Genomic DNA, 288,358 nt, shown 5'->3' on the forward strand with positions numbered 1-288,358 from the left:
ATCCTACTGCCAGTCAAGGTCGTTGTGGGGAGTATTTATTATAATAGCAGACGCCCTCCTACAGACAGTTTCTATCGATTTGTAAAGTATTAATTATAATGGCAGATATTCCCGTTCTTGATCGCTACAAATCGACCTCATTGAAAAAATATAAAATTTGGCATACGAAAGTATATGCAGTTTACAATATTGCAGACCTTCATTTACAGATTAACTGCTGCTAAACAGTACGTCATATCGACTAACGGAATGCACCATAAGATGCCACTTTTAGTGGTCTGTGGTTGATCCTATGACATATTCTCCTATCTACAGTACTATATGCGTTAGATTGAGTTAGTAACGTTGAATATGACAAAATTTGGATAGAGTTTTCGAATACTTCATTGCCTTTCCGATACATATGTGACAGCTAGAAACATAGAATTTAGCTCACATATGGCCACTGGGTGGGCCAGAGTTCGTGATGAATTTGATTATTCTATCTTGCCTATAATTGTATCAAACTATGACTTATAGGTGTAAAATGTACACAATTTACGTACAATCGAGAAACACAGCCAAATATAACGTATGAGGGATAGAGATACGACAAAATGTCATAGGACTAAAGTTGCAGATCACTCCAAATTGAACCGAGATTGTGCCATCCGTTTTGTGATACGACTGGAAAGAAAGGTCTGCACCGTCATTAAAATTGTCTCCATATTTCGATATTTGTCGGGGGTAAAAATGAAAATTTAAACATCTCGTAATTTTTCCGTCGGTTACAGGCTAAAACGTAGAATTCTGCCAAATTTCAATTTTCTAGCTCGTCTGGCAGATTATGCCGCTATCTTGATTTGGGGGAGAGGACCGTTAAAAATTAGGACTTTCAGGAAACTTTTAAGCCCATGAAGCCTATAGGTTATCGTTTTGGATAAATATATTCGACTGCATTCTCAAGCTGAGCCCCAAATTTGAAACCCCCAACTTGGCCCCCTCAGGGAATTTTGAAAATTTTCGATTTTTCTAGGGATCCTGAAGTCATCAGCTTTTCTGGTACCATGTTTTAAGTTTCTTAGATGCCTGGAATTGCCTCATTAATTCACGTCTATTTTAATTTTTATGCCTTAATTTATATATACAGTACCGCATATATAGATCGCTCCAAACTGACTTCCATTTATTTCCCTGGGGGTTCTAGGAACGTCTTGCCTCCATAGTATTTTTTCGAGATAGTACGTAATATTTATTCACTCCCCGCCCACCCCAAAAGGGACGGAACTTGAACTTTAAGAATATCCGGAGTGATACTCTTCATCTCGACGACCCCGAAAAGTAAGGATTCGACATAAATTTCGATTATTTTTATATCCCACTCCCCCTCGCCTCCCACCCAAAGTGGGACTGAACTTGGACTTTAAAAATTCGGGAGTGTCACTATTCATCTCAGCGATCCCGAAAACTATGGATTCGGCACTATTTTCGATTATTTTTATACCTAACCCCCCTGACCCTCACCCCTAAAGGTGCTAGGGATGGCTTACCTCCGCAGTGTTCGTCTCCAGATAGTGTCATAAGTGTATCAAGTTTGGTTGAAATAATTTCAATGATTGGTCCAGTGGTTTAGGAGCAGATGTGTCATTTACACATCCGCAACCACCCCCCCCCCCACACACACATACATCCATTTTTATATATATATATATATATATTTTTGCTATTTGTTTTACGTCGCACCGACACAGATAGGTCTTTGGCGACGATGGGATAGGAAAGGCCTAGGAAGTGGAAGGAAGCGGCCGTGGCCTTAATTAAGGTACAGCCCCGGCATTTGCCTGGTGTGAAAATGGGAAACCACGGAAAACCATCTTCAGGGCTGCCGACAGTGGGGCTCGAACCCACTATCTCCCGATTACTGGATACTGGCCGCACTTACGCGACTGCAGCTATCGAGCTCTGTTTTATTTATAGTAAGACTAGCAAATGTACCCCTGCTTCATCGTGGTGTTTTTACACTGTATACAGATATCGAAGTAAATTACTGTGCATGCAGTGAATAACCTTTTTTTTTTTAATTGCACGTATCCTATCGTTATCCAAAGAACAGCATGGGGAGTTCCCCATACTTTGTTTCCAATCTAAAGTGCGAGTTGCGGAGTTGTGATAACGGCATGCTAACTTGCCTATTGCCATTCACAATAGAGTTGGGAAGTTTTCATTTTAATAGAAGGCCCCCTTGCCTACTATGCGGTCACAATCGATTTGGGGAGTTTTCGCTACAATGGTAGGTCCTCTTTCCTACCTACAGACACAATCAGGTAGGGGAGTTCTGTAGAAAATTGCACGCTCCCTTGCCTTCTGCCAGTGAAATCGAGAAGGGAATTATTAATTACAATGGTGGGCCCACGTTACTAATGCTAGTTACACAGGAGTTGGAGAAGGGCCCCATTCACACTGCCATCCAAGGCGGTGTGGGGAGTATTGATTACAAATGCAGACGCCCTCCTGCCGACAGTCACTATCTATTTGTAAAGCAATAATTATAATGACAGACACACCGCTTCTAGATAGCTACAAATCAGCTTCAATTAATATATATAGTATTGCAGACCTTCATTTACAGAATAACTGCTACTAAACGGAACGTTATATGGACAAACGGATTGCAACATAAGACGCCTCTTTTAGTGGTCTAAATGGTTGATTCGATGACATTTTCTCGTATCTCTTCTATTTATGGGTTAGATTGAGTTAGAAACTTTGAATAAGGAGAAATTTGGGTAAGGTTGTCAAACACTGCATTACTTTTCGGATACTTATGTTACAGTTTAAACATAGAATTTGGCTCACATATGGCTACTGGGAGGGCCAATGTTCCTGCCGAATTTGATGACTCTGTCTTTCCTAAGGGTGTGTCAAACTATGAATTGTAAGTTTTAAAAACTGCAAAATTTATGTAAAATCGAGAAAAACAGCCAAAACTAACGCACAAGGGATAGAGATACGACAAAAAGTCATAGGACCAAAGTTGTACAACACTCCAAATTGAACTGAGATTGTGCCATCCATTTTGTGATACGACTTACCATTTATCCACGAAATACGTAGAAACGAAGGTCTGCACTGTTCTTAAAATTACCCCCATATTTCGATATTTTCTGGGGGTAAAAAGTGGAAAATGTGAACATCTTGGGATTTTTCTGTCGGTTACAGGCTAAAAGATATAATTTTGCCTAATTTCAATTTTCTACCTCGTCGGGCAGATTGTGCCGCCTTCTTGGTTTTGGGGAGGAGTAAAATTGTGGACCTTCAGGAAACGAAAGCCAAAATATATGCAGATGGTTATTATTACACCTGAAACGGATAACTATACAAAAAAATCGTCAAAATAGTCAATGTACAGACACACGGTCGTTGCAATTTTATTTATATAGATAAGTAAGTATATCATAATAAAAATACTTCAACCCCTATTTCACTTTTCTCAAGCCCCCCTTCAGTGCATTTTCCGCAAACAAAAAATGCGCGTGTCTGTATTTTTAAACGAGATTCAAAATAAAAATGTTCATGTCTGTAACATCTTCAGTTTTTGAGATATATTTATCCTCGTAAGAGATATTCAACTCGTTTTTCAGTCCTTTCTATAGCTCCTCCCACATCTCTTAGGTGGTTTTCACGAACACAAAAAATACGGGTTTCTGTATTTTTAAAGGAGATTCTAAATACGAATTTTCACGTCTGTAACCTTTAGTTTTTGAAATGTAAGTAAAGAAGTCATATAATTTTTCACTTTTCTTCACCCACCCCTGTAAGTGGATTTTCCGACAACAAAATATACGTGTTTCTTTAATTTTAAAAGAGATTCCAAATATCATTTTCACGCCTGTAACCTGCAGTTTTTGAGATATCAGTATCCTAATAAAAATAATTCAACCTCTTTTTCAGTTCTTTTAGCCCCCTCCCACCCCCTTAAATGGTTTTACCGAAAACAAAAATATACGTGTTCCTTTATTTATAAAGCAGATTTCAAATACCATTTTTCACGAATGAAACATGTTACATTTTTATGATATACCGGTACTCTTGATATACTCACTTTAAAAAATCACCTATTTTTCACGCCTGTTCACACCCCACCCCCACCCTCTCCACCCATTAAGTGGATTTTCCGGAAACAAAAAGTGTTTCTTTATTTTTAAAGGAGATTCCAAATACCAGTTTTCATGTCTGTAATATCTTTAGTTATCTTTAGTATCCTCATGAAAGGTGTTGAATCCCTTTTTCACCCCCTTAAGGGAATTTTACGAAAACAAAAGAAAAAGGTTTCTTTATTTTTAAAGTAGATTCCAAATACTACTTTTTACGTCTGCAAACTGTCTTGATACAGATGTACTCATTGAAACCGTTCACCCCCCTTTTCACCCTCTTAGCGACGGAATATCCAAAAATCCTCCCTTTGTGAGCACATACACAGTAATATAAATGTATCCCCAAAATGTCATTAATTTCATGTCGCGTAGTTTTGGCTGGGCGTTGATTACAGCCAGTCGGAGTTAGCCTTTTATATATAGAGAAGTATGCTCATTAAAAAATCTATCGACATAGCTGTATAAAACAATGATAAAGATCCCTGTGCAAAGAGCAGTAGAAACAATACTATTATACCCGTAATATTTAAAGAAGCATTCTGACATATAGGGGTGGAGGGAGGAGCATTGCACGTGCCACTGCACGGTGTTGCCACATTCCTGCATTCCGTTCTCATTTACCTCGTTTCCGCCTCACTTGTCCGTTCAATTCAGACCGCTCAGAAGTGAGAGCTTTGGCAACTCCAAGCAACTCGACCCGCATGGCAACCGCAGTGGGCACGCCCACGTTTTCATGGCAACCATACCCCCTACTCACTTCCTCCCACCCAGGTAGACAGTAAACGGACCTTTGTGCCGGGCTGAGTGGCTCAGACGGTTAAGGCGCTGGCCTTCTAACCCCAACTTGGCAGGTTCGATCCTGGCTCAGTCCGGTGGTATTTGAAGGTGCTCAAATACGACAGCCCCGTGTTGGTAGATTTACTGGCACGTAAAAGAACTCCTGCGGGACTAAATTCCGGCACCTCGGCGTCTCCGAAGACCTGAAAAAGTAGTTAGTGGGACGTAAAACAAATAACATTATTATTAGTAAATGGACCTCTCTCTAAGAAGTCATAATGAATCTTTCAGTATTATGACCATAGTAGTACTACCGCTAATAATAATAATAATAATAATAATAATAATAATAATAATAATAATAATAATAATAATTGTGGCTTCCGGAGAAGTCTGGTGCAGGTCTTTCGAGTTGACGCCGAAGGCGACCAGTGTGTGTCTGTCTCTCCTACATAGGATGAAATCGAATGTTAAATACAGCACACACTCCCAGTTCTCGAGCCACAGGACTTAACCAATGAAGGTTGAAAACACTACGCAGCCTGGAATATAACCCGGATCTCCTTGAACAAAATGCTAGCATGCTAACCAGTTGGCCACGGAGCCGTTCTGTGAAAAGATTAATAGACATATTATGAATGCAATACTTTCTTCCTCTTATGGTATGTGATTTTCTCTTTATTTTATCATTTATTTGAATAATCGGATAATACCGAATGATTAATTTTTTGGAATATTTCTTGTTCATTATTACAAAACCGTGAATGGATATTGGGCGATCCTTTCAAAATAAAAACCGATGCATTCTAATTGGTGATTTTTTCTAACATAATGAATTTGTAAAGTGGGAATATTTTGAATTGTATGTGCTTCTGCCTTTCATGATTACTACCATCAATATCAGAATTTCTGTTTAGAAGCATTGGAACAATCTGTAAACTGTATCATAAAGGCTGCTATGTGATCACCCCTCGCCATGTTTATTGCCTCGCGCCATGAGGAATGGTTCACTACTTGTATAATTACTGTTCATTCCTAATGGGGAGGCTTTCATACGTTTTTATTTCAAACTCAGCAGCAGGAAGGTAATGGTTTTCATGCACGGAATTCTGCCACATCGCCGCCTGCATTGTGGCGAATCCCTTCTCGTTAACTTGGCTCGCGTCCCTCGGGAGCTTAGTACAATCCGGGTACTGCAGGCGCCAAGAGGACTGCAGCAGATAGCCCGCCTCGCAGATCTGCAAATGGAATTATCAATATGATGGTGTTTGTCCAGGGAGTTAACAATCGTCCGTCCGTTCGTTAATTCTATACATTGTGTGTCAACTGACATCACTTAAGTCTTGGAAATGCTGACGTTCGCGTCATATTCATTGTAACTATTTTCAGGCTCCAAGATATTATATTGGAGGCTTTCAGCCACTAAGACTCGGCCAAACTACATAATACAGTTCGACCCTAGTGAATCTCTCCCTGCCATTTTATAAATTTCAGTAAATGATCATGTATATTTTGTAAAGTATGGACACCAAAGGTGAAAGGCCACAGCATAGCTTAACCGTTGTAACTATTTTTAACTTAAAAAACTCATTCTACCATCAAAGCACTCTTTAGCCTGTTTTTCAACACGACTGCCTTTGATTTCTTTTAACAGCCTACTCCTGAACCTATAATCTCTCAGTACGGCCAACACCTTTTCCCTCGGTGGTACTTAGAAACACTGTAGCCTGAAAGAAACTAAATAAACTGTGCTGTTGGCGAGGTTGCGCGGTAGAAATATCCTTAGATCCAGTTACAGTATGTCAAATAACCTGGAGATGGCATCGTGGATGCAATAATATCGTAGCAACATGCATGTCTGAATATTAGAGACTAAATCTACACTGCATTTACCATTACAACTTGTTCCCAATATTATCGACTTGACAAACATTGATGCCTGGATCCAACATTTTCCTCATTCGTGATCAGAATGACAACTCCAAATAAATGACAGTTTATTGTTCCCCTAGGCTGCGACAAAAAGAGAGAGAACAATTGCAGCTCTCCGACAATTCACAACTTGCAAACATTTTTTTTTTTTCGAATAGGAGGGGAAGGATAATAACATGGAATGAAGAGCACGCAGATAGAGAGAGGGAGGAATATAACTGCAAACAAACCCATAGAAAACCAAGTTGCCAAAAATTTTACATTCAATAAATCTAACCCTACCGCAATTTTATCGATCACGGGTCGGAGCTGAAAGGACTCCTCATAAGAACTTCAACCATTACACGACAGGAAAAAAGTGTCACTACTTTTGAGAATATACTAAAACTGAAAGCAAATAAGCAAAACTACCGTCGCCCTTTGTTATGAATTATTATATATAGGACGTAAAGAGAACACGAAAAGAGGTGTGGAGTCTGTGTTGAAGCCACGGCCGCAAATTTATTGAGCGTAGAATACGTCACGAGAGTGTTGGGTGAATGCGTAGAGTTAAGATTTAGAGATATTTCCTTTTTCCTTACTGGGTTCTCGTTTTGCGAATCTTGTGAAATCACAAACTTGCGATCTTCATCAACAAGGTTATATCTTCCTATTGTCTTCTCGTTAACTATCTCCATAAGCTAAATGGAAGGCTAGTTAGCCGTGCGGTTAGGGGTGCGCAGCTGTGAGCTTGCATTCGGAAGATAGTGGGTTCAAATCCTACTGCCGGCAGCCCTGAAGATTGTTTTCAGTGGTTTCCCATTTTCACACCAGGCCGGCCGCTTCCTTCCCACTCCGTCCTGTCCTTTCCTTTCCTGTAAAGCCAATTGTAAAAAGAAAAAAGAATGGAAGTAGAAGTTAAGACCTTCGCGGTGTAGGGTTACGGCGCTCGGCCGCCTCGTCTTACATTTCTTGCCTTGTTCTTACCGAGTTTCGGATATTTTAGGTTTGTTCGATTCTCTTTGACTCATATGTATACTCTTTTAATTTGCGGTAGTATTGGATATTCTTTAAATTAAGATATTGAGGCATATCGGAAACCATCAGAAAATCTCACCTCTTTCTCAATTTTTCATGCACCTAGTCAATATATTATACATATTATCGCAGATATCAATGGATCTCGCATAGGTGGAACGAACGACACTTAGCGACACGTACTATTATGTTGCGTTTCCGAGTTATACTAATTTTACCGCAAGTGCCAAGCTACATTTTCTCCACAAATTGGCAGATGCTCGCGCCATTCATTATTACACCATCTATTCTTGAATGTTACTGGATAGACTATTTGTACCTTCCTCTTTTCAAGTCAGCTTTTATAATTTTATTAGATTGTACCTAGCTTGACAGCTTTGCGAATAAGAGAAGGGACGTGCCCTTATCGACTAGTTAACTACAAACCACTGGAACATCACTTTTCTTTTCAAAATCTCACATATATCCGCGGATATCCGCAACCGTGCAGGGGTCTAAGAGGAACCTTTAATAAGTAAATGACTTATAACGCGAACTTCAGATAGACAGGTCAAGGATTTTTTTGTTCATGTTCATAGTACATGAAGGTGATGCTTCGAATATAAATGTCCCAAAGCCATTGGGCGAGATATCCAGGCATTCACGAGAAAATCGGCCATGACCAGGTAGGAAAAGGCTAGGACTTCGAAGGAAGGCTAAATTAAGGCATGTATGTTGTATGTTGGGTATTCAGCCCGAAGGCTGGTTTGATCCTCCACAGCTCCTCCAAAAGCTATCATAGACCGCCTAGGCGTCACTGAAGAGGTATACTAGGAAAATGAGGAGTGAGGTAGTTTCCCGTTGCTTTCCTCACCGAGCCAGAAGTTGCTATTGCATGTCAGTCTGCCATACCCACTGAAATGCACGCACCAACCGACCCTATGAGCGATATTTTTACACCATTCATAACAGGGGCTGGCTACATAAGGAATGGTATTACTAGCATCGCTCATACCTCGGTCATTTTCACATTGTCAAAACCAAGGATGAGACTGGCACAGGTCAGTGAAAGTAACAAATTGCTCTAGCTCATACCAGAAGACATAGCGCACTGTATACACTACGTCTTGCCAGCAAGGGCTCAATTAAGGCATATCTTCAGCAATTGTGTGCTGTGGAAATAGAGAAACTACAGTACGCCATCTTCAGGGGTGCTGATAGTGGGGTTCGAACCCACTATCTTCCAAATGCAAGATAAAAGCTACACGGGCCGAGCCGTGGAACCAACTCACTCGGCGTATTCTGTCTTGCAAGGGTGTGTATTCCTTTTAAAAAATGGCATCAAACTGGTAACACATTATTCCATATGCAGTAGGTTAATACCGAGAAAATTATTGCCATTTTCACAAGCGAAAACGACGCTGGTATTGATCAATAACGATAATAATGAAAACATATGAATTGCCTATAGATACATGAAATTAATTAACCCAGAAAGTGACCAGTCTTTACCTACACACTTTCACGACAAGAAAACCAAGGAGCCCTCGTTCACAGAGTTAGAAGGAAATGTATAGAAATGAGGATCATATGTAAAAGCATCCAGGAGCGTGACCCGCTTAAGAAGAAACGTGAAGCACACAAGCGATTCCAAGAAAAGCCGAAGCTAAACACCGGAAAGGCGTGGACTGAACAGGAGATCGAATGCGGGAGTACTGAGCAAATGTTATCCCCATGTGGGTGGGAGCGGTAGAATAAATCAGTGGCATCCCCTGCTTTGATAAGAGGCGACTAGAAGGGGAATCTCAATTTGTGAGAATGGTTTGGCGACCATAGGTACCCTAGCTGAGTTAACTGGCCCCACCTAATTGTGCTAGGCTTCTTGATTTAAATATTTTATATCCGACCTCCCTTGGTCAACTATTGCATTAATCCGACCCCGACGGCATTAGATGCGCATAACCATTCGCGGATGCGGAGCGGATGCGGATATTATTTTATTTATCCGCGCAGGGCTCTAATTCCTCTCCTCATGGCTCAAGAATGGTGGTTATTATTGCTTTAAGTGGAAGTACAACTGGACAATCATCCTCTCTTAACACTAACTACAGGAAGGAAAACGAAGGAAGAATTGCGACTGTATGAAGAATTGGGGTATCGGAAAACATAGACCCTGTTGTGTCCCTAGGCCTTACAAAACCTAATACCGCCCGGGTGAAAGAGAATCGAGTTGGGGAAATCGTGTAGGTAAAGTTAAAGCGAGGAGGCTAGCACAAGTAGTGGATACTCTCCCTGGCTGAGAGCCCCCCGGTGTTCTTTCCTTACAGTAAGCAGGCATACCGAGTATAATTATAGGCTGTTCTGTGCTTCTACCCACGGTCCGTAGATATCTCTAGACCTGGTCTTTCAACACAACTAGTCCATTGGTCAAAACCTTTAAAATGATTTATTTTGTTGTTAACATAATCGAATAGCGATTTTTCTTGGGGTGATTGTTATACACCACCGTATATTAACTGTGTTGTAGTTTTAACTAGCCTATTTTAATATATTTGTTCTTTTGGAGTTTTTACTTTCTGATATACTGAACGTTTTTCTTAACCGTTCATACAGCTCATCGGATTTGTCTTGCATATTTGATTTGATTCTGTCCCACAGTATTAATTGTGAGTATATTCCGAAGTAAAACTGGAAGTGCTGTTAATACCTATCTGTTGTGGAGATTATAGACACCGCCTGTCCATTGTTCGTTTATTTGTAGATGAACGGTGACAGCGTGTCCGTCAATTGTTTTGATTAGTATTGTATTGCACGAGCAACGCCACAGGATTACTGACAGCACAGTCGATATCAGTTGTTCAATTGTGGGGGCGGACAACTATCTGCAGGTCAGTTGAATGTATTTTTCGCTCTTTTTTATGGTGATTTAAGTGATTGATGGCTTCCACCAGTCCTTTTTGTCTAATATCCATTGCATAGGTCTGTGCAATTACGTTTGGCATGGAAATACATTTAAGTGTCAAATGAAATCCATTGCTGTTTTAACCAGCGTGATGGGTTACAATGGTTGAGTTTATATTGCTCGTACATACAGTAATTAAATACTTGAGTTGCTTCCTGGGTGACACTAGTAGACTAAGGTCTACTGTGTGTATGTGACCAAATGCTAACAGGGAAGATAACCACTGCATTAGATTTCGGGCACTGTAAGGAGCCTTTTTCCAGAGCAAAAGTCTGCGCTCTGGTGTCTTTTAAGACAATAAATAATTAAAAGGATTTTAAAGGAAGCGACTGGCCATCTAGGTTTTCAGTCTGTATTTCAGACATACTGAGGAAAAACAGATCTCTTAATTACATACAGGGAGCTCACAGGGTCCCTGGAGATGACCCTAGCTCAGACAGCGGAAACATTGCAAGAGCTGCTGAGGGTTTGAGTGGCCTCATCTGATTGGTTCTTTTCTTTACTCCTGCCTCGTTTGACGCAGATTCAGGCTATACTGCTGTGGCCCTTTCCTGGTGGGTTGGTTGGTCGGCCTGCGGTGTTTGGATCCGCATGGTGCCGTCTCTTCTCGGTTGACGGTGGGTGCCGTTAGCTTGGCATGGGGCCTTTTTCTATTTCCTCACGTCACAGTCGTAGGCTCTTTCGAGCAGACGTACGTGGGTTGCGGAACAGGGCCGCAAGGCCTGAGTGGTGCTGTGACAATGCCAAGGTGCGTCTCCGTCTATTCCGTTGCTTGCGTGTGCGACCTCCAGGGTAGCCAAGGGGCTCAAAGCATTTCTAGTCTCCTACAAACTGGTTCCTCAGCCTCTTATCACTTTGCAATCCCTGTGAAGCAGTGCTTCTTGCTGTGCGAGCCCACCCCTGGTAGATGAAGTACCTGATAGTCTGCCTAAGTCGGTCTCATTGATATCGAGAAGGGTAGTCATACCTCCCAGCAGAAAGCACTCGATATCTCTGATCTGTTTCACACCTTCACCCTTAGGGAGGTCTATGATGTAGAGATTATCGTGCCTCTCATCCTCGGTGTCGAATTCCGGATTGTTGACCAACAGCGTTGGAAGCGGGCCCGTGATGCCCGGCGTGGATGAGAAGTACTTCGCCCATACTCCTCTCCCCCGTTGTTGCTACGTCTCCTGAATATGGTACTATGACAAATTTACTCCTACTGACGATGAGATGTGTCCATTTCCTTCCCTGGCTTGATCACGTCATCGGACGGTATCCACATTATGACGAAATATATACAATGTAATTGAAATAAGGTACACAATTTTGAACTGGTGGTGGAATATGGTATTCTAAGCAAACATCTTCAGGAATTGTACTCCTATCTTAATTAGTGTAGGAGAAGATTGACAAAGCTTTCGGCCAATCTTTTTGAGACGTCATTAAGCACTGGATATTCCCCTCTGCTAAACAGAACGTTAACACAGCTGCTGTTTTCCCCAGATCGCCCTCCCCTCCACGGCAGGCATGGTTCAAGGCGTTTCAGAATTAATATCGAGGTTTTAAGGCTCTGTAGTACTTATTATATTAAACTTACAATTATAAAGAAAGAGCAACTCAAACAGTTCGTTCTACAAGTGTTCGCTCATATGCGCATGCACTGATTCCTGTGTCTAGTAGCTAGCAGCGTTAATAGCAAAGATGGCTATTTGTGTTTAAAGTTCACAAAGACTGAATCTTTAGTTACAGTGCAACGTGCGTTCCGTATTGAGTTCCAATGTTATCCTACAAGTGATAATAACATCCGTAGATGGTATCATAAGTTTGAAGACATTCGCTGTCTTTGCAAAGGGAAGAGTACCGGACAACCAACAAAGGAAGCATGTGTTGAACGAGTGAGTGTGTCCTTCACGCGTAGCCCTAAGAAATCAGTCGGAGGGCTAGTTGCAAATTAGCAGTTCTGGTGATGTCAGTGTGGAGAGTTTTAAGGAAGCGCTTATCGTTTACAATATTGCCACAAGCTCTAAGGCATACAGACTACGGTTTTCATGCCAACTTTGCAAAGGATATGTTGCTGCATGACGATGAAGATTTTTCTTAATTGTGTCGTATTCAGTGATGAATCGACATTTCAGCTAAGTGGACATGTGAACACTAATAATGTGTGCATCTGGATGTCAGAAAATCCCCACGATGTGGTACAGTTGCAACATGACTCCCCTAAATTGAATGTTTTTTTTTTTTTTTGCCATACCCCGGCGGAAAGTTTATGGGCCTTTCTTTTTACGCTGAAGCAACTGTAATTGGTGTTTTTTTATCTTGATGAGCTTATTTGACGGCAAGATGGTGCACCGCATCATTGGCACAACTCAGTACGCGATTGGTTAAACGACGTTGTACCCGACCGATGGATTGGCCGCAATGGACCGGATGACAGAGAGCTTGTTTCGCATGGCCTCCACGTTCACCCCATCTGACGCCATGCGATTTTTACCTTTGGGTATTTGTCAAGGATCGTGTGTTTGTACCTCCGCTGCCAGCTGACCTATCCCATTTAAGATACAGGATTGAAGCAGATGTTGCAAACATTACTCCAGACTCACTGAACAAAGTGTGGGACGAACTCGGCTATCGACTGAGTATATGCCGTGTGACGAATGTTGCTCACATTGAACACTTGTAGGACAAACTGTTCGAGTTCCTCTTTCCCTTGATGTATTATTTACAAATGTCAGTTCAATGTAATAAACACTGCAAAGTCTTAAAACCCCGATATTAATTTTGAAACGCCCTGTATTTCGAGGCCCGCCGACTGCGACCTGCAGACGGATACGAGCTCTGAGTAAAGGCGAAATGGCTTTATCAAATCATGAAATGTGTGATATGGTTTTAGTTTATTGTGTGGCAAGATGCATTAGAGCAAGTGCGGGACGAATGTATCGGTAGCGTTTTCCCAACCGAGCTTTCGTCATTGATTTTCAGAGACTTCGAGACGCTAGAAAACTACAGCCTACATTATTTGAGGGAAGGGATCGCTTACGGCAACAACATGTGTTGAAGATGGAGGAAGACATTTTAGACTTCGTCGAAAATGACCCGAGGAGGAGCAGTAGAGGAATAGCCCATGAGGTCGGTGTGTCTCTATGTTGCACATACAATGCTTACGGAACAGCATGTACAACGTGTTCAGCACCTTCAAGAAACGTTTTGTCACAGGCAGCAATTCTGTTAGTGGTTTGTCGCAGGGAGCGATTCTTGTAGTGGTTTCTGATTAAGAAACGGCGACAACCGGATTTCCTTACCAAAGTTTTTGCCACTGACGAATCTTGCTTCACACGAGATGGAGTACTGACTTTTCATAATACTCATACTTGAAGTGTAATAGAACTCTATAATGCTGTCCTGAGACCCTTTTAGGAGAGGTTCTCCTCAAACGTATGGGTAGAAATTGTACCAAACTAAACCCCATGGCGCAACAGGCCCGAAGGACCATGGCCAACCAAGCGGCAGCTGAGCAGCCCGAAGGCCTGCAGCTTATGAGGGGGTAGGAATTGTAGGGGAGATAATTATTGGTCCTTTTGTACTGCCACCCCCTGTCCCATGTGTCTGGAGAACGCTACTTTCAGTTTGTCACGATATGTTACTAGAAGCTGTGTATAATATCCCTTTGAACATACGCAGAGATATGTGGTTCATACATCATGGTGCACCTCTCTCACATTTCTCGATCCGTGTGCGAGTTTTTATACAAAATATTTCCTCACCACTAGATTGGTCCAAATGGTCATGTGTAGTAGCCAGCTCGAAGCCGTGATTTAAATCCCTTGGATTGTTACCTTTGAGGTCATATGAAAGAATTAGTTTACGGAAGTGAGGTACAGAAAGGTGACGACGTCCCATTTGATGCTGCAACCGTAATAAGAAATGACGCACGAGCATGTATTCATATGCGAGCAATTTGGCTTTATCGTGCCGAAGCTTGGATTCGGGCTGAAGATGGTCACTTAGTGACTCTTATAAATCAATAACTTGCTTAAGAGTGCGTTATTGGCCCACATACATATTTATTTCGTCGCTTATTGCTCAGCACAGCAAGGCGCTTTATTATATTTTATGTATTCGGAAGATAGTGGGTTCGAACCCCACTGTCGGCAGCTCTGAAAATGGTTTTCCATGCCTTTCCATTTTCACACCAGGCAAATGCTGGGGGTGTACCTTAATGCCATGGTTGCTTCCTTCCTAATCCTAGACCTTTCCTATCCCATCGTCGCCATATGGCCTACCTGTGTCGGTGCGACGTAAAGTAAAATTGTAATATATATATATTTTGTTTTATTTCATCCCTTACTCCAGGGAAGAGCTTTTTCCTTCTAGTAATTCAAATTTCGGTACAACCATGTGACATGAATGTTGGATAGTGCTTGACAGACATCGTATTAACATACGTTTTCAAACATACTTCCACACCAGGGTTGATTGTTGAAAATTTTGGCCTTCAGAACAAATCAATCAGTCAATCAATTAATCACTCAAGTCACTTCTACAGTTATCGGGTAGGTTACACCGTACTACCGATTCAGATATCTAAATCATTTATGCAAGGTTGCAGCAACAGCAGCAACAACAACAGTAATTTGTTTATGTATGTATGTTACAAGACGAACGCCGCTATTCTCTTATCAGCTGACTTCCTCCCTTCCTCACCCCCGCCAACAGGCAAAGTCATGCTTGGATTACTCCAGAACTTCCCCTCACATATATTGCCGCAACCCCCTGTAGCTACAACAGACTTCGTTTGCCACTGCTGCCTGAAGAGTTACTTAAAACCTAAAAACATGGACTTTTTAATATTTAATTTTAAAATGTAAAAAAAGTTGACAGTTTCTTCGCATATGTTGCGTAGAGTAATCGCTTCCATCACCTTTCGAATGGGCGTAGGAAGGTCGATCAAATATAAACGGGATTTTTGCTCCTGAATATCAACTGTTGGTAGGATTGGCCGCGCGCTTCTGCTATGCTTAGGCGGGACCGTTAGGAGTGGGGGGAGCGTGCTGTTAGATATGTCCCGACGTTTCGTCAGTAACGCTCACGATATCGGAGCAACAGGTGCACCTCTCCACTGCGCAACGCATAATTATACAATTTCTTGCTAGTGAAGGAGTTACAGCGGCTGAAATTTGCCAGAGATTGACTGCACGTTTCGATGATCAAACATTGTCAAGGACGTGTGTGTTTGCCTGGCATAAAAAGTTCAATGAAGGACGAGAATGTGTGGAAAATCAGAAACACGATCGCCGTCCTCGGACTAGCATTACAGACGAAAACATTATTGACGACGGGCGACAGTATCAGAAATTGCAGAACAAGTCGGAATCAGTTATGCGACAATGCTCGGCCCCATATTGCAGCTCCAACTGCCTCCAAGCTGCAGGAAATGCACTGGACTACACTTGATCACCCTCCTTACAGCCCGAACTTATCGTCGTGCGATTTCCATTTGTTCGGACCGCATAAAGAAGCTCTAGGAGGGCAACGATTTGAAGATGACGAAAGTGTGGAAGACGTCGTGCGCAACTGGCTGGTGACACGATCCTGTTCTTTTTACGATGAGGGCATCAAAAAGCTGGGGTGAATGCATTTCCAAAGCAGGAAACTATGTGGAAAAATAAATTATAATTGCCTTATGTGTTTCAATAAATTAATGTAAATAACAAACAAAATCCGGTCTATATTTGATCCCCCCTCGGACCTTATTTCAATCACACTCTGTATTGACCATTCTTACAGAGTAAACGCGCATGTTGTCGCCCTGTGAGATGAGTTCTTTTCCGAAATGCCAGCGATATTGTTCTCAGTTAGTTGAAGAATCTTAACCCTGATATTAAGGAGCCTCCATGTGCCTCGCAAGATCAAGATCACATATTGCACTTGTGGGAGTCCTTATCTTGTCTGAGATATGCAGCTTATGAAACAAGATGCTGTATGAGAACATCTATTGACAAAGGACACTTTGTTCCATTGAAGTACTATCCGTCCTGTATAATGCGCTTAATGCAGTTGCGTACACGCTCGCCTACTGTGCTTCCGGCCTTGCGATTGAATTTTAGCGCAGTCGATTTACATTGAAGTTGCTTAAATTTGAGTGGCCCGTGTCTGTAGATGTAGTAGTATGTTAAAGAACGTCTTTTCTAAGGATTCTGAAACAGCTGCGTCTCTTAAGGCATAAATTATTATTAATATTAATACCGAGCTCGATAGCTGCAGTCGCTTAAGTGCGGCCAGTATCCAGTATTCGGGAGATAGTAGGTTCGAACCCCACTGTCGGCAGCCCTGAAGATGGTTTTCCGTGGTTTCCCATTTTCACACCAGTCAAATGCTGGGACTGTACCTTAATTAAGGCCACAACCGCTTCCTTCCCACTCCTAGCCCTTCCCTGTCCCATCGTTGCCATAAGACTTATCTGTGTCGGTGCGACGTAAAGCAAATAGCAAAATAATAATAGTAATAATAATAATAATAAAATGCAAAGAACTTGTATTTGCCGAGCAGCATAGTTTGTGCTGTGGCCTCCGTTCTACAAAACTTATATAGGAACTCATACTCCTATTTGCCAGTTCAGTAATTATTGAGTTCACCTTTTATTGTAATATGTTCCAATGATGTTTCTTTTCGTTTAACAAGATTGTATCTTCCTAATATCTCTCATTACTGAAGAGATTAACGTGGTATATTGCTCTAATTTGATGAAACTTAAATGAGTATTTCTTAGATGTATTTGTTGATCTTTATCTACTTCGTTATGTAGAACAAACTTTTAATGAATTGTCTTTAGATCAGGTTAGGGATGCACGTCAGGTTAATTGTTTACCCTAAAGATCCCATTATGGAGTACTTAACAACGAAAAGAAACCATCTGATTTTTCTTTCTCTTTTGTTGGTAACTTACTAATTCAAAGTTCAAAACAAATGAATGTAAATATTTTCTTGTTAGAATTACCCCCACCTCACGATAAATTTCAGCATGAAGAGCGAATATATCCCAGAAACGTACAACTTTATAGCTACAAAGTACAAATTCATATTACTTTTTCATTGTGAAATGATTTTAAAGTCATCTATAGATGAGCGACGCTGTGCTGTGGATGCTAGGTACATGCTAGTTTACTGGACTCTGGAAGACACAGGGATTCCAAACCAATGATGCCAGTTTGAAGGAAATTTTCCGTGGTGTTGCACTATACGTATTTTATTACAAAAAAGGATTGAAAGATTTTTGTGAGAATGGTTCATAAAATAGGTTTTCTTGCATTCCGTTTTCTTATTTTTAAATTCATTAGCATTCTTTTGTTCTAAAACTCTAAGAGCAAGCGCATCATCATGAAAAATACTGAAAATGTTACAGTTTATTGCTGGTGTGGAGGGAATATTTTCCATGACGATCTGTACAGAAACAAAGAAAATAAATCCTTAACATTGCCCATTTAGTTCATGGCTCCAGTGACGAATCCGGTATAAGAATAGCAGGAAGTTCAACCGTTCTACAGCTGTCCATTCGTAACTTACAAGTCGCTTTACGTCGCACCGGCAGAGATAGGTCTTACGGCGACGAAGGGATAAGGAAGGACATAGAGTGGGAAGGAAGCGGCCGTGGCCTTAATAATGGTACAGACTAGTGTGAAAATGGGAAACCACGGAAAACCGTCTTCAGGGCTGCCGACAGTGGGGTTCGAACCCACTATCTCCCGAATATTGGATACTGGTTGCACTTCAGCTTCTGCGTGTGCGAAACAGACAGCAGACATATTTGGAGACTCTCGCCCAAAGAGTTTAAATTCAAAACTAAAAGAAACTAAATTTCCGTGTTGAAAGTATTGATCTCTGTAAGTTATGAAGGCATATGTATGTGATTTGTTTTGTATGTATGCACGCTTATTATCATTGCTTGTCAAATGTTGCATTTATTCGCTAAATGATCGAAATAAATACAACTTGAGCTCCTTATTCTCTCGAGATAAATTCGGGAGCTCTCGTTGCATTACTACTGAAAAGCGGTTACTGCTCTAGAACGAGTCAAATTGGATATATATAACCAAAATAAATGCTGCTATAATTATCCTTTTACCGCATATACTGTATGTTAAAACTGTTTTGCGATAAAATGTACACTGAAGATTCGGACAAACAATTTACCGGCCACCTAAAAAAAAAAACCAATGGCACCACAGCCCTTGAAGGGCCTTGGCCTACCAAGCGACCGCTGCTCAGCCCTAAGGCCTGCAGATTACGAGGTGTCGTGTGGTCAGCACGACGAATCCTCTCGGCCGTTATTCTTGGCTTTCTAGACCGGGGCCGCCATCTCACCGTCAGATAGCTCCTCAATTCTAATCACGTAGGCTGAGTGGACCTCGAACTAGCCCTCAGGTCCAGGTAAAAATCCCTGACCTGGCCGGGAATCGAACCCGGGGCCTCCGGGTAAGAGGCAGGCACGCTACCCCTACACCACGGGGCCGGCTCACCGGTCACCTACATACAGTAAATAGAAACTGTCGACTCTGACGGTTCTCACTAATGTAAGTACATTCTTAGAAGTAACTGTAAACTATAACCATAGGTATTACGCTAGTGATACGAGCAGTATTCCGAACTTATCAACTACGGTATTATTATTATTATTATTATTATTATTATTATTATTATTATTATTATTATTATTATTATTATTTAAATTGAGTACTGTAAGAGGGATTTGCTATGATCCCTAAAGGGACATTCATGTTCTGGGGTCGCCGGGCTGAGTGGCTCAAATGGTTGAGGCGCTGGCCTTTTGACCCCAACTTGGCAGGTTCGATCCTGGCTCAATCCGGTGGTATTTGAAGGTGCTCCTAAATCGGACTCGTGTCAGTAGATTTGCTGGCACGTAAAAGAACTCCTGCGGGACAAAATTCCGGCACCCCGGCGTCCCCCAAAACCGTAAAAGTAGTTAGTGGTACGTAAGGCCAATAAAATTATTACTATTAGTAGTAGTAGTACTATTATTATTTACTGGGATCTGGCAACATTGTTTAAAGCTTACCTACCTTGAAAATATGTTCATTAGTTTCTTTTTTTCTTCTTAACTCCAACTGCCTTCCTGAAAGGTCATGTGCGGCTTCCCTTCGAGTTCTTTGCTAAGCTTATCCTCATTCCTAGGTCACACTAACAAGTAAAGGGTCACGGCGTTGACTCGACAATCCTCCAATATGTACATTTAGTATGACTAAAACCGAGCTCGATAGCTGCGGTCGCTTAAGTGCGGCCAGAATCCAGTATTCGGGAGATAGTGGGTTCGAACCCCACTGTCGGCAGCCCTGAACATGGTTTTCCGTGGTTTCCCATTTTCACACCAAGCAAACGCTGGGGCTGTACCTTAATTAAGGCCACGGTCGCTTCCTTCCCACTCCTAGCCCTTTCCTATCCCATCGTCGCCATAAGACCTATCTGTGTCGGTGCGACGTTAAGCAGCTTGCAGAAAAAAAGTATGACAAAATGATGTAAGATTTATTTGTTAGTTTTGTCAATGACCTCGATGTTTGATCGTTTAAAGCAGCTTCAGAATTATCGAAAACGCATTCATGAGGATAGAGCGCATTGTCAAAACTCCAAAAGGTTCAATCGGGAACGCCTCAAAGTTCAGACGGCCGAGTGTCGTAAGAGGAGCTTCGCGCTTCTGGAGTCTCAGCCGACCACATCCATGATTTAGAACTCAATGGATGTGGGCATTGGTCAGTTTGATCACCGTAATGATGATGAAGAGGCTCTGGTGCGTCCATCGAAGCCCTCAGGATTCTGTATGATACAAATATCGATTTGACTTCCGTTAGTGACATTGACATCGGTCTCATTCCGTGTGTATATTACTTCTCATATCATAGACCCATTGTACATCGACGTTGTCTTGATGATGTGGAAATTTGTTTCTAATTAAGAAATAAAATATCAGCTATGAAATTTTAAACTCATACTGATTAAATGTATTTTATTTTGATAATACCTATCTCGCGGTAGCTATATTACATCAAACATGCGGCCGTGACCCCGACACTGCGCCGTTGATTATGATTATTATTATGATTATTGTTACCGTGTTTTTGTGGTAGTTATGCGTGAAAGAAGGTGCGGGGTGGTGAACGGGTCTCAAGCTACTAAAGTAAAATTAATTAAAATTTAACCAGGTTATATTTTCTTTTCAAAAACAAAGAAATAACAAGCATGGCAGGTACAAAGTAGCAAGTCAAAGGGTAGTTACAATATTTACAGGATTTGGGCTTCGAGCCCTGAAAACACAATGCTTGGGCAATCAGCGCAGTTTTACCTCCAAACACAAGTTTCAACAGAGGGGCAGAAAACCCCATTCATGCCTAGGAGCCCTAGCTCCAAATTACACTGAAAAGCCTCCACGAGGCATACAACACTCAATTTTCAAAAGAGCCACTCGCTCTCAAATTTAAGCCTCTCCCAGGCCACACCAAACTCCACCTTCAAGTTGTCCTCAACGGACATAAACACAGGGGTAAAATACCCAATCTACTGAGGTCTATTAAATGCAAAGGAGGTTAATTAAATGACCTCTAAAATAACAATTTGAGAGGAGGCGAACTTGCACTCCTAATACACTTTGATTAAGACCTACTTGGCACTAGGCCGTTAATACAAGGGCTAATCCCATACTAAAGAGGTGACTTAAGAAGAGAACAATTTGTTTTACGTTAACGAAGAATAGGTTGAGAAAAATAAGTTCACCTCAAAGCAATATGAGTGGGAGCTCGAGAGGGTTAGCACTCTCTATCCCAGTATGTAGCTTTAAAAGAGAATATATGAAAAGAGTAGTTACATTTAGGAAAAGGTTACATGGTGGAACGCTTCGAACCCGCCCCGAGAGTTAAACTGCTGAGCTAGCAAAGAAAGAAGTTATTAATCGGCCATTACCTTGTAGCTGACCGCTGCCGAGGAAAGAGGCGCTTCCCGCCTCCTGCTATGTACTTAATACACTGAAAGATGGAACAGAAGTGGCCCGGAGACCCTAAAATCAGCAGTTTATATCCTCTCGCGGAAGGTTCTAGGCGTTAGGGGAATGAAAACACCCTCCCACAAACTTTTTATTGGCTCGGGTACAGAAACATATTTAAGTTGGGGGAAGATACCTATGATTGGTCAGAAATTAATAACAGAAATTCGGGATTGGTTAAATGCAAAACAAGGGGAAAGAGAGGGGTATACAGCCAACATAAACAATAACTGAAATTTTTTTTTTAGCAAAGACAAACATTTGAAATAAAAATTTCTCCAACAAAATAGTTCTTTGACTTCGCACTAGGGTGCACTATTGTTGATCTTCAGTAGTGTCCTCTAGAGGAGAAAGTTCATACTTCTTACTTCAAGCGAAACAAAAACACATCAAAAATGACACAGTTCGAAAACTCAAAATTTTCCACGTGGTGACATCTTCTGAGAAAGTAGAGAATTAATAGCGTAGATAAAGTTCAGACTTCCTCCAGCAGAGGAGTTTCAACAGGCGCAAATTTTAAATTAGCGGCGTGGAGGTGTACCGCCCGGTACAATTATTATGATCATTATTATTATTATTGTTATTATTATTATTATTATTATTATTATTATTATTATTATTATTATTATTATTATTTACGTAGTCGTTCGTAGGAGGTACATACGATGTTTAAGAAGTGAAGCTCATTTTATACTGAATTAACGGTTAAATAAATAAGTTATAATCTCGTTGTACTGGTGGATGATGGAGAATTTACCGACTTCCACTGATTCGTAAGCGGGAATGCCTAAATCAGTGTTTCTCAACCGCCAGGCCGCGGCCCGCTCCCGGTCCTGGTATGAATTATATTTGGTTTCTAAGAATTGTTCGCGAATAAATATTGTATAGTGAATTAGGAAAATAATGTTTGTAATTGTGTTTATAATTGATAGATTGGTACATGTTTACATGCAATTACAAGTTGCATTTAAAAATATTTGCCGTGTGTATTGTATGTGTGAAAAGTGTGTCGCCGATAATTTGACATCGTTCTGCTGCTTCTCGTGCTCTGATGACTTCTTTGGTGATTTACAGTGCATAATCATTTTCCCATTGTCCGACTCATTGGCTGAATGGTCATTGTTGGGGCCTTCAGTTCAGAGGGTTCTGGGTTCGATTCTCGGCCGGGCCGGGGATTTTAATCGCGTCTGATTAATTCTTCTGGCTCTGGAACTGGTTGTTTGTGATTGTCTCAGCACTTTCCTCTTCATATTCAGACAACACACCACAGTACCAACTACCGCAGAAACACACAGTAGTGGTTACATCTCTCCAAGTACTGTTCGCGTCAGGAAGGGCATCCTGCCGTAAAACAGGACCAAGTCCATATGTGCAACGCAGTTCGCACCCGCGACCCCCCAGGCGTAGGAAAAGCGGTGCAAGAAGAATAATTTCCCCATTACCTTTTCTTTTTAAACCAACAAAATTAAAATCGATTTCATAATACAGTATATAGTTCTGAAATTGCAAACATGATATGAACATCAGGATACGGAATTATGACATGAAAGGTGATGACGGGAACACGTATCAAACTGCATCGGTACAGCATATAAGTTCAAAATGTGCACATTCTCGTCTTACGCATTGTTCATAATGGTCCTGTAGATCGTCGAACGTGTAGACTAACACAGGTTTCCGCAAGGACACAAATGGCTGTATCTTCACGTAATTCGGGGCATGGTGAAAGGATCAGTATTCTGGTGAGATGATCTACTTAGGAATGTCCCTACCTTTATGCAGGCACCCTCCCTCTGTACAATGCAATATTGACATTTGCAGGAGGGTCGCATTGTGGCAATTCGCATATCACTCCGCAGGTACTTTTGAGGCAATTGGACCGGGATCAACGACGGAGAACTGATGGAATTTTCTTGTGCGTAATTACATAATATTTATTACCGTAATAATTTTTGTAACATTGTAACTAGGACGTAACCATATCATACCATCAGCACACACAGCCAATAGGAACAACGTGCGCGGCCATTTTATTCGCTCTTATGTTCTTACTTTACGAATATCAGGCTATGCTTAGTTAACATATCCGTGTGGTGTTCATGATTATTGTTTTAAGAGAATATGCAATCGGGCAACCATCCTCTCTGAACACTAATCAAACGGAAAGGGAAACGCTCCGATCCTTGGAAAAATGTATATATCTGTAAAACAAAGAGAAGCAGCATGAACGGCATAACAATGAAAGATACCTAGGCTCGCAAACCCAATACCGTAAGCGTGAATAGAGAACAATGTTTGACCAAAGGAGGTCAGTTAGGAAGGATGAAAGCGCGGAAGGTAATGTCCGATTCGTCTAGAAGCCCCGTGTTCGCCAACCGACGCCGCAACAAGATGGGGTTACCCCTTTTAGTTGCCTCTTACCATTGATGGAAGGTACCGTATTCTAGTGCCTCCATCCATAGGGGGAACATATCCGTGTAGCCCATCTGTCGTTACGACGATTAGTTCATCTGCAGAAACATTGTGAGCAAATTATTCTTAAATAAGTGAATCCCGTTATACCACTTGATGCGGCAAACTGTCATAACATTTAACATTCACTAGGATTTTAGTTCTAACCTCAAAATTAAACGATTCCCCTTTAACGGTTCCCTACCCACAACTGCAATGCTGCGAGCCTCTGCACATCCAGTGTCCATGCTCGTAATTATGCGGCGCTCAGTAATGTTGGTAACCGCTGGTCCTTACTCGGGAGTGAGAATGTTGTGTTTGTGCCGTGCGAAGTGGAGATGTGACGATGACATTATTCATCAAGCTCGATACGTGTTTCTTGTAAGTGATTATGAAAGTCTTCGCACTGCGTCAGTAACTTATATCTTCATTTCCTGCGCGTTTTGTATCGGAATATTGATCTGAATTATCTGGAGGACAATATGCGTTGATTATCGGATAGGCGGTATAGGTAATCAGCCTCAAACTACAATATTTTAACTTATTGTGGAATGATGACATAACTCGCGAATCATCCGGTGTTAGACTGAAACCAAAACTCAGTGCAGCGAAACGTTAACTCAAAGTAACTATCTGCACATTATAGTTCATCTCGTCGTTCCGCTCGACAATCCATTATTACTCTCTGTATGGAGCTACGTGCGGCTTTAAATGGTCTGTTAATTTCAATTAACCCAAGTTTGAAAATTTATAACACGTTCACCATATGTTTTAAACACTCGCGCGTAAGAGAAACACTTAAAACATTACATCACTTTAATCTAGTTGTAAATTTAAAGCCAGCATTACCAATTGGTTGGACTAAGTGCTATATTGCGAGTCTAGGGAACTAAACATTCATCTTAACCAGGTATTAGAGGAGTCCATTAACATTTAAATGAACAGCTTGCCCATAACTTACAAGAATATTTCTTTGCCGCTCGTTCACTCCATTACACGGTGTATCATGCCTGGTTTGTTTTACAATCTTCTCATTCCTTTTTTTTTTCAGTACTTGTTCTGGTATTTTGTTAGAGGTTCTCATTGTGTTCCACCGTGCAGATGTGTGTGCCCTGAGGTATCTATTGTCTGGGTTAATATTAACTACATTATTTCAGACAGGGAAACAAAGCGTAAACTTAGTTCCGAGTTGTTACGTTTGACTGCATATAGGATTTATTACTGTCTTTTGAATACAATCACCGGGCGAGTTGGCCGTGCGGTTAGGGGCGCGCAGCTGTGAGCTCGCATCCGGGAGATAGTGGGTTCGAATCCCACTGTCGGCAACCCTGAAGATGGTTTTCCGTGGTTTCCCATTTTCACACCAGGCAAATGCTGGGTCTGTTCCTTAATTAAGGCCACGGCCTCTTCCTTCCCATTCCTTGGCCTTTCCTGTCCCATCTTCGCCATAAGACCTATCTGTGTCGGTGCGACGTAAAGCAATTAGCAATAACAACAACAAAAGATTACGTTACCGTAGTTATTCTCGTGGAAAAAAATTCTTGCGGCTTTTTCATGTTTGTTTAAATTTCTTTTTAATTGATCAGTTATTTGTAAGGCTGTTGAAAAATCTGCTTACAGATAGCATGTATATGTATTGAAAGCCATTTCATCACTTTATATCGGCCACGTCCTACCCAGTAATCTTCATCCTATCGTGTACCTTAGCCCTTCTAGTGAACCTAATATCGTCTGGTTTGAAAAAGAGTTGATCAAGGGAGGTCCGATACGAAATATTAGAAGCGAGAAGGTGGGTGCGTGTAAATAGAATCAACTAAAGACTCAGTTTAGAGGCCACATGGTCGCCAACACACTCACATAAGTTTAGCCCCTCTTACGTATAGACAGGACATACATACTGAGGGTTTATTCTATGCTCTCGCCCTAAAGAGGGAGGGGTAGAAATGTGGACATTAATACACGAGGGGGAAGTGGGGTGATATTGTTTTCTGATTCCCACAAGTCAGTACTGCAGAGAAAGGAGGAACTACTACCCAAAGCTTAACTTTTACACCTTGTATTCGAGAATTGGATTACATGTGCTGTAAAGTAATCTAATTTTATTCATTTCCTGAATACTGGAACGCTTATAATTTATCAGTTATTTGTGATGTTAAATCTCCAGACTTTTTTGTAATAACAGTACGGTGTTGCACTTACTTCGGTAACGCTCCTCTTCATTTTCACTATGCCACCTCCTTTGACTTGTCACCTGCTCGTACCCTGTCATCATCCAGCCGTTCAGTAATTCGGCCTATTTTATTTCCGCCTGCCGTACTATGTCGCATCATCTGGATTTGAATTGCAACCCATTATAGTGCTACCGAGCTCGATAGCGGCAGTCGCTTAAGTGCGGCCAGTATCCAGTTATCGGGAGATAGTGGGTTCGAACCCCACTGTCGGCAGCCCTGAAGATGGTTTTCCGTGGCTTCCCATTTTCACACCAGGCAAATGCTCGGGCTGTACCTTAATTAAGACCACGGCCGCTTCCTTCCCATTCCTAGGCCTTTCCTATCCCATCGTCGCCATAAGACCTTTCTTTGTCGGTGCGACGTAAAGCAAATAGCATTGTAGTGCTGCCTTTACAATTATCCACTATTTACTTTGTAGCCTTTCACTTGGGTTACTCTTTAGGGTTCCCATGCCATACGTTTTTCTCCGTATTCTTTTTTTTAACTTTTAATTTAGCCTTACGTTGTTGTTTTTCTCCGTACAGCAGTTTCTTCCTTGTTTAGTATTTGGCTCTGCCTTATTGTAGAACCCATAACTATTCTTCCCCTTAATATAACAAAAATACACATTGTTTTGATTATCTTTGTTATTTTTGCCTGAGTTATGCAAGTTTGGATGGCGGCAATAAATTGATGTCGTGTTTATTCACAGATTCAGAAACAGCTATAAAACTTTTCTGTGGCAAAATGAAGGCAGAAATGTTACTGAAAAACGTATTAGCGTCTAAAAGTATCGGCGTTTTTGTTAAGATCCTGAAATCCCCCCGAAAGTATTAAGTGGACTGATGTTGAGAACAGGTGTTCATCCTGACTCATAAAATCAGAGCTTCAAATTGCAATACATTTCGGCATGCCCTGCGAACAGTTTTTTTAACCCACTAAGGAATAACAGTAGATGCTAGATAAAGTTAAATCAGTTTCAAAATACCAACGTGTTACGAAGTAATGCGGTTTAAGACAGAAATGTTTGTGAGCTTTGATCGTAAATGGCATGTAATAACAATTATGAAGGCATGAGTTATTTAAGAATATCTCACTAAAAAATCTTCCTTTTTATTAAAAAAGATGGCAACGCTAGTCACTGTTACGGCACGTATTGTATGCTACGGTACTGTGTTTCTTGTACTGCTGAACATTTGTGTGTGTTTAAAAAAGTATCAGATGCGGTGTGATGATTATCGTTTTAAGAGAAGCACAACAGGGTAACCATCCCACCGGGCGAGTTGGCCATGCTGTCAGAGGGCGTGGCTGTGAGCTTGCACCCGGGAGATAGTGGGTTCGAGTCCCACTGTCGGCAGCCCTGAAGATGGTTTTCCGTGGTTTCCCATTTTCTCACCAGGCAAATGCTGTTGCTGTACCTTAATTAAGGCCACGGCCGCTTCCTTCCAACTCCCAGGCCTTTTCTTTCCCATCGACGCCATAAGAGCTATCTGTGTCGGTGCGACGTAAAGCCCCTAGCAAAAAAAAAAAAAAAAAAAAAAAAGTTAACCATCCCCTATTAAAACTGGTCAGACGAAAAATGAAAGAGATTTGATACTTCAAAGAATGAAGGTATCGTTAAGATAAAGGGAAGAGCCATGAAGGGCGTCAAATTAGATTCTCTAGGTGTCGCAAGACTGATACCGGCGGGGTCGGAAAAGAACAAGAGTTGACCCAAGGAGGTCAGTTAGGAAAGGTGAAAGTTTAGAGACTGAAAAAAATAAGCGGAAGCAACGTCAACGTCAGACTCCGCCCCAGCATGGTGTGAAAATGGGAAACCACGTAAAACCATCTTCAGGGCTGCCGACAGTGGGATTCGAACCCACTATCTCCGGGATGCAAGTTCACAGCCGCGTGCTCCTAACCGCACGGCCAACTCGCCCGATCAGACTCAGCTAGGGAAATCGCAGTCGCCAACCCACGCTCCCAAGATGAGTCCCTAGAAGTCTCCTTTCAGTCACCTCGAATGATAGGCAGAGGATACCATGGGTATATTCTATACCAATCTAATCGAACGGATAACGATGATTAAGAAGAGGATTCTGACTTTTAGGAATGTTTGTCCAACCCTTGTCCCGTTTCCCTACTGGGTCGGGTATGAGGTGAGATGAATCTGTCGTGGCGGGTTTTTATGACCGGATGCCCTACCTGACGTCAACCTCGTCAAAGGAGTTTATGAGATGAAAGGAATGACGTGACATATGATAGTAGGGAGAGGGTGAAACCCAGAAAAAAGAAGGTAACAAATACGTTGTACCCCAGACAGAATATCCTCCTATGGGTGGGGGAGGTAGAATGGATCTGATGAGGATCCAGCCAAACTTTGCCTTGAGGACGGCATATATACATACATAGTTATGTCTGATTTATTGTTTGTGAGGCAAGATGCATATTACATTGACTATGAAGGGCTCCACTGACCAATCCGGCATAGAGATTTCTGGAACTTCATGCAATAGCTGTCTCTCGCCATAGGATTATCGTTTTCGCATTATCCCTTTTGTATTATCGCATCTACCTTCTTTGCTTTAATATCGTGCTTCAGTTATCTTCAGTAATACGTTTACATAACTGGGTTATTCTGATGAAGCCGTAAGCTGACATATTTGGAGACTCTGGCCCAGAGAGTTTACATACAAAAATAAAACTATATTTCCATGTTGGAATTTTTTCGTCCGTAGATGTTATGAATACCTATGTGTTTGATTATGAACTTTTTTTGCTAGTTGCTTTACGTCGCTCCGACACAGATAGATCTTATGGCGACGAGAACTTTTGTTATCATTACTTATTTTCATTGTTTAGTTATTCGTTAAGTAGTCAAAAAACTCAACCCAAGCAGCAGATTCCCTCTAGATAAATTCTGGACCTCTCGTTATATCAGTAAAAGAAATTCAGACAAGTATGATAATAATATATTCTTTATTTATCCTAAAAGTCAGAATGAGCCCGCCTGGTGGCCATGATCGTTAAGGCGCTGGAGTCTAAACGGTCTGACACCGAGGTTAGCCGGTTCGAGTCCCGTCGGTCGAAAAATATTTCACCATCAGAATGTTGGACGGCAGGGTAGGGAAGGTGGTGGTATACCATTTCTTATCACTAGATTGCGTGCCAAAAGCCTGGATTAAATTCCAAACCTCTCCGCATTGCTCATATGGAGTGAGGGCATATGACGCTGTTAATGGTGATTCGTCCGTCGGATGGAGACGTTAAGCCTTGAGCAGACCCCTTGGTGTTATTCGACAGGTTTTCCGTTGTTTCCCATGTTCACACCAGGCAAATGCTGGGGCTGTACCTTCATTTAGGCCACGGCCGCTTCCTTCCACCTCCTAGGCCTTTCCTATGCCATCGTCGCCATAAGATATATCTGTATCGGTGCGAAGTAAGGCCATTAGCAAAAGAAAATAATAATAAGAAGAAGAATAACGTATTAATAATGCAACTCTCACTAATCCACCATAAACAACTACCCCTCTAGTTATGTTATACAATAAAAAGATAATCTTCTAAATGGTAAGATTACCTCAAACTAAATTATTAAACATTTCCAATAAGGAAAATATTTTTAAAAATATGGTTAGGTTATCTAAAACATCCCAATGTACCAGTTAATGTTAATACTACTAGAACAAAAATTGCATATGAGACTGTTTTGAAAACTGTATCTGTTTTACGTATCTCAGGTCAATACTAATCTCTTGTTCGCAATCTGGACAAAGTATATTTAGTTGTTCGGAATCTGGACGGTTTTTTCCTTGTTCGCGATCAAGACACAACCCTTTGTACTGGGACGGGGTTTAGTCAGTTTCGTGGGATCAAATAAGGTGCTGTTGATGCGAAGAGCATTGTACTCAGACAAACAAAAAAGGTGTTGTCACATGGCATTCCAAGATATCCAGACCATTTGACTGGGCAGCAATGCTCTTGGCAGGAACGCCTTCTGAGCCCAAGTTGGCGGGTTAGACCCTAGTTCAAAACGGTGACATTTGAAGGTGGTCAAATACGCCAGCCTCGCGTCGGTAGGTTTCTTCTTCTGTTTAATTTGTCTACCCTCCAGGGTAGGTTTTTCCCTCGGACTCTGCGAGGGATCCCGCCTCTACCGCCTCAACGGCAGTGTCCGGCAGCTTCAGACTCTGGGTCGGGGGATATAACTGGGGAGAATGACCAGTACCTCGCCCAGGCGGCCTCGCCTGCTATGCTGAACAGGGGCCTGGCGATGGGAAGATTGGAAGGGATAGACAAGGAAGAGGGAAGGAAGCGGCCCTGGCCTTAAGTTAGGTACTATCCCGGCATTTGCCTGGAGGAGAAGTGGGAAACCACAGAAAACCACTTCCAGGATGGCTGAGGTGGGAATCGAACCCACCTCTACTCAGTTGACCTCCCGAGGCTGAATGGACTCCGTTCCAGCCCTCGTACCACTTTTTCAGATTTCGTGGCAGAGCCGGGAATCGAACCTGGGCCTCCGGGGGTGGCAGCTAATCACACTAACCACTACACCACAGAGGTGGACGTCGGTAGGTTTACAGGAACGTAAAACATCTGCGAGACTGCTTTCGGCACCGCGGCATCTCAGAAATCCCGTAAAGTATTTAGTGGTACGCAAAACCGATATTGTTAGTATCATTATTATCATCATCATCATCAAAAACTACTAGCCCAGTTGACTTTGGTTCGATTCCTAACATTGCCATGTTAATAAGGCCTACTCCTAGCTACATATACAATGTATCATCTCCAGCTCCTTGTATGAAATAACAACACAACCACCTCCTCCAAGTTGTTCTTGACCCACATAATTTTGTTCTTCAGACAATATTTTATTGTAAGGAAATGAATCCTTTTCCTTTCCCCCTGCCTCATTGCCTTCTCTTTACGTTCCTATACGGACTCCTTAGGACGAAGACTATATGAACTAGTGTTATACCGTATGCTTGAACTTTCTAAAACGAGCTTGACAAGAAAAAGTTAACGAGTTACTGTTTATCTCCGTTGCGGTTTATTAATAGAATATAAACCAGTGTTTTTGTGGCGTGGATACGTGCACAGGATTTGCTTTTGGAAATCGTGATTGATGCATCGCATGTTCCACATGGCATAGCATGAAATAGACAGTATGTGGGTAATAAAACAAACACATATTTTTGTTTCGTATTTTCAATCGTAATTTATATCGAAATGAGCTTAAAACAAATGACCGTTGTGTTTTTATGAAGCGTTTTGTATTTCAGTACATAAAGTCGCGTGATTTATTTCCAGCAGAATTCTTATATTTTAATTGTGTGAATTATGCCTGTCACAAAAATATGGACAGCAACGTTTAAATATACATGGCTTACCCTGTACAAAGAGTTCGATGTTTCACGTGATGTGTAGTTTGAAATACAATGGACACATGGATGAATTAAATGTGTCAAGTGTACAAATATAGTTAGAGAACTCAGAGTTTTAAAATTAGAATCAGCTAACTGTATTATCCATCGCTGACGGGTTATTGATATTTCCTAGTCAGCGATGCTTGCCGTTGATGAACTTGGCAATAAAAATGTTGTTTCATTAATATCTCCGTTATCATAGCTCATACGGTAAAAATGTGTGGGAAATAAAGAATAGAAAATTATATTTTGTAATATTTCTGTTACGTGTTTGCATTAAGTAGAACTAAATATTTGCAATGATAAGTGGAAGTTTGTAAAACATATAATAATCACAAATATCTTCGTTATTAATCATGCTATAAAACTGGATAATCGGAAATTATGTTCTACACAATCTTTATTATGGACTGTTTTTCGTTACAGCTAATAGCCTAACAGCGGGGAAATTTGACATTTCCTGTTTTGGCTCCCTTATTACTGCTACGGCACTGAAGATTAATCAATATAATATAGCCTAGTACACAACTAGGCTGATCCTTGAACTTCAATACCGAGTTTCGAGAAATTTTGTGAAGTTATTTTCCCGAGATGTAACAAGCAGTCAAAATTTAACTGAAACCACTTAGGAATTTTTTATACCTAATCCGAGATAAAAACTGTGTGTGAGACAAAAATCTGAAGTGCACAGACAACATTGTAATTTCATTTGACTATATTATGAACATTGTACAGTTTCTCTTTTTTATCACGAATTAATTACTGGCATTATCAGAAAAATACCCGGGTTCGTTTCCCGGCCAGATCAGGGAATTTTACCTGGTCCTGAGGGTTGGCCCGAGGTCCACTCAGCCTTCGTGATTACAATTGAGGAACTATCTGACGGTGATATGGCGACCCCGTCTAGAACTCTAAGAACAACGGCCGAGAAGATTCGCCCCACTGACTATGCTTAACCTCGTAATCTGCAGGCCTTCGAGCTGAGCAGCGGTCGCTTGGTAGGCCAACCCTGTCAGGACTGTAGTGCCATGGGGTTTGTTTGTTTGTTTGTTTGTTTGTTTGTTTGTTTGTTTGTTTGTTTGTTTGTTTGTCAGAAAGAAGCAGCATACATTGTCATAATTTAGTTTTAATAGGAAAATTTCGGCATTAGCTTGTGTAAGGAATAAAATTTGAGATAAAATTATTGTAAATACAATTCATTCCATTAAACCTAATCTTACTTTTTAAAGAAATATGTTGCACAGTAAAACTTGCTCAAATCGGAATCGCAAGGGTCCGAGTTTCTTTTCCGAATTAGACAAGTTTCCGGATTGAACAAAATTATACAAAAAGATTCACAAATTACTTACTCCTGATCCACTAGTCTAGTTTTTGTGATGAAAATCTCAACAACACAACATCTTGATGTACAGTAGGTTTTTATTACTCTCGCATAGGCCTGAACTATAACACACTCAACATGTTATGTACTGTATGTACTGTATGTACTGTATGTACCGTACTCAATGAAAACCGGACAATTTCTGCCTTATTCCACATGTTTAATAGACAAACTACAGTATACGTATACTGTAACACATACCGTATAACACAATTTCTGCCATATTCAACATGTTTAATAAACAAACTACAGTATATATATAACACATTACACACAATACTGCATTTGTCAAATTATTCCTTCTTCCACATGTCTAACAAAGAAACCTGTTTCACCTTCCTTGATGTCATATCTTTCTCAATGCAGTCTTTAGCGCTGTACAGTAGCTCAAGAAGTCGCGTTGAATTCGACTTGACATCAAATTTCTACCTTGTTCATGAGTGCGTATTTTTTCCTGACTTTCTCTTTCCTTCTCCTCCTCCTCCTCTTCCTGGTCTTCGTCCCTCGGATTATCATCTTCTTCATTCTCTGCACGGCGGATCTTCAGCAGCTGTACAGCAGACTGGAAACTTTAGTGAGTAGTAACCTGTTCGTCGCTGCGAATGTATTCGTGTACATTGCATGCGAAATTCTGTTGTTGGCTCAATGTAGATATCAGTGCAGCATTTTCAGTTTCTTCCCCAGGTGTTCCGACATCATCATTTTCTGCAAATCTCGCTTTTGCAAAACACTTTTACGACTGTTTGAGGTTTGATCTGCTTCATAGCCAAACTGATGCAGTTGACAGCATCCAGTATGGAAAATGAGCGTGCAAGGGAGTAGGTGTTGTCAGCTGTATCAACATTCTTGATCAGTGATTGCATCAATAAACGCTTGTAGTGAGATTTAAAGTTGTAAATCACTCCTTGGTCTATAGGTTGAACAACGCTGGTTGTGTTAGGTGAAAACCAGGCTAGCTTGACATTGGAAAGCAACACATGTGGGTGACAAGTGACATTGTCGAGAAAAAGAATAACTTTGTGAGTGTCCTTCATCGTACAGTTAAATTATTCGTTCAGCCATTCTTCCATTAGAGCACTGGTCATCCTGGCTTTCCCATTGCTCCTCCAAGTTACCCGAAGCTTGCGCAAGTCCAAGTTTTTAAAACACCTTGGTTTTGCTGATTTCCCGATTACCAGGGACTTTTCCATTTCCCCCCTCCATATTACCGCACAACAGTTCTGTAAGTCTTTTTTTTTTCGACATTTTACCCCCACCACACTTTTCCCCACGAAGCGCAAGTGACTTTGAAGGCAAGGCTTGAAAAAAAAAAAAAAAAAAAAAAAAAACCAATCCTGTTTCGTCGGCGTTAAAAATGTCTTTAGTTTCATAGCCAGATATTAAATGTTGCAGCTTCGATTTCCACTCGGCTACTACATTTCCATCCACGTCTTTGGACTCGCCACAGACTTCATTCCAGACGATATTGTGTCTTTTTTTGAAACTTTCCAGCCACCCAGTTGACACTTTAAAGGGGGTGTTGCCAAGTGATTTAGCAACGGCAAGAGCCTTATTCTATAGCATAGGTCCACTAACCGGAAGGTTCCTCGAACGAGCACTGACGAACCATTCCCACACTAAATCGTTGATTTCTTCATTACCTGTTACCTTTGATTTCCTCTTCATTTGTCCGCTTCCCTCCATCTACTGCTTAGTAATGTCGTCCTTATGTTTTGAAGTCTCATAAACTTGAGTTTTTCCACATCGGAAATGCGACATACCGTAATTTCACACACAGGCAGCTTTTCTTTTCCACTCGCTTCAATAAGTTTCACTTTCTCGTTCAGTGTCAGTGTCGTATATTTCTTAGCCATCGTGCTGTCTACAAAACTGATACAAATTTACTGACGGGACACTAAGTAAGGGAACTGCTTACCTTAGAATTGGGCTCAAGTTGTGCATCAACATAAAGATCTCTACGAACCATGGCAAGAGTCAGGCAATTAGTGGATATTTAAATCCCATTCTACCAGGAATTTGGGAAATCCGGACCTAATTAGATCAGCGTTGTTACGGTCTGTAAACACCTGACTCTTCCCCTGGCGAAATATTTATATACCTGCGGTATCGGGTACACCTAAATAAATTTCACAGCTAAAGCCTAATTTCCACATTATACAGTAATTATTTTCATAATCTCTTTCCGTTTCCACGCTGAACATATTCCGCTTTATACACCATAAATAACATGCAAAGCCACATCCAGTGCGCCGGGATCATAACTTTCGTACACATTGGACTAGTTTCCGCTTTACAGACGTTCCGCTTTGAGCAAGTTTTACTATAATATGTTGTAGTTGTGTTCGTTGTATAAAAGTATAGCATTGGTCACAGCGGTATTTTTTCGTTTATCGCTCATATTATTCTGGTGGTGAAATTTTATTCACCCACACGTGTTAATGCATGTGGCGATCACGAGGCCTTAGCGCAACATGACAGGCTTACACCAGCTTGTGCCAAACTTCTGCCATATTTCTGTGGCTTGGTTCTAAAATGGCCAATGTCAAAAAAACTATTTTTGAGCTATGAGCATTTGAAGTTCTGCTTATAGTTTTCCAATTATTTTTTTCAACAACTTTAAATAACTTTATACTTTCTTTGTGGAAGTCACCTTATTAAACGCTATTGTTTTCTATCGTATTCTTTAAAAATTGCCAGGTCTCTAATCTTTATTGGTAATCTAACATTATTGGCAAGGGCTTATTTAATTAAATGTTAACTGTTCGTTTAGTACTTAACAGAGACATTGGCCCTTTTAGAACCAAGCCACAGGTTTCTTGCTTTGGTTATTTTTTTTTTTTGATACTGCCTTCCAACTAAGATACCCAATAAGACTCAGTATACCGCATAAGCAGTAGATTACATAATATAATTATACAATTTATAGAGTACTTAAGACTAACAAGATTTCCACACAGATATTACAATTTCTTCTTTTATGTTAATGGGCAAATTGAAACGCCCCCTGAATTCCTCAAATCATTTCGAAATTATTCCCTTCAATGTTAGCCAGATTCAACTTCTTGAAATTATAGGTTTCCGAGGCCGCCTTCAGTTCCTTATCACTACACATTCTTCCTTTCTCGTACTCCCTAGAGGCTGTTAATAATTGTGTTGTTTTCCCACTCAACAGAAGTGATTTTCAAAATATTGTGACCGATAGAGTTCCACTAGTGAGGTACTAGTCGAAGAAAAAAACTGCACCAGAGGAGGGATTTGGACACGGACTTCCGAGCTGACATGATCGCGCCATAGCAAGTAGTCTGCGGTGACACCGTGTTTGATGCTGATTTCTTGGCAGGGCTCTCAAGCCGATCTTAAGCTACGTGCAGAGTTATCAACACCGCCTCGCGAAACCCATTTGAATTAACCCGCGAAGCGATCTGATTGGCTAATTTCAGCAGCTGATAAAATGACATCGGAGTGAGGTATCGAACTTTTTTTTTTCAAATTAGTTATCAGTATGGCCAATCCTCTAACGCTCATATACCCGGTTCACGTTGTTTCTGACCACTCTGTATAGGAGTTGATATCCGTTGCAAGTAGAAAATATTCCCATAATACTTTATACTACGGGAATAAGACGTAAAAACATGGTCTTCTGGTTTCCTTAAACGCTATTGTAAATGATTCAAGGAATACTTTATTTTGGAATATACAGCTACAGTTAGGCAAAAAAGTTATAATCATTGAGGAATTATTAGACATTGAAATTATTGTTCGGGAAAGATATTTGTAATTCTGCTGTGTGTTCTTCTGTCCAGCCACTTTATAGCTTCCGTTGATCAGTGCATTACAGACAAGCTACGGCTGCACATGTGTGTTTTAAATGCTTGTAAGTGTAATTGTTTACGCGGTAGAGTATTTTGCTCACAATAACCAAAATTACTGCCTCCCAGCTTGCAGGAAAATATAGGGCTTTAGCCTAAACCATTTATGACGAGTGAGTTCAAATGCCACCAGAAAGCACCCAGTACAGTGCAAGAGTGAAAGTTCAGGGTGGATGATGTAACAACAGTTTTCAGCGAGTAGAGGCAAAATATAGCAGTGCACGGTTTATATACGTTACTCTCTTCGAAGTGTTTTAATTCAGTAAATTGAATCATAGGGTCATGAGAAAAAGGATAAAAGCTAGAATTTGAATATTTAGAAGCATATCGTCGCTGCGCCTGCGAAAACCGCTGTGTGACGATGCTGTTGGAAAAATACTAACCCGCAGCACATATCTCATTCTTTTCTTCTTCTTTTTCTTCTTTATCTGTTTACCCTCCATGTTCGGTTTTTCCCTCGGACTCAGCGAGGGATCCCACCTCTACCACCTCAAGGGCAGTGTCCTGGAGCTTCAGACTCTGGGTCGGGGATACAACTGGGGAGGATGACCAGTACCTCACCCAGGCGGCCACACCTGCAATGCTGAACAGGGGCTCTGCGGGGGGATGGGAAGATTGGAAGGGATAGACAAGGAAGACGGAAGGGAGCGGCCGTGGCCTTAAGTTAGGTACCATCCCAGCATTTACCTGGAGGAGAAGTGGGAAACCATGGAAAGCCACTTCCAGGATGGCTGAGGTGGGAACCGAACTAACCTCTACTCAGTTGACCTCCCGAGGCTGAATGGACCCCGTTCCAGCCTTCGTACCACTTTTCCAATTTCGTGGCAGAGCCGGGAATCGAATCCGGGCCTCCGGGGATGGCATCTAATCACACTGACCACTACACCACAGAGGCGGACACATATCTTATTAAGAACGAGAATTCTTTAGAGGATCATCGCACATATTGCACCTTAATGACAGATCCTTACCAGCCAAAGTTCTATGCTGAAATATTTCAGATAGTAGTTTTCGCAGGTACAACGACGAAGTGGTGTATTTTAATAATAATAATAATAATAATAATAATAATAATAATAATAATAATAATAATGAGAAGATGCCACCGCATTCCTTTTACTGAGTGAACCCGAAACACGGAAACGAATACTGAGTGATCACGTCTGAGCGCGCAGTGTTAACCTCCACTCTCTTATACAATGAGGACCTATGGGCGAAAAAAAAGAGGGGAAACCACTAGTGGTCGTTTCTGCCAATGCTAGCCAAACAAGAGTCATATCGGTATGAATCTATGATGTGACGATGCTGTAAAACTGAATTTACGATTGAGTACTCGCATCGCGGCGTGAGGTATCCCTAGCAGGTCCAACGTGTACTTCTGGCAATGTTCTCAACGACCGGCGAATCAACGTTAAAACAGTACAACCCGCCGACAGTAGTTACTGTAGATACGGCATATGGCTGTCGTTTGTCGACTCTTCTGTCGAACAATAGCAGATGGCTCTTGACCAATAGCTTTTAATTTCTTTTTCAATTCAAATTGAATTTATTGGTTACAGTTTGCCATCGAAGCTAATCAGCCCCTGTATGTCTTTTTTTTTTTTTTGCTAGTGGCTTTACGTCGCACCGACACAAAGAGGTCTTATGGCGACGATAGGATAGGAAAGGCCTAGGAGTTGGAAGGAAGCGGCCTTGGCCTTAATTAAGGTCCAGCCCCAGCATTTGCCTGGTGTGAAAATGCGAAACCACGGAAAAACCATCTTCAGGGCAGCGGACAAAGGGATTAGAACCCACTATCTCCCGGATGCAAGCTCACAGCCGCGCGCCTCTAACCGCACAGCCAACTCGCCCGGTCCCCTTTATGTAGCGTCTACATTGAATATAGTATACAATTATTTCATAACAAAGGGAAGAAGAAACTTCAACTAAAATCTTAAAACTAAGCTAGCTTAATACAATAAAATATTATATTTAAATAAATTAGTAATGTAAATACAAACTTGAATGAGTATTTGACGCTGATAGAAAGTTACGTAAACTCTGTATAACATAATTTGCAGATGATTAATTTCAAGTACAATTTGCTTTACAGCCGGGCTGAGTGGCTCAGACGGTTGAGGCGCTGGTCTTCTGAAAAGGACTCCTGCGGGACTAAATTCCGGCATCTCGGCGTCTCCGAAACCGTAAAAGTAGTTAGTGGAACGTAAAGCCAGTAACATTAGTATTACACTAATTTCAGATATATTATTACAATATTAAGCAAATAAGCTTAGAAAATAAGAATTCAGAAATTAGTAGGAATCACATTCGATTACGGGTGGCATTTTGTGCCACTTTGGAAAACAAGTTTCCTTACGAATAGTACAAGTAAAGAACTAAATTATATTTATAGTATGTCATTGTACACATCTGAAGTGGCAATGAACAATATTTCCATGTTTCTTATTAAAATATATTCAAGTAACAAGAAAAAAATAAATTGAAGCACCACCCTTGGTCCTGCTAGGGTTAGTAGATTACAGTTTTTACTTCCTCGTGAAGGTCTCTAGTTTCTACGTAATCAGGACGATGGCTGAATTGCCCTACAGCTATCACAAGGGAATGATCCCTTGGTGAAGTTCACTCTGGTTTAATATTTATCTTCCGATGAGCAGCGGGGAAGCTCCGACGATATTGTACTGCTGTGTGGAAGCGATATGAGTAGAGCAGTACTTCAATTTCTTCTGGATAATTTTTACTGTAAACATGCCATGTATGTATTATTGTTTAGACAACGTAATTGACTGTAGCTCCCCCTTTCGTGCTGGTATTTCATACGTCCATCCAGGTTTTTGCTCTGCGTTCCGGTCTATTTTTATGTGCACGTGCAATATAATTAATGCGGGAGTGGGTGGTGGTTTTGCGTGACGGTTCTGCTGGAATCCACATGTTACATTCCCCTGATATCTCTATCTCTGAAAATTAAAGTGTGCAGTTCCTCGAATGAAGCCTATTTCGTAATGTATATAAGCTCTCCGCGGTCGTGCACACATGAAACTTAGGGTAAACGTTTTGGTGTGAGTATTCTCTGCGAGTGCGAGTTACGAATAATAATAATAATAATAATAATAATAATAATAATAATAATAATATTAATAACTAGCAATATACCCGTGCTTCGCTACGGTGTTATACCGAAATTTGTAATTGAATGCTTATTGTTGAATGCCGAAATTCGTGATCTGACTCGTTTTCTGCGAGAATCCACCAAAATTCGAGATCTGACTCGTTTTCTAATAGATTACGGCAAGTTTCCTCCCATTTTTCAATCCTTCTTTCCAGCAATCGGTTTCGTACTTCCCCGGGCTAGGTCCAGATATTCTACCCGGTCAGTTGGGTCCCTAAATCTTTGCCATCTTTTCCTATAAGCATTTTAAATATGGATCAAATCGTTCAGGAGATCCGGCGTGGTGTCGTCCTGGATGCCTTGGCGGTACTGAACCCGCGGCCGGACTGCATTCTTAGTCATTAGCAGTCCAGGACCCGTTTCCAGCGCGGTCCGCACATTTGACGACGGTCCACAACATTATTATTATTATTATTATTATTATTATTATTATTATTATTATTATTATTATTATTATTATTATTATTATTATTATTATTATTATTATTATTATTATTATTATTATAGATGTTCTGGACCCCACAGCAAGATGCAAGACCGCTACTTGGCGGTAACTTACACCCGCTGCCATTGTCATTGTTGACAATGTGACCAGCACCATCGTCGCGCGTAGGCAAATGTGCGGGATTTCTGGCGATACGAATGACATACTTCCGTGCATTATTGACCTTATTATAGAGGTGAACGGACGGTCAATCTCTTTCCTATCGTTTATTTCAAATTAGTTTAAATTTTTATTTATATGCCAGCAGAATCTACTGTAATCTAAGAACGTTCTCCGAAGGAAAAGATGGTTCTTGAAAATGAACCCAGGAAAGGTTAGAAATGATCGGTTTATGATCAGAATAAGTTCATCGAAAATCTATAGCCTGTTTCCAGTCATTCGACAGGGTCAGGAATGGAATGAATAAAGCCCCCGTCTAGCGGCGACAATAGGAATTGTTCCGGCTGCCGAAGCCTGTCGCACTTCTGTGGGGCAATGATTAATAAATGACAAATGAAATGAACTGATATTGGACAGTGTTGCTGGAGTGAATGATGACAGGGAAAACCGGAGTATTCGGAGAAAAACCTGTCCCGCCTCCTTTTTGTCCAGCACGAATGTCACATGGAGTGACCGGGATTTAAACCACGGAACCCAGCTGTGAGAGGCCGGCGCGCTGCTGCCTGAGCAACGGAGGCTCCTTGTAAGTACATTGCGAACAGTAAAATCAATTGGTCTCCCCTCCTTTTACACCCCACCGCCGTTAAGTTTATTTACCCCCCCCCAAAAAAAAAGAATGAAAATATGGCGTGCTTCTTTATGTTTAAAGGAGATTCCAAACACCAATGTGGTCACGTCTATTACCTTCAGTTTTGAGATATAAGTATACCTATACAAATAATTCACTTTTTTCACTTCCTTTCAAACTCCTCCCCCTCCCCCCTAAGTGAATTTTCCGGCAAAAAATACTTGTTTCTTTAATAGTAAAGGGTTTTCTAAATACCAAATATCACGACTCTAACTTCTTCAGTTTTAGATTTATGTGTCCTCACGAAAGGAATTCAATTCCTCTTCACTCCCCCGCCCCACACACCCCAAGATGGTTTCCCCCCAAAAACGCGTTTTCCTTTGTTTTAAAAGGAGATCCAAATACCAATTTTCACGTCTGTAACAATTTTAGTTTTTATTAGCTTATGTATTCTCATAAAAATAAGTCAATTAATTTTTCTATTCTTTAACCCCCCCCCCCCCTCATTGGATTTTCCGAGAATACGTGTTTCTTTACTTTTAAAGCAGATTCCAAATATCACATTTCACGTCTGTAACATCTTCATTTTTGAGATATCAGTAGCCTAATTAAAAGAATTCAACACCATTTTCAGTCATTATTAACTACCCCCTCCACCCAACTGGCATTTCCGAAAACAAAAAATACATGTTTCTTTATTTTTAAAGGAGATTCTAAGTACAAATTATTACATCTATAAACTTTAGAAGTTTTGATATATAGATATACTCATTTTAAAAATTCACCCCCTTTTCACCCCCTATTAATTGGATATTCCAAAAACCAAAAAATACGTGTTTCTTTATTTTTAAAGGAGATCTCAAACGCCAATTTTCAGGTCTGTAATATCTTCATGTTCTGAAATATAAGTAGCCTCATTTAAGGCATTCAACCCCTTTTTCACCCTTTTCCACCCTTCCTATTGGGATTTTCCGAAAACAAAATAATACGTGTTTCCTTATTTTTAAAGGATATGCTAAAGACCAATTTTTACATCTATAAACTTTAAAAGTTTTGAGATATAGATACACTCATTTTAAAAATTCACCCCCCTTTTCACCCCCATTAATTGGATTTTCCGAAAACAAAAATACACACATTTCTTTATTTTTAAAGGAGCTCCCAGACACCAATTTTTAGGTCTGTAATATCTTCATTTTCTGAGATATAAGTATCCTCATTAAATTCACTCAAACAATTTTGCAGCCCTTTTCACCCTGCCTATTGCGATTTTCGGAAAACAAAAAAAAATACGTGTTTCTTTATTTTCAATGAAGATTCTAAATACCAATTTTTACATCTGTAAACTTTCAAAGTTTTGAGATATAGATACACTAATTTTAAAATTCACCCCCCATTTCACCCTCCCATTAATTGGATTTTCCAAAAATAAAAAAAATACGTGTTTCTTTATTTTTAAAAGAGATCAAAAGTACCAATTTTCAGGTCTGTAATATGTTCAGTTTCTGAGATATAAGTACCGGTATCCTCATTAAAGGCATTCAACCAATATTTCACCCTTTTTCACCCCTCCCATTGGAATTTTCCGAAAACAAAAAAATACGTGTTTCCTTATTTTTAAAGAAGATTCTAAATACCAATTCTTACATCTGTAAACCTTTAAAGTGTTGAGATATAGATACACTCATTTTAAAATTTCACCCCCTTTTTCACCCCCTTAGAGACGGAATATCCAAAAATCCTCTCTTAGCGAGCACCTACATCTTATTATGAATGTATCCTCAAAATTTCATTTCTTTATGTCAAGTAGTTTTGGCTCGGCGATGATGAATCAGTCAGTCAGTCAGGACAAGTTACTTTATATATATATAGATGAAGATTCTAAATACCAATTTTTACATCTGTAAACTTTCAAAGTTTTGAGATATAGATACACTAATTTTAAAATTCACCCCCCATTTCACCCTCCCATTAATTGGATTTTCCAAAAATAAAAAAATACGTGTTTCTTTATTTTTAAAAGAGATCAAAAGTACCAATTTTCAGGTCTGTAATATGTTCAGTTTCTGAGATATAAGTACCGGTATCCTCATTAAAGGCATTCAACCAATATTTCACCCTTTTTCACCCCTCCCATTGGAATTTTCCGAAAACAAAAAAATACGTGTTTCCTTATTTTTAAAGAAGATTCTAAATACCAATTCTTACATCTGTAAACCTTTAAAGTGTTGAGATATAGATACACTCATTTTAAAATTTCACCCCCTTTTTCACCCCCTTAGAGACGGAATATCCATAAATCCTCTCTTAGCGAGCACCTACATCTTATTATGAATGTATCCTCAAAATTTCATTTCTTTATGTCAAGTAGTTTTGGCTCGGCGATGATGAATCAGTCAGTCAGTCAGGACAAGTTACTTTATATATATATAGATAATAATAATCATAATTTAATTCTTATTTTCGAAAGTCAGTAAATTTGTCTGCTTAAAAATGGGAAACCACGGAATACGATTTTCAAGACGGCCAACGTGGAATTAGGACACACTTTCTCCCAAACCGAGCTATACACACAGTAGTTCCAGACAGTACATTAAATCCTAATTTGTGGTGTTCGGTAAAACATCTTGTTTTAAAATTTGGTGTGTTGCAATTTGCTATTTCATTACGATGGTCACGTTAACTCTGTAGTTCAGCATTTCATGGCCCCAGCCAACAGGAAGCAATGGTTTTGATATATTTCATCGTTTCGGACTAGTGAGGAATTTTACAGGGGCATGTCTCAAATTTTGGCTATTTTTGCCGTACATCAAGTAAAAAAAAGTGCACCTTGTTGCCTTGAAATTAAATTTTCTACAAGAAACGTCATATGCATTGTCTTCGTAACTCTTATGATTTTTGAGAATATTGCGCTTCCATGTATGTTTCTCTGTGGTCCACTGCGAAATACTGTAACTTACTACAGACTCATTCACTCACTCGCTGGATCTCTGAAATTCCTTCAGGTAGGAACACATTTCACATTATTATTATTATTATTATTATTATTATTATTATTATTATTATTATTATTATTATTATTATTCTGTGAGGCTTAAAAGAATTCGGCCATTACTAACATTATCGAATCATGGGCGCGCAGCTGTGAGCTTGCATCCAGGAGATAGTGGGCTCGAATCCCACTGTCGGCAGCTCAGAAGATGGTTTTCCGTGGCCACGGCCGCTTCCTATCCCATCGTCGCCATAATACCTATCTGTGTCGGTGCGACGTAAAGCAACTTGTAAAAAAATGCAGATCAGTAGTGATTGATTGATACGTTATAATAGCGATTCTAAGTTATTACTCCTCGTACTGTAATCCTCATAAAACATAAAAGATCGGAAATTATATTTTACACAACTTTTATTATGTAGGCCTACAGTTCTTTATACGACTATTATTAACGGAGAAATTTGATACTTTCTGTGTTACCCCCTGTCATATTGCTTCATCACTGTATATTAATTAAACGCTGTAATACAGTGGGTGGCAAAGCTATCTCCAAGCGAGGTGGGTATGCTAGCACACTCAGTTTGCAACGGATCCTGCTAAATTTAGCGGCGTTATTTAGCGACACTATTGGGAATGAAGGTGTACTAAATTAAATTAAATGGAGTAGAATTACTTGCCACTGTGACAGGTGATGCTGGAAATGTCGTCCTGGCTGCTGAGGTCAGAGTTCGACTCTTTTCCACTTGTTTTCCAACACTTTGTGTACGGTTTCCCGTGCAAGTTAATTTAAGGAATTGGTGATTTCTCTCTAGTATTTTGCGGCACCCCAGAGAAAATAATCAGTCCTATGTGCTGACCTCACAGAAACATTTTTTTTTTTTGCTAGTGTTTCAACGTCGTACTAACACATCGAATGTTTTCGGCGATCCAAGGATAGGAAAGGGCTAAGATTGGGAAGATAGCGGTCGAGGCCTTAATTACGGTACAGCCCCTGCATTTGCGAGGTGTGAAAATGAGAAAACACGGAAAACAATTTTCAGGGCTATCGACGGTGGGATTTGAACCCACTATCTCCTGAATGCAAGCTCATAACTACACGATCCTAACTGTGCTCTCATCTCACCCGATACAGAAATATTTGTCTCCTGTGCTAATTTCCGCATCGATTTATTGGGGCTTCTGAACATTGTACGTAGGTCGAGTCATAAGTCATGGCAACATTTTTTTTCTCGCGAACAGGAGACAACACGGAAAATCTAAGATATGCATTTGGAAACGTATGGTATGTACTTGCGTATGATGCCACTAGATGGTGTATGTAAACATCAATGTGGTTCTGAGTACGCCCCCAAGTTCAGTGTGTGAGTGAGAGCGTCACAAAATGGAAGTCAACAAGCAGGAGCAACGATCGTATATTAACATAGCAGTTCTCCGCGGCAGAAATGCACGCCAATGCCATGCAGAGCTGCGGAAAGCATTAGGTGTGCGTGCCATGCCCTATAGAACAGCGGCGAGGTGGGTGGAGACGTTCAAACGGAGTAGAGTATCAACTGCCGATTTGCGCCTGGCCCGCCGCTGGCAACGCACAGTGGTAACCTTGGGTGATTATTTCGAACGTCGAACATCTGTAACCAGTGGAGACCAGTCCTCTGTATGTAGTCTTGTGTGTTTGCTGTCTGTACTATAATAAAACAATGTTTACTAATGGCCTGTGTTCTGTCACTTTCCTACGAGAATCTCCTGAAGTCAGAATGTGTCTTCAGGCAGTATGTATAAGTACATGCCGTATATTTCCAAATGCATATCTTAGATTTTCCGTGTTGTCTCCTGTTCGCGAGGAAAAAAACAGTTGCCATGACTTATGACTCGACCCTCGTACAATACCTCAATATGACGTCTTGAACACGTGTCCATTCATGTGGTGTTTAGAGGACTTATTCACAACCTTCTCAAAGAGTATTAAGCGGGATTAAGTTATTTCTTAAATTACAGGTACAGACTCCCGTTTTAAATCCCTTCTTTCTTTTTCTTCTCTGCCGAGCGCCACAAACATAATGGGTACACCACTTGGTGTAAACACTCGTTGTATATGAAGTTCACAGCCTAGCCACTCTTATTTCACTAAGAACTTGGTTTACAGTTTATCATTGTAAAAGCCATGAGACTGCACAGTGGTGTTGTGTACTTGCTAGGTATTGTAATCCTGGACGGTCGAAGCGAGGCACAGAGTTGGTTATAAATCGTACGCGGGTGAGAGAGAGAGAGAAAATTGGTTCTACAAAACTTGGTGATTTTTCCTTCCTTTCACAGATAAGTTAAATAATACAAAGTTTTAAGCTAAAGTTAAAATTAAAAACCTCACCAACTCAACTTATTGAAATATGATCATGACTTTACACTATTAAGAGTCTAGGGATAATGTTGTCCTCACATGCAACGCTTTGTACGTTTCGTGTTCTTGAGAGTTCAAGGGGTAGAAGGCGTCTTTTGATTCTCTTTTTCTTTGTGATGACAATTATGTCGTTTATTAGGTAACTTATCTTGCAAAAGTGATTCTTCTCTAGAAGTTGAATTTATATAGCTTGTTTGAGACTATCTGATGTGGAGTGTTTCTTGAAGTCTTACTTTCCTTTTATGCTGTCTTGCTCAAGTCATAAATACATGGAGCTTCTTTGTCAGTCAAAGGATTCATTTATAAAACTCCTTTGTCTTGAATATATTGGCGTACGCATAATTTCGTTCCGTGATGCGGGAGGAGTGACATATAATACAGTTTACGGGTATTTTAATTATGTTTATTACTATTAAGTTTGAAACACATCAATGGATTATTATTATTATTATTATTATTATTATTATTATTATTATTATTATTATTATTATTTATTTATTTCTTAATCTGTTTACCCTCCAGGGTTGGTTTTCCCCTCGCACTCAGCCAGGGATCCGACCTCTACCGCCTCAAGGGCATTGTCCTGGAGCGTGAGACTTTGGGTCGGGGATACAACTGGGGAGAATGACCAGTACCTCGCCCAGACGGCCTCACCTGCTATACTGGACAGGGGCCTTGTGGGGAAAGGGATAGACAAGGAATAGGGAAGGAAGCTGCCGTGGCCATAAGTTAGGTACCATCCGGGCATTTGCCTTGAGGAGAAGTGGGAAACCACGGAAAACCACTTCGAGGATGGCTGAGGAGGGAATCGAACCCAGGTCTACTGATTTGACCTCGCGAGGCTGAGTGGACCCCGTTCCATCCCTCGTACCACTTTTCAAATTTCGTGGCAGAGCCGGGAATCGAACCCGGACCTCCGGGGGTGGCAGCTAATCACACTAACCACTACACCACAGAGGCGGACGTGATTATTATTATTATTATTATTATTATTATTATTATTATTATTATTATTATCAGGTGGTGTTTCAACCCGGTACCCCCTCCTCTCCGACTTGTGTACGCCACAGACGTAGTGAAATATTAGTGAACTGGGTCATTTTAAGGCAACGGGTAAACCGGTGGCCGCCAGGGCTGCGCACTTAGGAGTAGGGGCATTCCCGTATTTCTTTAAAATGTTATTGGTTTCGTTTTACGTCCCACTGACTGCTTTAATGGTTTTTGGAAACGCCGAAGTGTTATCGTCCGGTAAATGTACCGACAAGACGCTTCAGTATTTGAGCGACTTGAAATACCACCATACTGAGCTCGGATCGAACCCGCCAACTTACGGTTTACTGTCGGAGCCACTCAGTCTGGCATTCAATTTGTATCTCATTCAGACCGTGTGAGGTAGCTGCGTGTAACTGTAAGCTTGTATTCGAGAGAAGACAGGATCGAACTCCACCGTCGGTACCCCTGGAGGGGGTTTCCGTGGTTTCTCATTTCCACCCCAGGCAAATGCAGGGTCTGCGCCTTAATTAAGGCCAAGGCCATTTCATTCCCAATCCTAGGCCAATAAATCTACTGACACGAGGCTGACGTATTTGAGCACCTTCAAATACCACTGGACTGAGCCAGGATCGAACCTGCCAAGGTGGGGTCAGAAGGCCAGCACGTGAACCGTCTGAGCCACTCAGCCCGGCACTTATATGTATTATTTCGACGCGAAACCGCTAAAGAAAAAAACCTCACACATAGAAATCTCTCCTCCTGTTGAATCAGTCACTTTTATTGAAACAACGTCAATTTTCGACAATCATTAAAATTAGTGTGTTTTTTGGAGTGACACCGGTTTAGTAAGCTTCTGATTAAAGACTTTTAGCAAACATGCTGATTCGTGGAAAAATGGATATTTATTTATCGAAAAGTCAGTTATCTAGCTTTCCTGACATATTTTTTCACTAGCTAATTAGAACTAAGTTCCTGTTCTGTGGTAAAATGTAATATCTTACTCAAGTTAGCTGTTATTAACTCTCATTTAACTTCTGTGTTCTTTACAAAGAGATATCTCTCGTGGTGCTAAGTCTCTCTCCAATGTATCTGAAAAATGTCGTCATGACGACCAAGGACATTATCTGAAAATCCCTAAAGTATAAAAACTCGACGAAAAATTTAATTTCATTTACACCAGAACCTCGTTGTAAACCACGTTTGTGGCATTGCCTTTTGGGGCTAAGATGACCAAGTTACTTGCCGAGCTAAATCTGGAACATGCGACATGGAACTCTACATGTGGGAAACAGTCAAAGAAAGGGGTTTCTTTATTTCTAAAGGAGATTACAAATGCCAATTTTCATGCTTGTAACACGTTAAGCTTATGAGACATACTGTAGATATACTAATTTTAAAAACTGGCCCACTCCTTGGCTGAAAGTTAATCGTTGAGGCCTTCGGTTCACAGAGTTCCGGTTTCGATTCCGGGCTGGGTCGGATATTTTAATTGCGTGTGATCAATTCTTCTGGCTCGAGGACAGGTTGTTTGTGTTTGTCCCAACACTCTCCTCTTCATATTCACTCAACACACCACATTACCAACCACAACAGAAATGCGCATAAGGTTGTAGTGAGGAAGAGCATCCAGTCGTAAAACAGCGTCAAATCCACATGAGCGACACAGTTCGCACCCAGGACCCCACAGATGTGGGAAAACCGGTAGAAGAAAAGAATATACCCATTTTAAAAATATCACCCGCCTTTTAAAAAATGTCACCCCCTTATGTGGATTTTCCAGAAAGAGTGCGTTCATTTATATTTACAGTAAAAGAGATTCCAAGTACCGCCTACCAATTGTAACGTCTGTAACATCTTCCGTTTCTGAGATATATGTATCCTCGTATAACGAATTCAACTCCTTCCTCACTTGTTTTCAATCGTCACACCTTAAGAGGATTTTCTGGACAAATGTGTGATCTTTTATTTTAAAACCAAACCAAACCCCATTGCACCGTAGCCCTTGAAGGGCCTTGGCCTACCAAGCGACCGCTGCTCAGCCCGAAGGCCTGCAGATTACGAGGTGTCGTGTGGTCAGCACGACGAATCCTCTCGGACGTTATTCTTGGCTTTCCAGACCGGGGTCGCTATCCCACCGTCAGATAGCTCCTCAATTCTAATCTCGTAGGCTGAGTGGACCTCGAACCAGCCCTCAGGTCCAGGTAAAAATCCCTGACCTGGCCGGGAATCGAACCCGGGGCCTCCGGGTAAGAGGCAGGCACGCTACGCCTACACCACGGGGCTGGCCTTTTATTTTAAAGGAGATTCCAAATACCAAATTTTATGTATGTAACATGTTAGGTTTTTGTGATATATTGTAGATAATCTCGCTGCTGTAAGCATACTGAAGCTCATGCTGCCATGGTTACGGCAGTTCATTTCTTTATCCGATTCCTAGAGCAGGGGTTGTGTGGTTCAAATAGGTCAATAACGGTCGGTTTTAGGGCCTTAAAATATGGTTTTCGGGCCCATAGGGATTACCGAGTTTTGTTCTTTGCGCCAAGGAGATTAAAATGAGCTTTGTCTCGTCCTTGTACGACAAATTCGATATTTCACTTATATTAGCCTAGTATTTTTATATCTCCCCACGTCGCTCCACCCCTCCCCCTCGAATTGTTTTGAAAATAAAATATAGCCTATAGCGCTCAGGAGTAATGTATCTTTCTATTAGTGAAATAATTTTTAGAATCGGTCCAGTAGTTTCTGAGATTAGCCATTACATACAAACAAACTTTACCTCTTTATATATTTGTAAAGATGACCTCAGACCTGTTTGTCCCTTCATTCATTCCCTTGGTAAATGTCTATTTGATAAAGATCGTACCCAGTAATAGCCAGGAGTTAGTTAAGACACTGAAATGATCCACATGACATCCAATCCAACCAACACTGTTATGTTACATCTGACAGAAACACTTACACTCGCGAGTTTCCCTTGCCCAAATTAAACCAAACCAAACCCCATGGCCTACCAAGCGACCGATGCTCAGCACGAAGCCATGCAGATTTCGAGGCGTATGGTCGGTACGACGAATCCTCTCGGCCGTTACTCTTGGTTTTCTATATCGGGCCTTAATCCCTGATGCCTGACATGAAATCATATCTACTTTTTGCCATGTGTGTCTTCCACTAAAATTTACAGCTAAGGAGAGCAGGTTATGAAGGCCCTTGGAGAAGTGGCAGGTAAAGACTTCAAATATCTCTAACTTCTGCACTGAGGCAGAGTGATTATTATTATTATTATTATTATTATTATTATTATTATTATTATTATTATTATTATTATTATTATTATTATTATTATTATTATTATTATTATTATTACTATCAGCGCCATCATTATCCAGTAGTACATTGCAACCGGAAGACATGTCAGTGGCAATGGCAACTCACAGAAGTATTGTAAAATAACAAAATGAAATGAAAACATGAAGTACATAATAACAACAACAATACTGTTGCTACCGGGCGAGTTGGCCGTGCGCGTAGAGGCGCGCGGCTGTGAGCTTGCATCCGGGAGATAGTAGGTTCGAATCCCACTATCGGCAGCCCTGAAAATGGTTTTCCGTGGTTTCCCATTTTCACACCAGGCAAATGCTGGGCTGTACCTTAATTAAGGCCACGGCCGCTTCCTTCCAACTCCTAGGCCTTTCCTATCCCATCTTCGCCATAAGACCTATGTGTGTCGGCTCGACGTAAAGCCCCTAGCGAAAAAAAGTAGTAGTTGTAGTAGTAGTAGTACTACACGTAACAATTATATGGAAACAAATATTACAATTAATTGTATCAAAACAAGAAATTTCATGACAAGGAAAGAAGAGAGCCTCCGTGGCTCAGACGGCAGCGTGTTGGTCTCTCACCACTGGATACCGTGGTTCAAATCCCGCTCACTCCATGTGAGATTTGTGCTGGACAAAGCGGAGGCGGGTCAGGTTTTTCTCCGGGTACTCCGGTCTTCCCTGTCATCTTTCATTCCAGCAACACACTCCATTATCATTTCATAGCATGTATCAGTCATTAATAAATCACTTTGAGAGTGGCGATCCCATGGTAATAATAGCCCATATATGTTTCTTTCATTACATCCCTGACCTGGTCAAAGACTGGAAAACAGGTTGTAGGTTTTCATTTTCAAGGAAAGAAAAATTAAAAAGAAATCTATTAAAACAAGAAACAAAGAATTCATAACAATTAAAATTATTTATAAATAGTGTAACATAATAATTAAAAACTATCGCATGCATGTAATGTAACATAACAAGTCACTCAGTAATTCACTCAGAATGCTGCGGCTGGGTATGATAGAGAAAACTGCCTTTGAGTGAAATCGGACAAATCATATACCAGTCTTAGACCTTCATTAAAGAAACGTTCGTGCCAGTTTGTAAACCGCTACAGGCACTCTAAGGGGCGGTATCAGTTTGAACGTGCAGATACGATCTAAGTCCATCTCTGCGAAACCCGTGATAGAGAAATTCCTCAAAATACCAGTTGATGCGTGGGACATCAATACAAACATTTTATACAGTTTGTAAACTTTAAAATTGAATATGACAATTTTTATGATATTTTTATTGTTTATAATGTAGTAATTTTGGTGCGAACATATTGAAGTATTCAAGCAACGTACGACCTTTGTATGTGGAACCTCTTAAACCCTAATATTTATGGAATCAGTCACAAACCTCAACGGTGGGTGTGTCAGAATCATTACCGTAAAATCAGTCCCTGCAGCACCGTTGCCTACTCTACAGCAAAGACTTACAGTAGCAATGTGTCGTGCTTCTTTCTTTTTTCACAAGTTGCTTTACGTCGCACCGACACAGATTGGTATTATGACGACGATGGGGTATCAACTTATGAAAATTTAGATTTTATAATTCCACCTTTACAATACTGTAATTGTCTTTATTACAAAGACTACATTAAATTACACTCGTGAAACATGTTTCGTCCTCTTATAGGACATCTTCAGTCACAGATACAAATACATAATATTAAAAATAAGGCGAGGACACATTAAAATAAGTAAATGCAAAGTCTTTGTATCCTGTGACGCGGCGTGATAACGTCTTGTCAATCTTCAATGTTAAAATGGTGCAGCGTGAACATGATATGAAGCATGAATTCCAATTAAAATCATATGTTAAAACTGTTGTTCAAAACAACGAATTGTCAATTATAAAACTCCGTAAGTGGCTATGCAAATAAAATTATGTGCATATTGTACGTAAAACAGTGTTCTGGTGAGTTTTATAATTGACAATTCGTTGTTTTGAACAACAGTTTTAACATACCGGTATGATTTTAATTGGACTTCATGCTTCATATCATGTTCACACCGCACCATTTTAACATTGAAGATCGACAAGACGCTATCACGCCGCGTCACAGGATACAAAGACATTGCATTTACTTATTTTAAAGTGTCCTCGCCTTATTTTTAATGTTATGTATTTGTATTTGTGACTGAAGATGTCCTATAAGAGGACGAAACATGTTTTACGAGTGTAATTTAATGTAGTCTTTGTAATAAAGACAATTACAGTATTGTAAAGGTGGAATTATAAACTGTAAATTTTCACAAGTTGATACTTTGACAATACGGGCTCTAATATGAAATTTATAACGTGCGACGATGGGGTAGGAAAGCGCTGGGAGGTTGTGGACATTGTTTTAAGATGAAGTACAAATGGGCAACCATCCTCTATAACACTCGTCAGAGAGAAAAAATGGAAGGGATCCGACACTTCGAAAAGAGGAAGATATCGGCCAAAGGAAGACGAGGACCACGAAGGGCGTGAAAATGAAAGACTCGCTAGGATTCGCAAACCTAAGATCGAAAAGAACAAGAGTTGACCAAGTGAGGTCAGATAGGATAGATGAAAGTGAGGAGCCTGGCGCAAGTAAGTGGAAGCAATGCCAGGACTCAGCTAAGAGCCCACGCTCCCAAGTTGAGAGCACCTGGGGCCATTTTTAATCGCCTCTTACGACAGGCAGGGGATACCGTGGGTGTTATTCTACCGCCCCCACCCACAGGGGTGAAAGCGCTCGGAGTAGGCAGGAAGCGGTCGCGGCCTTAATTAAGGTACAGCCCCAGCATTTGCCTGATTTCGTGTGTTTGTCTACGGAGTTCCGTATGGATAATATACTATTATTTCCAAGGTGTAGCTTGGTCTTTATTTTGTACATACAATTGTGTTCTTGTACAGCAGATCAGTATAGGAGTTTACAGTCGATCGCGGAACAGTATTTCAGTAACCAGTTATCGTCCGCAAGTATATCGCTGTCCACGTTGATAACTGGGCATTTGTGTCCTTCAGTGAAAATATTGCAGGATTAAACAGGAAAAGTTGGGTCAAAAAGTAGGGCTTGTTGTTTGTATTCCAGAAATGTATTTATGTAACAACCAATTATTAATTACAAATTTTTTATTTTGTTGCAGGTGAGTGGTGATCTTTTACTCGATCCTCTGCTCTACACTGGTGAGTAGTAGTGTATACGAGTAGGTGTTCTTATAAGTTACTATGTGAGGATTTCGAAAACATATTCTATCAGCAATTCCGCCTATGTAATATTAAGTGTCTTTTATAATCACATACTTTCTTTCAACATATTTTTATAGATCATGTCTGATTTTGTCGAGAAATTTGATGTACTTATAACCGTAATATATTCTGCCCTCACTGACATGAACGGATTAACCTAAATGGATGAGGGAGATGAGAGTTATACTCGTGGCGTACCCCATTGTCTGATGATGCTTGTTGTTTAAAGGGGTGTGACATCTACGTCATACCGGGCGAATTGGCCGTGCGGTTAGGTTCGCGCAGCTGTGAGCTTGCATCCGGGAGATAGTGGGTTCGAACCCCACTGTCGGCAGCCCTCATTTTCACACCAGGGGCTGTGCCTTAATTAAGGCCACGGCCGCTTCCTTCCCACTCCTGGGCCTTTCCTATCCCATCGTCGCCATAAGACCTATCTGTATCAGTGTGACGTAGAGCAAATAGCAAAAAAGTAGCATCTAGGTCATCGTTCCCCCAACGTCTTTTACGAGTGATACTATTATTATTATTATTATTATTATTATTATTATTATTATTATTATTATTATTATTATGCACCTGTCTATGAGCTAGGTAACAGAAAAATTTCAACAGCCGTCGAGATATTTCATTGATCTAGTTTGCTAGAAGGCAGGTCGGGTTTAGGAGGGAGTTATTCAGTGAGGCTTAACTTGTTGGATTCCAGTAAGACATATCAGATGTTTTAGATTAAGGAAGTCACATGGAGTGTATCGCTCTTGCGCTATCTAAGGCCTTTGACAGGGTAGATCGTGGAAGACTAATGACGAAAATGAGGGCTATTAACTAGAAAAAAGAGTGATTGAACGGACGCCTAAATTTTTCAGGAGTTCTATCTTCTAATCATTAGAGTAGACGAATCATTATTTGGTCCTGTAATAATTAAGGGGATGTTCCGACAAGGCTTTGTTATTGAACCTCTGCGTTTTCTTATATATAAATGATGATATGAGTAAAGAACTGGAATCAAAGATAAGGCGTTTTTTGCAGATGATATTATACTGTATAGAGTAACAAATAAGTTACAGGACTGTGAGCGACTGCATAAAGACCTCGACAGTGTTGTGAGATGGACATCAGACAGTGGCATTGATAGTAAACGGTGTGAAAGGTCAGATTGTGTGTTTCACCAAAAGGAGAAGTCCTCTCAGTGTTAATTACTGTGTTCATGGGGTGAAAACTCGTGGGGATCACTTTAAGTACCTTGATGTTAATGTAAGGAAAGATCTTCATTGGGGTAATTACATAAACGGTTTGTAAATAAAGGTTACAGATCTCCTCATAGGGTTATGAAGGTATTTAGAGTTTTTAGCAAGGGTGTAAAGAGAGAGCGCGTAAGTCACTGGTGAGTATGGTTCCAGTGTATGGGATCTTCACCAGGATTACTATATATAAGAACTAGGAAAGATCGAAAGGAAAGGAGCGCCATTTGTTCTGGGTGATTTCTGACAAAAAGAGTAGTGTTACCAAAAGTTTGCTGGGAAGACTTGAGAGTAAGGAGACGAACAGCTCGACTAAACGGAATGTTCTGAGCTGTGAGTGGAGAGATGTCATCGTTTGTTGGCGAATTAGCTTGAGTGGAGTGTTTAAAAATAGGAAAGATCATAATATGAAGACAAAGTTGGAATTCAAGATGGCAAATTGGGGCAAATGCTGTTTATAGGAAGATGAATTAGGAATTGGAATAATTTACCAAGGGAGGAGTTTGATAAATGTTCAAGTTCTTTAAAATCGTTTTAAGAAGGGGCAGGGTAAACAACTGATAGGGAATCTGCCACTTGGGCGACAGTCCTAAATTCAGATCGGTGGTGTGATTTATTTGATTTGATTTGATTGATCAGTATATCAGGTAAGGTGTTCACAGTCCTTTCAAGAAAGAGGGTGTGATCAGTGGTGGAAAGTAAGTTGAATGAAAAACATTTTGTTTTCAAACCACTAAAAGGCTGTCAGGACCAAATTTTCAGTATGCGTCAAGCAAATAAAAACTGGTACGAGAGAAATGAATAGTTATTTTCATGCTTCGTATATGTAGAGAACCGCATGACTGACAAGGTGAGACAACAGCTACGGGGTTCATTCAAACTATGTGTTATAATTAAACGTATGCATGTCAGAGGTTTTGTGCCGTTGGACGTTATTTAAGAAGAAAATGGTCCTGAAATGTAACACCCTTCATACTCTCTGTCTCATTTTGACTTCGGCAAAATGAAAGTGACTAAGGTGTGAGAGATTCTAGTAATGCCGTTCGTTATACAGCCAGTCCCTGTTATGAATAGTGTGAACATGTCGCTTATAGGATCGGTCCGTGCGTGTATTTCTGCGGGCTTGTCTGACTGATATGCATTACCAACGCCTGGCTCGGTGACGAAAGCAACGGGAAACGACTTCACTCCTCATTTCCCAAGTATGCTTCTTGAGCGCCACCTAGGCCATGTATGATAGCTGATGGCGGAGCTGTTGAGCCAAACTACTCAACATACCTGCAAGTTGGCAGTTTGCGTGTATTTGTAACACCATGATCAGCGTTCCTGATTTCCACGAGGAATTCTGCACCCCATTTTTACTTTTTTTCTGTTCTTCTCCCTTTTCTTTTTTTCCTTAACTGAATTGAAAGAACTTTGGTATTCATTGATGATGTTTGTTGTTTGAGGGAAATAACTTCTTACCCACCGGCCACGTGGTATTCATTGACCAATACTAATTTTTGTTAGAAAATGTGCGATTTAATATTATTCTAATTGCAAAAGGAAATACATGTACACGTTCAAATAAATGTCTAATATATATTGTATTTGTTTGAAATTCACACATGGTACGCTGGCCAACATTGAAAATGAAAACCTACAACCTGGTTTCCAGTCTTTGACCGGGTCAGGGATGTAATGAATGAATCATATGTAGGCTATTAGTACGATGGGGTCGCCACTCCCAAAGTGATTATTCATGACTGATAGATGCTGTGAAATGAGAATGGAGAGTGTTGCTGGAATGAAAGATGACAAAGAAAACCGGAGTACTCGGAGAAAAACCTGTCCTGTCTCCGCTTTGTCCAGCAAAATTCTCACACGGAGTGACCGGGATTTGAACCACGGTATCGAGCGGTGAGAGGCCGACGCGCTGCCGTCTGAGTTACGGAGGCTCACCTGGCCAGCATTATACTACGGTAAATGAAAATGACATTAATTTTCCAGGAAAACATATTAGATGTAAGGCTTTTCAGGCGTTTGGTCTATTTACCAGCGTTTCGTCTTAGGTCTGACACTAGACTTTTCAGAGTGGGATGTATCAGACCCTACCCACTGTCGCTGGGTGTATGCAGGTTAGAGATGGGCACTATCGACTGATAACTATCAAACTAGTCGATAGTTTAAACTATCGTAATAGTCGACTACTTTAAAAAACAAGTCGAATGAATTCAGTCGCAGTCTCCGTCACGGATCTCTCCACAATTTGCTCTCCAGTCAGCACAAAACAAGTCGACTGAATTCAGTCGCATTGCCGTCACAGCAACGCGGAAGCGAATTAAACTATCGGTTTATGGTCACTTCGGAAATGTAGTTAATATTTATGTTAACTTCAGAGGTACAGTACCTACTTGATACGGCGATTTTCTCTTGTCGTTTATGTGCTCTTTGTTTCGTTGTATACATGTTTACATTAATTACGTTATTCATAAATAAGGCATAACTATAATAACAATCTAGAAAATACAGTAGTAGCGTAGTAGTGTGTTTGGCTGTTCTCATATACATCCAGATTGTGTACTACAGCAACAAGTTTTACATATTATTGTTAGCAAGGTTCGGTAATAGAGCCTCATTGTCGTCTTTCTACGTGTCACTGTCAAGTTAGCACCAAGAAAGGCCATTTGTATGATGTTGGCTCATACATGGGCATCTATCTATTTATTAGCCCCGTGTAGGGACGAATGCGTAAATCGCATTTTAACCAGCACAACTGTGAGTTCCTCAATAGTGTGATTAAGTCCGGAATCGGGGAATGCACCCAAGGTTCAGTACTATTATGGCATTTGACAGGAATGAACATAGAAAACCCCATGGAAAACTACATTAAAGTTACGGTATCCGTTGTCACTGAATGGAATACTAACCTGAGATCTACGAGTGGGGCAGCTTCTTATTCGTAATGTGGAGCGGAGTGGACTTCTCAGCTGCGAACGTGGGTCCCTTTGAATAAATTTTGTAAGTCACTCAATATAACATTAATTTTGTTCTAATGGGTGTCTATACAGGTGATTTCTAATTATTGGTAGATTGCGTTAAAATAAGTCGAATTCGTAAAAGTACGACACTCCACTTATGATACAGAGAGTTTCGACTGGAAACATTCGAATGTTTTTCATGGAACGATTGACTACTTGGTTATATGAATACTTTTATTCGACTGAAATCATTCGACTATTCAGTCTTCTAGTCAGGAAGTAATGAATACTTTCGTTCGACTGAAAACATTCGACTATTCAGTCGATAGTTCAAAGGGACTATCGGTAGATTAGTCGATAGTGGTTTTCAGTCGATAGTGCCCATCTCTAATGCAGGTGAACTTATCAGAAGCCTATATAAGAGGCACAGTCTGATAACGGCATACGGGAGATAAATCTCCACAATGGAATTATTGCCCGCCTAGCAATTCCGAATGGAAAATTCTAAATTCCCATGGAGGGAATTAGATATTTTTCACCAATAGAGCTTGTCAAAAACATATTAGATGTAAGTATTTTCAGGCGTTTGCTCTATTTTCCAGAAAAATGCATGGCAAATTTGTCGGTCCACAATTAACATTGTAAATACATCTTTCTCAAAACAGTTCATAGCATTAGTGCATTTTTAAAACTTTTATTATTTAGTTTTTAAACAGTTTCATACTCGCGCTAACTCATACCATAACTGCAGGAGTGGATATACAAGCAACAGCAAAGTGTAGATTTATCAAGAATTGAGAAGCAAGACGAGTTTATGATGCAGCTTGTTCTTAATTTACGGATTTCCTAGTTCGCGTAAACATCGGCAAATGCAAATAAAGTGTGAAAGAATTGGTGGAAGGGGGGGGGGGGAGAGGAAGGCGAAAAGAAATAAATGAAACGCTTGTACGCATCGAACCTAGGACGCCTGCGAGGAAGTTAGAATCCCTAACCACTAGACCAACGGTGCTTAAGATAGTCCATCGCAAATTGCCAAATTCAGACTGTTAAATTTGATGCTTGTTGTTTAAAGGGGCCTGAAACTTCACGAATTTCGAGCTAAATAAAGCGTCCTGCTAGCTGTGGTTTCCCCTTGCAAGTATCAAGGGACAGTGTATTTGCCGTATTATGTAGGATGAAAGGTAGGTTATAACAGGCAATCGAAAGCATTTATGTTGACAATCGAGATCCAGTGAGATAATGGTAAAAAGAGTTCAAAAACTAGTACGTGGGTAATTCACCGACAGATGAAAAATGACAGAGAGGGATTCAGTTGGTGGTAAAGGAATGAGCCTTGGCCTATGCCGACGACTTCTTGAAGACAATCTAATATCTTGGAGCTTGATAAGAGGTACAGTGAGTATGATATAAAAATTATCATTTCCAAGACTGAAGTGATGTCAGTAGGGAAGGGACACAAGTTGATCGGATGCCAGGTAGAGAATACAAAACTGGAACAGGCGGATCATTTTGCGGTATTTAGGATGTGTAGCAGACGTGCAGGTAGCGAGAATGATTGCTGGTACAGGTAGGTTGGGACAATGGCAGGAGAGCACTCGGAATGAGTAGATAAAGGCTAAGTTAGGAATGAACGCGATGGATGAAGCTGTGTATATAAACTGGCCTCGGTGGTGGATCATATGAGGTGAATGGATGAGGATAGATTTCCTCGGAAAATGATGGACTTGGTCGTGGAGGGTAACAGAAGGAGAGGGAGACCAAGACGACGATTAGACTCATTTGTTAATGATTCAAGGATTAAAGGAGACGATAGTGCCAAATTTCTTTGAATTCTTTGTAAGTCATTCAGGTGCGACGTGCTTTTAAATAAACACATAAATACACACCAGTTCATCTTATTTATAATATAGCTTTTCCATTGACATTGTGAGCCTTAGCTTGCCAAGGGGACTGCTGCCCATCCTAATGGCCTCCATATATTACAGATCCCGTAGTCAGCGTAACGACATATTCAGTCGTCCTGAATGGCTTTCATACTAGTCGGTTGGTCTCGCGTGCAGTAGCTGAGTGAATCCCGTTCCAGCTTTCAGTTCGGACTTCTGGAGTTACCGAGGATCGAATCCGTGGCGTCCGGGTAAGAGTTAGGCTCGCTACGCGCCTACGGCACGGTGCTGGCACTATTAGCTGTTCACCTCCTTTAGTATTCGTTAAGGCAAGATGTTAGTGAACTGTGCATTAAGTATGTACGACGAAACTGATACGTGATACTCTGGCGAACCGAGGACGTTGTCATCTCGGCTAGACATCCTGTGAAAAATAATAATCACAATAATAATATTTTAAATATCTTATATCATCTTAATTGTATTTATCTTCCCAAGAGGGACATGGGTGTAAAATTTCCCTTGAAGAGCTCGTAGTTTATCTTTGTTTAATCGGGCACTGCAGTAGCCGTATCGCTGGAAGCAGTTAAAATATTCAAACGATAAATCATAGAAAGTGGCGGCGCGCGTTCTTTGAAGTACTGCTTCTTTCGATGTTGAATTTTTGTCATCAATATTACGCTCTATGTATGCGCAATCCTATGAACATTTCCCAGGGGCAATGTTTCTGCCGAGTAAAGAATGGAGTTTGGTTTGCTCTTATTCCTTTCTCCGACTCGCATCCCAATGGGACCTCTCTCTGAGCGCAGGAAAACATCGTATGTACTGCAATTACAACTTTGAGTTTATTAACATGAATGCATTTGGAATTTACCTTTTGTTTTAATTAGAATGGTCGCCTCTGTGGTGTAGTGGTTAGCGTGATTAGCTGCCACCCCCGGAGGTCCGGGGTCGATTCGCGGCTCTGCCACGAAATTTGAAAAGTGGTACGAGTGGTACCTCAGCCATCCTGGAAGTGGTTTTCCGTGGTTTCCCACTTCTCCTCCGGGATGGTACCTCACTTAAGGCCACGGCCGCTTCCTTCCCTCTTCCTTGCCTGTCCCATCCAATCTCCCCATCCCTCTACAAGGCCCCTGTTCAGCATAGCAGGTGAGGCCGCCTGGGCGAGGTACTGGTCATTCTCCCCAGTTGTATCCCCCGACCCAAAGTCTGAAGCTCCAGGACACTGCCCTTAAGGCGGTAGAGGTGGGATCCCTCGCTGAGTCCGAGGGAAAAGCCAACCCTGGAGGGTAAAGAGTTTAAGATAAGATAAGATTTAATTAGAATGCTTTGAGATTGATATGACCTGAGATACCAGTTGAGTATTTCATTGTATTGTAAACTGTTACGGTGAAGTAGAAGTTTCAGACGGTCCTTTCGCCTCTTACAGGAGATAAAATCTCTCACTGTTGAGTGCTCGTTTCAAATCTCGGTGACTAGGTGTAAAATTTGTGCTAGGGAAATTTTCTTTCGAATTTCCTTTCTCCTATCACGTTCATTCTAGTAACTGGTCTACAACTATTACGAGGCTCGATCAAATGTGAATGAAACATTCTTAAACTCTTTTTGTTTTACAAATTGCTTTACGTCACACCGACACAAATCTGGCGACGATGGGACACGAAAGGACTAGGAGTTGGAAGGAAGCGCCTGTGGCCTTAATTAAGGTAAATCCCCAACATTTGCCTGATATGAAAATGGCAAACCACGGAAAACCATCTTCAGACTGCTGACAGTGGGATTCGAACTCACTATCTCCCGAATACTGGATACTGGCCGCACTTAAGTGACTGCAGCTATCGAGGTCGGTTAGACTCTTCATTGGATTAAAATAGTGCATCAAAACAGACAAGATACGTAGGCCTACTTTTTTTTTTTTTTTACATAGCCTCCACTAATGTCTACAGATGTTTCCTATCACATTGGTAGTCCCTTGATTTCTTTGTAAATTTTGATTGGGTACGTAGCCGAAAATGCACAAAGTCTTATACCTCTTCGTAATTTTCCATCGTAATTGGAAAATCCTGTACTCAGTCTTCTTCTTCTTGGCGTGTCGTTTTGTATCGAAAGTTAAATGATAATCGTATGGCCTCAGCTACCGTGTGCAGACATTTCGATTTGACGCCATCTGGCTGTCTGCTCGTCAATTTCGACGTTCCGTTTTACTCTAGGCCCACTAGATGGCAGACCGTGTAAACTGAAACTCTCTTGGGCGCCCGTGGCTGATATTTAATGAATTTTGTCGGGCAAATACCAAATGTATCACCAGAGATCTTTTACATGCCGACATCGTACGGCATGGAGTGTCGAATGGACTTTTTTCCGCCCTTCAAAAATCCGACTACCTCTGCCGGGTTTGAACCCGCTATCTTGGGATCCGGAGGCCAACACTCTACCACTGATCCACAGAGGTAGCTGTATCGAAGGTTCACGACCATCATGTACATTGTGCCACATAGAAAAGCAACATCATGCTCATCTCGAACCACTCCCTTAATAGAGGATGGTTGCCTAGTTGTACTCCCTCTTAAAACGATAATAATTACCACCAGTTCCACCACCACCAGTCCCTTTATTTCTTCAGTCAGGAGATTCTTCTTCGACCAGGTCTCCGTTGTCCCCTGCATCACCAACTGTAGGATCTTGTACTTCGGTCTTCTTTTTTAGTTTAACCCAGTGTCCCTTACTCTTTCAGTCCACGAGATACGTAACGTCCTCCGATAGTATTTCTGTCGTCCTTCCTATTTTTTTCATTGGTCCCAACAAATGATGGTCACATGCGGATAAAATACGCTTACCCTAGAAAATAGCCTAGGTCATATTATTATGTAACGTAGTTTAATATTGGGAATATTAGACTCTGGACTAATAATTTACCTAGTGTTCTCTGATAATTAGTTCCTCGTCTTATTTAGAGGAAACGAGATTCGTTGACAAACTTTTGTAACTTGTTCCGACCAGCTTCAGCATTTATCGAAAATGATTCCATGGTTCTTTACAGAATCCATGAATATTACTGGCATTTCATTGAACATATCCCTCGGTGTTTGTGTTTTGTAGTTTAGCCTGAGATTTATTAGAACTACTTATAAAAACTTGCGATTTTGTTTGGTATACTTTCAGGTATTGGCATTTAATGTAGCCTCCTATATGTATTAGATCATTTGAGTCTAGAGTACAAGGTATAGGTTATATGGTTTAGTTCAGGGTTTGGATTTTGATCATTGGGTATCGTTCGTGAGAGTGCATAACATTTTCAACAGCAGCAACGAAGACACGAGTGCAATAAAGGAGGTCGTAGGAAATAAACGAGAAAATTTGGAAAAAACTGAACGGCAGATTTAACAACAACGAAATTTGTTAGGTTTGATGTGCCAGCATTGCGGCTGAGCTTATGGATCTAGAATTTATTTCTCCAGTCTTATAAGAACCCATAACCGGTATTAGTGATGCACTCGGCAGATAGTAATTGTTATACTTGTCAGTGATTGAATGCCTATGAAGATGAAGATAGGGTAAAAGATAAAGAGCCCTGAGTGCGGAGAGATGGAAAGTAAGAACCCAAGTTCGTCGTGGTTGGAAGTGTACAACAGTTGACCGAAGGGGAAATATGAAAGAGAGGAGTAACGCACGTGTCAGGCTTAGCTCGAGGCTCGTGGTCGTGTACATATTTCTCTAGGAGTAAGGTAAGGGTGTATTCTGCCCGAAGGCAGGTCCGAACCTCCGCAGAGGTTTGCCTGAGCCGGAGTTTACCTGCGATAGGGTGGCCAGTTCTCTAGGAGTAGAAGAGCAGAATGTCTACAACAACATGGGGTAATGGATGTTTCCATTCAGAGACCAATATTCACTCATTATGTGAGAGACACTTAAAAAAGGAGAGTGGAATATTTCTTGTGTGTTTCTTAAATGTTGGTATTGCTGTGTCTCCGAAAAGCGTAAGCGTAGTTAGTAGGACGTACAGCAAATAACATGATTATGTATTGCTGTGTGGGAAAAATGTTATTTACTTTTATTTCAGGGTTCTGAGTGCAGTAATCGGATAGCAGCATCGACGTGGGAGGTGTTTCTGTCATTTTATTTTCCTCTTCCTTTGACTTTTTCTCGTTAACTTGGAATCGGCAGTTTGCATGGGTTTAGCCCAGTTGTAGGCCTGGATGCCTTTCCTGACGCCAATTCTGTGTCGAAGGACGCATTCACTATTTCCTGTTTCTACATTGGTTGGTAGTGTAATGTGTTGTATGTAAATAAAGAGTGTATTGAGATGAACACAGACACCTAGCCTCCGAGCAAGAGGAATTCACCAGACGTGGTTAAAATCCCTGACTTGACCAGGAATCGAACCCCGGGCCATTTGCTGACCATTCATCCAAGAAGCCGGTCATACCCAAATAACTTTTGGTGGGAATATTTTACGATCCAGGCAACCATTGGGGTGACCATGAAACAAGGAGAACTAGGCCAGAAAATCAAACAAACTTGTATTATTTTCGTGTCTGTTCGTATGAAACGGGACCTTATAGAGTCCGCCTCTTGGAGTGGCTTCGATAGCACAACATCGGCTTTCTGACCCGACCAGGAATTGAACCCGGGGTCCCTTGAGCCGAAGCCTAGTACGCTGGCTATTCAGCCAATGAGCCGGACATAACTACATATTATCGAGCTCGATAGCTTCAGTCGCTTAAGTGCGGCCACTATCTAGTATTCGAGAGATAGCGGGTTCGAACCCCACTGTCGGCAGCTCTGAAGATGGTTTTCCGTGGTTTACCATTTTCACACCAGGCAAATGCTGGGGCTGTACCTTAATTAAGGCCACGGCCGCTTCCTTCGCACTCCTAGCCCTTACCTGTCCCATCGTCGCCATGAGACCTATCTGTGTCGGTGCGACGTACAGAAACTTACAAAAAATAAATAATAACTACATATTTGTTGGTGGGGCTATTTGAGATACCAACCAGCCATAAAGTTCACGACGGTATATGCCAGTCTGTAAAAGGTAGCTCTCAGTAAGCGTTTTCATATTCTAACTGGCACTAAAAAACACCCTTAAGTTAATATATTTTGAGATTAGTGGCGATATAATAGGATTGCTGCGTAAATTGTTAAAGACAACTGGGATATGATGTTAGAGCAAGGAATCTAAAGATGTTTGAGTGCACTATTCTGATGAATTTATACAGGATGGAGCAATGAAGTAGTGCGAAAGGGTCAGGACACGTTCCTCGCGCGTAGAAGAAGAATATGTTTCATGGGCATGAGTCTGGAAACGCTTTATTTCCGTGTTAGGACTCATTTTCTACAGCTCTGCATATTGCATTTACACAGGGACAGAACGTACCAGCATACGACATGAAACTCTTTCTTAGTGAAATGTTTAAAATGCACCAACCCGCTGATTGCGTGTTTCTGTGGTGGTTAGCAATTTTAGATGCTGTATGCAAGTGAAGATGTGTGGCTGAATGCTCGGCGTTGAGGCCTTCGGTTCAGAGGGTCCCGGGTTCGATTCCCGGTCGGGCCGGGGATTTTAATCGCCTCTGATTAATTCTTCTGGCTCGGGGACTGGGTGTTTTTGTCCGAACATTTCCCTCTTCATATTCACACAACACAGCCAATCACCACAGAAATACGCAATAGTGATTACATCCCTCCATGTAGCGTTGGCGTCAGGAAGGACATTCGGCCATAAAACAGGGCCAAATCCACATGTGCGACACAGTTCGTACCCACGACCTCACAGGTGTGGGAAAGCGGTAGAAGAAGAAGAAGAAGATGCAAGTGAAGGTGTATTCAGACGAACACAAACATCCAGCCCTCGAGCTAGAAGAATAAATCAAACGTGCTTAAAATCCTCGGTCCGGCCAGGAATAGAACCCCGGATCCTATGAACTGAAGGCCACGATTCTGACCATTCAGCCAAAGAACCTGGCAGCAGGAAGTCAAGTAATGTCTATAAAATATTGTAATACCTGTCACCATAAATTCAAAACTGCTCCCGTGCGAGGATGCCGCGGCGTGCCACTAGTTATGATATAGAAAACAGCAGCAAGACGGGACGACAGTGATTTCGTTAATGAAATAAAATGATCCTGGTGGGTGATTACAGCTCTATGTCGTGTAATGAGAAAGCAGTGATAGCGGTCTATTTTCATTTGTAATTCTCTCTATAATTACAGGCTCGTAATGAGCCAGCCATTCATATGAAATACTAACTACTAATTAAGGATATTGAAATTTATTGGCCGTGCAGGTGTCAGAGGAGTCCGAAATTAGCGGCGCTCTTGTATCATATTGAATGAGCATTGTACGAGTGTTTGGTTTCTCTTATACAGTGTGATTCACAGAAAACGAGTGGTTTTTAATACTGACTCATTTCTGTTGGATGATAGCTACAAACATACATTAAGTTTCGAACTATACAGTATCTGTGGGAGAATTACTTAACCTTCACAGTAGATGCGGAAAATGATTTCCCCTGCTGTAGACACAACCGTACCCGTCGTTCCTGGTTTCTGGTAGTTCGTTGTAGTATCTTTGTGTCAGTTGTTCATTTCCGTGACAATATTATTCTTCAAATCGTTACCTGTTCGTGGTGGATTACTATAAATTCTATTTTTAAAGAAACCCTTCAAGAAAAATCTGGTGGTGTGAGGTTGGGCGATCTGGGAGGCCATATTGAGTGTGATATTATTTGGTTTTCAAAGAAACTTTCGATTAAGGGCGAGAGAGTCATTTGACATGTGGCGTAGGCATAATATGTTTCCTGAAACACATGCTGAAACGATTTACGAGGAAACTATTGTTTGTAAAGGAGATATTCGATATTTACTAGCATCGCGTACCGTAGAACCCACTGTTTCCAATTTTGTAACTAAGGCGAGGGTTGTATCTCTCTTAGGTATGTGTACACCATATTCTCTTCGGAATGTCCTTCGCATAGCAGTGATTGAGTTCGATATCGAATTGGAGGGGGAAAAGAGTAACGTGTGGTTTGTGGTGACATCACTCGGATACTTCACAGAACTAAACTTCCATAGTTCCATTGGCGTTTAAAACAACCGCCATAATCCGTACAGTGTGAACAAAGATATGCTATGTGGATCACTCTGTAATTGAACCGCAGAGAGCATTTAAGTACTGAGTACTGAAACTCTCTTGGTGTAAGTATGTAGGCCTATATAGAGTAAGTTTAGTAAAAGAATATTTGGAGACTGAGAAATAATACTTCGTTGTAGATCCTGGATGGAAGAATGTCAGGGGTGGTCAAACTACATAACACAGTGTGTACGGAGCGAGTAGCTGCGCAGTTTGAGTCACGTAACTCTCAGCTTGCATTCGGGAGATAGTGTGTTCGAACCACACTATCGGCAGATCTGAAGATTGTTTTTCCATGGTTTCCCGTTTTCACCCCAGGCAAATGCTGGGACAGAACCTTAATGAAGGTACATTACGTACTTAGATACGTGTTGCCGTCGTCACCTTGCGCGTTACAATGACTCATCTTGATGTTCAGAGCATGTTCAGTACAGTTTATTTCGTCACACACTGTACTTCAAAAAGTTTTGTGGTAAAACTTAGCTCCTCAGTTTTTAAAACTAAATCTTTGTTAATAACATTTTATTTTTCACAGAATTGTTTGCAAATTTCATAAATTATTAAATTATCTTCTCAGCTGTTAAATAATGCCAAATAAGAGTGTGAATCAAAGTGAATCTTTGAAATTCTGAATTAAAAGTGGATAACAAAAAAACTTTTACACCTTCGTATTAATATATAATTAATTTAAAATAATTTGTGCTGCAATTTTATTTCTCAATTTTTAAAACTTATGTCACCGTCCCACCTTTTTCCTGCCCGACTCGTTGGCTGAATGCTCAGCGTACTGCCCTTCTGTTCAGAGGGTCCGGGGTTCGATTCTCGGCCAGGTCGAGGATTTTAACCTTCATCGGTTAATTCCAGTGGCTAGGGGGCTGGGTGTTTGTGCTGTCCCCAACATTCCTGCAACTCACACACCACATACAACACTCCACCACATTAACAGGCAGTTACCTACACTTGGCAGATGCCGCCCACCCTCGTCGGAGGGCCCACCTTACAAGGGCTGCACTCGGCTTGAAATAGCCGCACGAAATTAAAAAAAAAAACCTTTTTCCTTGCAGAAGTAGTCGTTTTACAGCAAAACCAAAATTCGAATTCCGCAGAGAAAGGTCAGATTACGATAGGCCCAGTACATTGTCTAAGACAAGGTGAATGTTACTTGTCACATGTAATCAAGGTTCCTGAAGATCGTTCTCGCCACTCAAACCCAGCGAGATACTGCTGTCTCAGAGAGCTAGAGACCCAATGTTAACACAGCATAACTACATGCGTACAGTGTTACTGACTGTTGCGAAAACATTCGCTACTTCTTACTGCACTGCACTACAAATATAAGATTCCTTTGAAAAAGTAAACCTAGCAAAAAATAGACTATTTAAAATGAGTTTTTATTAGTTTCTCGGAGACTCCAATAACGCACATGACAGTAACTGCTTTGTCACGACTGAACAACTCACGAGGAAATGTTATACTGCTAGGTCAGTACTGGTGCGGGGGCTTATCTGGCTCGTTAAGAACACTCTTCTACAGTTTCATATTTAATGGATATATATATGCCTTTGCTGGCGGGATGTAGTATTTACAGTGCACTGTGTCTTCTGGCATGGGCTAGAATAAATTTATTTTCGTTGATCTGTCTCAGTCTCATCCTTGGCTTTGACAATGTGAAAGTGACCGAGGTATGAGCGATTCTAGTAACACCGTTCCGTATGCAGCCAGTCCCTGTTATGAACGGATGAAAATATCGCTCATAGGGTCGGTTGCTGCACGCATTTCAGTAAGCTTGGCAGACTGATATGTAGGCTAATAGCAACTTCTGGCTCAGTGAGGAAAGCAATGAGAAACTACGTCACTCCTCATTTCCCTACTATGCCTCTTCAGTGACACCTAGGCTATTTACGACAGCTGTTGGTGGAGCTGTAGAGTATCAAACCAGCCATCGGGCTGAATACCCAACATATATATATTCACCATCCGCTGTCATAAATGGCCTAGGCGTCTCTGAGGAGACATTCTGGGTAAATGAGGAGTTAGATAGTTACCCGTTGCCTTCCTCACCCATCCAGAAGTTGCTACGACATATCTGCCTTCCAAGCCCAATGAAATGCAGGAACCAACCGATCCTATGAGTGACATTTTCACACCATTCATAGCATGAACTGGCTGCATAAGTAATGGCATTACTAACATCGCTCATACCTCGGTCACTTTCATGTCGTCAGAACGGAGGATGAAACTCAGACAATGACAGTAAATTTTTTTATCTAGCCCGTTCCGGTAGACAAATTGTACTGTAAACACCAGGTCTCACCAGAAAAGGCGCTGGTTAATGTAAAGAATGTTTTATTGTTTAAATAAAGATAGTCTAATATTAACATTAATAAAAATTAAATACTGCCCTTTGTGCACATTATTTGCGCTCAGGACCAATTACATTCAAATGAATCTAATTTGTACATTTTCTGACTTGACGGGGCGAGTAGTTTAGATGCAACCACCGCTCTGACCCTTTTCCTCAGTCTCTCGTTCTCTCTTTACCATGTCTCAATCTCTCTGGGACAGAGTACAAACAGGTTCTGTCATATAAACTCAGACCGAACGCACGGTGTCTGTACTCTGCGCTACGGCAGCTGCCTCAGCCGAACTTATGCCACGCGCAGCCGCCCTGCTTTAAGCATCTATACAATCTTATATGAAATCTTACCTTATAAAAGATGCTGGAAGTGTCGTCATTCCTGGGTTATACGGGCATTGTATCTGGTAACCACATTCTAGCTTACGCGAGTGAGTTCTGCCACTGTAATGTTTCTGATGTCCGACTCGTTGGCTGAACGGTCAGCGTACTGGCCTTCGGTTCAGAGGGTCCCGGGTTCGATTCCCGGCCGGGTCGGGGATTTTAACCTTAATTGGTTAATTCCAATGGCATGGGGGCTGGGTGTATGTGTTGTCTTCATCATCATTTCATCCCCATCATGACGCGCAGGTCGCCTACGGGAGTCAAATAGAAAGACCTGCACCTGGCGAGCCGAACCCGTCCTGGGATATCCCGGCACTAAAAGCCATACGACATTTCATTTTTTCATGTTTCTGGTTTCATTCTTGCAATTTGCGAGGATTTGTTTGACGCATTTTTCTTTCAGTTTATCCTACAAGTAAAAATCACAGACTATTAGATCTGAAGAACGAGGGGGAAATAGAAAAGCAAACACTTCCAAGATTGTAAGAAGGGAGTCTTCTGCTGTATGAGCAGGGGCTGAATCTTGTTGAAATCAACTACGCGATTTTTGTTTTCCTCCGTTAACTAATGGAAAAACGGCTTCAATAGGTCACCTTGGTACCTCTCTGCATTTACTGTCGTCTCGAAAATAAAAGGTTCAGTTATTCGTCTTGCACTAACAGCACACTAAACACCAATCTCTCTATCGTAATGAGAGACTTCATAGACACCATTAGGATTTTCTGCACGCCAATAGCGAGACTTATGATTGTTCACACGGGCATTAAGATTAAACCAGAACTTTTACATACGAAAATACGGTGTTACAGTGATAACTGTCTCACCATGTTAACAGCTGAGATTCAGACTGGCGACTGATGCTTGCCAGGTCGAACACGTACAGGCTGCCTGCAAGGTCAAGAACTATGCGCGCGCCTTCCATACTGCAGAACCGCAATCGGAGAACAAAAACGCCGCTTTGACGGCCCTAGTTTATATGAGAGACCCTGTACTGTATTTCTATCTTCGTAAGTAGTATAGGTTTGCATCAAGAATCGACGACACGAATAAACAGAATGCTGAACGCAAGGTGTATGGCAATGGTGGTCAGCTTCTAAACATACCATCTCGGCGAGTACAGCAAACACTTCTGCTCAGTCGCGACGTGCGACGAACTCTGAAGTGAACTCTTCTGGAACGACACTGTTCTGTGTGAAACTGTATTGCAAAACAGGAGTTCTGCGCCAATATGCAGCGAGTTTGACCACGATCGTGAGTAAGAACTGTGTCGAGTGGAAAATTCAGGCGCCAGTGAACTCGTAAATAACTGTAAATACTTGTTCTTACATCTTCCTAGTCTTTTTCTTAATTTGATTATAGTCGGCACCGGTGTGGGTTTGGCCCGGTTTCATGGCCGGATGCCCTTCCTTACGCACCCCTATATGTAGGGATGTAATCACTATTGTTTATTTCTGTGGTGGTTGGTTGAATGGTGTGTTGTGTGTAGATGAGGTATGTATTGAAACGAACATAAACAACCAGCCCAAGAGCCAGAATAATTAACCATACACAGTTAAAATGCCCGGCCGGGAATCGAACCTGAGGCCCTCTGAACAGAAGACCTATACGCTGACCATTTAGTCAAGGAACCTGACTTGTAAAAAACTGTAAATAGTAGTAAGATACATTGGATGGTAAAACACGCTACATCTCTGGGTAGTGATAGTGTTAAGAAACCTGATTACCTACCGCATTCTTCTTCTTCTTCTACTACTTCTTCTACTCCTTCTTTTTCTTCTTCTTCTTCTTCTTCTTCTTCTTCCAACAGCTTGATTTTAGTGGAGTTGTTTCTACCATCCCCGGTGCCAGAGAGGCCTGTTCTTTAATGTGTATGTTTCCTGTATACGTTTCTGAACCCTAGAGGTTACACGCGGCGTCATTCTTGTCTGCTGACCGAACGAGACTCGTCCATGATGGGGAAATAATTGAAGTAGCACAAAACTGAATTTGCGAGAATTGATTCTTCTTTTCTGATCACGTGTTATCAATTTTTGTAGGATATAACGTCCTAGGTCAGATATTGCTACGTGTTTCTTTGGTAGTTCTTTGATTGGCATGTTACTCTCGTTTACTTAGTTTGAATTCACAATAAGATCGGCTGCAATGTGGACATGCGTTAACTCTGAACAGTGGGCAGTATTGTGAGCTGTGCATGGGTCAGGAGAAATGTTACGTGCTATGATATTCTGCATGGGTGTTTTGTAATAATAATAATAATAATAATAATAATAATAATAATAATAATAATAATAATAATAATAATAATAATAATGTGCAATGTGTTAACTCTGCGAAAGTCCACAAAAACAATTAACCTTTGAGAAACCTACACCAAATCCAGACTCAGAACCTCGCACTCTAGAAGAAATCAAGCAAATAATTCAAGAATTGAAAGATAATACAGCACGAGATAGCGGTGAAGGCTGGATTACACATATCGTACGACAAAACTAAGTACATGGAACGATTGGGAAAGTCAATCGCTTCCGCTATCTTGGTGAATGGGTCCACCCCAATGGTAGAGACGGTACATCCATCCTAGAAAGGTGTAACAAACTCAATGCAGCGTACCAACTATCCCACAACCATTATAATAAGAGGTGCATTTCGAAAAATGCTAAGATCTGTCATTACAAAACTGTTGTCAGACCACAGTTTTTGTACGCCTCAGAGACCCTCCTGATGAACAAAAAAGGCACCATGGATGATCTAGAGAAAGCCGAAAGACGTATCCTTAGGAAAATTCATGGACAGAGATTGCTCCCAGATGGAACCTACAGACTTAAATCGAACTCTGAGCTGTATCGACAGTTAGAATCAGCCAATACCAGCATGCGACGTAGGAGGCTTAAGTTCTACGGACACCTACAACGAATGGACAGCAACAGGCTTACCAAGAAGATCTTTTCTTTGGTTAAAAGCTACAAGACTGGAAGCTTGTGGCTTAATAAAGTACAGAAGGACTTGGATTCGACTGGGATTTCAGATATTGATATAGAAGATCGTTCCAAATTTTGTGCTATGGTACAGTCTTGGACACCACCACCTAGAGTTCCTAGAAGTCGGAAGCCCCTTTCACAGGAGAGAAAGGAGAAATTATCAGCAGGGCTCAAGAGATATTGGGAACAAAGAAGAGCATCGAGGAAGAACTAGTCACCAGCGCTCCTTAGTGGGCTTAAATCAATATTATTATTATTATTATTATTATTATTATTATTATTATTATTATTTACGTCCAGGCTTTTTCAAGCGCTTTTACGACTTATTTGATGATCTACGACGGGTTGCATCTTTAGTGTAATCGTGTTTACAAACACATGGAGTTGATTAAAGAGTCCCCAACTTCGGGTTCGTTGGGAGCATTGTTTGTCTTCCTGACAGTTTGTGTTTTGATTTGTTTCACGGGCTGCGTAGCTCAGACGGTAGAACGCTGGTCTTCTGAGCACGAGTCAGGTGATATTTGAATGTGATGAAATATGCCAGCCTCTTGTCAGCAGCTTTATTGGCACGTAAAATAACTCAAGCGGCGCAAAATTCCTTCACCTCGACGCGTTTCTGAAAACTGTAATGGGATGTAAAACGATTATTATTATTATTATTATTATTATTATTATTATTATTATTATTATTAGACAGCCTGAAAATGCTTCTGGAATGTTGACGTTTCAGTTCAGTACTGGAATTCGATTCTAAATACCTCAACAGATTTCGGAGTGGTGCGACGAGATGTAGAGTTAATTTACATTAATGGGGACAGCTACAGGGCTCAGATCTCTGGGAGTGTAGGGAGAGACAGGTAGTGTTTACACCGACAGACAGTGTTTACACCTACATACCTGTGACCTGTGCCATACTTGTGCACAGCACAAGAGTAATAATAATGACGTGTGACTTCCGGAGAGGCTTGGTGCAGGTCTTTTGATTTGACGCCGGAAGGCAACCTGCGCATCGTGATGAGGATGAAATGATGAAGAAGATGGTACATGCACCCAGTCCCTGTGCCAGGGGAATTAACCAATTATGGTTAAAATCCCCGGCTCTGCCGGGAATCGAACCCGGGACCCCTGTGAACAAAGGCCAGCACGCTAACCATTTAGCCATGGAGCCGGACGCAGGAGTTAATGGTAGGGCGTGATAGTGCTATGAAAGTGGCTCTCTTCTGGCCGAAGATCATCTAACCTGTGATTTATTTATTTATTTATTTATTTATTTATTTATTTATTTATTTATTTATTTATTTATTTATTTATTTATTTATTTATTTATTTATTTATCAGTTGTATAATTGTAATCCCGTCCGTCTCTGTGGTATAGGATTTAGTGTGATTAGCTGCCACCCCCCGGAGGCCCGGGTTCGATTCCTGGCGCTGCCACGAAATTTGTAAAGTAGTACGAAGGCTAGAATGGGGTCCACTCAGCTTCAGGAAGTCAACTGATTAGAGCTGGGCTCGATTCCTACCTCAGCCAGGCTCGAAGTGGTTTTACGCGTTTTCCCACTTCTCCTAACTGAAGGCCACCGCCGCTTCCTTCCCTCTTCCTAGTCTATCCCTTCCAATCTTCCCTTCTCGCCACAAGGCCCCTGTTCACCATAGCAGGTGAGGCAGCTTAGGTGAGGTACTGGTCCTCCTTCCCAATTGTATCCCGCGTCCCAAAGTCTCACGCTCGAGGACACTGTCCTTGAGGCGGTAGAGTTTGTATCCCTCGCTGAGTCAGAGGGAAGAACCAACCCTGGACGGTAAACGGATTAAGAAAGAAAGAAAAAGAAATAATTGTATTCCCGCTTAGTCGAACAGCTCGTCTCCTTACTCCCAAGTTTTCCCAGCTCGATGTTCGCAACATTTTGTAACTCTGCTCTTTTGTCATCAATCTTCCAGAACAAATCGTGCTACTTTTCTTTAGATAGTTTCTGTAGTAATCTGTCTCTGTAATTTGCGTCGCTGTTTGGTGTAACATTACTTTCCTGCTGCAGTCATATAGCCCTATCTGTCGCTCTATTCTCATTATGAAACTTTAATTGTTGCTTTTGTCACAGGAGTAAAAAATGTTACGCAGGAAGGTGTTCATAAGATTTATTGCGCTGTACACACAATGAATACAACTAGTCTGCAATGAATACGTATGTGCGTCGTCGCTTCATGTCTTCAGACTGGCAATGAGTTAAAAGAATCAATATGACTGTAGATAAGAATCGCCACGAATAGAATATTTGCATTATGCATGAGGTATTGTTTACATATGTGTGAAGTTGATCTTCTTTTCCGTACTACAAGTATCTCCTATTTCATTTGGTGCTAAATGTCCCGGCAATCTGCATGAAATATCTATCTTTAGTCTCTTCATCTCCACTTTTCACGTGTATGACTTACAATGGATTCACCACACACGCTGTGTTTCGTAATTTGGAGTGCTGTCATTACAACCACTGGAAATAAGTATTTGTGTGTGAATTTGTAAATGATGATGCTGGATTTAGAATGTTGAACTAGTAGTAAGGTAAGGTAAGGGTTATTCTGCCCGAAGGCAGGTCCGAACCTCCGCAGAGGTGCTCCTGAGCCGGAGTTTACGTGCGGTAGGGTGGCCAGTTCCTTTCCGCTCCTCCATTCCCTTACCCCCCACCAACAGCGCGTGGCAACCCATCCAACTCCTGACCACGCCCAATGTTGCTTAACTTCGGAGATCTCACGGGATCCGGTGTTTCAACACGGCTACGGCCGTTGGCAACTAGTAGTAGTTCTTGTAATAAATTTTCTTTCCATGGAATTGCTTGTTGTACTCTTCTTTGCTTGTTTGTTTGTTTTTGTTTGTTTGTTTGTTTGTTTGTTTGTTTGTTTGTTTGTTGTTGGGTAATTACATTAACTTTACTTCATTCTTACACTACTGTAAGTGACCATTGCCACCGGGATATTTCCCATTTGCGATGTAATTGTTAATAATAATAAATACACTGGAACATAATAATAAAAATACTATTGGGTCGTCTGTCAGCTGTTCGCCAGAGTGTTTTTCAACTCCACTTTTCACGTGTATGACTTACTCACTGTTGTAATTTGGAGTGTTGCCATTACAACCAGTCACTAAATTCGTATTAACCGTAGTAACTTTTCGAAACCTGAATGTTGGATAACTACCGACCAGGCACTCTGTTGGTCGTGTTGGTGGTGGTGGTGGTGGTGGTGGTGGTCTTCATTATTGTTTTGAGGACGTGCAACTAGACAACCAACCTCTCTCTAATCAGAAGTGAGAAAGGAAGACGTCCGATTTGCGAAAAATGATTGTAACAACAGAATAAAGGAACGGTTCATGAAGGGTGTGAAAATGAAAAGACTCCCTAGTCTCATAACCCCAATGCCGTCGGGGTCGAATGAGAAGAGGAGTTGACTGAGGAGGTCGGAGAGGAAAGGCTGTTACACAGTCAAGCTAGTACTGTTGTGGATACACGCGGACACGGACAGTTGTTTTCATGAGAAAAGGGCAATATAAGATCAGAAAGAGTGAACAATCCTCCAAAAACGCAAAAAAATGACAGATTTTGTTTCAACTGACCACCGCAGAGTACTCTGTTTTATTTTTTTGAAATGTTATCTTACTAGAATGATGAATGATACAGTATTATGAAAACTCTTTGCAGCTGATTGTAAATGCTAAGGAAGAGACCAGCAGCAGAAAGTACATTATTTATGACGATTAATCATTATTATGAATCTTATCTCGTATTACTTGTAGGAGAGTGATGTGTGGATTACCAAGACTAGTGACCAATCAACCCGCTCCTAGAAATATACTCACTGTTATAAGAAAATACAAATCGCGCTACGTTTTTCATATCTGGCTTCAACAGCCACTGCTTTTGGCGACATATTATGGGTTTACAAGCAAAATACATTATGTCTGTTTTAGAGTTTTTTTTACACTGCCCTACAACGTTAGTCTAGATATTTTAACAAACCCATTGCATAATTTTAAAGATATGTATTCTTATTCTGAGAGCATATATTGACAATGAAAAACAGAAAACTTTCCGACTTCCTTTCAGAGGTAAGATTTTGGACTTGATGTGTTTTGCATGTAATCCCACTATGTTATAGAATGAAGTCCCCGGTAGCTGACTGCGTTTGTGCGGGCTAATCTCAAGAACCGATGAACGGATTTTGATGTGGTTTTCGCTGTTGTATTGAGCACTTACTGAAGGAGGGTTTAGGTGCAGGAAACATTAATCTACGACGAAAGGGAGCCGAGTAGTGGCGTTTTAAGTGAAAGAAAACTACCATCCGAGCACTTTCTTGGTTGCCTAAACCGTCAGCGGTAGACCCTAAGATTGCGTGGAAGAATTACCGAGTAGAAAAAGTTGGACGAGTCGCTAGTCTGTATGTATGGCTTTATTTTGCTGTTGGTTTTACGTCGCACCGTTTCTGGTAGGTCTTATGACGTCGTGATAAAGGGGTAAGGGGACGGCGAGGACTGGGATGGAAGCGACCATGGCTTTAAAGGTACAGCCCCAGCATTTGCCGGGCGTGAAAATGGGAAACCACGGAAAGCCACCTTCAGGACTGCCGAAAGTGAGGTTCGAATTCACCATCACCCGATGCAGGCTACACGTTTCGAACCGCGCAGCCTACTTGCTCGAGATAATTGTGACTTTTTAAGGAAGCTTGATTCTGCATAGCTCTTTCCGAATATTATAGCTCATTTATGTGTAGTAGAGGTGTTAAAGATTATTCTGGGCTGATTCCCTCAGCATAATAGCCTCAAATATTGAGATTCTTCCCTAACCGAGTAAGCTGATTGTAGCGAAGTGCTTTCTCGGACAGGCCCGTTGCAGTGTCTGGCACACGAGATAGCATAGATCGTATTTGCTCTTCTGCTCGTCTGTTGTTGGCAGCGCCGTGCACTGTGATATATTCCTGGTTGAGCTCTTTGGAGTGAGAGAGGGTGGCCTGGCTCTTGATGGATGTGGTGCGACTGAACGAAGGTATTTTATGAGGCAGGCACTTGTAAAGTTGCGGCGGGGTTAACTTCAGATTCCCTCTCAACTTGGTGAAGGGATAGAAAGAGAGCACATCGCAGTCGGCAAGGATGGAGAACGAGACCGGAATTAGAAATGTGTCGTGACAGTGATGAGTGGAGAGGGCAGGACAAATTCCAGACTTTTCTATCCGGCGTAGTTTAGACCCTTTTAGAAGTGGAATTACGATGCGTATCCACACTTGTATTATACGGTCTTACCCTTCTCGAAACAAGAAATTCCTTTGTTTGAGGCGTTTTCCCCCAAGGCCAAACGTGTGTGCTGTATAGATTGTACAGAGCTGCGTTCGGTAGAACTTTCAGTCGTTCATGCTCCTCTGCTACTTCGCACCTTGTTAACATACAGTGTATTCTTCCTTTTTATTCTTTCAGATGCCCGAGGTCTAGTTCTGTATGCCTATTGTTATTGTTTTAAGAGGAAGTAGAACTATCCTGTATCCTGGGATTCAACAAAGCCTAACCACGTGCGTGTAGTGTTACTGACTTTTGCCAAAAAAAAAAAAAAAAAAAGGCGCTACAAAAGATAATAGATAGCCACAAATTATTTCATCAGGGAATTGGGGTATTATCTGTACTAATATTATAAAGAGATAACGTCTGTAGGTTTGCATGTGTAGGGTAATCTCGAGAACCAAAAAGCAAAGCAAAGGAAAGCAAAGTCATCTCTGTACAGGCCATAAAGGCCCTTGGAGGGGTGGAAGGTAAAGGCTTTCACTATCCGTAACCTCGACACTTGATGGGGTAGAGTGGTTAGATTTACGCCCGGCCGCCTTTGCCCCCAGGAATTAACCTGTTACTAATTTTTGGTGTAGGCTGAGTGAACCTCAGAGCCCTGTGCACCTCCGGAATTGGAAATCTCGTGTCTTACATTTTTCGACTTCCTGACGGGGATTCGAACCCACGTCCTTCCGGGCGAACCGAGCACGCCTTTATTGCCTCGGCCAGGCAGCCCCTAATCTCGAGAACCACTCACCCTATTTCAGTCATTCTCTCACCATTAAAAAGCTTACTATAGGTTACAGTATTATACATAGTGATTCAGAATGATCGCGACATGTGCGGGACGGCAAATTCCGTACCCGAGGAACCGGTGTGTCCTCGGGATGACACGAGTTTACTTTTTTTCTTTTTTTAGGGGACGCATATCCGGAAATGCATTGTTTGGGTGTGGTGGGGCGTCAAAGTTTAAAAACGCTTCGGATATGGTGAAGAGTGTGCATTCCACATTTTGACAAGAAATCTCGCATCAACCCAACCAGAGCATCACAATGTGATTTTTTTTTCTTTTTACAATTTGCTTTACGTCGCACCGATGGTTCTTATAGCGACGATGAGAGAGAAAAGGGCTAGGAGTGGGAAAGAAGCGGCCGTTGCCTCAATTAAGGTACAACCCAGCCTTTGCCTGGTGTGAAAATTGGACGCCATGCATTTAACTTAAAAATAGGTTCGAATTATCAGCCTCCAACTTGATTACATCGTCGGCGTAGTGGCGCACATGATCAAAGACATTATTGTTTGGCTTTCTCTCAAGGGTATTGTGTATGAGACTCGTATATTATCAAAGGAGTACTTTATCTGAAGAGTTCGCGCAGTGGCTGAAATACTGAGCAATGAAATACAATGCCTTTTCGGACATGGGTCCCCTCTCAAAAAATGATCAGTTTGCCTTCCCGCACAACATGTTAAGCGTTGTGGAATTCATTCTAAATCACCCTATAAAATTATGACAGCTTATCAGGAAAAGCAGGTAGTTATTAAAAAACCAGCATAAGTGGGGGAAAATTGTGAGTCCGGATCTCTTAAAAGGTAATACGCTGCCTGAACAGTTAGTCCTATTAAAGAATAGAGCTCTGGAAGTGCAGATTAGATTATGTTGCTTTCTGGAAAGATTACGGCCATTTGGCCCTCCCCTCCACTAGAAACGGCTAGCGAGAATTTTTTTAACAATTGGCTTTACGTCGCACCGATACAGATTGGTGTTACGGCGACGATGTGAGAGGAAAGGGCTAGGCGTGGGAAGGAAGCGCTCATGGCCTTAATAAAGTTACAGCCCCGGCATTTGAATACACTCCGTGACTATGCAAGGAATTTACAGCCAACAAGTTTTCAATATTTTCAGGTAACCGTCGTGTCCTATTGTCATGAATGTTTCTGTGTTGTGGGAAGGATCACATGAAGTGGTACTTCTACTATCTCTTTCCGCCCTGGATTTCGTTGCAGGATCCCATCAGACTTTTCCCTGAAAGCGGTTACCTTCCCTGATGTTTTCTCAAGACTTCCCTTAACTTCTTTCACAATTCTATTGGACTCCATAAAGGACATGCCGCTTCTCTACAACTCTATGATGGCTCCCGGTAGCTTTTTGAAGTTACTTTAAGGAACACCAAATCTGAACGAACCAATGGGCACGACGTGACTTTCTTGGCTTCTCTTGAATACACAGCATCCTCATCGTCCATAGCCTAAATTATATAGCGTTGCAACAAAACAACTTTTTATTTATTTATTTATTTATTTATTTATTTATTTATTTATTTATTTATTTATTTATTTATTTATTCAGGATCAGCAACATCATAACGCCGAATTGCAAAGATCCGAGCTATGTGCAATAGATATTAATCTAAAATGAAAGATATATAAATATTTACAAAGGACACAAAGGTTCTTGTTGATAGATAAGGTATTAAACATTGCTGGAATACGTACAGAAAAGGACCTTTTGGCGAGAGAAATCCGGGAGTTAAGGAATATGTAATAGGGTCTTCATTCTGATACTACGGGATGAGAGGGGAAAACATATTACTCCTACATTTAAGTCAAGATTAAGACTTGGCTTATTATGTATGTATGTATGTATGTATGTATGTATGTATGTATGTATGTATGTATGTTGGGTATTCAGCCCGAAGGCTGGTTTGATCCTCTGCAGCTCCGCCAACAGCTGTCACAAATAGCCTAGGCGTCACTGAAGAGGCGTACTAGGGAACTGAGGAGTGAGGTAGTTTCCCGTTGCTTTCCTCTGAGGATCCAACCAGCCTTCGGGCTGAGGACTAAACATACAAACTAAATCTGGAAACCTAAATAGACCATTAGCTGCTTTATATAGCAGCTTTAGGTTGGCTACTTTCCTCCGAGCAGAAAGAGTGTTGAGTTTCAGTTTCTCAAACACGTGAATAGTGCTTATGTTGCGATAGCACAGAAAAAAAAATGTACACGGTCAGGATGGCTGAGATTTGAAGAAGCAGAAATGGACCAGACTGGAGAGGCGTATTGCCATAATACATAAATTATCAGGCCTATGAATGCTACAACGAAATGCAGTCGTAGTCCTCAGTCACAAAACGATACGAGGGACCTCCTTACTTCAAGCTTGGCAGAAGCCTACTCTCCCATCGGTAGGGAAGTCGGGATCCCCAGTGATCCACTGCTTCAGCCAGTAGGACTCGGAAGATTCTTCTCTAGGCATTGCCACACACACTTCTTCAAAGGGGCCGATGACCTACATATTAGGTCCCTTTAAACAAAAGTCATCATTACTTTTCAGAGTAGATCTCAAAACGACCTCAAGAAAAAGCGTCCAACGATTCGCAGTGGGAGGGAAGTAGGGAATATCGGTGTGTGCAACGTAGTTCGACGATGATTGGTTTTCGCATATCATCTTAGGAGGTGGGAGGATTGGAAGGCTTCGTGGTCAGTTGTTCCTTGTTTGTCCTGAAGTAAATTCCCCAAGCGCTATTCCTGGAGATTTCCGAGAATTCTCCTTATTGTTAGTAGAGTAAACGGATGTTGAGAAACGAGAAAATAATTCTGTCGACCACACTAGCTAGAAAATAATGCCAATGGAAGAAAATTGGATTCCTTAAAAGACTGTCAGAAGGCATTAAATGTGCAATTATACTTCAAATAGGCTCAAACCTCTGAAATAGGCATTTGTAGGCTCAATAATTTGATAAACATACCCAAAAATGAATTTAAAAGACTACGTTTCCGTATACAGGAATGAAATAAGCAAAATCTCAACCGTACTCGTTACCAACTACCTTCAAATGAGATTAATTTGTCCATTTCGTCACTGGAGGGAGTATGTAGTTCGGTGGTAAAAAGCCTCTTTCCACCGGGAGAGTTGGCCGTGCGGTTGGGGTCGCGCAGCTGTGAGCTTGTGTCCGGGAGATAGTGGGTTCGAACCACACTCTCGGCAGCCCTGAAGATGGTTTTCCGTGGTTTCCCATTTTCACACCAGGCAAATGCTAGGGCTGTACCTTAAATTAAGGCCACGGCCGCTTCCTTCCACTCATAGGCCTTCCCTATCCCATCGTCGTCACAAGGCCTATCTGTGTCGGTGCGACGTAAAGCAAATAATAATAATAATAATAATAATAATAATAATAATAATAATAATAATAATAATAACCCGCTTTCCCTCTTCCTCAGTATCTCTTTCACCATGTCTCCAGATATCTGGAATACAGGGTAGAAAACCATTTCATTTTAGCTCTAATCAGAAGAGAAAACCATAGGTCCGACTCTACGAGGAATGAATGTACCCCGCGAAAGACTAGGTAGAGCCACGAAGGGCGTTAAAATAAAAGACACACGAATCCTCGCAAGTCAACCTTGGAAGGGAAGCTAAGTTGACCAAGGAAGGTCGGGTAGGAAAGTTGACCGCGAGGAGCCTGACACAAGTAAGTGGAAGTAATACTTGACTCAGCTAGGGGTCACGTGTTCACGTGGACAAGACAAATTTATTATATTAATACTAGGTGAAGTTGAAAGTGCCCTCGAAAGGAGGCCGCTGGGATCGTTATTAATGATCTGTGGTCGTAGCGTTTCTTGTATTTGTTTGATGAAGCAGTAGATATCATTTGTTTCTCTGAATGCTGGCTACTACTTTCCTGATCCCATTAACAGATACTTCGCTTGTTGTGGTATTTGATATGCATTACCCTGTAATCTAACGTAACCAAGTCGGAAATGATTTAGTATTTCTATTGTACTTGTGCACGGTTGCTATTTATAACTCAATTCCGCGTAGCGACTACCTTATAATTGAATTCTCTGATTATTTTGTTTTCCAAATCGCCCGTTCATTTGCTTTCTGGAAATCAGATTTTGATAATAATTCAAATACTGATTTACCATTACACGATGCCAGATAGGAAATATCAAGTCATTCAGTGTTAATATCTACATCAGTGGCGATCGTTAGGACATGAGGCCAAGTCCCGCTTAAATCTTGTACAGAAAGTACAGCTTTAATATCTATGACAGACATGTTAAATATATATTCTATGTACATATACTTAGATGGTATTACGGGTCGTTTGAAAATATATGGTCGTCTTTTTCGGTGGTTTTATTATAAAGACATGGATGGCAACTTTGTTTTATTTAAATGGAGCAATGCAGGTTTTATCTGCTAGCACAACAGTGTTAAATTAGGGCAAGTCAGCAGTGTACATGTGTTTATCTACAATACTTTAGTGTCGCAGTGGCTAATATAGGCCTATTTATTGAGAAACTCAACCACTTTCCAGACATCATAACTTGACGCAACCAAAGTATCGTAACTATGTAAATTGTGGTGGTGATGATTACTGTTTTAAGAGGAAGTACAACTAGGCAACCATAATCTATTAACGCTAATCAGAGGAAAAAATGAAAGGGGTCCGTCACTTCGAAAAATCGGCCAAAGAAAGGCAAGGACCACGAAGGGCGTGAAAATGAATTACTCCCTACGTCTCGAATAATCTAATACTGCGAGGGTTCAAAAAGAACAAGAGTTTATCAGGGGAGGTCGGATAGGATAGATGAAGGTGAAGAGCCTGGCACAAGTACGTGGAAGCAATGCCAGGACTCAGCTAAGAGCCCCGTGATAGCCAACTCACTCCCGAAAGTTAAGGGCCCGTGGGGCTCCTTTTAGTCCTCTCATATGACAGGCAGGGGATATCGTAGGTGTTACTCTACCACCTCCACCCACAGATGGAAACTATGTAAATAACTATCGGAAACAAATGCAGCCATGTATGAATACGAAGCAGCCATATTGTAGCACAGCTTGTACTCAGTAATAATAAAACAAAATTTTAGTTTAAATCCATTTCCCTGTAAAGTAGATAAAATGTTGTACGATATTCTTATTGTAGCATCATCTTATAATACTCGACTGGCTATGAAATATCGTAAATAACTATTAACATACTATCTTTTTTTTTTTTTTTGGTGCACATCTCTGTTCTAAACGATACTTTTTCAGACGTAGCGCGCATATGGATGTTACTCTAAATAAACTTACTCATCTTCGTCCACCATCAACACAGTTCTTTATCGCTAACAGGTTACCCCATTTGAATCTCCGTCATCAATGTAATACAGTACTTCAAAATTAAACCGAACGAGTGACTGCGTGGTTTGGGCCACGCAGCTATCAGCTTCCTTGCAGGAGATAGTGGATTCGAACACCACTGTCGGCAGCCCTGAAGATGGTTTTCCGTAGTTTCCAATTTTCACACCAGGCAAATGCTGGGAATGTACCTTAATCAAGGCCATGGTTGGGTCCTTCCCACTCCAAGCTCTTTCCTGTCCCACCGTCGCAAAATACCTATCTGTGTCGGTGCGACGTAAGGCAGATTGTACTTGAAATTAACTATCAGCAAATTATGTTATGCATGTGGCAAAAGATCTCTCGAGGTCGACGCCACGAACAAATATCATTTTTTTTAATGTTATGCATAGTTCATGTAACGTTTTTTCAGTGTGAACTACACTCATTTAAGTTTGTATTTACATTTCTAATTTACTTTAAGCTAGCATATATTTAAGATTTTAGTTTAAGTTTCTCTTTGTTATGAAATAATTGTATATTATATTCTATGTAGACGCTACATAAAAGGTCTGATTAGCTTCAATTGCAAAGTGTAACCAATATATTAAATTCAATCATTCTACTTAAAATTCTCTTGTCTGTATTCCCCTTTGAACCTGCTAAACTTCAGTGAAATAGGTTCTAATGTTTTGCATTATTATTATTATTATTATTATTATTATGATTATTATTATTATATACAACTGAGAGATCGTTGAACATTATTAATCATAATTAACTCCGATACACTAAGAAATTCTTTGTTTAATCTTTTGCATTTAATTTCCGGTAATAGGCCTACAAATTCGAGTGAACTCATGAGCTACGTATTTGCGAATAAATATTAATATTGTGAGAAGAATTGAACGAGATTAACATTATACTGTGTCATCATATTTCCAATACGTTACTCAAATATGTGTTCTACGGATTTATTACTACACAATAACTTGTTAAGTATTACTACAGGTTAGTTTCATTTGTATCCTTACACCACTTATAAAGCCATATCACTGTTATTACGACGCAGCGTGGTGTCGGTCCGCTGAATGGGTTACATTGGGAATAATCACAACCCAGTGAACTATCTTTTTGGGCACCGGGTGGGAAGAAAAATGTGAGGCATTCTTTCACATTCCCTACTGTTCATTAAAAACATACATACATACTGTACGCGCACTTTTTAGTGATAGATTTTTGTGCTCGGTTGAGGCGTAAGAAGGGAGCATTGCCGAAACAGAAATGAAATCTGAATTGAATCGATAATATGATCGATCGATATGAATTTTCTAAATCTTTATTATCTTACGCCAACAACTGTGTCACACACACAATATACTAACATTTCCCGATGCGAAACGTGTTCCTTGCATGAATTCTATAGTTTGGCTTTGCTGTGTAAACAACAACAGTACGAGTACTTAAAGTGTACGCCAGATGTCGCACAGCGATGATAATAGATTCTTAGTTTGTATTTCAAAGGTTGCCAATACGAATCTCGAAGATAACCGAAGTCGACCGATTCAGCGCTAGAGTGTAAATCTATCGCTAAAAAGTGCGCAGATAATACATACATACATACATACATACATACATACATACATACATACATACATACATACATACGAGGGGCGTACTATATTGTTTTACACGTGTAACTGGTGTCTTGTTCCACCGTTTGGTAGCAGCACACGCACAGGGGTCTACGAATGCACTCGTCTTTAGCCATTTTAGCGTAGGAGCAGACAACATGGAAAGCAACCGTCAGGGACAGCGCTATACGACTTGGTTCTGTTGGTGGCAGTCTGTGGAGAACATGCGCCGTCACGGAAAACAGTTTACAACTGGGTGGAAGGTTGGAAAACAGGGCGCACATCGGTGGACAAGGGGACCAGGTCTGTAAGGAATGTGAGAGTGTCAACACCATCCAACATTGCCCGGATCGAACAGGCCATCCAAGGAAACAAATTCATCACATTTACGGAAATGGAGGCAGCCACAGGAATTAGTTGAGACACCCTGCAGCGAACCGTGCACGGCCACTTACAGTTGGGGAAGGTGTCATCCACGTGAGTGCCTAGATTCTTGTCTGCAGACGAAAAGCAGAGGCGTGTGGACGTGTGCAGAGAGCTTTTGCAACGACATGATCAAGATCCAGCCGACTTCATGGCTTCATGCCCGGCCCCACACTAGCCGAGAGACCACGCTGCCATTGATCAAATGGGATTCATGGTGCTGCCACACCCACCATACTCTCCCGACTTGGCACCAAGTGATTATCACCTGTTCGGGAACATGAAGAAACCTCTGCGTGGTCGCCGTTTTGCGGATTTTGCAGAATTGGACACAGCTGTCAAGGCATGGGTACGCAGCACTCCGAAAAAATTGTTTCAGGAAGGTCTGCAGAAACTGACACATCGATGGCAAAAGTTCATACAGTTACAAGGACATTATTTTGAGAAAGTGGACGTAACAACTGATGTGTAGCGTACTTCATTTTGGTAAAAATGAAATGTCGTATGGCTTTTAGTGCCGGTATATCCCAGGATGGGTTCGGCTCGCCAAGTGCAGGTCTTTCTCTTTGACTCCCGTAGGCGACCTGCGCGTCGTGATGAGGATGAAATGATGATGATGAAGACAACACATACACCCAGCCCCCGTGCCATTGGAAGTAACCAATTAAGGTTAAAATCCCCGGCCCGGCCGGGAATCGAACCCGTGACCCTCTGAACCGAAGGCCAGTACGCTGACCGTTCGGCCAACGAGTCGGACATTTAGGTAAAAGAAAGTGTAAAACAATATAGTACGCCCTTCGTACATACATACATACATACATACATACATACATACATACATACATAAATAAATCTTCATTATAGACGGTTATGCCTTTGAGCGTTCAGTCTGCAAGCCTCTGTTAGCTCTTCGTCAATCCTCTATTTGCAGCTACCAGTAACTCTGTGATCTCATTTAGTTGCACAGCTCTTGCAATTAAATCGTTAAAAACTGAGTCTAAACATTGTCTCCTTTGATTCCCTCCACTTCTATTACCCTCCATGACCGAGTCCATTACTCTCCTGCGTAACCTGTATTTCTCTATTCGTCTCACGTGACCCCCACCACCGAAGCCGGTGTGTACATAGCCTTCTCCTTCAAACATCGAGGCTATTCCTTAGCCTTTATATATTCATTTCGAGTGCCTCCTGCCATTGTCCCCACCTGTTTGTACCAGCAATCATTCTGACTACATAAAATAAATTTCATTTTGGATTAGTATTGACATTTATGTTATATAAGTTGAAAAACTAGTATACTGGTTCCACCTAGTCAGCACATACAGTATAAGTTTACTTACAATTCAAAGTTGTAAAAACATCATATTAGAAACAATAAAACATGTTTCGGCTGCATTAGGGCATCTTCAGCTGTCTAGACATGAGTTTAACTTAAAATTAATGTATTTAAAGTTGCAAAATATGAGTAAAATTTACATTCATATGATATACGTTTAAATTAAAATACTGTAGGTGCATGCTGAAACATCATTAGATGAAAGAGTCGCTTGATGTAGTATGATTAAGTCGGAATGAGCCTGACATTGAACAGTTCTACGTAATAAAGTACAATAATGATGTAATTAACATCTGCTTTTTAAAATTTGTTTCACGTAAAAATATTCACAGTTAGTTCATTAAAATTGTTATTCCACTTCATAGAAAAACTTTAATAATGTTAGAGTTTACAAATGTAGATTAAATTAATTTTAATGCCAGCCAGACTATTGAGTGGAAATGTGCTGCCGTCAGGTCATGTTGCGGTAACCGTTGAGTTCGGGTATTGTAGAGTTCCAATCAATCTCTAAGTTGGATATTAATGGCTGTGGTATCACAAACTGGACTGAAAACCTTACGGAAGGAAGGTATTTCAATCTTCCTGTGACGTTCACTCAAGGTGTGTTCCCCCAGTTTAATATGAGCATGTCTTGATATATAGATAAGAGATTATGGCATTTGTTGCTCAGAACACACCTTAAGGATTAAAACTCTTATTAAAGAGGGATTATAGATAAGAAGGGAGTAGACCACATCAGGAAGGAGGCTTAGTTTTACAGAAATATTTGATAAATACGAGGGGGCTCAGCGTAATCCGAGAAATGAAAGGGGAAGTCCTTTCTTTGTGCCTTTAAAGAAATACGATGCCTTACAGATTGACAGCAAGCTCATGTTACCTGAGCCTCTCAAGGCATTCCTTGTTATATTATGGTAATATTATATTTCTAAGGGTACGGTATGCTCTGAGCATGACTGTGCCATCGAAATATTTGTTTCATTTTGATCGAGATGTGAATTTGTTGATGCTAACCTCTATTCCATAACCGACGAATCGGAGGGGTTTTATTTATTTAAATAAATAAATAAGTTTAACTTAAAATTAATGTATTTAAAGTTGCAAAATATTAGTAAAATTTACATTCATATGATATACGTTTAAATTAAAATACTGTAGGTGCATGCTGAAACATAATTAGATGAAAGAGTGGCTTGATGTAGTATGATTATGTCGAAATGAGTCCAACATTGAATAGTTCAACGTAATAAAGACAATAATGATATAATTAAAATTATGTATGCATTTATTTTTATTTAATGAATTAATGTTATTTATTTATTTATTTATTTATTTATTTATTTATTTATTTATTTATTTATTTATTTATTTATTTATTTATTTATTTATTTATTTATTTATTTATTTATACGTTGAGGGTACCGTGTTAAGCTGATTGACCCAGGCAGAAGGGCGCAGGTTCAATCGTGGCTCAATCCGGCGGTATTTGAAAGTGCTCAGACTCAGATAGGTCAGCCTCATGTAGGTAGATTTACTGGCACGTAAATATACTTCGGCACCTCGGGTCGTAGAAGTAGTAAGTGAGCCGTAAAATCAGTGGCGTTATTATTAACTGAAGTGACGAAAGAAGAGTGATGGTGATTTTAGCCATGAGGAGAAATCCATATCCTTTACACCAGGAGCCTCCAAAATACGGCCCACAGGCCACATCCGTTCCGCAAAGGAGTTTAATCCAGCCCCTGGCTTGCGTGAAATGTATAAAACTGAAAAACAAGAAAATGAAGGTTTATCGAGGGAATAAGCTTGTTCTTATACGTGGTGCAGGATTCTTACGGCTTGCCTAACTCTACGAGGAACCGCTGGAAGTGTCGCCGTCCGTTCAACCACGGAGTTTCTTATCCGTTTTTGGGACTACCCATCAGTGCGAGCAAACCTTTTCTTTGTTGAAGTTCACTAAATCAGAATACAAAAGTAACTTGAGTGACCATCATTTGACAGATAGTTTATTTATTCAACAGTGAGTTAAAGGCCAGTTTGACAAGATTCTGAATTTAAAATACATACTTCTCACTAAAATGTACTATACGCGAACCTTTTCTTGAGCCCGATTTTTACGGGGTGAGGAGTAAGGAGGGAGCGCTGCCGGTTCCGGTTATATTGGCAACTGGATGGAAATGAAATCTGAATTGAATCGATAATATGATCGATCGATATGAATTTTCTAAACATTTATTATCTTACGCCAAGAATTGTGTCACACATGCATTATTTAACATTATATAACCTTTCTCGATGCGAATCTTGTTACTAGCATGAATTATATAGTTTGGCTTTGCTGTGTAAACAACAACAGTACTAGTTCGTAAAGTGTACGCAAGATGTCGCACAGCGATGAATAAGCGATTCATAGTTTGTGTTTCAAAGGTTGCCAATATCGATGTCGAAGATAACCGAGGTCTACCGATTCAGCACTAGGGAGCTCAGGGCTCAAGAAAAGGTTCGTGTATAGTACTTGAGTCTTAAATTGCACACTGAAAAATCTGTATAATACACTTTATTCATTTCTTTATAGTCTTTTATTTCTGTTAAAATGTCTTGATCTGGTCCTCACTAAGACACGAAGTTTGTTATATGGCGCTCAAGGTCCATTAATTTGAAGACCTCTGCTCCACACTGTATTCAGAAGAGAAAAATGCGTTTGATGGTATCGGCAGAGAAAAGAAAGCGTAAGACCTGAAAATGAGACACTGCCGTTGGGATTAGATTAACCAAGTTTAGTTAGCCAAGAGATGCCAGATAGGAAAGATGATAGCGAAGATGGTACGAGTAAGTGGAAGCAATGTCCTACTCATCTAGGTGTCATGTGGTCCCCAGCTCACGTTTCCAAATGAGAGCCTCTTGGATATGGTTTTACTGCTGGTGGTGGTGGTGGAGATTCTTGTTTAAATCACAATGCTAATCAGATGAAACAATGGAAGTGGTCCGGCTCTTCGAAGAGACGCAGAAAGCTCCACAAAGGACTTGAAAATGAAGGACCCCTATCCCTCGCGAACGTAATACTATCGCGGTCGGAAGAGAACAAAGGATGAACAAGAGAGGCCGAATGGAAAATTGGAAGCGGGGAACATGGCACGAGTTAATAGAATTTATTTATTTATTTATTTATTTATTTATTTATTTATTTATTTATTTATTTATTTATTTATTTATTTATTTATTTATTTATTTATTTATTGTGACGGTTCGATGTTACCGGGCTAGTTGGCCGTGCGTTTAGGAGCGCGCAGCTGTGAGCCTGCATCCGTGAGATAGTGGGTTCGAACCCCGCTGTAGGCAGCCCTGAAGATGGTTTTCCATGGTTTCCCATTTTCACACCAGGCAAATGCTGGGACTGTACCTTAATTAAGGCCACGGTCGCTTCCTTCCCACTCCTGTGCCTTTCCTATCCCATCGTCGCCATAAGACCTATCTATGTCGGTGCGACATAAAGCAAAATGGTTCATAGTTATTTATGTAAACCACTACCTACTCAATCAGTACCTCCCAAATTTCGAGAGAGAGGGAGAGGGCAGTGTATTCACGTGATCCTCCTCCCTTACCCTTTACCTGTGCCCCTGATTGTCGATATATATTAACATTCATTCAGTCTTGCATGTCTCAGTAACCGCCTATTGGATTTTGTCTCGCTTGCGTGCTGGAAGCTGAAGAAATTGATTCTCTTGTTTGAGACAGGGATGGTGTCGTACTCTTTTTTGAGGACTGACTATCGCTTAAGTAACACATCGTGTGGTTTAAGTAGTCTAACAACAGAATTATTCAAAACATAGTAATACTATATCAAAAACGTTTTCTAATGCCACAATGCAGGGAAACCCGCTGAAGCTTCGTTAGAGACAGATAAGCATAGGGGTGCGATATTTATACATGCACATGAGTTTATTATACAACTTCACTGAATTGCCTTGAAATGATCATAATTTCTGTAGTTCTTATCACGTTCCTTTGTATTTGCAAAGAAGTTTGTTCCCATTAATAACTGTCACAGTTCGTATGTTGAAGTGCACACGAATATAATGCCAAATGCTGGAATTACTCGGAATATGAATTTCAGAGCGTAGAAATTTGCAAGAATTTATCTCATTTCTTGCGTAAAGCAATGTACTTCGAAAAACTAATCTTTGTACCTTTCCAGTGATTTTGCAGTTAGTGAAATACGTTTTTTCTCATAACACCCAGGTTAAGGATTGTGAAATGTTCTACCCTTTTCAAGTAGGCCTGCCAACAAAGCAAACTTTTCCCTTGTTATTCTTCATCACCTTGGTTTCACAGTAGATGTGGATTTGACCCTGTTTGACGGGTGAATGCCCTTCCCGACGCCAATCCTGTGTAGAGGGATGTATTCACTATTGCGTTATCTGTGTGGTGGTTGGTAGTGTCATGTATTGTATGCATATAAAGTGGTGTGCATGAAGATGAAGATGGTCATGAATTAGAAGTTAACAGGACCCAGATAAAATCTTCTGATCGACCATAAATCCAACTCGGGACCCCTCTGAACCGAAGGTCGTTACACTGACCACTCAGCCGAGGAGCAACAAAGCAACTAACATATTAGCGTATTAATTGTGAGAAAACCAATATCGAACATTAAGATCATTGTAGTATCTGGGCAGTATTTGAATTAGTGCTTTGACGAAAATAAAGAATTGAAGTGACTATGAAAGACAACGAATATGACCTAGGCCACCATAGTTCAGTTGCATAGAGCATCCCACGCGGAATCGGAAGGTTGTGGGTTCGGATCCCATTGATGTCATCTTGGCCATTTTTGTTCTATACTCTTCGATATGTAGGCCTGCTATACAGAGTGTAGCAGTAAGGCACCGGTACGTCCAAACTTTCACGACACTTTCCTCACACGAAGAAGAAAATCCGTTATATGAACATGGACCTGGAAACGCTTTATTTATATGTTGGGACTCATTTTCTACAACTCTACATTGTATATTGATCATGGGATACACGCAGGAATAGAACGTACCAGCATACCACTTGTTGGCTCAGTTGAATCTGACAGTTCTCTGAATCTGTTGCCAGGTCTTCATATGTAGCCACTTGCCTAGGAAATGTTTGTGAATAGTTTAAGCTTTTTGTACTTTGAGACTGTAAATTGTAACCGGCTAGTTGAGCATAGATTTTTCCTATACTAGTTTTTGTACTGGCCGACGTGTTCAGCCCAAAAATGTAAATATTTGTAACAAACGTCGTGGAGTGATTCCTGGTATCAAAACAAGAAAACATGTTCCTATGAACATATATCCTACAATACGTTGGTACTGAGGTACAAGCGTTGCACATGGCCACTATCTTTTCTGTCATCCGTCGTCCGTTTTGAAAGAGATGGGATCATAACTTGCACAACACACTTGGACAGTTAAAAATGTGTGGTGTGGTATTATCGGCCCATACATACTGCCTTGGCAACTGAATGGACCAATTCGTATCTGACCTGTACTACTCGGATACGTGTCCCTGGCAGTTTACCGGGCCATGTGGTTCATGTGTGATGGGGCTCGAGTGCACTTCAATTTGGATATACGCCGGTTTTTTAACACCTTCCCACGATGGAGAATTGAGCGTCGAGGTCCTATGCATTGGCCTGCTTGGTCTCGTGACCTTAGTCAACTGGACTGTTATCTGGGTACACGTGGAAAGTGTGGTATACGCTACTCCGGTTAACGACATCAACGACCTGGTGCAGCGTTAGCTATTCGATAGGACGAGGTATCGACAGTTTTTCGTGTTTCGTGCTTCTCTACACTGAGATCTTCATCCATCGTACTGCAGCTGAGTTCATTCTGCCCAGTGTTGTCGTAAGCGAATTGAGCCTAATTTTCAGAATATCTAACATAAGAATGCAGCGAACGTCTATTGTATGGAACGTAACGAAATAGGTTCGTGGACATAACACGGTTTGCTCCGGTCATTTCGGTAGACAACAAACGATTTCAAACGACAGTTACTTTGAAAGTCTCTTTTACGCTAGAGAAACACACTTGAAAAACTACATGAAACCGCATCAAACTCAATTTTGTCCATGGGTGGACGCAATAAGATTTACAGCGATACTCCTCAGTCTTCTTATTCGGTAATCGAATCTTCCTTGTTAAGTTAAATTTTGACGGCAATTCCCTTTGTTAAATGCCAGACTCATCTCGGCCCCGTGCTCGCTCTGCAGCTCTTAGAAGTAACACACAGTGAAAACTACCAGGGGAAACGAACCAGAATAATGAGAGGAATGAAAACCTAATGTAACAGTAAGAAAGGAAGGAAGAGAATGAAGAAAACAACATGTTAAATTCTGAGACAATTCGTATATTGTAATTCTGCTTGGAGGTCAGTGCTTCATGGGGGACCCTGAGCTGGCTTACTCATCATGATCTTTGAAGATTTTCATATCCCTAGAAGGGGCATAGCCTTTGGTGGTACTATTTGAGGAACCAACCAGCCTCTGGGCTGATGACCTAATAGACAGACAAAATATTAAATACGAGGAACATAAAATACCATGCGCTCATTCTTTTTGTGAATGACTGTACATCTTCAGTTTAGACTCCTATGCCTTCTTGCGTTCAGTCTGCAAGTCTTTGTGAATCAATTAAACGCCTCCACAATGCTCTATTTGCAACTAACACTGTGGCCTCTTGTCATTAAATAATCGAAAATTGAGTTAACCATCTTCGCATTGGTCTCCGACGGTTTCTTTTACCCTCTATGGCCATTATTTTCCTTAGTAATGTATCCTCTTCCATTTATCTCACATGACCTCACCACTGAAACCAGTTAATTCGCACAGCTTTATCCATCGAGTTCATTCCTACCTTTTCGCCTACGGATGTCGAATCAAAAGACTTGCACTAGGCCTCCCCAGAGGCCACACGACATTATTATTATTTTTATTCCTACCTTTGCCTTTATTTCTCCATTCCGAAAACCCTCCTGCCATTGTCCTCATTTATTTGACCCAGCAATCGTTCTCGCTGCCATTACTTGTCTATTACTTCCAACGTAGAAATAAGATATCCTGAGTCCACTCAGCGTTCAGTCCCGTACAGCAGAGTAAGCCTAAAAACTGACAGATGTAAAGACGGTTTTGTCCGGGAACTTCATTCTTACAGAATATTATCGCAATTGTGAGCACTGCATTTGCTTTGTAACAACAGCACATATTGGGATCAGGATAAGGTTTCAGGCGAAGTAGTCGCGGTAAGGAGGTCCACATTCGAGTTTTAAAAATAATTAGAATCGCTGTTATCTCATTGCCTAGTACTTATATGAGAATACAGATGCTTCGATTTATGTCTGATTATTACGGAAATAAAATCGTTTCTCTTTCACTGATTGAAAACCACTTTCTGCATCGTCAGCCTTTTCATGCTAAATCGCTTCCTTTGTTGCTGCACGGCTTAGTCATGGGAGTCCTTGTGCGAGCTACTGCACTCATGTATCTTAAAGACTTGGCCTTCTGTGAATAGCTTCCTCTCGCTGTGCAAAGGCTTCCTCGAGTTGGCAAGATGTTTCCTCCCCCCCCCCCCCCCCCCCCCAAGTCACAGATACGAGCGTTGGGGAAACAAGAACCGCAGATAGGAAAAAAGGGAAGGAGGATGGAGTAGGAGTTCAAGAACAAGAAAACTAAAGAACGTGGTAGTTTGAAGACTGAATTTAAAAGAAGAAGAAACAAAAATGGGGAAGGGGGAAAATGTTACAAAAAGTGAAAGAGCACCAGAAAAAAGTTTAGCGAGGTCGATGCGTAGATAACATTTTTCTGCTGGGAGGCGCAAGAAGGGGGACTACTGATACAAGTTGAATATTTCTACTTTAGACTCTTCATTATGTGTGTTAACAAACCTAGCGGTGGAAAGTATTCGTTATTTTGTGAAGCAGATATTTTTTATACTTCCTGGATGTTCGTTTCTATCTAGTAATAAAAACAGGGGATGCCGTTTAAGAGGTAACACAAGTATAAGCAATTTCTTCCTAGGATGTGTTCTGTTGCGCCCAAGTGAACTTCAGGCGGTAAAACTGAAAATGTGCGTAATCAAACTGATCAAAAATATATGTAGTAATTCTCACCGATCAAAATTTATTCAACATATTATATTCGCGTGCTAGTTCAGGAAGCTGTGCAATGTTCACAGTGGGCTATCAAATTTCACGGATACTGTATTTTCGTGTCTGTAAATAGCATTTACTTTTTGTCTGCACGCTATGAAAATGACCATTTTGTTCGACTAAAAGACCTTCCCAATTCGTATGAAAACCATGAAGATCACTGGTTCAGTGTCCGACTCGTTGGCTGAATGGTCAGCGTACTGGCCTTCGGTACAGAGGGTCCCGGGTTCGATTCCCGGCCGGGTCGGGGATTTTAACCTTCATTGGTTAATTCCAATGGCCCGGGGGCTGGGTGTTTGTGCTGTCTCCAACATCCCTGCAACTCACACACCACACATAACACTATCCTCCACCACAATAACACGCAGTTACCTACACATGGCAGATGCCGCCCACCCTCGTCGGAGGCTCTGCCTTACAAGGGCTGCACTCGGCTAGAAATAGCCACACGAAATTACTGGTTCAGTTTCTGTATGTATGTATGTATGTATGTATGTATGTATGTATGTATGTATGTATGTATGTATGTTTGTACTGTATTAGCTGTTGTAACTGTCTTCGGCAAGTCGGCCTTGTAACTGTCTTCGGCAAGTCGGCCATGAATGCGAATGTTGCGGTTAAAAGCAGTACTATCATATGAAATGCTCGATCAAATGACGAACCTGATTACACTTGCCAAGATCTATCAATGCCAAGTTCCAATGCTAGAATGACCAGGTCACCGATAGTGGTTGAAGACTGCTCTGTAGTATTCCGTTTAGTGTGTAAACTCTCCATTCCTATCATCGCCTCCACAGATCGAATAGCTTGAATAAGACGATGAACCGGTGGGTAAAGTACCAGTAATTGCCAGAATATGACCTGGACGTTGGGAAGATTGTTGGTTCGAACCCCGGTCTCGGCAGCCCAGAATATGGTTTTCCGTAGTTTTCCATTTTCAAGCCAGGCCACAGTTGCTTCTTTGCCCGTCCTAGCTCTGTCCTATCCCATCGTCGCCATAATACCTGCCTGTGTTGGTGCGACGTAAAATAAGGCCAAAAAAAATGTCCGGAGATCGATAGAAAGTTATCTAATTCCTCAGCTCTTACACACCAATATTCAGACAGGTTGTTCCACTCGACGAGGAACAGACATTCAGGTATCGGGACTGGTCACGTTTCTACTATGATAAAAATTTATGAGGCATAGAAAATCAGAATTTACTATTCCTTCTCTCTCTTTGATACAAAGGATTCTACGGTGAGATTGACAACGGTTCGACGCAAGGTATCAATAAAGTATCGAAAAAGTTCAATTAATATTCATTAAATGGTTCATTTGTACCATGTATTAGATCGTAAATATTGTTTTCTACAAGTTTTATTGTGTAGCTGTTATCGATAGGACCCGTGTTAACGGCTATATTTGAGATTTAATTTTTAAAATTTTCCCTTAATCTACAATTTCACGCAGCGTGAATTAAATTATTGATAGCGTGGATTGTGGTGCCTTCTCTCCTTGCCTTAAACACTGATTTGCAGTAACATCTCTGCATCCGTTTTCTCGTGATACATACATATATAGTTTGCTAGTTGCTTTACTTCGCACCGACACAGATAGGTCTTATGGCGACGTTGGGACGGGAAAGGGCTAGGAGTGGGAAGGAAGCTGCCGTGGCCTTAATTAAGGTACAGCCCCAGCATTTACCTGGTGTGAAAATGGGAAACCAAGGAAAACCATTTTCAGGGCTGCCGACAGTGGGGTTCGAACCTACTATCTCCCGAATACTGGATACTGGCCGCACTTAAGCAACTGCAGCTATCGAGCTCGATACATACATACATACATACATACATACATACATACATACATACATACATACATACATACATACATACATACATAAATACATAAATACATACATACTGTAGATACCAACATGACGGAAATTTACCAATTGCATATCTTTCATGTTCTGAACGTGACCGACACAATAATATCATTTTTTAAAGTTCTGACCAATGTACAGACAAACCGCGTGTTGCATTTATATAGATGTAGGGACGAAAACAAATAGTAGTAGTAGTAGTAGTAGTAGTAGTAGTAGTAGTAGTGGTGGTAAACGCCTGGGCATACTTCTATGAAACTCGACATATACAGTAGGTATTTTACAAATATTGTATTCACTTAGACACTGGGGTGATTGCCGTATGATATCCAAAGGAGGAAGGGAGCCAAGAGGAAGGTTGTAACAGTTTCTTGCTAATGTTTTGAAAATGGTGTGCTTAATTTCGGAATTTTTCAAACACAACTTAATTTAAATTTTGAACATTTTATATACTATGACATGTTTTTTCATGCAGCTGATCTTGACTAATATAATTGCTAAAATGGTACCGTTTACGGTTTTGTACCTACGGTCTTGGGATGCAAGGCTGACACTACCACAAAGCCTCAAAGGTATCCCCTGGAACTAATCAACAATCACTGACGGACTATTGGGGTACGTGTGCTCTGGTCCTTCTGTTGTCCCTCAACGCCACTAGATGGCATTACCGCTGCGATTGTACAAAGACTCACCCGTAAGTGACGAGTACATATTATAAGCTAGTTGCGTGCATATACATGCTAGCAGAACGTCCCCGTGGTCGACGGGCCGATGTTGCCTTTGTCACTGACTTCTGTCTTTATCTGCCCTTCGTTGACGTGAAATTTTTAAGCAGCAACCTTCGCATACTCTGGTGTCCAGTCTGAATTAGCAGGACCTATCAAGAATCGGCCAAATACCTAGCCGAACAGCGCTCGGCGGTCGAGTGCTCAGGAACGCGTGCTCGAATTTCGTCGAGAACCCGTGGAATTACAAAGAAACTGCATTTTTGTATAGAACTTTGTTTGGTCCCACACCTCGTATGATTAGATAATTAGAAACTGAGTCTAACCATCGTCGCCTTGGCTTCCCTCTTCTTCTTTTACCGTCGAAGGCCAAGTCCACTTCTTCTTTGGTCTTTCCTCTCGGTCAACTTGCCATTTGTGAATTTTGGATCTGAAGATTACCCTGTTTTGGACATCTGCTGGTGTAATTCTTGCCCGTTTCAAATCGGTTTTGATTTCACCAATCCATTTCATTGTATCTGTTTTTGGCATTACTCTTGTTTTCGCAGAATTCGACGTTTTGTCTGTCTGGATGCATTCTTTTAATATGTCCATACAATGTTAACCTGCGTTTTCTAATGTCACTGTGAATATTTGTGTATTGTTTGATTTCTACTCTGCCTCTGAGTGGGTATTGTCCGTCGGCGAGTTCTGGGCCTAGAATTTTTCTCATGATTTTTCATTCCTTTTTCTCAGTATTTGCGTTTCTGATCCATAAAAACATCCTGGTTTAATGACTACTGTGATGTCTTAGTTTTGTGTGCCGAAAGTGATTGATTAGTGAATTTTGAGGACTATTTTTTGCTTGAGCCATTCTTGTATCATTTTTTCAAGGATACATTTGGAGAGTAAAGGTGAATCCATCACCTTGTCTTACTTCCATTTTGATTTCAAAGGGATATGAGATTTCCCCCATGAATTTAACCTTGGACTTCGTGTCTTTCAGTGTCTGTTTTATGATTGCAAATGTTTTCATGTCTAAACCTTGTTCTTTCAATATTTGTAAGGGTGATTCGGGATCAACTGAATCATAGGCTTTTTTGAAATCAAGAAATGTGCATACTAAAACCTTTGCTACAAATTCTCTTATGTCTTAGTATTAGCTTAGAGGTTCAAAATTTGCTCTGGACACTATCGGTATGGTCTGAATCCTGCCTGTTATTCTCCGATTTGTGGTTTCTAGTTGTTGTTCTTATGCTCTATCGAAAAGACGCTGGGATAGAATTGTGTATGCTACTGATACATCTGAGATTCCTCTGTAGTCATTTACATCTGATCTGTCTCCCTTCTTGTGTAACGGGTAAATTAAGGCATTTTTACAGTCTTCTGGGATATGTTCTGTTTGCCAAATGTCTTACATGGGTTTGTGATTTCTTTTATAGTGCTTGGGCCTGCTGATTTCAGGACTCCCACTATGATTCCATCTTCACACAATGCTTTATTGCTCTTTAAGTACCGGGCGAGTTGGCCGTGCGGTTAGGGGTGCGCAGCTGTGAGCTCGCATCCGGGAGATAATGGGTTCGAATCCCACTGTCGGCAGCCCTGAAGGTGGTTTACCGTGTGTGTTACCGTGGAGCAGGAAGAGGTTAAAGAAGGTGCCGGGGGGAATGGGTCTAACTACAATATTAAAGTTGATTTTAAACTTTAACAAAGGTTATATTTCTTTAGAATTTCAAAAATCAACAAATAACAACGTAACAGGTACAATTAGCAATTTAGAGCCAAGTCAAGGAAAATACAATATAGTGAATTCCACAAGTCCTGAGCTTCAAGCCCCTCGCTTTACATTGCCTGAGCTTTCAGCTCAAATTTACAAAGATCACAGATTCACTCAAGGGTAGAAATCCCCCTAATTCATGGAGCACTTGCTCCCAAAATCCAACATCTAGCCTTCAAGAGGCATACAGTAATCTTACTTTGAAAAAGAGCTTACAGGCTCTCAATTTTCCAAGCCTATTCAAGGCAGCATCAACTTACAATTTCTGGATTATACAGGGGTATTTAATACCCAACCTACTGGGCCTTCATGGAACCAGAATAATGGCTAAATAAATGGCCCGAACACAAAATGAATGGAGGCGAATACTTGCACTCCTAGATAGGAACTCTTAAAACCTAAAGGGCACTAGGCCGATGAAACAGGGGCTATTCCCAAACTATGGAGGTGACTCGTATAAGAATAAATTAAGACATTACGGAAAGGAAGAAAACCAATTACAAAACGTAGTTCCCTCAAACCAATATGAAGGGCAGCTCGAGAGGGTACATCACTCTCTATCCCCGATTTACAGTTAAAGATTTTATGGAGTTTTTACATTAGCCGGCAGAAAGTTACATTTTTATGAAAACAAGGTTACATAGTTAATGATTAGGACCTTTCTCTCAGGTTAAACTGCGGAGCTAGCAAGAAATAAATATGTTATGTGACCATTACCTTGTCGGTGTACTGCTACCTGATGAAAGAGGCGCCGCCCGCCTCCTGCTTTGACACACACACTAGGTCATCAATTGGCCAAGAGACGTGAATATCCGCAGTTTATAAACCCTCGGGGAAAGTTCGAGATCATTCAAGATTAAAGTAGTCACACCCTCTCACTTTTATTGGTGAATTTAAATGTTACACTGAAAATCGAAGAAGAAGAAGAAGAAGAAGAAGAAGAAGACTGTGATTGGTAGAAAATTTACAGAAATTAGGGATTGGCTAGATTCAAAACTGGCGGAAATAAAAGATAAATATTGCCAACCCAAAAATAAATGAACATCAATTAGTAAAAAAAAAAAAATGAATACAAAACTTCTTTAAATCAAAGGTTCTTTCACTTCGCACCAGGGTGCATGATCGTCGTTCTTTGGTAGTACCATCTATGAGAGAATGTTTAAACTTCTTGATGAATGGAAAACAAGTAGAAATTCACACACTTCAGGAAGCTTCACAATAACAAAATTATTTCAGATTTTAGTGGTGACATCTTCAGAGTAAAGTTCTAACTTGTATTATTGGTTTCACCTTTGATAGATAAACGAGTTCTTTTAACCGCTCATTTTGAACGCGCGGCGTAGTGGTTCTCCATTTTCACACCAGGCAAATGCTGCGGCTGTACATTAACTAAGGCCACGGCCGCTTCCTTCCCATTCCTAGGCCTTTCCTGTCCCATCGTCGCCATAAGACCTATCTGTGACGGTGCAACGTAAAGCAGATAGCTTTTTAAGTATTTTGTTCTGTCTTGCGATTTCTTCTCCATCCGGTGGTAATTAATTTGGATTCATATTTTCAGGTTCTTCGGGTTCTTGTTGTGTTGGTTCTGGACAGTTGAGTAGTTCTTTAAAATGTCTGGCGAATTCCTCGCGGTTTTCTATGTTTTTTTTTTTTTTGGTGCCAATTGTCCATTTCCTTCCTTCTTCTTCTTCTTCTCTTCTTTTTTTGTTTACCTATAAAATTAATGCTTATGGTTTGCATGAGTGAACTGTAGATGCGATGAAATGTGTAATACATGTACCATGCCCGATAGCGGTACCGTGTCTATTATTTGAAGTCCGATATCATTGTGCGCCGATGATACTAGCGGTGTCCATTGCCCAGTTTGTTTTGTCGTGTAATTTGCTCTTCATTGTGTGTAACAACCAACTGATCATTCGTTGATGTCTGTTTTAATTATCTTTTGTCGTTTATTTTGTTTTATATCCGCTATTATATTATTGTGGCTTCTCATTTTCAACTTTTGAAAAAAAAAAGTTTTGATAACCTGTTGATTTTAAATTAATACATTTGTTGTACATAGGGCAGCGGATGTTGAAAATAAATAAGAGTGCCTTATCAGGCTGTGTGTAATCACAGTGAACCGTCAACGTCACGGCTGCTATGGCGAGGCTTCCCTGGAACAGGACATCCTTGCAGAATGTTTGAATTCTGTTCGTTGAGTATTTTTTTCAACACCGAAACAGTATTTTTAATTCTGTGAGCCTGCACTATCTGAGCTGTTATTGCTTACGTATATATGTTCAACTCCTCGGCTGAATGGTCAGCGTACTGGCCTTCTGTTCGAAGGGCCTCGGGTTCGATTCTTGGCAGCGGCGGGAATTTTAACTGTGTATTGTTAATTCCTCCCACTCGGGACTGGGTGTCTGTATTTACCTTAACACACTTGTATTCATCTAAGTACAACACTCCATACTACCAACCACCACAGAAACATGCAATAGTGAATACATCCCTCCACATAGAGTTGGCATCAGGAAGGTCATTCGGCCGTAAAACTGGGCTAGATTCACATTAAATGTCGATCCTAATAATGAGAAAAATGGTCTGGAAAAATAAGATGTATGTAAATATGTACGTATTTTTTGCCGTTTATTCACAGCATGCTCCATTACATGACAGTAATCATATTACAAATGTAACTTAATTTTCTAATAACATATGGGATACATTTTTTATGCTATATGTTAGGGGCGTAGACCTATAGAGATCTTTTGCCCCATTTGCATCGTGTGATATGAACCTGCGTGTAATTGGAATGGGTGTTGAATGTGAGGAAAGGAACGTTAAGGACGACACAAACACCCAGTCCCTAGGCCAGAGATATTAATCATTTACAATTAAAAAACCCTTGACCCAGTCGGGAATCGAGCCAGGGACGGACGCGTTGCCCCCTACACTGCGGGGCCGGACGAGATACGTCCATGACTGTTATGATGCACATAAGAAAACAATATAATGTAATGTGTAAACAAAACTGTATACCTTTTTCACATTACCGGTAGTCAGTGGCGGTGCGTTTTATATGTTCAGTGGTTCAGTGAACCCCCTAGAAATAGATAAGTCTATGTAAAATGGTTTATTACAGCCTATTCCTTTAATAAGCACTGTGTATCCACGCGCGTAGCGGTATTTTTGACATCTAATCTACACTCTGTTACTCTTCGGAACCAGCGAAGAGGTTCAATTTCAGGACTGCGGGAGCGGGGCCGTGAGACGTAAGGAGGGTGCACCAGGCGAGGGGCTGTGAGGAGCAGGGAAAACATAGCCCAGGAATCGCTGGTGACTGGACCAGCGATAGACCAAGACCATCTACAATAATATCAGACCTTAATACAAAAACAATATGGCCGACGCATCGGTTCCATGTAAACACGTCTGTGATACATAAACGTAACCTTTTGGTTATCGTATTGAGTTGCTAAGCTGTCAATAATAACGAACAGAATACTTTACTTCGGGGAACAGACCTATACTATCTAGAAATACCCTATATTTAGATAAGCAATATGTGGATAATTCAAAATATAAATATTTTCTATGAACTAGTATGGTAAAGGAAATGGTTAATATAGGATTGTATTCTAAAATAACAGTCCTAGGGGATTATTTGATGCGTTTCAATTCAGTCAATTAATTAATTAATCAATCACCAATGATCCGAATTTAGGATTGTCATCTAAGTGGCAGATTGCGTATCAATTTGTCTACCTAGTCTTTTCTTAAGTGATTTCAAAGTGATTCAAAGAAGTTGGAAATTTATCTAATTGGTGTAGATATAGCAGGGGGCACCCTTGGTAAATTATTCCAGACCGTAATTCTTCCTCCTTTAAATTAGTACTTGTTTTAGAAATACATTTATTTGAGTGACCTTTCTATTACCACACGCTTTTAAATATAATATAATATAATAGCCTACCTCGTTTAAGGAATTTGTTAGAAACATAACCTTGTCGCGAATTTCATTTATCTCATAAGAACGATTTTGATAATGATCCACCAAACTGCTACATCTGTTTCACTTCAGATAATCAATAGGAGAATTAATTTGAAATTCTCTGGTAGCATATGCAGTTTCGTATAAAGCACTTTAACACCCCAATCGTTGGCAACGTAAATACGTACTGTAAGTGACAGTATATCGGTTGATACCTTGTCCTCTAATTTAACCAAGGGAATGTAATCATTCACAGATAAAATAAATAGCTTTATCACTTTTTATAACGTCACTTTTAAGATTCTCAAAAGGTATAGTAATTGAGAAATATACTAGGATTGGCACCAATACAGAGTTTTGGCCTTAACCGAAAAAAAAAAAAAAAACACAGCTCATTAAGTACAAGGAACACATCCTCTCTATTGACAAATTTATCCTAAAATGTTTTAATGCACCCTAATGAATTGCTTGTAACTACGAAATCGTCACGATGCATTAAGTATACACTTGATCTGAATGTAAGTGCATCTGCTGTAATATGAATTACATCCAGGCATCCAACGATCAACACATCCTAATGTATCAAAATAGTTTTAAAACCAAATTTCAATAAAAACATCACTAAACTAACGTTTCCTAATCAAACCAAACCAACAGAAAGAACCAAACAGATGCTTCGCACATGCTCATGCTTACATTTGAACAAACCGATCGGGGCGCCATTTTGGCTAATATCGATAGCTGCATTAAGGTCTGATATATTGTAGTTGGTCTTGGATAGACACGAGTTACATCGAGCAGTTCCGAAATTAGCCGAAGCACTGTTAGAGCGCGCGGTTAAAGTTTGCCCTATGTGGTAAGTTTTGGAGGGTTTTAATTTGACGATTTTGCAATTCTGATGTAATTAACCGCAATGATCCAGAACATTTTGGTAACTACGTTTTGTATAGCATCAATAGGCGTACGTAGCCTAAGTTTATGTAATTAATGAAACGTTTCATTAGTAAGTGGTGATGGTAATTATTGTTTTAAGAGGCAACCATCCTCTATATAACACTAATCATAGAGGAAAAAATGGAAGGGATCCTACACTTCAAAAATGAAGGTGTCGGCCAAAGAAAGACAAAGGCCACGAAGTGTGAAAATGAAACACTCCCTGGGCCTCGAGTCGGAAAAGAACAAGACTTGATCAAGGGAGGTCGGATAGGCTAGATGAAAGTGGGAGGCCTGGTGCAAGTAAGTGGAAGCAGTGGCAGGACTCAGTTAAGGGCCCCATGGTCGCCAACCCACGCTCCAAAATTGAGAGCCCCTGGAGCTTTTCATTAGTAATACGTGTTTTATGAAAAGTAAGGAGCAAAATAAGTCAGTTCATAAACAACAGTAGTCTGCCTAATACGTTCTTGAAGAAGTTATTTGTACGCAAACAACATCTCCAAAATCAGAGGAAATTGGATCAGCTTTAAGTAATTCCACCCTATATTCTCTGTCTTTCATCTTTTCATTGTTTTGGTTCTTCGTTGTTTTGGTAACTTCTTCGAGCTGTAACGGTGTCCCTTCAAAGGAAAGTCGCGTTTCTAATCAAGCAATGCCACTATTTTACATCTATGTAAACATCACGTAACAATAAATCTCAACACGTTATTTTCGACAGCAGTGAATCCCCAGACGTTTTATCTACGCGCCGCCACTGCCGGTAGTTCATATATAATTTAGTTCGTGAAACGAAAGATCTGTTTAAAATAATTTTTGACTAACGTACTTTTGCTCACTTTTTGTTTGCCTACATTATATACTACACCAGGTTGAATTCACGACCTTGAAACTACGACGTGAAGTGACCGCACATACAGTAGTGCGTGGAGTAATTGTATGTATTTCGTTGAGTGCTCTAATGTCAACAACAACATCATATCTCTCTCTCTCTCTCTCTCTCTCTCTCTCTCTCTCTCTCTCTCTCTCTCTCTCTCTCTCTCTCTCTCTCTCTCTCTCTCTCTCTCTCTCTCTCTCTCTCTCTCTCTCTCTCTCTCTCTCTCTCTCTCTCTCTCTCTCTCTCTCTCTCTCTCTCTCTCATATGAAGCGACAGTGTCAGAGTGCTACTATGCCTTGATGCAATTTGACTGGTTCGTTTCGACGCTAAGGCTGTTTTGTTAACATTAAAACACAACGAAATACAGACAGATTCTCCGTGCGGAACGTGAGAATTGCTTCATCTATAATTTCAAGGTCGTGAAACCAACTCATACTATATATAAAGGGTACAGAGTGTAAGGGAAAGTTATACCGAAAATGTGAGGGGTGTATAGGAAGTGTATTCGCTACAATATGGTACAACTGTCAACGTTCTATTATTGTCCGAAGGATAAACGTCAGTTTTACGTTCTGTTTTGCGTCGCACGTGCGGCAAGTGTTTATAAAGACGTGCGTACACAGTGCACGAGGGTGACCATTAGACGAACAACTATGGCACTGGTGTCTGTGACACACAGTTAATGTTTGTAAACATCAAGTTATATAACCAGTTCGCGTGCTTGTGATCTCTCTACTACTCCGACCTTCGTCCAGGTGTGTTGTGTTTGTCACAGTAGGTTGCTTGCTCTTAGAACTCGAGTGACTCATCATACAGAAGCCAGCCAGTATACTGCGATGAAAATTTACGTCTACTTGTTGGAAGAAACGTTTGCCTCTGAATCGGAAATACCTGTTCCTATTCCATCGTCGCCATGAGACCTATCTGTGGCGGCGCGACGTAAAGCAAATTATAAAAAGAAAAAAAAAAAAAAAAAAAAATCGACGATATTAACAACAATTGACATTGTTGCTGGCTTATCGCCAGGCCGACTGGAGTGTAATTCTGGTCAAACTGTGGCATTTTAAAAACGAACAGTCGTATCTCTGTGGTTTGGATTCCACGTAAAACTGGAGGTTTCTTGGCTATGAGCACGCTATCAAGAGTCACATAAAACTGCAAGATTTCTTGCTCGCCTTAAGAAAAGAAACTCCTTTCCCAATCTCGAAATGGAATAGGTTCCCGAACAGTCTGCTTTTCTCAGTGATACTTTCTCAACCTAACAATTTTCATGAAGAGAAATTAAGAATTTTTAATGTGCAGTTTGGAAAATATAGATGTTTTGTAGACGCCCTATGAAGTCTAGTTACGTATTAAATATATATACTTCATACATTCCTAGGGTGGATGTCAGTTCTGCTGTATGGTTTAAAAATGGCACTGTATTGCCCAATGAGGAGAAGCTAAATTTATCCTTGGGCTAAACGGGCTGCTGGAGTGTGCGAGACATCCTGCCTACTGTAGCATCTGGCGGACTTGTAGGAGGTACTTGAACTCAGATAAACACACATTGTGAGCTGGCTGATATCAAATGCTTGTAGGGCGCGGTCTTAAAATAGTATAAGTATTTATTTTGAAACTGAAGGGTGTCTCTTTCCTGTGTATGTTCTTCGTCTTGTGAGTGACCGATATCTGGAGTATCTCATCCCCCATATAATCGACACAGTATATATTATTTTGTCATTAGCCTTTGACACAAGCTGGAGAAAAATGTTTTCACATATCTGTCTCATTTATGCGTGTGCCTTTATGGAGGGTAACGGGTTATTATGAGAAATATAATTCTGAACATGGCTAGTCCCTCTGCATGTTTTGTGAAAATTGTTCCTTTTACTTGTTGCGGCATTTTGTCCAGTTATCCTTTCTACACCGCGAGAAAACACGATTTTTTTGCTAGTGGCTTTACGTTGCACCGACACAGATAGGTCTTATGGCGACGATGGGATAGGAAAGGCCTAGGAGTTGGGAGGAAGCGGCCGTGGCCTTAATTAAGGTACAGACCCAGCATTTGCCTGGTGTGAAAATGGGAAACCACGGAAAACCATTTTCAGGTCAGCCGACAGTGGGATTCAAACCTACTATCTCCCGGATGCAAGTTCACGGCTGCGCGCACGTAACCGCACGGCCAACTCGCCCGGTGAGAAAACAAGAGAAAAATACTGTATGTATTATTGTTCTCTGAATAACTGACGGTTATGCTTTATGATAAATAACCCATGTTGTTGAATTTACGTCCCGCTAACTGCTTGAAGACACCAGGGTGCTGGAATTTTGTCCGCAAGAGTTTTGTGCCGGAAAACCATCGACATGAACCGGCATATTCGAGCACCAGACTGAGTAGATCTAACCATTCCCGGAAATTATCGCAATTGTGTGCTCTATGAATCGCCGAAATTTTCAAACAGCGGTGAAGAATTTCTAAAGTATGCACTTGTTTCCATATAGTAAATGAAATATGCAGACGTTTCACAGATTAAAACAATAAAGTTGCTCGGGACGAACACGCAAAATATTGAAAACTAGGAGATGTACCCGTGCTTCGAATTCGAAAGATTTGATTATAGCCGAGAAATGCAGCGCTATCTAATGTATCAACAATCAGGACACGACAATAAGTATCGGTAATACGACCAGAGTTCTAGATCTCCAAAATAGAACGGCGATTTTGCTATCTGCTTCGTAATACGACTTACCGTTTAGCCACCAATTATCCCGAAACGAAGGTCTGCACCGTCATTAAAATTGCATCCATATTTCGATATTTTCCGGAGCCATAAGTTGTACATTTGCATAGCTTGAAATATTTCCTGAAAGAAAAGAGTGTCTAGGTTTCGGGATTAGCACTCGCATAGATACGGCGTAATTAAGGAAGGAAGTAATACAGTTAAGAAAGTTGAAATTAGGATTATAACTGAGGGCAGCCGGATAGGACAAATATGTAAATACCAAGTAGATATATTGGAAAATCAAAAGTCCCTGAATAAATTATGATGGTATGATTTACGGATATAAGAAAGCGGTGACATAGGAGAAATTTAGGCGCAAGTATTCTAAGGTAAACAGATAAGAAGATGACTAACGGTGTTATTACTTAAGCTATTCGAGGGCGGTTATAACCTCCAAAGATATTCCGCCAGTATCCCGCAGAGTGGCCGATTGACGTCTCTCCTGCTTTCTACCCAAGGAACAACCACGAATTTACAGGGATGATGGCGAAAATGGCAATACCTTACTCCCCTGCTGGCAAGCAGAGACGTTGCCATGGTAACCTTTAGGTTTGTTGTCGGTCTGTCGGTCACTTAATGCAGAGCATGATACCCGCAGAAAATAGTAATTTTCTCCGTCATTTGAAGAGTAAGCTAAATTATTAACATAACAAAAATTGTTTATAATGAAGAGAAATTTCACGTACAGTCCACGGATATTACAGAAAATGAAAAGGATAAGAGAAAATGGAGGAAAACTGTTTTGGTTTTCCTATAAATCCCCCGTATATTCAAAAATTTTAAAATCGTACGCATATCAAAACCTTCCCCGGGATGCGTACCTATACTGTAAATATGACGTTTGGTCGAGATCTATCCAGCCGTTTCGCCGTGATGGTGGAACAAACATATACGAAAAATAAAAACCACCGATTCGGTCTTGAGTTAACCTAAAACGGATAAATATCTGAAAAATTGGCAAAACAAACGAAATTACAGACAGCGGAAGCACTACAACTTTATTTATATAGATACAATCAATGCAAAAAGAATGCAGAATTTCACTCCAATGTTTACATATTCACACTGCAGCCATTCCTTTCTTTCATTTCCTGACATTCATTCGCTTTACAGAACACTACGAGAATATTTTGAATTTTGTTGTTGTAAATGCCGTTTGCAAGTTATATGTCATAGACAACGATCTCTCTACACGTAGATAGTACAGGATAGTACACGAATTCTGAGCAAAGTTAGGCGTTTCACTTTCTGGAAATTCTACTCTTTCTTTTTTTTTTCTAGGGGCTTTACGTCGCACCGACACAGGACTCTATTTTTATCAGCCAGATACTTGCTGATAGCTGCTGCAATTCTGTTTACTGTATTTTATATCAAAATTTTATTTCAACACACTATTCTGGTATCCAGCAAGGAAAACCGTTCTTCAGAAAAAAAAAGTTCGTTCACTTTAAAGGTTGATATACTGTACATTTCTTAAGACCTTTATAAAGAACCTGGAGTGAGACATAGACAGTAACGAACGCAGAAAGGAATATAATATTTTTTTGGATATGCGGCGTTACAGAAGAATTCTGAAGGCGAGATGGGTAGATCAGATCACAAATTAAGAGATACTGAGCCGAGTTGATGAGAGGGCACTGATTTGACCAAATATTATTATATTTATTATATATATTATATTTGCCTTTATTTGTAGTGGCGAAGTTAGGACTCATGGTCCTCTCTTACACTTAACCACACTTCATTAACATAGTACATCTGAGAGCAATATTCATAATCTTATCTTAAAACTACCATTACAAACTAGAAACAAAATATGAAACATAATAACATAAACTCTATAAATATTCTTAGTCATGTCTTAAACTATCGTTACAAATTAAAAGTTGATTGACACTAAATACCCTAAGCACAGTAAACGTACATTCATACACACATTCACTCTGCCAGATTCATTCAGCCTGGCGGCACATATCGAGGAGATGCTCACGGCAAGACAACTTGAAGGAATTTAAGGATTGTATGGCTCTAATGTTGTGGGGGAGAGAATTCCATATTCTAGCTCCATTTGCAACAAAGGAACGGCTGAACGCTGCTGACCTGCTGAGAGGGATAGCAAGTGTACTGCCAGAGCGTGTATTATGCTGGTGGAAAGAGGATAGGAAATTGAGTTGTGAAGATAAGTAGTATGGGATATTCTCTTTTAATACTCGAAAGATTAATACTGCCACGTGGAGGTTTCTATATTGTTCAAATTTTAGAAGGGAAAGTTGTCGATAATAAGGGGTAACATGAACATCATAGCGTAAGGAAAAGATAAATCTAATACACGAATTCATAGCACGTTGTAATCGGTTTAGTTGTTCTCTCGTGGCATCAATTAGTACTACGTCACAGTAGGAAAATATAGGGAGGATAAGAGTATTTATAAGCCTAATTCTCATGTTTAGTGGCAGCATATTTTGATGATATTTTAGTGGGTGAAGGGACGCGTACACTTTTCTACAGATATTTGTAATGTGCTCTCCCCAGTTAAGATTCTCGTTTATAATTACCCCAAGATTTCTTACCGAGTTTTCGTACGGAATAATTTTACCAGATAAAGTTAGTGGAGGAATGTTGTTGTTTTTTGCCGCACTGATTTGTTTCGTTTGCCCAACAATAATAGCTTTAGATTTTGATGGATTAATTAAAATACAGTTTTCATGAGCGTATGCACAGATATTATTTAAGTCAGAGTTCATATAACCTATTGCTTGATTGATGTCTGAAATTTTGGAATGGTAATAGATCTGCAGATCGTCAGCATACAAGTGGTATTTACAGTGTCTTAGCCGTGTCGATATATCGTTAATATAGATAACAAAGAGAAGTGGTCCAAGTACAGAGCCTTGTGGTACTCCTGAAAATTTCATTACCCATTCGGATGACCTATTCTGAATAATTACGCGTTGTTTTCGTTCCGTAAGATATGAGAGAAAGAATTCTAGGGCTGTCTGTCCAAGGTGAAGCGATTTCAATTTAGCAACCAGTACGTCTATATTTACTGTGTCAAAAGCGCTGCTAAAATCAAGAAGTGTAAGTAACGTCACCTGCCTTTCGTCCATAGCGCGTCTCATGTCGTCTGTAACTTTCAGCAGAGCAGTGGCCGTACTGTGTCCCTTTTTGAAACCCGATTGTAAAGGGTCAAGTAGTTTGTATTTATTTAAATAGTCGGTTAATTGCACGTGTACTATGCGTTCAAGAGGCTTGGAGAGAGATGAAAGTATGCAAACAGGTCGATAATCTGTTATAAGTACAGGTGAGGAAGTTTTGGGAACAGGATTTATAATGGCATTTTTCCACATTTTTGGAAAGTGGCCACTTGTGAGGCACGTGTTGTATATATGAGTAATGGCAGGAAGAATAATGTCAATGATGTGTTGTATTATGAGTATGGGTATTTCATCAGGTCCTACAGCAGATGATGTAATTGATAATACCTCGCGTTTCACGTCAATCTCTGTGACTTCGCGAAATTCAAAGAATGGCCTATTTGGTGGTGGCTGGTTCAGAAGAGATTTTATAGTCTGTGATATTGTGCGTATTTCCGGTTTAATTTTTACTTCAGAAAAATGAGCATTCAATCTCTCCAGAGAGATGTCTGGATTACATGGCTGGGGCAAAGCTTTCCCAATTCCAATGGAACGAAGTTGTTTCCAAGTGTTTGACACATTTAAATTTCCAGCCAGGTGATTGTAAAAAGAAAATTTCTTATTTCGAATTATTACTTTAATTCTATTCCGAAGTTGTCGATACTGTTCAAGCGCACTGGAAGAGTGTGTGCGTCTGTAGAGTCGGTGTAACGCGTCACGGTGGGACATCATTTGTTTAATGTCATCGGTCAGCCATGGAGAAGGAGGTCGGGAGACTTTGGCCGTACGCTTAGGTGCATGTTTATCAAGGAGACCAAGTATAAGTGAACTTAAAGTTTCAACTTTCTTATCAATACCGTTTATATTTTTTACGTCATCCCAAGGTCTATTCAAGGCGTCAACTCTCAGATGATCTAAGTTTATATGTTTAATGTCCCTGAATGTGATGTATCTGGACTTATACTTCGGTACTTTGAGCGAGTAAGATAAGTATATTAAGTCATGTGTCGATATACTAGGGGTAGGAATTTGTCCATGTGATACTATTTTCTGTGGGTTGTTAGTGACCATTAAGTCAATTAGTGTATGTGAAGATGAGGTATGATTTGTCGGTTTTAGTGGAAGTATTGTCATGTCACACGTCTGGAAAATACTTAAGAGTTGCTTTGTATCTCCAGTCTGTTCCAGTAAATTAGTATTGAAGTCTCCAAATATTAAAATATGTTCATAAGCAGGTAATAGTCTCTGCAGGATGTCTTCAATGTCTGAGAGGTGACCTACCCGTGGTGGCCGATAAACAACTCCTATTAGGGCTTTAACTGTTGTCACAGTTATCTCGGCAAAAATGAACTCAGGTCTCGGGTCAGGACAGTGGGCAGATGTGCATACGATTTTACATTTAATATCATCTCTACAGTACAAGGCTACTCCTCCACCTCTTTTATCTATTCGGTCATGCCTGTAAATATTATAGCCCGTTATGTGTACCATACTACTAGGGATAGTTGCGCGTAACCAACTCTCACTGATACAAGCTACGTGTACATTACTGTTTTCAAGGAGAGTTGTTAGCTCCTCATGGTGAGCAGGTAGGGATTGAGAATTTAAATGAATGCAGTTCAATGAACGTGCGTTGGCCTGAAATACTTTCGCTAATGAGCCTTGGCAGCGGGGTGTCTCCGTTCTCGGGTAGGAGAGGTTAGGGGTAGCGGGACAGTCAGGTCCACAGCTGGTAGTGGTTATAACAGTATTCATCACACAAAACAGAATACCAAGAAGAATACATGCTTCTTACCTGCGTATTTCCTCTGATATCGCGCCGGCTTTTCATGCACTCAATCACATTCACACTCAATAATAAAACACTATAATACAAACTTAAACTAATCCACATTGTCGTTACTTCACACTGTTTCACCCCCTAGCTGCTTGAATAACATTGTTAAGGTCAGCTCGTGTGGTCACTTGAATTTTCTTCCCATCAGAGCTTAGAATAATGATACGTCCATCCTTAGTCCATACAGATTTCTGACCGAAGTGGTCACGCGCGGCGTTTAGTATGTCCTTTCTCGTTGCTGTCAGCGATTCTGTTATCAGCATACCCGATCCCTTCAGCGATTTCTTTGCACGCCAGATACGGTCACGTTCGTGATATCGCGTGAACTTTATTATGATGGGCCTCTTCCCCCCCGTCACTACCTCAGCAGTTGTTCTCCTTGGTTTCCCAATCCTGTGACAGCGATCTAAATTGTCCAATGTCAAGTCTAATCCTAGGTGGGATTTCACAATACCGAACACCTTGTCATAGACGTCCTCGTTCGGAGCTTCTGCCACCCCGTGGAGTAATAGGCAATTTCTCCTGCTGTACTGCTCTGCTTCGTCCATTAGGTCGTCCTGTTTGGAGATCTGGTTGTGCATTTGGGTAAGTTCGGACTTCACCTCCTTGAGCTCCTCGGTGACAGCAGCTCTGAAAGACTGGAACTCCAGGGCGAGTGCGTCTAGGGAAACATCGCCGGGGTTGGTAGCACTGCTGTTGGCGGCGCGCGTTGCTTTCTCGAAGCGAGCTTGGATGTCGTTTAGCTTTTCTTCGAATGAAGAAATCCGCTTGTTCAATGACTTTAGAGACATTGTGAATGGATGTATGTAGCCACTGAGTGTTATTTAGTTATGGAACTTGACCTAGTACACACGAATTGCAGTTAAACTTGCTGATTTGCTAGGTGGTTTACGGAGCTCTCTCACATGCGAAGATAGATAGAAGATATCTTGAGGCACTCAGGATTTGTCGAGATAGTTTTAAGGGTAGTGTAGGTGGTAGAAGTGGTAAGAGTGGATCAATACACGAATATGACAAACAGATTACTGGGATATAGGATGCAGTCGTTACGTGGAGAGGAAGATTGGCACAGGACAGGGTAGCATGGAGGGCTGCAACGAACTAATCTACGGACTGGTGATCAAAACATCTATAACAACAACAAAATCCAGGTTTATGAATAAAAATGTACCTTTTTTCTTTCACAATCTCCAGTTATTGACTAAGGATGTCCACTGTTTTTCTTGGATCCTAGTAGCGTTACAGTACTAATTTGAACGCGAATTATTTTCACAGCTGTAATAAGTTTGTACCCTTAAGGAGCCTGATCACGAATTCAGGTAAAATATCTACAATTAATGTATATAAATAAAATCGTAACGACCGTGTGTCTGTACATTGACTATTTTGGCGAAATTTCCCTACAGTTATCCATTTTAGGTGTAATTATGACCATCTGCATATTTTTTAGCTTTGATGTCTGTTTGTTTGTTTGAGTTGTTATAACTTGAAAACTACTACATATATTTCTACCAAACTTGATATCTAGAATCCATCGTCTTTGAGTAGGTTTTAGGGTCAGTATTATTTCTGAATACCTAAATTTACTGGGGGTTTATTCTAAACCAAAATCATGATTTTGCACTCCCGCAAAATATTCACATCCAAAATTAACGGAAATCTATCATCCTTAATGGAAATAAATTTCTAAAGCTTTTTTTCTCGTGTGCATCATTTTGATAGGCGGATTAATAAGGGAGATATCATGAAAGATCGGTTTTTCAGGCTAAGTCCAGCCGACATAGCCCAAATGTGTTGTACGTGGAGCAGATTCCTTATCTATCTACAGTATATAAATAAAATCGTAACGAACGTGTGTCTGTACATTGACTATTTTGGCGAAATTTTCGTACAGTATCTGTTCAAAGGGTAATGATGACCATCTGCATATTTTTTGGCTTTAGCTTCCTGAAAGTTCTAATTTTTACCGCCCTCCTCCAAAATCAAGAATGCGACACAATCTGCCAGCCGAGCTAGAAAATTGAAATTTGGCAAAATTATACGGTTTAACCTGTAACCGACGGAAAACTTCCAAGATCTTTAAATGTTTAACGTTTCATCCCCGAAGAATATCGAAGTATCGAGGCAATTCTAATGACGGTGCAGACCTTCGTTTAGAAGTATTTCCTGGCTGAACGGTACGTCCTATCACAAAACGGATGGCACAATCTCGGTTCAATTTGGAGTGATCTACAACATTGGTCCTATGACGTTTTGTCGAATCTCTCTCCCTTATACGTTAGATTTGGCTGTATTTCTCGATTGTAAGTAAATTTTGAACTTTTTACACGCATTACTCATAATTTGAATCACTTTTAGGAAAGATAGAATCATGAAATTCTACACGATCATTTTCCCACACAGTAGCCATATGTGAGCCAAATGCTATGTTTGTAGCTGTCACATAATTATCCGAAAAGTAATGGACTGTGAGACAATCTTAGCCAAATTTCACCCTATTCACCGTTTCTAACTCAATCTGACCCATGAACAGATACGAGAAAATATCATAGGACCAGCCATTTAGACTGCTAAGTATGGCGTCTTACGGTACAATCCGTTTGTCGATATGACGAACCGTTTAGCAGCAGTTAATCTGTAAATGAAGGTCTGCAATATTTTAAACATGCATTTACTTTTGTATGTGTGTGTCTGCTATTATAATCAGTACTCTCCATATCGACTTTGACTGGCAGTAGGCAAGGAGTCCTTTTCCAACTTCTGTGTAAGTGGCATTAGTAAGGACGGCCCACTATTTTAAAGAATAATTCCCTTCTCGATTTAACTTGCAGAATTCAAGGGAGCGTACAATTTTGTTCAAAACCCCCCTGCCCAATTTGTGTTTGGCTGTGGGCAAGGATGTTCGCCATTATGAGCAAATGTACCCATCTAAAATGTGACTGGCATTAGGCATAGTGGCCTGATATTTTAATGAAAACTCACCATCTTGGTGTGACTGGCAGTAAGTTGGCTGGCATTAGGAAAAGGGGCGTCATTATAATGATAACAGCACAACTCAATTTTGACTATCAGTAGGCAAGTTGCCCGCCATTATTGTAAAAACTCCTCAACTGTAATATGTCCGGAAGTAGGAAAGGGGTCCTGCAATTGTAACGAAAACTTTCCAAGTCGATTGTGACTCCGCATTAGGCAATGGGGCCTGCCATTATAATGTAAACTTCCCAACTCCATTGTGAATGGCAGTAGGCAAGTGAGCCTGTTGTTATCATCACAACCCCGCAATTCACACTTTACACTGGAAACAACGTATAGGGACCTCCCCATGCTGTTTCTCGGATAACGCTAAGAGACACGTAATTTTAAAAAAAACTATCTTATTCACTGCATGTGCATTACTTCGATATCCGTATACAATGTAGAATACCGTGGCGAAACACGGGTACATTTGCTAGTGTAAAAATAAAGTATGAACTTATGCTGTTAAACTATGTAATTAAATGTAATACCATTTTGTTTTACTTCTGCTTGCTGGCAGACAAAATATGTGTTTGTATCTAAATCCGATGACTTAACTAATACTGTAAAAGCCCCTTAATGACTACCCCTCGATAAGTCTGCCCGTCCGGGAGAGGCTGCACATACACACACAGTGTACCCCTTCGCTTTCAACTTTTGCGGTTAGAGTTGAAATCGTTTTCATTCTGTGTGGTATTATTACAGTCGAAAGCCAACGCAGTATGGTTCAAATGATACATAAAATCTCTATTGTTTCTGCCAAGTTATCCACATTTGCGTAACCACGCATTTGTTATGGTATCATGCACGATCTCTGCCACGAGGGAATGAAGTTCATGTTCGTGGCATTCTGCATTATCTTTACTAATGCTAGCATAACGTATGTAGGCTGCAAATAGAAGCGATTGAATACGCGTATTTCATTCACAAGAGGTTACAAACTCGATTCTGAAAAGCAGAACATTGTTATGAAAATATGTTTCTATCATCTCTACTGTGAGCGTAGAAAGTCAATAAATGTTGGTCGCTAGGAAGATAAAATTCCGAATGAATGTTTTAAAAAATCGAACGGGACCTGTGCGTCAGGGCTCACAGCCGCAAGTTTTTGACGTAGAATACGAACCGCGCAATACGTATGTCGAAATGAAATATATAGTGAGTATGGGTTTGAAATGTTGTTGGCAGTTAGGTCATTCTAACAAATTTACACGTCTTCAAAACAAAATCTATGTACAGTGGATCTTTGATATGAGAAGTAACGTACATACATGGTAAGAGGTGATTTTGAATTTTGAAGCCATTTATTGTCCATACAATGCAACGTTTTGTGGAGTGAAGCATTTTTTCCACATATCTTCGCACCATTATTTTCTCATATATTGTCTTTTTGATTTTGTTTTGATGTATGCTGCTTCTACTGAGTGAATCAAACGGCGTGGTCCTTCTTTACAATGAGATTTTGAACACCGTAATCGCAGTAGTTCCTTAAGTGTTACTTTACAAATAAAAAACAGTACGTTGCTTATAAATAATTTGCGCATGTGGTGTTTTGGAAGTTCCCTCTAATATTAGTTAACAGCTAATGAAGCCAGTGTGTACAAAATAGATGTTACGTACGAGTATACTGTACATTATAATTACTAATGCTGATTACTATAAAATAAGACATTCCTAGATATTACTGTATATACAAATTATTAATGAGATTTATGGAGTAGCGGATCAAATATAGCAATGTAATTCTTGAGATGGAAGTACTGTGCAGGTGTTCCCAGACCGACAGCAGAGAGAAGTAAAGGATGGTCAGATACTTAGTTAAGTAGTGATTATTCTACACTGAAGATGAATTTGATTTCGTTATGAAGTATGTTTTTAATTGTCGGTTAGTGTACGTTTTTACTTACAGACGGGATTTAACTTACTAAGAAGTAGAAATTTATTAATTGGAACATTGTTGTTTGCTTCTCAGTACTCCCATCTTGAGTTTAGTTTTTGTGCTTTTCATCTCCACTCTTACTGGTCAGCCCCATTAAAGTTTTGATGAGTTTCGACAGGTCCAATTCGCTGGTAAGTAGTATAATACAGGGATTCGGCGGCCTCCTCCTCCTCCGGCTCTCTGGAGAGGCCTCCTCCTCCACCTCAGCCAGTGGCCTCCCAGTGGCCACCTCCACCTCCACCTCAGCCAGTGGCCTCCCAGTGGCCTCCTCCACCTCAGCCAGAGGCCTCTTCCAGTGCTGCCAACTTAACCTAACTAGCGCGAGATAAACAAAGCCACGTGCTTTTTGACAGACAACAACGCACCGCTAACCTCAGTACTGCCATCTTGACGGGCCTAAACCTCAGTAGTGCCAACTTAACCTCACAAGCGCGAGGTAAACAAAGCCACGTGCTTTTTGACAGCCACGTGCTTTTTGACAGATTTGTAAACAAAGCCACGTGCTTTTTGACAGCTGTCATCGACAAGAACGCATCGCAAACCTCAGTACTACCATCTTGACGGGCCTAAACCCCAGTAGTGCCAACTTAACCTAACTAGCATGAGGTAAACAAAGCCACGTGTTTTTTGACAGCCACGTGCTTTTTGACAGATTTGTAAACAAAGCCACGTGCTTTTTGACAGACAACAACGCATCGCTAACCTCAGTACTGCCATCTTGACGGGAATAAACCTCGGTGGTACCAACTTAACCTAACTAGCTCGAGATAAACAAAGCCACGTGCTTTTTGACAGCCACGTGCTTTTTGACAGCTGTCATCCGCCATCTTTAAACTACAGAGCGCTGTGCTGCCCTCTTTCGTCACCTGTCATCGGCAGTGCTGCCATCTTGGCGGGCCTAAACCTTAGTGCTACCAACTTAACCTCACTAGCTCGAGATAAACAAATCCACGTGCTTTTTGACAGCCACGTGCGTTTTTGACAGCTGTCATCCGCCATCTTTAATCCATAGAGCACAGTGCTGCCCTCTTTAGCTACTTACCTTTGAAATGTGGTGGCGGATAATTTGAAAAATGCTTTTTGACAGCAGCCATCTTGCATCGCAAACCTCAGTGCTGCCCTCTTTAGCTAGATACCTGTGGTAGCAGACAATTCCACGTGACAGCAGCCATCTTTAATCAAGAGAGCACCGTGCTGCCCTCTATGTGGTGGCGGCAAATTGAAAAATTCCACGTGCTCTTGTTTGGAAACAAACTCACGTGCTTTTTTGACAGCTACCATCCACCATCTTTAATCAACAGAGCACAGTGCTGTACTCTTTAGCTAGATACCTTTGAAATGTGGTGGCGGCAATTTGAAAAATTCTATGTGCTCTTGTTGGGAAACAAAGCCACGTGCTTTTTTGACAGCTGTCATCCGCTATCTTTAATCAATAGAGCACCGTGCTGCTATCATGCGGGCAATTTCGTCACCTATCACCCGCCATCTTTAATCTACAGAACACCGTGCTGCCCTCTTTATGGCTACTACCTTAAGCATGTAGTAGCGGGCAATTTGAAAAGTTCTGTTAGCTATCATCCGCCATCTTTAATCAAGAGAGCACCGTGCTGCCATCTTTAGCTAGATACCTTTGAAATGTGGTGGCGGCAAATTGGAAAATTCCACATGCTCTTGTTTGGAAACAAACTCACGTGCTTTTTGACAGCTACCATCCGCCATCTTTAATCAACAGAGCATAGTGCTGCCCTCTTTAGTTTGAAATGTGGTGGCGGCAAATTCCACATGGTCTTGTTTGGTAAACATAGCCACGTGCAGCTATCATCCGCCATCTTTAATCCAGAGAGCGCCGTGCTGCCCTCTTTATCGCAGTAGATGTAAATTCGTCACCTGTCATACGCAGTGCTGCTATCTTTAGCTAGATACCTTTGAAATGTGGTGGTGGATAATTTAAAAAGAAAAATTCTACAGCAGTCCTCTCTCGACGCTAATTGCATAAGATGGCGGCTATACATGACTCCTTAAGGGTGCTTACGCAAGACGGCTGCTATACAAAGGTTCTTATGAGACGCCCTTGGGATGCTTGCGCAAGATGGTGGTTATACAAGGCTCCTTATGAGACACCCTAGTGATGCTTGCGCAAGATGGCGGTTGCTCTTATGAGGCGGCTTAAGGGTCCTTGCACAAGATGGCTAGAGACGCCCTAAGGATGCTTGCGCAAGATGGCGGACACAAGATGGCGGCTATACACGTCTCCTTATGAGACGCCTTAAGGGCGTGGCGGTTGCTCTTATGAGGCGGCTTAAGGGTCCTTGCACAAGATGGCTAGAGACGCCCTAAGGATGCTTGCGCAAGATGGCGGACACAAGATGGCGGCTATACACATCTCCTTATGAGACGCCTTAAGGGTGCTTGCGCAAGATGGCTGCTGCTCTTAGCTTAGAGGCTAACGTGTCGTGCTAGTTCGATTCATTAAATTTAGGGCTTAAATGCAAAATGTTAAATATCTCGAAAGCAGTGCACCGTAGAGCAAAACGGACAAAATTTTTCCGCCTAATACGTAGGTTCGTAGTATCAGGAACAATAAAAAACATAGTCTAATGATGAGATCAACGGTTCGATTCCTACTTAAGCCCTTTGCCATTCGCAGCTATCTATTTCTACAAGATGGTGACTGCTCTTATGAGAAACAAGATGCCTTGAGACGTCCTAGGGATGCTTACGCAAGATGGCAGACACAAAATGGTGACTATACATAGCTCCTTATGAGACGGCCTAGGGGTGCTCGCACAAGATGGCGGCTACTCTTATGAAGAAAGCTAGCTTAGAGGCTACTGCGCAAGATAACAGCTGCTGTTATGCATGTGGTGGAGGGCAATTTGAAATTCTATGTGCTTAAACAACAGAGCACCCTGCTGCCCTCTTTAGCTGAAATGTGGTGGTGGATAATTTGAAAAATTCTTTTGACAGCTATCATCTTTAAACAATGGCGACTATACATAGGCTGTTAAGGCCTTATCATTCTCCTCCTCCTCCTCCTCCTCCTCCCCTCCTCCTCCTCCTCCTTCTCTACCTCCTCCTCCGCCTCTTATGTCAAGGCATAGCTTTATATCGAACAAGTTTAAACCTGCATCGCGAAGGCAAGCGTGTGCAGCGATAACATTATTGCGCATGTTTAGAATTTCGAAACATAAGAAGAGTAGAATCAAACGCTGTACTCGATACGACATGTGATCAGAACATTGATTGATGCGTTCAGAAAACAAAATAAGTGATCAAGACTAGAATCGAACGATGTACTCAATACATCATGTGTTTAGAATATGTCAGGGGATACGCTTGTTCTAAGAAGATCAGATTGAAACATAACAAGACTAGAATAGAACACTGTAATCGATGTTGTTAACTTCAACATGTGATCAGAACATTGATTGATGTGTTCAGAACACAAAATAAGTGATCATGACTAGAATCGAACACTGTACTCGGTACAACATGTGATCAGAACATTGATCGATGTGTTCAGAACACGAAATAAGTGATCAAGACTAGAATCGAACACTGTACTCAATACAACATGTGTTTAGAACATGTTAGGGGGTACCCTTGTTCTAAGAAGATCAGAATGAAACATAACAAGACTAGAATCGAACACTGTAATCGATGTTGTTAACCTCAACATATGATCAGAACATTTGTTTGATGTGTTCAGAGCAAAAGTACAATTTTGATGATTTGCGCAGCTAACTCGCTCGGTAAACGATGTGGCCAAAGTATAACTTCAAATTATTTACCTTCCATCATTCGTCTTGTGTGTAAAAATCAGTCGAACAAGCTATCGCATAAACATAGCTGAAAAAAATCGTGATAGGGTATGGAACCCAGGGGTTACATCTTGTCAGAAGAGCAAAAAGGATGAAAGGACTCTTCCTCCTCCTTACCGCACATTCCTTGGCTAAAGGGCTAATGGGCTAAAGGGCTAATGGGCTAAAGGGCTAATGGGCTAAAGGGCTAAAGGGCTAAAGGTGCAACAACCTCGTCGATCGCTATCAGCAAGAACGCTTGTACTTTGTAGAAAATTAATCTTTATTTGTAAATGGTTTCATGTTCAGAACAAGGAATGGAACCTAGGGGTTACGTCTTAACGTAATAAAATCCCCGAGGTGCGATGAGTTACGTTTTTCGAACTAGTGTTTGGAACACTGAACTTTTCAAGATGATAGCAGAGAGTTTAGCAATGTTCTGTTGTTGGATTTTAAATTCCGCGCTACAGCATGCATAAGGTGGCAGCCTTGAGGTTTACCGCCGTAAAGATGGCAAGAGTGAGGTTAACAATGTTCTGTTGTTGGATTTTAAATTCCGCGCTATAACATGCATAAGGTGGCAGCCTTGAGGTTTACCGTCGTAAAGATGGCAGCAGTGAGGTTAGCGACGCTCTATTGTCCTTCAAAGTGAGGTTAGGGTTCGTCAAGAAGACAGCTGTCAAAAAAGCACGTGGCTATGTTTACCAAACAAGAGCACGTGGCTGTGACGTCACGGTCACGTAATCAATCCTTAGCTCGACGTCGTTAAGAGCAGTATTAGGGTTAGCTATGCTTAAAAGTCTTGGGAACAGAGCAGCAGTATGAATTGCTATGTTTCAAAGCGTGTACACATGACCTATCGATTTTACATGCATCGACCATCGAACTAAACTTCACCCGCTAGATCGTGCTGCTATCTTAGCATAACCTATACCCATTAAATTAAAGTACAATGAATAGCCATGTTTCAAAGCGTGTACACATCACCTATCGATTTTGCACACATCGACTCTTGTACTAAACTTCTTCCGCTAGATTGTGCTGCTATCTTAGCATAACCTATACGCGTGACCTTAAGGTACAAAGAATAGCCATGTTTCAAAGCGTGTACACATTACCTATCGACTTTGCATGCAACAAATATCGTACTAAACTTCTTCCGCTAGGTTGTGCTGCTATCTTAGCGTAACTTATACACATGAACTTAAAGTACAAAGAATAGCCATGTTTCAAAGCGGGTACACATTACACATTATTATTGCATGCATCAAATATCGTACTAAATTTCTTCCGCTAGATTGTGCTGCTATCTTAGCATAACCTATACCCATGAACTTAAAGTACAATGAATAGTCATGTTTCAAAGCGTGTACGCATCAACTATCGATTTTGCATGTATCGAATCTCGTACTGAACTTCTTCGGGTAGATTGTGCAGGTATCTTAGCATGAACTTAAAGTACAAAGAATAGCCATGTTTCAAAGCGTGTACACATTACCTAATGATTTTGCAAGCATCGACTCTCGTACTAAACTTCTTCCACGAGATTGTGCTAAAATCGTGTAAGTGTGCTGCTATCTTAGCATAACCTATCGATTTTACATGCATCGACTATCGCGAGCATAACTAAGACGCATGAACTTAAAGTACAAAGAATAGCCTTGTTTCAAAGCGTGTACACATTACCTATCGATAATGTATGTATCGAATATCATACTAAACTTCTTCCGCTAGATTGTGCTGCTATCTTAGCATAACCTATACGCATGACTTTAAAGTAAAAAGAATAGCCATGTTTCAAAGTGTGTACACATTACCTATCGACTTTACATGTATCGACTCTCGTACAAAACTTCTTCCGCTAGATCGTGCTGCTATCTTAGCATAACTCATACACATGAACTTAAAGTACGAAGAATAGCCATGCTTCAAAGCGTGTACACGTCACCTATCGATTTTGCATATCTCGTACTAAACTTCTTGCGCTAGATTGTGCTGCTATCTTAGCATAACCTGTACGCATGAACTTAAAGTACAAAGAATAGCCTTGTTTCAAAGCGTTTACACATTACCTAATGATTTTGCACGAAACGAGTATCATACTAAACTTTTACCACTAGATTGTGCTAAAATCATGTAAGTGTGCTGCTATCTTAGCATAACCTATCGATTTTACATGCATCGACTATCGTACTAGACTTCTTCCGCTAGAGCATATAGCAATCGCTTTTGTGTATCCCAAACCCATGTGCACGAACTTAAAGCATAAAGATGAGCTATGTTCTAAAGCGTGTACACATCACCTATCGATAATGTATGCATCGACTGTCGTACTAAACTTCTCCTGCCAGAGCGTACGACTATCGCTTCTGTGTGCACGAACTTAAAGCATAAAGAATAGCAATGTATAAAAATCTTGTAAACAAAGCAGCAGCATTACGTATAGTCAAGTTTAAATGCGTACACACACCATGTATCCATGATGCACATAGTACTAAACTTATTCCATTAGAATGTACAAAGTTCGCATGTGTTTATGCTGCTATCTTAGCATAGCCTATGTGAATGAACTTAAAGCATAAAGAATAGTTATGTGTAAAAAATCTTGTGAACATAGCAGAATGTTTACTACGTAGTTGTAGACATTAAACTTTGCATGCTGAGGCGGTATACTACGTGACCGTGACGTCACAGCCACGTGCTCTTGTTTGGTAAACATAGCCACGTGCTTTTTTGACAGCTGTCTTCTTGACGAACCCTAACCTCACTTTGAAGGACAATAGAGCGTCGCTAACCTCACTGCTGCCATCTTTACGGCGGTAAACCTCAAGGCTGCCACCTTATGCATGTTATAGCGCGGAATTTAAAATCCAACAACAGAACATTGTTAACGTCACTCTTGCCATCTTTACGGCGGTAAACCTCAAGGCTGCCACCTTATGCATGCTGTAGCGCGGAATTTAAAATCCAACAACAGAACATTGCTAAACTCTCTGCTATCATCTTGAAAAGTTCAGTGTTCCAAACACTAGTTCGAAAAACGTAACTCATCGCACCTCGGGGATTTTATTACGTTAAGACGTAACCCCTAGGTTCCATTCCTTGTTCTGAACATGAAACCATTTACAAATAAAGATTAATTTTCTACAAAGTACAAGCGTTCTTGCTGATAGCGATCGACGAGGTTGTTGCACCTTTAGCCCTTTAGCCCATTAGCCCTTTAGCCCATTAGCCCTTTAGCCAAGGAATGTGCGGTAAGGAGGAGGAAGAGTCCTTTCATCCTTTTTGCTCTTCTGACAAGATGTAACCCCTGGGTTCCATACCCTATCACGATTTTTTTTCAGCTATGTTTATGCGATAGCTTGTTCGACTGATTTTTACACACAAGACGAATGATGGAAGGTAAATAATTTGAAGTTATACTTTGGCCACATCGTTTACCGAGCGAGTTAGCTGCGCAAATCATCAAAATTGTACTTTTGCTCTGAACACATCAAACAAATGTTCTGATCATATGTTGAGGTTAACAACATCGATTACAGTGTTCGATTCTAGTCTTGTTATGTTTCATTCTGATCTTCTTAGAACAAGGGTACCCCCTAACATGTTCTAAACACATGTTGTATTGAGTACAGTGTTCGATTCTAGTCTTGATCACTTATTTCGTGTTCTGAACACATCGATCAATGTTCTGATCACATGTTGTACCGAGTACAGTGTTCGATTCTAGTCATGATCACTTATTTTGTGTTCTGAACACATCAATCAATGTTCTGATCACATGTTGAAGTTAACAACATCGATTACAGTGTTCTATTCTAGTCTTGTTATGTTTCAATCTGATCTTCTTAGAACAAGCGTATCCCCTGACATATTCTAAACACATGATGTATTGAGTACATCGTTCGATTCTAGTCTTGATCACTTATTTTGTTTTCTGAACGCATCAATCAATGTTCTGATCACATGTCGTATCGAGTACAGCGTTTGATTCTACTCTTCTTATGTTTCGAAATTCTAAACATGCGCAATAATGTTATCGCTGCACACGCTTGCCTTCGCGATGCAGGTTTAAACTTGTTCGATATAAAGCTATGCCTTGACATAAGAGGTGGAGGAGGAGGTAGAGAAGGAGGAGGAGGAGGGGAGGAGGAGGAGGAGGCGGAGGAGAATGATAAGGCCTTAACAGCCTATGTATAGTCGCCATTGTTTAAAGATGATAGCTGTCAAAAGAATTTTTCAAATTATCCACCACCACATTTCAGCTAAAGAGGGCAGCAGGGTGCTCTGTTGTTTAAGCACATAGAATTTCAAATTGCCCTCCACCACATGCATAACAGCAGCTGTTATCTTGCGCAGTAGCCTCTAAGCTAGCTTTCTTCATAAGAGTAGCCGCCATCTTGTGCGAGCACCCCTAGGCCGTCTCATAAGGAGCTATGTATAGTCACCATTTTGTGTCTGCCATCTTGCGTAAGCATCCCTAGGACGTCTCAAGGCATCTTGTTTCTCATAAGAGCAGCCACCATCTTGTAGAAATAGATAGCTGCGAATGGCAAAGGGCTTAAGTAGGAATCGAACCGTTGATCTCATCATTAGACTATGTTTTTTATTGTTCCTGATACTACGAACCTACGTATTAGGCGGAAAAATTTTGTCCGTTTTGCTCTACGATGCATCGTTTTCGAGATATTTAACATTTTGCATTTAAGCCTCCAAATTTAATGAATCGAACCTGCACGGCACGTTATACTCTCTACCATAGCTAAACTTGATCATGTTACGAAGACTCGCTTCAATACAAGCTAAAACAGAGCAAATGCCACAGGGCCTAAGTAGGAACCGAACCGTTGATCCCATCATTAGACTATGATTTTCTTGTTCCTCATACTGCGAACCTAGGTATTAGGCAGAAAAATTTTGTCCGTTTTGCTCTACGGTGCACTGCTTTCGAGATATTTAACATTTTGCATTTAAGCCCTAAATTTAATGAATCGAACTAGCACGACACGTTAGCCTCTAAGCTAAGAGCAGCAGCCATCTTGCGCAAGCACTCTTAAGGCGTCTCATAAGGAGATGTGTATAGCCGCCATCTTGTGTCCGCCATCTTGCGCAAGCATCCTTAGGGCGTCTCTAGCCATCTTGTGCAAGGACCCTTAAGCCGCCTCATAAGAGCAACCGCCACGCCCTTAAGGCGTCTCATAAGGAGACGTGTATAGCCGCCATCTTGTGTCCGCCATCTTGCGCAAGCATCCTTAGGGCGTCTCTAGCCATCTTGTGCAAGGACCCTTAAGCCGCCTCATAAGAGCAACCGCCATCTTGCGCAAGCATCACTAGGGTGTCTCATAAGGAGCCTTGTATAACCACCATCTTGCGCAAGCATCCCAAGGGCGTCTCATAAGAACCTTTGTATAGCAGCCGTCTTGCGTAAGCACCCTTAAGGAGTCATGTATAGCCGCCATCTTATGCAATTAGCGTCGAGAGAGGACTGCTGTAGAATTTTTCTTTTTAAATTATCCACCACCACATTTCAAAGGTATCTAGCTAAAGATAGCAGCACTGCGTATGACAGGTGACGAATTTACATCTACTGCGATAAAGAGGGCAGCACGGCGCTCTCTGGATTAAAGATGGCGGATGATAGCTGCACGTGGCTATGTTTACCAAACAAGACCATGTGGAATTTGCCGCCACCACATTTCAAACTAAAGAGGGCAGCACTATGCTCTGTTGATTAAAGATGGCGGATGGTAGCTGTCAAAAAGCACGTGAGTTTGTTTCCAAACAAGAGCATGTGGAATTTTCCAATTTGCCGCCACCACATTTCAAAGGTATCTAGCTAAAGATGGCAGCACGGTGCTCTCTTGATTAAAGATGGCGGATGATAGCTAACAGAACTTTTCAAATTGCCCGCTACTACATGCTTAAGGTAGTAGCCATAAAGAGGGCAGCACGGTGTTCTGTAGATTAAAGATGGCGGGTGATAGGTGACGAAATTGCCCGCATGATAGCAGCACGGTGCTCTATTGATTAAAGATAGCGGATGACAGCTGTCAAAAAAGCACGTGGCTTTGTTTCCCAACAAGAGCACATAGAATTTTTCAAATTGCCGCCACCACATTTCAAAGGTATCTAGCTAAAGAGTACAGCACTGTGCTCTGTTGATTAAAGATGGTGGATGGTAGCTGTCAAAAAAGCACGTGAGTTTGTTTCCAAACAAGAGCACGTGGAATTTTTCAATTTGCCGCCACCACATAGAGGGCAGCACGGTGCTCTCTTGATTAAAGATGGCTGCTGTCACGTGGAATTGTCTGCTACCACAGGTATCTAGCTAAAGAGGGCAGCACTGAGGTTTGCGATGCAAGATGGCTGCTGTCAAAAAGCATTTTTCAAATTATCCGCCACCACATTTCAAAGGTAAGTAGCTAAAGAGGGCAGCACTGTGCTCTATGGATTAAAGATGGCGGATGACAGCTGTCAAAAACGCACGTGGCTGTCAAAAAGCACGTGGATTTGTTTATCTCGAGCTAGTGAGGTTAAGTTGGTAGCACTAAGGTTTAGGCCCGCCAAGATGGCAGCACTGCCGATGACAGGTGACGAAAGAGGGCAGCACAGCGCTCTGTAGTTTAAAGATGGCGGATGACAGCTGTCAAAAAGCACGTGGCTGTCAAAAAGCACGTGGCTTTGTTTATCTCGAGCTAGTTAGGTTAAGTTGGTACCACCGAGGTTTATTCCCGTCAAGATGGCAGTACTGAGGTTAGCGATGCGTTGTTGTCTGTCAAAAAGCACGTGGCTTTGTTTACAAATCTGTCAAAAAGCACGTGGCTGTCAAAAAACACGTGGCTTTGTTTACCTCATGCTAGTTAGGTTAAGTTGGCACTACTGGGGTTTAGGCCCGTCAAGATGGTAGTACTGAGGTTTGCGATGCGTTCTTGTCGATGACAGCTGTCAAAAAGCACGTGGCTTTGTTTACAAATCTGTCAAAAAGCACGTGGCTGTCAAAAAGCACGTGGCTTTGTTTACCTCGCGCTTGTGAGGTTAAGTTGGCACTACTGAGGTTTAGGCCCGTCAAGATGGCAGTACTGAGGTTAGCGGTGCGTTGTTGTCTGTCAAAAAGCACGTGGCTTTGTTTATCTCGCGCTAGTTAGGTTAAGTTGGCAGCACTGGAAGAGGCCTCTGGCTGAGGTGGAGGAGGCCACTGGGAGGCCACTGGCTGAGGTGGAGGTGGAGGTGGCCACTGGGAGGCCACTGGCTGAGGTGGAGGAGGAGGCCTCTCCAGAGAGCCGGAGGAGGAGGAGGCCGCCGAATCCCTGTATTATACTACTCTGGTACTTGCACACTATTTGAAGTTGTTGAACTACTTCAACTAGAAAACTTTATAATTCCCGGGCGGATTGAAGGGTCTTCTAAAATCATCATGGGTGACTTTCGGTTCATGAGTAGCCTGGTGTAAAATATGCATTCCTTTCTACTCACCGAGTCTATTCCTCGCGCATGAAAGTATGAACGTAGCTGAATAAAACATTGTGGTTGATTAGTATAGTTTTACGTATACTTCTTCTTCTTCCTCCCCTTCTTCTTCTTCTGTTTACCCTCCAGGGTCGGTTTTTCCCTCGGACTGAGCGAGGGATCCCACCTCTGCCACCTCAAGGGCAGTGTCCTGGAGCTTCAGACTCTGGGTCGGGGGATACAAGTGGGGAGGATGACCAGTACATCGCCCAGGCGGTCTCACCTGCTATGCTGAACAGGCGTCTTGCGGGGGGATGAGAAGATTGGAAGGGATAGACAAGGAAGAGGGAAGGAAGCGGCCGTGGCCATAAGTTAGGTACCATCCCGGCATTTGCCTGGAGGATAAGTGGGAAACCACTGAAAACCACTTCCAGGATGGCTGAGGTGGGAATCGAACCTACCTCTACTCATTTGAACTCCCGAGGCTGAGTGGACCCCGTTCCAGCCCTCGTAGCACTTTCAAATTTCGCGGCAGCGCCGGGAATCGAACTCGGTCCTCCGGGGGGTGACAGCTAATCACACTAACCACTACACCACAGAGGCGGACTTTACGTATACAACGAATTAATAGCAAGGAATGGCCTACACAATGAAAAAAGCCGCGAAATAAGTGAAGGGGAAGATTTCTGTGGGTAAACCTTTGTCGGTCAAAAAAGTGTATTTCTGAAATGACTTTCTTTATAAAATATTTTTCTTTAATTCGGTGAAAAATATTATCTCTACTACCGGTACTTCAAATACTGTTTGTAAATTTCCATGTAACAGGCTACGTCCAATTCTCATATGTTTGTTGGTCATTTTTCCTAACTTTCAATTCTACACGTGGTTTTCATCATAATTCGTAAACTATTGAAGATATTTACCTGAAGTATTTCATAGTAGTGTATTTTATTTAAATAAACAACTTTTTCTATACATAATTAGTGTTTCTCAATCGTAGATATACCAATGTTTCATCGCATTGTGACATTGGACTCGTCAGTTGGAACACTGCCCCTCTTCAAGACATTGGTCGGTTAGCACACCGTTGTGACATCACTACAAGGCATTCTGTTATAATCCCAGTGACGATATACTAAGGGAGATATGTCTCTCTACTTACTCTGTATACTCTTCTAGCCTTTCATGGTCCAAAATTAAGTTTCTATAAGAAAACTTAATTTATTGCTTCTGTTTGAGAATCAATAAATTCTGGTTACTCACTTGTAAAAATACCAGTACTTCGTCCCAACTGACATGTGTATGTTTACGACTGAGTAACTTCAATTTAGTCCGGCCCCGGGTTTGATTCCTGGCCGGGTCAGGGGTTTTAAATTGTAAATGATTAATATCCCTGGCCTGGGGACTGGGTGCTTGTGTCGTCCTTAATGTTCCTTTTCTCACATTCAACACTTTACACTTCCGCCATTTCCAAATACACGCAGGTTCACAATAATGTCCTCAATTGGAAGCAAAAATTAAAATTGTCTTCTGGGAATTTGAGCAAGTTCTGTAGTCTGTGTAAGACGGGAAGCTGTTTCCGTTGCGATCATTTTCATGAAGTAAAAATATTTTGGCTTGGCACAAGTTATATTTAACGTAGTGAAATTTTCCGCGGGGCCTAACACATTGAGTGGGTGGAATAATGCGACGAAGAAGCAGTCGCATGATTGGACAGTTCTGAGTAGCTTCTCGAGGCCAAAACATTTCCCATTTGATACACACTGTAGGTTCTTTTTTACTGTAACTTTTAACAAAAAAGGCACTTGTGAAAATTAGAAAAGTCTATATGAAAGATAACGGTTAAGAAAAAGACTATTTTCTGAAGGAATATCTTAAAAGATCTGATGCAGTTGCTTTTCAGGCCTTTAAAAATAATTTTAACAATGCATGTAAATATTCCAATAAATGTAGAGTTTATAGTGCAAACGCAATTTACATTTAAAAAACTAATATGCACATTTTGTAAAACAAATTGCAGTTAATGACAGGGTTTATAAAAATCCCAAAATTGTTACATGAATAGTAATGAATAAAGCAAGAAAAATCCTGATTAAATAACATTTGTTGTTGTTGAGCAGTGAAAATTAAATATTGGATTAAGTTTACACCTTGCACAGGTTCCTATGGTAAATCATGTTTCATAGCTGAAATTTCACCCCAAACATCTCCTTCCAAATGTTATTTAATTTTGAAAGTAGGGTTTTTTCCCCTCCCACTATCAAATCTATTATTTGAATGTGTGTGAGGTGATATTTTTCAGAATAGTGGCTTTCTAGACCGGAGCCGCTATCTCACCGTCAGATAGCTCCTCAATTGTAATCACGTAGACTGATTGGACCTCGAACCAGCCCTCGTGAGTTCTGTATTTTTCTCCATGGACCTCTCCAGGTTGACGATTGTGGTCCTCTCTCCTTACGATGATGGGGTCGATAATGTTTGACAAGGAGGAGTAACTAGCATGTCATTTCTGCGACGTGATCCGTCGGCAAACTGTGGACGGTGTCGTTCAGGACGCGACGGTGCCACTAACGACCACATAATCTATAATTTATTTTTAATTTCCAAACAGGATTCACAGATCAAGTGAGCAGTTCATAACTTGGTTGGGTATCGGAAGCAGAGCAAGTGTCGAGGAAGGATCAAGACCACTTTGCAATATGCGATTCTATCGAACAGTAGCACTGAGCTCTCCTGTGTGCCAGATGTGGCTGAAACATAATTAAATATAACAAGGCCATCTTAAAAAACAGCAACAGAAGAACTGTCCGTGCCGGTAAACGAAGAGGAGTTCTCAAAAGCTGTACTCAAAGAACTGTGAGCTCTTCATAAAAGTCCCAAAATACGATGAGATGAAAAGTATTTTGTGTCGAAGAGTCGAGATAACAGGCAGTCTCTTGGAACCGAATAAAACCCTAAATCCAATAATACACTGACTGACAGAGCAAATGCAACACCAAGAAGGAGTGGTTCGAAAGGGATGAAAGTTGGGGGAAAAACAGAGACGGCACGGACGAATAATTGATGTTTATTTCAAACCGATATGCAGGTTACACAATGCGCATGGCATCGACTCAGTAGGATGTAGGCTACCGCGAGCGGCGATGCACGCAGAAACACGTCGAGGTACAGAGTCAATAAGAGTGCGGATGGTGTCCTGAGGGATGGTTCTCCATTCTCTGTCAACCATTTGCCACAGTTGGTCGTCCGTACGAGGCTGGGGCAGAGTTTGCAAACGGCGTCCAATGAGATCCCACACGTGTTCGATTGGTGAGAGATCCGGAGAGTACGCTGGCCACGGAAGCATCTGTACACCTCGTAGAGCCTGTTGGGAGATGCGAGCAGTGTGTGGGCGGGCATTATCCTGCTGAAACAGAGCATTGGGCAGCCCCTGAAGGTACGGGAGTGCCACCGGCCGCAGTACATGCTGCACGTAGCGGTGGGCATTTAACGTGCCTTGAATACGCACTAGAGGTGACGTGGAATGATACGCAATAGCGCCCCAAACCATGATGCCGCGTTGTCTAGCGGTAGGGCGCTCCACAGTTACTGCCGGATTTGACCTTTCTCCACGCCGACGCCACACTCGTCTGCGGTGACTATCACTGACAGAACAGAAGCGTGACTCATCGGAGAACACGACGTTCCGCCATTCCCTCATCCAAGTCGCTCTAGCCCGGCACCATGCCAGGCGTGCACGTCTATGCTGTGGAGTCAATGGTAGTCTTCTGAGCGGACGCCGGGAGTGCAGGCCTCCTTCAACCAATCGACGGGAAATTGTTCTGGTCGATATTGGAACAGCCAGGGTGTCTTGCACATGCTGAAGAATGGCGGTTGACGTGGCGTGCGGGCTGCCACCGCTTGGAGGCGGATGCGCCGATCCTCGCGTGCTGACGTCACTCGGGCTGCGCCTGGACCCCTCGCACGTGCCACATGTCCCTGCGCCAACCATCTTCGCCACAGGCGCTGCACCGTGGACACATCCCTATGGGTATCGGCTGCGATTTGACGAAGCGACCAACCTGCCCTTCTCAGCCCGATCACCATACCCCTCGTAAAGTCGTCTGTCTGCTGGAAATGCCTCCGTTGACGGCGGCCTGGCATTCTTAGCTATACACGTGTCCTGTGGCACACGACAACACGTTCTACAATGACTGTCGGCTGAGAAATCACGGTATGAAGTGGGCCATTCGACAACGCCGTGTCCCATTTATCGTTCGCTACGTGCGCAGCACAGCGGCGCATTTCACATCATGAGCATACCTCAGTGACGTCAGTCTACCCTGCAATTGGCATAAAGTTCTGACCACTCCGTCTTGGTGTTGCATTTGCTCTGTCAGTCAGTGTAAAATTGTCTTAATCGATAATTTGTTGAAACTGCCGAACGGTTCGGGTTTTCTAATTGCTGAAAGAATTACTGATCAAGAAAATCTTGATTTTCGGGAGCGAAGATTCAGTGAGACTCAATGATTCAATGATCGTACTTTTTAAGAGTTGAAACTAATCCACTACTGCAATAGTTTGACTTTAGAACTTTATAACAGTAGGCTAACTATTGTAAATCATTGTTTACAAAGTAGTCTTTCTGAAAAAGTGGTTAGATATTGTAAATCTTCATTGACAAAGCAATTATGCGGAAACATTTTCAGAAAAAGGAAAAAATCCGGTAGCAAACTGAAAGTTCCTCGCGGTAGTAGCTGGAAACTAGAGAACTTATCTCTAGGCTAATAGGGGGTTTTGGCAGGTCATATCTAAATATTATTTCAGAACGTATTTACGCTATACCAGGGACTCCGAAGTTAGGTAGAAACCCTTTAACAAAACGGTTCGTCGCATGCGGTATGATGCTTACTCCGCTCGATCTCTAGCGGCACGATTTTGGTGTGGTCGCATCCGGAACGGTCACTTCTGCCATTTAGCCCTATGGACCCTCTTATGAACTAGATATTTATTGTGGTTGAGGGTACTGTCGTTCCTTACGTCATGATGACGGCTATTTCTGAGATTATCACCGAAGTCATAGCCAGTCGTTCAGTTTCACTACGGCAACGCCAACACTGGTTTCAGAGGATGACCCTTTGGTTTGGTTTTAGGTAAGGCACACCATTCAAAAATTATTTCTCCTTAAATTCCTGCCTAAGGCAATCTGAAAGTCTGTAAAACCCAGTTTCCTCAGACATTGTATTATTTCTCCAGATAGGTCTCTAGAAGCCATGAGAGTTTTATACCGATCACTCTGACCAGATCGTATTTGTAAAAGAGATGTGATTATAAGCTCATCAGATAATTAGCTGGTCGGCTTAAAGTTTATTTCTCAGTGGTTGAAGTTGGAATGTTAGCGCAGGTATTCGCAGTGGAAGGCGTGCCTTGCCTGATCGGTCACCCAGATAACTCTCCCAACAACAGCGTTAATCCCTTACTTTCGTCTCGATCACGAGAGATTGTGAAGCTACTCCGGGGAATAGGAACTGTCGTCGCAGACAAGTTGGCTTACAACCAACTTGGCCACGTAATCCCTGTCAACATGATATAAATTCCCCGGACCTGTGTTTATCAACTGAGGGAAACCGTACCGAACATTTTCTAACGCCCTTTTGCCGATAAATAATCGTGGTAATGGAATTGCTTGGATTTTCTCCTATACACGTTATTCAGTCTTCATGACTTACGTGTAGGATACATATACTACTGTAGTAGACCTGATAAATAACGGGTTATTTTTCATTTTAATTACTTGAGGGTGAAAGTGTTTTTATTTTATCGTGTGAACATATAACGAGGACCTCAGGGACGTAACGTTAGGTACTGCAATGCAGGGGCCCCGCGGTCTCCTCGCGAAAAAAGAAAAATAATATATAACTATCCTAATGTCACTCTGCACGCGGATGTAAGGGCGGTTTTGTAGAATCAGTCGAAATAATTCTTTCATTGGTTACAATTTGTACGTAGAGGTATTGCTACTCGATCAGTTTATTGTGTTGAGCGTACGACAGCACAGCCGTAAAAAGTACTTGCCCTTCCCGTCTATCGCAACACCGCACCAAATTATTTAAAAAAATTACAACAATGAAAATTGATACCAAAATATCGTATTTTAGTTAGAAAATGGTACTTTCTTGCTGTGTGGCGTGCCTGAGATCGTATTATGCACAAATTTTGCACAACATGTAACTGTTGCCACACATTTATTCGACAACAGTTCGACAAACAATTAGAAGTTGGTGTTTTAACTATCAGTTAGTTTCGAACGAGCTCTCTTAAGACCAAACCCCATGGCGTAACAGCCCCGAAGGCCTGCAGATTACGAGGTGTCGTTATCTCGGCCGTTATTCTTGGCTTTCTAGGCCGAGGCCGCTATCTCACCGTCAGATAGCTCCTCAAATGTAATCACGTAGACTGATTGGACCTCGAACCAGCCCTCAGATGCAGGTAAAAATCCCTGATCTGGCCGCGAATCGAACCCGGGGCCTCCGAGTAAGAGGCAGGCACGCTACCCCTACATCACTGGCAGTAAATTCTGAATCTTCTTCTATTTGTCACTGAAATTGCAATGCTTTTTCCTGAATATCGCCCCAATAACGGATAAGCCTTTTCCTCTCAAGTGTTCATGCCACAAAAAATAATGCTTCCTCAACTTCTTTATGCTTACCTTTCAACATCGTTTTCCTTACATTCATTCCACTTCCACCTCCACTATCTTGGGCAGCACACCACTTTTCAATTTCTGCTCGATTTTTTTTTTCCAGTCTCCCAACTGTAGTTTTTCCTACACCTAATTCATAAGCAATAGTTTTTTTTGGCTGTTACCTCAAAATCTAGTCACCTTATAGCACGTAGTTTCTCATCCATAGACATTAAAAGTTTCTTTTGTTTTTGTTTATCACCAATTTCACAATCTTTGACTGAAACACAACGGAGAGCACGAAGCTACACTTCACCAACGTACGCAATTTGGACATCCGATAAACAACTGACGAAACAAAGACACAGAGTTGCCAACAAAGCTGCTCTCTACGTGTGTTCATGTCTCGTTTTTTAAAAGATTTTTTCCGATAATTTGTTCAGTACCGGTACATACGTATTAACAGTACTCTACTGTACCTTATAATTGTGACCCCACATGTGCCAGGAACACAAGACATGCATAAAACATTTTGAAAGACCACATAGAGTTCTAGCAGGAGCCCGCTTGCTAAAGCTTTGGAAAAGTATTGTATGTATTATAGTACTAAGTAGGCCGGATAATGCGGAGGCCGGATAGTCACGAGCCGGATAGCCGAGAGTCTACTGTAATGCCTAACGTAATCGCTCTTAGTACACACTTTATTAATGGTGTAAACGGGACTCATTCTTTCTTCATCTCGCGTCCTTAAATTGTGTACAATTTTCGGTAAGTAAATGAATAATTAAGTAATAAAGTTATTTTTACGTCCCACTAACTACTTTAGATATAATAATTATAACTTCGTGTGGCTATTTCTTGCCGGGTGCAGCCCTTGTAAGGCAGAGTTGAGGGTGGGCGGCATCTGCCATTTGTAGGTAACTGCGTGTTATTGTGGTGGAGGATAGTGTTATGTGGGGTGTGTGAGTTGCAGGGATGTTGGGGACAGCACAAACACCCAGCCCCCGAGCCATTGGAATTAACCAATTAATGTTAAAATTCCCGACCCGGCCGGGAATCGAACCCGGGACCCTCTGAACCGAAGGCCAGTACGCTGACCATTCAGCCAACGAGTCGGACACTACTTTAGATGATTTTCGGAGACGTTGAGGTGCCGGAATTTTGTCCAGAAAGAGTTATTTTACGTGCCAATAAATCTACCGACACGAGGCTGACGTATTTGAGCACCTTTAAATAGCACCGGACTGTGCCAGGATCGAACCTGCCAAGTTGGGGTAGGAAGGCCAGCGCCTTAACCGCCTGAGCCACTTATCCCGGCAATAAATAATAATAATAATAATAATAATAATAATAATAATAATAATAATAATAATAATAATAATAATGCCAGCTGTCTGAACTACTCAACCTAGCTCGGGTTTTACTCGTATGTGTTCTATGACTATAGTCATACCTATAGTCTAGCTATAGGTAAATTACGGCTGAGCCCCCGTATGACGATATTTTCGGCCCCAAGCAGATCGTATCAGTGGAAGAGGGAAATGTATGCAGAATACTGTTTGACTTCCAGATTAATTGAAGGTAACATAAAAGAGCGACCACCAAAGCACCATCATGCTGTATCTGTCCTAATTGTAGAAGGGACTGCCTCCCTAGAGTGGGACCCATCAGCCTCTCAAGATGTTACTGAAACTGAACCGGAGTGCTACACCATCATCCTAAGAGGACGGACGGATGTCATTCATTAAAAAAAAAAGGATAAAATAAAAGATCTCAAACAGGAACTTACATACTCAGCGTTTTACGAAACTGCATGCTAAAGATATAAAGCATTGCACAAAAGCACTGTAAGAAATTGTTGCTACATTCGTCTATTTAGAAAGAAATCGGTAATGTTTGTTTGTTTGTTTGTTTGTTTGTTTGTTATTCTTTATAACCTGTTTAAGAAATACTGATCGTAAATGCTCCAATTAACTGTTCCTTTATTACACATTGAAGGGAAATTTCAGTACACTTAGTTTGTTCTATTTATTTTCCACCTTTTATTCAGCTGCTGTCTAGTTCATTCTATCGCCCAAATCTTAGAGAAACACTGCTATTTTTGTTTCCAGACGTACTGACATGTCTGCGCACTATAAAGAAACTGGGAAGTCTGGCTATTTTCAAAGATATGTACTTCACACTTCTATAGATTCATAGAAATTCCCATCCTCGGGTCATTAGCCATACCTGCTACAATCCATAGGGACCAACGTATTGCTTTCCGAAATCATTTTAGGTCAAGTTACATAGTGCTACAAAATACAACAGAGTATTTCTGAAATGGCTTCATTGCCGGAATTAATAGCAATTTACATTAAGATAAGAAATTTGCTGCGATCGCTATGTTAATCTTTGTTATACGGAGGTTCGACTGTATTAAGGTAGGACCTGAAGTACAGTACCTGTTCCAGTTGTCATACAACATGACATGAGGCAGGTGCTACTCATACAATCACAGACCACACAGACTTTGCTTGTTCGATTGAGCCATCTCTGGGAGATAACTGCAGACCCCTCATCTGGTATTACTACATAGGTGCTTGTGACGCGCTGGAATGTCGCTCTACCCTCTGTGAAAGGGTTCGCGTCCATCGTTAATGAGGTGCAGACCAGGTTGGGAGTTGACAAAGGATTCATTCAGGACAATGCTATTGTGGTGGACACACGTTATAAGCCCAGGGCTATCCTCACTCTGCGGACGACACCCAAAACCCTCTACGAAGGGCGACCCTTTCTATTAATATGAAAATGATTTGAGATTATAAACGGTGAAAGGTGTATAACACGGTGTCTTTTTCGTTTTTTGCTTGAGGAGAGTTCCACAGGTGGAGGGCCTTCAGAATGTTCGGAAAGAAAGACTTGCCATCGCTTTGAATGATCAAACTCATGTTTGCATTGTACTTGTACTAGCACTTCAGAGGTTGACATCCTTCAAGAGGAGTGTGACGATTCCAGAGTTACTTTTGTTTCAGACCTCCTATGATCAGCTCTCGCGGTAGGGGCCAATGACTTCCCTTAAAACAGCGGTCATCATCATCACCAACAACGAAAAACAACTGCAAATACTATTGAACTTTAATAATAATGTTATTTGCTTTACGTCCCACTAACTATTTTTTTCGGTCTTCGGAGACGCCGAGGTGCCGGAATTTAGTCCCGCGGGAGTTCTTTTACGTGCCAGTAAATCTACCGACACGAGGCTGACGTATTTGAGCACATTCAAATACCACCGGACTGAGCCACGATCGAACCTGCCACGTTGGGGTCAGAAGGCCAGCGCCTTAACCGTCTGAGCCACTCAGCCCGGCACTATTGAACTTTATATCACATTGTTTTTCCAGTGTACATGGAGTGTACACAATATTCCTCCCAAAGAGAAATGTACGCATTTATAACTGTAGAGGAATTCATCTTCTTATTTCTTCTTTCGCTACCGCTTATTCCCACACCGGTGGGGTCGCGGGTGCTAACTGAGTAGCACATGTGGATTTGCCCTGTTTTACGACCGGATGCCCTTCCTGACGCCAACCCTATATGAAGGTATGTAATCACTATTCAGTGTTTCTGTGGCGGTTGGTAGTGTGATATGTTGTTTGAATATGATGAGGAGAGTATTAACATAAAGAAATACATGAACTGGATTAAAGCCACTATATATATGTATTTAATAATAAAGCCAAGCTTTCAGCCAAATTGCATTGGCCTTCATCAGGGCATGTGAAGTTTTGCCTCCGACAGTCCGACAGTGAGCAAAGAAATTCTCCGAAGGAACGTGGAAGTCATGCCCATACTATCCACGGCCTACCCCACTCTGGACTCAAGGATCGTGGCGCTGTGCTGTGGTGGTCGGGAGAGAAGTTACTGATTCACCGCCCTCTCGACAGTTTGAGTGCGTCCCGCTGTGCCATGGTGGTATTATGCATGTATTTCTGTAGTTCATAATTTTAGACCTGTACTGCAGAAATACATGCATAACGCCATCATGGCACAGCGGGACGCACTCAAACTGTCGAGAGGGCGGTGAATCAGTAACTTCTCTTCCGACCACCACAGCACAGCGCCACGATCCTTGAGTCCAGAGTGGGGTAGGCCGTGGATAGTATGGGCATGACTTCCACGTTCCTTCGGAGAATTTCTTTGCTCACTGTCGGACTGTCGGAGGCAAAACTTCACATGCCCTGATGAAGGCCAATGCAATTTGGCTGAAAGCTTGGCTTTATTATTTAAAAAATATATATATATATATATATATATATATATATATATATAGTGGCTTTAATCCAGTTCATTTATTTCTTTATGTAATACAATGAGCCACGAAAACCTACGTTCATTAATGATGAGGAGAGTTTTGGGACGGACACATACACCCAGTCCCCGAGCCAGAAGAATTAATCAGAAGCGATGAAATGGCGTACGACGTTTAGTGCCGGGAGTGTCCGAGAACATGTTCGGCTCGCCAGGTGCAGGTCTTTTGATTTGACGCCCGTAAGCGACCTACGCGTCGTGATGAAGATGAAATGGTGATGAGGACGACACATACACCCAGTCCCTGTGCCAGAGAAATTAACCAATTAAGGTTAAAATTCCCGACCCTGTCGGGAATCGAACCCGGGACCGCTGTGCCAGCACGCTATCCATTTAGCCATGCAGCTGGACGACTCAACTGGCTTGTGTAACCCTTAAAGTGAATAGCAATGTTATCTCTTTCTACATATCGAGTATTGAGTCTGTGTGCATTGTAACAGTGACTAATCTACATGCAATGTTTGTAATATTTCGTCTCTAGCTTGTTTCATTTCAGACTTTTGCCGATCAGCTCATTTTTTGTGTAACGTGAACTCTGTGGTTTTCAGAGCAGAATTCTAAATGTGTTCATTTATGACTTTCATGTATTTATATGTATATTGTTGGCAGCATGGTCGATCCAGATCTAATGCCATAGCTACATTAAAAAAGAAATGAAAATTTGAAAATAAGAACAATGAGTATTGTATGAAAATTAGCTTTTCCAAAACTAAATTGATGTCAGTAGGTAAGACGTCCAAGAGAGTTGAATGTCAGATTGGGGATACAAAGCTGGAACAGGTAGATAATTTCAAATAGTTAGGATGTGATGTTCTCCGAGGATGGCAGTAAGTTATAGTAAGTGAGACTGAATCAAGGTGCAGTAAAGCTAGTGCTCTGAGCTCGCAGTTACGATGAACGGGAGGCTAAGCTAAGAATAGACTCGATGGAATAAGCTGTACGCATAAACCGGCTTCGGTGGCAGGGTCATGTGAGGCGAATGGAGGAGAACAGGTTACCTAGGAGAATAATAGGCTCTGTTATGGAGAAAGTCTGCTCCCGGACGAAACTATCCTTACATCGGTCTGTTTTCAGACCAATTTTACTTTACGAGAGTGAAAGTAACAGACATGAAAGTAGCTAGAATGACTGCTGGCAGAAACAGGTGTGAATAATGGCAGGAGGGTAATCGGAATGGAGATAAATGCTAAGTTAGGAATGGATTCGACGGAATAAACTGTACGCATAAACAGACTTCAGTGTTGGGGTCATGTGAGGCGAATGGCCGAGGATAGGTTACCTAGGAGAAGAATGGGCTCTGTTTTGGAGGCCAAAAGAAGTAGAGGGAGACCAGGACGACGACGATAGTTAAACTCTGTTTCTAACGGTTTAAAGATAATAGGTATAGAACTAAACGAGGCCTCAGAACTAGTCACAGACAGAGGATTGTGGCGGCGATTAATAAATTCACACAAAAATACGTCAACCTCGTGTCGGTAGATTTACTGGCACGTAATAGAACTTCTGCGGAACTAACTTCCGGCACCTCGGGGTCTCCGAAAACCATAAAAGTAGTTAGTGGGACGTAAAGCCATTGACATTATTATTAAATCCACAGAGGTTTGCAGACTAAACACTGAAAGGCATAACAGTCTATAATGAAGATGTATGTATGTATGTATGTATGTATGTATGTATGTATGTATGTATGTATGTATGTATGTATGTATGTATGTATGTATGTATGCATGCATGCATGTTAAATAGAACCACTAGCCTATTTCCGAAGACGTTTGGAAGCGTGTTAAAAATAAAACAATCGCAAATATCACCGTCAATATTCCTCGTGTGACAGGCATGAAATATAAAAGTCGTAAATTACATTTTGCGCTACTTTAATTACGAACAGGGTTTTGATACAGCTAATATTAAGAGAAACTTTATATTTCCTGAGTTGACCCGCTTAATATTACTATTTTACTGACTGTTCGTTAGGTCATCAGTCCGAAAGCTGGTTGGATCCTCAAATAGCACCACCAGAGGTTATGCGGTTGCAAGGAAACCACAGAAACTGATAGCAGTGCCAAAATGAGGTGTACTAGGCAAGATGAGGAGTGAGATAGTTTTCCATTCCTTTCCTCACTGGACCAGAAAGTGCTATTGCAGCACGGTCTTCCCTATGCGTAGCACCATCCGTAACACTCGGACACACTAATTGTACTCCAAATGTCAATACTCAGTACCACGTATACCTCAGCAGCTTCAATATGTGGTATGCTTCGAGCTGTCAGTGGAATGTTGACTTGGAATTACATAGAGCATGTAGACGAATAAGTTTGCGTGGAGCTTTTGAAAATAGGAAGGATCATAGTGTGAAGATAAAGTTTGAATTGGAGAGGGCAAATTGGGGCAAATATTCATCGTTTATAGGACGAGAAGTAAGGGATTGGAATACATTATCAAGGGAAATGTTCGATAAATTTACAAGTTCTTTGAAAATGTTTAAGAAAAACTAGGTAAAAAATTGATAGAGAATCTCTTTTTTTTTTTTGCTTTACGTCGCACCGACACAGATATATCTTACGGTGACGATGGGATAGGAAAGGCCTGGGAATTGGAAGGTAGCAGCCGTGGCCTTAATTAAGGAACAGCCCTGGCATTTTCCTGGTGTAAAAATGGGAAACCACGGAAAACCATCTTCGGGGCTACCGACAGTGGGGCTCGAACCCACTATCTCCCGATTACTGGATACTGGCCGCACTAAAGCGACTGCAGCTATCGAGCTCGGTGATAGAGAATCTGCCACGTGGGCGATGGCCCTAAATGCAAATCATTGATTGATTGATTGATTGATTGATTGATTGATTGATTGATTGATTGATTGATTGATTGATTGATTGATTGATTGATTGATTAGACTGGAACTTTGGTGGAAGTTACATTCTGCTCTCCTACGGAGCGAGTTGAACGTGCGTCAAGGGTCGCGCAGCTGTGTACTTGTATTGGAGATAGTGGGTTCTAACCCTGCTGTCGGAAGCCCTAAAGATGGTTCCCCGTGATTTCCCATTTTCAGACCAGGCAAATGTTGGGGATGTACCTTAATTAAGGCCACGGTCGCTTTTCCCACTCCTAGCCGTTTCCTATCCCATCGTCGCGATAACACCCAGTAATTGCAGTTAAAATCCCTGGAGTAATAGTAGTAGTAGTTTTGACAGAAATATTTGAGAAATTATTGTAGACAACCTCGTATTTTTCAGTAGGCCTATTTTTTTTTTCTCCGTCCCGTGGAGTAGGGAAAATAATAGTAATCCACCAGCTGCAATAATCACATAACCACATTTCAGTAGAATTATAGTGAAGATAAGGTATAATATATTAGATAGTATCTTGCCAGTTATATTCGTGTTTTTCTTCGTGTACGGCAATCCTTTTGATACTTAAGCATTTAACCAAACGCAGTATACTGTAGTGTAGATACATTGTAGTATAGATACAGTACGGTACATTTAGATAGTGCCGTATCTTGCCTGCTATATTCGTGTGTTATCTTTCGTGTGTATCTATTAGACCCTAATACTAATAATAATTTGTCTAAGCATTTAGCTTCGTTGGTAATCTTTGAGTTCTTGCAAATTTCATTTCTGTTGTGCTTAGTAGTGACATACGGTACGGTACCGGTATCGTAATTAGGATACGTCTGAAAGTAGTTTAAAAATTACTGTAGTGTACTGTACAGTAGTATACGAGTAATATCCTATTAGAATTTAGTGTGCTTATTTTATTATTGTAAAATATTTGTGTAGTACTGGTGTAGTAGAGGTATCCGTAGAAACTCTTACTAAAATATTGTTGAAATTAGGATAGGCTTAATTGCAGTTTGAAATTGTGTAGTTCTTGTGTATTACTTTCGATATTCAGTAATTAACAGCAGTTTTTATCCTGTTAGGGGTTGTAGGATAAAAAAAAGAAAATTAGAGCACGACTAAGTAGTATTGTAGTGTAGTCGTATATTAATTACCTTATTGTTGTGTACTATCCCAGACAATATATCCCTCCGTTCATTTTTTTTTTTTTTTTGCAAATAAGTTACTTTATTTTTTTTATTATTTTTTCCCCGTAAAGAATGGCTAAGGAGCGCGAGTGTACTTATTGTGGGTGTGGTGAGGCGTTGAGGGGTATGAGGGAGGAGTTGGAAAGTTTGAGGGAGATAATTAGGATTCTCACAGAAGACAGGAAGGAAGATAGGACTCCCTCAAACAATGTACAGGTTACAGTAGGTGTACAAGAGGGAGGGGAAGGAGATTGCAGGCCAAGGGCTCTATTCAGGATCAGAATTCAGGACAGGTGTCTGTGCGAAATCGGTACGAGTCACTCCAGGTAGAACAACAGAGGGAAGATGAGGGACAGGGAACTGTTGCTGAGATGCATGGAAGTAGGAGGAAGGGAAAAGGTAGGAAAGGGAAATGTAGAGTAGAGGATAGGAAAAGACAGGTGGAACAGGGTTATGGGAAGGAGAAAAGGGAGGAGGAAGTAGCTTCTGCAGTAATCAGGAAATATAGGGCTGACCAGGAGGGGAGGGGATCAAATGAGGTGGGTAGGGTTGAGGCTCTGGTCATGGGGGATTCCATCGTTAGACACGTGGGGAAAGTGTGTGGAGGAAAGGGAACCAGGGTAGAATGTTATCCAGGAATTAGGTTGAGGCAGATGTTGAGGAAAGTAGAAGAGAGGGAGGAGGGGAAGGAGAAGGTGGTAGTGTTTCACGTTGGTACCAACAACGTAAGGCAAGCTGATATAAGTACCAACATAGTTGGAGATGTGTGGGATCTGGTAAATGCAGCACGGGTGAAGTTTAAGAAAGCGGAGATTGTTATTAGTGGAATACTGTGTAGGAGGGATACTGACTGGAGGGTGATTGGGGATTTAAATGAGACTATGGAGTGGGTATGTGGGAAACTGGGAGTGAAATTTCTAGATCCTAATGGGTGGGTAGGAGATAGGGATCTGCGCTCGGATGGCCTTCATTTAAACCGCAGTGGTACGTATAAGTTAGGAAATTTGTTTGGAAGGGTAATAGGGAGGTACATTCAGGGAAACGGGATGGCCTAGGGAGCGGTGATAAGGGAACAGGGAACTGGAAATCAAGTAGGGATGACATAAAATTGTTAGTGCTGAACTGTAGAAGTATTGTAAAGAAAGGAATAGAATTAAGTAATTTAATAGATATATATTTACCAGATATTGTAATAGGAGTTGAATCATGGCTGAGAAATGATATAATGGATGCAGAAATTTTCTCACGGCACTGGAGTGTGTATCGTAGAGATAGGATAGGAAAGGTGGGAGGGGGAGTTTTCATTCTGGTGAAAGAAGAATTTGTAAGCTACGAAAAAGTTAAAGATGAGACACATGAAATTCTAGGTGTAAGGCTCATTTCTAAAGATAATAGGCAACTTGATATATTTGGAGTGTACAGATCGGGAAAGGGTAGCACTGATGCGGATTCGGAATTATTTGATAGGATAGTAAGCTATGTGGGAAACGACATGGAAAGAAATGTGATTGTAGCGGGAGATCTGAATTTGCCAGATGTAAATTGGGAGGGAAATGCGAACGACAGGAAGCATGACCAACAAATGGCAAATAAGTTAATATGGGAAGGACAGCTGATTCAGAAAGTGATGGAACCAACCAGAGGGAAAAATATCCTGGATGTCGTGCTGATAAAACCAGATGAGCTCTATAGGGAAACTGAAGTAATAGATGGTATTAGTGATCATGAAGTTGTTTTTGTGGTAGTTAAAAATAAATGCGATAGAAAGGAAGGTCTTAAAAGTAGGACTGTTAGGCAGTACCATATGGCTGATAAAGCAGGTATGAGGCAGTTTCTAAAAAGTAACTATGATCGGTGGAAAACGGTAAATAAAAATGTAAACAGACTCTGGGATGGGTTTAAAGAAATTGTTGAGGAATGCGAAAACAGGTTTGTACCTTTAAGGGTGGTAAGGAATGGTAAAGACCCACCTTATTATAATAGAGAAATAAAGAGACTAAGAAGGAGGTGCAGACTGGAAAGAAATAGAGTTAGAAATGGCCGTGGAAGTAAGGAGAAATTGAAGGAACTTACTAGAAAATTGAATCTAGCAAAGAAGGCAGCTAAGGATAACATGATGGCAAGCATAATTGGCAGTCATACAAATTTTAGTGAAAAATGGAAGGGTATGTATAGGTATTTTAAGGCAGAAACAGGTTCCAAGAAGGACATTCCAGGAATAATTAATGAACAAGGGGAGTGTGTATGTGAGGATCTTCAAAAGGCAGAAGTATTCAGTCAGCAGTATGTAAAGATTGTTGGTTACAAGGATAATGTCGAGATAGAGGAAGAGACTAAGGCCAAAGAAGTAATAAAATTTACATATGATAACAATGACATTTACAATAAGATACAAAAGTTGAAAACTAGAAAAGCGGCTGGAATTGATCAGATTTCTGGGGATATACTAAAGACAATGGGTTGGAATGTAGTACCATATCTGAAGTACTTATTTGATTATTGTTTGGTCGAAGGAGCTATACCAGATGAATGGAGAGTTGCTATAGTAGCCCCTGTGTATAAAGGAAAGGGTGATAGACATAAAGCTGAAAATTACAGGCCAGTAAGTTTGACATGCATTGTATGTAAGCTTTGGGAAGGCATTCTTTCTGATTATATTAGACATGTTTGTGAAATTAATAACTGGTTCGATAGAAGGCAATTCGGTTTTAGGAAAGGTTATTCCACTGAAGCTCAACTTGTAGGATTCCAGCAAGATATAGCAGATATCTTGGATTCTGGAGGTCAAATGGACTGTATCGCGATTGACCTGTCTAAAGCATTTGATAGGGTGGATCATGGGAGACTACTGGCAAAAATGAGTGCAATTGGACTAGACAAAAGAGTGACTGAATGGGTTGCTATATTTCTAGAAAATATGTCTCAGAGAGTTAGAGTAGGTGAAGCTTTGTCTGACCCTGTAATAGTTGAGAGGGGAGTTCCTCAGGGCAGTGTTATCGGACCTTTATGTTTTCTTATATATATAAATGATATGAGTAAAGGAGTGGAATCGGAGGTAAGGCTTTTTGCGGATGATGTTATTCTCTATAGAGTGATAAATAAGTTACAAGATTGTGAGCAACTGCAACGTGACCTCGAAAATGTTGTGAGATGGACAGCAGGCAATGGTATGTTGATAAACGGGGCTAAAAGTCAGGTTGTGAGTTTCACAAATAGGAAAAGTCCTCTCAGTTCGGGGCTAAAAGTCAGGTTGTGAGTTTCACAAATAGGAAAAGTCCTCTCAGTTTTAATTACTGTGTTGATGGGGTGAAAGTTCCTTTTGGGGATCATTGTAAGTATCTAGGTGTTAATATAAGGAAAGATCTTCACTGGGGTAATCACATAAATGGGATTGTAAATAAAGGGTACCGATCTCTACACATGGTTATGAGGGTGTTTAGGGGTTGTAGTAAGGATGTAAAGGAGAGTGCATATAAGTCTCTGCTAAGACCGCAACTAGAGTATGGTTCCAGTGTATGGGACCCTCACCAGGATTACCTGATTCAAGAACTGGAAAAAATCCAAAGAAAAGCAGCTCGATTTGTTCTGGGTGATTTCCGACAAAAGAGTAGCGTTACAAAAATGTTGCAATGTTTGGGTTGGGAAGAATTGAGCGAAAGAAGAAGAGCTGCTAGACTAAGTGGTATGTTCCGAGCTGTCAGCGGAGAGATGGCGTGGAATGACATTAGTAGACGAATAGGTTTGAATGGCGTTTATAAAAGTAGGAAAGATCACGATATGAAGATAAAGTTGGAATTCAAGAGGACAAACTGGGGCAAATATTCATTTATAGGAAGGGGAGTTAGGGATTGGAATAACTTACCAAGGGAGATGTTCAATAAATTTCGAATTTCTTTGAAATCATTTAGGAAAAGGCTAGGAAAGCAACAGATAGGGAATCTGCCACCTGAGCGACTGCCCTAAATGCAGATCAGTATTGATTGATTGATTGATTGAACTGTGTCGGTGCGACGTAAAGCCAGTTGTACATTTTGCTGTGGCCTGTGCCAAGAGACAGTTGCAAAATGACTGCATTACTGTATAGTAATCGAATAATATATAGTTCTCACACCTCAGCTATCCCTGCACTTAAACACCGAGTTTCAAGAAACTGCACTAAGCTCTTTTCCTGTATTGTGGCAACAGTGAGACAGACAAACACTGAACTGAACCCATTTTCGAGTTTTGCATATCTAATCTGAAATAAAAAGAAAATATGAGACAAAAATTTGTACAGTCGAAGTTATAATTTTGTTTACATCCATGAGCATTCAGAAAGTAGTTAGCTCCAATGAAGCATTTGAAATATTCTTAACTATATCTTCCGCCCGTTCCTGTCAGGTGTATTGGTTTCTGGGACAGCCTGTACGAGGTCTGGCGTGGCGTGGTGATGGAGACCGGTTGCATCTTTCCTCTCCTCCCTCGTTTCTTTTTAGGGACAATGGGGTCTGGTTCACCAAGTCCCTACATCATAACAAAGCCACGCGCTGCTGTATAGAACACATCTTTGTAGGAGCACCTGGCTTTTCCCAGTGAGTGACCATTAGGAAGGTCGTAGAATTTGCCCCATTCTTTTACACAAGATATCATCACTTCGTTTCATACGTTCTCATTTACAGGTCAAAACGACCTTATTTTTGTTTGTTTGTCTTCTTATTAGCCTAATGCTGTGAACAAAAACGCACAGTTATTTTATTAATTACACTGACCGACAAAATTAATGGATCACTTCTATTTTCAGAGGCACGTTGAAATGTGAAACATCAGTTTTATTATTTACATTGATGGTATTTATGAAAAAAAATCTAAGAAACTAAGGGTAGCCTTTTTTCATGAGAATAATCGATGTAAATAATAAAACAAATGTTTCACAATTTAACATGCTTTTTCCTTTACAAATTCAAGTGATCCATTATTTTTCCCTGTCATTGTATTCGAACACACAGATTTAAATTTAGCACACATGTATGAGGGCCATGCCTGTTAACGCGTTACGATTAAGGAGCCAAAGCTCTGCATTCGGGAGACGCGTGGGTTTGAAACCCACCCTCGGTTGTCCTGAGACTGGTTGTCTGTGGTTTCCTATTTTCACTTCCTGGCAAATGTCGGGATAGTTTCTATTCATAGTCCCCAGCCGATTCCTTCCAGCTCCGTACCCAATTTCATTCACCATCATCCATTTCATCTTCATTAGCTCCTCAACTGAGGTTGGAGTCAGGCAACGCGAGACACAGAAAAAGCCCTGGCGGGCCGAATATGGTAATTAAAAATCCATTGCACTACAGCCCTGATGGATGATGGTCGGATGGCGTACAGACATGGCATATACATTAATTTCACCTCATTCCCGACCCCATATCAAGAAACACGTCTATGAGATAGACATACAGGATTTATAATCAGCCACAAGATTCTGGATTCAGTCATTGATTTTACCTCCCCAACCAGTCGTGTATCCATTCTCTGTCTCGAATGTGCTAACAAGGGCTACACTTTAGTCAATGAACATGCCCAAATCAATGAGGACAACAAGCTCAACCCGGACAGAACTGACAAATTCTGGGAAGACCTAGAGGATATTCCCTCTAAAATTCCAGAGAAAGATACTATCATACCGCTTGGCGATTTAAATGCCCGAATGGGAAGAGAAAAAAGTACAGAAACATAGTGGGCAACTTTCTCGCGCATAAACGGACTAATCACAACGGAGAACGATTGATAGAACTGTGCAGGACTTTCGGATTGGTCATGAAATCTACAGCCTTTAAACATCTGCCAAGGAAACAGATGGATCTGTCCTAACATCAACGTGGGTGAATTTCAGATAGGTCATGTGGCCATCTCAAGAAAATCCCAAAAGGTAATACAAAACGTTAAGGTATTAGGAAGTGCCATTCTGGACTCAGACCACTACCGGTACCTCTCAAAGATCGAATTGAGACTTTAGCGTAGAAATACTAGATTACATAGAACCTCCACAATGGTCAGATTCGATATAGAGCAACTTAAAAATATTCAAGAAGTCGAAGATTGAACAATGCAGATCTTCACAACTGGGACTACCCAAAAGAAGCTCTTATCAAGACGGCCAGTGAACTTGCCCCTCTTACTAGAAGAGGGAAACATCCGTGATGGACTGAAGACTGTGACAACACAGTAGCTCAAAGACAGGCAGCCTGGATGAAATGAACTCCAAGAAGTCAAAGGGCAATTGGGAGAACTTTCTGGAACAAAGGAAACTTACAACCAAAATAATCCGAGGGACTAAACGGGCCTTCACACACAAGCAACAAATCCAAGTCGAAGAGAGTTTCGTTAAAAATAAATCCAGGGATTTCCTCTTAGCCCAGTATTTTAAGAACTTACTTAATTGTGATCCACCCAGCGAAGATTTTGATTACAAACAAATCATACCAAATCCGGACTCGCTGCCTCCTTTACAGAAAGAAGTTTGTGAAATCATTCAACTTAAGAATAATAAAACAAAGCAGCAGGAGAGGACTCTATTGTTGCTGAACTCTGGAAGCAATGCCCTGGGCAAGCTCACCGAGATCATTCAGAACATCTGGGAAATGGAGAAATTACCACCTGATTGGACTTCAGCTCTGATTCATCCCCTTCATAAGAAAGGAGACTTTACTGACCTCAACAACTACCGTGGAAGTTCTCTCGTCTCGGTAACATACAAGATATTTTCCAAGGAGTTACTAACATGGGCAGAAAGTCAGCTGGACAATCAACTCGGAGAATATCAAGGAGGCTTCAGGAAGAGTCGCTCCTGTGCTGAACAAATCCTCGACCTTAAAACTGTATTTGCATACTCCAAAATGAAGACCCGCAAAGTGGTCGTCACTTTTGTTGATTTTAGGAAGGCCTACGACTCCGTTAATAGACAAACACTTAATAAAATTGTTCAGGAACTGGGGTTAGACAACAAAACCCGCAGACTAATTCTAGAAACTTTGACTAACACCCATTCCAAGATTACATTTAGAGGCGTGGTTGCGGAAAGCTTCGAGATAAAACAGGGTGAGACAAGGGGATGGATCTTCCCCACTTCTCTTCAGTTGTGTCTTTGAAAAGGTTGTGAGAGAATGGTGCGGAGAACTGACCAACTTGGATATGCAGAGTGGGATATACCTGTGTCATAAGAAGGAAGGGCTGGCCTTTGCTTACGAAATGGCACTGACTGCCGATTCGCTGGATACAGCAACAATTTAGATCAATTGCCTCAGAAGACAGGCAGCCAAAGTGGGTCTTCAAGTGTCTTTGGAAAAAGCAGAGTTATTTACCAACATCAAAAAAGCTAGCAGAGAGATACTACTAAAACGGGGAAAAAATAAAGAGGACTGATAAAAATGTAAGTTTCTCGGAAAAATGGATTGAACCCAACTTATCAGAAAGAGCGTCATTATCCGTGATAGTCAACAAGTTGGAACTGCCTCTGACAAAGAACACTTCACGCAGTCTGAAACTGAAGCAGTACACGTCAGTCATACGACCAGCAGTTCTGTGTGTCATGGAGTGCCTTTCATTGAATCGAAGACGTCTTGATGGAGAAACTGGAAGTCAGAGAGAGGAGAATTCTGAGGGAGATCTTAGGTCCGGTAAAGGAAGAGGAAGAATTCCGTAGAAGGCACAATTCCGAGCTCTACGAACACACAGAGAGGCTCTCTGATTGTTGTGGGAAAAGGAGAGTAGCCTTCTATGGCAGAACAGTAAGATCCGTACCACTTGGCTGACAGAAACTGAGAAGGACGTTAAAGAATTGGGAATATCAGATCTTCAAGATAGACGGTCTGTATGACGTACCCTGAAGGAAGTCCATAGATTTCAGGAGAAACCCCGGGGGAAAGGTATCCCTTGGACTGATGAAAGAAGTTACACTGGCAGAAAATGCGTCAATACTGGGCAAAGATTAAAGCCCAACAGTTGAACAAGCGTGGTCCAAAGTAGGCCCATTCGAACCAAGAAAAAGAATAACCAAAGAAATAAAACAAAGGGTTGGAAAGGAAAGTATCCACTGGCAAAATGCATAACATTTATGATGTGGAGGGGATCGAACAGACTACTTCTGTTTCTTCTCCCTGGCCCTTATCCCAGTTTATTGGGGTTAGCTCTTGTGGATATGGCCCAGTTTTACGGTCGTAAGCCTTCCTGACGCCAACCCTATATGGAGGGATATATTCAGTATTGTGTTGTATGGTAGAGTGCTTTGAATGTAGATAAAGATGAGTGTATGAAGACGAGCACAAACACCCAGCCTTCGGGCTAGAGGAATTAACTATACGCAGTTAAAATCTTCCCGGCCGGAAAATGAACTGAGGTCCTCTGAACCGAAGGCCAGTTTGTCGACCATTCAGCCAAGGAGCCGGACAAGTTTCTGGTCGTACATGAATTAGGGCAAATCTGATTTTATTGTTTATACTTGGATAAACCTGAACATATTTGGTTAATTTTGAAATTGCATGGGTTACGAAAGGTTGTTTGCGATCTCTGCTGACTATTTCAATGCCGTTTATTATAATTGGCCCGTCGAGGCATTGCTATAGAGGTGTAAATATGCTACAGTCCGTCTCTGTGATGTAGTGATTAGTGTGATCAGCTGCCACCTCCGGAGGCCCGGGTTCGATTCTCAGCTCTGCCACGAAATTTGAAAAGTTGTACGAGGGCTGGAATGGGGTCCACTCAGCCTCGGGAGGTCAACTGAACAGAGGAGGTTCGATTCCCACCTCAGCCATCCTCGAAGTAGTTTTCCGTTGTTTTTCTCTTCCTGTCCAGACAAATTCCAGAACGGTACCTAACTTAAGTCCACGGCCGCTTCCTTCCCTCTCCCTTGCCTTTCCCTTCCAATATTCCCATCTCCCACAGGGCCCCTGTTGAGCATAGCAGGTGAGGCCGTCTGGTCGAGGTACTGGTCATCCTTTACCCAGTTGTATCCCCGACCAAATGTCTCATGCTTCCGGACTGCCCTTGAGGCGGAAGAGCTGGGAATCCTCGCTGATTCCGAGGGGAAAAACAACCCTGGACGGTAAACGGACTACGAAGAAGGACAAGAAGAAGAAGAATTATGCTACGTGTTATGCACAGCGGGTAATAGGCTTAAAATATTAAGCGTGTTCATGCGAGCGCCACTTAGCTTCGAGGAAACGTGCCTGGCTATCAGGGTGAAAACCAGCGTTCGAATAAAACTCTACTCAATATTTTTAAAACTTTTAGAATGTTGCGTTAACCTGATACGAGTGTATTCGTTATTAATTTCGAACTCTGGCATTGTGCTTTTAATTATGTTGGCCCCGAAAAGGACTGTTTCAGAAATGAATTAGTATCTCGTCCAGTATTCATCGGCTTGAACAACTTGTTGGAGCTGACGTGGTATTGACTCAACAAGCTTCTTAAAGTATTCCTCGTCGAGGACAATCTCCTACCATGTGTCCAACATAACGCCCTATAAGGCATCATGCGAACTATAGTCAGTATAAAATGTGTTTTAAAACTAACAATCGCCAGTTCATCAATTTTATTCACTTGACATGTTTCAGTCTGAGTGTTTTTCTTTCTTTATTATGTGATAGTACATATATCACACCCTCGCTATTCAGAAGTAAGAGATATTGTCATTATTCGTATGATTATTATTATTATTATTATTATTATTATTATTATTATTATTATTATTATTATTATTATTTCATTTGTATATTTATTCTTAATATTTTAAGCTGGAAGGTCTCCGTATGTGGAATGAATAATTTGTTTTATACAAGCGGGTGGGAAAACAGTGCTATTTACAATTCAGAAAGTTGCGTGAGTCATGCGGATAGCCCAGAATCCGATGAGGTGGCCTTGTTATTGTCATGGGACCCGGAAGAGGTTCGGGGCGTGGTCTTGATATGGCAAGAGGATTTTCTACTTGTGATTGGATGGCCACGATCAATCTAGACGTATCATGTAAGAGTAGGGCGAAGCTGAGGTCTATTTAGGCATGTGAGAACATGACGGAGATGACTTGACTGAAAATACCGGAGGAGTTGTTTTTAATCTTTGCTGGAACGTAGAGATGTTACTTTTGCGAAATATGCTTGTCGTAAAATCTTTGGTGGAACGTGAGAGGAGATGTAACTTTTCTGAGACAGATTTGACTTAAAACTTTTAGAGGAGATGTAACTTTTGTGGCAAGTTGTTGACGTGAAAGTTTGTGGAATGTGATGTGTGGTACTGACCTACAAACTGTGGAGTGCTTAGGCACTTAGTATTTTATCACTTGTGACGGCTTGGTGTCTTACATGTTGATGAGAGCTATGGGTGTTGTATTTCAGACTTTCCATCATTTATGTTCTGGAACAACAAGCGTGTGTTGCTTGAGTGAATGTATCTTTAAGAGTCACTGAACACAGTATTATAAAGGTACAGTATTTGTGCGATATAATAAGTGCCAGTTATGAGTATATGCAAGTTGTGTTGATACACAGAGACAGTGAAGGGTCTAGGGAGTGTTATAGAGGTGTAAATATGCTACGGTCCGCCTCTGTGGTGTAGTGATTAGTGTGATCAGCTGCCACCTCCGGAGGCACATATGTGCTTTGTAATTAATGTTCAACGGACTGACTGCATATGGTAGCATGGTCCTCGCTTTTGGTTTCCCACTGTTCTTGTCGTTGTTATAAATATGGAGTCTTCCAGCAGCATTTTGTGTGTGTATTATATGTATATTTTGGCGTGTTGATGAGGTGCCCATGCACGGATATTATTCAGAATATAGTTACTTTAGAATCAGCGGAGTTATTGATGAACCTAGGTGCAGTTCCTACCAATTTTAGTCCTTTTTAGAAGGTTAGATAAGGCCTGAAGCAGATGTACCAGGAAGCAGATTCATGTACACTGCATGGGAGAGAGAATGATCATGCTCTATTAAAATTTGAGGCATCCATTCTGGTGAACTCTGGCGCCCATACACGAACATTTCGATAAATTATTATTAATTTATTTTATGATAATGCTTTTATTAATTTATTTAATGTATTTATTCATACATTTTCAATTAGATTACAATTGACGCCCAAGCTTGAGGTGATTATTTTATTCATATTTTATTATTTTAATCATATTGCAATGGTTATTATTATTGTTATTTAATAAGATTTCAGTTAAGTAGTCTATTTGTTTTGGTGGTTATGGGCTGCTGAATAATGATGGAATAGCAACTGGTTACTTAAAAATGTATTTGAATATAAGTTTTTCTTTAAATAAAATATATAACATCCCATTTTTAACAATTTTTCTCTTGTACAGTATACAGTACGGAAAAAGTGAAGAATTCACGGTTTTGTAAGTATAATGTTATTGGCTTTACGTTTCCTTAACTACTTTTACGTTTTACGGAGACGCCGAGGTGCCGGAATTTCCCGCAGGAGTTCATTTACGTGCCAGTAAATTAATCGACACGAGTCTGACGTATTTGAGCACCTTTAAATACCAGCGGACTGAGCCAGGATCGAACCTGCCAAGTTGGGTTCAGAAGACCAGCGCCTCAACCGCCTGAGCCGCTCAAGTCCGGCAGTTTTTTATAATTAGGCCTATAGTTAATTGAGTTGTACAGATTTGTTTCCTCCATATTCTATTGTTGCTAATTTGTTATTAAACTTTTTTTTTTTTAGCCGTTGCTAGTCTTTTTGGAAGTTGAAAGCGCACGTCTTTATCTGTGTTGGAATAAGTTTGGCAATTAGGTGCTGAGTACCATCGACTGCATTTCTTCTTACAAACACTCATTGCCTTCATTGTCAAGCGTGCAAAATTATAAATATTTACAAATGTAACATTCAGAGTGTATAACACAAGCGTTCACCTGAATGTAGGCTATATATTGCAGTTATTTACTGTTATCAAATTAAAACTCACAAAGTATAAAAGAAACGTTTACTCGGTTTCAGTATGGCGGACACTGTTCATGCGCACTAGAATTTGGCGCGCTGGAATGGAGTGAAGTTTCCTTCTGTGTCACATTCATATCCAGATGTCATCATTCCGCTTGACCAGCTCTCGAAAGCCCTTCTGTGGTTCGAGGTCATGTGCTTCTTAGTTGACTGAAGGGAAGTATTCCGTTTTCTGTTTTCGGACATGCCAGAAATTTGCGGATTGAAGTAGAGTTGTGACTCGATGCCCCCAAACGTTTACTCCTCTACCGTATAGACCTGAGTTCTCGAAGAGATAAATTGGACTCAGGACATTAGTGGACATTAGTTAGACAGTAGTGAGAATTTACTTTCACATTTGTAACATCTCGATGAATTTCTAATTTGCGATTGTAGCAATCACCGTAACTCATTTGGAGAAAACTTCTCTGCATTCCCGATACAATCTTTGATTAATTTTTCACCCTTGGTCGGTAGAAAATTGCACGATGTTTATTGCAGTCATTAGGGTAATATATGCCTCACCTGGTAGGGCCTATGCCAATATATTTGCATCTATCGCCTACAAAATGCCGTTCAAACGGCCTCGTACTTTTATTTGTTTTTTCTGCGTATTGGTGAGGCAGTAGTGTGTGTGTGTTCGGCCTTTGTAGAGCTTTTCTAAAGAAGTCAGTTGATTATAGTGTTTATAGATGTGCCTTTTATTTTGTTTTTGAAAACGAGGGCCTTAACTATCCTTATTATCTCAGAAGTACGGCTCGTGGCAGCGGGTGGATTTGCCTGTCTTTTCTCCTTTGGAATTAGTTCCATCTGGGCTTTACAAGTATTTTTCAACACTCATGAAATTTGGAAACAAGAAAACTACGTTTTTAGAAGCTTCTTTGTCCTATTTTAGACACGTTACGAGATGCTGTGATACATTGGAAAAGACTATAATGTTTGGGAAGGCGGAGGGGTTTCTTGAGATAGATAGACTCCACGCAGTCGCCAGGAGTCGCCGTCCACTTGTTGGCACCTGATCCTCATCATGATACTGCTGGAGCGGTACTTTGCATCCCATCATAGGACACGTCCACATTCGATGCTTCTTTCAGCAATACTAGCCCATTCCGACCCCTGTGTCGCCGAAAAGCTTCGATGGGTTGGTGCAAAATTAAACAACTAGAAAAAAGAAAGAAAAGAAAATACTTAACCTCGGTAGACCACATTGTAACACTTAACCGTCAAGTGACATATCTTCTGACGGTTGTAAACTTCGCAACATGGCGTACGTAGGTCCACCTTCCTGGTATGTTAAAGTAAATAAATAAATAAATAAATAAATAAATAAATAAATAAATAAATAAATAAATAGATATTATTTATTACAATTGACTTTACGTCGCACCGACACAGATAGGTCTTATGGCGACAATGGGATAGGAAAAGGCTAGGAGTGGGAAGGAAGCCGCCGAATCTTAATTAAGGTACAGCCTCAGCATTTTCTTCTTGTGAATATGGGAAGACCCCATCTTCAGAATTGCCGACAATGGAGTCCGAACCCACTATCTCCCGAATGCAAGCTCACAGCTGCGCGCCCCTACCAGCACAGCCAACTCACTCGGTGATAGATAGATAGATAGATAGATAGATAGATAGATAGATAGATAGATAGATAGATAGATAGAATGATAGATAACGTCGTTATTCGTTGCGAGGTTAGGGCTCAAGGCCCTCTCTTACATTTAACTTGATTTAGGTTGTGAAACATTAAAGCTATATACCGGTAATAAAAATCGTTAAAATAACAACAAACAGTGAGAAAGTAATGGTAGTACTAATAGCAACAAAAGAAAAAACCGGGGCTGAGTTGCTCAGACGGTTGAGATGCTGGCCTTCTGACCCCAACTTCGCAGATTCAGTCCTGGCTCAGTCCGGTAGTATTTGAAGGGGCTCAAAAGATACGTCAGCCTCATGTCGGTATATTTACTGACACGTAAAAGAACCCCTGCGGGAGTAAATTCTGGCACCTCGGCGTCTCCTAAAACCGTCAAAGTAGTTAGTGGGATGTAAAAACAACAACATTATAATTAATAGCGAAAATAGGGATAGTATAGACATGATTATAATCCACCGCTTATAGAATGTAGAACATGATCGTATAAATGAAAACAATAAGTATAAAAATAACAGTAATAATAAAAATAAGAATTGTAGTATAAACTTATAAATAGCAGCTCAGTTTCTACTTAAGGAAGATGCCTGTTCACTCACTCATTCAAACTTTACTCATCATATAAATCAGCTGGAAACACTCAGCAAGTGATTTCGGCAATCCATCTTGAATTTCCTACGCGAACGCAAATCTCTAATATTCGCAGGGAGGATTTTACATATCCTTGCGGAGTGATTACGACGGAATAGTTATTCGCTTTGGAGTGACTGAGAGATGTAGTTAAGAGGGGAGCCATATTGAGTACTCTGGTTGTAATGGGAGGAAATTAAAGTTGGAATTCAGTGCACCTGAATTTAGACCCCCATGCAAAAGGGACAACATGAGGAGACTGCGATGCTCGTGCACACGAAGCCATGACATTTCCCCATAATTGTAATATGAGAAGTGTATCGCAGCTTAAATATATAAGGCGTGATCAACAAGTTTCCGTTTGAGGACGTTGCTGCGGCGGAATGCAACGTAGTGCGACTCCGATGTAGGTATATAAGCACGGACATGTAGACAAAGGGATTACTGGGCAGTCATGTCGTGTCGGGGTGCGTGCTTTACGGTAAATGCGGCCACGTGAACTATAGCAACATTATTACCAGATGCGTCCAAACAGGACCAATGTGCTGTTATTCTGTTCTCGGTTGCCGAAGAATAAACTCCGGTGGACATCCATAGGAGAATGAAGATGCGGCAGCATTTCTGTCGGAAGCCATCGTAGTGAAATGATGCACCAAGTTCCGACACAAGATGTCAATCGAACTGGGAGGCCAGCCTCATCCATTACGGACAACAACAAGCGGGCGGTGGATGAAGCGATTAGGGCAGACCGGTGCGTAACCTGATCTCTCCCCGATCATCACGCCGTCGGTCCCTTCAAAAAGGTCTTGAAGGGTCGATGCTTCCTGTCGGACGAGGATGTTCAGCAGGCGGTTACGAATTTCTTCCACGCTGCAGGACGCGGTGTTTTTCCACACGGGGATCTTCAACCTGGTGCGTCGGTGGGTGAGTGCCTCAGTGCTCGCGGCGATTGTGCCTGATTGGCATCCCGATTCAGAACTGTATGGCCGTCGAAAGGAAACTTTTTGATCACCCCCTTATGCATCTAATACAGGTGCTTAAACTCCGTTTGAAAATCATATAACTGTATTGAGATATGTCTGTAAGGACAGTGTTGCAGTAGTCTAGAATATGTACGATTAGGAACTGTACCAGCTGTATTTTAATTTGTTGTGAAAATGTGATAGAAACCAAATCAAACCAAACCAAACCCCATGGCGCAACAGCCCCGAAGGGCCATGGCCTACCAGGTGACCTCTCCTCAGCCCGAAGGCCAGAACATTATGAGGTGTCGGTGGTCAGCACGACGAATCTTCTCGGCCGTTATTTTTGGCTTTCTAGACCGGGGCCGCTATCTCACCGTCAGATAGCTGCTCAGTTGTAATCACGTAGGCTGAGTGCACCTCGAACCAGCCGTCAGATCCCGGTACAAATCCCTGACCTGGCTGGGAATCGAACCCGGGTTCTCCAGGTAAGAGGCAGGCATGCTACCTCTACACTGCGGGGCCGGCAGAGTGATAGAAACAACAATCAAAATTTCTCCCAACTGGAAATCAGTTCTTATATGTCTGCAAGATCTATACAACTGAATCCTTTAAGAATAGCGCTGCAGTAATTGCTCGGCCCATCATACCCGAGCAATTGCATGTCAAGGACAGCCATGTTTTGTGAATAGGATAGATTGCATTTGTGAAATTAATTACATTTTCTGAAGTTAGGTACTCGTAGTTTGTTGATCTTATTCAGCATCTTTGTCAGCCATACGAAACCTTCTGTGAATGGGAAAATCATATGACAGCCTATTATATGGAGCAAGTTGTTATTACATTCGAGTTTGAATGACGTTCATTCTGCATTTCTTCTTTTGTTGTCTGTTGTGGCGTACTGTAGACTGCGTACATAGAAATCTGAAGACAGGTCGGAAGTTACAACAATAGCTCAGTGGAATGGCAGCAAGCACAATGTTACTCTGTGTATGGGAGCTCAGTAGCTGGAATAACTCTTCCCAGTATTGTTAACTACTGTATGTGCGGCGGTGCATTATTTCAGTGATGAAAACGGTCACAGCATGTGCAGCGGTCCCTCCTTCGTGAAGTCTCGGAAAATTATAAAGTCGGCTCCGTACAGCCCGTGAAGGCCCTTGGTTGAGTGGAAAGGTAAAGACTTTTTTCCTTTTCGATGAATTCAATGTTTTTGTTTTTTTTTTTTGCTAGGGGCTTTACGTCGCACCGACACAGATAGGTCTTATGGCGACGATGGGATAGGAAAGGCCTAGGAGTTGGAAGGAAGCGGCCGTGGCCTTAATTAAGGTACAGCCCCAGCATTTGCCTGGTGTGAAAATGGGAAACCACGGAAAACCATTTTCAGGGCTGCCGATAGTGGGATTCGAGCCTACTATCTCCCGGATGCAAGCTCACAGCCGCGCGCCTCTACGCGCACGGCCAACTCGCCCGGTAATTCAATGTTTTTAGTATGGAGGAAATCAGTAACAGTTTAGAAATAATGACCTGTTGTCATATCAGAACATGATAAAATATAGTGACATGAAGAATATCTATATGGCTCCTTGGCTGAATGATGAGCGTAGTGGCTTTCGGTTCAGAGTCAATATGGTCAATACGGTCAATTCCCCAACATCACTGTAACTCATGTACCGCACGTAACGCTGTCCTTCACCACCATAATTACACGCGGTTTCCTACACAAGGCAGATGCGCCCCCCCCCCCCCACACTGTTGCAAAGTTTGAGCTGGGAAGACTTGGGAGAAAGGAGACGAGCTGCTCGACTAACTGGTGTGTACCGAGCTGTCAGTAGAGAGATGGCGGGGAATGACATTAGTAGACGAATGAGTTTGAATGATGTTTTAAAGGTAGAAAAAATCACAATATGAAGATAAAGTTGGAATTCAAAAGAACAAATGGGGGCAAATATTCATTTATAGGTAGGGGAGTTAAGGATTGGAATAATTTACCACGAGAGATGTTCAATAAATTTCCATAGGCTATTCTTTGTAATCATTTAAGACAAGGATAGGAAAACAACAAATAGGGAATCTGCCACCTGGGCTACTGCCTTATATGCCGATCAGTGTTGATTGATTGATTGATTGATTGATTGATTGATTGATTGATTGATTGATTGATTGATTGATTGATTGATTGATTGATTGATTGATTGATTGATTGATTGATTGATTGATTGATTGATTGACGCTCGTCGGAGGATCAGGCTTACAAGGACTGTATCAAGCTACCAATAGCCACACGATATTACTTAGCGAAAATCTAAGCATATTGTAAGGAAGTTCTCGGTAGATGTCTTCCTGTATTGGTGCGGGCTAATCTCTACAACCACGGAATATTTTAATGCGGTCTTCATCACTGTATAGCTATTTTTTATTTTTTTTAGAAAGGTTTGGATGTATGACGCAATAATAATAATGTTATAGGTTTTACGTCCCACTTACTACTTTTCACGGATTTCGGAGACGCCGAGGTGCCCGAATTTTGTCCTATAGGATGTGCCAGTAAATCCAGGTCAGCACTCTACTGTCTGAGCTACTCAGCCCGGCATTATTGAAATATTAATCGACAACAAAAGCGTTGGTAAGATTGATTAAGGAAATCAAGGAAAATGGTCATCTGAGCGGTTCTGTTCTTACCTTATGCTGCCTAAACCGTCGATAGGCCCTAGATATGTGTGTGGAAAAATTGTTGAACTGTTGAGCATAAAAAAGCTTTACTAAAAAATCTTTGACGATGTGAATGTATGAAAGGTAGCCCCAACATGTGTACAGCCCCACAGTAAAAAATTACCGAACTCGATAGCTGCAGACGCTTAAGTGCGGCCAGTATCCGGTATTCGGGAGATAGTAGGTTCGAACCCCACTATCGGCAGCCCTGAAAATGGTTTTCCGTGGTTTCCCATTTTCACACCAGCTAAATGCTGGGGCTGTACCTTAATTAAGGCCACGGCCGCTTCCTTCCCACTCCTAGCCCTTCCTTGTTCCATCGTTGCCATAAGACCTATTTGTGTCGAAGCGACGTAAAACAACTAGCAAAAAGAAGTAAAAAATCGAGATAGTAAGTTATTCATATCTGTACCAAGTTTGGTTGAGAGGTGCTCTGGAACATACATACATCCATATTCTCGGGTTTTATGGACATTTCCTGTTTCATCCCTTCTCAGCCCAAGCCGTTGGGTGCTGAAATTGGACTTAAACGGTATCCGGTTTGTCACTATCCATTTAAACGACCCCAAAAGCTATGCATTCAACATTAATATTGGTAGTATTCGATTATTTTTACATGTTACCCCCACCCCATCCCCCAACCGTGGGGTGTCTTACCGCCACAGTAAGTCATATGTGTACCAAGTTTAGTTGAGAGCTATGGTGATACATTCATTTATAATTTCAGTCAGTTTGGACATTTTCTTTTTTCACCCTTTCTCACTCGCCCCTGCCAACTAGCTCTGAACTTGGACTTAACGACATTTGGAGCGTCACTGTTTATCTCTGCGACCCCGTAAACTATGAATTCGACACTGTTTCCGATTATTTTCGTATGCCACCTTCCACCCTTAGGGGAGATAGGGGGTGGCTTATTCCCACAGTATTTTGTTCCTGATAGTAAGGAATATGTGTAGGCCTACTAAATTTTGCTGAAATCAGTCCAGTGGTTTAGGAGGAAATGTGGAACAAACCCATATACATACATACAATCAATGACATATATATATATAGAGTCTTCAGCTCGAAGGCTGATTGGTACCTCAACAGCTCCGCCATCAGCTGTCATAGATGGCCTAGGCGTTACTGAAGAGGAATACTGTGAAAATGAGGAGGGAGATAGTTTCTCCTTCCTTTCTTCACCGAGCCAGAAGGTGCTGTTACATGTCAGTCTGCCAAGCCCACTGAAATGTGTACGCACCAATCGACTTATGAAACGATTTTTTTTCACACCATTCATAGCAGGGAGTAAGCCTCTGTGGCTCAGGCGGCAGCGCGTCGGCCTCTCACCGCTGGGTTCCGTGGTTCAAATCCCGGTCACTCCATGTAAGATTTATGCTGGACAAAGCGGAAGCGGGACAGGCTTTTCTCCGGGTACTCCGGCTTTCCCTGTCATTTTTCATTCCAACAACACTGTCCATTATCATTGCATTTCATCTGTTAATCATTAATCATTGCCCCAGAGGAGTGCGACAGTTTTCGGCAGCCGGCACAAGTTTTATACTCGCTGCTAGATGGGGGCTTCATTCGTTCCATTCCTGACCCGGTCGCATGACTGGAAACAGGTTGAGAATTTTCATTTTCATAGCAGGGACTGGCTGCATAAAGAATGGCATTACTAGCATCACTCATTCCGCAGTCACTTTCATATTAACAAAGCCAAGGCTGAGACTGAGACAGGTCAGTGAAAGTAACAAGTTTGTTCTAGCCCATACCAGAAGACATAGTGGTTTGTAAACACTAAGTCTTGCCAGCAAAGGCACATATTGGAGTTAAGTAAGAACAGGAAAGAACCACTTTCTGGGTCGTTACTGTAAACACCAGATTTCGAACCTCGGATCTCAGAATGTGGGCAATTTCTCATTTTCATTGTAGAGCATATGTTGTGGTATTATGGTAGGTTAAGTTAAAAGAATGATCCAGGCAGGGGTGAGATTGTTTCGCTTGGTTTGGAGTTCTGAACATGTTCAATTCCAGGGCTGTATTTGATAACATCATCCCAGTTTACTCATCTAGTTATAATCTATTGTCTGTTGAGGAAGCTTTGTTAATGTATTTTTGTTGTTTCAGGTAAGTGGACCCGCTTCGCGCTCAAGGTTTCTGACTATGATGTCTACTCCGTCATCAAGTGAGTGTTCCAGAATCACTGCAGGTACTGTAGCTTTTGAACGTGTTCTGGGAACAACTGTAGATAAAATCAAAACAAAGCCATCTCCGCACAGGTCATGAAGGCCCTTGGAATAGAGGAAGGTAAACCCTTGTACTATTCGTAACCTCGAAGCTAAGAGGGATACAATTTTTACAATTTGCTGTACGTCGCAGCGATATAGATATGTCTTATGGCGACGATGGGGTAGGAAAGAGCTAGGAGTGGGAAGGAAGTGACCGTGGTCTTAATTAAGATACAGCCCCAGCATTTGCCTGGTGTGAAAATGTGAAACTACGGAAAACTATCTTCAGAGCTATCGACCGTGAGGTCAACTCGCTCTGTAAACGAGTACGGTAATGAAACTTAAAAATAGAAAAATTATATAAAATTATGAACAATAAACATCTCCCGAAGGGATGTCTAAGATTCTAGAATATGTCGTTGAAATCCTTAAACTATTTCAGAAAAAAAGGTAAATGAATTGTAGTATTTATAATACGGGTCTCATTTAGCTGCTTAAAACATGCAAATTTGATTTTTAATTACTTAAAATTGAAATTGTTTATTTAGCTAGATTTTGTTCTAAAAATAAAATTCGCAAATAGCTAAAGAAGGGGACACTTTTGAATTGATAGGAAACCCCGAGTGATTGCCCTGCCTAACTTTTCTGGATGACATCACCAGATATTTCAGTTACTTGAACCTATAAGGCAAAGATAAATGCACTAATGATGTGTACAGTGCAATTTAATAATTTCACTTGAAATTGAAATTGTTTATTATAAACACTAGAAACTACATTTAAAAATGCATGGTTACATTTGTCCAGGCGGGCCACAGAAAAAGCCTTAGCGGGCGAATGTGACCCCCGGACCGTAACTGTTGGCGGTTCTGACCTAAAATATTATCTCCATAGAAATAGAATCATCTACTGTTTAACCATTCATGTAAATATATTCAAATAGTTTTTGAATTATGGTAAGAACTAGACGGAAAATGAACAACAAACATATAACAGAGTGGGACATAGCAAGTAACATGTAGGCCTATGGATATTTATGAAGAGTCTGAATTTGGGGAACTCTTGAAGTTGTGTTGATAAGTACATTTTTCATCGGATCAAAAAGGGAAGTGTATTCCAGCCTTATTCAATTGGTGGCCCGCAAGAACCCTCAAGACTGGCCCCTGGAAGAAGTAATGAATGCTGTGTATAATTATAATGTATAAGTTCACTGTTTTAAATATATGCTATTTATCCATCGGTATTTTGTGTTTGCATACTTTTAAAGATAATTACTTAAAACGTCTAGCTATATCTGTTGTGAACAACAGTAAGTACTCTCGTCTAGGAAGTGAAAATTTGCCTCAAGAAGTAATGACGTTTGTAAGGAATCCATTCTTATTCGAGGGACATTTTTCTGAAAAATATGTTAAATATCTCCTTCTTCAGATCAAGGGAGGCCCTCTGTTGTTCAATATAATTGATCTGAAATCGTCATCTGCATTGAGTGACCGCTTTCAAGAAGTAGGAATTGTTGTTTTGGATTGATATTGATTCAAACGTATTCCCAAATGTGCTCTGACATCGTATGGACCAAGGAGCCACTTCTCACATTCGTTTGAAGATGTCATTTATATGCGTATTGCGTGGTTATGCAAATTACAGTATATAATGTGTTCTGATTAAGTTCAATTAATTGCATATCATTTATGTTATTAACAACTAAAGTTTAAAAAAATACTCCATATAATGTAAGCGATACATTTGCGTATCGTTATAACTTTCTCGACGTGGTTCGATGGGAAAACAAATTTAATAGCCGTAACGCATTCTATAAAAGAAAAATGCAAAGCGCATGTTTTAACCCACAAATATGTACCTCCGTCCACTCAGCCTCGGGAGGTCAACTGAGTAGACGCGAGTTCGATTCCCACATCAGGCATTCTCGAAGTGGTTTTCCGTGGTTTTCCACTTCTCCTCCAGGCAAATGCCGGGATGATGCCTAACTTAAGGACACGGCCTCTTCCTTCTCTCTTCCTTGTCTATATCTTCCAATCTTCCCATCCTCCACAAGGCCCCTGTCCTGCATAATAGGTGAGGCACTGGTCCTCCACCCCAGTTGTATCCCCCAGACCCAAAGTCTCACGCTCCAGGACACTGCCGTTGAGGTGGTAGAGATGGGATCCCTCGCTGAGTCCGAGCAAAAAAACCTGGAGGGTAAACGGATTAAGAAAGAAAGAAGTGCATTCTATAAAGAAAACGAATGAAAAGTGCATGTTTTAACCCACAAAGGTGTCCCTCCCTCCTTAATCTAATCCTGTCCTAGACTATCTGGTGTAGCATATTACTGCTTTTTTTTAAGAGTGGGTGGAGATGAACTTCAGTTTGTAAGTAGAGTTAACTGAATACTCTCGCTAGCAATTTGAATAATACTGAATGTTGTAATTAGGGTTCTCCAATAATAATTGGGAAGTTCCATCACGAGTGTTGTTCACGATGACTATTGTTCTGACGGCACGAATTTGAGATTCCTCATAAAGCAGCCAGCTAGGCCCACACACGTAGTGTAAGAAGACGATGGCCTTGTGTCCGTCGTAAAGCACAGATGCCGACCCACGCACTATACCGGCTTTGAGTGCGATACTTGCAGGGACGGACTCCAGTTGATTGCATAGTTATTTAGTTTCCGCAATCAATAATGTATTTCTAGAGTCACATGTGAACGTCAGATATGGAATGATTGTCGCCTGGAACATCAGAAACTCGTGTCCGGCTCCATGGCTAAATGATTAGCGTGCTGACGTTTGGTCACAGGGGTCCCGGGTTCGATTCCAGGCACGGTCGGGAATTTTAACCATAATTGGTTAATTCCGCTGGCACAGGGACTGGGTCGCCTACAGGCGCCTACAGGTCAAATCAAAAGACCTGCATCTGGCGAGCCGGCACTAAAAGCCATACGCTATTTCATTTCATCAGAAACTCGTAAATTATCAGGTGGTATACAGACCTCGCCATATAAGTACGATTCGTACAGGACATGGGGTCAGTGCAGATACCTTACATATATGCGATATCTCTCCTCCGCCATCAGCTGTACTGTAGGACTGAAATTCAGGTAGTTCAGCACATTGTTAAATCCTGGCAACGGCGGCTACTTCTCTGATGTAAAATAGTACAATTGGGCCACAAAGTAACAACAATGCGTAGCACTACAACCAACGAAGGGCCTTGGTCTGCAGATATTGGAGTGCTACGTGGTCAGCATGGCGACATCTTCAACCATATTGCTTGGCTTTTGTGAGTAGTATCAGGCACCTCAGCTGGTTCTCACGAGGCTGTGTAAATCACGTTGCAGCCCTCAGTACGGAATTGAAGGGACCGGCCGGCAGTTGAACCCAGGGTATATGGATAAGATGAAGGCATGTTACCCATACACCACGGGACGGCACATTAAATTATAGCTGAGAGATTTTGATTGAGTGTTTTGATAATTTATTACCATGAATTGTAGTTGTGATGTTGCTCACCTTCATAGTGTAACCAAGAGCACTATTAGCTGCCGTCCCCGGAGGCCCGGGTTCGATCACCGTTAAAGGTTTGCAAAAGGGCTGGTAAGTAGTCAAAAAGGTACAGGTGGTTTACCTCCTTTGGGAGCATGACTGGAAAGAGCTGCTTGGCCTCAAGGAATGTGAGTTTGTTGTAAATGTGTTATTTTCCTTAAGTTACTGTTTGAATGTGAAATTATACAGAGTGTACAAATAGGACAGGCCGTGATAAAGGGGATCAGGACAAATCAGAATATGGGCCAATTCTCCAACTCGTGTTAACGAGTTACCTTCAGAACACCCGAAAGAAGACGGTATCTCAAGTATAACCTTCAATTTTATCAATTTTGTTTGAAATATTCGCTTCCGCATGGAAGACATTTCTATTTGCACCGTAGTGGGTTTGCGAGAAAAGTAACCGAAGTGTAGATTTGTTCACGATAACCGGTCAAGTGAGCCATCTATGCTTGATACAGTTGTTATTCTTATTGAACAACTCCTAGCTGAGAGAGTTTCAACAAAAGGGCAATGTTTTGGCATACAGCCTCTCTCCCTTCTTAGGAATGCTGTACTGCGCATTCGGAGACGATATTCTAATTTGTCCTCGCAAACGAATAAATCTCACGTTACCCCAGCAACGAAAGGGAGGGCTTTGGCGATGTGTAGCGTGCTGCTCTCTTTGGTTGTGAATAGCTACTAATTAACGGAACAGTGATCTCGAGGAACTGTGTACTCTGTGCCATTTATCCAACGCGTCGCTCGATTCTTGATCCATAAAATGAGTGAACATGGCCTGATCAATGCGCTGATATATTTTGTACCTTGGTGGAATTCCAAACAATCCCTACTGATCTCATCGACCCTTTGAATCCTGGTCAGTCTGTTTCTTCCTTGAGGTAGATCCGTGCATCGTTGGACCTCAATTATATCCTCAGTAGGGAGAAAGAACTCCCATTATAATCAGCTGTTGCCTTAATGAAAAATTAGTGCACCAGCAGGAGAAAATGTAAGTGATCGTACACCACCCCTGTTCTGGGATCTCAATATCGATAGTGTTAGCTCCGCAACACAAATAACTAAGATTCCCTTTCTCACTTTCCAAACTTAGGACTGGCTATGGAATTTTTATTTTAATTTAAAAATTCTTATAGTAAATTTTTATGTGTAAATGTTGTAATATATAAAAGAAATAATATTTGGAAATTTAACATTTCGTAGATGTAATTAAAATTTATTGGTTATTTGTAGAAAGTAAAGGCAAGTTGCTCTTCAAATTCCTGTCTTATACGTACATTATAACATTACTTTTTCTTCGAAATTTTGTTATATGAAGCCTCCTTTAGAACCTCCCTGGCTCAGGCGGCAGTGCGCTGACCTCTCAACACTGGGTTCCGTGGTTCAAATCTCAGTCACTCCATGTTAGATTTGTATTGGACAAAGCGGAGGCGGGACAGGTTTTTCTCCGGGTACTTCGGTTTTCCCTGTCATTAATTCCATCAACACTCACCAGTATCATTTCATTTTATCTGTCAGTCATTAATGATTGTCCCAGAGGTGTGTAACAGGTTCTTCGGCAGCCGGCACAATTCCTTTCCTCGCCGCTAGATGGGGGCTTCATTCCATCCCTGATCCTGTCGAATGAGTGGAAACAGGCTGTGATGGAACCTCCTTTACACAATCATACCGGGTTATATATCTACTGCCAAACACTGATGAGCACCGCCGTCTCAATCCTATATACTGCCTGCTCTATGCTGTGCGGTTAACATGCTTCTCAGCGTGAGCTCTTAGTGTCACGAACCTCCGCTAGGGGCGCCAGCTAACGCACCCAACTTATCTCCGTGCCCACGTTATTGTGTTCCAGTGCTTTTGCATCGGGCCTTTACGTGTATGTCTCTGGTTGTAAAATAATGAATTGTTGTGCTCCTCTCTGTATATCATACCAAAGAATCCAAATTATTCAGGTGTGAGGATTCCTGAAATCCCCCCAAGTAAAGAACTTTGGGAAAATAGGCTTAACGCTATATCAAGGCAAGGATCAACCAAGGGTAATGGATTCTGTCCGATTATTCTCGTGTTTGTAGCCTGAATTTTAGAGATGGGGATAAAAGATAAAACTGAAAGAAAAATATATTGAAGCCAGAGAGCGTGCTTAGTCGGTCTTCGAATTATCCCCATTATCATCAAACCAGAAAAATAGCTCCACGAAAGACCAGACAGCGACAAGATATTTCTTCGGAAGAAATCTGTGATGAAACAAGCTCTTCAACCGCAGGAAATACATTGGATGACAAGTACGAAATTCACTTGAACAACGATGTATCAATCCAAGTCAATAATCCAACGGGTAAAAATGACAGCGGTGATCAGAAAATCAGAGATTAGTTCCCCAGGTTCGATTCCCGGCCGGGTGGGGTATTTTAATAGCTCGGGGTTGGGGACTGGGTGTTTGCGTTTGTCCCAACACTCTCCTCTTCATGCACACGCAATAGTGATTACATCCCTCCATATAGGGTTGGCGTCAGGAAGGGCACCCGGTCGTAAAACAGGGCCAAACCCACATTTGCGACACAGTTCGCACCAGTGACCTCATAGATGTGGGAAAAGCAGTAGAATAGATGAAGTTGACTTTTGCGATGTCCCTATAACCGCATAAACTTTGGTGGTGTTCTTTGAGAATTCAACCAGCCTTCGCACGGAACATTTAACAGACGATGACAGCAAACTAGTTGGCTGTGCGGTTCGGGCCGTGTAGCAGTTAGCTTGCATTCGGGAGATAGTGGTTTCGAACATCACTGTCGGCAGCCCTGAAAAGGTCTTCCGCGGTTTCCTATTTTCGCACTAGGCTGTACCTTAATTAAGGCCACGGTCGCTTCCTTCCCAGTTGTATCCTATCACTACCATAAGACATGTCTGGGCCGGTGCGACGTAAATCCATTAATAGCTGTATTACATTGATTATTTGCGGTGATGGTGGAGATCGGCATTTTCCATGCAAGTATGTATATTGCTCAACAATGTTATTACCATAATCAAGTCCAGTTGTACGTATATAGGCAGTTAAGGTCAAATACAGTCCCTCCCCATTTTACTCTTGTCTCCCCATAACTACACCTCACAAGGGGACATTCCCTACTCGTCACCACCGATTTCGCTCAAATTTATAGAACATTCAGGGCTTGGCTAGAAATGAAAGTACCTGAAGTGGGAACTCTAAATGGCCAAGCGCTTAGAAAATAAAAATAAAAATAAAAATGTTGACGCGGCTCTCGCACCGTATAAGCCACTTACGTTAGTGCGCACGCCGAGCAGTAGTTGGCGTAGCGCTAAGAGCTCGGACCGGTAATTCGATGGTCGTGGGTTCGTCTCCCCGTGTGGAGGCTATTTTTTCTGTCAACTTTTATATTATTCATTTTCCAATTACGCAAAGATTTATTTATTTATTTATTTATTTATTTATTTATTTATTTATTTATTTATTTATTTATTTATTTATACGCAAAAGGGATTTCATTGTCATTGTCTACCTGCGCCAAGAATCTATTGTTTGTGTACAGCCGCCAGGAGCAACCTTCACTTGTCAGGTGAAAACGAATCTTACAGTGAAACGACTATTCACGTTTATGGCATATTCCTCAAGGAGGGGAAATAGCCAGTAAAGGAGAAAAAAAAAAAAAAGAATTTATGTTTGAACACGTCGGGAAAGTTCGCAACTCCAAATTTTCTAAAATTGTGCGCTCATTTAAAAAAATGACGTCCTATATGGCTTCTGCATATAAATAAATAACATAAATTAAAATAAATGAAAAATTTAAAAATTTAGAAAAATATTCTCCACACTGGGAGCTGAACCCACGACAATCGCATTACTAGTCCAAGCTCTTACCGCTACGCCAACTATTGCTCGGCGTGCGTACTAACGTAAGTGGCTTATACGGTGCCAGAGCCGAGGCAACATTTTTATTTTTATTTTCTATATGCTTGGCCATCTGGAGTTCCCACTTCGGGTACTTTACTTTCTAGCCAAGCCCTGCATGTTCTATAAATTTGAGCGAAATCGGTGGTGACGAGTAGGGAATGCCCCCTTGTCAGTCCAGGGGCCTGTTCCACAAAAGTATGGTCTTGTACATTACAAGTAAATTCTCTAGTAACTTGTACAAATACCAGAGTTTCTGTTCCACAAAAGAATTTTCTACAGTTGTACTTTACTACTCCATACTTACAAATTACTAGTGAATTTTTGTAGGCGTGTTCCACAAAAGTACTAGTACTTGTAACTTACTAGCGAATTGAGAATAATTCTCTACCAGTGAAAGGACAATAATATATAAATGTACTAGTGCTATTTAAATACGCTTATTTTGGATACATTTTGATAAATATGTGGTCTAGCAGTTAGTGATAGTGATGGTGATGAAAATGAAAACTATCGTCTGTACAGGGAAAGAATAAACTTCCAGTTTAACACTGTATTTGAATACAATGAACGTTTTAGTTAAGCACAATATAGTGGAAGAACTTTTGATAGATATTGGCCATAGCTTAAAATATCCTACGAACAGAAATAAATCTCTCTCTGCTAAACAACATTTACGAACAACATTACATTGGCTAGGAAATGGTGGTCAGTACCATGGTACTGCAGATATGCTTGGGATGGCAAAATCTTCGGTCTGTGGTAGCTGCAATAAATGATATAAAATTTCCTCAAATTGTTTGTTGGCCTGAAAATACTGAAAAAAAAAAAAAAAACCATATTCCAAGAAGGACCTTCCTGGAATCATTAATGAGCAGAATATCTCTTACATACGTCCAACTTTTCCCCTCAAAAGCTCCATGAGCTTTTCCCAAGTCAAATATTTCCATCCAACCATTTATTTTGTCTTGTTTTTTCAGACTCTCGCTGAATCCACCGAAACGAATATCTTTCCTACCTTCTATTTCCTTCAAAATGAATAACTTTGTTTCTCTTGACATCATTTTAACAATTCATGCAGAGTTTGCAATTTCGTAACAATTAAGTTTGGCGGCCGAATATCGTCATTAGCGGCATCTGATTCCTAATGACAGACCAAGGTAAGTATGTTAGACTCTCGTAGAACATACGCGAGGATCGCGGAAGAACAGAATGGGTGATAATAACGGAGTAATTTCCTATCATCAAAGAAATAAACCGAAAAATAACATCGTAGCATTAAAAAATTCACAGGAATATTAGTTCTTTCAATCTTTGCTGCATAATTTACAGTAAAATACGATATTACGATAAATGAGGCAAGCATAACCTAATTCAACGAATGGAATACGAAGATAAACAGCTGATTCATGCTATGACGTAGTATGTTTATTGATATGTCGTCACTTGTAAAACTTGTAACAATTCTCTGGTAATATACAAGAGACTATCAATCTTCTGTGGAACAGAAATGTACAACTCCATACATTACAAGAACCCACACTAGTAACTTGTAATGTACAAGACCATACTTTTGTGGAATAGGCCCCAGTTCATACTGCCTTAATCAGGTCTATCCATCGCAATCGGGAGCGTCTTCAATCTCTCTTTTCTTTTCTCTATCTTCATCAAAACAGCTTGTCTTATCCTTTACCACGTTATCGTCTTGCATTTCATCCCCACACGTGTTTTTTTTCTTTACGTCGCACCGACACAGATAGGCCTCACGGCGACGATGGGACAGGAAAAGGCTAGAAGTAGGAAGGAATTGGCCGTGGCCTTAATTAAGGTACAGGCCCAGCATTTGCCTGGTGTGAAAATGGAAAACCACGAAAAACCATCTACACACGTGTTCTTCGAAATGTCTCTTGTACTGCTTGTACTCAATTTTCACTCATTCTCGCTATTGGCCATGCCCCAGCTCCTTATGCCAATATAGATCATTTACCTTGCGTTGTTATTCTGTAGACTTCTTTTAGTATGTCCACGTTCCATAGAAATTTCAAACTTTATGATTTAAAACCCCCGCCTCTTATCTCCTCAAGTTATCGAATTTTCAGTTGATCTTTAATTCACTTTCTAAGTACGGTACTTTGAAGCTCAGCATAATTCAATAATAATATGTCCAATGTCTATTGCTCCCCTCTCTTCTCCGTCTCCTCTTACTGTAACATTTGTCTTGCTTTTCTCCACACTGTTCGTACTTCTTCAATCTTCCAACGTCTCATCTACTTCGACTCCCTCCTTATTTTCTCTAATCACAGTTTTATGAACAAGCAGTATTGTATTCATTCTTGTACCATCATAAGTTCCTTTTGCTAAAGTAACCATTTTTTTATCTCACAATTTCTGGGGACAAATATAAATACATGTAGAAGCTACTTTGGTGTTGTGCTGTTTCGGCATAAAAAATTGGCATAAAGAAAAAAAAGGTAGCAGGTTCATTAAAACCCTGACGGAGAAAAGGAAATTCCTTCCTCATCAACTTACTGAGCGCTTTTGTTTTTGAGATATTTTAAGACTGCATAAACTATTCTAATAAGATTCTTCACCACACCGGTATACCTTACTCTTCCAGACGCCGCAAACTTCTGCAAAATAAGCGGAAATTACACGTTGTGGAACCGACATTCATTTGTATCCAAAAAAGCACATTGCACATGAGTGCAAGCAGCCGACGAAAAAGATCGCAACCAGAAAACACGCTTAAGGGAAACAATAAATATTGCTCGTCCACTTTTAAAGATGACGAGCTGAAATATCATAGAATATTACTGTTCACGTAAAAACATAAGAAAATTAATACTTTCAGTCCAAGACAAGTGTGATTATACCCAGAGACGTTCCAGGGACAAATTTCATCCGGGGACAAAAAAAAGAAAAAAGAATTGTGGGAACTGTTCCCGAAAAACGGGAACATCTTGTACCCTTATCTTATACTGCCGATCATGATATCAGCTAACACAGTTATAAACAGTCCATATGTTTAATAGTTTAAAAACAGGTCAATAATGTGTAGACCATAGCTATCAATATTGGTAGAGAGTAAGAAATGAAGTACAGAAAAGATTGAAATATTTTGCTATGTGGTCGACTTCGTCCAATGCAACTGTATTTTGTTAAATGGCAATAACATTATTATGACTGGGCTATTATTGAAAATCATTGCTGAATTTTAGTAGCTCACACTCCATTGATGAGCTGTCATTCACCCCTTATCAGAAGTTGACGAAAGTTTTCCCTTATTTGTATTTTACCTCCCTTACGAGCTGAACAGATTTCTTATTCACGTTCGTGGTGAAAGAAACTTATCTTTCACCTTTTTAAAAGGCTATCTGCATAGATACGGGCGCTTTTATACTCTTGTTTCTCCGTTGGGTTCGCCTTAAACGTGTCGAGAGACAAGGAGTGATTTAATAAGAGTGTCAATAGATTTGGAAACCACTACTTCAGCCGTGGCGTATTGTATTGATTAAAATGTCGATAAGCTTCGAGCTCCCTTCTGCATGCGAATATCAAGTTAAGTTGACAGCTACTATAGGTTTGTGCAGCAAGACACGCAACACTTAGGGAGGGGGGCCGTAAATTCCGATTGGTAGGAGAGATAGTGGTTCTGTAGTGACGGAGGAATTTTCCTCTCCCCCTGTTTTCATCACAACCCTTTCCCTCCCCAGTTGGGGTCATTAGGGTGTGAGCACCGTACTTATTGAGCTGGTTGTGGGGGAATTCCCTGTTGCCTAGCGCCAGGTGCTCCAAGAAAAGATCAGGGGCATGATAGATTGTCAGGAAAAGGGTTTTTTCTATAGAAATGAAACTAATTTTATGCCTTAACTCTTTCTAGTCTAGCTTATCTGGATTTCTCCAAACATGCATTGGTCGGGCAGAGTGGCTCAGACGGTTGATGCGCTGGCCTTCTGTCCCCAACTTGGCAGGTTCGATCCTGGCTCAGTCCGGTGGTATTTGAAGGTGCTCACACACATCAGCCTCGTGTCGGTAGATTTACTGGCACGGGTTCTCAACTTGCTATATCGACATCGCGAAGGCCTTCGTTACCATGGATCACGCGCTTCTTGAACACAAACTTTCTGAACGGTTGAACATGCATGGGAGTCTCCTAGCTCTCATTAATACTGTTGCTTTCTGTGTGAAAGCCTACAGCGCCCGAGCTATTGGAATTAACCAATTAAGGTTAAAATCCCCGACCCGCGAATCGAACCCGGGACCCTCTGAACCGAAGGCCAGTACGCTGACCAATCAGCCAACGAGTCGGACTAATAGGTCAGATAACTCGTCTTGATATGCCTGTCGTAGTCATGTTGTTTTGCCTGCCCTTTTCAATGCCTTTATGAACATTTTATCAGAAGCGCCATATGGTACGTCCATTCTGACGTCATTGTGCCGTCTGTTTGGTAAAATCTATCCATATATTCGCTTTTATATCCTGCATCATCCATTCCGACGTCATTGTGCCGTCTATTTGGTAAAAATCTATCCATATATTCGCTTTTTTATCCTGCAGCATCCATTCTGACGTCATTGTGCCGTCTATTTGGTAAAAATCTATCCATATATTCGCTTTTTTATCCTGCAGCATCCATTCTGACGTCATTGTGCCGTCTGTTTGGTAAAATCTATCCATATATTCGCTTTTTTATCCTGCAGCATCCATTCCGACGTCATTGTGCCGTCTGTTTGGTAAAAATCTATCCATATATTCGCTTTTTTATCCTGCAGCATCCATTCTGACGTCATTGTGCCGTCTATTTGGTAAAAATCTATCAATATATTCGCTTTTTTATCCTGCAGTTATTGATGTATTGTATCGTAGAAGGCAACGGTATTTTTAATCGCAGTTCTATAAAGAACGGTTGTCTTGTGAGCTCATACGTTAGTCACGAAGGAGCGTTTTTTGCCAGGCCGAGAACATTTTTAGGATACTCTTTCAAGTGTAGCTAGGTTATCCTCTGAGAGGTGTTCTCAGATGTCTAAGGCGTATGTTATGATGGGGTCTGTACGTCGACTTAGTTCTTTTAGCAGCATGTAGGTTATTAGGAAAGTGGAAAGTGGGAAAGGTTAGAGAATCAAAGAGTATCTAGCAGGGAGTAGTATTTTTGAGGAAGTGTATACTCTCTGGCTTGACAGGTAGTAATCAAACATGGCTGCATGCAATGACATTACTAAGGATGGAAATCACATACGCTATATCAGAACATTGATGAGTGTTAGTCGCTTAGCAACCTGCTAACTACGGAATGTATTGCGGGTTAGAGTAAGCCTTCGCCTGCAATTATTGGAGTGATCATTTAATGATTTGATTTTATGAATTCTCAAGGTTGGCTGAACTTAGAGACCTATCATTGTCTCATAATTCACCGGCAGGTGATTCCGGAGAGAATAAAACAGAAATGAAGCAAATTGGTCCAGTGGAACGGACGGACTGACTTGCCAAAGCTGTTTTTAGTAAACTCTTTTAAGGCCTGCATCTTAACTGTAAGTATTAAACAGAACTTTGTATGTCAGATTATCTCGTACTCAACTTCGGTATACACGGCGACTTCGCGGTTCTTAACTCTCGCGTTTAATGAGATCGTAGTATGGCCTAAAAAGACAACACTCCAAAAATCTCCCAGTTACAGGAATCTTCTATTATCGCATCACTGTCACTAGCTCCCAAGGACATGACTGAATTTTCTACGGCGTTCTCCACTATGCAGATTTCCCACGCCTGAACGTTTCTTTCAAATATGTTACTTAACAACCAATTTCTTTGGTGCCAGTGTTAGAACATTGTCTTGATAGATAGGGGCCGTTCTCCATTGTTATTAATCAGTTCTCAGGCAGGTTATTAATTAATGAGATTTCAAACTAGTTCTAACATCTTCTCATGACAATCCTCAGTTCTTGTGTACTTGAACATATACAGACAATTGGGTACGAACTTATTTACTAGTACAACAATTCTTACCCCCCTCCCCCCCTCCCAACTTTGTTTCAGTAGATACTGCTCAAACTTTTCCCAGGGTATAGTTCGCATTGAGTCACGTTTCATCAAGCCATGGTCGCCTTATTGACCACGTGGGAAATGTAAACAATGACTCAGACAATTGAGGCGCTGGCCTTCTGACCCGAACTTGGCAGGTTCGATCCTACCTCACCCCGGTAGTATTTGGTGCTCAAATGCGTCAGCCTCGTGTCGCTAGAGTTACTGGCACGTAAAATAACTCCTGTAGGACTAAATTCCGATACGTCGGCGTCTCCGAAAACCGTAAAAGTAGTTAGTGGGATGAAAAGCAAATAATATTACTGTTTTTATAAACAAGAGAGTTGGCATACAAATTTGTAGATCACGCCCTCTCGAAACAAATCGATATGATTGGTAGGTTGGGATTGTTTGAATGTCTGTGTTCCTATCAGTAACCACTAGACAGCACCGAAATGTCAATTAAAAAGTTATATTGTTCACACTATGAGTTGTAGAGGAGTGTTTCCGTTTGTCGAGAGTTAGCTGCCCAGGTACATACATCTGTATTTTTGATACCATACATATTTAGACACCTTACGTGGAGTCGTTTGTCATAAACGCTGTGCTGCTTTACATGGCGTGTCTTTTTTTGGCATGCTCCTCTAGATATCACGAACCTCCTCGCAGCAGGTGAAATGTGTCTGGGTATGGTACGTTTAGTTGTTCAATAAATGGTTAAGAACAGTGCTTCGAGACCAACATGGCATATGTCTGCCTGCTGCTGGAAGATCATTCTGCTGCCGTTATCAGTGTCAGTTTTCTCTGACTTTCATTGGAACTACGGAGATATGACAGGATATTCAGTTTTTGATTCCATGCATCTTCTATCTCCTTGCTTGTAATATTATCAACGCTACAGAATACTGTTGCCATTATGCGTAGGCAACCCGCGACTCGCGTTCCACTGCACAGAGTTCGTGCTACAAAGTAAGATGGTGTCAGACAAATAAAAATAACTTGGACAGTTATGAGATTTAATCTCTCTTTGTACATATTTCAGTTGTACCTCCTAATATCTGAAATTAATACCGCTCCTTTTATCTTTCATATTTCGAACTCTTTAAAATGAATGTTCTGTTTTTGTAGTAGCTGATTGCATGCGCATTTGATCCGACCGAATGTAAAGAGTTTAAAAGATACGTATCCGCTATTTTTTATGAACACAGCTAGTCATAAATTTCTGGCAGACACTCTATTATGGAGTTGTGCCAAGTTAATACATGCATGGACTACGCCCTCGGCTCGCGGCTAGCTCTACCGTTCAAGTCCACCTTATGCTCGCCGTTCGAACGAAATAATGATGATTGAATCGGTTCGCAGTTACCTGAGCTGTTACATTGAAGTGAAACGAATTGGCAGTAGCATTTTAATGGATAATATTTTGCCTGAGTCAATTCGAGAGCTGTATTAAAAAAGCCTCATCTGTTCGATGGACTGAAGTTCAGCATTGTAGCCCGCCTGTATTTCATAATAATGCATGCCAAGGCCGTACCCTGGGGGGAGGGGGGAGGGAGGTTAGAGGGGTTCAAACCCCCTCCGAAATAAAAGTGAACTTGGCAAATTTAAACAGCATATACATACGGTTTTGAAACAACCTACAATAAATTAGAAATATTACAAAAACAAGCATTTGCAAAATGAACAAATAAATTTAACCCATATAAACTGTACCATCTTAAAACATTTTTCTCTATGAGTATAGTTGATAAATTTACTGAAAACATAAATTGAAATTTTAATTTTGTTTGATGTTTATGTTCTTAATACATTTTGCACCATACAAATCAATTTCAGTAAACATATATAAATATTTTCATACTAGCTAATGTACCCGTGTTTCGCCACGGTATTCTACATTGTTTACGGATATCGAAGTAAATTACTGTACATGGAGTGAATAAGATGTTTTTTAAATTGTACGTCTCTTAACGTTATCTAGAAACGTTGTTTCTAGTGCAAAGTGCGAGTTGCGGAGTTGTGATGATAACGGCAGCCTCACTTGCCTACTGCCATTCACTATCGAGTAGGGAAGTTTTCATTATAATAGAAGACCCCCATTACCTACTGCGCTGTCACAACCGATTTGGGGTGTTTTCGTTACAATGGTAGGCCCCCTTTACTACTTCCAGACAGATTGCAGTTGAGGAGTGTTTACTATAATGGCAGGACCCTTCCCTACTGCCAGTCAAAATTGAGTTGTGCTGTTATCATTATAATGACAGGCCCCTTTTCCTACTGCCAGCCCACTTATTGCCAGTAAAACCGAACCGGTGAGTCTCCATCAAAATAGCAGGCCACTATGCCAAATGTCTGTCACATTTTAAATGGGTACATTTGTTTATAATGGCGGGCACCCTTGTGTACAGGCAAACGCAATCGGGTAGGGGAGTTTTGAACAATGCATGCTCACTTGCTTTCTGCAAGTCAAATCGAGAAGCGAATTATTCATAAAAATGGTAGGCCCTCCTTACTAATGCCAGTTACACAGGAGTTGGAGAAGGACCCCATTCCTACTGCCAGTCAAAGTTGATGTAGGGAGTACTGATTACAATAGCAGACATACCCTTTCTCGATCGCTACAAATCGACATCACTGCATATACGAGTATATATAGATCGTCATACAAAAGTATATGCATGTTTACAATATAACAGACCTTCATTTAAAGATTAATTGCTGCTAAACGGTACGTCATATCGACAAAGGGATTGTGCCATAACACTCCATATTTAACGGTCTAAATAGCTGGTCCTATGATATTTTCTCGTATCTCATCTATTCATGGGTCAGGTTGATATAGAAACGTACAATAGGGTGAAATTTGGGTAGGAATTTATTGCAGAGCATTACTTTTCGCATAATTGTGTGACAGCTACAAACATAGCATTTGGCTCACATATGGCTACTGTGTGGGCCAATGTTCATGTAGAATTTGAAGATTCTATCTCTCCTATAAGTGATTCAAAGTATGAATTATGCATGTAAAAAGTGCAAAATTTACTTACAATCGACAATTAGAGACAATCTAACGTATAAGGGATAGAGATACGACAAAAAGTCATCGGGCCAATGTTGTAGATCACTCCAAATTGAACGGAGATTGTGCCATCCGTTTTGTGATATGACACCGTTTAGCCACGAAATACCTCGAAACGAAGGTTTTCACCGTCATTAAAATTGCATCCATTTTTCGATATTCTTCAGGGATAAAAAGTGAAATATTTGAAGATCTTGGAAGTTTTCCGTCGGTTATAGGCTATAGCGTATAATTTTGCCAAATTTCAATTTTCTAGCTCGTCTGGCAGATTGTCCCGCAATCTTGATTTTTTTTTTGGGGGGGGGCTCTTTCAGGAAACTAAAGCTAAAAAGTATGCAGATGGTCATTATTACCCCTTAAACGAATAGCTGTACGAAAATTTCACCAAACTAGTCAATGTACAGACATACGGTCGTTACTATTTTATTTATATAGATAGATAAGGAGTCTGCTCCACGTCCAACACCTTTTGGGCTATGTCCGCTGCACGTAGCCTGCAAAACTGACCGTTCATGATATCTCCCTTATTAATCCTCCCGTCGAAAAAAAATGCACATGAGGAAAACGTTTTAGAAATGGATTTACATCAAGATTGGTCGATTTCTATTCAGGTTGGTCTTGCATATATTGTGGGAGAGTAAAATCACTGTTTCGGTTCCCTATAAACCCCCAGTCCATTGCTGAAATTTGAAATGATATGGTCCTTAAAACCTACCTTTGGACAGTTTGATGTTAAATATAAAGTTTGGTTGAAATATCTTCAGTAGTTTTCAAGTTATAAGAAATACGCTTTACACGCACCCGCTTTTGAGCTACAGTAAGTCCCTTGGGACTAGTGCCGAAAAACCGTCCGTTAATGATATTTCCCTTATTAATCCTCCTATCGAAATGATGCACATGAGAAAAACGTTTCTAATGTTGATTTCCTTTAAGGAGGTAGATTTCCATTAATTTTGGATGTGCATATTTCGTAGGTATGCAAAATCATGGTTTTGGTTTCGGATAAATGCCCATTAAATTTATGTATTCAGAAATAATATTGTCTCTAAAACCTACCCAAGGACAGGTGGATTCTCATCAAGTTTGGTAGAAATATATCCAGTAGTTTTCAAGTTATAAGAACTCAGACAAAGAGACAAAGAAACAGACAGACACCAAAGCTAAACAATATGCAGATGAAACGGATAACCGTAGGGACATTTCGCCAAAGTATTCAGTGTATAGACATACGGTCGTTCCGATTTTTTATACAGGTTTTCAAGCCGCTAAAAGATTATTATTTTTTAAATGAATATAACCTCTAAATATATTCATACTTACAGTGAAACATATTGTTACTTTCATTTTTAACAAATGACGGAAATCTTTGTGTTGCACTGAACGCACGTGTTAAAGCGCGTGCTGCCCACCTGACTGCTATGAATTTACCTTTATATATCACACTTTGAGCTGTAATAGGTACTACTCTAAAACTATTTCAAACTTTTCTTTCTGTAAAATCCATTTGAAAGCAAAACATATTTTTACCGGTACTGTGGTTTTTGTTTTCGGACCTCACCTCCCCATCCCCAAATCCTAACCCCCTCTGAAGAAATTTCCTGGTTACGGCCTTGATGCGTGCTGTCGTTCATTAAATGGTGAAAACAGTGCTTCGAGACCAGCGTGGCGTATGCCTGTCTGCTGCAGAAAGATCTCTGGACTACTGATTGATATCAATCTTTTCTTATTATCATTGGAACTGCGGAGATTTGACAAGATGGTCGGTTGTCCCGAGAAAAGAAAATCAATGAAAGGTGTGTTTCTCCTTTGCAAGCCAAAGTCCGCGTATCGAAGGTATCCAAGCCATAATAATCAACCTAACAACATTAGAATGCAATGGCACGTGCGATGCGGGAGTCGTGTGGCTATAGAATTTTTAGTACTAATGATGATTGTTAATTAATAGGGGGCAGCGCGTGTCCGCATGTCACCGGGCGGCCTCGAGTTCGATTCCCGGCTGGGTCAGGGTTTTTTAATTGTAGATGATTAATATCCCTGGCCTAGGGACTGGGTGTTTGTGTCGTCCTTAACGTTCCTTTCCTCACATTCAACACTCTACACTTCCGCAATTCCAATTACACGCAGGTTCATATCATATGGTGCAAGTAGTGGCAAAAGATCGCTGTAGAGGTCGACGCCACGAACAAATAACATTATATATATCTTTATTTACAGCAAATGGATGTGTATAATTATTTTCCCTAGTGCACTGTCACTTCATGTGCTTTAAAGGAGAGTTGCAGTGGTGTCTCAACGGCGTCTTGGTCACCAGCATCTTGGAGAGATGTGGCAGTCCAGCTTATGACGCCGCTGCTACTCTGGGGAGTAGCGCTGCTATTTTCACGATTGTTAAAGCTGAAAGAGCTTGAATACTTATACTGTTTAATATTCGCAGTCAGTGAAATTTACTTATGGTGCACTTCTGGGTACTTAATTCTTGACTTGTAGACATTAAAATAAATTTACCTTACAATGGTCGGACTAGTTCAGAGTCCGGAGAAACCCTCTTGTATGTTGGTGACAGCAATGTCGTCTCTTTCAGTGGCACTGTCAACATTCATATTTGAGATATGTTGAATCGATGATATCAGAAAATCCGATCACGATCCCAGTAGTATTCTTGTATAGTTTCCACATGATGGCAGTAACTTTTTTGTCTTGCGTGATCACGGATCCAATCCCTTGGTTATTTACATCTCTTTAGTCGCAATAAATATATCTATCCTGATAAATTTCACTTGATTTTGTCCTGCGTTTCCGCGGAATACAGTAAGGTGACTGAGAGCCGGAAGTCTCTCTTTTGTCGTAATTTACGCTGATGGATTTTATTCTACAGGTGGATACAGCTGCATATTTTGCAGCTCGCTTTGTCGCGGGAACAAGCGGCAGAACCACCAGTTCCTGTCTCGCTTCATCACCGCACGCTTTAAAGGTATTACCTATTGTTTCTCGTCCCTCACTATGGATTATTTTCCTGTTTCTTTACGAAAATGATAAATGATAAATGCCATAAGTTATATAGCAATACCATTGAATTATCAGCTGAAATGTTACAATGCTCATTCAAAAATACCCTTTGAATTGATCTTGAGGGTGTAACAACGGTTGATACAAATTAGACAATTCACCATTTAAATTTCTAGATGAATTAATGCCGTCCTTTGTTCTTCCATTTCAGCATCTTCAACCAAGAGAGTGTTCGGCTCCATGGCTAAATGGTTAGTATGCTGGCATTTGGGTACAGGGGTCCCGAGTTCGATTTCCGGCAGGGTTGGGAATTTTAACCATCATTGGTTAATTTCGCTGGCACAGGGGCTGGGTGTATGTGTTGTCTCCATCATCATTTCATCCTTATCACGGCGCGCAAGTCTCCTTCGGGTGTCAAATCAAAAGACCTACTCCTGGCGAGCCGAAGTCCTCGGACACATCCCAGCACTAAAAGCCATACGTCATTTCATTACCAAGAGAGCTAACTCGTGATTCATGAGTTGCATTCGGCTGGACCAACGCTTCACTCACAACTGCAAGACAAGTTACGGATCCAATCCCTTGGTTATTTACATCTCTTTAGTCGCAATAAATATATCTATCCTGATAAATTTCACATGATTTTGTCCTGCGTTTCCCCGGAATAGGGTAAGGTGACTGAGAGCCGGAAGCCTCTCTTTTGTCGTAACTTACGCTGATGGGTTTTATTGTACAGGCGGATACAGCTGCATATTTTGCAGCTCGCTTAGTCGCAGGAACAAGCGGCAGAACCACCAGTTTCTGTCTCGCTTCATCACCGCACGCTTTAAAGGTATTACCTATTGTTTCCCGTCCCTCACTATGGATTATTTTCCTGCTTTTTACGAACAGAGTAGGCCCTACATGTTTAACTCGCTTAATCGAAATATCTATACGAACAGAGCATTTGTTAAGAAGGTTAGTAAGTAATAACCGACTACTTTAGGCCATCACTAGCCAGTAAATTTTACGTAGCTCTGTCGAACTGATCCAGTCAACCCTCAGCAACGATTTTCATTTCTTGGGACAACAGTGCTACCCGGGTCACTGAAACATCGCGCAAGACAGCTACATGGAATCTAGGCTCTGCTGCAATGATGTCACCATACTCCATGACAGTTCTAGCTTTAAAACGCTGATTTCGATCTTTTCCACGACTTAAAACACGACCTTATTGTGTGACTCAAAACGAAAGTATTTAAAGCGTCTGAGGACATCCTTCTTTCACCGGGTGAGTTGGCCGTGCGGTTAGGAACGCACAGTTGTGAGCTCGAATCTGGGAGATAGTGGATTCGAACCCCACTGTCGGCAGCCCTGAAGATGGTTTTCCGTGGTTTCCCATTTTCACACCACACCTTAATTAAGACCACGGCCGATTCCTTCCCACTCCTAGGCCTTTCCTATCTCATCGTCGCCATAAGACCTATCTGTGTCGGTGCGATGTAAAGCAAATAGCAAAACAAAAAACAAAACAAAAAGACATCCTTCTTTCAAGTGCCTTATCTATAGGAATAGAGGGATAGCTAAGCGTTTGGACGAATTACTTTTCCTACTTGTAAAAATCACGGGTGCTTCACGCTAATTCTATCCTAGCTATTCAGTGATTCACGTTTAACACAGTGGATTAACACTGCGCGATTTATAACGTTGCGATTGATGTCATTTTCAGTGTACATACTACTAAATGTGATCTTTCTGACGTACATTACACACTGACGGGGAACAGAGTTATATTCCGATTGTATAGCCAGCAAGAGTTTAATAAAAACAGTTCTATCTGAAATGCTACATTAACATTGGAAATATTTTGGTTTTATTGCAGTGAGATATAATGAAAGAAACCCCACATCTTTCCGCTCGGAATATCTAGATTTACTGCCAACTTGATCTGCGACTTGGTTATGAGCATGGCCATTCTTATCGTTTTAGATTTGAACAGTCGTCACCTATATGTACCTAATCTTGTTATTTATCTGTTATCTTTGTTATATTTTATAATCAAAGTTTACGTTCGTTAAATCATTTGTTAGCAGTGCAAGGGAGGAGTGCTCAATGTAACTGTATCTTTTGTATTGTGATTGAATATATAAAATAAATAAACATTTTGTATGGGTTAAGTGAAGGCTAATGTAGTCATATTGTTCTGTTTCGTTAACGGGCGGCATTCTTCGTTTCTTTACTGGTCGTAAGAGAAAAACCTGGGCCAGAACGTGGACGGTGAATGATCCGAACGCTATGTTTAGTGAGCAAGATAAGCAGTTTGGGTCATTAGCGGAAGGGCATAATGTAGAAGTGATGACATGACGAATTCCTGAGAGCACACGCAGTGTTGGTGTTGTTAACCCTGGACAGATTATTCAAGTCTACCTGTAACGTTCCAGACGTTACAGTGTAATTATGTTAATTTTATTATGTGTAATTAATTCAGGAATTTAACGTCATGATATTTATTTTGGTATGTAATTGTATTATAATTCATGTTTAATCATTTGCTCACTATCATTTCATTACTTTGTAACTACGACTTGTAAACGAGGGCTGAATATCCTAATATTCACTTAGATTCTTGCGACAGTTGGTTAAAATTAACTTGCAGTAGATTTCAGTTATCTTGCCACATCACCGAGGAGGAAGGGAGGACCAATTTAGACACCAAGTTCTGAGAAATGCGAGCAAGTGTTCACGCGTCCTAACGTAAGCTACCGTATTTCGACCAGAATTATTCGAACTGATCAACGCCTATATTTCAAAGGAGCGTCATGTTGCCATGGATACTGAGTGAAAGGACGAATAGAAGAACAGTTGATATCATGGTTTTGGCCCGTCAACTCTAATATCTGGAGTGGGGAGAGACATGTCATCTGATTGGACCACGTGTTGCGACCTGTAATTAGCACCAGTAAAGGTTATAAAAGGGCATGCTGGAGCTCTTGGCTTCATCTCTACTACTGGACTCTGCTGCATTCTTCGGTATTATTATTCGTTTGATTCTGCGTTAGCATTCTACTTCATTACCACAACGTGGTACTTAGAAATTCTGAATGAGGGATGTAGAGCCACTCTCATCAGTAATTACGTACAGCACGGCTATAAGACCGGTTTGAACCAGTCTAAGTCAATAGGTAGTTTTAATCTAGATAGAAATGAAACTTCAGAGAACATTTTCAGTAAAGTTGGAAGGATTCTTAATTGAGTATCCTCTCCATATAACCCAAGGTGGTTCTTCTAACTATGACTTAGGGCTTATCTCCAATATATGGGATAGAGCATAATAGGGAGTGTTAGTTTTGAAGTCATCTTCCAATTAGTGGTGGGTGCAATTGGCAAGGCAGGAATGGTACTGAGCTGCAGATGAAGAGATCTCAAAGACGAACGGTGATGTTCCCGCTACAAGGAGGGAAGCTTTCCAAGGACCAGCAGAACAAGACGACATGGTGAGCAAGCGAGTTAAAGATATTGCAAGTTTTCGCGAAGTAGAGTCATTCAATTTTTTATTAAATTCATTTTCTATTTTAAATTCAGTTCTCGTTAAACCGTCGTCATTTATATTAAATATAATAAATAGTATTTTTCTAGTTTACTTTAATCAATTTGCCTTAATTAGCCTTTTAATTTCTAATTCTCCTGCTTAATGATTAGTGCACTATCACCTCACCCCTGTGATAAGAGTCTGTCCAAGCTTGATTATAAATTTTATCTTTAAGTCCTCAACTTAAAGATTGGCGCCCTTTGCTTGCTTGGTTGCATTTCTCATTTGATGATTGTTCTCCGAGAGGGGAAGTCACATAAATGCCGCTCCAACGTGTGGCGAGAAAATCATTAAGTACGGAGCAGTTAATGACAATATCAGAATTCGTATTATGGGCAAAATTTGGATATCCACGTTTCATTAAGAGTGTTTGATTGTGGGAAGGGTCATGGCTGATCAGACGAAAGAGGAGAGGATGTTGCGCAGTGGACGGGCGATAAAAGGCAATAATGTATTGAGTTCAGAGGAAGAGTTGTGTAGTCTTGTAGAGGAAATTGAAGATAGAAGTGTAAGTAGTATGGAGAGTGAAGGCAAGCAGAAAGAAGTCAGTATGGAGTCAGATGATAGTAGGATGGGGGGCGAAGCGGAAGTAAACACTAACAATGAAAGTAATAATAATGATCAGTTAATGGGAATGATGCAGTTAATATTAAGTAAGATAGAGGACAGTAAATCTGAAATAAAAAATGAATTGGAACAAATTAAAACAGATGTAGAACAAACTAAATCTGAGCTTAAAAGTGAATTAGAACAAACTAAATCTGAACTTAAAGAACAGTTAGAACAAACTAAAGCTGAATTAAGCAGGGAGATGAGGGAAAATAAGGAGGAAGCGAATCGGAGAATGGACGAACACAGTAAGCAGTTACGCGATCTGGTGGTAAAAAATGAACATTTTAGTAAGCGATTAGAGGACCAGGAAAGTGAATATGTACGGCAAGGGAAAAAGGTAGAAGAAAAGTTTGCGGAACAGAGAAGTGAATTCCTGGAATTAATGGGGAAGGAAAACAACTCTACTAGGGAGGAAGTAATGAGGCACGTCACTAGTATTGATAAGAGAGTTGAGACTCAAAGAGGGGAAATACGGGTATTTAAAGACCACGTCCAACAAGAGATTGACACGGTAAAGCTTAGAATAGAAGATGAGACCCGGGCAAGGGAAGAAAGGTTTGCGATAGCTGAAGAGAATAAGATTGAAATTAGGACATTGAAAGAGAAGCAGGTTAACTTGGAGAGCGAAATTGATAGGAGAGACAAAGAGGTAGAATGCCGGATGGAGAAAGCAGAAAATCAGTTAAAACAGGTGGCAAAGGATAAACAGGTTTTCACGGGAAGGCAATGTCTAGGAAATAGCTACATTAGGGAAATTGAACTACCTAAATTTAATGGGAAACAAACGAACCCGCTAGATTTCCTTAAGATGATAGAGAAACGGTTTGAAAAGCGTCTAGAGGAAGGGTCTATGGACTGGGAAGACGTTATGGAAAATATTGACCATGCTTTTGTAGGAGAAACACGGTCTTGGTTCATGGTATATAGGCAGACGATGACGAACTTGAAAGAATTCAGAAATAAGTTTAGAGAGAAATTCTGGAATGAAGCGATACAAGCTCGAGAGAGAGAAAGGGTGGTATTTGGGAGGTACAAACAGCATGAAGGAGTCACTATGACCGAGTACTTCCTGGCACATGTCATGATTTGTCAGAACTTAGATGGTATAACCGAGGGGTCTGATGTAGTAAGACTACTTTTAAGACATTTTCCGGACAGGGTGAGAGAAGCGGCCTGCATGCAAAAAGTTGGTACTATTCAGGAGATGGAGAACCTATTAGGCAGTTTTGATGCGTTAGGTAACCTTAGGAGTAGAACGGAGAATATTCAGAACTTTAGTCATCACAACGGAATGAGACATAACGGTAGAACACAGAATCACGAAGCTCGCAATCAGTTCAGACCTCAGCAGAACAGCAGGAGCGGAGCACAGGAATATAGGACAGGAAATTCCCAACGGAGGCCAGAGCAATGTACTAATGAGTCCAACGTCAATACACAAAGGGAACCTTTAAACTAACTAGAGGCTGTAATGTTAGGTCAGAATTCCAGCCTAGTGCGAAGGTAGCGAAGTGTCTTGCCATGAAAGTGTTACCATATGACCTCGATGTTAGAGACGATTTGTTGGATGAACCCGAGCAGAATAATGGAGATTCAAGTAATAAAGTAGTCAATCCCGTTGTTAAATTGAAAGTCTGGGGGGCGTGGGTTAAAGTTTTGATTGATTCTGGTAGCCAAATATCATGTATTAGTTCTCAGTGGTATGAGTCATTAGTGAAACAGGGTATTCAGTTGGAGGAAATGCCTATTAAGTCTACTTTCATCATTACGGCTGTTGGAAAGAGGTCTAAGCAAATTTGTAAACAAGTAGCTGTCCCGATCTGTATTAATAATTTTATTAGCGTTCAGATATGTTTGGTAATTCCGCATTTAATATTTGATCTTATCTTGGGATCTGACTGGTTAACGTTAAAATTGGCTCAGTTAAATTACAATGATCTAGTGCTAAATTTGAGGTGGAATAATGAGGATATTAAGGTCAAGTTTGAGGAGGAAATTCAGAAAAAAACGGAAGTTAGTACAGTGTGGAGAATGAAAGAGGTTTCTAAAGTAAATGAAGAGGCTAGTGAGGGCCTGAAGTTGTGTCAGTTGTGGATTCATGAGGATAAAATATGTGGCTTGAAAGAAGCCGTAAGTAGAAATGAGTTGAATGAAGTCCAGAAGGACAAGTTATTTGAAGTGTTATGTGAACACGTGGAGATTTTCTCCGAGAAACCTGGTGTTACCCATCTGTATGAACATTCTTTTTCTGTGCTGGATAAGACTCCATTCAGCGGACCGCGATATCCGATACCACACAAATATGCAAAAGCTGTAGAGGATCAAATTCAAGCTATGTTAGCAGACGATGTGATTGAATTATCAAACAGTCAATATGTTAATCCCTTAATTGTTGTGCCTAAGTCTGATGGATCAATACGTTTGTGTATTGATGGCAGGGAGATGAACCGACGTATTGGTGCTGATCAGTTGAGATCACAAACCATTGAAGAGTTGATACAGAGTTTTCAGGGTAAGAGTTGGTTTTCTACGTTAGATCTTAGGAGTAGTTTTTGGCAGATACCTTTAAGATCAGAAGACAGGCCTCTTACTGCTTTCAGCTATAAGCATAGTTTGTACCAATTTAGGCGTGTTCCTTTTGGGACCCGTACGAGTTCGGCAGCTCTTATTCGCGCACTTAGTATTGCCTTGGGAGATGATACTGGAGATTATGCTACTATTTATATCGATGATTTGGTTATAGGATCTAGTACCTTTGAAGAGCACTTGGACCACTTGGAGAGGGTTTTTTCTAAATTGGAGTATGCTGGTTTTACTCTGAAACTTGACAAATGTGTTTTCAGTAGACAAGAGGTGACTTTTTTGGGGCACCGTGTATCGGCAATGGGAGTGACGCCTGAGAGCACAAGAATTGAAAGAATATTGAATACTACGACACCTAGAAATATTAAGGAGCTCAGATCGTATATTGGTGTATGTAATTTTTTCAGACGATTTGTAGTGAGATTTGGTAACTTACTAGAGCCATTTAGAGAACTATTGAAAGCTGGCAGTAAGTGGGAATGGACACAAGATCATGATATAGCTTTCCTAAAATTAAAAGAAGGATTCAGGCAGGCGGTTGTTTTGAGATACCCCATGCCCGATAGGAAGTATGTGTTGCTGACGGACGCATCTCACTGTGGTATCGCTGGTGCACTATGTCAAGTAGATGATGATGGTAATTTAGGGATTGTGTCTTTAGCTTCCAGAGGTTTAAGTGCTGCTGAAAAGCGTTATACTATAACGGAACTTGAATTCCTAGCTATCGTATACTCCCTCAGTAAATTTAGGATGTATGTTTTAGGTACCGAATTTGAAGTTAGGACGGATCATCATGCTCTTTCTTTTGTATCCAAGTGTAAATTATCATCTAACAGAGTTAGTAGATGGAGACTCGCCCTACAAGAGTATGATTTTAAGGTAACTCACATTAAGGGAAAGAATAATGTCCTTGCTGATTTATTGTCACGTGATCCGAAGTTGTGCGAAGAAGGTAGCCTTCTAGAGCCACGTGAGGGCATTATTATATGTACATGTCTGTCTAAGGAAAATGAAACTGCTCTAAAGAGACTACGTAACCTATTGGTTGAACAGTCGGTAGACGAAGAATGTCGGGAACCTTTGTCTGTACTTCAGGGAGAAGAGCAGCTCACTGTGTCGCATGGTAGGCACATGTACAAACTGGTTAACGGGTTTCTAGCCAGGAAATGTGGCGAGGATCTCTGGGGGATTTGTGTACCCAAAGCGCTACGTGTGGAATTGATTTGGTTTATCCACAAGGAATTAGGACATTTTGGAGCTAATAAAGTTCTGTATGAGATCCGACAGAATTTTATATGGGACAAGATGGGAAGAGATATAAGAAAAATTCTTTCCACTTGCGATCTGTGTCAGCGTAGCAAAGTTCCTAACCGCTATTTAGAAGGACCTCGTCAGGCAGTAATCTCAGAAAGACCTGGTGACTTGGTGTGTACTGATTTATTTGGACCTGTGGTTAAGGGACAGTTCGGCTTCCAATATATTTTAGTCATTATTGATGCCTTCTCGAAATTGGTCAGATTATACGGTATGAGAAAAGCCACTGGAAAATCTTGTAGTCGTATAATCAAAGAGAAATATATCCCTGAATTAGGTACTCCTCTTAGAATATCAGACAGTGGACCGCAATTTATTTCGAGAAAATGGAAGTCCATAATTAGAGAGCTAGGTATTACACAGGTTCATTCATCTATTAGATACCCTCAGGGCAATATGTGTGAGCGCGTTATGAAAGAGTTATCTCGCATGTTTAGATGCTTAGTGTTCGATAAGCATACAGCCTGGGTGGCTCATTTATCCCGCATAGAGACATGGATCAATGCAGTTCAACATGAAAGCACTAGATTGACGCCGTCACAAGTTCATTTTGGTTGTAAGCCTCAGAATGAACTAGTGAGAGTGTTAGGTTTGCCTGAGGAACCACCTCGTAATGCTGAATTTTACGTCCGACTGGCACGGGAGAACCTGATTAAATCTGGAGATAAACGTAAAAGGCAACAGAAACGTAAGGTACTTGATAACTTTGAAGTAGGTGATATGGTTTTGGTGAGAGTTCCCATGTTGTCAAACAGTGAGGATAAGGTAACGAAGAAATTTTTTCTTTTATATCAAGGCCCGTATAAAGTACATAGAAAACTTGGACCCTGTGCTTACAAGTTAGCGGATGGCGAGAGCGTAATGAATGGTTCATATAACATTAGTAGTTTAAGGAGATACCTGTCGTGTGAGGTGGCTGACCCGGATTGTGAGATATAGGTCAGTAACTCGGGGAAGTTGCTACTTGTTATGTCAGACTACGAGTGGATGTGTTTACGTCTCTATCGTGGTGGTATTTCCTAGTTGTGTTTGTAAACAAGGGAGATGTTTTGTGTGGCGGTAGATTTACGCTCGTTCATTGACGATAGATCATCTGTTTTCCGTATGTGAGGCCATGAAATTTTATATATATTTGTTTTCTGAGATGTTACATAAGGCTAATTAAAGCTGACGACGGCAAATAATTAATTTTCCCGTATGTGCATTTCTAACTTGCAATAATTTTACCGTGAGCTTAAATCACGTGTGTATTTGTGTGAAGTGTATTACATCCTGCTTCAAGATAAGGTTGAAACATTCGAAAGAGTGATAAAAGTGTAAATTGTTCGTATCATATGTTTTCCATTTTTTTTATGTAAAAGATTGGAAGAGAACGTGTTACTGCTATCTAGCACAGAATGTCGGAAAGATGGGGAGTCAAAGGACAGATAGACACTCGGCAGAGTTTGTAATCTGAATTGTATATAGTATGTTATATTCTCTAGGGTAATCTTGTTTTTTTTTTTTTTACAAAAGTGAAAAGTTGCTCATGATGGGCATAATTTAGCATCTAAACCTCAAGATGAACTGAAATAACAGACAGTCGCAATGGGAAGCAGTCTAAGAGAGATATGGAAAGAGTGAGATATAATTAATTGTATGAAAATAATGTCGCTCGTTATGGGCAGGTAATAGAGGTATTTCAAGTCAATGTGGGAGTAAGTGTGTGAGTTCTCAACTCATGTGATATTTGTTAAGAACTCATGGGGGCGTATGTAACGTTCCAGACGTTACAGTGTAATTATGTTAATTTTATTATGTGTAATTAATTCAGGAATTTAACGTCATGATATTTATTTTGGTATGTAATTGTATTATAATTCATGTTTAATCATTTGCTCACTATCATTTCATTACTTTGTAACTACGACTTGTAAACGAGGGCTGAATATCCTAATATTCACTTAGATTCTTGCGACAGTTGGTTAAAATTAACTTGCAGTAGATTTCAGTTATCTTGCCACATCACCGAGGAGGAAGGGAGGACCAATTTAGACACCAAGTTCTGAGAAATGCGAGCAAGTGTTCACGCGTCCTAACGTAAGCTACCGTATTTCGACCAGAATTATTCGAACTGATCAACGCCTATATTTCAAAGGAGCGTCATGTTGCCATGGATACTGAGTGAAAGGACGAATAGAAGAACAGTTGATATCATGGTTTTGGCCCGTCAACTCTAATATCTGGAGTGGGGAGAGACATGTCATCTGATTGGACCACGTGTTGCGACCTGTAATTAGCACCAGTAAAGGTTATAAAAGGGCATGCTGGAGCTCTTGGCTTCATCTCTACTACTGGACTCTGCTGCATTCTTCGGTATTATTATTCGTTTGATTCTGCGTTAGCATTCTACTTCATTACCACAACGTGGTACTTAGAAATTCTGAATGAGGGATGTAGAGCCACTCTCATCAGTAATTACGTGCAGCACGGCTATAAGACCGGTTTGAACCAGTCTAAGTCAATAGGTAGTTTTAATCTAGATAGAAATGAAACTTCAGAGAACATTTTCAGTAAAGTTGGAAGGATTCTTAATTGAGTATCCTCTCCATATAACCCAAGGTGGTTCTTCTAACTATGACTTAGGGCTTATCTCCAATATATGGGATAGAGCATAATAGGGAGTGTTAGTTTTGAAGTCATCTTCCAATTAGTGGTGGGTGCAATTGGCAAGGCAGGAATGGTACTGAGCTGCAGATGAAGAGATCTCAAAGACGAACGGTGATGTTCCCGCTACAAGGAGGGAAGCTTTCCAAGGACCAGCAGAACAAGACGACATGGTGAGCAAGCGAGTTAAAGATATTGCAAGTTTTCGCGAAGTAGAGTCATTCAATTTTTTATTAAATTCATTTTCTATTTTAAATTCAGTTCTCGTTAAACCGTCGTCATTTATATTAAATATAATAAATAGTATTTTTCTAGTTTACTTTAATCAATTTGCCTTAATTAGCCTTTTAATTTCTAATTCTCCTGCTTAATGATTAGTGCACTATCACCTCACCCCTGTGATAAGAGTCTGTCCAAGCTTGATTATAAATTTTATCTTTAAGTCCTCAACTTAAAGATTGGCGCCCTTTGCTTGCTTGGTTGCATTTCTCATTTGATGATTGTTCTCCGAGAGGGGAAGTCACATACCTTAAAACTTCCAGCTGAAACAAGAACCAATGTTGAGAGTGACATCACGATCCATATGTCATCATAGGGTACAAACGGTGCAACTGAGGATACTTTAAGATATATGACAATGAGTTTAATATACTTTTCTCAGAAGAAGTGTAAGGGTTCAGGTAGAAGAGTAAAAATCCTAGAAGAAAGTTATTTGCTCTCCTGACGGGAGCGTAATGAAGTGCAAAGATATAGGATGACAAGAGTAAGGCTGGGTTTTCAGTGGAGCACAGGCAAAAACTAACTAGAATTAAATGTAGCACATGCAAATCATAGAGGAATATGGAAGTAGGCCTAAGTAGACAGTGAAGGTTTTAAAGGATTACTTGAAGAAATGGACATACTGGACATAATTGGGAATATATGTGTTTATTGTGTGAGAAGGATATAGGAAATGCACACTTTTTGAGGCAGTGTTAAAGTACAAGGGCATAACAGATGTATGATTATAGCATGTTTAGGAATTATATTATCAGAATATAGAAAATGGGACACGTCAAGAGGGTTAAAATTATTCGTACAGAAGATCTAGCCATTATACGAATATTAGGCAAGAGAATGCCTAATGTTGATTTTTGGTGCAAAGAAATGTATCCAATGCTGTGGTCAAATCTAAAAGTTTTTACAGTTCAGAAATGTGGGGCATAGATAAGGAAATCGCGAAGCTTGATTCGATCACAAGTAAAATTATTGAAATAATTACAGGTTTAGCAAGTGCAGCAAGTAGTGGTGTAAGATTACTGTATACAGATATTAGTAGATTGGTGGATATACTTACAATACTATGAGATTACTGTTTTAGAATAAAAAGAGGAGGAGGAGGAGACATTTTAGACATAGCTTACCGACACAACGAGAGGTAATCGGACTGGTTCTGGGCGGGTAACTAAAAGCAATTGTTAGAAGAAATTGGGGAAGAAAACTAGAAGAAAGGAAAGTCTTTAGAAAAATGACACAGAGAGTAGCAGATATAGAAATACAAATGCTAAGACTTGAGGGTAAAAATAGGAGAACTCTGCAGGAATTCATGAATTCAGGCATGATATAACAAGTGATGCATTAAGAAAAAAAGAATATAGGGGAAATATATGGCGGCTGATGGGAGTTTATAAAAATAAGGCATTTAAAGTTGAGAACATTTGTTTATTATGTGAGAAGGGGATACGAAATGTACATTTCTTGAGGCAGTGTGAAAGTACAAGGGCATTACGGATTAAATATTTAGAAACAGAAGAGAGAAGTAAATTAGAAAGAAAATGTGATTATTATACTATTGTTAAAATCATGTACAGGTAATGGAGAAGGCCAGGGAGACTATCGAAATTATTGATTATTGTGAAAAGTTTATGGGAGAAAAAAAAATGAAAGAGTTGAATGAGGAAGGTGCAAATAATTAGGGACTTAAGCTTGGTAGGTAACAACCTGAAAATAGTAGAATCAGCAAGAGTACACGTGGTAAAATATAAGAGGGTAGTTAAAGAAATGCATACTAACTTTTCAGGATGAACCAAGTCTCGTTTCTCCTGCGTCGGTCAACCGAAGTTAGAGGAGAGAGACTTCAAAATTGACTCTTTACCTATACAGTAAATAAACATGTAAATATTGACCATATTCGTGGTGAAAATAAAGAGATGGAAAAATTATAAAAATGTCTTAAGTATCTCGGGAAGTAAAAACGAGGTTTCATAGTCATGCGTGTACACAGCGCAAAATTATGGCTCAAACGTGTGGAAAAATAAGACAATAAAGATCAAGGTCGATAGTAAAAATGTCCACTGAATTTCTTCAGCGAATATACTTAAACTATCTTCACAAATAGCATTTTATGTAAAGGAAGTGCAATTCATTAGGCCGTCTCTTTGTCAGTAATCGAATATGTAAACATCGAGATTTTGTTTTTACACTATTAATCATGGACCTGACTTGTCAATATATGACAGTGTCTGCACATAAATAGTTGGTTATTTCCCTCTTACAGAATCAGTAGACAGTAGTTGCAACGTTGGCAGAATAATAATAATAATAATAATAATAATAATAATAATAATAATAATAATAATCGTATGGCCTCAGCTACCGTGTGCAGACATTTCGATTTGACGCCATCTGGCTGTCTGCTCGTCAATTTCGACGTTCCGTTTTACTTTAGGCCCACTAGATGGCAGACAGAGTAAACCGGATCTCTCTTGGGCGTCTATGGCTGAGATTTAATTAATTTTGTCGGGTAAATACCAAATGTATCACCAGAGATCTTTTACATGCCGACATCGTACGACATGGAGTGTCGAGTGGAATTTTTTTTTCCGCCCTTCAAAAATCCGTCTACCTCTGCCGGGTTTGAACCCGCTATCTTGGGATCCGGAGGCTGACACTCTACCACATATCCACAGAGGCATGCATATAACATTTTTTTAAAGTAGCCTATATTGTTGATTGTCATTTTAAAATTTCATTATTATAATTTTTGAAATCTGTTATTAATTTTTTCGTGATTTTTTCTGATTTGCATTACCTATTATAATAATACATTTTGCAATGTCTGTTGTAATTGAAATTCAACTCTCTTACAGTCATGGGCCATACATAAACAAACAAATAAATAAATAAATAAATAAATAAATAGATAAATAAATAAATAAATAAATAAATAAATAAATAAATAAATAAAATAACTCGAATTTTAGTATCTTGTTCTGTTTTAATATTTGTCCAATTTTAATAGTCTTCTTTTATATGCTATATATTTTCTAGCTGGTAGTATTTCTGTTCATTGATATGTACTCCGTCGTGTATTTCTTTCAAAGCAAGTTTTTATTCTTTTTTGGCTGTAATAGGTACATATGCCTAGTTGTCAGTACTCCGAAAACCGTAAATGTAGTCAGTCAGTTGGACGTAAAGCATATAACATTATTATTATTATTATTATTATTATTATTATTATTATTATTATTATTATTATTATTATTATTATTATTAATTGTCAATAAACTGTATATTATCTCCTCAGTTTCTGGCGATCCGTAATTCTATTTGAGTATAGCTGGTACGGGTTGGTTTCGACCAAGCCCGTCCAGGAGGCTGCTCACGGTACATAAGAATTTAAGAAAATAATTATCCGTTGTTTTGTAAACCGCAATCTTGTACATTATAATTTTTTTATTTTTTTATTTTTTTTTGATATTTGCTTTACGTCGCGCCGACACAGATAGGTCTTATGGCGACAATGGGACAGGAAAGGGCTAGGAGTGGGAAGGAAACGGCCGTGGCCTTAATTAAGGTACAGACCCAGCATTTGCCTGGTGTGAAAATGGGAAACCACGGAAAACCATTTTCAGGGCTGCCGACAGTGGGCTTCGAACCTACTATCTCCCGAATACTGGATACTGGCCGCAATTAAGCGACTGCAGCTATCGAGCTCGGTCATTATAATTTTCATGATAAGTAAAAATTAAAGCACCAAGTGAGTTAGCTACGTGGTTTGCGTAATGAGGTGTGAGACGCATGTAGTATTTAGGGAAAGATGGGTTTGAACGTCATCATCGGCAGCGCTGAAGATGATTTTTCCGTGTTTTCCTTTTTTCACGCCAAGCAAATAATGAGGCTGTGCCTTAATTAAGGTCACAACTGCTTCCTCCCCAGTCTTGCCCTTCCCTTCCCCCAAGACCTAATTGAATTCATGTGACGTTAAAGCATTTGCAAATAAAAATCAAACAAACCCTAAGAAAAAAGTCCTGAAAAGATATTAGGACCATTCATGGAAGCAAATACAGTAGAGACAATACGCGATACTTACGGATTTAGCCTTGTTAAAATGGGAGACAATGCGACGGTGGCGCTCCTAGTGACTTGACCTGAAAAAATCGCGCTAAATTCAAATATCAATGGAAATGTATATAAGGAAATGGATAAATAAATTACGTCTAGAAAGAAAGTGTTTTTGAGATATTAACTTCGAAGTTGCTAAAGCAATTCTGGATAAATGAATGAAGAATTATTTAAAAGGTTATTATTCAAAGACTGAAATTAGACATATAAACAAGATGTGAAATGGACTGCTGTGAAATGGATTGATCTTTCATTTATGCATTACTTTTTTAGCTTTAGCATTCCTGTCTGAACTCTTACGGTTGGATTTGTCTTTTTTCTCATTTAAAAACATTGTATCATCACATTAAGACACTTCTCAATAAAAATATCGGCACATTCCTTACACATATGATGCAATGAATTAACATTTAATAGCTGGACAATTTTCCTCTTAACATGAAGCCTACTAACAGAAAGAAAATCTATAACATCCCGGCTTTAATCTGAGAAGAGGGATAAAAGAAAGAAAAGTATGAAAATGTTGCCGATAGTGATGTTTGAGGAATATTTACGTACAATTAGAGTAAAAATGTAACATACGCTTGGCTGTATAGTCGAGGATTTTTAAAGTCGCTGCCCTGGAAATGATCTGAACAGATCTTATAATTCTTATATAAACGTAACGTCCCTTCTTTCTTGTACACCTTATCCAAATCACTTCTGTGACATTTCAAAACCCACATATCACACCTACAACAACACATCGGTATTGAAGGTTAACTGCTGCACTATACAATAAAATATGCGTATTACATTTTAAGCCAGTTAAAATATGGGTCTAGCAGGTCAGAAGATTATGTACTATAAAAATCTCTATCACTGGAAGAATATATATGCAAACACAATATTACTTACATTTTCTTGTCACGAGGGAACCTGAAGAACGACCGCGCATTTTTCTCTACTTCATAGTTACTGCAGCCAAACACAGCACATACCTTTCACCTCATGTTGAGAGGAGATATCAAGGAATGACACACGCTACTATTTAATTATGTCAACTCACTGAAAACCCATAAATAACACCAAAAACTTCACACAAAAATACACGTGCTCTTATGACAGAATCAGTAGTTTTCAGGTCTACTCGCTAGAGAGAGCTCCAATAGCTGTCCCTCGATATCTCGCTCAGTGTCATGTATTGTCTCTACTGTATTTGATGGAAGGGAACGAATACAAAAGTCGACCCAACCAAGAGCTCTTCAAATACTGCGGAAAAAGTCACGGACGTGGCCAGGAAGAGACGCATAGCATTTTATGGACACATCTCCATCATGCCAGGTTGTCCAACCAGCTTCTCACTTACAGGCAAACGAAGAAGACCAAGGCACTTTTCTTTGTATTTGCTTTACGTCGCACCGACGCACATAGGTCTTATGGCGACGATGGGATAAGAAAGGCCTTAATTAAGGTACAGCCCCAGCATTTCCTTGGTGTGAAAATGGGAAACCACGGAAAACCATCTTCAGAGCTGCCGACAGTGGGGCTCGAACTCACTGTCTCCCGATTACTGGATAAGTCACGATGGTTGATGGAAGTAAACGAAGATCCGCAGGAACTGGGAGGAACAGAAAGGGACTTAAAAGACCAGACATCTCTCAGGAGGATACTTTAACAAAATAGGTTCCAGGACAAACCACCAAGAAGGAAGACAGATATCCTCTGGACAAAGGAGAGGAAAGAACAACGCAGTCAGAGGATGCGCAATGACTGGGCAAACATCAAAACCCACCCCGAACGGAATAATTGAATACCGTGGCCCTTAGTCGGCCAGTACGAAACAAGAAGAAAATACTTTGTTCCTTTTTAGTTTCTAAGTATTTTGTTTTATATTTGTGTTATTTTTCGCTAATTTTTCCAGTGTTATTTCAGGGTATGCAAAACAGTTCAATCCATTTAATTACTAATTAAAGAAAATTGCTTCATAGAGGAAGCAGTGGATTTTCATGATAAAAGTACCATTGAAAGAAAACATGACTGATGCAGTAGGTGTAATTTCCACAGGTGTGAACGACGCAGTTGCTGGGACCCTCGGCCACCTTCAAGTTATGTCAGTCCTGGATAGTAATGGATATACAAGTATAAATGACAATGTTACAGGATGATTTGTGATTCTTCTTTCGCGAGACCGCTCCACCCATGACGGTCCGTCGGTGCTAGCTGGCAACCGCGGTGAACGGGAGTCAGAAAGTCCGCAGCCGGAATTTTCGCTGAAGTTATAACTGGTAAACACTAGGAAAGTAAATTTACTCACCGTTTTCAAGCAAGGAGGTCCTGGAACTGCCTCCCTTCAGTAACTTTGCAGCCGTTTGGACACAGGAATAGGAAATTTCCGTTTGCTGAAAAAGGGGTCGATGTGATTTTGTAGGGGAACGTTCCAGAGTATCATCAGTGTTATCTACAATTTTTTCTGCGAGTACTGTACGTGGCTGTGTGCGCTTTTTATCACGAATCTATCCTCCATTACAATAACACGCAGTTACCTACATATGCAGATGCCGCCCACCCTCATCGGAGGGTCTGCCTTACAAGGGCTGCACTCGGCTAGAAATAGCCACACGAAATTATTATTATCACGAATACTCCCCATTCCGTACCATTTACCAATCTGTGGTTTGGACCTCGACTTTGAAGTTGAATATCACGGAAGGAATCAACCTGTGTATATCACGAACCGATTCTGTAGGTACGTACAAGTACTTTTTGAGGAATAAAATACCAGAATTGAGCCATTTTAATACTCTGCATTACGCATAAAGAATTTCAACACACTGTCACCTAATGAACATTTCATTAGCACACAAGAACAAGAACGGGTGCGTTGATCTTCTCCACTCCGGCAGGTTTTCAAGAGTGCCAGTTGCACGTGGAGCGGTCTCCCGAAGGAAACAATCACCCAGCATATAATACGAAATTTCACTTCCACTGCCGGGCTGAGTGGCTCAGACGGTTGAGGCGCTGGCCTTCCGACCCCAACTTGGCAGGTTCAATCCTGGCTTAGTCCGGTGGTATTTGAAGGTGCTCAAATACGTCAGCCTCGTGTCGGTAGATATACTGGCACGTAAAAGAACTCATGCGGAACTAGCTTCCGGCACCTCGGCGTCTCCGAAAACCGTAAAAGTAGTTAGTGGGACGTAAAGCCAATAACATTATTATCACTCCCACTACTGAAGATGACAATATCAGAAGCATATCGAATCGCTTCCAACATTCGTCAACGGTCACAAACTACATAATTATGAATATGGCGAAAGAATGTTAAATATTTTATCACGCCGAGGTAAGCCCCCGAGAGCTAAAAGAAAGCAGCACATTATCACAGATATTTCTTGGCTATTTAATAATTTACCGAAGTTCGCTTCTTTCATGCTATTAGAACGAGTTTAGAGTTTATATGGTAATAGTCACTACATAATAACAACATTATTGGTTTTACGTCCCACGGTTTTTGGGAGACGTCGAGGTACCAGAATTTTGTCTCACAGGAGTTTTTTTACATGCTAGTAAATCTTCTGACACGAGGTTGACGTATTTAAGCACTTTCAAATGCAAGCATGGATCGAACCTCATCCCCCTGCTAGGGCTCGGAAAGGCAGCATTCTACCGCCTGAGCCACATAGCTCAGCACACGCTGCAAATGGTGTTAAATGCTGCTTGTTGCTTTTCTAACATAATAGAACTACATGTTTATTAGCAAAGTGTGTATTAGACAAATGCATATTAAATCATGTTGTTATGAAGAGTCATTGCGTAGGACGAGTAGGCAAAATGTTCGATGTACTCGAGTCCGCTCAGTTTTTGTGTCGGGAAGTGAAAACAAATTAAACATTTCAAAAATGAGTTAATAAAGCTGCTAACATATTTGGATCGACCTAAAGTAACACTGCTGGCAGTTTGGAGTGAGGGTAAACTAAAGCCAGAGAAAATGAAGTTACAGGGAAGTCCATACGTAACTTGTCAGATAAGTCATAATTATTACTTATATAGAGTTGGGTTAGGTTATCCAAACAGTAAACACGTAGCCGTGCGGTTAGGAGCGCGCAGCTGTGAGCTCGCATCCGGGAGATAGTGATTTCGAGCCCCACTGTCGGCAGCCCTGAAGATGGTTTTCCGTGGTTTCACATTTTCACACCAGGCAAATGCTAGGGCTGTACCTTAATTAAGGCCACGGCCGATTCGTTCCCATTTCTAGGCCTTTCCTGTTCCATTGTCGCCATAAGATCCATCTGTGTCGGTGCGACGTTAAGCAAAAAAGAAGTAAACACGTATAGACAAATACAAAAGTAGGCTAAAGACATGATACTGTATAGGCTTTTGGGCTTATGCCGTGTCAAGAAAATAAGGTGAAATTCTTAACGTTTCGCAGGGAACTGTGCCCTGAGGCTTTCTTGTGGACAGTCGAGATTTCTTCTGAGGACGCAGGGCACAGTTCCCTGCGAAACGCTAAGAATTTCACCTTATTTTCTTGACACGGCATAAGCCCAAAAGCCTATACAGTATTATGTGTTTAAGTACGGACCGTGAAAGCATTAATGACAAAAGTAGGCTACTTCAACAAGTCAAGATACATTTTTGTAGCTATATACACAAACATTCCTGTTCCAGCTTTTATAATAAATTACGTTGTGAACTGTTTCCGATCAACTAGAAAGTTCACTAACACTGGAAATTAGACAGGTGGATTTCTGCTGCTTACGTACTGGTATTATGTTCTTATCCCTTGATGAGTGAAGGATGCGGGGAAATCCCGGCCATCCCATACTGATAATTGTGTTTCTGGGAAGAAAGGCACCAATTTCATCGCCTTTGGTCTTGATTTCAGGATTATTAAGTGTGCTTAGGAAGTATCGATTATATGGTTTAGAGGAAATAAAAATAGTGCTGTATTGCTGTTGGTCTGTCCGGCTCTTTGGCTGAATGGTCAGTACTGCAGATTCCGGTTCAAGGGGCTCCGGACTCGATTCTCGGCCGGGCCGGGGTTTTTAACCGCGTCAGATTCATTCCTTTAGCTCGGGAGCTGGGGATTTCTGTTCGTCATATCTACATACAATACACATCGCTACCAATAACCACAGAAACACACAATAGTAACATATAAATGTTCGCTACTAGTATCGGACGGTAGGAAATTACACTGAAAATAAATATTTGTACACGAATATTACTTACCATGTAAAGTAAACAGGGAAGCGACAATGGAGGTGGATGTACACTCAACCGCACAACAGTTGGCCGTCGCAGAAGATGACTTTCTTTAAAAATCGTCTTGATTGAAATAGGTTGAACATATTATGCAGGTGATAGGATGCCAAGTATCATCCGTTCGGCCACTGGCGATCTACAGTTTACGAATATCATCGCATTTCGAAAATGTATAAAATTAAATATTTCTTTGCTGGCCAATTGTTGTGCGGTTGAGTGCACGTGATATATGTTTCTTTGTTTCAAGCTTGGATTATATTGATTTCGTGACACCACTGACAAAATTAAAAGCAGCACTTTATTTTCTCTGTATGGTGTGTCTGTTTTTAAGGCAACTATTACAGATCATTTCAAAGTTTTTTTTTTTTTTTTTTTTTTTTTTTTTTTTGCAGTGGATTAGAATGTCCCATTTCATTTATGCTGTTGATTCAAACTTTCAAGAATTGAACTACCTATTGAATTTGACAGAATGGTAACGCCGTTTTCGAAATGCACCTGAACGAAGCGAACGACAGGGTGGCATGTCTGGAGAGTGATATTCCATGGCAACGATGCGCAGTAGTATCACATATCACAACTTGGTCGCTAAGCGACAAAACCCGACTCTGATGGCGTATTCTTTTAGACTGGCACACTGTAGAACTGGAGGCGTGGCAATGTTGGTTATTACTGAGCTCGAGGGTGCTACATCGAGTCGCAGCACAGTCGACTTGAAGGTGTTTTTGACCCGAGTAACTTCTCAAATCCCACTGTATTTAACGTAACCCTCATCACAAATACAGTAAAACCCCGGTAAAAAGCTCTTCAAGGGATCGCACGGCTGTGTATTGACCGGGTAGACAACGTACAGTGTAGCACAGACAGAACGTGCCCAATTATTAAAAATATTTAAATTGAAATATTACAAACGCAATATTGTAAGTGCTACATATATACTGTATGCTTTCTACAACACTATACCTGTTAATGACAGTCTTACCGAGCTCGATAGCTGCAGTCGCTTAAGTGCGGCTAGTATCCAGTAATCGGGAGATCGTGGGTTCGAGCCCCACTGTCGGCAGCCCTGAAGATGGTTTTCCGTGGTTTCCCATTTTCACACCAGGAAAATGCCGGGGCTGTACCTTAATTAAGGCCACGGCCGCTTCCTTCCAATTCCTAGGCCTTTCCTAGGCCTTTCCTATTCCATCGTCGCCGTAAGACATATCTGTGTCGGAGCGACGTAAAGCAAATAGCAAAAACAAAAATAGCAAATGACAGTCTTACTACGCTTAATCCTTACAGAGGTCGCGTACAAGAACCTGAAGAATGAATTATAACATATTCTATACAGTTTAACTGTGAATTTGCACTCATTGATATATCATTACTGATGTATCGCATCGCTTCAAGGGCATCGTGCCGCGTGGGAAGCGGTTTAACGGACTCATCTTCTTCACCCTCTTCATCGTCAGACATAACTTCCTATATTTCAATCACACAGACACTTCAGTACACCAAGGCGAAGCAATATTTTCCAAAACTGAGGAATATGGGTGTGAGAGAAGGAATAACCACAGAGCGGTAGTGATATTGCTCTGTTAAAGGTTTAAAGCAGGGCCTCTCAAACGCCCAAAATCTCACGCGTGCAAACAGCGGCGCAGAGTTCCTGTGCACAGTGCATCAGTCCCGCTCGGCTCGGCTCGGCTCGGCTCGGACCAACGCTTCGTCTCTGGGCTACTCGGCTAGGCTCGGCTCAACTCGGCTCGGATTTGGAGCGCTACGAAGCAAGTGAGTAAGAGGGAGACAGGGGGAGTGAGCGAGATAAGCGTGGGGAAAGAGAGAGACAGCGCTATTGCTCCAAATCGAGGAATGGGAGGTCTGCACTCTGGTCAACCAAGCGAAGTCGTCTTTTGCACCGTGCGCAGTGCATGCACCCTGAGAGGTTTAAAGAGAGCATGTGACGGACCAACACCTTGCAAAACCTTCAAAACCAACAAGTAAAGGGTGAAATACTTTACATATTCATTTCCCAGCGAGAAGAAGTAACGCGAATTTAACTTTTCTTCCAAGTATTGTTGAAAGTGGATTGGAAATATTCCACGAATGGAGCGTAACTAGACAGAATTTGAGCGAATATACAAGGTCATTTTTAAAGGCTTTATAAATAAGACATGCAGGGATCTGAGAAAGAATGTGTATTATGCGTGATAGTATATTAAGCGGACGTGTATTATTGGGGACTCGCTGTAATTACGATCACACTTGGATATGCCACTCAGTAACACCCATCATTGTCATTGCCACACAAACTGTATTAGACCCTATTGATCAAAACTAAGAAGCAGTCTGTTACGTAGAAATGAACAATTATATTTATGCGCTGCTGGTCATTGAAATTACTTAAAACTTCTGTATAATTACTAGGTCAGAAGTACGAACTAACTAATAGTTCGTTGAAAATGTCTTCCGAGAAATGTTAGAAAGTATTGGTTTGTTGTTGAAAGGAATGAAGCGAACGAAGTTCGTGATAAGTTCGTGGAGAACGGAGGGGCAATTAGTCTGCTAGGGAGCTCTGCTGGGTTTGATTAATCTGCATTATGCAGGGACAGGTAAGACCCTAAGTCTCGCCTCGCTTGCTGCTCGTCAATTTTTTACCGGTAGCCCCTCGTGTGGTTTGTGGTCGTACCGTACCGAATCCAATCTACCGAGGGAGTGGGTGCTTGATTTAACAGCATCGCGGGACCTATTTCATTAAACTCAGTGAGCTGCCCAAGTTCCTTGCATGATTAATTCAGTAGTCGTCTGTCATACTGTATTTAATGAGGAAAATCGTGTTCCTTTTACGGTGCTTCGAATCCATCTGGAATACGGTAGTTCATCATTTTTAAATTGTCTCCAAGTTAGGACTGAGAGTGCGGTAACGTCGCGTCTGGATAATTTTCGTTCGATTGCGGACTCTATCTCGGATAATTTTTATCCTGTGCAAACTGTTCCCAGGCTGGTCGCTAAAACTGATGTTACAAACGAGCTACACCGAGCTTTCAGTTTGTAGTTTACTCCAGTGTAAGTACATGGTATTTTCTTGAAAAAAAAAAAAACTGAAGTTCATGAATTGAACCAAAAACGACAGAAATGTAGAGAATTTTATTGTATTTTTTTGTTACATGAGAATGACAAGTTGCAACATTCGATTATGTTATAGATAAAATTAATTCACCTTTATTAATGGTTACGTCTGGCTCCATGGCCGAGTGGTCAGTGACTTTGTCATCGGTCCTCGGTGTTTCGGGTTTGATTCCTGGCCAGGTCGAGGAATTTTCATCTCAGACGCTTAATTTTCTTGGCACCGAGCTCGATAGCTGCAGTCGCTTAAGTATTCGGGAGATAGTAGGTTCAAACCCCACTGTCAGCAGCCCTAAAGATGGTTTTCCGTGGTTTCCCATTTTCACACCAGGCAAATGCTGGGGCTGTACCTTAATTAAGGCCACGGCCGCTTCCTTCCCACTCCTAACCTTTCCTTGTCCCATCGTCGCCATAAGACCTATCTGTGTCGGTGTGACGTAAAGCAACTAGCAAAAATTTTCTTGGCGTGGGGACTGGGTGTTTGGTTGTCCTCAGCATTCATGGAACTCGCACACAACTCTTTCCTCCATCACTAACACGGCAGAAGTCGCAAACCCTCATCAGAGGCCAACAGTAGCCGCGTGACAATATTATTCCTGGTTATTCGACACTTGAACAAGACTGTCGCCAAGCTCTGAATTGAAGTGCTAGGAAGACTAGTTTGTAGGTGCGGTGCTGGGGTTTGTGCATAGCTTGGTACCAACGTCAGTGCGAAGTGCGGTGTTCAGTTACTACTGATAACGGATCTCATTTTGTAGTTCAGTGTGAAGGGCAGTACTTAGTTGTGGACGAGGTACAAGACAATATGCAGGATGTCAGTGCTTCGGAAAAGCTTATTATTTTGAGTTTGATTTGAGTTTCATGTGTTAATTACTGCTTTCGTTTAACAGCAAAAGAAAGGAACCTGCAGATATATTTACTGCACGTGGTGTAGAGCAGTTGCGGTGAAATCAAAGGCCACCGGAACGCTTTCAGTGGAAGTGCAGGGTAGATGACGCAACAACGACACGTTCAGTGAGTAGAGACAAAACATACCAGTGCAGTAAGAACGGTTTATGTTGGCGACCACATGTCGGTGTCAATATAAAAAATTACTCTCTTCTAAATACAGAAGTTTTGTTCAATAAATGCAATCATAGGGTAACGAGATAAAGGACAAAATCTAGTATTTGATATAGGCCTATGTAAGCGTAATGCTGTTTTTAAATAATAATAATAATAATAATAATAATAATAATAATAATAATAATAATAATATTTTTTTGCTAGTTGCTTTACGTCGCACCGACACAGATAGGTCTTATGGCGACGATGGTACAGGAAAGGGCTAGGAGTGGGAAGGAAGCGGCTGACCACATTGTCCAGTTCCTTGGTTGAGTGGTCATCGTGCTGATCTTCGGTTCAGAGGGGGCTCGGGTTCGATTCTCGGCCCGGCCGAGGATTTTACCTGCGTATAGCTCATAACTGTGATTCGGGGACGGATGTTGGTGTTCGTCTCAGTACACTTCTCGTAATATATGCACAACACACTACACTACACTACTATTTTTATAACCACCTCAGATACACTCAGTAACGAATACATCCCTCCGTATAGGGTTGACGTCATGAAGGACATCCAGCCGTAAGGCTGGCCCAAATCCATATTAAGTGCCCTCCGCAGTAAATTGGGGTTAAGGCCTGGAGGAGGAGGAGGAGGAGGAAGAAGAAGAAGAAGAAGAAAATAAAGCAAACCACATTATCCTTAGCACGAGGAAACAAAATACAAAAATAAATACATAGTGATCACCGGTTTCGTTAGCGTAATCGTACAGAATTATTTAATAATAATAATAATAATAATAATAATAATAATAATAATAATAATAATAACAGCAACAACAATAATAATAAAAGTAATGAAATGTTAACACAAAAATAAATGTTAACACCTGTGTTTTATAATTAGTTATTATTATTACGTTTATAATAAAAAGCAGCCATTATTCACGCAGTGCCAGTGCCTCACAATTGGCGTGGTAAGAGCACGAGTGCTCAGAGCACGAAGAGCTGGGGGTACAGGCTTACAGCTAAAAGAGAACGGAAGCAACCAGTAGCCATTTTTGACAACGCTGATCTTGAACGCACCTGTCTGCCCTGCACTGAACTCCCTTTGCAAAATTACTGTTGATAATGATTGGTTGATGTACACTTACGGCAAGTGGCGGAATCCTTTGAGAATGACGTCATCCCATTCATCATCATTGTCTACTCCCACAATGCCACTGCGGAGTGGGGGAGCCTTACTCGCAAATAGCATTTAGCAATAAACAGGGGAGAGATCGGCGCACTTCAAACGGGCTGACGATACAGTCATTGGAATTAATCGAATATGAATACAGGAGGGTTCACAAGTGCAGCGACCGAGCTCGATAGCTCCAGTCGCTTAAGTGCGACTAGTAACCAGTATTCGGCAGATAGTGGGTTCGAACCCCACTGTCGTCAGCCCTGAAGATGGTTTTCCGTGGTTTCCCGTTTTCACACCAGGCATACGCTGGGGCTGTACCTTAATAATGCCACGGCCACTTCCTTCCCAGTCCTAACCCTTTCCTGTCCCATCGTCGCCATAAGACCTATCTGTGTCGATGTGACGTAAAGCCAATAGCAAAATAAACCACAAGTGCAGTGACAGTTCTACGTATTGTATGTTGGGTATCAGCCCGAAGGCTGGTTTGATCCTCTGCAGCTCCGCCAACAGCTGTCATAAATAGCCTAGACGTCACTGAACAGGCGTACTAGGGAAATGAGGAGTGAGGTAGTTTACCGTTGCTTTCATCACCGAGCCAGCCGTTGCTGTTACATATCAGTCTGCCAAGCCCACTGAAATGCATGCACCAACCGACCATATGAGCGATATTTTCACACCATTCATAACAGGGACTGGCTGCATAAGCAATGGTATTACTAATAATGTTATTTGCTTTACGTCCCACTAACTCCTTTTACGGTCTTCGGAGACGCCGAGGTGCCGGAATTTAGTCACGCAGGAGTTCTTTTACGTGCCAGTAAATCTACCGACACGAGGCTGTCGTATTTGAGTACCTTCAAATACCACCGGACTGAGCCAGGATCGAACCTGCCAAGTTGGGGTTAGAAGGCCAGCGCCTTAACCGTCTGAGCCACTCAGCCCGGCAATGGTATTACTAGCATCACTCGTAGCTCAGTCACTTTCATATTGTCAAAGCCAAGAATGACAGGTCAATTAAAGTAACAAATTTGATATAACACATACCAGAAAACATAGTGCACTGCAAACACTACATCTCACCAGTAGAGGCATATATCAGTGGTATGTTGAGGGTAATCTATGCTACTTTGTTTTCTACTTGTTTAACGTCGCACTAACACATCGAAGGTTTTCGGCGACGGAAGGATGGGAAAAGTATAGGATTGGGAAAGTAGTGGCCGTGGCATTAATTAAGGCATTTGCCTGATGTGAAAATGGGAAACTACAGTAAAGCATTTTCAGGGCTGCCAAAAGTGGGGTTCGAGCTCACTATTTCCCGAATGCAGGCTGATAGCTACGTGACCCAAACCGCGCAGCCACTTGCTCGGTGATCTATGCTATTATTATAGGTGTACCGGGAGGTACACCTCTGAGCCGCACATTTAATCTTGCGCCTAAAAGAACTCCTCTACTGGAGAAATCGTGAACTTGAAACTAGACCTACTTCAACCTTTACTCAGAAGATGTCATTACAGTAATTGGACGTAATTTTCTTATTGTGAAGTTTCATATACTGTATGAAATTCTACGTGTTTTGTTTACCAGTCATCAAGAAGTTTGGACCTTCTTCAACAGAGGTCACTGCTAAAAAAAAAAAAAAAATCATGCACCCTGGTGCGAAGTGGAAGAACTTTGATTTGAAGAAATTTTGTATTCATAAGTTATGTTTTTACTAAATTATGTTCATTCATTTTTGGGTTGGCGGCTTTTACTAAATTATGTTTTGAATTTAGCCAATCATGAATTACTGTAATTAATTTTCTGCCCATCACAGGTTTCTTCCTCGATTCTGAGTGTCACTTTTGATGTTATCTAATAAAATTGTGAGGGTGTGGCTAGTTCATTCATGAAAGGTCTCGAACTTTCCCCGAGGGTTTATAAACTGCGGAATTTCACGTCTGTTGGCCATTTGATCGACATTTAACTACGCGTGCGCGCGCGCGCGCGCGTGTGTGTGTGTGTGTGTGTGTGTGTGTCAAGCAGGAGGCGGGAGGCGCCTCTTTCATCTGGCAGCAGTTCTTCAGCAAGGTAATGGCCTATTAGCATCTTTATTTCTTGCCAGCTCTGCAGTTTAACCCGAGGGGGAGGTCCGAAACTTTAACTATGTAACCTACTTTTCTGAAAATGTAATTTCTGCCGGCTTATGTAAAACATAAAATCTTTAACTGTACCCTCTCGAGCTCCCCTTCATATTGGTTTGAGGTGACTACGTTTTGTAACTGGTTTTCTTCCTTTCCGTAATGTCTTTATTCTTATACGAGTCACCTCAGTAGTTTGGGAATAACCCTTGTTTCATCGGCGTAGTGCCCCTTAGGTTTTAAGAATTCACATCTAGGAGTGCAATATTTCGCCTTCATTCATTTTGTGCTCGGGCCATTTACTTAACCTGTTCTTTTCTGCTACGGCCCAATAGATTGGGTACTAGATACCCCTGTTTCAAATTTTGTAAGTTGTGCCTTGATGGCAAGTAATTAAAATTTTCTGATATTGCCTTGAGTAGGCTTGAGAACTGAGAGCACGTTAGCTCTTTTTCAAATATGCCTCTGGGAGGCCTGATATTGTAATTGCTGGAGCAAGGGCCCTTAAGTAAAGTTGTGATCTTTTTAAATTTGAGCGTGTAGCTCAGGATATGTAAGCGAGGGGCTTGAAGCCCAGGACTTGTAGAATTTTACTTGACTCATTTCTAACCTGCCTATGGGACCTGTTATATTGTTATTCGTTGTTTTTTTGAAATTCAAAAAAAGAAAAGAAAATATAACCTTTGTTAAAGTTTTAAATTCCACTCTTGACCTTGTAGTTAGACCCATTCACCCCGGCACCTTCTTTCACCTCTGCGTCCACGGGTAACCCCGTAACAATAGGGAAAGGTCGAGAGTTTGTTTATCGGGGATGACTTCGGTAACAACTTTATATCGATTTCAGTCATTCGTTCACCATCAGGGCTTTGTTATATAAAACTCGACAGGTGCGATAAATTCGACAATTATATCATATCTGACAAATTTGTCAATATGTTTCATGGATGTTAGGAAGTTACCCTTACGTGCCAGGCAAAATATTGCAACTTGTAAAACTTAAAGAACTTCTTTCATAAACGCAACAGTTTTGTGTTAGACGGAAATTTACTGCATTATGCTTTAGAATACTCTGAAGAGTGGCATCGAACGATCGACTGTTATTACGTAAAAAATAAGTGCTACAATCCAAGACTGAAATTTAACCTACGTGTTATTAAATAGGCAATGCAGTACACGCAAAATTTGCTCGTGAGGTGTGCGTAAATAATTTCTTCGTGTTTGTGACTGCAAATGCTGTCCTATTGCATTTATAATGCATTCAGATGTGGCCATACTACTACGAAATTTCTCTTTGAGGACAAAGTCATTGAACTTGAAGGTGGTCTGATTTCAATATTTTAATTGCTCTCACTACTGCTGCTACCGCTGTTGCTAGAGTTCATTATCTGCAAGATAATTTAAATTACAAAACATTCACGAAAGTAAATTCCCAAGTTATATACACAGCAGGCTACATATAAAGGATTACCTGTGTAATGAAAATTCTACAAATTTGTAAATATGTCAAAAAATAATGACATCTACACCTGCAGTACAAAATTTGACAATGTGCTTCAGTCTCTGCACCGTCGATGTATGCTCTGCAATCACGTAGCAAGTCGAAATTTGAGGGCCTCGTTTGGAATGCGGTAAGTGATACTCTTGTTGGATTGGTGGTGATCTTTTCACAAAATGTGGAACGCTCACCTATCCCCACTTGCGACGCGTTGCCGAACTTTGACGTCCACAGCGCCCAAACGTTGCATTTTCGAACGTGGGTCCCCGCTTGAAAAATGATCAGTTTCCCTTCCTGCACAACATACTAAACGTTATCGAATTCATTCTGAATCACCCTGTTTAATTGTGCTAGTTTATCAGGGGACAAGATTGTTAACCGAGCAAGTTGGCCGTGCGGTTAGGGTCGCGCAGCTGTGAACTTGCATTCGGGAGATAGTGGGTTCGAACCCCACGGTCGGCAGCCCTGAAATTGGTTTTACATTGTTTCTCATTTTCATGCCAGGAAAATGCTAGAGCTGTACCTTCCTTCCCACTCCTAGCCCTTTCCTATCACATCGTCGCCATAAGACCTATCTGTGACGATGCGACGGATATCACATTGGAATTGAACAGAGTGTTTAAAAATAGTAGAACTAGTTGCAAAAATTGTGCGTCGCGGATCCTTGGAATACGCTGCTTTAACTGTTAGTCCTATTAAAGATGCCCAGATGAACTCAAATGACACTTAGTTGGCAACACTGGTTGAGAAACGCTACTGTAGGGTAGGGTTAGTAGCAGACGTGACCGTTTTCCATGGACAGTCCCTGAATTTCGTATTTTGTCCTGGGAGGAGATTTGTCTCTGGAATGTCTCCGGATGTAATGACTTGTCTCGAGAAATCCCTGGATTTTCAATTTTCATTATTGGTATGGTTTTACGTGAACAATAACATTCTATAACTTTTTACTCAGTATTTAACGAAAACACTCGAGTAGTATTTATGGTTTCCCTTCAGTGTGTTCTCTGGTTGCGATATCTTTGCTGTACTGCTCGCACTCACGTGCAGTGTGTTAATGCCGTTATATACAAGTGATGCCAGTTCCACCGTGTGTAACTTCTATTTGGTTTGCAACAGTTTGTTGGAGTGTCCACATGGTACACCTGCATGGCCATGAATATTATTAGAATTGATTATACAGTTTGAAAATATCTACCGGGTGAGTTGGCCGTGCGGTTAGGGACGCGCGGCTGTGAGCTTGCATCTGGGAGATAGAGGGTTCGAATCACACTGTCTGCAGCCCTGAACGTGGTTTTCTGTGGTTTCCCATTTTCACACGAGGCAAATGTTGGGACTGTACCTTAATTAAGGCCACGGCCGCTTCCTTCCAACTCCTAGGCCTTTCCTATCCCATCGTCGCCATAAGACCTATCTGTGTCGGTGCGACGTAAAGCCACTAGAAAAATATATCTACAGTAATCAACAAACGTGTTCATCAAGTATTTCGATGTTGAAGGAATTTCCTTTTCCCCTTGAAATTGCAAATTAATCTTCTGCTGATTTTTCTTTATTCCAAACAATATTTAGTATCCAGAACAGCGGGAATGCTTGTGTTAAAGAATGAGTGAGTACAGAAAAGCACAAATGTGCCTTGAACGGTGAAAGTGATAACACAAAGTAAATATTATGCGACTAGAACGAATATTTTTTGTAAATACAATTAGTGTCTTTATCCTGTAAGTTGTGCATGGAACTATGTAACTAAATGGCAAACTAACATACAGCTTAATACAAAAAAGTAGGTTTTACTTGTTTTCATATGTCCCCGAATATTATGACATAATTGTGGTAACATTATTCTAGAGGAAAGGGTGAAATTTGTGGCAGAAGTGGGAATGGAACCCGGCCGTACTCGACTTCGACATTGCCTCCCGTCCTTAAATGAGACTGTTATTTGCAGCTCATACATACAAGCTCCTGGTCTTAAGACCGAACTAAAAATAAGTGATATAAGGTGAATGTGGGTAATTTGTTGATCGATCTCTCGTTCACGTGCCTGACTACCGTGAGCTCATTCTCACGGAACAATTCAAACTCGTAACGGTGAAATTGGTTCACTTTAGCCCATGTTAGAAAAGTTCTTGACTTACTAATGCTGTTGGTACTTCCATAGTCAATATGTGTCCCTCGAGGTTTTGGAAGCTGCAGGTGAAGATTATTTCAACAACAACAACAACAACAACAATAATAATAATAATAATAATAATAATAATAATAATAATAATAATAATAATAATAATAATAATAATAATAATAAAAGCATTTTTGAACGAAATACCTTGCATTTCAACTACCGTTATGGTTTAGTCTCGACTAGGAAATTAAGTGGTATTTGTTTTGCAGATTGTGTAAATTTTATGATCGTTTTATTTTATAGTATGTATTGATTCACAACCAGCTACTCTCGTGTTAATATGTCGACGCAACTGGTAAGTGAATTTATGGAAGAAGCAAACATATTTATTGGATCACGTCTGACAGAATTGTCTTTCCAGAAATTGGACGGCCAAGTTCTCCAACAGACGCCAATTAACTGAAATAGATGGGGGATAGTGATGTCTAGGGGATACTGCAGTATAAGGCCTGTCAACAGTTTCTTGATCATTATGATCCCTCTCTGACAAGCCATAAACTGTCCTTGAGGTGCACATCAGTTCATCAATCACTGTGGTAATTGCGTCGTCACCTGATAACAAGATGGCAATTGTTACAAGCTCTACTGCCGCTAATAATAAACGGTGACTTCGACCTAAACAGTATGAGCGTAATACGTTATACTGAAACTTGTCTAGTTTGTCATGACGACTACTTTTGAAATAACGCGTTTACATTTCAGTCCGTAAATACTTAAAACTAACAGCCCAATTGCTTTGTGTAGGTGGTGATATTAATATACATATCTATAAATTAACTAGCTGAAATACCCGTGCTTCGCTACGGAATTCTACATTATATATAGAGTAAGATTTTATTAAATTGCATTGCTCTTAACGTTACCTCATAAAAGAGGCGTAGCCTGACTTTTTGACTGGGGTATGTAAACTAGCAGATTTTCTAAAAAAAATCTCGAGAATGTTACCTAAACATAAAATGACATTTCTCTATAAATCGTAGTGTATAGCTAACATATTCTGTTTATTACTATATAGAATAAACACTGAAAATGATGTACATTTACAATAATTATTTTTTGAATCTTTCATTAATCCTATAATATACTCCGTGCATCTACGTTATCCGGTTCATCAGAGCCTTAAATAATAAGGGCATACGGTAGAATTTAGGATAGTTAAGATCATGCGGATAGTGTAAATTACATTAATTTAACAACTTACGTTTAACCAACTTCATGTAGATCAGCTGGATCCTACGGTTTTTCTGTGCAAAGACGTCGACGACCTCGTCTTCAGATGAAGAGCTTGTTGCGCTTGTTGTTTAGAGGGGCCTAACATCTAGGTCATCGGCCCGAAATGAAGAGCTAGAGCGTATATTTTGCAGAAAGGTTCCCTTTAGCGTTCATCAGAGCAAGGGCTGAGAGTCTTTCTTCATGTTGTAACCGTCCAGGCTTCTCCAGCCCTACTAATTTAATATAAAATCATTTTACGCGATATCATTTGATATCAAGTTTATCCGCCATCGGCAATTATTTGTAATAACATATTTATTCAACGTCAATCATTTGTAATCAATGCATTTTGGAATCATATTGTATATATGATAACATCGTTTTATTATTTAAATTATTATATTATGTAGGATAAGAATTCATTATGTTGTAAATACGGTCAATATGTTGAGACATTGTTGTTTTCATGTCATCTCATATTTGTGTATACGGAGGGTTATTCTTGAAGCTTGGGATTTTGCGTGAGTCATGGGTTTATTTTATGACCAAGGCTAGTAAACAGCGACCCGTGCGCGAGGCTTGCAAGCTGGTCAGCTATATCATCGCCACGCCTTCTGGACTTGTCAAGGAAGAAGAGGAGGGGAGTTGATGCTTCGATCTATCGAATCAGATACTTCGTTGTATATGAGTTTTGAGATTGAATTGTTACCAAGATTGGGGGTGAGCCCGGATATATACTGATTCTCAACACGAGAACGGGACCTTACAACCTGACAACCTAACTACGGGTACTCCATCACTAATACTTCTACTGTGAACATCGACTTTGTACGACGTGATTTGATTTTTGAAACAGTGTGTGGTCGCTCCGCGACATAGTTATTTTTGTACAATGTATAATCGCTTCGATACAGTACTTAGTTGCGGTAATGTTATCGGATCTACGTGAAACGAAACAAGCTTATGGCTTGTGTTATTTTCAGTAAATATTATGGACGAAGAACTATGTTTAGTTCAAGTCCATGGAATTTTGGTACAAGTCGGTACCGTATAAATAGTATAGCTCAGTTGGATTGAGATTTCTACTAATATGGAAAAATTCATATCTCTGAATTTTCTCCTCTCACGATCAACGCTGATCAGTTTTTACAAGTATAGGGCCAATGTCTAATTTAAAGACTAGGCAAGTAGGGAGTGTTAGTCCAGATAGCCCGTACCATATCAGAGAAGGAAGGAAGGAAGGATGTCCATGGAGCAAAGTCTACATCGAGAAGCAAAGAACGAGTAACCACGGAAACCAGATGACGTCAACGAAAGCTGCAATTGGTGAGCTTCAATTAGATAAAGCAAGCAATAGTAAATTCAGTAAATTATAAATTCCTCCACGCTTTAAGGAAACTTTTCCGATTCATCTCATTTTTTTGTATAATAAATTCATTTGTATTTTATATTGCGTTAATTTTCTTTCTTAAGCGATACTTAATGGTTAATTATTTAAAATCCGACCCCTGTGATTTAAGTATAAGTCTCTATGCTAGTAAATATAAATTTTGGTTTACAGTTTTATTTAAAACTGTAACCATGGCGCCCAAACATTACATGGAGAAATGGGGAACCATGGAATGTTAATTGTTTCTATTTGCGTGGCAATTTGCGGGCAAGCCACAAATAGTTTATTTAATATTCATGTGTCCCAAGATAATAACTTTCATCTCCCCAAGTGTTTTGACGAGAGGGAACAGTTACAATGTTGGGTATTGCGAAGATATTGTTTTTTATTCTTTTCAAGCACTAGAAATCTTTATATCGAAGCACTAGTTGCTGGTATGTTCATGATTAAAGCTGTCAGTTTGAATGTTTCAGGAAATACTGTGGAAAGATCCATTGCTCTCATATATCGATGCAGCTTGGAGACACTATTATTCTTCATATCAGGATCACCATAAATCACACATCATTCACTTTTAAGCCCAACGAAATCAAACAATTACCTTTGTGTGTGAGAACTTTCAACCAAATTCGTTACAACGGTTAATGCAAGTGCCTCGTCTGGGATTTTTTGTTGAAGTCAAGAAGATAGAGAAGTTGTATTTTTGAAATTTCACTAAATCTCTGACATACGCATTGTCCTACGGTATCAGTAACCTCAAAGAACAATCATCTGTAGTTACGCGTACATTTATCAGCACCGGGGTCATTGTTTAGAGGAATTCTCTTAGCATGAGGCTCACTGTCACACACTGTCTCACTGTCACACACTGCCATTTCCTTCCAAAGCCCATTAAATTCACTTCTGTAATTTTGCAAGTATTTCTGGAAATTTTCTAACTTTCTATTACAGTAGGAAATGCCCGACAATTTTCTATGGAGTACTTGAAAGAGGGTATCAGAGTACTGACAGATGTTTGAAAACCCTATTAAAAGGAAACTGAGAAGGAAACCCCTTAACTTGCATAATAAGCCTGCTGCGCGTGTAACAGCATAATATTCCCATTCAGAGTTTTCATTTTTTACTGTTTCCCCAAATAAATTTTCCATGTTAACTTTGTGCTCTTTCAGTGTTCGCACTAAACGACTTTGAAACTTCCAGCGAATCTGAAGAACAGAGGGAATTCGTTTTCTCAAGTGCACATCCAAAGCATGAATTATTCTCTTTGTTGATTTAGAAAACATGTTCCAAAAACTGCGAGTGTGATAAAGAAAAGCTTTACTTCCTTGATGAAACTAACTGACTAAAGGATCACAAGATTTAGGTGGGCGTAGCAGTGAACGAATATAACTGACTTACAATGCTTTCTGAGCTTTGATTTCAATCCATTATGATCCCCTGCCATGACTGCTTCCCCATTATATGTCTGAGAAATAAGTTTGTCTGAACAAGCGAAACCGTTCATTATGCTGAGAGCATTGTTCAAGAGAGCATCAGTTTTTCTGTCAGAACTTATACCTGTTAAACAAATAAACCTTTCTTCAATATTACCATCGCCGGTTACATATTGAAAAACAGCAGAGAGTTGTTCCTTACTACTCACATCAGGAGTTCATCTTATTATCAGTGAGACAAAGGAGGCAATTGTCGACTCCAATTAAATGCAAAAAAAAAGCCAGGAAGAATGTTGTTCAAAACAATGAGCGCATGGTGTTGCGTAAGATCATTGATGGCTCGAAGGTACACTTTCCTCCGAAACGCCTGAACCTATAGATATAATATTTTTGCTGGTATCAACAGGGTTTGTTTCTACATAGGTGAATTATACAAAATATTCAAAATTGAGAGCCTCCGTGGCTCAGGCGGCAGCGCGCCGGCCTCTCACCGGTGAGTTCCGTAGTTCAAATACCGGTGACTCCATGTGAGATTTGTGCTGGACAAAGCGGAGGTGGGACTGGTTTTTCTCCGGGTACTCCGGTTTTCCCTGTCATATTTCATTCCAGCAACACCCTCCAATAGCATTTCATCTGTCAGTCATTAATCATTGCCCCAGAGGAGTGCAACAGGCGTCGGCAGTCGGCACAATTCCTATCCTCGCCGCTCGATGGGGGCTTCATTCATTGCATTCCTGACCTGGTCGAATGACTGGAAATAGGCTGTGGATTTTCATTTTCAACAATCAAAATTAAGTCTAATAAAATATTAAATGCGAGGAGCATACAAAACAATGCGCTTGTTCTTTTTTGGGTGATTATGCAGTACATATGTTTCAGCGATACACTACCACCCAGAACAGAACGACCCAATACTGATTACATCCCTCCATGTAGGGTTGGCGTCAGGCCGTAACATACATACATACATACATTATCATTATAGACTGTTATGCCTTTCAGCGTTCAGTCTGCAAGCCTCTGAGAATTTACTAAACGTCGTCACAATCCTCGATTTGCAACTAGTGTTGTGGCCTCATTTAGTTCTATACCTCTTATCTTTAAATCGTTAGAAACCGAGTCTAACCATCGTCGTCTTGGTCTACCTCTATTTCTCTTACCCTCCATTGCAGAGTCCATTATTCTCCTAGGTAACCTATCCTTCTCCATGCGCCTGACATGACCCCACCACCGAAGCCGGTTTATGCGTACAGCTTCATCCATCGAGTTCATTCCTAAATTAGCCTTTATCTCCTCATTCCGAGTTCCCTCCTGCCATTGTTCCCACCTGTTTGTACCAGCAATCATTCTTGCTACTTTCATGTCTGTTACTTCTAACTTATGAATAAGATATCCTGAGTCCACCTAGCTTTCGCTCCCGTAAAGCAAAGTTGGTCTGAAAACAGACCGATGTAAGGATAGTTTCGTCTGGGAGCTGACTTCCTTCTTACAGAACACTGTTGATCGCAACTACGAGCTCAGTGCATTAGCTTTACTACACCTTGATTCAATCTCACTTACTATATTACCATCCTGGGAGAACACACAACCTAAATACTTGAAATTATCGACTTGTTCTAGCTTTGTATCACCAATCTGACATTCATTTCTGTTGAATTTCTTACCTACTGACATCAATTTAGTCTTCGAGAGGCTAATTTTCATACCATACTCGTTGTACCTCTTTTCAACTTCCAAGATATTAGACTGCAGACTTGCGGCACAATCTGCCATTAAGACAAAGTCGTCAGCATAGGCCAGACTGATTACTACTGAATCCCTCCCTGCCATTTTATACTTTTCAGCAGATGATCCATGTAAACTACGAACAGCAAAGGTGAAATATTGCAGCCTTGTCTAACCCCTGTAAGTACCCTGAACCAAGAACTCATTCTACCATCAATTCTCACTGAAGCCCAATTGTCAACATAAATGCCTTTGATTGATTTTAATAAACTACCTTTAATTCCCTAGTCCCCCAGTATAGTGAACATCTTTACACTCGGTACTCTGTCATATGCTTTCTCTAGATCTACGAAACATAAACACAACTGCCTATTCCTCTCGTAGCATTTTTCAGTTACCTGGTGCATACTGAAAATCTGATCCTGACAGCCCCTCTGTGGTATCAAACCACACAGGTTTTCATCCAATTTTCTCACAACGACTGATCGCACCCTCCCTTCCAAGATGTCAGTGAATACTTTGCCTGCTATACTGATCAATGGGATACCTCGATAGTTGTTGCAATCCTTCCTGTTCCCTTGCTTATAGATAGGTGCAATTACTGTTTTTGTCCAATCTGAAGGTACCTTACCAACACTCCACGCTAATTTTACTACTCTATGAAGCCATTTCATCCCTGCCTTCCCACTATACTTCACCATTTCAGGTCTAATTTCATCTATTCCTGCTGCCTTATGACAATGGAGTTTATTTACCATCCTTTCCACTTCCTCTAGCATAATTTCACCAACATCATTTTCCCCCTCCCCATGAGCTTGGCTGTTTGCAACACCACCAGGATGATTTCCTTTTACATTGAGAAGATATTCAAAATATTCCCTCCACCTCTCCAGTGATTCTCTGGGATCTATTATGAGTTCATCTGAATTACTCTTAACACTGTTCATTTCCTTTTCCCCCCTTCTTAAGATTCTTTATTACTGTTCAGAAAGGTTTCCCTGCTGCTTGACCTAGCCTTTCCAGGTTATTACCAAAATCTTCCCATGACTTCTTTTTGGATTCAACAACTATTTGTTTCGCTCTGTTTCTTTCATCTACGTAGAAATCCCTGTCTGCCTCGGCCCTTGTTTGGAGCCATTTCTGATAAGCCTTCTTTTTACGTTTACAAGCTGCTCTCACTTCATCATTCCACCAAGATGTTCTCCTTTTCCCACCTTTACACACAGTTGTTCCTAGGCATTCCCTTGCGGTTTCTACTACAGCATCCCTGTATGCCACCCATTCACTTTCTATAGCCTGAACCTGCTTACTGTATACTGTTCGAAACTTTTCACTAATCATATCCATGTACTTCTGTCTAATTTCCTCGTCCTGGAGATTTTCTTCCCTTATTCGTTTGCAGACAGATTTCACTTTCTCTACCCTAGGCCTAAAGATACTTAGTTCACTACAGATCAGATAGTGGTCTGTATCATCGAAAAATCCACGAAAAACTCGTACATTCCTAACAGGTTTCCTGAATTCAAAGTCTGTTAAGATATAGTCTATTATGGATCTGGTACCCCTAACCTCCCATGTGTAGCGGTGAATAGTCTTATGCTTGAAGAATGTATTCGTAACAGCTAAACCCATACTAGCACAGAAGTCCAGCAAACGCTTCCCATTCCCATTAGCTTCCATATCTTCCCCACATTTACCAATCACCCTTTCATATCCTTAAGTTCTATTCCCAACTCTCGCATTGAAATCGCCCATTAGCACTATTCTATCCTTGCTGTTGGCCCTGACCACGATGTCGCTCAATGCTTCATAAAACTTGTCAACTTCGTCCTCATCTGCACCCTCACATGGTGAATACACGGACACAATTCTTGACCTAATTCCTCCAACTGACAAATCTACCCACATCATTCGCTCATTTACGTGCCTAACAGAAACTATGTTGCGTGCAATAGTATTCCTGATAAAGAGCCCTACCCCAGACTCTGCCCTTCCCTTTCTAACACCCGTCAAGTACACTTTATAATCTCCTATCTCTTCCTCATTATCTCCCCTTACCCGAATATCACTTACTCCTAGCACATCCAAATGCATCCTCTTTGCTGACTCAGCCAGTTCTGCCTTCTTTCTTTCATAAGCCCCATTAATATTGATAGCTCCCCATCGAATTTCATTTCGTTCGCCAAGTTGTTTTCAAGGAGCCCCTCGCCTGTCAAATGGGACTGGGACTCCATTACTCCCATAGGTCCGAGGCTTGCTTAAAGTGTTCTGAGCTCGGTAAATTCATGAAGCAGGATGCTGCCCTACTTGCACGTAGTCCAAGTGAGGATCTCTCCTCTAACGGGTTATGGACCACCGGTGAATTGTATAGTCCTAGCCGCCTGAGCACAAAATTAGGGGCAAATCCACCTGTGCGCTACAGTTCGTACCTGCGACCCCACAGGTGTGCGAAAAGCGGTAGCATATATTCAGGTATACAGTGTCATACTATTGATATTCTAGTACAGTTGAAATATTCTTCATTTTGAAGTGTATTATTTATAAAACGAATTGCTGACCTACTATATTGCTAAGAATGTAGTATTGAAAAAAAATTTGTGAGGAAAGACTAAATTATAGTAGCCGGACTAAGTAGCTCGGATGCTATAGTACTGGCATTCTGAACTCATGTTGGCGGGTTCGATACCGACTCAGTCCAGTGGTAACTTATTTGAAAGTGTTCAGATACGTCAGACTCGTGTCAGTAGATTTATTGGCACATGAAAGGAATCCTATGGAACAATTTTCCTGCACTTCCAGTGTTGCCAACTTATATTTTCAAGATCCGCTAATTACTACTAAAAATCCGCTAAAATTCCGCCAAGAAATCCGATCTCAAATAATGGGCAATAATAATAATAATAATAATAATAATAATAATAATAATAATAATAATAATAATAATGTGAGGAAAATTCTCGGCTCCCGAAAAACAGAAGATGGATATAGACTGAGGTCATGCAAAGTGACAGAAGAGCTTTCCAACATTGCGGCAGACATCCGCAAAAGACGTCTGAAATTTTATGGGCACGTCCGCAGACTGTCGGCAAGTGGACTGACACACACGATTCTCACCTACATAGAACATCTAAAAAATATTCCATGGGTACTGGAAGTGAAGAAGGATCTGGAAAAAGCCCAGATGAACTCAAATGACACTGCGGACAGAAACCTCTATAGGAAAACAATTAATGGATGGAAAGTGCAACCAGAGAACGAAGTGAAAAAGAAGACTGGAGCAAAGTGGACAGAAGAACGAAAAAGGATCCACGGAGAAAGGATGAGAGCTGTTTGGCAACTCAGAAAACAGAATCGTTAGAGCTTTGCGTGATCCATTGGGTCCATACGCACGTAGTAGTAGTAGTAGTAGTAGTAGTAGTTTTGTTATGGCAGGGGAAAATCTTTTTAAGACACCACTCTGTGTGGGAGTTGGGATTTCCACCAACTAAAAACCCCTGCCCTCTTCACTCAATCCATTCTGGAACTGCTTGTCGGCATGACATCAGAATGGAGTGATGTATATTATTAAGTTCCTCCTTTCTCTTCTTTTTCCTTCATCCCCATAATGCTTGTTGCCATTGCCTTTACTGTGTTCCAGGCAAACGGGCTCTCTAACATAATCTGAGCCAGATTCCCTGGCGTGAGTCGTCGGCCAAGTTGTTGGCAGGCTTTCCTTCGTTCTTCTTCCCATCGAACACAATGTTCTACTGTATCCCTTTCAGAATAGTACCGACAACCATCTCCCTGCGTCTTTCCCATCTTCATGGCGTATACGCCGAATCTTCCATGTCCTGTCAGGATCTGCGACAGACAGTAATCTACCTGCCGATGTCTACATTTAAGCCAGTCTCCTATGTCGGGTATTAGCTTTTTTGTCCATTGGCCAACATCGGTTGTGCCATCCCATCGGTCTTGCCAGTCTAGTAAGAGTTGGTTCCTCAAGGCTTTCTTTTCTTCAGCAGATATAGTCGCCCCCCTTTCATGCCAAAGTTTTCTCTCTACAACGAGGAGGTCAATGGGAATACTGGCAGCTACAACTTGTAAAGCTGCTGTCGAAACAGTTCGATATGCACAGGTAACTCTGAGCAGCATTTTCCTTTGTACTCTTGCCATAGCTCTTCGGTGAATCTTCCTCCTGAGTGCAATGTGCCAGATAGGTGCAGCATAAAGTAAAATGGAATATACTGCAGAGCACATAATCTGTCTCTTAACTGTTCTTGGTCCCCCGATGTTAGGCATAAGTCTGGCTAATGCCGATGCCTTCTTCTCTGGCTTTTGGGTTACTGCCTTCACATGTGCACCAAATGTGCAATTCTTGTCAATAAGAACCCCAAGGTATCGTACAGACTTCCCTGGGATAATCACTGTGTCATTTAATAAGAAACGGACATTTTTCCAATTCCTGGAACCTTTCAAAATTACATCCTCATTCTTATGTGGAGCCAATCTCAATTTATTATTTACCATCCAAAGTAGTAGTAGTAATAGTAGTAGTAGTAGTAGTAGTAGTAGTAGTTGTTGTTGTTGTTCACCTGATCTTCAGTTCCACTGGGATTAACCCCTGCCTGCGAGCTGGCGAGCTAAAACTTGTAGCCGTTTTACTGCCGGGTGCAAACTACGTGAATCCTCTACCTCAAGGGCCACACGCAGAACAGGCCAGTTCATTAAACGGTCTTCCTTCATAGCATAAATATAAATGCTACTCTCTCAGAGTTTCATTATCTGTCGTCATTCGTCAACTAAGAGATAAGTACCCTTTCCCCACTCATTACAAATTTATGATACCACGATCTCATAACATCAAATTCAAATAACATGTTTTCCTCATGTGACTGCTAGCTCCTGACATGAAATACGGAATAGCTTAGAGACAGACTGGAGTACAAATTTTTTAAAAAAAGTAAAATGGATAAAACGCTAAATTCCGCTATAATAAATCTAGAATTCCGCCAAAAATCCGCTGTCCTCTAAATGGTGTATTTCTCCGCCGACAGTCTTCTAATTCCGCCAAATATACCGGAAAATCCGCTAAGTTGGCAACACTGGACACTTCGGCCCCTCCGAAAAGCACAAAAGTTGTTAGTGGGGCGTAAAACAAAGAGACCAACATTTATCTTTAAATTTTATAGGTTTATTTTCGTCTTTCTTTGATCCTGACTACAGTTCATTGTAGCCTTCTGAGTACTGAGTGAGTTGGCTGCGCGTATTGGTCCGTGCATCTGTTAGCTTGTATTCGGGAGATGGTGGGTTCGAACCCTACTGTCGACAGCCTTCAGTATAATTTTCCGTGGTTTCCTGTTATCACACCAGGCAATTTCCTGGAGTTGTACCTTAATTAAGGTCACGTCCCTTCCTTTCCTGACCCATCCTTCGTGACCACAAGGAAGAAAAGTCGTCTAAGTGTACGGTTAGATAAAATTTGGCTTTCCGTTCAGTGGCTGCTTTTCTTGACAGGAAAGATCTATTCCAAAATCCACGAACTGCTACTTTATAGGCGTGATATGGTCAAAGAGTGTCTTAGATTGCGCCATTACTCGTCCGCTATGCTTAGAATAAACATATATTTGAAGATTTTCTATATATGACGACAACAGGAAATGGTACGTCGGAGCATCACATTAAGAGTGCAGAGTGTTACATTTTGGGTGGGCAGCCGCTCATCTTCTCTCTCCCCCTCCTCGTTCACGCCTCCACTGTCTTTTTTACCCGCCTCGTTGATACCTTTGTATCCAAGGTTTTCGACCATCATCATAATTAAGACATAATTACCGCCTACATTCTGTCACTAATTAAAACGAAACAGTTCGTTTATTCGCTCAGTCTGGCCTCTTGACTGAATGGTCGAACCCTTCGGTTCATAGAGCCCGGGTTCAATTCCCGGTTGGATCAAGGATTTTAACCATGTCTGGTTACATCCTAATAATAATAATGTTATTGTCTTTACGTCCCATTAACTAATGCTACCGTTTTAAGAGCTGCTGAGGTGCCGGAATTTTGTCCCTACTGGTAAATGTATTGACACCTTCGAAAACCACCGGACTGAGCCGGGACGGGATCGAAACCGCCAACTTGATCTCAGAAAGCCAGCACGTTTGTCATCCGAGCTACTTAGCCCGGCTGGTTAATCCCTCTAACTCGGTGGCTGAGTGTTTCCAACATAAAACAACTCACGCCATCATAAAAGCATGTAGTAGTGAATACATCCCTCTTCATGGGGCTGGCGTCAGGAAGGGCATATGTCCGTAAAGCTAGGCGCAGTGCACATTATTGCCGACGCCAGATATTTGAGAAGAAAAGGTCAGGAAGAAGTACGTTTATTCGCTCAATGTGAGCTGGTTTCTCAGTCCTTCATACGCTCGTAACACATTGATGAGGCTCTGTGACTGACACGGCTTCTTGTGGCCATCTTTATTAAGTCATTTGCCTCTTGTTCACATGTATTATTCACGAGCTGGTTCATTAATGTCTTTCATAATTACAAACAGAGGTATTGATTGGCTTGCTCTAACGTCGCTTCGTTTTCATTAGCTGTCTTCTCTCTTGAATAATTTTGCAGCGATTCCGCATCTCAATGCAAGGCGTGTTATTTGAATGCAGGCGCGAAGCGTTCATTCCTTTTGACAGGACTTCGATCCCAACATTAATGATTGAAAACAGTTTTTGCATTATTGGTATGTTTTACGGTGGTGACGGCTGCAGAGTACTTTTAATTCGTCGTTTATTATTGTTTGAGAGAAAATTCCCTTCGGATTCTTCGTTGCTTTCATTGGCGTGTGATTTAGTTTCTCTTGTGCTGGCACTTTATAGCGGTTTTTTGTCTTGTCATTTTGTTTAGGGATATCTATGGATATCACTGTTATTTATTATTATTATTATTCATCTTCTTTCGAATGGGCCACCAGAGGACCACGTACCAATTTCAATTCCTTCTTCTTTGTTCTTTCCTTTTCTTCCAGTACGCTTTCATCTGTTCACTATGTTTCTTCTTTCTGTCTTCAGACCACTTTGAACCAGTCTTTTTTACTTTCCTACCTTGGAATCCTTCTATTGTCAATACTTTTTCCCGAAAGCCTTCTCTATTATTTATTTCTTCTGTTGTTATATTGTTTTTTTCTAAATCCTTTCTTACTTCATTGACCCAGCTTGTCGTTGATTTCTTACCCCACAAATATCTGAAAATCTTACTGGTTAATCTACTATCTTGCATTCGATATAAATGTCCAAAAAATATGTCTCCTTTTCCTCATTACATCTGATATATTTTCTATTTTTTATATATTTCAGCATTACTTCGTAATTTCCAACCTTCTGCTGTGTTTTGTGGGCCTAATATTTTCCTCATGATTCGCCTTTCTAGTATTTATAGTTTATCTAAATTATTATTACTATTATTATTATTATTATGATGATGATGATGATTATTATTATTATTATTATTATTATTATTATTCTTGCGTTTTGGCCAACTTGGTGGCTCATCATTACAGTTGTTTTCATCTTGTTCTTTAACTTTTAACAAGTAGGCCTACTCCCACACGTAGTGTATGTTCCTGTCCTTGATTTCAGTTGCAGTTTTTTATTTCTGAAATCCCTATGCTATGCGATTGAAACGTCTTCTTGATTAAAAAGGTTATGCTTCTGAATAACTTAATGTGTGATTCCCACTTTCTGTACGATACTTGTACAATAATGTGTTTTATGGCAAACCCGTTGAGGGTCAGTTTCGTAAAGAAAGGATTATATATACGAAGGGCGGACTATATTGGTCTACATTTTATTTTTTCTACCCAAATGAAGTACATTACACATAAGTTGTTACGACCACCTTCTCAACATAATCTCCTTGTAACTGTTTGCACTTTTGCCATCGATGTGTCAGTCTCTCCAGACCTACCTGAAACCATTCTTTTGGAGCGCTGAGTACCCATGCCTTGACAGCTGTGTCCACTTCTGCAAAATCCGCAAAAACGGCGACTACGCAGAGGTTTCTTCATGTTCCCGAACAGGTGATAATCACTGTTCGACATTTCTTTGGCGGTGGACTGCCCCTATGCTTCCATTGCATAGATTGTTGTTTCGTTTGTGGCTCATGGTAATGGAGCAATCAATGTCTCATCACCATTCACAAGCCTAGTCATGAAGTCGGCTGGATCTTGATCATGGCGTTGTAAAAATTCTCTGCACACGTCCACACACTTCTGCTTTTCGTCTGCAGACAAGAGACAAGAGACCCACGTGGATGACACCTTCCCCAACTGTAAGTGGCCGTGCACGATCTACTGCATGTTGTTTCCGTTAATTCCCGTGGCTGCCTCCATTTCCGTAAATGCGATGTATTTGTTTCCAGGTCCCAACCACGTACTTTGGCGAGTCATCAAAGACGATGCAGTATATGAGATTACTAACCTAAACACTACCAGAATGATATAAACTGGACCAAGCCATAACCGTGCTGATTTACTAAATCTGAAAACCTCAGTGATATCACTAACTGCCGTCCGATTACTATCTGTTCAATCTTTCGCCGGATAATAGAAAGAGTTCTTAATGAGCGTCTCCGTCACCTCAGTACATAAATCAATCAATCAATCAATCAATCAATCAATCAATCAATACAGAACTGCATTTAGGGCATTCGCCCCGGTGGCAGATTCCCTATCTGTTGTTTTCCTAGCCTTTTCTTAAATGATTTCAAAGAAATTAGAAATTTATAGAACATCTCCGTTGGTAAGTTGTTCCAATCCCTTACTCCCCTTCCTATAAATGAATATTTGCCCCAATTTGTCCTCTTGAATTCCAACTTTATCTTCATATTGTGATCTTTCCTACTTTTAAAGACGCCACTCAAACTTATTCGTCTACTAATGTCATTCTACGCCATATCTTCGCTGACACTCGGAACATACCACTTAGTCGAGCAGCTCGTCTTCTTTCTCCCAATTGTTCCCAGCCCAAACTTTGCAACATTTTTGTAACGCTACTCTTTTGTCGGAAATCACCCTGAACAAATCGAGCTGCTTTTGTTTGGATTTTTTCCAGTTCTTGAATCAGGTACTCCTGGTGAGGATCCCATACTCTAGTTGGGGTATTACCAGAGATTTATATGCCCTCTCCTTTACATCCTTACTACAACCCATAACCACCCTCACAGCCATGTGCAGAGATCTCTACCCTTTATTTACAATTCCATTTATGTGATTACCCCAATGACGATCTTTCCTTATATTAACACCTAGATACATACAATGATCCCCGAAAGGAACTTTCATCCCATCAACGCAGTAATTAAAACTGAAAGGACATTTCCTATTTGTGAAACTCACAACCTGACTTTTAACCACGTTTATGAAAATACCATTGCCTGCTGTTCATCTCACAACATTAACGAGGTTACGTTGCAGTTGCTCACAGTCTTGTAACTTACTTATTTCTCTATACAGAATAACATCATCCGCTAAAAGCCTTACCTCTGATTCCACTTCTTTACACATATCATTTATATATTTTTTATAAGAAAACATGAAGGTGCAATAATACTGCCTTGAAGAATTCCCCTCTTAATTATTACAGAGTTAGATAAAGCTTCGCCTACTCTAATTCTCTGAGATCAGAGGAGATTCATTACTGTAGTTCACCCCGAACTCTCATTAATATTTTGGTCCTGCTATCTATTCTTCAAGCCACACAGGCGCAGAACAAGGATATGGCAATTATCTTGTTGGATATTAAGAAAGCATTCGAGATAATCGGTCATGTGGAAGGCTTTGGAATACCTACCAGGTTTGCAAACATCATAGCATCGCTTCAAGAGAATAATACGACAAGACTTGTAAGAAAAGCAGTGTTTTCAGAGGAAGAAGAGGGGTAATGCAGGGCTATTCCTTATCACCCATCCTGTACAATATTACGGCATATTTCATCCTCAACGAGCTCCGCGAGGACAGTGTCGCTTCCAGACTTGCCTATGAGTTGGTACCTGGTTTTAGGCCCCTTCGTCTATGACACTGTCATGATCGCAAAGGACAAAGCAGCATCCGAAAAACTCTCCAAACTGGCGATTCAAAACTTCAAAGAAATTGGCTTCATTCTTCAGTCGCAAAAATGTATATCAGTTAACATTATCAAAGGAAAGCTTACCAGTAGCGACCCGGAGGTGTACCACGACTTTGTAAAATGCATTTCCGCAGGCGAAATACTGAGGTACTTTGGTGTCAGTTTTTCTGCTTCAATCGTTTTCAGTCCTCAGATCGTTCTTCGCAACCTCAGAAACGAACTAGAATCACTCCCGTCCTCTCCACTTCTTCAACCGAACCAGAAGAACCAGAATGACTCGATTTGTCTAACTTTCATATGTTGCTTACAAACGACACACACTAGTACCACGAAAAATCTTGAAGGAGACAGGTAAGATGAAAGAATTACTCGCTTACCATCCGAAACACCCGATGCAGTGCTCTAGTCATTCTAAATTCAAAGGCACCGGAATTTTAAGAACTACATAGGAAGCTTTAATACAACAAATACATTAATTTAAATGTTTACACATGACCAATAACACATCAACGACAAACGACGAATTCATGAGAAAAGTATAAATTGCCTCCAGAAACTGGATGTACAACGCAACGAAATTATTTACGCTAAGAAAATAAAACTTTCTCGACGCTGGAGAAGTACGCTGTGCTCTAAAGGATGGAGAATGTGGAAAGTGGTGCTGTCTTCTTCAGAAATATAAACGGGTTATTCTTTGCTCTGATATCGTGCTCCAGTTATTTTCAATAAGACATTCACGTAACTGTGTTATTCTGATGAAGTGGACAGCGGATATACTCATATTTGGGGATTGCGCTCCAAAGAGTTGAAATACAGAGATAAAATCGTATATTTCCGTGACGAAAGTTTTGTTCTTTATGTAGGTTATGAATACCTACGTATTTGCTCTGCTTTGTTTTTATGCACTTTTATTATGACAAATAATTTTGAAGTTATTCGCTAACAGTCAAAATAAATACAGTCGAGATCCATTTCTGGTCTAGATAAATTTTGAAGTTCTTGCATTAGTACTACAGGTACATTACACCAGGAATTCAGATGGACATGTTGTAAAGTGTGATGACCAGAAGGCCACGTTACCACGGTAACTTCGTATTTTCGTTTCTGCGATGGCCAGACTTCCCTAACTTGGCTGAAGTATCTTCGGCCATTGATCGGCTTATCAGTCGTTACTCATTCATCTTATCAGCATGACGCATATTATCAGTTAATGCTATCGTTCTTGTTGAATGAGCCCAACATCCTGTTACTCCATGTACGGTTCTGGCTCGCATCTAAATCTCTATCTCTTGCTTCATGATATTTACTGGTTTTATAGAATGCAGTTTGGTTTTAGGAAAGGTTATTCCAGTGAGGCTCAACTTGTAGGACTCCAGCAATGTATAGCAATATATAGATTGAGGAGGTCATATGGACTGTATAGCTATTGACCTATCTTAGGCCTCTGATAGGGTAGATCATGACAGAGTACTAACGAAAATGAGGGCTGTTGGAGTAGACAAAAGAGTGACTGAATGGGTGGCTAAATTTCTAGAGAATAAAACTCAGAGTAGGTGGAGCGTTATCCGATCCTGTTTTGATTAAAGAGGGTCCCACAAGGCAGTATTACTGGACCTTTATGTTTTCTTATACATGTTTATAATATGAGCGAGGAACTGGAATCATATATATAAGGCTTTTCGCGGATATGGGTTGCCACGCGCTGTTGGTGGCGGGTAAGGGAATGGAGGAGCGGAAAGGAACTGGCCACCCTACCGCACGTAAACTCCGGCTCAGGAATACCTCTGCGGAGGTTCGGACCTGCCTTCGGGCAGAATAACCCTTACCCTTACCTTTTGCGGATGATGATGTACTGTATAGAGTAATAAATACGTTACGGGATTGTGGGCGGCTACAAAACAACCTTGTCATTGTTGTCAGATAGACAGCAGACAATGTGATGGTAAACGGGGTAAAAAGTCAAGTTGTGTGTTTCACCAAGAGAGGTCCTCTCAGTTTTAATTACTGTGCTGATGGGATGAATGTAGTTAGGTGTGAATATATAAGAAAATATCTTCATTGGGGTAATCACACAAGCGGGATATTAAATAAAGTCTTCTTCATATGGTTATGCCGATATTGCAGTGTGTTTCTTTTTGTTTTGTTTCTTTCCTTTGGGCTCCAAGGAGTCATGCAATCACCAGTCCACAATCGTAAACAGTGACATAATAACTGACGTAACAAAATAGGAAAACACTGAAATATACCCTAAAGAAAACAATACCTTTGGGAAGAAAAAAACAACAACTTGTGAACCACTGATCAAATTAAAGTCTTGTGTCAAAAATAATCCTTGCATAAATACCAAGTTTCCTAAAAATCTTCCCATCCGTTTTCCCGTAATTCTGTAACAAAACAGACAAAAATTACTTCTCCTGTCCGCTAGATAAACCATATAGGACTAGACGTATGTAGTTTTTATTTTATTTTCGGTATGTTATAAAACTTGTTTCAATTTAGCATTTTGAGATTATTTCTTCTTCAAGACCAACAGCCAAATCTGTGATGTCAACGTGTCTGATCCTTCTCCCAACCTATTCCTTTCGCGCTGACTACTAACTTGACCAGCCCTCTATTACGCTGCTCGTACGGAAGGCGTTTTCTCACTGCTGCTTCACAGATTCCGTGAACGGACGTTAGATAGGCCAAAGCTTTCCCGTTCTCCTTGCTTCGGGTACGTTGAGAGCATACTTTTCTTCTGTACAAATTCAGTGCATTTTACGAAGGAAATCAATGGCAGTTTTGGTATACTGAAGTAGTATAATAGGACAGTTCGGCGGCCGCCTCCTCCTCAGGGCTCCCAGGGGCCCCTCCGCCTCCGCCTCACGGGAGGCCCTCCCAGAGGCCCCCTCCGCCTCCGCCTCACGGGTGGCCCTCCCAGAGGCCTCCTCCGCCTCCGCCTCCCGAGGGGCCTTCCCAGAGGCCTCCTCCGCCTCCCGCGGGAAATTTGAATTGGTAAACAAAGCCACGTGCTTTTTGACAGCTGTCATCGACAACAACGCATCGCTAACCTCACTGCTGCCATCTTGACGGGCCTAAACCTCAGTGGTACCAACTTAACCTAACTAGCGCGAGATTTGAATAAAGGAACATGCGTTCCCCTAGCAGACCTCGACGACCTGGACGAGGGAGTGTTGGATTGTTCGATTGACGGAGATTCTGTTGATGCTTGTTAAGGAGGATATCAACGATGTCTGAAGGCTGCCTTCCTGTCTTATGCACCGCTGTTATGGTGACTGGAATTTCATAATCGTCCCATCCTATGGTTACTAGACACCGGACGCAACAGAATCACTTTAGGGGATAAATTGAGACTGTTTACGGAAGAGATTATTGTACCTGCCACCAGATTGTATCGCAGGAAAGATTGAAGAGAACTTGGCGTATAGTTTGTAATTGTACAGTATCTATGCAGACTTAAGTAAAAACGAGAAGAAATCGCTTTTAGGATCGTTACCGAAAACACAGAATTTTATATCTAGCATCTCAGTATGTTACAGCTTCTCATTTTTATTGTGGAGCTTGTGTTGTGGTATTATAGAGGGTTAAGCTTAAAAGCCCATCCAGGCGGGGATGAGATCGTTTTGATGTCTGGAATACTCGGCTTGGATTATGAATATGTTCAATTCTGGAGCTGTATTAAAAATTTACTTCTCTACTAATTTGTTTTGTATGTCGATTAAACTTGATTAATTCTTTTTCTTCTTTTTTTACAGGTAAGTGTATGGCCTTCGTACCCCAAGGTTTCTTGTTATGATGTGTTCTTCATGCAGAATTACTCCAGGTACTGTACCTAATGATCGTATCTTGTTCTCCCCTTGTCGTTACGTTGCACCGACACAGATAGGTGTTATAGGGACGATGGGACTGGAAAGGTCTAGGAGTGGGAAGCAAGCGGCCGAGGACTTAAAATAAGGTACATCCCCATCATTTGCGTGGTGTAAAAATGGGAAACCATCTTCAGGCCTGCTGACAGCGGGGTTCGAACCCACTGTCTACCGAATGCAAACTCACAGCTGCGCGACCCTAACCGCATGGCCTTCTCGCTCGGTGATCGTATTCTTGGAACAGCTGTAGATAAAAAGCAAAGGAAGGCTGATTAAGATATTTTGCTTCTTGAGGGCTCTGGCTATTTGGTATGATGCTTATCAACCTGGGCCAGATTCTAACATAGTCGGTCAATACACCAGACTCATTCAAACCGACTGGTGTGGAAACGTGAATGTAGCTACGTAATAAATATTTAATTAGAATAATAATCATAGTATTTTTTATGTATAATTCTTGTTATGAATTAACTAATTTCTTCATCAGAAGTAGGTGTTAATTACAAACTTGAAGAGGATTTGACATCAAATTTCAAGAACGCCTGACGGCACTTCGACTACATAGGCATGAAAAATAAACAATTGCTGAACATCAACATTATACAGGTCATGAAGTATCAAATATACAAAATCATCTCGCCGTTTTACACACTCATCCAAAAGGGGTAAAACTGAACAGTTTAGAAACTCTAGAAATTCATAGACATCCATTAACAGATCCTCAACACATACTCAGTGATAACAGTGAAAATTAATATTTAATTTTTTTTTTTTTTTTGCTAGGGGCTTTACGTCGCACCGACACATAGGTCTTATGGCGACGATGGGATAGGAAAGACCTAGGAGTTGGAAGGAAGCGGCCGTGGCCTTAATTAAGGTACAGCCCCAGCATTTGCCTGGTGTGAAAATGGGAAACCACGGAAAACCATTTTCAGGGCTGCCGATAGTGGGATTCGAACCTACTATCTCCCGGATGCAAGCTCACAGCCGCACACCTCTACGCGCACGGCCAACTCGCCCGGTATTAATATTTAAAAAAAAAAAAAACATTACAAAGTTTTATCAGCAACTGTATGTTTTTGAGACAACACACACCTTCAGTTAATGTAATAAATTCATAATGCACATAGCTCCTACTCTTCAGTGAAATAACATTATTTGAAAACAATTGAATGTCACAATTTCACCACCTGGCGGTACAGTATAAGCTCTATAACGCGTTATGGAACAAAACTTAATAAAAGAAAGAAAACATGTGACTGGTAACAGTATTAATTACTTCGTTACGAATGTATTCACAATCACGGACAAGGCCTACATTAAAACATGGTTATGTTTGCGATAAATAAATACTACTACTACTAATAATAATACGTCCCATTAACTAATTTTATGGTTTTTGGAGACGCCAAGATGCCGAAATTTTGTCCCGCAGTAATTCTTTAACATCAAGTAAATCTACTAACTCGAGATTGACGTATTTGAGCACCTTCAAACAGTACCGGACTGATCCAGGATCGAACCTGCCAAGTTAGGCTCAGAAGGCCAGCGCTTTACCGTCCAAGCTTCTCACTCCGGTATTAAGATAAATGATTTTACTTGCAAAATGATAAGATCACTTCGTCTTAATAAATTAATCTTAATTCACAGCTACCTGAAACACTCCACAAGGTTCTTCCACAAGGTTTGTCGCTGAATTCTTGCCATATAAGTTAATTGGGTGTAAAATGGACGCATGGTGCCTTTCCTTTTCAGAACTCAGAAATTATAGACGCTTTCAGTTCTTTGCCATTATTATACTGTTTTCCTCTTTCCTATACAGTCCTGCAGATGATTCCCCATTTCTATAGGGTTTGAGGTCCGGAGAAATGGCTGGCCACTTTATTACATTGACACGTTTGGGCTGAAACTACTTGTTGGTGAACTTGGCACGATTATGCATTGTCTTGTTGGAATACCCAAGATTCAGTGCCATTCTCATCCGAGACATAAAAGACGGTCTTCAAGCAGTTTCTGGTAGTCTGTGGCTTCCGTACGTTCCGAGGGAGCAAGAAAGATTTGTTTTTCCTCAATAATCGAATCCACCCACACCATACGAAATGTTCCTACTTTCCGTCTCTTAGGATAAAGTATTAGCAGCGTGACATCATGGCTATACAAGCTGAATCTTTTAATCACTGAAGATCACACATTTCCACTCCTTCTTCCAAGTCACACTTAACTCTGTTCTCCTTATGCGTTATTATCGTTATACAAGGCTGCTTTTATTCTTTTCTTGTAGATACTTCGAAATATTGCTCTGACTGACCATCCTGTATATGTAGACTTGTGGACACTGATATTGGGATCTTGTGAGAGTTGTCCCTGCATTGTTCGACACTGAGATTTCTAATAATTTGTATATTTAATGTTTGGGTTCATATTGTGTATTTTACCAGGCGACTTGTTTCTTCCATAATTTCCCTTTAACTTCAGGAAATTATTTACAACAGTTCATGATCTGCCGGTTTTCCTCACTATTTCCCGAGAAGACGATTCCTTTTCTTTGTAGACTGTAATTTGTCCCTGCTAAAAGGATGATGATGATGATGATGATGATAATAGTAATAATAATCATAATAATCATAATAATAATAATAATAATAATTGTTACGGAGTATCGTGGATTTGCAGAGGTGAAAGAAGGTGCGGGGGTGAACAGGTCTCAAAATACGAAATTAAAGTTAAGATAAAATTTAACAAGGTTATATTTTCTTAGCAAAATCAAGAAATAACTAGAATGGCAGGTACAGAGTAGCAAGGCAACAAATGTACAATTACAGTATTCACAGGATTTGGGCTTCGAGCCCCGGACTCACAATTCTTGAGCAATTAGCCCAACTTTACCCAAAAACAGGATTCGACAAAGGGGCAGAAGACCCCAATCATGTTCAGGAGCACTTGCTCCCAATTTCAAAATAAAGCCTCCTCGAGGCACCCAAAATCAATTTCAAAAGAGCAATCCGCTCTCAAAGTTTAAGCCTATCAAAGGCCACACCAAACTCGACTTTCAAGCTGTCCTCCAAGGACATAGACACAGGGGTAAAAAGATACCCAACCTACTGAGGCCTATTAAGTGAAGAAACAGAAATATTACATGGCCTCGACAATACCAATTTGAGGGGAGGCGAAGCTGCACTCCTAATACATTTTGTTTGAAACCTACTTGGCACTAGGCCGTTAATGCAAGGGCTAATCCCATACTAAAGAGGTGACTTATATGAGAAGACAATTTACATTACGCTAGAAGAAACGGTTGAGAAAATAAGTTCACCTCGAAGCAATATGAGTGGGAGCTCGAGAGGGTTAAGCACTCTCTATCCCAATATGTAGTTAAAACAGAAAGAATTGATACCGAGTGTCTTTACATTTAAAGGAAAGTTACATGGAAAAGGCTTCGGACCTGCCCCGAGAGTTAAAGTGCTGAGCTAGCAAGAAAAGAAGTTATTAAAAGGCCATTACCTTGTGGTTGAACTGCTGCCCGAAGAAAGAGGCGCTTCCCGCCCCCTGCTACGTACTTTACACACTGATAGCTGTTACTGAAGTGGCACGGAGACCCAAAAATCAGCAGTTTATATACCCTCGCGGAAAGTTCGAGGCGTTTCAAGAATGAGAACAGCCTCCCAGAAGAATTTTATTGGCTAACCAAGAAAACCCCTACACAAGATGAAGAAGAAACACATTATTGGTGGAAATTTAATTCGAGAAATTCGGGATTGGTAAATTCAAAACAAGGGGAAAGAAAGGGTTAATATTGCCAACTTAAACAATGACTGAAAGAAATTTAACAAAGAACAAACTTATGAATTCAAAATTTCTCAAAAAACATAGTTCTTTCACTTCGCACTAGGGTGCACAATTGTAGTTCTTCAGTAGTGTCCTCTAGAAGAGAATGTTCACACTTCTTACCACAGGCAAAACAAAAATACATCGAAAACGACACAGTTCAGAAACTTCAAAATTTACAAGTAGGGACATCTTCTGAGAAACTTGAGAATTAACACAGTAGATAAAGTTCAGGTTTCCTCCAGTAGAGGAGTTTCAACTGGCGCAAAGTTTGAATTAGCGGCGTGGAGGTGTACCACCCGGTACAATAATAATAATAATAATAATAATAATAATAATAATAATAATAATAATAATAATAATAATAATAATAATAATAATAATAATAATATTTACTTTACGTCCTACTAACTACTTTAACAGTTTTCGGATACGCTGAGGTGCTGGAATTTAGTTCCGCAGGAGTTCTTTTACGTGCCAGTAAATCTACCGACACGAGGCGGACGTATTTGAGCACCTTCAAGTTCCACCGGACTGAGCCAGGATCGAACCTACCAAATTGGAGTCAGAAGGCCAGCGCCTCAAGAGAGAGAGAGAGAGAGAGATTTTCTACAACTCTACATAGTGCACAAGAACCTCGTTTATCCGGATTAAGTGGGACCGGAACTGATCCGGATTATCGAAAATCCGGCGGGAAATCCGGAAAAACTAAAAAAACAAATACAGTAGATGTTATATAATCTATTAACATAAGTTGTACAGTAAACCCTTTTTTTCAATTGTACAAAAAGTATGAGAGCACTTTTCTTACATTTACGACTCTGTTTTATGCACTAAATATTGTGTGAGCTTTTTCTGTTTTACGTTTGTATAGCTTTTGCGCGAAGCACGATCACGAAGACGTTTTACTAAGAACAATTCTGCCGGTGTGGTTTCATTCTAGGATTCTAAATAGGCCGTCAGTTTGTCCAGCTGCATTGTTTCCTCCCCATGAGTCACTGTTTCTTCTGATGGAGCGCCGGTTTTTTTTCTTTCGAATTCACCATGAGTGAATTAGTAGTACCTTGCATTCAGAAGAGCGTGGGTTCAAATCCCACCTCGGCCGTCCTGGGAATGGTTTTCCACGTTTTCCCATGCTCAATTCCAGGCGAATGCCGGGACGGTACCTTTGATAGACCGTGGCCGTATTACTTCCAATTCCTGTCTTTAACTATTGTTGGCGGAAAAGACATTCAAGAGGAGTCGACCCCGTAAAAGAAACGCTGTACAAGTAAAAATATATTTTTGCCCAGCTGAGTGGCTCAGACGGTTGAAGCGCGGGCATTCTGATCCTAACCTGGCAGGTTCGATCCTGGCTCAGTTCGGAGGTATTTGAAGATGCTCATATACGTCAGCCTCGTGTCGGTAGATTTATTGGCACGTAAGAGAACTCCTGAGGGACAAAATTCCGGCACCGCGGCGTCCTCGAAAATCGTAAAAGTAGTTAGTGGGACTTAAAGTAAATAACATTATTATTATTATAATTATTATTATTATTATTATTATTATTATTATTATTATTATTATTATTATTATTATTATTATTAAAAATGCATTTTTATTATTTTCGATCCGGATAAACCGGAGATCCGGATTAGTGAGGGCCGGATCAACGAGGTTCTTGTGTACATCAGTTAAAAAAGTTAAAGAAGAAGATGAAAAAAACTGTAATGGTGAGAAAATAAATCACACATCAATGAAAGCAACGAAGAATCCGAAGGGAAATTTCTCTCAAACAATAATAAGCGACGAATTAGAGTACCGTACTCTGCATCCGTCACCACCGTAAAAAACTGCTCGACTAAGTGGTATGTTTCGAGCTGTCAGCGGAGAGATGGCGTGGAATGACACCAGTAGACGAATAAGTTTGAGTAGTGTCTTTAAAAGTAGGAAAGATCACAATATGAAGATAAAGCTGGAATTCACGAGGACAAATTGGGGCAAATATTCGTTTATAGGAAGGGGAGTTAGGGACTGGAATAACTTACCAAGGGAGATGTTCAATAAATTTCCAATTTCTTTGCAATAATTTAAGAAACGGCTAGGATAACCTGGGGCACCTGGGCGACTGCCCTAAATGCAGATCAGTAGTGAGTGATTGATGGGAAAAAACTGAAACGGCGTATGGCCTTTAGTGCCGGGAGTGTCCAAGGACAAGTTGGGCTCGCCAGGTGCAGGTCTTTTGATTTGACCCCCGTAGGCGACCTGCGCGTCGTGATGAGGATGAAATGATGATGAATACGACACACATACCCATCCCCCGTGCAAGCGAAGTTAAACAATGATGGTTAAAATTCACGACCCTGGCGAGAATCGAACCCGGGACCCCTGTGACCAAAGGCCAGCACGCTAACCATTTAGCCATGGAGCTGGAGGTTTGATGGGAAACAGACAAGAACAGAACGTACCAGCTTAACCTCGTGAAACTCTTTCTCAAATGAAATGTTCAAAATGCCCTCTGTTGAGATGAAGTGCGAGTGTCGGGAGTGTCCGAGGGCATGTTCGGCTCGCCAGGTCTTTTGATTTGACTCCCGTGGGCGACATACGCGTCGTGAACCCTCTCTTAACAGTGAAGCATACATCAGCCCGCGGTCGCATTGAATCGCTGATGTTAACGGAGGGCATTTTGGAACACTTCATATAACAAGGGTTTCATGCGGTAAAGGTGGTACATTCTGTTCCTGTGTGTTTCTCACGATTAACGTACTATGTTGTAGAAAATGAATTCTGTCATGGAAATAAATCTTTTCCGAACCCATGTCCATATAACATAATTTCTTTTTCTACGTGTGAGCAACGTATGCTGAAAGTTTGAACGTACCTTGTTGTTACAACAACCGAGCTCGACAGCTGCAGTCGTTAATTGCGGCCAGCATCCAGTATTCAGAAGGTAGTGGGTTCGAACCCCACTATCCTCAGCTCTGAAGATGATTCTGCGTGGTTTCCCATTTTCACACCTTAATTAAGGTCACGGCGGCTTCCTTCCCACTCCTAGCCCTTTCCGGTCCCATTGTCGCCTTAAGACCTACCTGTATCGGTGCGACGTAAAATAAAAGCAACTTATTGTTACATTCAGTGTTGCCAACTTAGCGGGTTTTCCGCTAAATTTGGCGGAATTAAAATGTCGGCGGAGAAATATATCATTTAGCGGACAGCGGAATTTCTGGCGGAATTCTACATTTATTATAGCGGAATTTAGTGTTTTTCCATTTTACGTTTTTTTAAATTTGTACTCCAGACTGTCTCCGAGCTATTCCGTATTTCTTGTCAAGAGTTAGCAGTCACATGACGAAAACATGTTATTTGGATCTCATGGTATGAGATCATAGTATCATAAATTTGTAATTCCTGAGGAAAGGTTACTTATCTCTTAGTTGACGAATGACGACAGGTAATGAAACTGTGAGAGAGTAGCATTTATTTTATGCTATGAAGGGAGACCGTTTAATGAACTGGCCTGTTCTGTGTGTGGCCCTTGAGGTAGGGGATTCACCTAGTTTGCACTCGGCAGTAAACGCCTACAAGTTTTACCTAGCTGGCTTCGAGGCAGGGGGCTAATCCCAGTGAAACTCACAGATCAGGTGAGTGCAGACATTTACTTGTATTATTATTATTATTATTATTATTATTATTATTATTATTATTATTATTATTATTATTATTATTATTATTATTTATTGCTCATTTTTATGGCTCATTATTTGAGATTGGATTTCTTGGCGGAATTTTAGCGGATTTTTAGTAGTATTTAGCGGATCTTGAAAATATAATTTGGCAACACTGATTACAATCTGTATGTTTTAAAGATGTCGTGTGTTGCCGTTTACATTGCATAAGCGGTTTCATGCTAGGATTGTTTACTACTCCAGTGCTCCACAAAATTATAGTGGTCTTATCAGTATTGAACACAACATATAATCTCGTAGCCAATGTAAATGCAGTTAAGCCTTGTTTGGAATCTTGTGGCATTAAAGCGAATCAGACTCATTTAATTTGAATCTGACTCAGTGGCAATTTTCACTTGGTTTCGTGCCTTTTACCTGCTTAACATCATAATAACACGGGGGATATTTGGCGACGCTAGGATAAAGAAAGCCTAGGGCTTGGAAGATAGCGGCTGTGGTAGTTATGATACAGCCACGCTCGACATGTACGTGGTTTGAAAATAGCAAAACCATGTTCACAATGAGGTTCGGACCCACCATTTCCGATAACAAGCTTGTTTCCTTTATCGTCTTCAAAAATCAAAGCTTGTAGTTGTTTATATCTTTTGCTAGTTGTTTTACGTCTCACCGACACAGATAGGTCTTACGGCGACGATGTGACAGGAAAGGGCTGGGAGTGGGAAGGAAGCGACCGTGGCCTTAATTAAGGTACAGCCCCAGCATTTGCGTGGTGTGAAAATGGGAAACCACGGAAAACCATTTTCAGGGCTGCCGACAGTGGGGTTCGAACCTTCTATCTCCCGAATACTGGATACTGGCCGCACTTAAGCGACTGCAGCTATCGAGCTCGGTGTTGTTTATATCGTGATCGCTGATATGGTCACGGGACTTCCGGTTTACGTAGAATCAAATCCACTGGGACATCACTTTTCATTTCAAACATCCCACATATATTGGCCGGGAATCGAACCTCGGCCTCATTTGTGGGAAGCCATTGACGATACCACACGCATATCACGACCCCTTTGTCAACTTCATGCAGGGTGATTCGAATAAAAATAGACCTATATGTTAAAAGCGTTAGCAGAGTAGGAGCTATAAGTCTTTGGAAATCAAGTATTAAATCAAGACACATCGAAAAAAAAATATTTTCTTATCTTGTATATTTCATTCCCAGTTTTCGATGGGTTCAGAATCCTCTTTTAACTGTTCCGGAGTTCACGGTCCGATAATAATGTGACGTTATCTTAGTCTGCAGGGATCTAGGGAAGATGCTGAAAGTTAGAGACATGGTTTCAGCAGTGTAAACGATAAAATACATGTGGGACGTGATAGTGGAGTGTCATCTCAATGATTTCTCACTGCCAGCATTCACTCTAGCTCCCCTGGTGAGGAATTCAAGCATCTCGGTCAACCCCCCCTACATTTCCGATCTGGCATCCAGTGATTTCTGTCTCTTCGCACCCTTGAAGAAGCACGTGGATAGTAAGCGATTGAGTCTGTAGTGCACGAAGAAGAAGAAGAAGCAGAAGAAAAAGAAGACGAAAAAACCGCTGTTGCCTTAGTACTACGATTTCTTTGTTATATTAGTGAGGTGTGCGTTTGGTTTATGTAGAATCGTTGAGGTATCTAATGCAGAAAGAGCACTCGAGGAATCAGGTAGATCGAACGATTTGTATGCTCTATTCATTTTTGCATGGTTGTGAACTTGCAATGGGGAGATGGTGGGTTCGAATTTCACCGTCGGTAGCCCTGAAGATGGCTTCCCGCGGTTTCGCTTTTCACACCTCAGTTCAGACCACGGCCACTACCTTCCCGTTCTTGCGTCGCCGAAAACCTTCCGTGTGTTAATGCGACGTTAAGCTACTAGCACCGAGTGAGTGGCTACATATTTTGGGTCCCGTAACTGTCTTACATTCGGAAGATACTGGGTTCGAACCTCCACTGAAGATGGTTTTCCGTGGTTTCTCATTTTCACGCCAGACACCTTAATTTGGACTACGGTCACTACCTATCCTTTCTTATTCCATTGTCGCAATAAGACATGTATCTCTCGGGGTGACATAACACAAATAGGAAAAATAAATACTAGCAAAGTGGAATCAGACTGAATAACAGTATGTCTACATTATAGTTATGACCATGTCTTTATGATCAGGCGGTATTAACACTGACGTAGAACTCTCTGTAGTACTGCTAATTGTATTAGTCTTGCTATAACGTGCTCTTGATTGTCCTTTTAACGAGTTTCCGAGCTCTGGGTATGACAAACAGAGGACACTTTCTTGTTAATGGAATATTATAATATGTTATCACCATGGTTACAATCCTGACCTCACTGTGCAAGTTGGAGAGTATACTTCAGGACAGATTTCATCCTCAGAAATTGTGGAGCTCATTCTGTATTCTGCTAGGACAACTAAATAATTTCACTCTTTATAACTCGAAGGAAACCAGGAGGCTGTTAAGAAGTTTTACGTGACTGTTTATTTTGTCATCATAAGCCTCAGGGCGTACGCATTATTTTATGATGAATCCAAACCCCAGCGAAATGACTTTACAGTTCGAAAGTATCTTGTGCATTGTATGAGATCAGAACTACAGAGCAAACGACGATGCTACTGATCTATCAAACCTATTATGGAGGTTCAACCTATATTTTTCTTTAAAAAAAAAAAGCGTTTACTCAACAAATACAAAGCGAATGATGTGCTGTAACTCTAAATGTGACTGCAGGCTTGTAAGTCAGAAACTGAATATCACTGTATTGTAGCAGCCGATGCAAACGACGTAGCCAAATTGAAACACCTCATTCTTTGATATCTCCGAAGCAACATTGGGCGTGGACACTGCTTGGGTAGGTAGCCCAAGTGATGTTAGTGAGAGGACTAACAGAAAGGAAATTTCGACCCTACGGCATGTAAACTACAACTCGGTATCGAGCGAGTTGGTTATACATTTCGGCTCACGTAACTATGCGCAGATGATTTGAAATGCATCGTCGCGTCGCTTTGACAAACGTCCATGTTTGGAGAAGGCACTTTATTATTATTATTATTATTATTATTATTATTATTATTATTATTATTATTATTATTATTATTATTATTATTATTATTATTGTTGTTGTTGTCCGACTCCTTGGCTGAATGGTCAGCGTGAAGGCATTCGGCTCAGAGGGTCCCGGGTTCGAGTCCCGGCCTAGTTGGGGATTTTAATCGCGTTTGATTAATTCTTCTGGTTCTGGAACTGGGTGTTTGTGTTTACTTTCCTTTTCATATTCAGATAACACACTAGACTCCAACCACTTCGGAAATACGCAATAGTGATTACATCCCTCCATATAGGGTTGACGTCAGGAAGGGCAACTGGCTGTAAAACAGGGCTAAATCCACATGTGTGACATAGTTCGCACCCGTGCCGTGACCCCACTGCGGTAGAAGATTATTATTATTATTATTATTATTATTATTATTATTATTATTATTATTATTATTATTATTATTATTATTATTATTATTATTATTATTATTATTATTATTGGTTTTTACCTGCTGCCATTTCCTGATGGATACAGTACTTTTGTATCCATCTCTTGGCACAGGCCAGAGTAAAGTGTAGCTTCCACCGAAGTCCCAGTCAACATCCATGGCTGTGACAGTATGGAAGCTGCTGGGGTATGGGTGGTGCTGATTAATGACATTCAGAGCACGACTAGTTTATCTGAGTGTTATGAAAGATGTTGCTCATAGGGTCAGTCGTGCTGCAATAGCACTTTCTGACCCAGTGAGGAAAGCAATGGCAAACTACCTCACTCCTCGTCTTGCCTAGTACGCCTCATTTTGGTGCTGCCATTGGTTTTTACGGTTTCCTTATAACCGCATAACTTTTGGTAGTGCTATTTGAGGATCCAACCAGCCTCTGGGCTGATGACCTAACAGACAGACATTATTGATTCAACTTCTCTGTACGGCGACACAAGGAGAGGAGAGAGCTAGGATTGAGAAAGAAGCGGCCGTGGCCTTAGTTAAGGTACAGCCCCAACATTTGTCTCGTGTGAAAATAGGAAATAGGAAACCATGGAAAACAAGCTGCCTCTGTGGATCAGCGGTAGAGTGTCGGCCTCCGGATCCCAAGATAGCGGGTTCAAACCCGGCGGAGGTAGTCGGATTTTTGAAGGGCGGAAAAAAGTCCATTCGACACTCCATGTCGTACGATGTCGGCATGTAAAAGATCTCTGGTGACACATTTGGTGTTTACCCGACAAAATTCATTAAATCTCAGCCATAGAAGCCCAAGAGAGTTTCGGTTTACTCGGTCTGCCATCTAGTGGGGACCTAGAGTAAAACGGAACGTCGAAATTGACGAGCAGACAGCCAGATTGCGTCAAATTGAAATGTCTGCACACGGTAGCTGAGGCCATACGATTATTATTATTTACCATGGAAAACCATCTTCAGGGCTGCCACCAATGGAATTCGAACCCACTATCTCATTCATAGCTACGCGCCCCTAACCGCACGGCCAACTCACTCGGTGGATAGTAGTAGGCCTATACTGAGTGAAATTGAATCAAGATTCAACCAAGCTAATACAGTGAGCTCGCAGTTGCCATCAGTGGTATTATGCAAGAAAGGTGTGAGTTTCCGGATGAAACATTCTTTCTATCGGTCTGTTTCCTGATCGAATTTGTTGTCGAAAGCTGGTTGGACATAGGATATCTTATTCAAAATTTAGAGATAACAAACATGAAAGTAGCGAGAATGATTGATTGTGCAAGCTGGTGGGAACAATGACAGAAAGATATTCGATTTTATAATGAGCTCGTTGGGTGAACCTGTGTGTATAAACCAGCTTCTGTGGTCTCCTGTAACTGTAGACAGGATGAAATAATTGGAAAATCGAAGAGTTAAGGAAATCTCTCCTTTATTTGTAAATAAAATGAGATTGGAAAATCCAAGAGTTAAAATTTCGCCTTTTTTGCTGTACAAAAAATGATTGAAAAATCGACGAGTTAAAATTTCCTCCCCGTTAGCTGTAGATAAAAGTAATACCATCAGGAAATCTAAGAGTTTCAATTTTGTCCCCTTTAGTTGTAAATAAAATGGCATTGGCACATCCGAGTTAAAATTTCATCTTTATTTGTACATTAAATGATATAAGTGAAAAATCGAAGAGTTAAATTATCCTCCCCTTACCTGCGTACAAAAATGATACTATCGGGAAATCGCAGAGTTAAAATTTCCTCGCCTTTAGTTGTAGATAAAATGATATCGTTGGAAAATCTGAAAGCTTAAATCTCCTTCCCTTTATCTGTAGACAAAACGATATGATTGGCAATTCTAAGAGTTCATTTTTTTAATGATGATGTGTGGCCTCTGGAGATGTCTGGTACTGGTATTTTTAGGTGACGGCCATGGATGATCTACGCGTCTGGATGTGTCGTGATGATGATGATGATGATGATATTTTTTTTCGTGTGGCTATTTCTAGCCGAGTGCAGCCCTTGTAAGACAGACCCTCCGATGAGGGTGGGCGGCATCTGCCATGTGTAGGTAACTGCGTGTTATTGTGGTGGAGGATAGTGTTATGTGTGATGTGTGAGTTGCAGGGATGTTGGGGACAGCACAAACACCCAGCCCCCGGGCCATTGGAATTAACCAATGAAGGTTAAAATCCCCGACCCGGCCGGGAATCGAACCCGGGACCCTCTGAACCGAAGGCCAGTACGCTGACCATTCAGCCAACGAGTCGGACATGATGATGATGATGATGATGATGATAATACTGAGGTAGGGAGAGGGTGAAACCCGGTATCGGCACATAGCCTACTCGTATCGAATAACACAAAGGTGTGTGCTCAAGACTTAACGTCTCCATCAGACGGACAAATCACCACCAACAGCGTCATATGTCGTCACTCTATATGAACACTATGGAGAGGTTTGAGATAATTGAATCCAGGTTTTTGACATGCAATCTGGGGATTAGAAATTGTATACTACCACCTATCCTACCCTGCCGGCTATCATTGTGATGGTGATTTATTTTTCTACCAACGGGACTGGAACCAGGTAACGACAGTGTCATACCATACAGACTTGACGCCTTAATGATCATTGCCACCAGTTGAGCATCAAATCGTCATCCTTTAGTTTACCGCTTGTTCTGTTTATACTTGAAAAGGAAGGGTTCTGCTTACTCCTTTGTGGATGCCTACCTTTCATGCAGAACACTCTTCTTTCTCTGTTCTTAATTACAATATCTTCTCTGTTTTTTCCATGCGTACAAATTCCATGTTCAAGGACTTGTTCTCCACCAATATAATGTTTTTCACATGCCGGAAAGTGAACTTCCTCTTCTCTTCATTGTGACTCGAACCTGAAGAGAGGAATATCGCATGCTCACGTCGTGCTCCACATACTGCTGGTGGAATAGGTCACTCTTTTTCTCGTGTCGCATGGGAAGAGCGTGTAGTGCTCGGGTCACAATCAATATCGTATTTTAACATCTGTACATGCCAGGCTCTCAGTACAATTGGGGAGCATCGCCCTTCCTTCCCCTCCTCCTTCCGCTTTTAGGAGGAGAAATAACTTCGTCATATCTTATTACATCAATCCAAGTGGCTTACTGTCGGTCGGTTGACACTCGAGACCCCGTTGTCAGAATAATTACTGGCTCGTTCAGGAGCCTGGTACTCTAACGTTTCTTAATACATATAGTAGTCGAAGGGACATTGTTATTATTATTATTATTATTATTATTATTATTATTATTATTATTATTATTGTTGTTGTTGTTATTGTTGTTGTTGTTGTTGTTGTTGTTACGGGGGTTACCCGTGGAGCAGAAAGAAGTTAAAGAAGGTGCCGGGGTGAATGGGTCTATCGACAATATCAAAATTGAATTAAAACTTTAAAAGGTTATATTTCTTTTCCAAAAACAAACTTAACAACATATCAGGTACAAAAGCAATCTTGAAACAAGATTGGGAAAAAATCCAAGATTCAGAACCTTAACACCTTGGGCTTTTAGCCCCTAGCTTTACATTTCTTGAGCTACAAGCTCAAATTTACAAGAGCACAAATTTACTCAAGGGCAGAAATCCCCTTAATTCGTGGAGCACTTACTCCCAAAATACAATGTCTAGCCTTCCAGAGGTACTCGTTACAATCGCAAAATTGAAAAAGAGCTAAGAGGCTCTGAGTTTCTTCTAGCCTATTCAAGGTAATATCAGAAAATTACCATCACTCGCCATCAAGGCACAACTTACAAATTGAAAGGTAATGTTATACAGGGGGATCTAGTACCCAACCTACAGGGCCTTTGCGGAAAAGAATAGGTTAAGTAAATGGCCCGAAACACAAATTGAATGGAGGCGTACAGTGCTCCAAGATACTGAAAACTTAAAAACCTAAAGGGCACTAGGCCGGTGAAACAGGGGCTATTCCCAAACTACTGAGGTGACTCGTATAGGAAGTAATTTACCACATTGCAGAATGAAAAACAGTTATAAACGTAGTCACCTCAAACCAAGATGAAGGGGAGCTCGAGAGGGTAATTTCACTCTCTATCCCCGATTTACAGTTAAAGATTTTACGAAGTTTTACATTAGCCGAAAGAAGATTTACATTTTAGAAAAGCTGGTTACATAGTTAAAGATTCGGACCTTTCCCTCGGGTTAAACTGCGGATGTAGTAAGAAAGAAAGATGTTATGTGGCCATTACCTTGAAGATGTGCTGCTGACCGATGAACGGGGCCCCCCGCCTCCTGCTTTGACACACACTCAATAAGATGACGATCAAGTGGCCAAGAGACATGCAAAGCCGCAGTTTACAAACCCTCAGGGAAGGTTCGAGATCTTTCACGAATAAACCAGCCACACCCTCACAATTTTATTGGTCAATTTAAAAGTTACACTCAAAATAGAAGAAGAAGACTGTGATAGGTTGAAAATTAATTACAGAAATTTGGGATTGGCTAGATTCAAACCTGGCGAAAATAAAAAGGAAATATTGCCAACCCAGAAATAAATGAACATCAATCAGAAAAAAAACTTATGAATACAAAACTTCTTTGAATTATAACTTCTTATACCTCGCACCAGTGTGCATGAATATAGTTTTTAGTGATGTCCTCTGTGGAAGAATGTCCAAACTTCTTCTTGATGAATGTCAAACAAAACAAGTAGAAATTTACTCAGGTTAGGAGTTAGGAAACAGTACAATAACAAAATTACTCAATATTTTAGTGGTGACCTCTTCTGATTAAAGTTCCAAGTTGGTGTAGTTTCAGTTTCACTGTTTTACCAATAGAGGAGTTCATTTAGGCGCTAGATTTGAATACGCGGCGTTGAGGTGTACCTCCCGGTACAATTGTTATTATTAATTACGATGTTAGAGACCACGTCGATTTCAATTTATCCTCCCTTGCTGTTTCCTCTTCCGATCTTTCCAGTATTCCTTCATCATTGCACTATGCTTTTTCTTCTCTCCTCAGGGTTTGGACAGAGTTTTTCCTTTTCATTCTTCCTTGGAGTCCTTCCATTTTTAAAACGTTATTTTTAAAAATCTCTCTTTCTAAATCTTTCTTGTATACAGCTCGTTGTTTACTTTTTCTCCCAAAGGTACTTGAATTTGTGTTTTGACAATCATCCATTCTAAAGATATGTCCAAAAAATAGCTATCTCCTTTTTCTTATTGTTTGTGTTATATTTTCTATGTTCAGATATATTGCCTTATTCTTATTCTATCACTGATCGACATAGGAAGCTACTTAGCTATACGACGGGGCATGACTAGCCTAGACAAATCTATGTTTGACGAGTTACTTGGAAGGTCTTCTGTAGCCTTCCTTATTGCTAGCATCAAGTATAATGTGCCGTGTTTCTCTTTCATACATTAGATGGAGCCTTTGAAGTTCTCAACTTCCGCTTGCTGTTGTTCATTGGAGCCAGCAAGTGCAGCTCTTAGACAACCATCGTGGTATACTTCAGCTTTACGACATCGGGGTAGATTCTTAATGTCAGAAGCACTCAGGGGTGGCCAGTGCGTCCTCCAAAGCAAGACAGTCTGTATTGTGTCTGTTGTTGATCAGCGTAGCTCAACTCGAGTCGGGAGACGATTCGCATACAACTGTCCAGCATTGAAAATCCACAGTCTGTTTCCAGTCATTCGACCGGGTCAAGAATGGAATGGATGAAGCCCCCATCTAGCGGTGAGGATAGGACTTGTGCCGGCTGCCGAAGCCTGTCGCACACCTCTGGGGCAATGATTAATGAATGGCAGATAAATTAAATGATATTGGGAAAACCGGAGTACCCGGAGAAAAACCTGTTCCGCCTCCGCTTTGTCCAGCACAAATCTCACATGGATTGACCGGGATTTGAACCACGGAACCCAGCGGTGAGAGGCCGGCGTGCTGCCGCCTGAGCCACGGAGGCTCGTGTCCAGCATTAATTTCAGTATTTCATCTCGGCCAGCTTTCACTCCCGCAAAGCAAAGTTGGTCTGAAAACAGACTGGTGTAAAGACATTTTCGTCCGGGAGCTGACTACTTTCTTAGAGTACTGTTGATCGCAAGTGCAAGCTCACTGCATTAGCTTTACTGTACCTGCACCTTGATTTAATCTCTCCTTGATACTACTGTACTTTTTTTTTTGCTAGCGGCTTTACGTCGCACCGACACAGATAGGTCTTATGGCGACGATGGGATAGGAAAGGCCTAGGAGTTGAAAGGAATCGGCCGTGGCCTTAATTAAGGTACAGCCCCAGCATTTGCCTGGTGTGAAAATGGGAAACCACGGAAAACCATCTTCAGGGCTGCCGATAGTGGGATTCGAACCTACTATCTCCCGGATGCAAGCTCACAGCCGCGCGCCTCTACGCGCACGGCGATACTACTGTACTATCCTGGGAGAATACTCATCCTAAATACTTGAACTGATCTACCTGTTCCAGCTTTGTATTCCCAGCCTGACGTTCCTATTCTCTTAAGTTTCATGCCTGCTAATATCTGTTTAGTCTTGGAAAGGCTAATTTTCATATCATACTCATTGCACCTATTTTCAAGTTCCAATATATTAGACTCGAGGCTTTCTGCACAATCTGCCATTACGACCAAATCGTCGGCATAGGCCAAGCTGCTTACTGCATTTACACCTAGGTGAAAGATTACAGTCTTGTCTAACTCCTGTAAGTACCTTCTGTCATGCCGTATGTCATAGGTAAAGACAGGCATAAAATGAATTTTTTTTTGTAAAAATATGAAATTTATTTAAGATAAGTATGAAACTATGAAAATCAAACCAAACCAAACCAAACCCCATGGCACTACAGCCCATGAAGGGCCTTGGCCTACCAAGCGACCGCTGCTCAGCCCGAAGGCCTGCAGATTACGAGGTGTCGTGTGGTCAGCACGACGAATCCCCTCGGCCGTTATTCTTGGCTTTCTAGACCGGGGCCGCTATCTCACCGTCAGATAGCTCCTCAATTCTAATCACGTAGGCTGAGTGGACCTCGAACCAGCACTCAGGGCCAGGTAAAAATCCCTGACGTGGCCAGGAATCGAACCCGGGGTCTCCGGGTAAGAGGCAAGCACGCTACCCCTACACCACGGGGCCGGCGAAACTATGAAAATACATTGAATAATACTATGAAATACAATAAATCACAACAATGTTATCATTTTAAAAAAGTTTATTGGATTAAAATCAACACATAAAGGGATACTATTCTATTTATAGAGAGAGAGAAAATTAAAATAAAAAATAAATTAAAATTAATAATGACTGTAAGTACAATATTTTATTTTACCTTCCTGGTGTATTCAGCTATTAGCTCTTTAATGAGAATTATAATATGATACAAATAGCCTTTTGTCGGTAAATATTGTCGTGTGCACTAAAATAAGATCGCTATACGTTACATGTTGTAATGAAAGGATACCTGTGTCGCTCTGTATTTGGTAGCTTAATAATTGATGGTATTTCACTGCTCTTACCTTCAAGCACCTTACTAATTTGAAGGATAATACTGTGTAATTAATTATTTCCCAACAGTAAAGAAAATTTTGTGGAAACTGCCCCTGTAACTTGAGCCAGTTCTTCTGCCTGGCCTTCTACATACTGGCCTGATGTCAGCAGTGGCAACTTCCTTGTTTCCAACTTCTCCATCATACTTCGTAGTAGGTACTCTGATAAAATGTGTCTATATGTGTGATAGGTCTTCTTACATGCTTTTTTTCTGCGAAATTCCTTCTGTGCAAGTCGCACACAATTATTTTACTGAGAGTCAAATCTATCAATCACCTGCACAAAAAAAAAAAAAAAAAAAAAAAAAAAAAAAAACCACAAGTATAACAAAATGTTCCATGTTTCCATCACTTAGTTCTCTATCAGTGTAGGAAAAGTGCCAATAAAGAGAATTTCAACGGAGGAATATTTGGAAACCTTACAAAATATGAAGCAATAAGGAGATTTTCACAAAATATGATTTTTTGGTAAAATATTATGAAATATGCACATTTTCGGCGTGCTTTGCCATCTAAACTTTGCCATTCGTCAATATCCTACTTTCAGACCTCTAGCAGCCATGGGTTAGAATATGAAATTTCATATTGTGCCTGTCCCTAATCATAAACAAGCTTCGAATAATGTCTCTTGATAATAATATAACATATTATAATATAATATTAATGTGAAATTAAAACGCATTTACATTGAGTTAATAGTAAAATCAAAATAAATTAAGTATAACATTTACGTTTAAATTGATAATGAGAAAAACCAAAAAACTCCACGGCACTTAACGCCCTTGAATGGGCTTTGGCCTGCCCAGCCACCGCTGCTCAGCCCGAAGGCCTGCAGATTACGAGGGACCGTGTGGTCAGCACGACGCATCCTCTCGGCCGTTATTCTGGGCTTTCGGTGCCGGCATCTCACAGTCAGATAGCTCTTCAATTCTAATCACGTAGGCTGAGTGGACCTCGAACCAGCCCTCAGATCGAGGGAAAAATCCCTGACATGGCCGGGAATCGAACTCGGGACCTCCGAGAGAGAGGCAGGCACGCTACCCCTACACTACGGGCCCGGCTCAAATTGATAATGGCTAAAGTATAAATTAAACAATTATTAATTATATTAATTATTTAGGTCATAATGATGCCGATAAGAAAAGGGGAATATCCCAAAGCTCAGTGACATCATTTTAAATATTATCACCATCATGCTATTTGATCCAGCCTGTAGTTCTGCTTGTAATATTCTTTAGTTGGTGACCATCACGTCCTCGACAAGGAAGAGTTTACTGTCGTCTGTTTTACATTCAAGATGCAGCTATTGTTTCTAAAACTCAGATGTACAGCTTAAACTTTTTACGTGCGATCACGTAGAGAAGTTGTGTTCTCTTCCCTCTTATACGTTTCATTAACGTATTCTCCCCTATCTCCGCGTGTGCACTTTCTCTTTATTGCATGCTATATTTCTTCATTACTCTCTACCCCTCCCTTCATTTTACTGCACACATTTCTCCATTTTATGTTTATCTTCCTATTTGTCTTCTCTTGTTAGTTCCCCGAATTCGACTGTCTTGTGTGTAAGTAGACAAGACCCCGCTATCGCTTCCTTTAGAGTTGACTTCTGCAACATCTGTATTTAAACTTCGAGTTCAGCATTCTATGACGCTCCATATAAGATTAAACTGAACGTTTTTGTCTCCTTATGGTTATTTTTTTTATTTTGTGAAAATTATAAAGTTATTGTGGCAGTAGATAGAGAGCGTAGGGAGGCGGGTAATAATGAATAAACAGAAATATTATCTCTCAACTACGGATAACTGGGGGGAGAGAATAAATTTACTTTAGTCATACTCATGAGTCAAAATACTAAAGATATTACAACTAACAAAGTATTACAAATGAAAATTGGGAAGATAATTAAATATCCCAAAAATCCTTCTTGGATATATCACCAATATTTAATCGAACTTGATTTTTAAGGTGTTTCCTAGACTTCAGCTAAGTCATGGAATCTAGGATACTTCTTTTTGCTTATTATTACAGTTAGCCACATGCTTCTCTGTTTTCACCTTCGTTAGAGTCCACCTTCGTAGCGTAACGGTTAGTGTTATTAGCTGCCGTCCTCGGGGGCCCGGGCTCGATTCCCGGTATTGCCAGAAATTTAAGAATGGCAGGAGGGCTGGTATGTGGTTGAAATGGTACATGCAGCTCACCTCCAACGGGAGTGTGCCTGAAAAGAGCTGCACCACCTCGGGATGAGACACGATTTTACTTACTTACCTTCGTTAGATTTATTTTCCCACATTCTTGTGAGAATATTACATATTTTATATACTAATAATTGTTCATGATATGATATTTGATCAGTTTATAATAATAACGACTGGTTTCTTCCATTCTCCGTTTAATAACAGGCGCTTACGGTCAGGTATCATTCCTGATGCCATATTATTTACCATGTGAAAATACCAACATGACATCCACCAGGATTCGAACCACAATCGTTTCAAATATTTCTTTACCACCTATATATTTTTTCAGCTTCTTCTAGTTTCTTTACTGTCTTTCAGTAGGTATGCCACTTCTGTATCTTTATTGCATAAAATGCATATATATTCCTGATTTTCTCGTCTGAAGGCTTTATTCGTGCACACTCCCATCAATCAGCAAAATTAGTCCTATCATTTCTGTTTTATCTTTGTTATTATTATATTTTTCTTACGGTACTGGTACTTTACAGAATTTTGCTAGTGTTCTCTTACTGTTACATTCTGTCCTTGTTGTCTTCACGTTCTATGGCTTGTACTCTTTGGACTCTTACCAACCTCATGTCTTTTTTTGCTAAATTTCTCTCCCAGTAGTACCCCATTTCTGTGTGATCCGGTTGTTCTCATCCCACCCACCCAGTCTCATTGGCTTAACTGCAGGTTCATCCGGATAATTGCGGTTCGAATCCTGATGGGTTCCATCTTGTTATTTACACTTGAAAAGTAATATGGCATCAGAAATGATACCTGGCCGCAAGCACCCGGCCAGAAACTAAAATGACCCCAGTAATAACTCAGAAATGTTTGTGATAAGAGCTAGATCTCAATTTATGCTTCCCTCCGCCAAAGTTGTCATGGTTGTATGAAATGAAATAAACTGCCTGAACTCTCGACGGTTCTCGAAGTCCTCTTTTCCTTTTGGGTGGACTGGGACAAATTGTAAAATCTTCGTTAGACGTAGACAAGTACAATGCTGTAATTCACCATTACACGCCCTTTCTCATTGACTAGTTCCTGAGACGTATCACACCCCGTTGTTGATAGAACAGTAAGCGAGCAGTGACAATGGAACAGTGATTCTTTCTGGTAAATTAAAGGGTTAAGTCTATACACACTATGTACATAACGGAAACAGTTTGCCCGTCTTGTGTTCGTATAAGAAGAGGTCTTCCAGAATATCCTCGAGACCTTGCGGAAGAGGATTTTAACGAAGTAATGTGGTCATGTCATTCTTCATTCTCCTCCTCACCTGAAAATGCAGTTCCATCAGTTCGACGATTTATTTGATGTCATCGTATTTTTTACTGTATGTGGAAAGTTTCCGAAATATAGGATAACATATACTGTGCGTCCGCATGAAACACTTCTCAGCCATATTGTTGCTACTTTATCGGCAGCACTTCATCTTCACCACCCATGCTTTGCAGTTTACCTCCACATTCCATCCTCCTTCTATCCCATTTACTCCTCCCCTCAAGGTTTATTGGGGAGCTAGCTTATCTTTCTGAATCTTCCATCCCCACGAATTTTCGTCATTGAGTGCAATATTTCTCCATCAGCGTCATCCCTGGTATCTCCCCCGCTCATTTCCTTGTTTTCTTCTTCATTTCGTCCTCGTCCTTCTACTCCATTTGCTCTTCTCCCATCCGGTTTTATCGTCTCCTTCATTCGCTCCCCAGGAGTACATCTTCTTGTATACAACACATCTCCCTCCCCCCTCCCCCTGCAATTTCCGAGTCTCAACACAATTACCTATCGGCACTTCAACAATGTCTTCTCAACTTCCTTGTCTTTCGTTGCGGCTTCATGGTTGCTCCAAGCTCACCAGTTTTGTTTTGTCATATGGCACTCCTGTTTGTTCGTCGCCTGGGGTCTGAAAATTAACATAGTTCAGATAATGTTGTGTTTTCTGAACCCCCTTTTCGTACGAATGTATTCAGATTATTTTCGAGGAAATAGTGGAGAACGTATTCAGGATGCCGCTATACTAACTTCTAGAAGAGGGAGTTGGCGACCCTGTGACATGTGTGCCACTAGGTGACACGCGAACACGACGTGCTGTTGCCCGTCAGGCAGTGCTGGATTAAGGTGCTTGGGGGCCCTGGGCTATTTAAATATGTGGGGCCCCTTCTTCATAACATCACGTAAGACTAGCATACTGAAGTCGTTATAGAACTACTTCCACTTAAATTGATGAATAGGGAAGTGTTGAAACATACCACAGATTTTCTCTATTTTTCATGTTAATATTTCATAATGCCAAAACATATTTTACATTTGTCTCATCATCACTATCAAATCGACATACAAAACAGAACTTACGTTTTTTGGCACCACTAGGATATTTTCTATCCATTTTACAAGAAGATTACAGTTGTAACTTACAAATGGTTTAATAATCAGAGGTGAACTGGAAGTTCTCTTCCTGATGCAAAGATATAGTATAGTATGCGTATTCCACCGTGCTTCCCCTGTCCCCTCCCGCTCACTTCCTAGATCTCTTCCCACTTTTCCCCTCTGCCCGTACTCCCAAGCTGCCAGATTTTAAACTTTCGTCAACAATAACCTTTACAATAATTACAGTGCATAAGTTGCGAGGATTCGTGTCTCCAGACGGTAATTAATTCTAGCAGTGATGAAATACTAACGCGGACAGCCGGTAAGAAGTAAGGAAGAGTGCGTGTTTAATATTTTGCGAGCGTAAATGTTCATATACATGCATGGAGGTGGAGCAGCAGGCCTTTTTATACAATTTTAGGTTCGGCCAAGGGCTGGGGCCCCTTGGCACGCAGGGCCCGGGGCTGTAGCCCCTTTAGCCCCCCTCTTAATCCGGCCCTGACGTCAGGCAACATACCACGTACCCTTTTAATGTTTTTAACATGGTCGAGAATGTAGCAGCATAGCATATTTTAACATTATGCTTTAATAATAGAAGTATAGCCATATTTTTTTTTACAAATATTATTAGGTTAAAACAAAAATATACCTTATTCTTGAAATCTGTCTGTTTTTAGAATGTAACTTTCAGTGATGATTGCAAAATAAAATCATGAAAGATTCAGTCGAATGGAGTTACATATAATGCAATCTAATACCTATTCGAAGTCAAATGAGGGATTTCATGATAATTTTAAGGGAAAATAACCGATGGCACACTAGGCAGTAGAAAGTAATACACAAGACCTTCAATCAGTCACTACTGATCTGCATTTAGGGCAGTCGCCCAGGTGGCAGATTCCCTATCTGTGTTTTTCCTAGCCTTAACTGACACGCTAGTCGATAAAGGTTTGCAATCCCTGTTCTAGAACAATTGCTGCCGTAGTTCAATACTAAAACATCGTAAAATAGTTGTTTTGAAATAAGATGATGTAAACATTTAGTTTCTATGCTTTAATTCGAGAAATGTTTTAAGGAACCACTAAGACATCTTTCTCGGAGTGTGAACAAACTGGAATTCAGGGAAAAGACCGGTGTGCATAGCAACAATAGTCTGATCTCGGTATTATGTCACCTAGTTATATAGTAGCTCCGCCAAATTGTACTAAAATCGCCGTTCCGCGCGGCTATCAATTAGTGTAGGGCCCTACCTCTGGACTCCGGTGTACTAGCACACGCCAAATGAGGTGTCCTTCGATTTGCCGCAGTGGATTCTGCAAGTAGCCTACACAGCGAAAAGCATTTTTTTAAATCGCGTCTACCGAGCTCGATAGCTGCAGTCGCTTAAGTGCGGTCAGTATCCAGTAATCGGGAGATAGTGGGTTCGAATCCCACTGTCGGCAGCCCTGAAGATGGTTTTCCGTGGTTTCCCATTTTCACACCAGGCAAATGCTGGGGCTGTACGTTAATTAAGGCCACGGCCGCTTCCTTCCCACTCCAAGCCCTACCCTGTCCCATCGTCGCCATAAGACCCATTTGTGTCGGTGCGACGTAAAGCAAATAGCAATAAATAAATAAATAAATAAATAAATAAATAAATAAATAAATAAATAAATAAATAAATAAATAAATAAATAAATAAATAAATAAATAAATAAATAAATCGCGCTGTGAAGAACTGCAAACATCATCTTTCTTTCGCAAAAATGTCGTGACATACGGAACAAGTGGCTTCAGAATTATCGAGAACGCATTCGATAGGATAGAGCGGTTTGTCAGAATTCGAAAAGGTTCTAAAATCACGAATGCCGAGCGTCATAGGGTTTATCGGTAGAGCCCTGCGCGGATATACAAAATAATATCCGCATCCGCGAATATTGCAAATATTTAACTACAGTATATTACACCCAAGGTATTGAAACGGATAGATATGTTACCATAATACAATTGGCCTGACACCTGGCATCAGAACCGCAACAGTCACAGAATTATGAGCGACTTTTTCTTGCGCCAACTACAGACATATTGACCTTTGTTCCTTCCTTCCATTAATTGCGGGCAGGAGCCAATTACGCTTAGGTCAGATTTACGGCTTTATGATCTCAAGGCTCTCCCATACCACTGTCAAGGATCGCCTAACCACAAGCAAAAAAGAGAGTATACCTGACTGAACATCAATTACTCGCAAAAATATCCGCACTGCCATACAGTTTGTATCCCCCAAAAAAGGACTCTAGTTGTCGGGAGCGTCTCATAGTTAAGGCTACGTCCCCGACACAGCCCGTTTCGATTTTTTTCTTCGAATTTTAAGTCATAATTTGTAATTTTCAGAGCAGTTGACAGATGTTCAGTTCACTCATCTTGGTTGCAAAATAACAGCACTTGGAAGAAGTAGAAGAGAAAAAGTCAGCCGCATTAACCAAGCCAAAATAGCGTTCAACAAAATAAGGAAAGCTCTTTACATGCAGAACATTAGTATGAGCCTCAGGAGACGTCTTGTGAGGATATATGTGTGGAGCGTACTCATGTATGATAGTGAAACCTGGACTCTTTGCTTGGCTGATACAAAACGTTTAGTAGCCTTTGAAATATGGTGCTACAGGAAAATACTGAAAATTCCATGGGTGGACAAAATCACTAATGAAGAAACGCTGAAAAGGATTGGAGAGAAGCCATGTTTATGGAATATGCTTACTCACCGAAGAGACAATATTGCATTTGACATATCTTGAGCCATGGAAACCTTCTGCACACAATATTGGAGGGTGGTGTAGAAGGAAAGAACTGTAGAGGTGGACCACGTCTAGGATATATAAAACAAATCATTTACAACAAGGATTGTGATAATTACTTGGACTTGAAGAGACTAGCCACAGACCGGAGTTCATGGAAAGCCGCTACAAACAAATCTTCGGATTGAACAGCACAGAAGAAGAAGATTTATTTATTTATTTATTTATTTATTTATTTATTTATTTATTTATTTATTTATTTATTTATTTATTTATTTATTTATTTCGTATCGAGTTTAGCTTCAATGGATTGCGTGATAACCAATTTCATTTCAGTGTCCAGATCTTGTTCTTCTTCCCTGTACCTCTTCAGCCCATCAACCAGCGCCTTCTTGCACTTTTCGGATAGAGACCCTCTCCTCCTTTTGGGTTGTGATTCCGTCTTAAAATGTTGATAGCTCTTTAGCGTCTCTCTGTCCGACTCGTTGGCTGAATGGTCTCCGTACTGGCCTTCGGTTCAGAGGGTCCCGGGTTCGATTCCCGGCCGGGTCGGGGATTTTAACCTTAATTGGTTAATTCCAATGGCCCGGGGGCTGGGTGTTTGTGCTGTCCCCAACATCCCTGCAAATCACACACCACACATAACACTATCCTCCTCCACAATAACACGCAGTTACCTACAAATGGCAGATGCCGCCCACCCTCGTCGGACGGTCTGCCTTACAAGGGCTGCACTCGGCTAGAAATAGCCACACGAAATTAAATTATATACCGTCTCTCTGAATGTGACCCTAATTTTATGTTCTGGGATTCGTCTCAGATCCCTTTCACATTCCTTGGCTTCGGGTTTGATGAAATTCCATATTATTATTGTTACTTGGTCATCTGACCTCCTGGATATGTGTTCTTCTTAGCCGATACTCTGATTGGTTCTCTCTTGCTGTACACCTCTTGTTCCGTCTTAGTCGTACCTGCTCATCGACCCATGCACCCATGCATTGACTTACGATCTGCCTTTAATATCCTGCGTTCCCTTTTTTTTCCAGTTGACTGACTTGTACCTGTCTATTCATGGTCAAGGCTTCTAATGGATATAATCCCTTCCTTTTAACAAAAGTGTTGTAGTGGCTCAACCTGGCTCCTAAACTCATTTTCCTTTTTGTTGTTCGTATCCTTCGTGCGATGGCATGCCCGGTCTTTCATATCCTTATTTAACGTTGAGAATTTCATTCTAATGACATGTTTCATATCCTGTCGTTAATAACTTCCTCTTCTAACCTATTCAGAAATAGATTTTATCAATTTCGTATGTTTATTTTCTTTATTCTGCTTTATATAGTACCGGGCGAGTTGGCTGTGAGCTTGCATCCGGGAGATAGTATGTTCGAATCCCACTATCGGCAGCCCTGAAAATGGTTTTCCGTGGTTTCCCATTTTCACACCAGGCAAATGCTGGGGCTGTACCTTAATTAAGGCCACGGTCGCTTCCTTCCAACTCCTAGGCCTTTCCTATCTCATCGTCGCCATAAAACCTATCTGTGTCGGCGCGACGTAAAGCCCCTAGCAAAAAAAAAGCTTTATATAGTCAATTTGCATTGGGTAATAGTTATATTTGATTATCGGAGCTGTCTGGCTCCATGGCTAAATGATTAGCGTGCTGGCCTTCGGTCACAGGAGTCCCGGGTTCGATTCTCGGCAGGGTCGGGAGTTTTAACTATCATTGGTTAATTTCTCTGGCACGGGGACTGGGTGTATGTGTCGTCATCATCATTCCATCCTCATCATGACGCGCAGGTCGCCTAAGGGAGTCAAATCGAAATCTGGCGAGCCGAACATGTCCTCGGACACTAAAAGCCATACGCCATTTCATTTTTTTCATCGGAGCTTTGATTAAATGTGAATAGAAGTTTATAACTGTTAGGTTCTTTAGTTTGCTGAAACTCATTTTGAATAAATAAAGTAAACTATCTGAAAAGGAAAACATATGGTAACAAAATTTTACCCGAAAAAGAAACAAAGCAAAGCAAAGCAAAGCAAAGCAAAGCAAAGGAAAGCAGTCATCTCCGTGCAGGCCATAGAGGGCCTAGGAGAGGTGAAAGGTAAAGGCTTCCACTATCCATAACCCTGACACTTGCTGGGGTACAGTGGTTAGCTCTACGCCCGGCCGCCTTTGCCCCCACGAATGAACCTGGTACCTACTCGTTTTTTGGTGTAGGCTGAGTGAGAAAAAGAATGACATGTTTCGTCCTTGAAAGAACATCATCAGATTCCATCAATTCACACTCAAATATATTTAGAGATGTATAAACATGTATGTTTATTTCTATTTAAATCCTTAAAAACTTGAATTTTTTAAACTTATCTTAATGAAGTGCTTTCCAAAGAGTGGAGAACTTGTGCATTCGAGATCCTGTGTATGATCTGCCATCCACCACGATGTGGTGTGAGGTAAATACCGAAACTTGTACAGATCTACATTATATTTCATATGGAGTGTCTTTTCAAAAGGTGCTATTTCCACTTCCAAAAATTAAATCAGTATTTCGTCCACATGCATTATAGTAGTTGAACATTACCGATTGCTATGAGCAATCCAGACCAGTTGGAAATAGCACCTTTCGAACAGACACTCCTCTTATATTCCCGCTCAGTAACAGGTTTGATCAGATAATAGCGAAGTTCTTATTTTCCTTTTAGTATATTTTCCACTTAACGGATATCGTGATATCCTGATAATGACTGGATACAGAAGCTCTGTTATTTTTAAAGCTCATAGCGCTCGGCCGCCTAGGCTTTCTTACGTTATCTATCGACTCTTAGACGTAGCTTAGGACATTTCTGGCTTGTTCGATTCCTTTTTACTCCTTTTCTCTTCTTGTTTCTGTTTAGTATGCATGGGCGTTCTTTAAATTCACATATTAAGACATTTCGGAAAAATTTCAGGTCTCACGTATTTCACAATTTTTTACGTACCTAGTCATTTTTCTCACAAATATAATTGCAGATATCAAGAGATTTCTCGTATAAGAAATGAATGACACCTACCGATATATGCTATCTTGTCTCAGTCTCGAGTTATAGTAATTTTACAGTACGCTCCGAGTTCCGATTTCATCACAAAATGGTGGATGCGCGCCACTCATCGTTGCGCCGTCAGATCTTGAAAGCTATTTGGATAGATTTCTTGTACGTTCATCTTTTCAATTCATTTAGTATATTTTTGTTAGCGTCTATACCTTTAAAATTATGGAATGAAGACTGGAGTGCACGTTTTGAAGATACAGGTTTTCACCGAGGGACCCAAGACTAAAACAAAGCGAAAGATGTACTCAGCGTAATAAAAAATTTTTTTAAAAAAACTGAAACATCAGTCTCAAATAATTTTATATTGATTTTTTTCAATTTTCTTTACATCGTACAAAAGGAGCAGTTTCACGTAACTTAGGGTGCCTGGTCAAGTAATCCAGCTCTTCACTATTCTTACTGTAATATTGTATGAATAATAAGTGTAGTTTGCTGTTATTATGAAATCCGTACCAGCACCTATGTGCCGGGCTGATTGTCTCAGATGGTTGAGGCGTTGGACTTCTGGCCCCAACTAGGCAGGCTCGATCCTGGCTCAGTATGGTGGTACTTGAAGGTGCTCAGATACGTCTACCTCATGTCGATAGATTTAATCACACGTAAAAGAACTCTTGCGGGACAAAATCCTGGCATTTCGGCGCCTCCCAAAAACCGTCAAATGTAGTTAGTGGGACGTAAAAATATTATTATTATTATTATTATTATTATTATTATTATTATTATTATTATTATTATTATTATTTACATACAACTGTGGATTGTATAAACCAAGACTGAGTTTAACAAAGCACAATTTCTTGTACTTTATTCCGAAACTACTTAATATCCTTACCGATTCTTTACAAGTAACTTCATTCAGGCACAAAAAAAAGGCTGAAGCGTCTTAAATCGTTTGTTATGGACAATAAGTCTGTTGTTGAAGAAATACGTAAATGAAGATATCAGTATGATTATATTCAATTTCTATTCGTTGTTCCATTATAGCTGTTTAGCTACCTATATACTGTTCTCGTCTCCTTCAGGCATCATTGTTAAACAGATCTTTTGTCTTAAAAATCTGATATTCTGACTGGAATCTGTTGAGATTAGTTTGGTTCTATTAGGTATGATGTTAATAACACACACACACACACACACACACACACACACACATATATATATATGTATGATTTTTGTCTTATTTTGCTAGGCGTAAAGAGGTTATACCAAGCCAAAGTTACCCCGCGGTGCAGGGGGCAACGCGTCCGCCTGTTACCCGGCGGATACTAAGTCAAAGTTACCCCGCGGTGTAGGGGGCAGCGCGTCCACCTGTCACTCAGCGGCCCCAGGTTCGATTCCCGGCCGGGTCAGAGTTTATAAATTGTAATGATTAATATCCCTGGCCTGGGGACTGGGTGTTTGTGACATCCTTAATCTTCCTTTCCTCACACACAACATTCCACACTACCGCCATTTCAATTACAAGCAGTTTCATACAATATGGTGCCAGTAGGGGCAAAAGATCCACATGGGTCGACGCCCCGAACAAATAGCATAAAAAAACAGCCAAAGTTAACAATGTTCTGAAACTAATACTATACTTATAGTTAGGCTACTAGAAAAAAATTAATAACAGTAATAATAATACTTCTTCGTGTCTACGCCTCCATGTTCTAAATATTTTTGTTTAAAATATTCCATTTAAAACTCTAACGATATTCTGGCTCGAGTTCGGTTCAGATCGGGCTGGACTCGGCACGTATAGACCTCTAATAGATGCAGGTAAATCGAAGACGCAGCAATACGTTTGATCATGTTTTCTTCTGATGCTCTCCATCCACTGCTGCATTATTTCCATTCCTCTTGTTACATTCAAACATCAGCACTTTCTTCCAAAGGCATAAACATTTATCTATGCAAATGTACCTTTTTGAACGAAGCAACCAGTAATAATAGCACTTTGAACTCACTGTTTATTGTAATGTGTTTCTAAAATTGATTGAGGGGCTCTAGTCGAGGCGCTAAAGACGTGCTCGGTTTACCCGGTAGGACGTGCGTTCGATTCCTTCGTCAGGAAGTCGAAGCATTTGAGAAACGGAATTTCCAGTTCTGGAGCACACATGGCCCTGAGGTTGATTCAGCCTACACCAAGAATGAGTACCTGGACAGTGACGGTTAGGCATAGAGCTAACCACTCTATTCCATTTAGTGGTGAGGTTGCAGATAGTTGAAGCCTCCTCTAAGATCCTTCATAGCCTTTGCGGAGATCGGTTTGCTTTTCTAGCTTCTCGAATGGATTATAATTTACGGATCGAAAAAATACCATCAATTAATTGTTTCGCTTTTTATAAGCCCGAGCACAACAAACGTTAGTCAATTTAAGTCCGAGCCCGTGCAAACCATCACCATCCATCACGTACGGTAGTATTCTGTCATTTTATCTCCCTCTCCTCTCTTTCTTTATTATTATTATTATTATTATTATTATTATTATTATTATTATTATTATTATTATTATTATTATTATAACTTATAATTTTATGAGGCTGTTACTGGTATGGTGCAGCCCTTGTAAGGCAGGCCTTCCCATAAGGGTGGTTGGCGTCTGCCATTTATTGGAAACTACGTGTTTGTGTGGTGGTGGTTAGCGTTGTGTGTGGTGTATCAGTTACAGGGACGTTGAGGACAGCACAGCACCATCTAAGGAAGGTGTAAGCAGAGGAGGCGCATGTAGGTAGGAGGTGGTATCGTAGACATTGAGTCTCCACAAACCTCTATTTCCAGCTAGCTCTGTGGCATCTTTTATTTCCACGCTTCCGGTCATTAAAAACTGAGTCTAACCATCGTCATCTTGGCCCCCCTTTATTTATCGTACCCTCCATGACCGAGTCTATTATTCTCATAAGTAATCTAACCTCCTCACATGACCCACCACTGATGTCGGTTTATACGAACAGCTTTATCCATCGATTCTAACTTAGCCTTTATCTCCACTTTCTGAGCAGCCTCCTGAAATTGCACCTGCCTGTTTGTATGCCTACTTTGATGTCTGCTACTTCCAAATTAGGAATAAGACGTTCTACAAGCGAACCAATATAAAGATAGTTTCGTCCAGGAGCTGACTTCTTCCGTACAGAATACCATTGATTCCAACTGGGAACTCACTGTGTTGGCTTTACTGAACCTTGATTCAATTTCACTACTGTCCTGTATAAGTAAATTATTAATTGGAATATCTTTAGTAGTATGAATCATGAGCAACTAACTGTGTGTATCATATAAATGAATACACACTCGTCAGTTTTCGGTCATCCGTGATTGGGAAAGAAGACTATTCCATTCTTTCATTGTTATATTTTATATGGTGAGTGACAGCCGTCCATAGCACCTGCCCGCCCTCCGTGCAATTCCTTCACTCATCAGCTGCAATTTCATATTTCACCGACGAGCATCCAATAAAAATCACAACATATTACAGATTTATTTCCACAGTATTCGTAAGTAAGTCTCATTATTACACACATAATTTGCGCGAATGTGCATAATTAGAGGGGCATGCACTTCATGAACTGCTGCAATTAACATTTGAAAATAAGCATTAATTTAGTTATAGAGAGTACTGGCGCAAGCCCACAACCAATAATAAGAACTATATTAACACAAAAACAAAAGATAGAAATAACCAAAACCGGGTAAATGAGAGAACAAAAACGGTATGTGCCAAAACATTCATTTTTATATCCAAAGCTCATCAAACCATGCGTGTCAGAATGTGATACAAATCGGATGCTCACTCGGAAAAAGCTTAAGTAGAAAATTACCTACTGCTATAGTTGAGACGATAAGTGTGATCGTGTGGGCATCTACATTGGCCAGAAATTTCAGGTTCGAATCCTCGCACTGACAGTCGGTATATTGAATGTGTTGTTTGTTTGTTTGTTTGTTTGTTTGTTTGTTTGTTTGTGTGAATCCTCAGCCCGAAGGATTGTTGAATCCCGGACAGCTTCATCTTCATTATCATAGATAGCCCAAGCGTCACTGAAAATGCGTGTTAGGGAATTGCGGATTTAAGTGGTTTCCCGTTGCTTTCCACATTGAGCTAAATGTTGGTGTTACATATCAGACTGCCAAGCCCACTGAAATATGCACCAAACCGACTCTATGAGAGACATCTTCGCACCATTCATCGCACGGACTGGCTGCATAAAGAATGGTGGTCCTAGCATCGCACATACCTCAGTTACTGATATATTGTTAAAGCCAAAAAAGAGACTGAAACCAGGCAGTGAAAATACCAAAATTGTGCTAGTCCGCATCAGAAGACATACTGTAGTTCACTGTAAACATTAGTCTGTATGTTCCTAAAAATGGGTCGGGGTTGTTAATGGCCAAATGATCTCCGTGCAGAGCATGAAGGCCCTTGGAAGGGTGGAAGGTAAAGGCTTCCGCTATCCGTAACCTCGGCACTTGATGGGTTAGAGTGTTAGGTCTACGCCCGGCCGACTTTGTCCCCAGAAATTAACCTGTTACTCATTTTTGGTGTAGGCTGAGTGAACCTCTGAACCATGTGCACATCCGGAAGTGGAAATCTAGTTTCTTAAATTTTCGACTTCCTGACGGGGAATCGAACCCACGTCCTTCTGGGTGAACCAAGGGGTTGTTAATCATCATCATCATCATCATCATCATCATCATCATCATCATCATCATCATCATCTGTGTACCCTCCAGGTTCGGTTTTTCCCTCGGACTTAGCGAGGGATCCCACCTCTACCGCCAGGGCAGTGTCCTGGAGCTTCAGACTCTTGGTCGGGGGATACAACTGGGGAGTATGACCAGTACCTCGCCTAGGCGGCCTCACCTGCTATGCTGAACAGGGGCCTTGTGGAGGGATGGGAAGATTGGAAAGGATAGGCAAGGAAGATGGAAGGAAGCGGTCGTGGCCTTAAGTTAGGTACCATCCCGGCATTCGCCTGGAGAAGTGGGAAACCACGGAAAACCACTTCCAGGATGGCTGAGGTGGGAATCGAACCCACCTCTACTCAGTTGACCTCCCGAGGCTGAGTGGACCCCGTTCCAGCCCTCGTACCACGGGGGTGGCAGCTAATCACGCTAACCACTACACCACAGAGGCGGACTGGGTTGTTAATACTACAGAAAAATAATTCAAGTTATATTATGCAGCACAAACTAAGTTAATGTAAATCTGGAACATTTGTTGGCATAACTACAAGTTAAAATATATATATTAAAATGTTTTACTTCCTTTTCTTTTAATAAAAATCTCGGCCTTTCTTGGCGGGAACTGGTGTTTACAGTAAGGGCTAGAACAATTTTTTTTACTTTCATTGACTTGTCTCATTGTTACTTTTGACAGTATTAAAATGACTAAGGTAAGAGCATTGCTTATAATTACATTCTTTATGCAGCCAGTTCCTAAAACGAATGGTGTAGAAATGTCGCTCATAACGTCAGTTGGTGCGTGCATTGCAGTGGGCTTGGCAGATTGATACGTGATAGCAAATTCTGGCTTGATGGGAAAAGCAACCCGAAACGATCTCACTTCTCATTTCTTAAGTATGCCTCTTCAGTGACCCCTAGGTCATTTATGACAGCCGATGACGGACATGTTGATGATCAAACCAACTTTCGGCTGAATACTCACCATACATACATACATACATACATACATACATACATACATACATACATACATACATACATACATACAGAACACATAGTAAACGTCTATTAGGCCTCTTTGTAAAATATTATGCAAATGAGCTATTCTAAAAATTAATAGACGTTTGACTTTAATTGGAGACATGTAACTTATTTCGAAGTAAACAATGTTGAAGTAAGGTCTTGCCTATTATGCAACGTAGACATGGACATTTTGAATAAGGAGCGTGAAATTACGAGTAGACCTACCATGAAGAATGCAAAAGGATAATCAAATACAAGAAAATGACTTTTTTTTTACAATTGGCTTTACGTCGCACCGACGCAGATGGGTCTTATGGCGACGATGGGAGAGGAAAGGGCTGGAATGGGAACGAAGTGGCCATGGCCTTATTTAAGGTACAGCCCCAGTATTTGCCTGGTGTGGAAATGTGAAACCAGGCAAAACCATCTTCAGGGCTGCCGACAATGTGGTTCGAATCCACTATCTCCCGAATGCAAGCTCATAGCTGCGTGACCCTAACCGCACGGCCAACACCTCGGTCATAATGTTCTGAAAGAAATGTGAAAAAGGTTCTTTTACAGACAAACCTTAGGTGTTCATTTTACTATTCCTTCACTGCAGACCGAGCTCGATAGCTGCAGTCGCTTAAGTGCGGCCAGTATCCAGTAATCGGGAGATTGTGGGTTCGAGCCCCACTGTCGGCAGCCCTGAAGATGGTTTTCCGTGGTTTCCCATTTTCACACCAGGCAAATGCCGGGGCTGTACCTTGCTTAAGACCACGGCCGCTTCCTTCCAATTCCTAGGCCTTTCCTATCCCATCGTCGCCGTAAGACATATCTGTGTCGGTGCGACGTAAAGCAAAAAAGAAAAAAAAAGAAACCTTCACTGCAGTGCGCGACAAACAACTTCTATAGGTTGTCAAAGGAAGGAACTGCCTATTATCTCTTTATGAATTCTTGTATCTTGAAAAGGTATTCCCCCTTCGGGTATTAGAGCATCATCCTTCGTAGTTGGCCGTGCGAATGGAGTTGCGTGGCTGTGGGCCTGCATTCGGCAGATGGTGGGTTCGAGTCCCATCGTTGGCATCTCTGAAGGTGATATTCCATGGTTTCTCATTCTGAAGCCAGGCAAATAATGGGGGGTTGTACCTTATTTAAAGCCACGGCCATTTCCTTCCCAATCATGACCCTTTCCAATCCTTGCTTCGCCGAAAATTTTCGGTAGTACGACGTTAAACCAATAGAAACAAAGTTCAAGAAAATATTTTTCACCTGACTGAACATCAGCAATTGAATACTGTATACCTTTTATTTTCTCCTCATAATAGCCCCGTTTTCTTTGCAATCTCGTTTTCCACTTGTGCAATATAATTTCTTAAATCACTTTCCGTGGTTTTCGTACTGACTCCCATTGTCCAATAGTAGACAGTGAAGGAAGCGATGCAGGTAGCTTCTTCCGTCTAGTGGGTCTCTTGCAACGAAAGTGTAATTTAGCTTTTATATTTTCAGAAACAGGTGATGCAGTGTTCCTCTTCAGAAATGGAACTACCATACACTTTTCTGAAAACATAAATAATGCAAAATAATGTGTATAAATAATTAAAAAATCCTTGAAGTACAAACAAGTGCGATATGTTAACGAATCGATGAAGAATATAAAATACATCCCAATAAGGATGGTCAGTTTTGCTTCTGAAAAGCACTTCAACCAACTGAGCAATGGATCCCTCTTGCGAAAAAAAGGTGCAGGTCCTAGCTGAAGTGAAGTATGACTTCGCGCCTTTATATTTAGAAGAATGTTAAACTACGTATCAGACAACATTCAGAAACGTGATCATTGTCAGTGTTGCCAACTTGGCGGATTTTCCGCTAAATTTGGCGGAATTAGAAGACTGCCGGCGGAGAAATATATCATTTAGCGGACAGCGGATTTTTTTGGCGGAATTCTAGATTCATTGTAGCGGAATTTAGTGGTTTATTCATTTTACGTTTTTTTTCTAAATTTTGTACTCCACTCTGTATCCGAGCTATTCCGTATTTCTTGTCAGGAGCTAGCAGTCACATGAGGAAAACATGTTATTTGGATTTGATGTTATGAGATCATGGTATCATAAATTTGTATTGCGTGGGGAAAGGGTACTTTTATCTTAGATTGACGAATGACGATAGATAATGAAACTGTGAGACAATAGCATTTATATTTATGTTATGAAGGAAGACAGTTTAATGAACTGGTCTGTTTTGTGTGTGGCCTTTGAGATAGGGGATTCACCTAGTTTGCACCCGGTACTAAAACGCCTGCAAGCTTTAGCTCGCCGGCTCGCAGGCAGGGGGTTAATCCCAGTAAAACTCACAGATCAGGCGAGAGCAGACATTTGTTATTATTATTATTATTATTATTATTATTATTATTATTATTATTATTATTATTATTATTACTCTTTTTTGCTAGTGGCTTTACGTCGCACCGACACAGATAGGTCTTACGGCGGCGATAGGATAGGAAAGGCCTAGGAGCTGGAAGGGAAGCGGCCATGGCGATAATTAAGGTACAGCCGAAGCATTTGCCTGGTGTGAAAATGGGAAACCACAGAAAACCATCTTCAGGGCTGCCGACAGTGGGATTCGAACCCACTATCTCCCGGATGCAAGCTCTCAGCCGCGCACCTCTAACCGTACGGCCAACTCGCCCGGTTTGCTCACTTTTACTGCTCATTATTTGAGATCGGATTTCTTGGCGGAATTTTAGCCGATTTTTAGTAGTATTTAGCGGATCTTGAAAATATAAGTTGGCAACAGTGATTATTGTTTTTACACGGTCAAATAATGAGAGGGTAACGTTCAGAGGTACAACTGAAAATGAATCATAACTAAGTCGCATTGCCTTCGTGATATACATCCTAACTCGGCTTGTTAGGTAACCAACGAGTTTCAAATGAGTGACCTCTAAAACATTAACCCGACCAGATCAAGAAAGTAGTCGTGATACTGACCTCATAATGGCACTACCGGCTGAATAATACTACGTGGACTCTTACAGTCGATCGTCGCCCGCTAGATTTGATCTGTGGACCTCTTAACAGCACGGTGAAGCGCCAGTTTCACTCGATAAAGAGGCCTTAGAATACGAACTTTGGGTTTCAAATGGTCCAAATAGGAGTTACGAAATTACCAACTCTCTCTGAGCTCAAAATTCTTCACTGCTTGTCTGATAGGAACGGACCTAAAGCATAATTGAATTAAGAATTTCCATTTTTTCAAGCCCTGCTAAACGACTTATTTTACTACTGCATTTACATGCGGCATAAGTTAGGTATAACGAACTGAAAAAGAAAAGCATGGTTCTGAAGCTCCGATGGTCCTTGGCCTACCAAGCGACTGGTGATCAGTTCGAAGGCTTGCTGATTACGAGGTGTCACGTGGCCAGAGCGATAAATCGTCTCGGCAGTTGTTCTTGGTTTTCCAGATGGGACCACTGTCTCACCATCAGGTAGATTCTGAATTGTTCTCCCATAGGTTGCTCGTGGACCTCGAAACCAGGGCCTTCTGGTAAGAGGCACACTCGCTACACGTATACCGCGGGCCCAGCTGTAACAAACACTTATCATAAAGCCCCTTTAGATAGTCATTATTACACCAGGAGGGGGTAAGCGTCTGAAACTATGTCCAGACGCGAAACCTAAACAGTTTTGTTTGTGACAGCAGAAAGAGTTCAGCAGTTTTCGTTGTAGGCGCTAGTCTTTGAAGTGCACAGCACAGCACAGCGCCGCGCCTCGTAGAGTTCATTGGAGATAACAATGATGGATGATGGACTGAAAACGTAGTGATGGTAGGGCGAAAGAGTGAGGACGCGGGATGAGGGTGACGTGCCCTCAAGAAGTTTGCATCTGTTCATTTGTCAAATCCCGCAGGACACGTGGCGATTCGTCTTCCATGGAATGATTTTGACATCCAAGAAGAGAGTAGAGAAACCACGTGTGCAAATCTCGCCGTTTATACGATAGGAAGTTGGGAAATAAGCTTCCCGAATCTTTTATAGGTTAACAGCTAAAGAGAGGGCAATATAAAGAACACTGTATTGTTTTTCGACTTAGGGCCGGTTCTACCACCTACTGGTAAAGTAGCGCGTAATTTGCCCTCCGCGTAAAAGGATGTTTCCGTTCGACCATCCCCAGGTAGCGCTATCGGCAGCATAAATCGTAGTTACCGGGCGTGTAATTTATCGGCCACTTCGAGGGCCCGATAAGACTTTACCTGCCGGGCAAGTTTTCAGAGTTGAACATTATTAGCTGTATTTCTCGTGATATACAACTTAAATTAGCTTAGTATACTAAAAAAAAGCATGATGCTGTAACAGTGGCCGATATTGTATTGCAGGATCTTGAACATTAATGCTTCCCTTGTGTTGCAACGGTCACACCAGCCTCTCGCATCAGTAGCTTAGGGAACAAATTATATAAGTCAAGCTTTCGTAAAGAAACTTTAAAAGGATATAAAATCAAAATATATTTGTAAATCATTTCAAATGGGCTTTAGTTTTCTACTTTTTCAGTTTTCAGACACGAAGTATAACTTAATATATAGTATGCAGCGAACCTCAACTATTCGAGTGTTCTTGTAGCGTAATGGCCTACGCGCTCACTTCGTAATACGAGGTATGCAGGTTCGTGTCTTTATTATGACGAATCTTTTTATTTCCATTATTAGCGTTGTGTTCATCTGTACCGGTATGCCTCTATTCATACGTTCTTTTGTTAATAATATATTTCATTGAAATATTTAATCGCAATATTATGTCTACTAGGAAATTGCTTTATATGCATGCTACTTATAGAAAGTGATGTTATGATTAATAGCACATAGGACTGTCGCCCAGGTAGCAGATTCCCTATTAGTTGTTTACATAGTCTTCTTGTAGATTATTTCGAAGAAATTGGAAACTATTCCATTCCCGAATTCCTCTTCCTATGAATGGATATTTATCCCGATTAGTTCTTTACATTTACAGTACCTTCCAACTTTATCTTCATAAAGTTAAACATTAGAATGAAATACTTTATCAGTAAATGGAAGCAGGTTGAACTAAACGAGGTCACAGAACTATTTGCAAATAGAGCATCGTGGAGATACTTAATCAATTCACAGAAGCCTGCAGATAGAATGCTCAAAGGCAATAAGTCCGTAAAGAAGATAGGCCTACGTATATGGAAGCGCGTGAAAGAGAGTTAAGAACAACGGCAGGGATCAAAAATACATTTTAAAATGTAAATTAGAAATACGATGAAAACCTGCGTACCTTCTATTATGGAGCGAGCGACTTGACCAATCTACTACGAGAATACTTTTCAAAAGGCTGCCTTACATGACAGGTTATAACGGGCGTAAGAAAATGTAATCTCAAGATTTTAATCCCGATTAGGTATTGATATTGAAGATCATAGATTAAAATCACAAAAGCTTGACATAAATTGTTGTCCATACCTCTTAAAACTCCCCTTATTAGGCTTTTTGGTGATAATAAGCAAACGCAAGCACAGGGAAATAAGACAATCGAAATGAGTTTCTTGCATCTGACGATAGATAGCACCACACTCGAAAGCGAGAAGTCGCTGAAAATCAGTCTAGCCAACTTCGTATATCGGTGTCTAGCTTCTGGTAGCTACCTAGCGCTTGCGCGGAGGTGGTTGGACGCAAGCCAAAGTACCAGCCGATTTACACCTCCAGGTAGTTTACCTCCCGGGCAGCTGCCAGCCACTTTACCAGCAGATGGTAGAACCGGCCCTTAATCACCTAAGTTTCTGAAGCACTTCTCATAGCGTAATATGAGTGGCTCCCTTCTTTACCGATCCCCCCCTGTGGGTAGAATACATCCATGATATCTCCTGCCGTCATAACAGGTGACTAAAAACAGCAATCCTCAAGGGCTCTCAAGTTCGGAGTGTGTGTTGGCGACCACGTGACTTCTTGCTGAGCCTGGTATTCTTTCCTCTGACCGAGCTCGATAGCTGCAGTCGCTAAAGTGCGGCCAGTATTTGGGAGATAGTAGGTTCGAACCGCACTGTCGGCAGCCCTGAAGATGGTTTTCCGTGGTTTCCCATTTTCACACCAGGCCAATGCTGGGGCTGTACCTTTTGGCCGCTTCCTTCCCAGTCCTAGCCCCTTCCTGTCCCATCGTCGCCATAAGACATATCTGTGTCGGTGCGACGTAAAGCCAATAGCAAAAAAAAAAAAAAGTTTTTCTCTTACCTTTGTCAGGCTATTCCTATCTGACTGGCCTTGGTCAACTCTTGTTCTTTTCCGAGGTATGGGAGGCCTAGGTCTTTCATTTCCAAGTCCTCCATGGCCCTTCCCTTTCTTTTCCTGATACCTTCATTCTTCGAAGTGTCGGACAACTTCCATTTTTCCTCTGAATAATTTATTATGAAAGTTTACGTTTGTTAAATAGTCTGTTGACAGTGCAAGTGAAATTTGCTCAGTGTAGCTGTATCCTGTGCTTCGTAAATAAATAAATAAATAAATAAATAAATAAATAAATAAATAAATAAGGGAGGATGGTTGCCCAGTTGTACCTCCTCTTAAACAACTCTAACTGATTTATCGTTACATATCTGTTCTCCCATACTTCATCAACGGCATTAATGAATGTGTCTGATATAGATAAATGGCTGTTCTGCTCTTTGTCTTTCTCAGTCACTCGAGCAGCTGCAAATTCACAGCACCACTTCCACACTGCTTTTGGACAGACATCACTTTTCCCTGTATTCAGACAAATTCGTGGTGAGATTTTTTCATTCCCCGTATCATAATTTTCTGCTTCCGGAGCAGATTTCCAAGAATTCACGTGACGTCAGCGTCCCTTTCTCCTTTGATCGGCAATTCTAGGTTTGTCATAGACAGAGGACACTCGTCGGATCATGTAAAGGATAGATAAACAAATCGTAACAGCTTCCCTTTCCAAATAAAAATTTATTAACCGTCACTTTTCCTGTGAATGTCAATATCCTAATTAACATTCATTATTATTATTATCATCAACATTAATCTATATTTATTATTTATATACTTATTTTCCGAAAAGTCCAGGTGAGGATAGCTAAAGCGAAACCAGTACTAGAGGTCAATTAAATTACAGTTCATTTGGACGTAACAGCTTCAACTCAAAATCTCCCCTATCCGAGCAATGGCAGCTGTATGTTTCTCATTGGTTCGCCACTTCATGCTTACAACCTCTGTAAATGTTTGCAAGTCTTTTCCCGCAGAAAATAGATCACTATATGGACCTCCTTCTATAACCACTTGTTCACTTACTTCACCACATCGCAACAATCGCTGGGCCAGTGTTTTGGTTTACCGACTTGTGCAGCTTTGCACAATCATTCTGTGTGACTGAAAAATATCGGATAAAAAGTTGGAGAGATTTGTACATATTCGTTTGTTTATAATCAGTAAAATTTTCCTTGTTTACTTACCAGTACGCTCAGAGTCTAGTTAGATTTAAGAGAAAAGTACCTAGCCTTAATCTTGTCAGAATAAATATATCAATCAGTCAATCAAACTACTGTATTTTTATAAGGTTTGTGAATCGACTGATTTGACAAAAATAGGTTTGAATATATATTTTTGTGCATTTGTGTTCACCTTTACAGACTGGGTAACGAGTCACTCCACGAATTCTGGGAGAGTGCATGAAACGTTAGCTTCAGTTTAGATAAGGTTAGCCTTATCTGTTCTTCAAAGTGCTTAGAAGTATGATAGTGTACAGTTGTGTCATAAATTATTTCAATTCGTTGCACTTATGTTTCCAGTGTTTTACGGTGCCACTCTTCGTAACACTGCTCAAGGATAGGCCGAATTATGAAACTAAACAGCAGTTCGAGGTTGTTAAGTATGGAGTGGTGAACCAATGAGAAACATATCGCTGTCATTGTTCGGCTAGGGAAGATTTTGAAATACAAAATATAATCAGAACATTTGTTTTTCGATTTTTTAAATGATCCATCCAGACGTTCTCTGTCTTCGACAGACCTAGAATTGCCGACCACGCGAGAAAAAGACGCCAGTAACCATCAAACATGTCGCCGCGAGAATTCTTGAAAATCCACTCCGGAAGCAGAAAATCATGACAGAGGAAATAGAAGTCTCACCACGAACCATGTCACGCATTATTTAAGAAAATTCTAGGCTGGCAGCCTTCGAAAAAACTCGGGAGAGCTTTACATCAAGTGAAAGAGAGAGAGAGTGTAGAGGGTACGGTGGTTACCGGCAAGTATTCTATATAGGTCTAGAAGAAACATCTACCTGGGAAAATATGATAGAGAGTTTGTACTCTCATTTCTCGAGAATCTGCTTGAATAATTCCTAGACTGGAAACAGGCCACTAATCGTCTTTAATGGAGAGCCGTGTGAGGACGTCGGAGGATTAAGTGGTTCAGGCGGTAGAGCACTTACCTGAGGCCAAGTTGGTTCGGTCTTGTTGGTATTTGAAGGCGCCGACACGTCTACCGACACGTAAAATAACTCCTAAAAAACAAAACCAAACCCCATGGCACTACAGCCCTTGAAGGGCCTTGGCCTGCTAAGTGACCGCTGCTGAGCCCGAAGGCCTGCAGATTACGAGGAGTCGTGTGGTCAGCACGACGAATCCTCTCAGCCGTTATTCTTGGCTTTCGAGACCGGGGCCGCTATCTCACCGTCAGATAACTCCTCAGTTCTAATCACGTAGGCTGAATGGACCTCGAACCAGCCCTCAGGTCCAGGTAAAAATCCCTGACCTGGCCGGGAATTGAACCCGGGGTCTCCGGGTAAGAGGCAGGCACGCTACCCCTACACCACGGGGCCGGCTATAATAACTCCTGCGGGACAAAATTCTAGCACCTCGGTGGCTCCTGAAACTGTAGAAGTGGCCAATAGTCCGTAAAACCAATAAAATTATTATTAATTGTCTTAAGTAGTTGTTAGTTAATGAAAGACGACGATTGAAAAAGGCACCACTCATTACTGTCACTGTGCATTCATACTGAAAATAAAAACTACATAATACTTGTAAATAATTGTCATAAATACAGTAATACTTGTACGGCTTCAACTACCCTGTGTAGGTATATTGTATGATGCCATTTAGGCTGCTTGTATATAAATTTTGACGTTCCATTTCACTCTACCAGATGTCAGATAAACGAGACCTCTGTTGAGCGAACTATGGCAAATTTTTAATTAATGTTGTCGGGTAAATACCAAACACCAGATAATTTTTACATGCCGATATCATACGACTCGTTATATTGAATGGACTTTACTCCGTCCTTCAGAAATGCGACTACCTCTGCCGGGTTTGAACCTGATATCTCTGGCCTACATACTATTACTGATCCTTTAGTAAATATAATTTGTATCTAGACTATAAAGAGTACGAATGTATTTGATCATAATACACACATTACTGTGAACAGTTTTCCGTAAGCTTGGAATGCATAGATACTAAAGTGTCACAATGTCAGTGCAACAGCATCCTCAGCCATTGTGCTTGGCTTTCATGACCGGTCACGCTGTCTCTCCTATCAGATAACTCATTAAATTTGATCTCACCTCCAGGTGGGAGGCAAACATGCATTACGGATCTGGCTCTATATAATTTGTCCAAAATATAAAAGCGTTGTGAGAATTTGCTTCATAATTGGACACAGCGTGAAATCTGTAGTTTTCAGTTTTTAAAATATTGCGAAATTCTGTCCTAATATACGTTCGTTATTTTGCAGTAGATCGACCATAAAGTGTGATGGGAATAGCATACTGTGTTAGTCAAAATTTATGCTGCCATAGCCACTGTGTAGTTTCAGAGTTAAGTATTATTACTTCATAACTAAGTTGCTCTGATGGTAGTACTGTACATTGGTCATTTTAAGGATGTTTTCCAATTGCCGTCTACCGTCGGAAACGAAGAGTTTTAACTCAAGTTTTACAACTAAGGAACACAGCTAAATAGTGTGTTATCCTATGTCGACAAGACTCCTATTGGCATCTCAAAGCAGCCGCCGAGCCCAAGAACCCCTTCTGTTTTATTATCATCATACTATGCCATGCCTCGTTCTGAACGCTTCCCTTTGTCTGACTGTCCTTCCGTGAAATTTATCACGGCTGACTTATTTGGACCGTTGTCCTTCGCCGCCCGGAAGTCATATATTTCTTAAACTCTCTTTTGGTTGCTGCATTCAGCCTTATCTTTGTATGTTTTGAAACATAGCCGTAAACTTCTAGTTATTATTTAACGGAACACCTTATAGGAATATAGTGGATTCCTGCATTTTATTGCAAAAAATAAACTACGTTTAAGTGAGTAAACTGCTTAGAAAGAAATAGAAGCTGGCCTTGCCAAGGTCACGTAAGACATATAATGGCAAGGTAGTGTCCAAAATACGATTGCACTCGGCCATGCTCGTTTACGACCGGCTTTGTCGCCAGGTACAGCGTCGCGTTAAATCTCTGTCCAGCAAGTTTGTCGTTCAGTCTTTGGTGATTCGATTATTTCCTTTCGTTCTAACGTCGCTAACTCCTGAACGATCAACAGACATTCTCTTCTGAATTCGCCCTATTGTAGCACTCACAAATTTTCCCCTCGAATGCATCTTGTCCTGTCCGGAATGCGGGGCTCGTGAGACCACTGTACTAGGTCCATTGAGGTGCCTACTGCTCGCCCCGCTATCATCTACCCACTGCGATAAACGAACACTTAAAAACGCCGCCTCGCCCAAGTGTAATCGTATTTTAGATAAGTGAAAGGCCCCTCGGAGCCGGTAATGCCACGGGATAGTTTTTGATATAACATCACAACGATCAAATATTTCGACGTTACATCGCTATCAGAGAGGAACAAGAGACCAGCGTGAGTTAAGTGCTCCAATGTGGAAGTGTGCGCTGGTGAAGACAAAGCAGAAGGTAGGGTTAGAGTGTTGGTTAAGAACAGTCAAAGTACAGGAAAATATAACAAAACGGCGGGTGGCAGGAAGATACACTTCCAATTAACTAAGAGTTAAACATGGGATTACAATACAGTAGTCGCAACTGGAGTTATTACATCTCATGCCGTTTATGATGATTCGGGAATCTAATTCCGATGATAGGCTATATCATACTCACACCTATCGTCAGCCAGTCAGTCAGGTCTCTGAAATCAATTTTGTCCTGTCGGTAGTGAAGAGACTCGTATGACGGCTGTGCTAGGTCCATTGTCATGCCCGCTGCACGCCTCGCTGTCATCTACACACTGCGATAAACAAACTCATAGGTAAAAGGGTTACTCAGCAGGTACAACCAACGAAAAACCTAATCTACAGTTTATACAAAACTAATATTAATTAAAAATCTGCCGGGCTGAGTGGCTCAGACGGTTAAGGCGCTGGCCTTCTAACCCCAACATGGCAGGTTCGATCCTGGCTCAGTCCGATAGTATTTGAAGGTGCTCAAATACGACAGCCCCGTGTCGGTAGATTTACTGGCAAAGAACTCCTGCGGGACCAAATTCCGGCACCTCGGCGTCTCCGAAGACCTTAAAAAGTAGTTAGTGGGACGTAAAACAAATAACATTATTATTATTATTATTATTATTATTATTATTATTATTATTATTAATTAAAAATCACGATTCACTGGATGAAATTAATTAATGCCCCACTAGGTTATTTGTGGATTAATGATAATATCATCATAATATGGTCTTTGCAAAGCACATTAGACAGCAAGTAACTTATTTCCTACCTGTTGTCGATCGCCCGCAACAATTTCAGCACCATCCGAGGAAATATTTACAGTTTTGAGGTCTTCTTTGAGTGTTTGACGCCAGGTTCTTTTGAATCAGCCTTGTTTCCCTTTCCCTCCAGGAGGTGTTCACCGTAAGGACAACCTTAGGATGCAACGCTCATTCAGAGCAGCTGACCGACGCTGCGAGTCCGATCTTAACAGTATTCTTCTTCATTGGTGATACGATCACAGAACGAGACACCAAGAAAAACATTTAGCTATTTAATTACCTTGGCTGTAAATTTCCATGTTTCACAGACATTTTATCTTCGTGCTGGTACTAATGGCTGTTGTTGACCAAATTGTTGGCATGCTCTGAAACACGGCTGACGCCAATCCAATCCGAATGAACGGTGAATGAACTGAATTTTATAAAAGTATCGTGACTCGTTGGTTTCGCACTAATGGAAAATCAATTCTTTAAGGTAATGTACAAAGTTCCAATTGAACAGCAGATTGATGCACGGGTGGTCGTTCATCTTCCACTTGGTAATCTCGTTATCTTGTTGATGATGACGAAAGATTCATTTAACACACATAATTAAATGTGCACAACTTGTAAATGGATACCAGTAGACGGCAATTTTAAATAACATAATAACATGGTTCGGTCAGCTTCCACTTCGAACGCTACCGTTGTGCTACGTCCTGGGGGCCATCTGGTGGCGAATGAACGTACCATTTCCATTTCTATTATAACGTCCAAATTCAAAGTGTCATTGTTTATGAAGCCTTTCTCGTGGTCAGTCGAGATTTCTTCTGCTTCTTAGTCCAGAAAGGCACAGAACTGGTCGTTCTGGCTAAAGAAAATCTATGTGCCTCAATTAATGAGGATTTTTTTCCCCCAGATATCGGTTTAAATATAGCCCTAAGCTCCAGTTCAGTGACGATTTTATCATATATTTACGAATTAGGATATTTGAAGTCATTTATTTCAATAATGGTCCATATTTCTAGTTACAGTACATGATTTTACATATTTGAGGAAAACTCACACATACAGGATGAATGGAAACAACGTGAACCGGATGTATGAGCGTTAGAGGGTTGGTCATACTGATAAATAATTCGATATCTCGTGCCGTTGTCAATTTATCAGCTGCTGAAGTTAGCCAATCAGATCGCTCCGCGGACGGACTCAAATGGGATTTGCGAGGCGGTGTGAGAGCCATGCTGAGAAATAAGCATCAAACACAATCTCACCGTGGTTTTCAGCCGGTGTCTACTTAGTGTAATTCTATGGCGTGATCCTGTCATCTCGGAGGTCCGTGTTCAAACCTCTTCCATGGCAAATTATTTCGTTCCATTGGTGCTCTCGAGCCAGCCAGGCTTTGGATTTTCCACACAACCAGCTGTGACCCATATCAACAAAATTAAACTTTTGTTCTGTGACTTCAATTTTTGTGTCTTTCTTGTTTTAGCAATACATCTTTTGACCGTAGTATTTTTATTTATATATATATATATATATATCATTATTCTTAACATTATTTTTCATATTTTTATTATAAAAATACTCCGTATTTTGATTATTTAGCCCATATACAGTATATGCACATATTTAGCCATTTCTCTGACATAAATCCTAGCCTCAATGATGATAATAATACGTCCGTATCCTCGTTCTGATGTGGTGCATCTCTTTTCAGGCATACCACCACAGGAGGTGGGCTTAATGTAAATTTCTGGCAGTACCGGGAATCGAACGGAAGCTAATAGCGCTAACCGTCAGACTACGCTAATAATAATAATAATAATAATAATAATAATAATAATAATAATCATTTTCTTCTTAATCTGTTCAAATGAAATGAAATGTTCTATGGCTTTTAGTGACGGGAGTGTCCGAGGACAAGTTCGGCTTGCCAGGTGCAGGTCTTTCGATTTGACTCCCGTAGGCGACCTGCGCGTCGTGATGATGGTGAAATGATGATGAAGACAATACATACACCCAGCTCCTGCGCCAGCGAAATTAACCAATGATGGTTAAAATTTCCGACTCTGCCGGGAATCGAACCCGGAACTCCTGTGAACAAAGGCCAGCAAACTAACCATTTGGCCATGGAGCCGGACCTTAATCTGTTTACTCTCCAGGGTTGATTTTTCCCTCGGACTCATCGAGGGATCCTACCTCTACCGCCTCAAGAGCAGTGTCCTGAAGCGTGAAACTTTGGGTCGGGGGATACCTGCTATGCTGGATAGGGGCCTTGTGGGGTGGGGAGATGCTAAGATTGGAAGGGATAGACAGGGAAGAGGGAAGGAAGCGGCCGTGGCCTTAAGTTAGGTACCATCCCGGCATTTGCCTGGAGGTAAAGTGGGAAACCACGGAAAACCACTTCGAGGATGGCTGAGGAGGGAATCGAACCCACCTCTACTCAGTTGACCTCCCGAGGCTGAGTGGACCCCGTTCCAGCCCTCATACCACTTTTCAAATACCGTGCCAGAGCCGGGAATCGAACCCGGGTCTGCGTGGGTGGCAATACAGTAATAATAATAATAATAATAATAATAATAATAATAATAATAATAATAATAATAATAATAATAATAATAATATAGGCTATGTTTTTCCGTTTCAAGAAATGTCAGTCTCGGAATTTTTCTCTGGAAAACACTTTAGCATGTTAGTAAAACTGTCGGCAGTTTAAACGTGATGCTACAGCCCCGATGGGCCTTGGCCTACCAAGCGACCGCTGCTCAGCTCGAAGGCCTGAAGATTTACGAAGCGACATGTGGTCAGTCGTTATTCTTGGTTTTCTAGACCGGGGCCGCTGTCTCACTGTCAGATAGCTCCTCAGTTGTAATCACGTAGGCTGAGCTGACCTCGAATCAGACCCCAGACCCAGGTAAAAATCCTTCACTTGGCCGGGAATCGAATCCGGGGCCTCCGAGTGAGAGGATGGCACGTTACACCTTACCGCGGAGCCGGTACTGACAATTTAAGCAATCTGAAATGCCATAATAGATACCTGAACGCAACCGACCGTTTAGTTGAAGATATTAGTATTTTAAGATTTGAAAATTAAATGTTTTTGGCAACGCCGTTATGTAGCGTTGAATTTCTGCAAAATAGACTGTAGCAATGTAAACAACCGTTGTTGTAGTGTTAATGCTTTCTTTCCACTAATAATGGTGAGTACCACAGAAGTGACAGAAAAGAAGTGTAGAGAGGATAATTTATGATCCATGAATTTACATGAGACATCAGCTGACATGGAACACCAGTCGCTTTGCTGGCCTTCATGTGGCAAATGTGTTTCCATATTAATTACGCCATCTAACTGAACATTTGACACTTCTGACTCACATCGATGAAATAACTTCTATCAGACATGTTACTATTTGTGTGACTGGTATCCTTCCGTTAAAAGAACATCCACAGCAGTATCCATTAACATCTCATGGAACAGTCCTGGATCTGGTTCTCGAGCTCAGAAAGCCGGTGCTCTATCAAAAGAGCCACCTGTCGCGGCTTTGTTGTTTCTAATTTTAAACGAGGCTTGAGGACATCGTAGTCAGTGGCCATGAGTACTTAATGTGTGTGAGATCGTATGTTGTTATAATTATGAACTCGCGTGCAGAGTCGTTTTAAGGGAACCAAGAAGTGTGAAAGGATCAAAAATGCTTGCATTATTTTTGTACCGGGCGGTACACCTCCACGCCGCTAATTCAAAAGGTGCGCCAGTTGAAACTCCTCTGCTGGAGGAAACCTGAACTTTATTGACGGTATTAATTTTCTACTTTCTCAGAAGATGTCACTACCTGTAAATTTCGGAGTTTTAGAACTGTGTCATTTTTGATGTGTTTTTGTTTTGCTTGAAGTAAGAAGTGTGAACTTTCTCTTCTAGAGGACACTACTGAAGAACTACAATAGTGCACCCTAGTGCGAAGAAAAAGAACTGTTCTTTGGAGAAATTTTTATTTCAAAAGTTTGTTTCTTGTTAAATTTCCTTCTGTTATGGTTTAAGTTGGCTGTATACCCCTCTCTTTCTCCTTGTTTTGTATTCAACCAATCCCGAATTTCTTAACTTAATTTTCCACCAATAATGTGTTTCTTCTTCATCTTGTGTAGGGGTTTCTCTTTATTCTCCAATAAAGTGATTGTGGGCGGGTGTTCTCATTCCCCTAACGCCTAGAACCTTCCGCGAGAGTATATAAACTGCTGATTTTAGGGTCTCTGCGCCACTTCTGTTCCATCTTTCAGTGTGTAAAGTACATAGCAGGGGGCGGGAAGCGCCTCTTTCTTCGGCAGCGGTCAACAACAAGGTAATGGCCAATTAATAACTTCTTTCTTTGCTAGCTCAGCAGTTTAACTCTCGGGGCGGGTCCGAAGTTTTTCCGTTATGTAACCTTCCTTAAAAATGTAAAGAATCTGGTATCTATTTTACCTTTTAAACTACGTATTGGGATAGAGAGTGCTTAACCCTCTCGATCTCCCACTCATATTGTTTTGAGGTGAACTTTTTTCTCAACCTATTCTTCCTTAACATTATGTAAATTTGTTTCTTTTCTAAAGTCACCTCCGTAGTATGGGATTAGCCCTTGCATCAGTGGCCTAAGAGCCAAATTAGGTTTTAAAAACAAAGTGTATTAGGAGTGCCGATCGCCTCCTCTCAAATTGTTATTTTGGAGGTCATGTAATCAACCTTCTTTTCATTTAATAGACCTCAGTAGGTTGGGTATTTTACCCCTGTGTCTATGTCCAGTGAGGACAACTCGAAGGTGGAGTTTGGTGTGGCCTTTGAGAGGCTTAAAGTTGAGAGCGAGTGGCTCTTTTTGAAAATTGAGTGTTGTATGCCTCGTAGAGGCTTTTCAGTGTAATTTGGAGCAAGGGCTCCTAGGCATGAATGGAGTTTTCTGCCCCTCTGTTGAAACTTGTGTTTGGGGTAAAACTGAGCTGATTGCCCAAGCATTGTGAAGTCAGGGCGCGAAGCCCAAATCCTGTAAATATTGTAACTACCCTTTTGACTTGCTACTTTGTACCTGCCATGCTTGTTATTTCCTTATTTTGAAAAGAAAATATAACCTTGTTAAATTTTAAATTAATTTTACTTTCGTAGCTTGAGACCCGTTCACACCCGCACCTTCTTTCACCTCTACCTACCACGGAAAGCTCCGTAACAGTTTTTATTGCAATACATTCTCTTAAGTTTTATGAACAAAATCATGTATATTTTTACTGTATTACGTGTATATTTAGTTCTTAAAAACTATTTCAGAGGACTGCGCGTCTCCCCAACCCATTTAGACCCAAATAGTATCTATATAAATAAAATTGTTTCTGTTTGTCTGTTTGTCTGTCTGTTTGTCTGTTCCACCATCACGTCGAAACGGCTGGATAGATCTCAACCAAACTTCATATTTAGAGTATGCTGACCCCGGGGAAGGTTTCGATATGCATATCATTTTAAAATCTTTGAAAAGACGGGGGTTTTATAGGAAAAACGGTTTTCCTCCATTTTCTCTTATACTATTATAGGCAAAATATCGAATTTGTCGTATAAGGACGAGACAAAGCTCAATTTAATCCTCTTGACGCAAAG

The sequence above is a fragment of the Anabrus simplex genome, chromosome 5, assembly GCF_040414725.1.
Source record: "Anabrus simplex isolate iqAnaSimp1 chromosome 5, ASM4041472v1, whole genome shotgun sequence".
Taxonomy (NCBI): domain Eukaryota; kingdom Metazoa; phylum Arthropoda; class Insecta; order Orthoptera; family Tettigoniidae; genus Anabrus; species Anabrus simplex.